The 243793-nt window shown below is 48.0% G+C and overlaps 19 protein-coding genes across 40 annotated transcripts; 9 read left to right on the forward strand and 10 right to left on the reverse strand.

The window, feature by feature from the left end:
- The first annotated feature begins 69229 nt into the window (after nucleotides 1-69229).
- LOC120903678 (protein midgut expression 1-like) lies at nucleotides 69230-70658 on the forward strand. 3 transcript variants are annotated; one of them, XM_040313241.1, is made up of 2 exons: nucleotides 69230-69490; nucleotides 70270-70658. In XM_040313241.1, the coding sequence occupies exons 1-2, from the start codon at nucleotides 69438-69440 to the stop codon at nucleotides 70472-70474; spliced, it is 258 nt and encodes an 85-aa protein (XP_040169175.1). In that variant the 5' UTR covers nucleotides 69230-69437; the 3' UTR covers nucleotides 70475-70658. The 3 variants fall into 3 exon arrangements, with proteins under 3 accessions (XP_040169175.1, XP_040169174.1, XP_040169176.1); XM_040313240.1 differs by lacking the exon at nucleotides 69230-69490 and adding an exon at nucleotides 69523-69686; XM_040313242.1 differs by lacking the exon at nucleotides 69230-69490 and adding an exon at nucleotides 69745-70202.
- A 9919-nt stretch (nucleotides 70659-80577) lies between these two features.
- LOC120902579 lies at nucleotides 80578-81959 on the forward strand. Its single transcript, XM_040311430.1, has 2 exons — nucleotides 80578-80864; nucleotides 80938-81959. Exons 1-2 carry the CDS (start codon nucleotides 80686-80688, stop codon nucleotides 81836-81838), a joined length of 1080 nt encoding a protein of 359 aa, XP_040167364.1. The 5' UTR covers nucleotides 80578-80685; the 3' UTR covers nucleotides 81839-81959.
- LOC120902577 (dynein regulatory complex protein 10-like) lies at nucleotides 81901-83538 on the reverse strand. The gene is made up of 5 exons (XM_040311428.1): nucleotides 83123-83538; nucleotides 82962-83060; nucleotides 82604-82896; nucleotides 82224-82532; nucleotides 81901-82163 (listed from the first exon to the last, which is right to left on the reverse strand). Exons 1-5 carry the CDS (start codon nucleotides 83477-83479, stop codon nucleotides 81980-81982), a joined length of 1242 nt encoding a protein of 413 aa, XP_040167362.1. The 5' UTR covers nucleotides 83480-83538; the 3' UTR covers nucleotides 81901-81979.
- A 47-nt stretch (nucleotides 83539-83585) lies between these two features.
- Nucleotides 83586-84711, reverse strand: LOC120902580. The gene has a single exon (XM_040311431.1). The coding sequence runs from the start codon at nucleotides 84686-84688 to the stop codon at nucleotides 83660-83662; it is 1029 nt and encodes a 342-aa protein (XP_040167365.1). The 5' UTR covers nucleotides 84689-84711; the 3' UTR covers nucleotides 83586-83659.
- A 125-nt stretch (nucleotides 84712-84836) lies between these two features.
- Nucleotides 84837-88139, forward strand: LOC120902576 (dynein regulatory complex subunit 2). Its single transcript, XM_040311427.1, has 4 exons — nucleotides 84837-85055; nucleotides 85125-85377; nucleotides 85448-85671; nucleotides 87091-88139. The coding sequence occupies exons 1-4, from the start codon at nucleotides 84915-84917 to the stop codon at nucleotides 88117-88119; spliced, it is 1647 nt and encodes a 548-aa protein (XP_040167361.1). The 5' UTR covers nucleotides 84837-84914; the 3' UTR covers nucleotides 88120-88139.
- Nucleotides 85678-87093, reverse strand: LOC120902582 (general odorant-binding protein 71). Its single transcript, XM_040311432.1, has one exon. It carries the CDS (start codon nucleotides 86790-86792, stop codon nucleotides 85779-85781), a length of 1014 nt encoding a protein of 337 aa, XP_040167366.1. The 5' UTR covers nucleotides 86793-87093; the 3' UTR covers nucleotides 85678-85778.
- On the reverse strand, nucleotides 88135-101194 carry LOC120902575 (differentially expressed in FDCP 6-like). 7 transcript variants are annotated; one of them, XM_040311421.1, is made up of 6 exons: nucleotides 101027-101194; nucleotides 100805-100921; nucleotides 90517-91112; nucleotides 89840-90028; nucleotides 88515-89771; nucleotides 88135-88445 (listed from the first exon to the last, which is right to left on the reverse strand). In XM_040311421.1, the coding sequence occupies exons 3-6, from the start codon at nucleotides 90613-90615 to the stop codon at nucleotides 88323-88325; spliced, it is 1668 nt and encodes a 555-aa protein (XP_040167355.1). In that variant the 5' UTR covers nucleotides 90616-91112; nucleotides 100805-100921; nucleotides 101027-101194; the 3' UTR covers nucleotides 88135-88322. The 7 variants fall into 7 exon arrangements, with proteins under 7 accessions (XP_040167355.1, XP_040167356.1, XP_040167353.1 ...); XM_040311422.1 differs by lacking the exon at nucleotides 101027-101194 and having other exon boundaries at nucleotides 100805-100955; XM_040311419.1 differs by lacking the exons at nucleotides 100805-100921; nucleotides 101027-101194 and adding an exon at nucleotides 100269-100367.
- Nucleotides 101195-101309: 115 nt separating this feature from the next.
- LOC120902578 (E3 ubiquitin-protein ligase RNF25) lies at nucleotides 101310-105456 on the reverse strand. Its single transcript, XM_040311429.1, has 4 exons — nucleotides 105236-105456; nucleotides 104962-105030; nucleotides 104090-104786; nucleotides 101310-104017 (listed from the first exon to the last, which is right to left on the reverse strand). Exons 1-4 carry the CDS (start codon nucleotides 105241-105243, stop codon nucleotides 103592-103594), a joined length of 1200 nt encoding a protein of 399 aa, XP_040167363.1. The 5' UTR covers nucleotides 105244-105456; the 3' UTR covers nucleotides 101310-103591.
- A 4483-nt stretch (nucleotides 105457-109939) lies between these two features.
- LOC120902583 (mobility group protein 1A-like) lies at nucleotides 109940-116207 on the reverse strand. 2 transcript variants are annotated; one of them, XM_040311433.1, is made up of 3 exons: nucleotides 116058-116207; nucleotides 110763-110969; nucleotides 109940-110604 (listed from the first exon to the last, which is right to left on the reverse strand). In XM_040311433.1, exons 2-3 carry the CDS (start codon nucleotides 110910-110912, stop codon nucleotides 110419-110421), a joined length of 336 nt encoding a protein of 111 aa, XP_040167367.1. In that variant the 5' UTR covers nucleotides 110913-110969; nucleotides 116058-116207; the 3' UTR covers nucleotides 109940-110418. The 2 variants fall into 2 exon arrangements, with proteins under 2 accessions (XP_040167367.1, XP_040167368.1); XM_040311434.1 differs by lacking the exon at nucleotides 116058-116207 and adding an exon at nucleotides 114277-114409.
- A 1938-nt stretch (nucleotides 116208-118145) lies between these two features.
- Nucleotides 118146-120981, reverse strand: LOC120903057 (FACT complex subunit Ssrp1). Its single transcript, XM_040312255.1, has 3 exons — nucleotides 120742-120981; nucleotides 118585-120630; nucleotides 118146-118509 (listed from the first exon to the last, which is right to left on the reverse strand). Exons 1-3 carry the CDS (start codon nucleotides 120793-120795, stop codon nucleotides 118423-118425), a joined length of 2187 nt encoding a protein of 728 aa, XP_040168189.1. The 5' UTR covers nucleotides 120796-120981; the 3' UTR covers nucleotides 118146-118422.
- Nucleotides 120982-121281: 300 nt separating this feature from the next.
- LOC120901355 (N-acetylglucosamine-1-phosphotransferase subunits alpha/beta) lies at nucleotides 121282-123917 on the forward strand. The gene is made up of 4 exons (XM_040309216.1): nucleotides 121282-121645; nucleotides 121715-122991; nucleotides 123062-123263; nucleotides 123325-123917. Exons 1-4 carry the CDS (start codon nucleotides 121487-121489, stop codon nucleotides 123850-123852), a joined length of 2166 nt encoding a protein of 721 aa, XP_040165150.1. The 5' UTR covers nucleotides 121282-121486; the 3' UTR covers nucleotides 123853-123917.
- On the reverse strand, nucleotides 123905-126859 carry LOC120901356. Its single transcript, XM_040309217.1, has 5 exons — nucleotides 125803-126859; nucleotides 125500-125739; nucleotides 125261-125432; nucleotides 124372-125159; nucleotides 123905-124203 (listed from the first exon to the last, which is right to left on the reverse strand). The coding sequence occupies exons 1-5, from the start codon at nucleotides 126218-126220 to the stop codon at nucleotides 124040-124042; spliced, it is 1782 nt and encodes a 593-aa protein (XP_040165151.1). The 5' UTR covers nucleotides 126221-126859; the 3' UTR covers nucleotides 123905-124039.
- A 427-nt stretch (nucleotides 126860-127286) lies between these two features.
- LOC120901357 (mitochondrial import receptor subunit TOM20 homolog) lies at nucleotides 127287-129654 on the reverse strand. Its single transcript, XM_040309219.1, has 4 exons — nucleotides 129430-129654; nucleotides 129156-129237; nucleotides 128679-128799; nucleotides 127287-128609 (listed from the first exon to the last, which is right to left on the reverse strand). The coding sequence occupies exons 1-4, from the start codon at nucleotides 129551-129553 to the stop codon at nucleotides 128484-128486; spliced, it is 453 nt and encodes a 150-aa protein (XP_040165153.1). The 5' UTR covers nucleotides 129554-129654; the 3' UTR covers nucleotides 127287-128483.
- A 762-nt stretch (nucleotides 129655-130416) lies between these two features.
- LOC120901815 lies at nucleotides 130417-137041 on the forward strand. 2 transcript variants are annotated; one of them, XM_040310107.1, is made up of 3 exons: nucleotides 130417-130665; nucleotides 130748-130911; nucleotides 130997-137041. In XM_040310107.1, the coding sequence occupies exon 3, from the start codon at nucleotides 130999-131001 to the stop codon at nucleotides 136450-136452; it is 5454 nt and encodes a 1817-aa protein (XP_040166041.1). In that variant the 5' UTR covers nucleotides 130417-130665; nucleotides 130748-130911; nucleotides 130997-130998; the 3' UTR covers nucleotides 136453-137041. The 2 variants fall into 2 exon arrangements, with proteins under 2 accessions (XP_040166041.1, XP_040166042.1); XM_040310108.1 differs by having other exon boundaries at nucleotides 130782-130911; nucleotides 130998-137041.
- A 16222-nt stretch (nucleotides 137042-153263) lies between these two features.
- Nucleotides 153264-154449, forward strand: LOC120902503 (enhancer of split malpha protein-like). The gene has a single exon (XM_040311306.1). It carries the CDS (start codon nucleotides 153495-153497, stop codon nucleotides 154044-154046), a length of 552 nt encoding a protein of 183 aa, XP_040167240.1. The 5' UTR covers nucleotides 153264-153494; the 3' UTR covers nucleotides 154047-154449.
- Nucleotides 154450-161484: 7035 nt separating this feature from the next.
- On the forward strand, nucleotides 161485-163385 carry LOC120904308 (enhancer of split mbeta protein-like). Its single transcript, XM_040314214.1, has one exon. It carries the CDS (start codon nucleotides 161820-161822, stop codon nucleotides 162552-162554), a length of 735 nt encoding a protein of 244 aa, XP_040170148.1. The 5' UTR covers nucleotides 161485-161819; the 3' UTR covers nucleotides 162555-163385.
- A 3356-nt stretch (nucleotides 163386-166741) lies between these two features.
- LOC120904305 (hemicentin-1) lies at nucleotides 166742-182567 on the forward strand. Of its 8 annotated transcripts, none has more exons than XM_040314197.1 (20): nucleotides 166743-166996; nucleotides 170826-171199; nucleotides 173749-174072; nucleotides 174146-174313; nucleotides 174380-174538; nucleotides 174616-174692; nucleotides 174762-174860; nucleotides 174930-175089; nucleotides 175227-175517; nucleotides 175600-176417; nucleotides 176482-176611; nucleotides 176676-176930; nucleotides 177006-177266; nucleotides 177326-177496; nucleotides 178427-178484; nucleotides 179453-179580; nucleotides 179972-180250; nucleotides 180632-180726; nucleotides 180933-181733; nucleotides 181834-182567. In XM_040314197.1, exons 2-20 carry the CDS (start codon nucleotides 171136-171138, stop codon nucleotides 182524-182526), a joined length of 5031 nt encoding a protein of 1676 aa, XP_040170131.1. In that variant the 5' UTR covers nucleotides 166743-166996; nucleotides 170826-171135; the 3' UTR covers nucleotides 182527-182567. The 8 variants fall into 8 exon arrangements, with proteins under 8 accessions (XP_040170138.1, XP_040170131.1, XP_040170137.1 ...); XM_040314203.1 differs by having other exon boundaries at nucleotides 177356-177496; XM_040314199.1 differs by having other exon boundaries at nucleotides 166743-166938.
- Nucleotides 182568-187692: 5125 nt separating this feature from the next.
- Nucleotides 187693-190072, forward strand: LOC120904307 (UNC93-like protein). The gene is made up of 7 exons (XM_040314211.1): nucleotides 187693-188083; nucleotides 188146-188438; nucleotides 188519-188756; nucleotides 188818-188977; nucleotides 189062-189326; nucleotides 189436-189598; nucleotides 189666-190072. Exons 1-7 carry the CDS (start codon nucleotides 187830-187832, stop codon nucleotides 189757-189759), a joined length of 1467 nt encoding a protein of 488 aa, XP_040170145.1. The 5' UTR covers nucleotides 187693-187829; the 3' UTR covers nucleotides 189760-190072.
- Nucleotides 190073-191675: 1603 nt separating this feature from the next.
- LOC120904306 (POU domain, class 6, transcription factor 2-like) lies at nucleotides 191676-243528 on the reverse strand. 5 transcript variants are annotated; one of them, XM_040314207.1, is made up of 11 exons: nucleotides 242339-243528; nucleotides 236712-236972; nucleotides 197294-197528; nucleotides 196901-197179; nucleotides 195987-196824; nucleotides 195445-195902; nucleotides 194286-194466; nucleotides 193457-193513; nucleotides 192273-192356; nucleotides 191907-192043; nucleotides 191676-191836 (listed from the first exon to the last, which is right to left on the reverse strand). In XM_040314207.1, the coding sequence occupies exons 2-11, from the start codon at nucleotides 236907-236909 to the stop codon at nucleotides 191700-191702; spliced, it is 2604 nt and encodes an 867-aa protein (XP_040170141.1). In that variant the 5' UTR covers nucleotides 236910-236972; nucleotides 242339-243528; the 3' UTR covers nucleotides 191676-191699. The 5 variants fall into 5 exon arrangements, with proteins under 5 accessions (XP_040170141.1, XP_040170140.1, XP_040170142.1 ...); XM_040314206.1 differs by having other exon boundaries at nucleotides 191907-192055; nucleotides 242339-243527; XM_040314208.1 differs by lacking the exon at nucleotides 193457-193513 and having other exon boundaries at nucleotides 191907-192055.
- Nucleotides 243529-243793: the final 265 nt, after the last annotated feature.

The following is a 243793-nucleotide window of genomic DNA, read 5'->3' on the forward strand; positions in this document are numbered from 1 at the left end:
GAAGAAAGTCCAACGCTACCGGGACACATCCGTTTCCGCTGCAAATCGCCACCACCATCATTACACGCTTCCGGACAGCGGGTGAACTGACCGGAACGGTCACACATTTTCCCTCGATGCGACCACGAACGGTTCAATTTGTGAAAATTGATGGTAAAAGATTTTCCTTTTCCCGAGCTTTTCCTTTTTCCTGCCGACCCATCCGGACTGTTCCGGCAAGCGTGGCAAAGGATTGCAATTCCAAACCCCGTTGTTGGCAGTACGTGAGCTTTTAGCTTCCGCCCATAATTTCTCGTTGCAGGAAAAGGCTCAGAAAACAAGGAAAGGAAACGATGAAAGCAAAAGCAAATACATCCCAGCAACGCATTTGCTGAGTCACCGAGCGAATGGGAAGCATGAGCGGGGTTTACCTTCTGTCTGTCGCATTCCGGGCAGAGACATTCCCGTGTCTCGTGGCTGCTCGGCAACATGAGTGAAATAAGATGAACTTTTCATCGCTTGCCAAAGACGGCCAAAGACACTGAGGACGCACAGAAATTACATTTTTCCACTGAATTTTCCAACCCACATTCTACCACAGCATTACAGAAGTGGGGGAAACATGGGTGAAAGAAATAAAACTAAAGCACACACACGTACAGTGGCACGGACTACAGGATGGCACACCTTTTGCGGTGCAGCATGCTCCCGGGGCTAGAAACAATCCGCAATAAAATTTTATCAAACGCTAAGTAAAAAGGGAAAACGTGGATTCCACCGGCGTGTATTTTTCGGTGTGCAGGAGCAGGAGTTTGCGGTTTTGGAATAAACCTGAGTGCATCCAAGAGGTAGAGCAGAGGTGAGGTGGGATTGGAGTTAAAAGAAAAGTTCAGCGCTCCACGTACGACATCATCGTTTCACTGTTGAATTAAATCGGGTAAGAAACTTGAACAACTTCTAACGTGGCGAGGGAGATGGAACGAGCAAAGGTGCATTTGAACGGGGTTTGTGTCTTCAAACGTGTTACTTGGCCCTGTGGTTTGGGGCACCGAGTTTGACATGGGATGTTTGTTCGTTGCCCTCTGTCTCTCCGGGAACCCGGGAGCTGGAATGCTTTTACAGAAATTGTCCTTCCAAAGTTCCATTGCGCTCGTTGTCACGGCGTGTGTTTGTACTCAAACTTGCACTTTGGGTACACTAAAAATCATCGTTGGGATATTCTCCTGTTTCTATGAAGGCAGTTGGAGGCGAAGCAGAGGTTTTATCATGTTTGTGCTCAGTCTATTGAAGATAGTACATAGTTTCAAGAAAGGTCATTTCAATTATTTAACCTTAACTCACAAGGCGAAATTTAAGCAAAACGTTACAGCATTTCATTGTGATTAAACATTTTTTCTGATTTGCATCACAACACGAAACTGTCTCTCTTTAAGGAATTTCTCAATTTCCAAGAAAGCAGGCACAACGGAAATGGAAAATAAAATTCGATAATTGCTCCAGTTTTGTCGTCCTCGTGTTTTGTCCCTTGCACAAAGGCCGCAACCTACGTGGAACGCTTCAATCGTCGTAAAATGATAGTCCTCAATGACGACATTACCTCCCGAACTGTGTCATGATAAATCAAAGGACGTAAAATGGAAGCAAACACAAGAAAAAAAAACCTCTCCGTGAAGGACCAACCCGGAACGATCTTGAAATCTCACACCGATTATTCTCATTTGGGTTGGGAAAAAGTAAAGAAAAAGCGAGCCAAACCACAACGCGGCCTAACAAAGGAACCGTGCGGATGTTGCAGACGACCCGTACAAAAGCGGCACACCATCTTGTCGGCTTACATCGCGACATACACGCGCGTACGCCATTCATTCATGGACTCCCGCCAGCCACATTGACAAAGCCCGGCAAGCGGCAATAAGAAACACACCCGAAACCGCAGCAGCAAACAACGGACGCAACTGGCACTCAGCAAAATCTCTCCACTCATGCGTGTCCAGCACCACACAACCTTCTGTACCGTCTGGCGATGCAAAAACCTTCTGCCCTTACCATGCTTATCAATGCGTACCGATCGGAAGATTTCCGTTACCGAAATCTACCACAGCCCAGAGTACCCAGAGAGATTCCTCGTTTGACCTCCGCGCAGGACCCCAGTGCGAGTGACTTATTGTTCTACTTTGCTTCAATCAAAGATTATGCCCGGTTTTGCGGCAGATTTGTCTTCATCAGACCGACGGTCGATTGCCGGCAAAACTTCAATGAAAAGTCCTTGCCAGCTACGTTTCGGTGGAGGAGTCGAGAGCACTGTAGTACAGTTTCGACCACAAAACAAACATCGGATTTGAAGCACCATGGGCCAAGGACCGGGAGAGAGCAAAAGCAGGAGATCCGCACCATAAAAATCATTAGTCGTTTAATTACTGCCAGTTACACACTGAAAGGCCTATGCAAGCGAAGATGAAACCGATTACACTGCGTCAGAAATGGTTCTTACAAGTTTTTGGAGCAAGGATACGATAACTGATGGCCGTCGGAGCGACTCGGAGGACTCTTCGCACAACAAACGAGCCAGCTGTTGGAATGGCAACCGTATCCTTTACCGCCAACCAAGCATCATGGGACAGGACGTTTCATGTTTTCTGTCACATGCTACAACGCAATCACGGACACCACTTAATTTCCTTTGCCATTGCCATTATCGTTCATTTAAGCCTGGAATTGGAACGAGAGCTGCTGCACTCACTGTAATCACTGCCATCTGTTAGTCTTGTGTAGTGCCGCGGGTCCTTGCGGTCCTCATTGCTCCACATTCCCCAGGCTTGCTTTATCGACCTTCTTTAATCTCTTAATTATCATCGTTCGGTTGAATAAGGAGCAACATAAACAAAAATGGATCAGCCGGAAGATTGTCGGAAGCATCCATCCGCCTCTTGTTCAAATAGCGAGGGAAAAACTCGCTCGAGCACAGTCCACGCCCTCCACCCAGGACAGATCGTCCTTTTTTGTTTTTTCCCGTTGGAGCAAAATGCGAGCCAAGCGTAATTTACGATTTTTTGCACGTTCTGGGCCGGCCGGCGGCTCTCCGTACACAAACCAATATTCGACAAAATGAATTAGGAGAGCACCAGCAGCACAGCTGCCGCGCACATTCAACACACAAAAGTGGAGCAGACAGGGAGACAGGACTAAAAATTAAGACCGATAATAAGATGCTTTTTATTGATAAAGTAATGAGTTTTATGGGCGTATTATCGGCATCTTTATGGGCGTCTCTGCCTCTTTTCTCTTCACCTTTTCGTGCACAAATCTCTGCGCCGTCCTCCCTTCTCCCAGCGATAAAATGTTTGCAATATTTTATCAACCGATTTACTTCTCACGCCTTTCCGGCCGTTTGGCGGAGAGAAATTATGTGCAACCATTCAGTTATGCCCTCGGGCGGTGCCATCGTTTGAACTAAACACCAAGGGATGTGATAAGGAAGTTGCAAAAAAAATAGGTCACTCTTTCGATGCAAATGAATGGCTATTTAATGGCAAACACCCGAGGATAGGAATAAAAGGCCCTCTTTAGTATCCAGCTTTAAGATACTTATATCATACAGAACACCTAAACGACACCTAGGACCAAAATAAATCAATATTAAATTCAGTAGAAAACATTCATTGAAAATTGAGACCGAGCGCTTCACCCGCAGACAACCCGACAGGCTCGTTGTTCACTTAAAACCCACTTTTACAACCACCTACTGTCGTGCCGGATGCCAAACAAGGCGCAGTAGTCAGCCCCTGTCTATTTAGCAACCAAAGTTGGTAAAAACAAGGCACACCACACCGGGAACGGAAGGGGGGAAACAGAAAATCAATTTCACCATCGATTTCCCTGCGCCTCTTGTGACAGGCTCATTGAAAATTTGACAAATTGACAGAACCGGCCTGGGAGGGCAGCACGGGCCTATCCAATCCCAACAGCCACGTACGGAATGGATCGTTAAAAAAAGCCATAAGTCAGCGCTAAACAGCACGTAGTAGTAAAAACAAAAAGATGATAGCAATAGAACTTCACGCCAAATAGGAAAAGGAGACAACAAAGGTGGCTCCCCTCGCACAGAATGTGACCCTAACATAATGGCACAACACCGGAGAGACTACGCCAGCACACGGCCAGCATACCAGTCAAAAAGAAAGCAACAAATATTTAGCATGGTGTCAATCAACCTTCAAACGGGCACATTCCTTCATCCCGTGCGCCAAGCGGGAATGAATGGGCGCTACCCACCCAAGGGACTCACCTTTCCATATCGATCAGAGAGTGCCATCATCGCTACTCTCCCCACCGCAGCGACACAAAAATAGGCACTGCCAACGACTTTGCTGCCAAACACACACACACCGCGCCAGCATTGGGTGAGGGAATTTTCGATAGGATGGAAAATCATTTTCCAGTCTATTCAACCCTCGCATGTCGCGTGTGCAGTGGGGTGAAAATTGAATCAAACGAAATTACTTCCAAATTCCCTGTAGGGCGGCCTGTGCACGGGAATCAAAACGTCTCGGATGGATCGCTCTCCTCTCCCCCCCCCCCCTTCTATCTCTCTCTCTCTCTGCCTTCTTCTCTCTCGCTCGCTCTGGGACAGACTTTCAGGCTTTGCTGTACAAGAAATGTTATCCAAACAGTCAAACCACTTCATAACTGTGGTCAGTCTGTGTGGTCAGCAAACGTCCTCCTCTCACCCACTGGCAAAACCTCAGAACCAGAACCCAACTCCATGACAGAGATCCCTGCGAAGTCTCCGGGCGGAAGTGAAGTGTAAACTTCAGGATTCATATTAATTAATTCCATTACCGTTTGGGTTTTCGGAAGCAAATCTGTGTTTGTGCTCGGCCAAGAACGGAACCAGACACCAGACATGGACTGGAAGATGCATTGCATCGTTCCGAGCCGGGCCAACGCTAGACGATGGACGTTGCCATGCAACCCATTGCTACACTAGACCGCCCAGCAAAGAGGATGTGAGGTCTAGAGGACTAGTGTTCGTGTGAGCCTTTCAAGTGTAATTGTTGCATGTGCGTCTCGTTTGTGGATGCGCTTCCACAGAGCTTAAATCAAAACACACTGCCTCCCGGAAGGTGTATCGGACGGGGCAGCGAACAAACGGACACCATTCGCACTGCGTTATGCGGTGGACATGGACCTAGAGAGACTTGAAACGATGTTTGTTGCCTCCAGAAAGTGTACTGGACTGTATGTAGACTGTGCGAAAAGTTGCCCCTTCGGAAGGTCGTAGACTACGTTGCTCGGCCTATTGACATTAAGATCAGATTCCAATATATCCACCGCCTGGGTGTACTTTACAAACAACCCTTGTTGTGGGACTCCCGAAGCAGTTGCTTTGCTCATAGACACGCACCACGATAGACTTACTCATCCGCAAAACGATTAAACCGAAGCGTTGTGCATTTGATCACACGGGAGATTGGGGTTCCGCTTCTCCAATCACAGCTATACGGCTGCCTGGACACAGAAGAAATACGTAGACCATTTTTATATCCCGTTTGTAGCAAGGAAGCAACCAATCGATCGATATGCAATATTGAGAATTTGTTTGGTTATACATGACCGATCGTAGTAGCACCTTGGACAGACCTACGTGAAACGAGCGACAACCGGTTAAATTATTAATAATTTCCTATCCAAACGCACACACTCACATCACACACTGCACTGTTTAATTGATCTAGCTGGAAAACCATCGACAAACCACTGTGGGAACGTACACCCTTTTCGCTATCTGGGGCTCTAAAGCGATCGAACGGTTCAATTGCAGATACGATGGATACACCTTGATTAGATTTGCGAACCCTCGGCGTTAATATCGACGCAATGTTTGCCGTAGGAAAATGGTGTACGCTCACATCGCACGGCACGTGTAATTATGTGCGCAGTGCTGCTCGGTGGGAATACATATGACATCGATATGTTTGCCCAGGTTCGCACCGTATTGACCGCCGGACCAGGTCGGTCACGACACTCAACTACCCGAGCCCGCACCTCGAACAAGAGTAAAAGGTTGATACAAACTATCATTCCAAAGCAGTTTTTCCTGTTTAAAAATTCATTTTCATTGTGATTGTCCCACAAACGATGAGCTTTTAGCGTCCCCTGGAGAACGACTTTATTCTCTCTGAATACTAATTGGAACGCAGAACTCCTCAAGGTGCGTTTTTTGTTTTAGATTTCGGTAGAAAAGCACTCCATAGGCTGAATGCCGACGCCATCAATCATAATTATTTGCTACTCACTGCTCCGGGGGTGTTGGAATCTTGGAAAATTATTAACAAATTCGCAAGCTATAGCCTTTCAGTTATGGAGATACGCAGGAAGAAGCTTTTCCCATGGCGTCGGTTGGAATTAATTTCCACAGTAACCTCCTCGGAAATTGGTCCACTGATTGTCTACATGACCTACGACCAGTACCGATGCGTCCTTTTCTCAAAACCCCTTTACTGGTGTGTACTCCATCCTCTCAAACCCAGCTTCACCACCATCATCATCGAGCAGCTCAGTATCTGTCAGTGATGTGTTCTCATTAAATTTAGATCATTATTTATTGCTGCCATATCGGAAACGGTGACGTTGTTTGATTTATGCTCGAATGCCTCGAAATGGTTCCACCCGTCCTCTTCTCTACCGGCTGAACCGATGCTGAATAAACATCTATTAATTGGCCAATAACTGGTAGCAACAGACCTCTGTTCAAAGTGTGTCTTTATGTGTGTATGTGTGTTCTTTCAACTCCAGAACCTTAGGCACCGACTTTAAGATCCAACTTCGGTACAACGGATTTCGTCATCGGAGTGCTTTTTCCTTTCTGTTGGTATGAATCGTTTCCCTTTTCCTTAGAACAACCTTACAGCGGGGAGGGATAATTGGGAAGGTAAACTTGCTGAACTTGGTGGCTCTCCCGTTCCTGACTCCTTTCTTTTCCATCTCTCTCCATGCCTTTGGTGATGATTTTACGGTTCAGCGGTACCAAACAGACTTCGACTCTCTTGTATCATCGCCTGCAAGGGCAGCTACAATCAAGGCCACTTGAAACGGCCCCCGGAAGCCTTACACGAACCGGCAACAGAACGGAAGCAACGGCAACCATCGTCAGACAGCAACAGAAATAGACTTTCGTTTGAAGTCGAGCTTCTAATGAGCTTAAAATTCAGCATCTTCTAATGTCCAAAGACCACGGGCCACTTCTGCTGTAATTTATCGTCCTGTCAATTACAGGTGGGTTTTGGGACGATCAATTTCTTCGACCACTTTCCGCCACAGGATCTGAGCTCAGACTGGTCAGAGTCAGACATGCAGAAACATGCTCCTTAAGCCTCTCTAAGCTCCAAAGCTTATTGCTAAATAATAATGGAACAGCAGTTCAATGCTCTCTCGTTCCGATCACGTGTGTCAATTTCTGAACTCCGAGTACCTTGCTCGTCGATTTAAAGTAACCTATTCGCTTACGGGAATCAATTACACTTCATCTCGCTACTATCTAACTACTGTGGATGATATCCTGCAGTACTTTCTTACCGCCCTACGGTACGTGTGCATTCTTACTGCACCGGAACCGGACGCTGGAACGATTTTCAACCACCATACCGTGCCTGCTCGTTACTCTCGATAGTGAAAGCGTACATTCGTCCTTTACATACACATACACACACATACACTCACACGTTACTGCTTGCCCCGAGGCGTTGGTGCAGCTGATGTGCTGCATGCAAAGCGTCCGGAAGTCATCAGTGAAGCGATTGTGTTTGCACCCAGCACACTCAAACACTTCCAAAGGAAGTGATTTGCCCGCCCCCGGGTGGGGGGGAAGCCAGTTGCCACTAGAAGGAAATGCGATAGTAGAACGCTTGACGCGACCATCACTGGGGCGAACGTGAAGCAGCGAACGTAGCAGGACAGAAAAATGCTTCATCGCCGGAAGTATCGGTTCGCCCCGGGATGCAGGCAGTGATGATTACTACGGTGGTTGCTTCTGAACTCGTCGAGCAGAGGGTTTCGGATGTCATCTTTTTAGTGGAGTGCCTTTACAGCTAGTGTGATATGTTGAAAAGTTTCTTGAGAATGATTTCTAACGTATCTTGTTTGTTCATGACAAATTGTCTGCTCAGTTTGTAGCTAATCAACAAACCATTCTTCAAGGTCCATACTATGGAAAAATTCCTATCTTTTCTCATAGGTAACTTATCAATCTGCTTCATCATAAAAAAGCTCCCATTATGATCGCATTTTTGCCGATCTATTTTGCTTCCCATCGAGCTAAAAATATACACCCAACATCATAATGCCCTCCAGTGCGTTTGCCTTCACCATTCTTACCACCCGGAAGTTATCGAAGCTCAAAAATATGAAGCGTCGGTGGTGGGAAAACATCGATCGAAGAGCTGTGAAAACATTGATTTTTACACCAATTTTATCCAACATTCTCACGGGTTTAAAGCGAACCTTCGCGTACCCATCAGTTGAAGCGTCCGTCCATTTGCGCAAGCCACGTGAAGGACATTCCTCAGCATTTTACACAACCGCACGACAATGCAATGTTTGCTTATCGCAGCTCAATGCATGATTCATGTGTGATTTTGTGTGGTTAGTACCTGTTCCAGCGGTCCCAACGTTTCTTTCACATCCTTCGATAAGCTCCGAAACACATGCAGAAGGATGCCGCTGGTCGTAAGGAATTGAGTTTGCCGTACGCAAACAGTGCGCTCCTGCCTGGTCCTGCATTTGGGGTAAGACATTCAGCAAGGTTACTGGGCGTGTAACGAGCTTCCGAGGAATCCAAGAACCAAACAGGATGGGCACCGTACCGTGCACCATTGTTGCGCAGACAATAGTGTGAAAGGACATCAATTGAACGTTGTCCCTTGCCGGGGGTGTACGTCGTTACTCAATCGCTAGAAAGAAGTGTCTTTTTTTTTTTGCTTTTGGCTGCTCCCGAGATCGACAATATGCTTTTACCAAACGGAAAAGAACCGCTCCACTGCCAACCCGCACATCTTTCCTATCAGATGCCGGACACGCAGCTTCCCGCTACGATTTGAATGGAATGTCAGCGAACGGAACGGACGGAGGAAAGTAATTTGTCGCCCGTGAATGTGTCGGAATTGTAGTCCGGATTCAATACAAGCCATTTCGAGAGGGAGACAGCCACAAAAAAACAACTCGAAACAATGAAAGAAATGATAGACAACGGCGGTGTGCTTTTATTCTAATTTGATTCCTGTTCGATGGCACAAAAACCCGAGCATTTCGTAGGACAATACGCGAGCGGTTCTTTCACGCGACCAGCACAAAGGAGCTTGCTGATGAAGTAAATTATGTAAATTGATCGTCAGTTGGGCTTTTGAGAGGAGACAGGCAACAATCGTACCATGCGTTGGTATCTGCGAAGGATTCTTGTTGTATCTTTCGTCCCAACTCCAACGATGTAATAAATCGATCCTTGAAAGCCTGCCTTAAGCAGTGTGCAATTTATATCATCTTCAGCCCACTTTAGCCTTCCACCAGCACCAGAACCAGTCAATCAATGGGCATTTCTTTTGGTTCGTTCATTCGACGCCAATATTTATCGACTCACCCACACGCGATTTCACGCGGGTGTGATCAAAACTACGACTTGCCGGCACTTCCGCCGGTTCAAATATTGACAGGCCTGCCTCTTACGGTGGCATAACGCGCTAAACCAACACTCGAGGACACTCGCGACGACACTCGGCCCAAGCAGTCTCTCCCAGCAGGCAAAACAAATACTCATCCCCCAGGCCCAGGTCGACACGTGAACCAGCCGCCACCGATTTCGATAAGACGTCGATAAAACTCTTGTCGCTCGGAAGGCACTCCGCACTCTTACCGGAGGTTTTGTTGCGAAATCGTTGTTTCCTTTCCTTTCCTCCACACGCTGCTCGTACCAGCCGTACATCGAAAACCCATTTGCAGATTAATTGAACCCCACTGTCGCACCACAACCATCGTTGCCAGCAAAACCATCTCGAATTTCGATACGATTTCATCCGAATGATTTATCACGGCAGCAAAACCACTTCTCCATTCACTGCAAATGGTGTACATTATTTGACTGCTAATTTCTTTACTTACCAGTCCCCTGCTTGTTTTTTTTTCTTCTTGCTGTTGAAGGGCAATGTTGTGTAGAAAGTGCCTCCGGGCCCGCTTCTGCGAGCGGCGTGTCCGGGCGGCTTATCTTTTTGACGAATGTCCTTTACCGTGGGGAATTTCAAGTGGCTTTTCGGGAAGGCCAAATGTGATTGATCAATTTTGCAGTAGCAGCAGCAGCACCAGCAGTGCGTGCCCGTGTCCTTCCGAAACTGTTTTGCCCGCCACACACATGGGAATTGTGTGACGGGTGAAAATAGGAAGGGAAGCAATATTAGATAGCAGCATTTGTTGTGACACTGACATTGACGAGCTGGGTAAATATGCGCAGGGGGAAGGCAGGAGCTCACAGCCGTCCGCAAACAAGGCCAGGGAAGGATTGGAAAGATCGATCGGGCAAGCATGATAATATGATATTTGGTTCTCCAGGGAAAAGAATCAAGTTGCAGCGAATTACAGTGCTTAGCGCTTAATTTGGATACAAATCCCAACATTGACCTAAAACGAAACTGAAACAGCCGACAGTACACATCAAGCCCGACCTTAATGGATGAGCTTCGTTAAGTTTAACTGGGCCCATTCCGGTTAAAATATTCCGCTCTGTTTAGCTAAACGATGCCTAAAGCCTAAATCAAATTACACCGCTGTGCATACATTTCGCATTCACTCGTCTTCCCGGAATAGGATGCTTATGCAAAATCGCTAAACTAAGCTTCCGTTGATCCCCATTCAAACCGCTACGATTATTTGGAATTACTCGGCTAAATCCTTCTCTTTTTAGAAACTATCTCACCCCGCCATTGGTTTGGAATTGGCCCCACATTGTTTGGATGATTTTTGCATACACTAACGGCTGACACTCCTAACCTCCAATCGAACGGCATCAGCATCAACAAAACCCACCGAATGTTCAAACGATCAATCGAATAGTGAGTGTCATCTTCCGAAAGCCAAACTGCAGGCGTATGTCATAAAACGCACAACTTTACGATCATGTCCGAGCGGCGGTTTATTCCACCATTCCATTGCACCTGACAATGCCTGCTCCGGCTCACCCGGAACCAGTTCCTCCATACGTTCGGTGCATAATTTTCCCATTCACTTCATTCCTAATCAGACGACAACGCAACGACAACTGGCGAAGCTGTGTCGACTGTATATGTGTGGACCACGGCGCAAACAAATTGAACTCCAAAAACTCCCTCCCGTGTCCGAGCCCCGTTAGTGTTTATTTCTCACTCGTCGGACGCTTCTTCACCCGTGGTCGGTGAAGTTGTGCCTAATGTCTTCATTTCTAGCCATTTCATTTCTCGTGCGTCGTGCAGGTTCCAGAGAAGACCACTGACGCTCCAAGGTGGCCACTTTCTATCATCGCCGGTTAAGCATGTGCTGAAAAAAGCGCGGTCGGCCATAAAATTCAATAAGTTATCACTACTTTTCGGCCGCGATAAGCATTTTTGGGGAAACCACGGTACCGTTCGGTTTCATGTGTGAACTCATTTTTTGTTTTGTGGCGGCCAAAAATATGTGAGAATTTGGCAACGAGCGGTGCGAGGAGAGGATTTTTGCATTCAAATTTTAGGCCCACAAGCATGTGTCATACATCTAAGCATAGAAATTGTCTGAGGAACGTTTGATGCCTTCGAGGAATTTCTCATAATAACGCACGTGTCTAGCATGATTGATTCACCCGGCATCAGCGCGTTCTACTTCCCCTGAAGCGTCACTGAAGGAAAAGGCCACAAACGCACACTAAAGATAAACACTGGCACAGATTAATATTTAACTGCACTCTCCTCCCCGAACTTATCACAAAGACTGAGTGACATTCTTAAAAGGTTTCCCTTAAACACTGCATCAGCAGGGAGGACAGGAGATGTCCTAAAGACCTGAAGGAAACAGCTAGAGAAAAGAAACGTCTGTCATTTGTGCCTCGCGATGATAAGCAAATTGCTTCCAGCGCCGACGCTCGCCGCTTGTCGGCGGTGGCGGCTTTTTTGCGTTAGATTCCAAAACAATAATCCTTCCAGCCTGGTAGAGATAGGAATTATTACGTAGGAGAGGAATTAAAAAAAATCACACACACACACACACACACACACGTATAGACCAGATCCAGCGGAATAGAAAACTTCATAATTGCCAACTGATTTAGATCGAGGTTAATTGTGAATTTTCGAATGATTTATTGCGAGCTGGCACCTTCGTCTCGCGTCTTTTGCATGGCGCATGGTCCAATGTGGCTTTGGTTTTGAGGCACCACATCTATGCCGGCCTGCTTCGGGTTTAATGAGCGCAGCAACACGCCATCAACACGCCAGCGGTCATGGGAAGGGCTTGCTGGCCAGCGCGAACGAACGCATCACGATCCCTCTTTCCCGCTCTATCTATAAATGGGGTAGCTAGATAATCCTTATAAATAATGTATGGTTATTTTATTATTTTTGGGGCTCTATCTCCTTCTCTCTGTTTCCCTCACGCATTGCTCTGCTTCTTTGTTTTTTAATCCCAAATATAGAAAACGCAGCTTGAAGATTCTGTTGCGACCTCCGAGCCACACAGTGACCTATATTTCGCACCCAGCGCACAACAAACCCGATTACAGCCAGGCCGGCTGCACAACTTCGCCGAAAACAGTGATAACATTTAGCACCAACACATCCATCGCCGAAGGTAAGGAGGGCGCGAACTCATTGGCACTGGACCAACCTGTCGAACAACCGGGACCGGGTTGCAGCAATCTTCTGAAAGCTGCTGCGCCATGTGTGTGGCGTCGTCCAAATGCCCGCTTTCTGCAGAAAACATGCTCTTTTTTATTGCGAAAGTTTATGCTACGCAATTAGCTTAGATGGTTGTTCCATCTCCTCATCTGCCAATTTTGGTCTCATGTTTATGCGTCCTCGGGGTTTGTTTTTTTTCGGCCTCACAATCAAGATTCAGCAATGAGAACAAGAGCAAGAAGAAGAAAAAACACATCACTCCCAACGACACAACACCCCCGAGTTTTTGGAATTCATTTGTATGCATGTTCGGCGGAAAGGGCTGGCCTCGCGGCTACTCTCGTGTTCTGTGTTCTGCGTGTTTTTTTGTTAATTTTATTGAATGATTACATTACACGTCTGCATCCGTAATACAGCTGTCGGATTATCATAAATTAATGCCAGACGCTGCCTCACACAGTTTGATCATCTGTTTTGATAATTAACATCGCATCGTGTGCCATGCACGTCATTCAGGCGGCATTTCTTGCCACCGTTTACCACCGCTGCCCACGGGTTTTCCCGTTTTTGTGTGACACGAGCACCATTTTCCTTCGCCATTTAAACTTGCTCTTCAATGTTTTATTCATCCTGCAATTGCAGGCAAGGGAGAGGGAGAAAAACAGCCCCCGTAAACGCCCGGGAGGTCGCCGCTTGGGAAATGTGCCAAAACAAACGCGTGGCACACAGAATTTCGTTATCATTATCAAGAAAGGTCTCGTTTTCCGCTCTTCTACTGCCCCCCCTCCCTTGTTCTTCCGTATCACGTGCAAAATGGGTGCTAGAAACCCGTACATCAGCGTGTGCCGCTTGCCATATTGTGACCGCAGGGCGTAGGTCAAAGAGAGGATACAAAGAAAGCACCCAAACCCAAACGCTCTGCAGGAGGAAGGCTTAAAAGTTGTTCGCTGCTTTCTCGCTCATTACACATCCTTTGCAGCGTCAGCCGACCGACCGAGCTTCCCCCTCCACACACACACACACATACATACACACATTTTCTCAGGAGGACACATTTTCTCAAACTGTCTCGCCGGTGGACGTAAATCCCAAGCTGTAGCCCGTATGGGGGTCGGAAGGAAGTGAGGAAGTAATTAAAGCTTGTGTGTTCCCATCGAAAGCCCATTATCACACTCCATAGAAACGCGCGCGCTACGGTCTTTTGTGGCAGCAACAACATTACCCGGCCTACACCATATGCGCCATGTCGTTCACGTTCTCGTCTTCGTTCGTTCGAAAGCACTGTAAGTCTTCGCCCATTCATCCTGAATCCGGTGTCCTTTGCTTTCAAGCTTAAACGCACGTCAAGGGCTAGCAGCCTGGTGCTGGTGGGCTTTCTATGCCGAATGGATCCTCGGAGGAGTGCTACCGGAATGAAAAGAAACCTACACCACTCGGGCTCGGTGCGGGATCAGGGTCGCGCATAAGGAGCAAAACGATTACGAAGCTTTTGTCAATGTACGTAATCAGTTTCCGGAGCACGGTTAAATTTTGCTAATCCGCTTGTCTGCACAATTGCCCGTGCCCGGGGTACCCACGCCTCGACGGGGCGGTGCGCTTAATGGGCAACTCCGACGGTGGATGCTATTTTGATCAACCGTAAGGCAAGAGCCCAACAGTGGGAAGAGCTTTCGTCTTTGTTTCCCCTTTGCCCACCAAACGAAGGGGTTACGGGGATATTACGTTCATAGAATGCTATGGGCGGAACAAGGTAATGGTGATTGCACGATTCGAGATAAAATCTATCGATTACTTTCTGCCAATGGGGCGGTAATTTATGTAATGAGCTTATTAAATGAATGTTAATGTGGCTAATCATTACTTTTTAATCGATATTTTACCTTATTATCGGTGCAAGATTGTTGCAAAACTCTTTCGTTCTTTCATGATAACAAGCCTTTCTCTTTGAGAGGTGAAAATAATTGAAAAATCCTATTTCTTCAACCGGAAAAACTCACCTGAATAATCTTCAATCAGATTTATCACAAAAAAACGACAGATAAACTTGATGTAACGTGACAGAACCTTCAATCGGAACCATAAATCCGCCTAGAGACATTACCTACCTACCAGCACAAACACACTGAGTGAGGCGTGAAGCTGTTATCCTTCGCTTAGGAGGTTCCGAAGAAAGGACACCGCACTGAAACATCCGGGAAGACGGTCGTTATCGTTGACCCGATAACGAATCAATCACATGCCCGCTTTTCCGCGATCCGACCGCGTGAATGTGTGTACCGCGTCAAGCGAGATAACAAAGAAAAGCCTCAGCCTACAACCGAAGCGAACCCTTATCCTGCAGCCATCCTGATAGCACCAAGCCTGTCTTCCACGCGATACGTAGACGGTCTTCCGCGTTCTTCAACGCTGACAGAGGGAGAATGTGCTGGTGATCTGGGAAGGAGTTATGCGGGTAAAATATACATCCAACCCCACCCAGGATCTGATATTTAAATTAAATTCCACCGACCTCCTGCCAGACGCGCCATCACCGAACTGGCGCAAGAATCAGAAACATGTGGTTAAAGTTCAAACGATAGTCAGACCCGGGCACATCGGAGCATCTTCGAGCGTCGCGGTTTAAGCGCAACAGCGCAAATCATAAACGATTCGCCCGGTTTTCAAAGAGAAAGCACCACAGCGGCTTTGTGTGTCGCGGAGGAATGGACGGAGTCTGGGAGCAGGTTGGCATTTTCCGGCTTCGTCGTATTAGCCCGCGTACGGTGCTGCTGATGCTGCTCTCGTTATGATGGTTATTGAATTTATTCGATCCCTTATTTTATTTACACTCGCGCGCGCTACCCACCCCGAAAAACCACCAAGGAAGCAGGAATCAATTTCGCGCTCCATCAGTCACAGGATCTTCCCGTTTCACGTCACAGGACTTTCCGTGTACGAGCGGGCATTCTTCTCCACTGCGCAGTGGAAAGCCGGAAGCCGTGGAAAGGAATTTCGTCGTGTTCGTTTGTGTTCCGCGTTTCGAACAAAGTGTGCTCGAGGGCAACGGATGACTGATGGCGCGGAGTAAGTGCTGTAAGTCGACGCGCTTAAGGTAAATTACAACGTACAAACTAGTGCCATACCGTGGCAGGTGGTCTTTTGACATTGGAACACTGTGCGGAAACTATTGCGAATTCATGGGAAACTTTTGAAGTGAAGTGCCTTTGAAGTCTGAGCTCTGGTGGAAAACAATCATTTGTGATCGGATAACTGGTGCTCAGGGAAAAGTGGAAACGTCCAATTCAATCAAACTATAATACATCGTTTTTGACATTAACATACACCTTCAACACGTAGCAGATCTTCATAGCAAACATTCGAATCTGACTCACATCGTTCGACCGTTTTGTGAAGTCCTATGTGGACGGTTTATCGTACAGAAGTGTGAACTAGCGAATGGAATCTGATACTCATCCGATCGTACAAGAACGCCTTCTTCATGTTCACGAATTTCTCACGAATGACCTGCGGACTCACCGTTCCCACCGCACACGGCAGTGTCGTGTTCGCCCTTGGAGAGGATGAATTATTTGAAATTAAGAAAGCGAAACATCCCTCCACCCCGAAACCAAAAGCGGGAAACGAAGAAGAGGCACATCCCAGCCATTGAAGGTCAAAACTCCAGATATTCAATTGTGGTCGTCTCATCCCCCCTGGTACCTCTTCCTTTTGATGTGAAGTAGAATAAACAAAATTTCAATGCTGCAAAGCATAGATGAACCACGAAACACACAACGTCCAATGCTGGCGGTGTTCGATTGTGCTCCAGAGAGAGATAGGGACAGCGCGCCCGGATTCCCCTTCGCGGGCTTGGCTTGAGGTGCGTGCAGGGCAGCCAGGGAGATAGGAACAAAACAAATAATAAATATTTTTGATATGTTTCCTTTTGTGTGGCACAGCTTTCGGCGTTCCACGGGAAAATGGGAACCACCCAACGACGGCTGTAACAATGCAAGCGAACGGGCCAGACACCTTTGCTGCCGCAAGACACCGTGGCTGTGAATAGAGCAACGAAAAATCGGCGTGATAAATGGTTTCTTACCGGCTGACGACGTGGACTTGGCGCGGTGTGGTTTTGCGTTCCGGCCATTTGAACATGGACCTCACGCCTTGGATCCTTTTGTACACCTCCCCCTTCCCCTTTGGCTTTGGATGAGGTATGTGTCATAAATAACTGACATCACGGTGCCTATCGCTCGCCACCCCGAAAACAGAAACTACATTCATCGCTGGTCAAGTGCATTCACCTGGGTTGAAATGTTTCCTGCTTTTTTTTTTGTCCTCATCGCTCAACTCAATGAATTCCTTTCAATGTCACCACCAGAGTGTTAAGACTTCATTAACAAAAGTGCACACCACAACAGTGCGACGAAGCATGGGAATCAAGCGAACCCAAGAATGTTCTATGAGTCAGTCGCATGGGCATACACTACTCATCTATTGCTAGGTGTTGATGAAATGGTGTCAAACGGCACAAAAAACACCTCTCGGAACAATTCTATTAGCATGCAAATTTAAACACCATGCCATTACCAACAACACCCTCCCCGCCTGAAGCATTGTTATCTTCCCGAGGAGGATATGAGCCAATTCCACCGCACTTAATGCATGATCAGATTAACCATCTCCCAAATGTCATATATTACACCGTGGGCCATTTTAAACGAGTCGAGACTACAACTAGTTTTCAATCTGTCCCATTATTATCAACGTATTCAAATGGATGCCATCCGTCGGGGCCAGCCAGAGCGCTAGCGGGCCTAATGAATTGAATTACCCCTTCAAATGAGGCTACAAGCGACCACCACTGCCTCTAAGAGGCCATTCCCATTATCCCGAGGCGTTAGATAAGCAATCCTTTTCTCATGCCGTGCGCAATCTAAACCGTAATTTTTTGGACGGCACAAAGACGTGATAACTTACTTCCATCGCCCTGGAAGTGGACTGCTTTAAAAGTGAGCAGGATAAGAACAAAAATATAGCAAAATTTAACCTACCCTCCACGTACTACCCTGCCAAAGCCAAACACAAGCACACATAACAGACTTTTCACAACAGTTTGTACTACGGCAACTCACAAAACTTCACCCTCAGCGGAAGTTTCCAGCTTCGCTTTCGAAGTCGAAGTCTATAAAAATAAACTTTTTTAATTGAGCAATTAAGTTGATAAGAAGAAATTTATTTACTAAAACTACACGAACTATCCCGTGTATCCTATTAAGAGTAAAAACAGAAAACAAAACGCAGCCAGCCACTATGCTGCTCGTGCTGGCAAGAGTGATCAAGGGCGGTACCGCGTTGCCAACATTGCAAAAGAAGTTTCCCATTCGAGACAGCAAACTTCGGAAACGCGCACAATCGGAGAACGATCACCACTGCTCCGGTTTCTTTTTTTGTTCCTCAGCTAACCTTGGCATGATCATATTTGTGCAAGTCTGTTTGTGTATTTCGTTTGCTTCTTCCAAGGGAAAAAATGCCCATTATTCTTGGGTTGGACTCTTCAGCAAACTTATAAGAAACAGCTACGGAGCTTTGCAAAACTTGGTATCATTGCTAGCCAATGTTTTCCCATTTCTTTTTGTTGTGCATTTCTTCCAGTTCCGGATTAAATGAAGCGATACAACTGAACTCCTGGAATGGACAATGTATCTTGTCCAGAAATTAGAGTTTTATACTTACTTCCCATTGCATTGCAGGATGTTCTGAATAAGAGTTTCACGCATGTAACTTTTGTTCTTCGCTCAACACCCTATATAAACGATTTAGCTTGCACTAATGTACACTTTCGTACACTTTCCTTCAGTTTATGCTATCAATTTATTGTCAAACGTTTCAAATGAGCGAAACAAACCATACAAACTTTCACGCCACTGCCATAGATTGTATCAAATCCAGTTCCACAAACGTACAAACTCTTGCACCCAGTGATAGTAGCACCCAAACAATGGTGATCTAAATCTTTTGTTAACCGATATAAATTCTCCTTCGCCTGTTTGGAGCTTGGAACTTCCACTCCGCTTGGTTAGTTCATTTCCGGGTTCTTTTTTCCGCGACAAACTGGTTCATACAATAGGCGCAGTCCCTAACCTTTTATTATCGCTTGCTTCCTCCCGGTGGAATACACATGTTCCATATTTCTAGAGCGACCCCGGCCACGGGCAAACATCCCCCCGTAGTCCCCTGATCGAACGGACAGGTCGAGGAGTTATTAGCGAGTACCAGATTTGATCTCTTGATCTTGCACCTAGCGAATAAATTTTATCCACAACCTCATGCCACTCCACGGTTACGGTTCCGGACGGGCTTCGCCACGGTATCTCGTATCTTGCCGTCGGTCCCGATGCATCCTCTCAAAACCACCACCCCGAGCGGGTCTGTGGATGGGAAAGTCCAGGGGCCAAGCCCGGAGGAAGGCCAGAGGTTCGTTGGTTTCCCATTTTTAAGTCACCTGGTCGTCTGCCGAACGCTAAATCAATAAAATAAATGATCATTCGCTCCCTTTGCAGCGCGGTAGTTTGCTCTGTCGTCTGTGGCCCGTTGGCGAAAGATTTTCCCCTGGGCCCGCTAACCAACAGGGCAGACGATCTTCTTGCGGATTTGATGCTGCTATATTTTGTTTTGTCGTTTTCGTGGTGCGGCAAACACAAATCGATAAGAATTTCTCTATTCGCCTGGTCGTTTCGTCTTCTGCAAACGTTTCGATGCTCGTTTCGATTGCTGCATTCGCTTGCTGATGCTGCCTTTCAGCGGAGCTTCAATCCGGAAACGGTTGAGCGCGGGCTCCTTAATGCTTACTGCTGTTGGCCTGAGCCTGAAGCTTGCCGCAACCGACCAGGCCAGGAACAGGCCCCGTTGCCGTTGCTCAAATAAATTTTATAAATAATGTCCCCCGGTTTCACAGACTGGCAGTGCTAGGGTTCTAGAGCGCTCTTGTCATTCCAAGGAGCTCCTTGGAGTTCAAAACCAACCACAACCGTGTCGAAAGCAATAGTCTCAGCAGCACTGCACACAGTGAGCTAGAAACCACATAAAAGAAGAGGGGTTTGGTTAGTTTTGTTCTTCAACACATCTTTAAAACTAACACAAGTTGTGAAACAACATTTTCCGATAACATTTAAGTCCGCTTGAACCGCAAGAAAAACGTAGGAAAATAGTTCGTCTCATCGTCTTTCAGTGCTAGACACCCTGCACTAGCATGGTTTGCGCTATCCATTTCCATTTCCTTTCAGTCTATGGGGTGATTTTAAACTTTGATGGCGACGGAAAATATATACCCCAAAGATGCTACTAAATAAGCTCCTACCCCAATGCAGCGTCTTCGCTTGCTGGTAACAGAAAAAAGGAAAGGGAAAAAACTCAGAAAAGTTTATATTTTTCTTTCTCATCGCTGCGGCAAAACTTACTTCCTCGGAAAACACCATCGATACCATCGATACCGCCGAACAAACGCGCGATCGATCGAAATCAAACCGATCGGACCGATGCACTGACGGAGTAGAAACCTTCTTCCCCGGCCTGCGAGCATCGTGGAGCCGCCGAAAAGAATCAAACCAAATCCTCTTTGGCAAAATCGAAAGAAAAAGAAACGTTTGCAGTTTCACCCGACCCTAACCGCCACCACAATAAACCCTTGGCAAACCTGGCGGAAATAAATATTTATAACATTGATCTTGAAAAGCGATCGATACGCTCGGGTTCGAATTTCGACTGCACTTCGATTGCATTCGCGCGCGCCTCACTCGGGCCGTTTTGCAATTGGACCGTTCGCTTTCGTTGCTTTTTGCTTCCTTTCCACCACTCGCTGCAAATGGTCTGATTTTAATCGCTCCCCCAACGCTGTCCTTTCGCCCCCCGTTTTTGGCCAGTCCGCAAAAGAACACCGCATAATGTGACATTTATTCCGGGTAATAAACAATGAACCGTTTCATCTTCGTTCGCGGACAACAGCCGCGTCGTCCGCGAGAACGAAAAAATGTTACCCACCCCTCTCGATTCGCGAGGAGACATCCTGCTGCAACACGGGCAATTGATGGTCGACTTTTCGGTAGTTTAATATGCACATTTTGTCTTGCTGGGTGTTTTGGAGGCCCTTTTTTCGTTTGCTTGTTTGTGTTTGCAGTTGGTTGTTAGCTTTTGGTCCGTTCCGTGCCCACCGTTGATAGACGATCATCTCGAACGGATCGTGGACATGTTTTCGGTGGTTTCTACACAACATGGCAAAACCGGCGGCGACCACCGGGTTAACGTTGAGCACGATACGTTAGAGACGCTTGGCGGAGAGCGGAAGAGCGCAAAAAAAACACAAGCCAAAAGGCCATCCTTGCGCGAACCAATTCTTACTGAACAATTCTTTTCGGCATTATTTTATGAGAAACAACGAGCTTTTTGGGCTGTTATGTTGCACCGAGATATGGATGTACATTTGAGTATGGTTGGGCCTTAGCTTTTTGGCCTTTGCCAACTCTGAATAATGCATTTCGATTGCGCGATAGAAGCCTTTTTTGGGCATTCGATTTTATCGGTGGATCGTTTTTACACCTCCGCGGTGCTTTTGTTTTTGAATTATTTGATTTTTTTTCACATTCGTGCGCTTTTGAAGAGTTTTGCTAAGGTTCATCCTAATAAATTGACCTTTTTACTGTACTTCTAGCTTCAAATAATCTTTTGAAACAATCAAACACTTTCACTAGCAATACGAACTCGACGATAAATAGAGCTAAAACTAACCGAACGCTCTCTATTTATTCCATATCAAATTTCAACATTAAATTAGTTACGCTTACATGACTGTATTAATCGAGCACTACTAATTTACAATCTGATAACAGTGTAACAGCTGTGTAACTGAATCCATTGCCTTCTAATGAAAAGAAACCTGCTCCCGAAACCTATACTTTGGCGCTTTGCCCTTATGCTGTGCTTTGCTCGAGCCCTTCCACCGTTTCCTCTGCGCACGGCAACATGTAATTCCAATTACTTCTACCGGCTAGAAATTCCACCGAAACGGTTGCTCCAACATGAGCAGAATAAATATTCTATCAGCTCTCCCTCACCCGCTCGACATGTGTAAACATTGCCCCGGATCAGCTTGCTGAAACGGTCTCGGCGATGTAAGCTGGGAGATAATTTTGGGGTTCTTTTTTAATTTCAAACTCACACTGCGACTGCCGTTCTAAAACGGAAGGCAAGGAGCAACCCTTTTGTTTTTGGTCGGTGAACGAAAAAAAAAGCAGCGAAAGTAACGAAAGGTTATGTCATACACTCGCTCCGACACGCTCTAAATGCTGATCATGATCGTTTAAGCGTTCCTGTAGCCCGACTGCTGAATAATTTTATGACCCTCGAGCTGGCTAACACATGCACGGTAAGTTTTCCGGCCCGACACGGGATAAGTATCGGGCACGGAGACAACGGCTGAATGTGATTTACATTTTTATATCAACACACTAAATGACACGTCGTTCAGCCGGGATCAAAGGAGTTTTCTGGACTTTTTTTGTGTAGGCAAGTTTCACCACACCAAAAGGATCGGGCCGACTCGTACGGGAAGAATGAGTGACAAATAATTAGCCATCAACAAACTCGAACCCGAAACCTGCTGGTTGACTAATTCCGGATGCGAGGTAACACGTTCTTCCGGTCCCATGGTCAAGCGATAGAAAATTCGTCCAGGATCGTTTTCCATACTAATGGAATTGGAAATAAGAGCGCCGTAAGCGCCGATAGAGTTTGGAGGAAGGGAAGGACATTGCATACGGAGGACCAGGGGACAGCTCATCTTCATCGGATTATGTAACACTTCCCAGGAAACGGGCGACATAAACGATATGCCCGGCCTAGCCCGGAATGGTTCCGGTTTGATTTCTTCGGTCATGAATTTTGATGAGACTTTGAGACTAGATCTAAAGGGCGCGATATTGTTTCACTACTTTCGACACGATGCACAGCCCCGAACACCCAAAGACCCGACCGGGAGTAAATTAGCTAATAAGGTTTTGGGACCGAAAGATAGCTAGATCTTTTTCTGCTAACCAGAACTTTTTAACCAAATTACTTTCGTTGCGGAAAATGAGATCACATTTTTTTCCGATTGGGTGACCTCGTTTTTTGCTGTCCTAACTGGTTGAGATTGTGATGAAACGAAGCTGATTATAAATTAATTTAAATATATTAGCTTCACATCTCGGAGCTCATCCACAAAGCTCTTCAAAGTTTACTATTCACTACAAATAGGCCTATGAAAAGGTCTGTGTGAACGGGCTACCGTTCCCATCGCAACGATTTGATTAAAACCAATCCAATGTGCAATGTATAACCACCAATCCAAATCGCAAAACGCTTCTACGAACTGCAAAGTACTCTACAAACATTATCTTATCGATTGTCACAATTTGAGACAGCAAAAAGACACCATCGGAAGTGTGCTTGGCGTAGTTTTGCTTCATGGCCTTATAATTGAAACCTAGAACAAAACTGCATCTGCAAACATTGTTCTACGGTTTGCTGTAGATCAGCGAACACTCATCATCCATCAATCTGCAAAGCCGTCACTACTGCATACACGGTAGTGCCTCACCCATGACATTCCAGACATACCACTGGGGGAACGATTTCGCCAATTACTCCGACAACACCTGACTGGTCAGTTTTTTCGCCAATGTTTAGCTTTTCAAACCATTTTTGCCTGTCCTGTTGGCTTTTTGCTTTGCCTTTACGGACAGTGCCCTGTGACCAACGTTCAATTTTATTCCTCACCTTACTGGAAACGTACTGACGACGGAAAACCCCTTTTTTGGGATTATTTTTACGCGCTTTTCAGATTATTTCCGCAGGACGAAAAACCCGTGCACACGCTGCGTTCCGGAGTGATTAGAAATTCCCGGAAGCTCCCAGTCCGTCATTCCTCTGATACCGGGAGTAAACAACATGGAAATGGAAACGTCTATCGCCTACACACCGAGTACACACACACACAAACACACGCGCGTTGGCCACGAAATTGCAATTCCCATTTCCGCATGGCCCCGGAATGTCAAATAACATGCGAAAGTGCGAAAGTAGAGCATTGTGGTATGACAATAAAAGTGGACAAAAAAAAACAAAACAACGTTAAACCCGCAAACAAACGCGTGCAGGGATATGGTTTGAATCGAAAGCTTCATTTCCCAAAAGCATACAGTGCTTCGGTTTAGGTGGTTAGCTTAGTCTCTGCGGCTACTAGATTGCTTTACCGGTAGCTTTCCGTTTTTGTAGGCTTGTTCTGTGCACTCACTGACAATGTTTCCTAAATTTCGGATAAGGCTTTTTGTCCTGCACAAAGCTCATGTGCTTTTTCTACCACTGCTTCATAGTGCGTGTTGAAAAGAGTACTATATGTCCTACCTCAAAATTCATTGAGGTTGATGTTATGTCGCTATGACTCTCCGTTCACTTTAGCTTTAAAGTTTAATAACAAACTTTATAATCTTAACTACTTACTAAATAAAAAAAAAACAGCAACTCAGTACAAGCCTTTAACTACATCACCATACGCTATCAGCTTTAGCATTATGATTGTGTGTTAAAAAGAACCCTCTTTTTTGACGTCGTCAACCGTATCTTTACCGTAACCAGCAAGTTCAGATGACTGTTAACGCTGCGGAAAAAGGACACTTTCGCGCAAGTACTCCGCTCGCAAACGCTTCATAAACATCCACCATCATGGCCTACACATTATCGGGAGTCATTTTAGATGTGATTCGTTAGTGGCGAAGCTGTGTAGGAAATCATCCGACCCCAAGAGGCATGTAAATGGAGTATAATAATACTCGGTTGAGTAAGACCATCCCCCACTGCGTGTGTGTTTCTTTCAGCGGGAATGTCTTTTTAAGAATCAGTTGTGCAACGGAACGCTCAGGCGAAAAAATAGGATCATCATCATTGAGATCCTTATAAGCACGAAACAACGGATGTGATTGCAGGTCGTTTGAGTAAATTTGTTAGCTGCTCATATTCGTTATCCCTGTTGTGCCTGTAGAATTATACCTTCTGACTGTTGGGGGTTCGCTCGGCGCTAACAAGCTGCAGTTAGTGTGTGTGTGTGGTAGTACAGTCTGGAAAAAGTGAAACATATTCTACGTGCAACGTGAGCGCTTCTCTGTCAGATAGCCAGAAAAACACACGAGACTACTTTTCCTGCAATCAGTGCTTATCTAAAGCAACGAGAACGTAAAGAAACACTCCCATCCTTTATTTCCTTCCGCACCAAAGTGCGCCTACGGAGTGATAATACAATTTGTGCCTCCAACCCGACTCCGAAACAATCACCGTAATCTGTTAAATCTGCTCATAAATGAACCCTCTACCCAGCTCGGGCCATCGGGGTATGGAATTTATCATGGAGAAAATACCTGCCGGAGAAATCAACGAACGTCTCGCAGGAATTCCATGCGCTCTAGGAGATGATGGTGCAACATTTACCTGGGGCGGGAAAGAAAATGAAGGCATAACTTGCTGTACTGCCTCTAACGTACAGAGTAGGTCTTTTAGCTAGACGGAAGCATTTATCATTGATGCACACAGAATGTCAGTCCGTTGTAGCACTTTCCTAGGACTAACATTTGCTCGGCGAACAAAGGAAACGAAATGGAATAACTATTGCTCGATCCTTTCCAGGTACTTTCTTCGATTGGGTTAATTGGAGCTCAATTTAAATAATTGAGATATGAAACAATCCAGCACGCTCGTCATGTGTTGCATTCATCTCCTCCGAAACAAAAGTCAATCCAGCGCTGAATTAACACTTTTATCCAGCACGATAATCTACCAGCGAAAGGATAATTCTTCCGATTCGTCTGGCGCGTCGTCTGTCGAACCTGTCGAAGTAATTAACCTTCATTTGACAGGAACGACTCGGCGAGGCAAGTGCTTTTGCTCCCTTTTGCGCCTTTGCTGGATGATAATTGCTGTGCAGGAAGCAGGACCACAATGGTAGTTATCCTTCCTGTTCACAATCAGCAATCGAATGTTTTATGAACATCAGCTCTTACACACACACCCCTCAGGTGCTACACGGGATAAGACAAAAGCACCCACCCAGTACTAACACTCCCCAGGTTGGTTAATGGGAACGCCATAAACGGCGCCGAATAGAACGAGTTTAATTACTGCACACACCGCAACACGTTCACCGTGGTCGGTCGTAATTCGATTTCCCAAAACGTTTACACAACGCAGCCTTTCGGGCAAGCACTGTCCTTCCCCTCCTCACACGCAGTGCCACGGCCATATGTGCATCGGGTGGGTTCCCATCATCGACATTTTGGGAGGTTCAAATGCCAGTGATTAAGTCATAATCATTATTTCCTCGCTCCCATCATTCTGATGCTCCCGGGACGGCCCAAGACAAACGGCGTTAGTTAAGACTTCAATCAAGATTGCTCTTTCTCGACCACCCCTTCACCCTTCCCATTATTTCTCCCGGCAAACAGGCTAGAAGTAGAACAACACGGCCTAGCGACTACCCGGAGCTGATCTGACGCGGTAAGACAAATAAGAATCTACTTGAGTTACCCGTGTCCAAACGCTTCGCATGCGTCCGTGGTCCGAAAAAGGTCCGAATCGGCAACAGGCAAACTCGGTAAACGCCCTTTTGCCGAGGTCTAGCGAAAGGGTGCTTCCCACTGCCTCTCCACCCCGAGGCTAGTAGCTCTCGACGGAAGGATCCGTAATCCGTTCTGGAACACGCCATCCGCACGAAACACCGGCATAAGCGTACGGCGAAAGTTAGAACACCACGGGTACTGCCACAGGTTTCGGGGCAAAACAGCAATTATTGCCATTTCTGTTTTCCACAAATCTTCAATCATTTTGATTGAAGTCAATCTTAAGTCGTGCGTTGCGGAGTCGCCGAGTACCGTTGGAGACTTTGCTTACGTGGACACGGGCCAAATGGGGGGAACCAGCCCAAACCTCAAAAACCAAAGTCTCCGTGCGTGCGGCAATAGCTTAGACTGCATGTAGAGTTGAAAGCATGCCCCGTTTTCTATTCACCGCTAAATGCGAACCCAGAAGGGCCTTCTGGTTTTCGCTGCCTGTTCTGCTCGCCCGTTCGCTACATTAGTCACGAATCGTTCGGCCTGCTTCCTCCCTGTGCTCTTCACGGTTGGGCTTCTTGCGGGACTTCTTTTAAGAAGCGCCCAAGCGCTGGCACACATTCTGAAGCGAAGCCCAGGCCTCTAACGGCATTCATTAGGAAAGTTGCCCGCCCGGTTAGAATAAGCAATTATTTCTAAATTATTCGTCGATTTAGACCTATATCGGTGCAGATTGCTGTATGCTTGTATTTTGAGCCTCTTTGTTTGTTCGTGTGCAAGTGTCCCGCGGGGCAATGTTTGCAAATTTTCTTCCCTGCCGTTCTTCAGGTCAGTTGTATGAAGAATTGCCAAAAACAAAACACTTTTGCTGCAATGAGCAATGTCTCTAACCCCTACTAGGACACGATTACATCTGAACGTTCTACCTGCAAGAAGAACCGATGTGGAAAGATAGTTCGCTCGCACGAAGAGTGCCCCCTCTGCCTTCTGCCAACTAGATAAGATCTTAATGGTGCTGCGTTCACATTTAGGGCACACGAAATGACTGTTATTAGCCCCAAAGGCATCCAGAACCGGCGTACGGAAACCTGCGCTTCTTCCTACCTCCATCGTGCCAGCATAAACACTCGCGGCACAGGTGAGCCCGCGCGATCGAGATCGACCTCGAGATGAGCCTTCGCTAATCGCCACGGTTCAAACCAAGTGATGAATGGTGTCACACAAGGTGATTATTAGCGATTATCGATCGTGAACCGTTTTGGGGTTTGTTTGTTCAGCAGAATGGCAAAATGGCACTAGACTAGAACAAGGAAGCTGGGCTGATGGTGTCGAGAAATGAGCCGTAATAATAACGTGCCAGACCAGCCTCCTTTCGGGCTCTACTCCGCGATCTCGGGGCGTTCTCGCTGGATGCTGCCTGTGCGATAGCTAATTTGTTAATGTGAAGGCCTAATGGGGAGGCCGTCCAGGTGAGACTTTTAAGATTTATGAACGTCGTCACACGGCATGCTAAATAGGGACGCGAACAGTGATTACGGATTATCACACCCGCTTCCAGCATCTTGTGTGAGGCTCTTCGGGCTCTATCGACCTTGAAGATTGTGCTGCTGGACGATCAAGATTTTAACGAAGAAATCTCATTCAACACCGCCCCATTTTCTTAACCGATTAAATATTTGAGGAACTATTTATGTTCCTAACCACGGCTTCAATTTGCTAGCCATGTAATTAAGCAAATATTTCCAATCGCATTTTCCAATGTAAATTAAAACAACTGAATTAGAGCCCGTATGCTCCCGAGTTCGGCCTTCCCACACTTATTAATTGCAATAAAATTATAATGCACTCACTGGAATGCAATAATCGGATATTCTTCAATCATAAAAATATGTCGCAATTACACTTTCCACTATCCCGTTTGCTTCTTGGGGCATCCCCCACAACGACTCAGAACGTTCAGCGTTCATCTACGATCATTAACGTTATCTTTGCCCTGTTTGCCACACAGTCCGCCGTGGCTGCATCCTCATAGAATCGTTCATCGTTACCTGCCGACGACTGCACGGACTCTTTCCAAACGCAAAGCTCCCGTTTCCTTTGCTTCCATGGCTACTCATCAATCTTGGTAGCGCGCAATCAAGATGACTAGGGGAATAATTAATGGTTGCGTCCAATGGCGAATGTCACGGTCAGTTTAATGAACACACATTCCGGTTGACAGTGGACAGTAGTCACCTTTCCTCTTGCTTGGCTCAGGTAGACAACATCCACCCTCGGGTTCCATGCACGGTCGAAATCAATCATCAACTTTCGACACCGTGCAAGCGCTACATCGTGTTGATTTTAGGGGACGTTCTTTTTCCCCTTTTTTGACGAAGGACACTGTACTGGACAATTGGAGCATTGCCACCGTGCCTTGGATCTTGGATAGCATTCTTAAATACTTTACCTAATAGATCCGTCTGTAGATGAGTGTGTCGATACAGTTTTTTTTTTCGATTCTACGTATTCCGAAAGTGGTTGGGTTACAAGAGCAAACCATTTTTCATGCCTATACCTTCTGTTCGATTGTTTGTGGCCAATTGATTAATGTTTACTTTTGGAACATGAATCTCCATGCCATCCCGAAATTGTAACATAACGATTCGTCTAACAGTTGTCCTTAAATACACTCGAATGCTCTTTCTTTAATGATGCCATCATAACACTGTGTGAAAGCTCAAATGTGTTGAAAGTTTTGTTGTAATCTTTGCTCGTCCTTCCTGCATTGCATGCGCAAACAAAGCAGGCAATGCTATTCAAAAAAGTATGTCCAACAAATCCTACATCACGTACTACCACCGCGGGCAGTATCTTTTCGCTGTACCATAGATAACAGTGACACTTATGGAATCACTCATTTAATTTCTACCTCCTTTCTCACTTGTAAAGCTCCCTCGTAACAAGCTTTTTTTCCCCGTCCTGATGGGCCAATATTCTCCCTTTTCCAGTTGGTGTAACTTTTCGCACCAGTTAGTTCCGCTTTTTTATGATTCACCCCAAACATAGAGTTTTTTTTTCTACCCGGTCCTGGTTTGACGTCCTTCGCCCAACAAGGAGCAATTTTATCAAGCTCATCAACACGACGCCTTCGAATCGCCTCGGGAAGCTGATGATGATGGAACGGACCGAATGGACAAAAAAAGGAAACAAAAAACAGGACAACGCAGGACCCAAGAGAGTTTTGTGGGTGTTTGCGTTGAGCCCGCTGGTCCACTGGTCCATCCGGACCGGACATCGAAAAACGTGTTGATAGTAATTATTTTAATGAGATTTTGAAGCGTTGATGACTTGTAGAACGGGTACTTCCGGCATTCATCAACACTTTGGTTTTCTCTCCCATTTTTTCTTTCTCATGCCTTCCCAGTACGTGGTTCGTCTGCTGCTGGGGATGCTGTAACTCTGTGGTACATTTTAATTTTTCTCTCCTCTCGCGATCCTTTTTTTTTTGTCTTTCTTTGTTGCTTCTTCGGTGGGTGAAATTTTTCACTGTATTTTTTCTTACATTGTTTCAACGCTCCTGATTAGGACGTACCGATTTCGCGCCATGAATAAATAAACGCCATTCTGCTACCGGTGCCGGGCCTTGCCGGGTTGTCCGGAACCGAATTGTCAGCGCGGTCGCACCACCGGCAGATCTGATTTTAACATTCTACCATCGCAGCGCGTCAGTCCAACGGTTTGCCGGCCGGTCAACTGTGACACCGCCACCAGCCAACGGTGAGCGCGACTAACTTTGGTGATTTATTTTGCGTTTATTAATAGAAGCGCGCTGGAAAGAAACGCGCTCCCCAAAACTATTTGTGAGACGGTAGCGACGGTAGCCGCGTAGCACGCTTCACGGATGAAAGCGCAAACTTTTGCACGGAAACTTTTCCATCATCCACCAGCAAGAACGCACGTTCTCGGCTCTGGCGGGTTCTGGAGTTTTTTATTTCAGCGGAAGCATAATGAGAAAATATAAACCCGTCGTGTTTTCTTCGTGTTCGGTCGTGCGAACCGCTTGAATTGGTAATGAAGTAGTTGAGGTTTCGGTTTTGAGGTTCCTGTGCTTTGTTTTCTCGATTTCTCGCTCGCAAACTTTCTTTCTTTGTGTTTGATTCGGCAGGCAGGCGAATAATTCGGTCAACTTGCTGTGGGAGGAGAAATAAATTACCTTCCAAAGTAATTGATGTGTGAGCTTCAAAGGCTATTTTCGTTTTTGAATTTAATAATTTTATTCTTCTCTCCGTGTGCTTCTCGATATGATTACAAAATTCATAACTGTTTCGAGCTCTCAAGACGCATGTTCAGCCGTGTGGCTTTGCTGGTAAATACGTCGACATTCTTAGCCATTGTTGAGCTTACTCTGCGGCACTTTAATTAAAAAATAACACACACAGCCACGCTGTTCCAGTAGCGGCGATCCCAGCCCAACATCTCGTTCGCCGACAGTTTTGACGTGCTATAGGAATGTTTGGTTTGCATTATGTTTTACTCTGCATTTAGCACGCCCACCCGACAGCACTGCAGTCCCTTGGGCGGAGTGTGTAGCGAATGTTTTTCTTGGCATGCAATCCTTTTCCTTTCCTTTCTCGCCCCGCTGCCGCCACAAACCCGCAAAGCCCAGCCACGATGCTTGCAGATAGCATAAAATAAACGAACAGTGCGCCGTACTGCATCAAATCGTAGCCTCAAACGTGTTTGTGTGTGTGTGCTTTAGATGTTTCGGGGATGGGGAAACCCTTTTTTCCACCGATCAAGTTAAGTAGCAGCAGCCGCCGGAAGCACGGGATCCAACGATCCGCAGTCTCTCGCCGCATCCTCATTGATGTTCCGGGGCACGTTCGGCGCAGACGGGTTCGGTTGGTTTTCCACGCCGTGCCGCAGGAAACGATTTTCACGCCGCATGCATGTGCGCCGAGTGGATGCAAACCCGAACTCGTTCATCTGCATCGAAAATCGAAAACGTGTGTGCCGCCACGACGCTGGCGCTGTGTAATAGGCTGCGGTTTTGCCGGTGCATTTTCCTGCACCCCGCTGGAAAGGGAATTTATCGTCCACCGCGTTTACCAATGCACAAAAAAACGCATCCTTTTACGAGACGGAAATTATTATGCAACGCTAGAACAAGGAGCTCCGGTAGTTTTTCTTCCGTAAAGCAAGCAGAGAACAAACATTCTTCCAGCATTACTATCACGTACGAAAGCGCTGAAAGGATTGCATAATTTTCATGAAAAAGTGTTTCTTTGATTGGTGAAAAATTTCTTTCCCCCGAGCTGCGGGTTCGTTTGCAACCGTTCCTTACCGTACACTTCTTTCTGCGCCGAGCATCTTCTCTTATTACGCTCCCATCAGCGTAAGAAATGATGGCAACGACTACTTGCCCGGAAGCCATTTGTCCATTTTAGAACGGGCACTACCATAAATTTGACTTCAATTCAATTGAAAGCAATAGCCTCATCTATTCTACCTTTCATCCTGCTTTCATCCTACCTCCCACCCTCTCTCCCTCCACCCAACCGGACCACTATTGATGTGACAAATTATATACAGCACAATGGTAGCGGCCACTTGTCCGGCGAGCGAGCACGCCCAGCCCCAAGAACAACCCCAAACCGGGCACTTCATTACGCCGATTTGCGCAGCATCCATTTAAAAGCCAATCAATTGCCCCGTTCCTCCCAGACCGCGGCCGTAGTTCCTGTAGGTGAAGATCGGTGTGTGGAACAAAAATAAAAACATCAACCGGCACGACCTCCACCGCGCGAGGACGCTCTAGAATGTCCGCTAGAAGCACACACACAATTCAAGAATCATTCTACCCGACTGCTGAATGACCAATAATTGGCCGTGTGTGGGGATATTTTTTCGCTCCCCTTCCCTTCCCGCTTGCCATCACGAACCTGCTCGAAAACGCGACGAAACGGCGCAACTACGAAAGATTTAAAGCAAGCGACGAACCTCCATGCGCACTGCACGTAGGCAGGTGATTACGCGAGTGCGCGAGCGCGCGCGCACGCTCTCGTCTGCAAGAATGAAATGTAGCCAAACGATTTCAGCGACAAAGCCACAGCAGGCCATTCACTCTATGACATGAAGCTTTCAAAGCTCGCAACAGAAGAAGAAACAGGGTTGGGGGGGCCAATTCGAGTTTGGTTTTTGCATTGCAGAACCGTTTTTGCTAGGAACGCCGTTTGTGAACGCATTGAACTGTCCTGCCATTGTGCGTTCTTGCCCCTTTTTTGGGCGAGCCAGCACTTATAATTGGGAGTCCGAGAAAGTCCGCCCCAAGCGAACCATTTTTCTGTGCGGGAAATTAATTATTTATATTCGTTCATTACTCAGGCCCCCGTTCTGCCTTCTACCTACGATCATCGCATCGGTGGTGCGTGGTTTCGTCGTAAAGCAAAAATGTTTATTGATAATTATTTTTACTACTCTATCCCCTTTCTCAAAACATGTTCAAACAATTAAGCTAAACTAGCTTCAGCTCGTGGTTTTAGTTTTTCTCTGTGCCAAATAGCGAAACCGTGCCCATAAAAGCAAAACCACACAACGACGACGGGTTGAGTCGCGTGTTTTATGTACTCGAGCAACCCGTAAAAGCTATGCTTCGGATGTTGCGAACAGGGGCTAGGCTGCATGGGAAGCGCCTAATCAATGCTGTTCGCCGTGGATTGCTGTTTGTTTGTTTGTTTGGCAGCATTCTAAAGCAGCCCAAAACGTTTAAAGCAACCCCCCCTCCCAAACGCTCTCCAAGGCAGCGGCAAAGCGCACTAAATGAGCCATCGTCTCTGCCACAGCACGACACACGGTAACAGCTGTTCCGAGTCGACAATCACGCCACGCCGAAGATTACAAGTGTGAAAACATTTCTTCTGGCTGGCTCTAAGGCTTCTTCCCTCCTACCTTGCCCTGCCACACATACACACAATAAAACCCACCATTTTATGGTCTAGTTTTACAAGCTAAGCAAAAGCCACAGCTCCACTTCACCGGGATGGCTTACTCCAATCCGGGCCCAACAGGCGACTTGTTGGAATTGTTCAACCGCGGGTCGCAGGTGCCGATGGGAAGCCGTTCGCCTCAAACTGTACTAATTATTCGCTCGTAAATCTCAACAGACGCACAAATATACACAGCCACCTCAGAGAAATCCCAGTCCAAACGGCTCTCCAGCATTAGGAAGTTCTTTTCCTTACTCTTCGCTTGCGCAGTTCCTGAGCGAGCTTGCGAACACGCGCTTGCCACTGCAAGCATTTATAAACTCCCTCGACTTAGACGTAGAGCCGTCTTCATTAGAGGGCCAACCGATGGACCCGCTCTGTTGACACGGGCTAAGTTTGGACGAAACCGGAATCAAAAGAGAATGCTCCTCATGTTCCCCCCTGCCCGGACGTTAAAACAATCAAAATTAATTGCTTTACACCGTTTCGCTTTAACAACAGGTAGCCTGCACGAAAAAGGGTAGTGGCCATTTCATCTGCAATTCTAGCAAACATTAGACCATTTGGCAGCCTGCTCGAGGTTCGCATTTCAAACTCAAATAGTTTTCCACATTTTTATTGGAACCGGCGGGCGATTGGCGATGGAGTCGGGATGGATGGTTGGAGCTCTCTACTCTGCCGTTGAGTTGTGAATGATAAAATTATTTCCTAGACAGGCGAAAACTAATGAATACTATGTGAAGGTTTGGAAATGAATCATGACTGAATTCGTCCAATAAATCGCACCAAATCGTGTTGGACCAAGGTTATTTACGGGCGAACATTATTTGGTTGTTTTTATTGCTTCGTTGCTCTTTCCAGCCTCAGTTTTACTACTTCAACAACATTTTCAGTGTATTATTTCAGAGCTGCAACCCAAAAACTTATTAATTATCATTCAATGTTTACAATAAATAATGTTCATAACACGTCAAACGCAAACGCAACGCTGCCGACAACCCACAAAGTGCCACATGCCAATTAGTGTGCGTACACGCCGGACATTCGTCTTGCTTATCCTTGTTTAATTGGCAAATAATTGTACACAGTAATTAAAACAATGCGGCTGCAGTAAACGCGTGCGCGTGGTCATCCATTCGCGCCATCCTTACGCCCGAAAGGCGCATTTTATTGCCCGGGAACAAAAGCCCCACGCTCCAATCCTTTCCATGCAAACATGCAGCTAACAAAAAGGACTCCAGCAACCCAAACACGAATGCTCATATTTTACGCGTGTTTGTTTTTTTTTTTGCTGTGCTTTTGTGCAGCCCATACGGCAAGCTCTTCCGCTTCGCCGAAAGGAAGTGTAAAATCGAATTTTTATTATTAATCAATTTTGCCATAGCTACCGTCACCACACGGTGAGATACGCAGGAGCAGCAAACAGCAAAGCGAGCAGTCGAATTGTATCGGAATCGGGATGCGAAACGTCGAAGCTCACAGTGCGTTCGATTCGGTGGACACAGAATTAAAGATAATTGAAAGAAATGTGCACGATTCAATGAATGCACGCTCGTCGACAGGGTTTTTCTCTTTTCAGTTCGGTCCGCCGATGTAATTAGTATGAATGTGCTCAACTTTTTATGCTGCCCGTACGCCTATAAACATTGCCGGACCGCACCGCACGAGACCCGAACCGGCCAGATTGGTTTGTCAACGCACACGTGTAGTTTGGCTATTCGTGGTAAATTTTTATTTACATTTCTGAACCACGAAAAGGACGAGATGTAATAACCGCATTGGGGAGCGAAAGAGAAGGAGGCAAACAATTAAAATGTATACCCCCTTCCCGAAAATCAATGTAAAGTTATTGTGTATCCTTCAATTGTAGGCAATTTAGTGTCAATATTTCTCGCCGCCGCAGCAGTAAAATGCTCGCTTCACGCAACAATGTGCAACAATTCGTTCTTTATGCCTCGCCACACTCGCTTAATCATAATGAGCTATCCTGGGCAATGTTTTCCGTTTTGCTTTGCATTGCTTTTACTCCCGATGTACCGCAGCATAAAATATTCACGTCAACATTAATTTGGTATTAATAACGTATAAATGTGTGCCCGACTCGATCGCACCAAACCCCGCGCCGGACCGATGAAAACATTGCTTAAAACAATGTGAGCGAAGTGGTGTGAGTGGGGTTTTATTCCTGGTTCGGAAACCAACGTTGAAGCAAAACATGAATGCCGCTTTTGCAGTGGCGCATCGTTTGGTGTGTTGTTCAATTGTGCCAGGTTTTTTTCAGGTGCTATTGTGTGGTAATGAGTGAGCATAATTTTCGAACTGCATGAAATATTTACTCCACTGTCAGGGGGTGTATTTTGCATTCCAAATGTAAAGCAAATATTGTACAGTGTTGCACATAAGAAGAATGATCTTTATGCATGTTTGTATAATGATTATCAACCTCCTCCTGAGTAATATCCACCACAAACTACTAAAATATGCTGTTTGACGCCATTTATTGGAAGTATTCTCCTTAGCAAATTCAATCCGAAGAATGAATGAATGAATGCACGAACAAAACACACCCATTTACCCAAACGAACGACTCCACGCGCACACAAACATTATCGCTTTTCAGCACACATATTAAACGGTGCTATAAATAAATATGCAAATAAATCTGTTCGCCAAACCGCGCTCCCGCGCTAGTTCTGTCGAAGAACGCACCCAGAAATGCCTTTCCTTCTCCCCTGCTTGGATGCATCCCGTTCGGATGCGCAGCAAATCATCCTCTTCTGCGCGGCCCGGTCGCCCTTTCCCGGGGGCAGCATGTCGCGCTAATAAAACCATTTATGACATTTACACGAACGCTGTCTAATTGCTGCACCCGAATAAATTATCTCAATGCTGTGTGCAAGATGCAGAGTGAGCGAAAGAAGAGCACACCGGTAGCACGGTAAGGGGAGTTGTCTTCGCACAACGAAGAGGAAGCTCCAAATGATGCCGAGTTTATGCGGCGCACTTTCCTGATTCCGCACGCTGGAAGCGGATGGATTTCCTCCGTGAAGATGCTTGTTTTCTTTTTCTTTAGGTTCACCCAAACTAAAGTCACATAAACGAGCCAGCTATGCTCATTGACCTTTGCGAAGTGATGAGTATGGGGAGGATTAGTGGAAGGGCTTGGAGTAAGTTACACATACCGCCCAAACCGTTCGTCACGGTGGTAGCGGTGAAATATGACAAACATGTGAAAACCAGCCGCCATCCGTCAAAAGGATGTGGACAGAAATTTTCATAAAGATGCACCTCACACCCCAAAACGCAGTGTCTCCTCTTCGGCCAGAACGAATCCGAACGCTCGATGCTCGCTCGGTGCGCTATAATGAGCAAACGCACCAGACGCTGCGGAGGGCGCAAGCCGTGCGCAAGTACGCTGTAAATGCCTCGTGTGATATGATTTGTCGTCGCCTCGGCGGACCATTTCTCAAACTCGCGAACCCTCGCCAGGCATCCAAATGCATCCAAACACGCACACACACACACACGGCGACCGATAACCGTGGCAAAGAATAAAGAAGAACACATCGTCTCCCGGCTCATTCTCATTAAAAAGGACGCTACCTTCCAGTGAGACATTTATTAGCGAGCGTTCAAACATGGCACACACGCATCGGTCGACCGGGGAGTCCGCCTGCTACACTTCCTGCAAGTGCCGGCGGTGCGGCGTGCCGCAGGGAAGCGGCAAACGCATGGAGCTGTAAATTGGCAGCCAAGCATTAACGCCCGACAGTCGGCGATGTCAACATTCGTAAAGTGAGGAAGATATATTTTCGCACGCAGCTGTGAAATTGCTGGTGACGCTTAACACCAGTTTAGGGGCGACAGTCATTCTTGCCAACCCCGGGACCATTCTTCATTGCACTGCCGAGTGCGCCGAGTGCCCAGTGCCCCATTCAAAAGGTGCAGCTCGATCGTGTGTCGTTCGTCGAGCGGTCGGGTCGTCTCCCGGGGATCTTTGGGTTGACACAGCAGTCAAGGGTTGCGGTGGGAAGCGATAAGTGAAGATCTTGCATCAAACAGCGCCTGCACACACACACACACACAGTGGTGCTTCATTATGGGAGGATTAAAATAACACGAGTTTCGGATGTAAATAACAGGACAGATGTCGGTGTGCGTTTCTTGGGAAATTAAATAAGAAGAGATCCTGCGATGAAGGTAGTAGATCAAACGAGACTTAATTGTTGATAGATGACGCTATACTAGCATACAGCGCCATCTAACGGAAACTGTACGAATTGTAATTAGTTGGTTATGTGTTAGGGCCTCGTATTTCTTCTACAAACTCCATATTTTATCCAACACACTCCATCTTCCCATAGTGACTGTAGGGTCTTTCGCGTTCGCCCTGCAAACTTAATCTCATCTGCCTACCCACAAGTGAATCTCCTGCGGCTCTCGTCTCTTCATCCTCAGCCGGATGCTTTCTTGCCATGTCCCTCTCTCTCTCTCCACCTCAGATCAACCGACCCAGTACGCTTGATTTGTGTCCATGTTTCTGCCGTCTTGGCCGGCCGACCGTATGTTGCCCGGTATGATTTATTCGCTGGCTGGAAATTATGATGAGTGCGGTTTAATACCGCATAAGCTGCCGGGGAGATTGTTCATCATCCATCACTTTGTCACCTACGCTTGCCCGGATTCGCTCCACCGTTTCCAGATATGCCTGGATAGGCAAAGCCGTGCTGTATTGACGGCGTGGAATGCAACTCGATTTACTGACCACCGGGCACTGTTGTGTCCGAAACACGCGCATACGCGGGTTGGGCAGAAATTACAAGCAGTTTCCCGCGCTTGGGCACCGAATGTCACGCTCAATCGAACCGTCCAATCGGTCGACTCCTCCACCAATTACGCGCGCTCGTCCAGCCGGCTCCCACGTTTAGCAGCAGAATATCAATTTTGTGACCCACTCGGGTTTTGGGGCCCGCGGAGTTTGTGCAAAACCCCAAAACCCTCACCGCCGCCACACGTGCACACATTATCGATACCGCAGGCTGTAGGTTTTCGGCTGCCGAACATCAAACGGTTCGAGGTTTTAGCAGCAGCGCTGTACTAAACTGTGCTACGTTACAGGCAGCCACTGACCACTTCAACGCACAACCCAGCCTGTTTGCATAGCTCGGTTTTGGGCAAAGCAAAATCAATTCGAATTTCGCTAATTTATGAACGGAACCGTCCGTCCGTTCGTTGGGTTCGCATCTATAAGCGGCTAAAGAGAGGTAATGCAGAGAAGCCGGGATGCGAGATTGCACTGGCGACAATAAAATTGACCATGGTTTGATTGTTTCCCGGTCACCGAAATTCCAATTTGCCTGATATTCCGCTGAGAACGGTGCGCTCTGGCAGCCGCCGTCCGATGAATTCACCGCGGTTAGTGGAATTATTTAAAATATCCTCCTGGATTCACCACGACTGGGCACTTTGTCGCCATGGCCATTGAGCCGGATATGTTCCATGTGGTATTTGCTAGTTTTTAGCCAAGCTTAGAAAATTCCACTAATCAGATTGGTTAGGCACAGCCATCACAATCAAACCGCTTCAATGTCAATCAATACCAGATGTATATTTGATAAACAAACCAAAACCATTCTATACAAACGTTTTCATGCAGTGTGGTTTAGCAAACGAATATTTACCTTTTATAAAACGTGACAAGCTCTTTGAAAAGGAAGCACATCAACAACCCTTTCTTTTTTCTTATAATAATGGGTTAGACTCATATAAATATCGCATTGCATTACGGCTCCATGATTGTCAATGAAACGAGCTCTAATTGAAGCTAGTTTATTGCTATTACTTACCGCCATTGTCACCAACCACCGCCATCTGCATAGAAAGACAGCGCCATCCATGCTTCATGCTGCGCTCTCCACGCTACAGTAATTCTAAACTACCGCCTCTGGCGCGATTTCGCCAACTCGCACGCCCGACTAACCATACAACCGAGCAACAAGCTGCTGGAACTAGCAATAGACTACGCCTCACCTCGTTCGATTCTGATTGTAGATTACCTTTCGATTGGAACCCATTTCGCTCGGTGGGATGTGGGGTTTTTTGTGTGTGTTGTGTGCTTGCACTCTTTTATTTTCCATTTATTTGTTCAGTGTTTTTCGTTTTACTTCCCTTCTGTTCAATTCTTTCCTATCGCGAACAGTGCGTTTGATCGTTTTTTTTTGTTTGTTTCGTACTCCCGTGTGTTGTTGTTCTCTGTTTGCATGTTGTGCTGTTGCTTTGCTATTTCTTTCCTCTTCGTTGTGCAAATTTCCCATCCCCTTTTCGGATGCGTTAAGTACCGCGAGTTATGGGGTTTTTCGCATAAATTATTCCAAGCATAATGTTTTGCTGAAGCTTTCGTTTTTTTTTTTCATTCGTTTTCGTTCACTGCAACCGATCAATAACGGCGTGGAATATTGCATGGAAGTAATTCAGACGCTGACTTTATGTTCTTTTGATTCAGATCGGCGTTTTTTCTGCCTCCATTCCCTTCCCTTTTTTCGCTCTTCGTTCGTTTCATTCCGTTGTTTAATTTAATACATAACTATTACGCCCATGCCCGTTCTGTTCACTGTTTGGCTGCGGGGAAGAGGCCTGAGTTTTACACAATTTTTCGCACAACTTCAACCGAAACGGAAGCGAACTGGCGAGCGAGCAGCTACAGCCTCCACCGTCCCAGCTTCTCCCTGTAACCTGTTTCCTCCCCGTACTTGATTTGATTTGATTCGTTGGTTTTATTAGCATCATATGTTCCGTTTTCTTATGCTACTTGAGCTCTGTTTGTTTTGTAGTTTCTTTTTTCGCCTGGCTGTTTCTGTTCTGCCACAGCCGCGTTGTTTTATTAGCTTGTAGGTATTTTACTGTTATTGATTCTATGGTTTTTTTTGCTTTGTTTTGTTGTTTTGATCTCTTTACTTTTTTTATTCGGTGCTCGATACCATCGATTCCGCAGCATTAATTCGCTCTACCGAGCGGCAAGAATTTAAAGCCGCGTTCCAATCGAACGAATATCGTTTCGTGGTCTAACTCAATTGCGGTTTTCGGTTGCATCTTATCGATGCGAAAACCCCGACGCCGTTGATGCTGCTGCTGAGGATGATGACGGCGATGATGATGATGATTGTGAAGTGGCTGATGGCCATCCCGGGTCGAGCGGGAGCTGATTGGAGTTGATTTATGGAGCAGAAATCAACAGGCCTGCGTTGATCGCGCCCAAGATCTTTACCTTTCCTCCTCTACTTCATCCAGTGCAGCTGGAGCTGTAAAGGTGGGAAGCGAAGCGAAGAGAGGCCAGTTGTTATCGAGTTGGTGGTTGCTTTATTTACTGACTGTGTCTAGTCGCTTCCCTTACCCCTTGCCACCCCCAACGTGTCGTAAAATGGTACGTATTTTAGCTACCGAAACATAAATAATCAACGGACGCTTGCAGAAACCAAGCCACAGTACCGCCCGATGCGAGGGTCGATCAGATCGATCCATTAACCGTGAAGAAAATGAGCTTGGCTTGGCTCTTTACAATCGCACAGCATCGTCACAGCCAGAAGTCGACAGGGCTTACCCTTCCTATCGTACCTCTACGCTCTTCTTCGACAAACTACACATGCCCTTCAGGAATTGTCCGATTGGTGTGGTGAAAAGAAAGAAAAAATACCCTAGAGCCCCTTAAGCAGGATAGATCAATGAGGCTGATTGAAATGATTGCACTGATGAGCGATGAGTGGCTGGCGTTTTTTGTTAAATCAACTCAATTACCTGACCACTTTGTGGTCAGCTTTCAATCGCGTTCATTTCACAAACATTAAAAATTAAATCACAACTGTATGTAGAGCCGCACGCGCACGAGTGATTTGAATATTTTCCCTCTGTTGCTGGAAGTAATTTTTACATCCCATACTTTTCTTTACGTCTTATCGCCTCGCCAACAGCTGTCAACAGCTTGGGGATTTCGCGGAATTGAAGTCCAATTTGCAAGGGGCTCAAAAATATGTCTCATCCTTTTCAATCACAGCAAATCCATCCGGCCCGAAAGCCCGATCCGATCAACGGTGTGGTCCTCCGCTCTGTTTCGTAACGCTGCAAGCCATACGTGTGTCGTTTCGGATTTGTCAACTCCAGCAGAAGAGGCAAGTGTCAACATTTCATGCAAAAATATGCCCTACGCGTGAGCTTTTCCAGTCCAATCCACCTCCACCTCGCTATCATCCACAACGTCAAACAAATGTCACTAAACTAACGCGTGATGGAAGCGAGCAAAAAATATGTACAAATATACACAGGAACGCCCGCCGGATCCTTTTCATTCTGGATTACGTTTTCACCCGCTAGAAAGATTCACACGCTTTACCGTTGATTGACTATTCGCTGAAATTTGCAGTCCATCTTGAAAAAAGTGAAGAAGCGCTTAAAAAATCACATCACTGCGTGTATTTTGTTTTTCTCTCTCCTGCCGCCCTCTAATGGCCCTGGAACTCCTTCTCGGCGGCAAATAGCGACCCGTTACTAATCGCACTTTTACGCGGAACAAATCAACCGACCGCGAAGCAAAAATCGCTCCTCGTAATGTGACAATTTCGGGTGCCGAAAGCCCCGAGACGCAAAGCCGATACGCACCAGTTGCGCCAGAAGCACTTCATTAATGTCATGTTTGCCCGCCACGATTTGCGTGTTTTGTTCATATTTCGCTGTAAAAATTTTGCATACCCAGCCCTCCGAGTCGACTGTAAAATGAGTAAAAAAAAGGAAAATATTTCCACGCGGTTGCTTGCAAACATAATCCTAACCCTCAGAGCTCGGGTGACTAAATGGACCATATCCGAATATCACAACCGTTTGGCGGTCAAATCACAAATTCAACGCTCTTCTTGGGAAGAGGGTTTTCACCCCTCTCCCATTGTCACCTCCTCTCTCAACACGCTGCGAAACATAGCAAGCAGCAGCCAAAATAAAAACAACCCAAACGACCAGACAACAGTGGCCACCGGACCAAAACCGACACTGCTGCTGATGCTGCTAACGAACGCGACATTCCGGAGCGTGAATTTATTAAGTGTCGGCATTCATGTTAAACCTTTGCTCCTTCTTTTTTCGTCGTTTTGTTTGAATGTTGGCCTCTTTGGCACACTCTTACACACAATGCACACCAAGGATGGCAACCATCCGAATAGAATGCATCTCGTGTCATCACCGGGAGATGCTGCATCGCTGCATTTGCTGCTTCCCTCGCTGGGGGAACAGATAAAGAAGGTGTACGCATCAGCGCAAGGACTGCCGTTGACTGTTTTCCATGAAAGCGAATTTTCTGCTGAACACTTGTACACAAAATTATCCCCCCAATGCAGAATGCATGCATGCATCATACGATAGGGGGGAGGGCTGTCGTTGGCCTAGCTTACTTGCACCAAAACCTCCCTGGGTCGTTAATTGGTTCGTCGTCGGCTGCGGGAGAAACCGTCACCACTCATAACTATTTTAATGACAGAACGAGCAGAATTGATGCTCATTAAATTAACTTCACATTTACGGCTTCGGAGACCTCCCTCAGCAGCCTGAACGCTTCGTGCCTGGCCTGGCTTAAGCTAGTGTCTTCCACCGTGCAGCTGCTTATGTTTCATACCTGGTGCATCTCTTCTTAGGCGATATGTTCACCTAAGCCCATGGAAGCACATCTTCTTAGCGATGGAATGTGCCGGAGAATGTAAATTAAAAGGTGAACAATATCTCTCCTTGCCAATTTATGCAACCGTTACATTCAAATTACGCCCTTCGATGTACAGCTCACCATCGCAAGTGCAACGCACAGTGTTCGCACGAACACACACACACGAGAGAGACTATAAGGAATGTGGTTGCGATGTTTCTAAGCAAGTGTAATTATTGACGCGGGAGGGACGGAGACCGCAGTGGGCACGTTTGCGCCGCAACTCATCTTTGATCGTTGCTGAAAGAATAATTCTCCTTTGAGGTGCGCAATTGATAGTCATTGAAATGTTGATTGCCTGTGGCTGCAAACGGTGGGAAAATACCACTCAAAGGACAAGCTTGTACAACATACAAAAAGAACCTTAAAAAAATAGCTGCAACACAATGTAAATGATCGATTATTTCTATCTCAATAAACAGTAAATGTTACAAACTATAAAAACACAATTCTCGCTGCTCCCTTCATGCTCAATTCCGAACGGCAACACTTGACACCAAATGCAGCTCCCGAAATTGCCCATATTTGCAACACAAAACGGCTCCAAGAATTGCCATTCTGCATCGTGCGCGTGCAATAATAACGATAATGCCGTGGCCCAATAATCGCCAAAGCCCAGGCCGGAATGATTTAAATTTTTGTTCGTTAATATGACATTAAAATGGCCATAATTTACCACTTACATTCATTAAGCACGCCACGGAAACCGTACCGGGCGCGCGCGCGCGTTGCTCGATCGTGTCGGCTATTCCGCGAAATTCGCGACCATTCGAACATTCAAACCCATTTGGCAAAGGGCGGGGAAGTAAAGTGGGCACGAGCAGTGAAAAAGACGATCCACTGTTCCGCTTCTAATGAGCATTCCATTCGTGCTGCGGACCAGTTTTGTTGTGGCATCTTTCTTTCGTCCTCGTGTCCGTTTTGTCGATCCTGCACTGGGCTCGCCCGATGCTGCTGCTGCTGCTGCTGATGAGTCTCCGCTTGGGGTCCATATTCAAAGCGCAACTGCATAGTCTGGTGCGTTGGGTGTGCGTCCAAGGAAGAAGGAAGAATGACAACAGGAAAAGATGGCCATTCGGAGTAGAAATTCCAGCCCGGCCGTCGCATGTGCGTACACATATATTATGCCGATAAATGCATTACAATTTTCCACACATTATGGTTTCAGTTTCGGGTACAACTTTATTAGCGTGCTCTTGTGGGGCGCTCGTATTGGCGAATCGATTCACGTCGATTCAGTTACAATTCCAAACGCTGCCGACGAAATGTTTCGGGTATGGTTGGTGGCTGTTCTTTTTTTAATGGAATGGGACATCCATTTCCCCCGAGGACCGACACCACCAGACGCCGTGTGACCACCAATTCCTTGTGCAACTATGTGTCCGCCGAGGAGCACGGATACATCTACATCATGTGTGCTTGTTTTTTTTTTTGTTTTATTTCATTTCGCTTCTGCAGCGCGTTTTACGGCCTTCTTTATGTGTCATCGTTCTCCATCGTGCAGTAAAGACACACCCCATGGACATGTGGAGCGCAAGCATTTAGAATATTTTTTGCAATTTCACCAAAGTGGATTTCTTTCACTCTCTGCCCGTCCCTTCGCACCCCCACTACCGAGTGCCGAGGGGGGGTTTCAATTTTATTTACGCCCAAACGCCCAGCCGTAAATCTTGGCCCATGCTCTCTCCCCCCTTCTGGTCGCTTCTCGGGCTGGTTGTTTGTGGCGCTGTCGCGTTGTCATCAGCGCTGTCGACACAGACGGCTTCCTCCCGGGGAATCGTCGTCGTGGTTGCAGCCGGCCGGGCCACCGTCTGGCCCGTCTGGTTGGAGCGGGCGACCCGGAGCACACTAGATTACTGCTAACTGCACACGAAATTGGAATCCTGTGTCCTGCACCGCATGCCACACCCAGCAGGTGGCGTTGTCCCTGGCACAATGGAAAACTTTACTTTACAACTTTCATAACTGCACGTGTCAGTTGCTGGCTTGTAAGACGCTTTACGGATGGGAGTGGGGGGGGACGAAAACTTGACGCCACCGAAAAAGGGAAAGCGTTCCCTCGCTTGGAGACATGCAAACATCCGAGCCTGAAGGTGTTGCGATAGTGCAGCGATAGCTCCAAAGGGATGAACGTCGCTTTTTATCAGCCCGACAAGCAGTGGGCAAATGGAGAGTTGGTTTAAATTTACACTATGCAGGCGGTGAGTTAATCTGCAGACATGTTATGCTCTTTTGACATGGTGATGTGCTAAAGTGTTGCAAGAAATTATAGTTTTACTTGTAAGAGGATACAAACAATGATTTAAAAAAGTCCTCATCACACGAAAATTAAGCTTCTGTATGCAGTTGAGTACGTTTTCTCCCATTACAGTGCTTCGACGACGCTAAAACGAGCATTCTGGATTATACGCCCTAATGTATGCAATCACGTGTATTGTGTAATGCAAATGTTCTATCGCGTTTTCATAATTTGCATTGAAACATAAATCAGATCAATGTACGCTCATTAAACTCTAAATCCGACTGAAGAATGCGATTTTGCTCCCAATGCTTTAACTACGCACCTCTAACAACGTCTTTGCTAGCTTCCACTTAAAGAGGAAATATTTGCATGCCTGAGGCTAACACATCCGCCCCTAAAACAGTCAGACCACCTTTCATGCCTTCCATAATGCGATCTAATGAACCACCGCTGTTCCTAACGCACGCATAACGAATCCTTAAGCATCCCCACGTATCCTGCCTCTCCATTTCTTAGGGACACATTTCTGCCGCCGGCTATAGCATAATCTACTTCAGTCAATTCTCATTCTCGCGCGCTTGTGAGTGATACTTCAAATGTAACTTTGTTAGAGTCATCCTGGGAGGGCCCCACCAGACAAACACACACACAAACACACACTCACATACGAGATAGGAATAGGCCAAAAAACGCAGCTGAGAAACCACCATCATATCATATCAATGTCGTCCACTTCACTTAGGTGCCACCATTCGACACGATCGAAATTATGCTCATCATCTTCATCACCTACTGAAGGGAAGGGAAGGAAGTGGACGAGAGAAAGCGGAAGAACACGGTCTTCACTACCGGCAGAATGCCGGTCTGGTCGAGTCCAATCACGGATGGAGCCGTAGAATCATCTCCTCCATCTGAATCGCCACCGTGCAAAAACTTCCTTTCGATGCTTTTATCGAATCAGCCCATAATAGAGTAATTTAATTCAATGTACTACTTCTTGCCCCTAGGAGGGAACTAAAAAAAAACGGCGGCGGTACGCAGCCAAAACCGCACCGAAACGTCTTCCAAATGCGCACATTCTTGACACGTTTCCGAACTGCCGAACTGCCCGAGGTGAAATTACATTTCACACTTCAACGTTTCAGCCGGGCCACATGCCACAGTCGGAAGACACACATTGAAGCTGAAGGGGAAGTCCGCAAATTACTTTGGCCTCCTCGGGGCCCCCGCTTCCGAATTCTAGCCATCCCAACTTTGTCGTCTTTGTGCTCGGATCATTCTGCTGGGGGAAGATGTGTGTCCACAGCAAAAGAATCATATTATGTTCTACAGCACTCAAACAGTTTCCAATATCTGAGCCCCTACCAAATGCTCCAGGAGGGCCCCTCCCCCCTCTTGGAGCCACTGGTCAGCTCGGTCCATCTTGTAGCTTCTAATGTCATAAGCAGGCAGGGATGAGATCGGTGTCAGCTTTTCCGAATTAACCTCCCCGACAACGCATACGCGAACAGTGGACGATGGACGGACGTGTTGAAGTTAAGTCACAAACAACACCAGCGCAAGCAAAACAAGAAACAAAAAACCAACCCCCAACAAGAGCTCCACTTCCATGGCAGTGTCTGCCGGCGTCAGCTGGACCATTACTGTTATCGGAAGAACATTACCGCTAAACGAGGAATATATAGCCCATTGTTTTGTGGTCAGCAATTTTCTTCGACACTACGAATCTATTCTTGGAAAAACAACACCCAAGGAAACGCTCCTTTTCAATGTTGGGTCCATTTCGCACACGATGGGGACGCATTCAACACGCATGATCGTTTAAGGAGGCGAAATTGATCCACACAGTTCCCCAAGTTGGCCCTCTACCGAAGGCTTCTCTTGGAGTGGGTATTATTCACTCCCGAGCCGAAACACAATCCCTTAGGCAAAACTCCATTTCGCCCGGTCCATTGAAAGGATCCTGCTGCCGTTGACACTTTATTTAGCAGCCAAATAGTAATAATCTTTCGCTAAATCAGCCACCATATGTCGCCGTCGGGATCCCGGAAATGGAAAAATAAAGCCATTAGTTTGACGAATGCTACGTTGTACACACACACACACGCAAACACAAACACTCGAGCGAAATGACGAAAAGTCGGAGGAATAAAAGCAATTTGTTTCCAGAGGCAGGAGAGCAAAATTATACACCAAACCAATCGGGAACCACAAAACTGCCGTGCCTCCATCTCGCAGGAAGTCTCCAGTGGCGTCAGTCGCTCCCTCTCTCTTTCTCACTCTCTTTCTCTCTGAATCGGACTTGAGAGGGACAGTTTTTGGACAACATGACTAACTAGCACGGAAGCGGCGACAACTTACCCTTGTGCGAGCTGTGCTAACCGGTAGTGTTTTTGACGTCAAAAGCGACCACCAACAACGAGCGGCGCACGATATGCGAAACTCGCCGGAAACACGGTTGCCGCCGACATGCCGACAGCAATATGCCGTGCCCTGCTATGGTTAAGACTCGACCGGCTTTTTTTAGGATCGCCAGCCAACAATCCTGCGCTGGCTTATTTTTAGGACTAAACCGGTGGTGAAATTAACTTTTGCTCTGTACCCGGAAACACATCCTCTAAATAGGGAAACGTTTCGGGGAAAATTTCGTTTGTTCTGCAGGTGGGCACTGCAAGGCACGATTTCAAAGCGAAAACTTTACGTCACTGTCTTTGTGTAGTGAATGAGCATGCAGTGACATGAAGTTTTGGCTCATTCACATTAACCTCTCTGGCAGTGAAGTTTACAGAAAGAGCCAGAAATAATGGAAATCAATTCTGCACAACACAAATTGCATAACACTACCATGAAGAGCGCGCCCTAAAGTATGCAATTTGCACAACAAAATTATTCTTTTAACCAGTTCGCTCGCACTTGCCAGTGCAAAACTGAGAACAGGTTTTTCGTAGTTGCTACAGCCAGCTCAAAGTTCTATGGCAGTTTTTCCTTCCCAAACATAATAATGACGTAAAAAACTAACTTCGTAAACAGAGTCGTCACTCAGCTTCCCCGTTCGTTCGTGTGCTTGTTTTTTTTTTGTATTTGCTACTTTCCCGAGAATGACTTTGCCTTTGCTGCTCATGATGATCCTGAAAGTAAGCTTTTTTGCACCATTTTCAATCGAATCGTGCCACACTTAGCACAAACGACACTCACCCTTCTACTGACACGGCTTTGTAGCAACCGGCATCGGGTAAGTATTTTGCAAATAACTTCTTCCGTCTCAAGCATGACGAGCATGACAGCGCATTTCTTTTCCGAGGAATGGGTAAACTTTTTACGGGGGAAAACAACCCTTGAGCGCATAATTGTGAGCAAACGTCACGTTACTAGTGCAGTCGGAGTCTACACATCTCAACAGTAGGAAAGGGGGAAAGATGAAAGTTTGAAAATGAATTTAAGAGAACAATACACTTACATCCGTTGACGTGAACGTAATTCTGTGGAATGTGACTTTCCATGGAGTACGGGTCGTGCTTTTTCATTTCTTACAACCATTTTTTGAGTTTTGAATCAATGTGTATTCATTAATTTACAGTTCAATCCTTTCGCACTGGTAGCCGTTTTACTGATTCGAGGAAATCGTGAAAACTATTAATGCGCACTAAGCGACTTCTCCGCCATTAATAAGTCAGGATACACCAGGAATATTGCATTCAACAGCCACATCACCCACAATTCACCCTTTTCTCAATGCAAGCTCAGAATATAATTGATTTAAAACTCATGAACGTAGTTATCCTGCGCTTCGCGGCCCCAGATAAAGAAGCAATAGCAACGGCCAACGAGAAAACAAAAACTGCACCACCCTGAAGATCCAATTTCCTCTCCGAGGCATCTGTAGTTCATTAAAACATTTCCCTTCCATCACCTATGCCGGGACGAGACGAGACGAAGGACCCCATTGTCGGGTGAAATAATTCGATTACCCCGAGTTGGAGGTACCATACCAACGCACCCAAGACCACCATTTCCGACCACCAAAACGCTATTAAGCGGCCGGAAGAAGTTGTGCCGCACAGAAATCACCAGCGTCGCAGGAACGCTCTCTGGACGGGGAACACAGAGATGGAAGCCCCCCATTCGTTTGCCAACTGGGTCAGTGCGGTTCGATTTTCTCCATTAAAACTCAACTCGATTAGTGTGTATAAGTGTGTGTGTGTGTATGACCAGCAAGTACAACGAGGATGAAGCAGAAGAAGAAAAAACTATACCCCCAACTTGATGATGACATAAATTTCTGTTTCGCACTGCCCTTTTTGCGTTTCGAGCTGAGCAAAGTTATCTGACTCCTGCCCGCGTGGCTGATTGTTCGATTCTTCGTCCAATCCAGGGATCGCGGGATGCAACTGCACTCGGAGGAAATTGGAAACGAACACTCCGACCGCAAGGTGGAACGACACCGACGGACGCACGGGCACCCACCATCGCTACGGAAATTACGTCCGATCTTACGAAGGAAAACTTTCCCAGAAAGGAAATGGGTATCGTGGAAGTTTTATTTTTCCCATAAATTTAATTTTTCAACTCATCAAACTAGGATCCACCTCGTTGCGAGCCAAACTTCTTCTGCTGTTGCTGCTGCTGTGATACCGGCGGAGGAAGAATCTCTGTCGGTCTGTATAACAAATCGGACTATCTACTTCCTTCCTTCGTTTTTTCTTCAATATGCCGTTCCAAAGCGTCTTAGCACGTCGTGCTGTTTGTGGAAAGTTGTGTTTTATTCCAGCAAACTCCCAGCACACGGGCCGGAACGCTCGGCAACTCCATTTGCCGGAAACGAGGATCTATTTCAATTAGAGTCCAGTTCTCACTCACACTTGTGCGGGGGGGTTGTGATTTGTAGCAAAACGGTGTACACCCATTACACACCCGGCTTTCTTCAGCTACCAAACTTTTGCTCCATCCGGGTCCGGGTTAAACTTTCAATCCTTGTCGACACCCACCCAGACCTCAACCGTGTGTGTGTGTGTGTGTGTGTGTAGTAGCAGTAGAAAATAAAAGACAATCGAGCAAAAGCAATGGGTAAACGGATCTACCGGACTCCCGAAATTCAACAGAACACAGAGAATGGGTAAAATCCCTTTCGCACTCGCTCTTTCCGGTGGCCAGGTGTGATTGAACGACCACCACAAAAAAAGGATGTGCCGTTCTTTTTACTTTTACCCCTTTGCTTAGGAAAAAGAAAAGCACCAAGTATGGCGGGGTGCGCCACTTGGGCCGGAAGTGAAGCTGCCTTGGCGAGCTGTCCGAAAAAGGGCGAAAGCCAGCCTGTGCCAGGCCGTGAAAGGATACTTTTAATTAATTTTAATTTACGACTTACGAACCCCTTCGGCTGCAGACCGTCGGACGAGAAGCTCGCTAGTGGACCTCCATTCTAAGATCCGAGGGCCGAGGGATCGGAGGTTCTTTCAACTCATCAAGACTCGCTCAAGAACCTTAATCTGGAACCGAAAGTCGAAAGGTTGAGTGGCATCGAAAAACTCAAGAAGCCACTTTCGCTTCAGCACTGTCTTAGAGCGGCATTGCTCCAAACACACTTCTTATCCTTTCGGTGGGGGCCGACTTTGCACCGTGAAGGCTTCCTAAGAGCTTGTCCAGCAGAGCAAAGACGAAACACGTTACAAAATTAATAAGCTACGGCCGTAAATTACTCCAACTCTTGCCGCCGTCCCAAAAAAAAAAGGGATCAATGTTCGCTGGCTTCCTTCCCCTCGCTGTTCCACCAGCTTGCCTCTCCCGAAATGCAGACAACATCTCATTAGGCGCCGAAAGGTGTGAGTTTATTGGTTTCATCTTTCAACTACCACCGGCAAACGCACCATCTCTTCGCACCGCTCGGGATGATTTTCCATTTGTTTTGAAATCGTTAAAATGATCCCCTTTTTTTCTAAAGGAACGGATAGGGCTGGGAAATCTCCACCCGAAAGGAAGACATTTGCGAACCGATTTCTTAATCAACTGCCAGGGAACGATAGAGACCACTCTGGAGCCATTCCGGAGCGTTTCTTAATTAGATGAAAATTTGCTCCGTATCGCTGCGTTCTGGAGGATGCTCCGTCCCGTCCTGGCGAGCATTGACCGTTGAATGAAAAGTTGTTTGACTAATTTGAATCATCTAGTAAATTCGATGATTACAGCCAGGAGGGAGCAGAGTGTGGGCAGAGAGAAAAAAGGATGTTTCTTTGATGTTAATTTATTACCTTCTCCTCCTTCGACCGAGCTCTGGTTCATCTTGTTCGTCTCCAGATGCTAGAGAAACCATCCCAGAACAGAGCGGAGTGGGGGATGGGTGGCTAACTCACCTCCCCAGTGAAGGTGAAATACACCCGAGGTTCCGTTTGTCAGAAAAAGCATCTGTTTGTCCTCCTTTACGCAAAAAATAACAAGCTGCGTATCAGATTTCCAAACAACCACCACCAAGATTCGTCAGATTTCTCCTGCACAAAGTTGCGCTGGTTTTTGGGCTGGGTTGTTTCAACTCCAAATTTATGTACCCAGTAAATTATTATAATTCTAAATTAACGCTCTTCTCACCCCGATAATGGAAGCAAAACGGCGTGTATCTGGAGACCATCGGAAAAGGATTAACGACAGCAGTGTGGAGCTCCATATTCGACCCATTAGTTTTATTGGATAGGAAAGGGCTTTTGCTGGGTTTTTACGACCCACGATAATGCTGTTTCGATGTTACTTAATTATTTTATTGTTATCGTTGACGTTATGGAATGATTTTTTAACAGCAATTTCCTTAAGCTTCCCTCCTACCCATCGTTTGCAGTAGGAAAAATTAACATTTTAATTAAAATATATGTCAAACAACACACCATACCACCTCTCAAAATGGAAATTCGGATAAATTTTATCAGTAAACCATTAACTACTGCCCCTTACCGAATAATATCTGACCACCGATGGTTCCCGCTGTCCTTCCGACACACTCAAACACACCCAAAACCCCTTCCCGGCTTCCGGCACCGACGCTAACGGTGACACACCTGACACTAACCAGCTTTTCCCGGTACGCGTAATGATAATTTATTCTGACCTATCATAAATTCAAAACCCATCCAATGCTACCCACCCCCCACCAAACCGTTTCCCTTCCCGTACTGGTACTGTTTTATTTTATTCTATCGCGTGTCTACGCTTTTTATTTTGCCTGTAACTGCAAAAGTGTGAAGGAATTCGAATCTGTTGCTCGTACCGTGCGTAGCTCGTGCTCGCTCGTGCGACTAGTGTGGCTTCGATTTTTCCACATGGCGGTTCCGGATTTTTACGGTCACCGGTGGAAAAATAAATTCTAATTGAAGAACCATCCGCCTGCTGGCTCTGCTGGTGTGTGTGTGCCTGCGTAAGCTTTCCCGACGAGGCTAACGTACGCGCTGTCACCGCCGGAAAACTCACTCCGATGGCAGCGCGTGAAAAAAAACCCTCCATAGCGTAACAATATACCCTCATTTAGTGGTGTGGAAGAAAAAGGTGACATAAAAAAGAGCCCCGGTCGAACGGGAAAGGGAACCACAGCGAGCATAAAAAGGACATCCACCACCACAAGTGAAAATCACTGCATTATTAGACCATAAATATTTATCAACCAAACCACCGAATGACGATAATAATAATGGCATTCTGCGTGGAAATGGAGCGCACACTTTTGCTGCTGCTTCTGCCATACACCTACCCACCGCCACCGTCGACCCATGACAATGACTCATATACTTATAATCAAATTTCCAAACTCCGCTCCGTGCGCTCGGTTTGCTTCGCCCCCTTTTAGTGTTCCCGGTGCGCGCACACACACACACAAAGAATCACACTCCTCGGAATCACAGGCATTGGAAATTAAGATCACACTCCTCGGCACACTGTGGGGGGAATGATGGGCGAATAATAAACAGACACTTGAGAGCTCGCTTTTCTCACCCGACACGGAAACCCTCGGAGCTCACTCGCCCTCCGAAATCAAGCGGCTCTATTCAGCAGACTTCAGGTGCCGACTGGAACGGGGAAATGATTTCCTCACTTTCACCGATAAGAATCTTAACGCTGCCGCCACTACAGAGCAACAAACGTGCCGGCGAAAAATCGAAATATATTTATTTATGTACCGGTTAGGGCTGACGGTGAGCGAGAAGAATTGAACATAAATTTCCCCTTTGAGCACTTTCTTTCCCGACACGGAGTTTCGGTTCTTGTACCTATTTACCGAGTGCTATTTTGCTTTCTAGCTCCACACAGACAACACGGTCGGTTCATCAAGAGGCACTTGTTTGCAGAAATATATCCAGAGCACTGGTAACATCGCCACCGCCATTCCACCGTCAGGACATCAATATTCACCGAATGGAGCTGACTCTTTTCGCCTGCAACGCACGCATGTCCGGCGTCAAGCGTCAACCCCCGCCAAAGAAAGCCACAGATTGACATCTAATAATCGTCATATTCCGATTTGATTATGTTGTGTGACACTCGAAATCGAATTTCTACACCCCCCCGGCCTAGGAGCGATAAGGGCGGCAAGAAAGGCGAGATAAATATCAAATTTTCTCCTTTCTGGTGTCTTTGAATGATTTTTGCGTGAATCCATGAAGAGAAAAGCAGACGAATAATAAAAAAAACGCACATACACTCTGACGGTTGAGTTACAGTGGATGAGATGAATAAACTGACAGCTATTTTTCTGAATATTTTTGCCCGCTCCCGAGGGAGCCCTCAGCTAACAAAGTGACCGTGGACAGGCGGACAAAAAGAATCGGGCCAAAAATATCCACTCACCGAAGAAACGGGCGCCAGACTTTTTCTTTGCGTAATGTGACACCGACATCATAATGGAAAAGCCAGTTTGGCTAAACTTTTCTTCCTTCCACAGGGACAAAGGGAGCTTTGGGTGTGTGTGTGTGTGTGTGCCATTTACTGACAGAATCCCGGGAATGCACTCACAAACCACGATGAGCTGGAGGCTTTCTGGAGGATGTGGTAGGATTTGGACGACAAGTAAATTGTATTCCAACACAATCGTTTATGAGCGAGAAAAGATCCTGCCAACATTATGCACGAGACAATTTGAAGAAGATGTCAGTGGAGATACGGCTATATCAAGATTACAGTAAGCCTTTATTAAAAAATGTGTAGCTTAATGTGATGTTTGTTAGCTTGAAGTCCTCCCTTTTGAGAAACTAAGATAATTCAGCCTAAAATTATGCAATCTGCATCACAAAACCTCTTATAACACAGCTAAGCGCCCTCTGTGAGTGATTCTGTTCAGTAAACATCTCTAAAAAGTTTGTCCTTGATGAATTGTAATAGTTGTAGCATTAACTATAACGTTCTTAATAACTTAAAGATAACAAAACGTCCTATATCTTCCTTAACTTCTGTGTCACTTAATAGACAAAATTGTTTTTCTCGCCCGCTTCAAATAAAAGTCCAACTCGAGCACACTTTTATGCCTACCTCCCGGCACCGGACACGTTCCAGCCGCAATCTGTTGAAGACTTTTCGACGCCTCGGCCATCGCTGATTGCGTATCATTAAGTATCCAAAAGACACACACAGTTTGCCGCACAGTGCTCTTCGAGATCGTGCGTTTGTTTTTGTGCGTGAAACCATCAGGAGACGCTTCCGTTCATCCTCCGATCGTAAAAACCGAGACCGGGAGGATTCGCACTGCTCCGTTGCGGTGATCCACAGGAAAGCCACCGGAGAATTCACGCCTCCCGCTCCAACCGGGTCAACCTATCGCCCTATCGCCATCACCGTCGCCCATAAATCCTCTTATCAGAGAAGATGATCCATAAATTAGCCATAAACTGTTTTAGTCCACCGTGCCGGGGGCGTGTGGTTGTACCGTTCGCTGTTTTTTTGTTCTACCATCTTGTTTGTTTCCTCAGCTCTTCGTGCAGTTGCCAGCGGACCAGCAAAGTGGCCATCTTGTTCTCTCCATTGCCGAGTCGGGCAGATTATGCGACGAAAATGTCCGCGGACGGGTCGTAAAAACGGAACAACAATCTCCGGCCGGTGCAGGTAGTGGTGGTGGTTAAGGTGGGGAAGGATCGGGAAGAACTCGCCCACTCCATCATCATCATCTAGCTGTGAGCTGTGAGCAGGCACATGAACCTTCAGAGGGACTGTCCCGTCTATGCTTTGCCGACGCCGACTTAGAGCTGAGCCCTGAGAAGATGAAAGCAGTATTCATCCCCTATTAATGAATCGACTTACGACAAACTTCAGTCCACTTCTTCGTCCACTGCTGACCTACTTTCACAGGTCCTGCCAGTGTTTTCGTTTCCGGTGCCCAAGATCCCGGATTCGATTTTATCCCCCTTCTCTTCTTCCTTTGCTTTTGGAGAGCATTTTTATGTTAATTGGCCAAAGTAGCGTAGCACTGAACAAAAGTGGAAGAACACGCGAATTACGCTCTGCAAACGACCGAACGCATGCGACATCGCAATTTTCGGAAGGACTACTTTCGATTTGAAGAGCGTGGAGTTCCCTGTTTTTGGTTACCGGTTTTTACTTTTGTTCACATATTGCTAACGACACAAAGGCCGATTAGGCAGGGCAAGCAATTTGCCCCAAAAATCCTAGCCCTCTATTGATAAGACTTTCGGCAACGTCTTCCGATTCTACCGGGCGGCAAACAACGGCATGTCTAGGTAATGAAAATTTAAAACAAACAAGAACAAAGAGGCTCTCTGGAGGCTTAAATATTCTTCAAACTTCAAAGCTTGCCCGTTGCTTGTCTGTGAATTCTTCGCCCAAATTAAAGTAGCTCCCTTTAACGAACAAACCCGATTCGGTTTTTTTGTTCGGTCTTCCGTTTGCCTAGCCACAGCCACCGGCTCCCTGATAAAATATAGTCCCAAGGACCTTGAATTCAAACGCTACCCAACCGTATCATTCTGCAAAACGAGCATTTAATATGCAAGCGGACGGTTATAATTTAGCACAATTTTGAGACCCTTCGTGGTTTGCCGTTTCGCTCTGCTCATACACCAACCAAAAAAAAAAGGATCCAACCAGTTCGGAAAGAACGTTTCCACACGGAATGCATGCACAAGGCGCACGTTCTCCATGCGCGGCCGATTGTTGCATGCCTACAGTTCAACTACTAAATCGTGCCAACCGTACCCGTGTTCACGTCTAGCGAGACAGAATAAAAAATATTTAAAACACTACTTTCTCAAACGGAAAAAAGTCTGGCGGACGGCCGAAAAATATATTACAGTAATAAAAATAATTCATTCACCACCGATCGCACAAGACGGACGCAATGTCGAACCATCCGGCAGAAGAAATGACAGATAATTGCATGATTGACCGAGTCCGGGCCGGGCAAAGGCGCTGTATGTTATTTTAAAAGCATTAGACAAACGCAACGTGGCGCGAATCATTGGAATGCCAACCTGCCAGAGCCTCTGCTGTTCTCTAATCGTTCCTTGGACCGGTTTTCATGTGTGCGTGAGTGTGTGTTTGTGGTGTATTTATGCTTTGTTTCTGCCCGAAGGCGTTACCAACTCGCACCGAAAGTTCCCATAGTTTATGAGTGCTTCCTGACGTCTTATTTCGTTCGTCCCATCTTTGGGCCGACTCGTTCATGATTAAATGAATTAAATTATATGGCGAATTATCGAGTCAGCTGCATAAAAGCTTTGCTGGTGACCACATACACTTGTGGTTCACCATCTCATTAGAGGGGAGATGTTTGTGTGCTGCAAGTGTTCTTATTTTTTCGACTACATTTTGATTAGTTTCAACGCAATCTGTTGACCATACATCCAAGCAACAAGTACTCGGAGAAGTATGGTAGAAAACGCCTAAAACTATGCAATACAAACAGCAAATTCGTCTTACTAAACATTCAATTATGGTTTCTGGGCTACCATCAGCTTGATACAACCTTTATATGGCATTAAACGAAACACATAAACAAACCAGCAATAAAACTCGCTCAAGGGGAACAAAGTGTGAAGCAGTTTCTCGCGCAAAGTAATAGAAGAAAAACCAATCACTTTTACTAACCGCTCGCAGTTTTACGACCATTTTTCGTCCACACTAAAAACGGTATTTTTACCGCATTCCGTGAAAGCTTTCGGAGAGTGAAATTTATCATTGCACGTAAACTGAGCAACAGAAGGCACGATAAAGATCAACTACGTACTACGAGACATAAAAACCACAACCACCCTCAACCGGCACCTCAAACTGCGCCAGTTTTCGATACTTAAAACTTTACATTAAAAACATTTTGCCGTGCAGATGAATCAAAAGAAAAACATTAAACGTTAACCATTGCCACATACACTCATCCCAGATGGATTGAAACGCGAAAAGTCAGGCTCGCGTATGGGTCGAGAAAACGTAAAGGATTTGTGATAAAGCACCACACACAAGCACTAAAACAACATAAAACGTCCTGCAAATTGAGGTTACCAGCAGGAACGGGATTTTAAATCCTTTTCCTTTTACGCTCCATCTCCCCGTGTCGGTTGGGTGCAGCATCTCGACTCCCAAAAGGATTACCATGCACTCCGTACTACTAACTCCAAATGTCCTTCTCCGTGTGTTTGTGTGCAAAGACAAGTAATAAAATGGACCCTTTTCACCACATGCTCCGCAATGTCCAGGGGATTCGGTTTTAATTTCTGCTTCAATGACGGTCTGCAGCAAAGCTCCCGGGCAAAAGCATTTACCCACACATACTCACTTTTTGCGAGGACTTTTCCTTACATTTTTCCTGTACAGTTGTATACCAACAAGATGAAAAAGAAAACACACTCGTTGCTCGCTGTCTATTTTTCCCCCGTGCTACTCTTACCAGCTACTTATCAACTCCGTCCGGACGGTGAACCGTGGGTGAACGTTGAGCTTTACGAATGGTGTTACCGTTTGCTTTTTTCCTGCTCTGTTTCGTTCGCTACAGATTGCTAATGTGACATGAAACCGGTTGACCGGCTCGTTCGCAGCCGTACCGACTGTGTACTGTTGCATCATTACAACCCACTCACGCTTAAAGGGCAATTAGAACAAAAAACGGAGCGAAAGGCAAGCGCCCTTTCGTTACCCTTTTAACAGTCCTTCTTGTGATGAAAGCTGTTTTGGGAGCTTTTAAATCCCACCGGGGTGAAGGAGGATTTTTATTTCGTCACTTTTTACCGTGGATTACAAAACACATTGCGCCGGGGTTTGCTTTAAGCTTGACATGGGTAATTATGAATGTGTCATCCATTTTGAATTGCGGGTTCATTGGTCCCTTTTGAATGGCAACATTTGAAAAGGATCTTCTTTCTAGAAACAAAACTGAAATTTATCAAAAACTTATCAACACTTCATACCAATATATTCTAATTTTCATCTCCTCAGAACTCAAACTTTCCTTTCCTCTGGAACTATATTTTATTTCTAATCTCGTAACTCAACTAGCACTCGAGGCAATCCAGTCTTATACGCTCCTGCCCCAACTCCTCCCAAACTCTCCAGTCAGTCGGTTCGAAGAATCTCATCAAGAAACTATTTCACCAGCAACAACTCGTAACAAACAGCTTTCGCAACCGCTAATTTGCCTGCAGTAATCAACCGACGTTTCCTAATCTCAACGCTGGTTTGCCTGGCCTCCGCAATCTCCGAACCCCGTTTTTGCCATTCGATGCACACCCGGTGTACTGCCGGTGCAAATAGTATTTCCACTTTTGCTTCGATCAAACCCAACCAACCCCAGCGGCAAGAAGAATGAATCCGTTATACAAGTTTTAAGTTTAAATAAAACAGATAAATCAACCGCAACAGCACCGCAGCACCACCAGACCAGCAGACGGTGTAATGGAACCGCGTGGAACTTCTGCTCCCACACCACACCCCGAAATATCCGGAAATGGATAGCCGAAGATTCTTCCCGAACAGTACCACACTCCCGGAGGACTCCGGTCCAGTACTTCCAAGATCGACCACCAACCAGCAACCAGTGCAATCACCCCTCACCTCCTTCCACTAAGGCACACAAAGCCAACCTTATAAGTAAGGGTGCAGGAGCAGCAACCAGCAAAGCCAGGATGTGCTGCAGGAAGTGTTTGGTAAAGGATATGACTCTTGTCTGCCTTAATGTGAGTAATCGTATCACATTTGCCTGCGATTCCCATCTTTCTCTTTTTCTCGCTCTCTCTCTCTCTCTCAGAATTGCCGTATTTCTTCCTGCGCGCTGAGCGGTACCTCCACGGTTGGCAAATGATGAGGTCCTGCACCGAAACACCGTCTGGGCACTCGCACAGCGTTGGACGGAAAGCACCCACATCCGGGGGTTGTGTGGAACCTTGCATTCCGGAGTTCCGGCGAAATCCCTTTCGCCACCCGAACATCTCCTCCGACCCGGTTTTGTCGTTTTGAGCAAAAATTATCGTTTTACACAAACCGTCCTCGTGTGGCGGGGAATGATATTGCCCGAGGCTACAACAGCGGCAACGTACGGAAAGCTCGAGTCGGTCGAATGCATTCGCCAGTTGCCGCAGCAGGGTACAGTGTTTGCTGAAAAATATCGAAAAGCTTTGGCATGGTTTATTTGAACAATGCCAGGAAAAGCATTACTGCATTACTTCGGAAGGTAATGGAGCTTTCGGTAACGGAATGTTGATCTAATCTCTTGAGAAGGGTTTTGCAAATCCATGCCAAATTAATTTGAACTAGTGTTCGATCCCCGGAACCAGGAAAGGGATATTTAAAATGATTTTGTTCATAGAATTGCATAGCTGCAGGCGCGTTTTTGTGTGAGCATTTGCATAGTTTCAGGATGAAATATCTTCAAATGGTGAACGTTATATTTTCTTCTTTAAAATTGCTTATAAAGCGCATTCATTGAGCTAGTATTAGCTTTGTAACAGTCCTAGAAAGCAGTGCTTTTCTATGAAATACATATTCCACTTTCATGCTCCACACTGTACGGATTGCGATTGCTTTCACCAAGCTGCGAGGTAATCGGAGCAAAAATCCTTGTCTTCCCTGCTACTCACTTACTGCTCGCTATTGGCAGTCGGGGGCAAAACAGGGAACCGACGAACAAAGTGGCACGTAAGTATCTGTATCTGTGTGTGTGTGTGTGTGTGTGTGTGTGTGTGTGTGTGTCTCTATATGTGCTAGAATTCGAATGCTTTTCTCACCCACCGCCCGAAGCTCGTTATCTTTTCCGTGACAATGAAGACGGTGACTAAAAGAGGTGTCATATGGCCCTTTTTTGTGCGTCCTCTCCCTCTCCCCCTTGCCAAGCAACCCCACAATCCACCGGCTACAACTACACGGTGCAATATGAAAAATAATACTTTAATGGAGTTATCCCATTCGTACGGTGGCAAACACGGGCAAAAAGCGCCCACGCGGGCCATGCGACGGATGCAGCGAGCACGAGTCAAGTCGTTGCGCAAAACCCGTACCACACCCTCACCGACCGTGTGTACGTGCTTTCAGACGAAATGTATATTTTGTACCAACTTTTTGACACGCATACGCGCAAACACACTATGTTCTGCGGAGGCAGCACAGGAGGGAACTGAGAATTGTGAAAAGAGACTTCAGTGCTCAGTTTGTTTGCGATTCCACTTGCACGCCCCGTCGTTGAATTTCTTTCCGCCAGTGGGTTATTATGTCGCTCTCGCTTCCGAAACCGGCTGGACTGGGGGGGGGAGAAACAAGCGAGGAACTGTTTGCAAAAGGATGTCAGTTTGGCGAAGGCTTTGGCGCTACTTGACACTGTTGCAATTACTTCTTACATAATCAACTTATCTCTTGCATCACAGACAAAAGGTGCGGTGCTATCTGCACCGGAAGGAAATGAGATTCGGGAAATAGGAAATTGGAACGCTGTTTGAATACGGGAAAATGGTGACATGCGCTAAGCCTTTGTTTTCAATTACGGAAAGAGCATCGTTCTTCCAAATTTACATAAAAGTATGGACCACACCATAATGTCCTTATATTAACAAACGAGTTACGAAGATACGTTGAAAAATCATAACAAAGACGTCCACAAAGCTTTACAACATTCAACTCGATTTCTTTACGACCAGTAGCACCAAAGGCTGCCATTAAAAAAACATCCAGCATGAGCTTATCTTGATGGCGACAATAGCATTTATAACGCCGAGAAGCCAGAAACTTTTCCCTCTGAGACACTTATCTACTGAATCTCCCAAGGATTCGTCTTGGCTATTGCCTTAATTACAGTAATGCCTCAGTGGTTTACGATTTTCTTTTCCAAAAAAAAGGATAACCAAAAAGCAACCCGACACTGATTAATCAACCGGCGTTCATAAACAGACCCATAAACAACACTTTCCAGTCATAATCAAAAGACGGCAAAAAAAGACTACCGCGTAATTTATGGCCAATATGGTACAGCCTGTTGGATGGAGCAAGCGCCACGCGAGCCGCGATATGGTACGTATTTCATTTTGAGCATAATTTTCACAGCCATTTAAGCACCATTCGCAGCTCATAAACGGGAATCTTGTTTTGGTTTATTTCCACCCAGAGTCATTGGCCTATGCGAATGGTTGCTGACAACATCTTCAACTCTTTATCGATAGAGTTACATGTACGGATGAGTCCTTCCGCTTTTTCCCCACAAAAAGCTACACCTAAATGACTTACAACCATTACAACCCTGGAGCAACCCCGTGCGCCTACGGGAAATTGGAGCGCGATTTAACAATGAAACGGTAACCGTGTGCACTCGTTGCGAATTGTTACCATGCGCACCGAGCGAAACTGGGACAGCGTAAGGTGACATTCGCATCAGAATAGGATCAAAGTGAAATAAATATTACCTACTCACACAACACGCCACCGTTAAAAGGACGAGGTATCCAAGCCCATTCGCTACGGCTAAGGTTGGCGAGAGGATCCCCGGAATGGACCATTATTTTCACCGCCTCAACCTCGCAATACAGTCGAAGGCCATAAAACACTCCCAAACATTCACGGAAGAAAGGCACGGTCGCTGCGGAACGGGCAAATCTGGAGCAGTCAGCAAAGGAGTCACTCACTTTATGAATGTCAAAAGCTAGCCCACGGGTTACCTCGAATTACCTCCTTGGGATGCGAAGATGCAGCCCAGTCTGTTGCCCTCCCATCTACCACCGCCGGACATTGGGAAATTCATGCACAAAACGAAAATATGATAACGATCCGACATGTTTGCGCTTAAGAGGCCACGGCTGCTTCCCAGCGGAAAGAAGCAGCAAGATGCTTTATGATATCTTGCAACGTGCTTTTTTTTGTTGTTATTGTTCCGCTTGCCCCGAGGACTTCCGGAAGCTGCTTCGCTTCTGGTGCCCCGTGGTAAAGCTCGTTACGTTTTGCACATACGTGCTTGGTTCAAGTAGCGAGACCGTAATCCTAATGCTATCCGTTCTCGAAGCATGGTAGCGGTTGAAACTTTATAAAGCGAAGACAAGCACTTGCTTCCACCCTTGAACATGCTTGAGAATAAACGGTTATTTTGATTTACTGATTGGCTTATACAATTATTGTTGGATGCAACCCCCCCCCCCCCCCAAGATTGATCTTTTTTAGATCTTGTGCCTTTAATTGCGAAGAAGAATAAAAATCTTGGGCAGTACAAGCAAGAAGGATCCTTAAAATCGCTAAATTGATATGTTATTACGCCTAAAGGTATGCAATTTGTATTGCAAAATTACAGTACTCCCCAAGCATAACCTTCTTACTACACAACATTGTTAAAAAAACATTCCAGTCAAAAAATCGAATACATTTTCCAGCTCGCACAAAGCACAATCTTTCGCAAACTGTTTGAACCGTATTCATTGGCTTTGAAATGAAAATTAAAAGCTATTAGATGTGCGGGTAATGGAAAAAGGGAATATGTTACATCAAACATCAAAGTGAAAAGCTCGTCTGTTCTTTCCTGTGCCCGAGTTTTGAAAGTATTCGGTCCAATTTCCAATCATTAGAAGAGCAAACTCTTTCGTCGTGTGTTATTTTCGTGTGCATTCAATATTGGCCTGTGTAAGTGGAAATTCTTTCCTTCCTTCTGCTCAATTCAATCAAATTACAATCAAACCGCACCTGGTTCTGGCATAGTTTTCTGAAGTCAACTTAATCCAACCGTGCTTTCATCTCGTTGGCAACATTTTATTAAAAAACTTTGGCTCAAAATGGCTTTTTTGTGAAGTAAATTCCATGCAACATAGATATATGTAATGTTTCATCACAAAACTCCACTCACAATTTTACTGAATCAACAATTTTGAGAAACATTTCCACAAGGAATAGAACATCTCTCCTCATTGATACCGAGTATTTGAAAGCTATACCTGCACGAAGCAATTAAAACGAGATCCAAGAACAAAACCCCGGGCCCCATTTCGCTAAATTTATTGCCTTGTGTTCGCGGATGTTCACACTCGCACACCATCAAAAGCTAATGCTAAAGCATGCCAATCAATGCTATGCCAGTTAGCGTTAATAGCTTCTTTATGAGTGCGGCTGGAGCCTATTCGCCGTTCGCTATTCGCCAATACCTGCGAAAGCTGCATTTGCATCGACTAAAATATTGATAACAGCCACCCTGTTCCCTCGCTTCTGCGCTCCTCTAGCAACTACACACCTGGAAAGGACGAACATTCTACCTACACGTACACACCTCGACCCACCACGCTCTTTCTCTCTCTCTCTCTCTCTCTTTCTCACACACACACATTCCGCCACACCTACGGTGCCGCGGCAAATGAATAATTAAACTGCATTTAATCGAAATATTCGAGCCCGAACCCGTCGCGTCCCGGTCGCGCACCCGGAAAAGGCTGAAGGAATGAACGAATGCCGCAGGATGGACCCGAGCTAGCTGTAATTATCGAAGTAATTATAACTCCGCTATCAATTTCATCACGTGCGAACATTCACACCGCCTTACCACCACACCACGAGCTGGAGAATCACACAGGACGCACTAAATCACTAATATTCTCACACACTAGAGCCATAGTACACATACATACCTTTCGGAAAACAATAAGTTACCTACCGTATTTTGAGAACCATAATGGTCCATTTCGCTTTCCAATAATTGACACGTGCGTGGCAACATTCACACGCGACAAGACTGGCTTCCAGCGCAACACTTCAATGCGCCACTGTAAACGCAGCGGCCATAGTAGAACTGCCGCCGTGCACTAAGCGCCAGAATTGACATTCCACCGTCGACATCTGGCGGGTGGAAAAGTGCAGTGACAAAACTGCAGCACGCATTCCATTTACTTCCGCAGCTGGTTCGCCGCACCCACCCGCCCTGCGTCCCATTCCCTGCCTTTTGTCAGCCTGTCTGGGTTCTCTTTCACCATTTTCTCTTTGATGAAATTTATGCAAAATAATTATAATCACTAATTAACTATCATTATGCAAAATCTAATAATTTTAATTACACTCTGTGCTTCATCGTGGCGACTGGAAAAACCACGACCACCTGCATACGCAGACACACACACACACATACACAGACTGCGTCACATTCACTCCAATCACGTATCCTCGCTAAAGATCGTTTCTAGTGCACCGCCGCCGCCCTTCTCACGTGGTTTAATCGAGCGCACAGTCTATTCACACAGTGCAGTTTTTGTGAGCCTGTGTGCGTGTGTAATTTCTTTTCAATATCCTGCTCCCAGTGTCATTCTCCTAGCTCTCCACGGCTCGGTAATGAGAGGGTTCGGAGGGTGGCCGACATACTGCAACATCCTGCCGCATCCGGTGGGAAAGTTGCGAAATGCTCATTTCGGCGAGGGCGCGAGCTTGCACGTTTGAACTGACTGTTTGTTATTTTGCGACAGTAGTCTGTGTATGTGTGTGTGTGTGTGTGAATGCACGAAGCTGGAAAATGAACTCTATTAATTTTACATTTTCCGACCCTTTTGCGCTGGTGATTTATTTATTCAGTGTTGCGTACGTGGGGTGAGCATCAACTAATTTCCAACCACTCTATTGAACTAGATATGGTAGAACACTAGAGCTGTGTGTAGAAGTGCTGATTGGCAATGCGAAAATTATGAGGTGTCGGTGGAAAAGCGTTCTAATTATGAGCAAAGTTAATCTATTCCTATTCATTTTCTCTCACACATGTGTACTTGTAGGAAAAAAACATCAAAGAGTAACTTATTTTGTCGCATTAAACATGAGTAAATTACCCTTTCACAAGCGATAAGTAATACACATCTGAACGAGACACTACTGCTCTCCTCATTCCACAATGGTGGTGTCGTTTGACTGAAAATATTTAATTAAAACCCCTCATGTACTTAGCGATATTAGAAAAGCATACAAACGACTACTTTGCCTCACTTTGGTCAATTAAATTCCATTCCAACGGTTGACTTGCTGCTCCCCACTGCGTCTGCAGAGAAAAGCACATAAAAATACAAATTAATGCATCACTTACCTTTTGCGCCAGCGCGTCCCGTGTCCGTGCGGGCTGTTGTGACGCTAACGCAACTCCAGCCCAAACCGCAGACTCGGGGTCGTTCGTTTCAGCTGGCAATTAAATAATTAATTAAATGCAAAAATCAATCCTTTCGCATTTGTCGCATTTTGGTGCGGGTAGTGTCGCCGGCTCGGTTGCAATCCAGCCGTCCAGGGATGGCATATCGTCCTCGCCTCGAACTCGTGTCACTAGAGGAAAGCGAACACTAAACTACGAGAGAAGAAAGAAGAAAAAAAACATAAGCAAACACATTCCGCTGGCTGAGTTTTAGAACTAATCTTATAAATAATTTATACACACTGAAACCGACACCGCCCAGTCGGTTGTTTCTCGACGACGACCGAACTGTGCTTTGCTGAGAAGACAACAATTTACACCATCTCTTACTGTCCACCTCCTTTTGTGTGTGTGTGTGTGTGTGTGTGTGTGTGTGTGTGTGTGTATCCTGGACCGAGACCGGACAGTTTCCACCATCGATCCTTGTCTTTATGCACCGAGCAACACACTTTGCAGGTCCTTTCACGCTGTGAAGCAAAAAGGGGATGATGAGAAAAAAAGGAAACTAAACTAGTGTAAGATCACTACCACTACCACTCGCTGTTATGCTACCCTTTTCTCGCAGTCGCTCAAGCGGTAGCCATCCTTTAGCACGATAACTATCTCATCCTTGGCAGCATCCTTGTGCAGCAATTGGAATTTTAAATCAAGACCCGGCGAGTTTGGGCATCCCGGGCACCACCCACCCGCTGCGATGGTGGTCATGTTGGTGAACCCAACCCTTGCTTTCCCCCCCCCCCCCCACGACGGGTGCTCTGGGCATGACCCCCGCTCCACGCATAAACCCATTTGACGGACTGGCTGCTGGTGAAAAATCGTTCTCCGCCCTTTTGCGCTTCTCCGGAGATGAGCGTGAAAAACGAACAGACCCGAAGCCCCTGAGCCCACCAGAGAGAGAAAGCGAGTGAACATCGAGTAGTGGAGTAGCGACATCGGAAAGAGTTGTAAAATGTGATTGTACAAGCTGTTGCAAAGCTGCAAAGTATAAATAATGAATATTTATTGGAATCGGGTTCTGGCTGGCAGTTTCTGCCCCATGGTTTGGCCAAACAACCTCGTTCGAATATTGATGAGCGGGAAAAATGTGGGCGGAATTTAGAGTGAGAGAGAGAGAGGGAAAGAACAGCACTAGTAAGGAAAACCCCTTTTTTTCGTCCCGATTATCTTTCGTCCAAAATCACACCTCACACACTTAGGAGAGTTTTGTTTTCTTTTTCGCGCAGCTAGTTTATTTTCTTTAGCAATGCAGAGGAAATGGGGTTTTGTTTGGGATCGAAGAAGAGTTTAGTGGGAAATTGGAAAATGAAACAACTCTATTTGACCGGTAACAAATCCCTTCATTATCTCTCACCCGCTCTGCTCTATGCATCGAAAGAGGGATGCTTTCAAAAGCGAAGTTCGAGATAAATTTATTCCAAGGAGTCATCCCTCTATTACGATTCCTTCAAACGGTTGGGGCTCCGCTTGAATTTCAATGCACATCCCTAAAACAACCACTTTCGTGCATCGTGCAAGAAAATTGCTACACATTTATCACGCAACGATCGCGCGCCCCTCGATCGATAACAACACCGCGTATTATCTTTATCGGCCCGTTTTCATCCCCATTTCACGCTGATAAATACCTGAAGTGTCGAAATCGGGATATCATTTTCACGCTAACGTGCCCTTTCCCGCTCCCAAGCCAGGAAGGTCAGGCAGAAGACATTAACATACACCGTGCATCTGGCCTCTACCCATGGCCCTTTCGTTTGCGTTTTATTCCACCGGTTTGATGTTATCCTTCCATAAATGGGCAAAGGATTGAATAACTGGCTCGCGGGCCTGGCGCGCGAGACGGGCACATGAGCGGGGAAGGATGAAAAAGAAGAATTGGCTCGACCCCATCCAAACCGACCGGTAATTTGCGCCAATAAATCAACCCAAATCAATTCGACGTTAATCAATATAATTTAACGCCGCAAATGAATCGACGCGGCGAAGCAGGCAGGACTGCGGATGGGCAAGAACCACAACAACCCCCACTGGCTTCTTTGCCGAATGGAAACAATCGATGCATTGAATATGTTGTTGCTTCACCTCCTCGGTTGCTTCACCCCTCACGATCACGTACGATCGTCCCCGTGTGGCAGTGTTATGCTTTTGCATCTTCTCGTCGCCGCCGCCGCAGCTGTGGCCTTGATCGACCCGGCAGCAAAATAGCACACGAAAGCTGGCGTTAATCGTGTGACAGTTAACGGTTCAACTCGGACCCGATCACCTTACAAAACAAGCGATCCTTCCCTCGCCCTCTGCCACCGGCTCCGGAGGAAACGCTTTTGGCGGGCAAAGGTTGAACCGATTTTTAATGCGCGAACAAATGGCAGATGAAAATTGGTGTAATTTATATCCCGATTCGCCTCGTACCGATGCACACATACGTGGCCCGATCTCGTGCGGCCGATTGATCGGCACATACCGCATAGTGTTGGTGCGCGCTTTACGCCATCCTGGACCAATAATTTATTGGCCATTTTTCCACCACAACCACGGTCATGGCCGCGGTGTCAATTAAGGGTGAGAAAGGGGCAGGAAAACAACGTGCAAGGATGCCACGAGGCGATGGGGGCTTTTATTTATTACATCAACCTCACTTTGTGCAGCTCCATATTGGGATTAAACGGTGTGCAGGTTTCGATCATTCGGGGGAAAGAAAGATCTCCGATTTGCATAACCTTGGGCTGTTGCTTAAAGACCCACTGAACATCTTGCGCCCGTTTTCGTACTTTGTTTTGTTATTTTTAATTAAATTACATCACAATGCTATCAGCCGGGTTACCGTTCTAATCCCTATCACCGGGTGATTCATAAACATTGATTGATGCCTAGGAAGCCTCTTCACTCCGGGGCCATTATCGTGTTATCGCTGTACGGTAAGGCAATCAACAACGAACCAAAAACCTTCAGCGTCGATCGAGCACTGTTTGAACTGTGAACAATCTGACGCACACATTCACTAGTACTAGTTGAGGGAGGAGTACTACGGTACTGCCCTGGAGAGTAAGCTTATCAACTACTAACTTCGCTAAATGGTTCGTCCAGCACTGTATAGGCTGTTCTGTTTGCCTTCCGAGATACTGGTCCCAACCCCAGGTCCCCCAGTAATCAAACCACTTCAGATAGGAAAGCCTGCGATTGATGGTACGAGTATGGTTTTGGAAAGCTATCACCCTCCTCCACGTTGGAGAGATATGTGTATGTTTTGGCACCATCGGGCAGGGTAGTTTACATAGGCACGTTGGATCGTACCTTAGTTCAGTTCCGTGCCAGCCTACATCTGTAGCGAAGGTTGCCCGTTGCTTGCCGTATTTCGCATTCGAGCGCTAAAAGCCCCAGTTTAGGCACAAGTGTCGGATCTTCAAAGCTCAAATTTGAAATTTGTCTTAAGACGTAGAAAGGCGAAGATGTGTTCCCTGATCGGATGCTGTTGCGATTGTGCTGCCTCGATTGCTTGCTGGTAAGTTGACATGGAAACATGGTGATGTTTTTGAGTCGAGGCATCTCTGCCACTTCACCCAAGTAGGCAGTGAGCTTTTTCCACAATCTCTGTCTTGCACGTTGTGCAGCTTCTCGCACCAAGACGCCTCGAAAATGTGTTGTTTTATCAAAACGATTTGGTTCTGCGTGAAAAGCCTTCTTCAAACCGCGTGCTAGTAAGTAGCTCCAAATACCGGTGTTAGTCATCACACCGACGACGATAAGGTGTTTATCCCCTCCCTAAACAATCACAACAAATTGGGACAAACCCACCAGGAATTGTACCATCTACAGGGGTGTATGTGTGTCACCTCTGTTCAGGGTTTCGATTTGATTGAAATGTATTATCAGTTCCGGTGTCAGCCGCCGGTTCCCAATCTTGGTGTCTTGGTACATTGTGACGACAGGGGACAGTCACACACAACCTGCCATCTGAATCAACACACGGTGCTATTTGAATATCTCGGCGATAACACGTATACAGCCCCGCAACTAGATATCCGATAACGAGCGATTGTTTTTTGCGTTATCTTCAAAGCTTTCTGTGTAGTTTAACGCTAGGTGCAGACTTCCTGCTCAGTGCCGGTTCGTACACGTAAACGACCGGTTGTGATTGATTACCAGCAACAAACGGTTAAAATGTGTGGTATACTTCGGTGTTGTTGCGATTGCACCAAGCGTATTGCTTGCTGGTAGAGTTCAAGATTCTTTTTGCTTTACCTTCATTGTCTAATGCTACTCATCTTCTCCCCTCAACAGCTGCTGTACCTGCGCACTGCAGACGATCTGCTGCATGGTGTTTGTGGTAGTTATCATCTGCTTGGCGATCGGATTGGGCGTCTACTTTGGCATCTTCCACAACCGCGATTCGGACTCCGATACGACCACGCCACGAAGTCTCATCCTAAACGCACTGATGCCGGACGGCTTCCACGAGGAAAAGGAATCCACCTGGGTGTATTGATGAGAGAGTCGCCCCCCAATGCATCCACTATGAACGCTGTGATATGTGATTAGACTTAGGCAGGAACCAAGGAAAATAGTGTTGCGGCCTCAAGTGTGAGTGTGTGTGTTTTCGTTCCAAAATTTCCCGTTTAATAAATCGAGGTGCACTCACCAATGCTCACCAAAAGCAAAGAAGAACAACATCCAACCGCGTGAATCATCCGTCTCAGTTTGTCCAATTCTATGCTGACGCAGCTTGCATTTTATCAGTGTGAGTTTGAATGGTTACTTTCGCAAGCGGTCGTAGATAACGCTAGATTTGTTAGTTGTACCGCGATAAGCCGTCGGACAAGCAGCGACTAGACGATGCACTCCCTTCCCGGAACGAGCGTTAAGGTGTGTGCGATCTCATTTGGCGATAAAGTTGCTCTAATTGGATGGTCAAAATTAAGAAGACCACTACAAATTAAGCTGTCCCGTGTTTGGTGTTTCCCCCTCGTTTTGGCAATTATAAAAGTGAAGCAATTTGAGCTTGAACATTTTCAAACAATGCCGCCCGTTGACGTGATGTGTCTGTACGCCTAAATTTATGTAAATTATCGCACAGTTCTCTCTATCTCTCTCCCCTCAGCTCCGATCGGAAATCCAACCGGCAGTCGGAACTGTTTCTTCCGAAACAAATCAGTCTGCAAAACACACGACCTGTTCCTTCAAAGTACAACTTCCTGCCGAAAAGCGTGTAAAAAGCGTCACGCAGTCACGCAACGTGCGAGAAGCGATTCGTGCGCTGATGGAAGGATTAATTACTGACTGACCGTCGTGGTCTTGGTCTTCGATCGGCACTGCCTGATAGTGTGACAGGCGAAGGGAAAAGAAAGTATCAGCTGATACGAGTCTGCAGGTTTGGTGCAAGGTCAAATGGGTAATTTCATATGAGGGTGCAAATGAGGAGGAGGGAATTACTTCCACTTCAACTAAGCACGACTTGACCAACACTCGCGCTTTCAAGTCATGTTACAAAAAGGGTCTTTCAATTCCGGGAATACGTCGGGAGCCTTTACACCGATAATTTATTCACGCACCCGCAAGTCCGTCTGGGCACTGGGTAGAAGCTATCAGATTGTAAAATTATTCCTGCTTACTTCCGTTCAACCGCAAACGCACTAAAGCGTCCTTTGTCTGAGCGGCTAACTGCGGCTCATGTTGCGGAGCAGAAATTATGACGCTATCGTCATAGAGCGTCCAACCGTCCAAACGAGGAGAACGATTTCGCACCATTTTACGTCACTCGGTCCAGCTAAACACGGATCCGGAAGCGTAAGGCCCCAACAAGCCTACCCTTTCGTTGGCGTTGGCCGCATCCTATCTCCCAAACTAACCCGTCAAGCGTCAATGAGCATGCAATTTGCAACGCAGCGTTTGGCACGGTCGTACCTATTTTTCATTCATCTATTGGCATCGGCGGCCGATGCGTTTGTTTTTCTTCACAACTCAGCCCATAGGCCGACACCGCTCGCCCGCTGTACGCACACGGTGCTGGTTGCGTGAGATGCGTTTGAAGTGTGTGCCACCGCTAACAAATGGTCGATCATAAATCCGGGCTACTTAATGTCGCAGCATTGAATTACGCCCGCTTCATGCCCGCCCTCGGTCCACGGTAGGCGTTTCTAAGCACGTAAATTATGGATTATGGAGCGCGAGAAAGGTGCTAACGAACAGGAGCGGGATCTATTTTTACACCATCCAACCAACCAGCCAACCAGCAACTTGCAACTTCTGCGGTGCATGTGCTCGAGCATTTGCGGCTCACATTACGCAACGGTCACTTGCGGCAGTATCAACCGTCCTGCCCGGATGCAACCGAATTAATCCTGCTGCGTTGTTGCTGCGTGTTGCGCACCGATATGACCATCCGCACCGATCGCACGCACCGGTCAGGCGGTAATTTATGTTCACAGCTAACGTTGCAATCGCTGCTCTTTTTTTCTGGCAAACACGTGTGCAGCTGAAACTAGCAATATGTGTGGTGCAGTGTGGGTGATAATTTCGCTCATCAATGGGAGCGTTATTTATGGGATAATCTTTGAAAACAATCCTGTAATGGGAAACTGTTTCTCGTGTGCTGTAATTGATAAGCTAGCAGCAATTAATATTTTATTGCTTTCAAGTGTTTTAAACGATACGTTTTTCAATTTATTAAGCTTGCCACAACACAAAAATCACCCAACCTTCATCCACAGATAGAGCAATTTTAATCAGCTTATTAGTACAATTTAAAAATACAAGCCAACTAATCTACCTTGACCTACATCTCTGTGCGATCGACTGCAGCAATGCATCATTTCCCTTCCCTAATGATGCCATTATACCCAAAACATGCTCAACCTATTTTTTATTGGCAGCCAAAATGATGATGATGATGATGCTGATTCACCTTTTTTCACAAATGTGCTCAATCAGGTTATGCTTATTTGCCCGCCTGATCCAATAATCCGCTTACGATGTGAATGAGCGAACAAAACTACCCAGAAAAAAAAACGCCTCGTGTCAAAAATATTTCGCCATCCTTCAAAAACCTCCCATCGAGCGAGCCTCGTAACGCGCCGAAGCCGCCGGTGCAACGATGCACATTTCGATCCCGGGCCCGGGGTCTTTTGGCGAAGACATTCGACGACAGCAGCGCGAAAGGGATTTAACAGCACTGGTTCGTCGTCACCATCGCCAGCGACAGCGTCAACGCGAGACTTTACAAAGATTATAATAAATAAGCCCCCTAAATGTTACACAGACAGCAGCAGCAGCAACAGCACAGCTTGTTCTTCTCCTTGCCACCGAAAGCGCTTTAAGCATCCGGTCCCAAACTCGAAGCTGATGATGCCGTTATTAATTAAGCCGTCAGAAGCGTGGCGAACGGAAGGTATTATTATAATATCTTTCTTTTTTTTTTTTCGTTGGTTCTTACTTCCCTCCGGCAAGCTTACAGCCGAACAAGTCTAAAGTCTGTCATCGGTTTTCAAACTTTTCTGTCGCTGCACTCTATCGGTTATTTACGAAAAACCATTTAAGCACGATGCAGCAGGGCATTCAGCGAGAAGCTGGAGCGAACGAACGCACCATGACGTAAACCCAGCCGCCTAACTTTCGGTGGAATAAAAATCTGCACCTCTTTTAAGCGGATTTTTGGAAGTCATCGGGGCGTTGATGCTGCTGCTGCAAACCTGCAACCGAAAGCACAAGGCTACAAACATCCTACCATTCGCTGAAGCGGTGGGAAAATACTTACTTCCAAACAAAGCTGACCCAACGCCGGTAGACGATGGGAGAGAGTAAGGGTACAAGTGCGGTCGGAAACGAACCCATCACCAAACCCGAACCCAGCCAGGTGAGAGGCTGTTGGAGTAAAGTTTATCAATTTTAGCACCAACTAGCCCTCCCCCCCCCCCCCCCCCCGAACTAGACCACCACAGGACAAAGTTGTTGGATCGAACCGAAGCCATCGCCATCGGTTGTCATCCGCAAGCTGTCGGTTGGTCGTAAATTTTCACCAGCATTTCCACGAAAACGTGCGAAAGGTGTCTTTTTTAAGCATCTTTTTGCACGCACCTAGCCCGAAAGTTTGCCCCAACCTAACCACCGATACCACCGGTGCATTGCATTTGGCGACGACACCTTACCCGCAGGAGAGAGGTGGGCGGTTGTATTTCTTTGCCGAGTTTATGACCCGAAAGAATTGTGCCATAAATTTGTACGGTGGTGCCCCGATGGTGCCTTACCACGCGCCTTTTGTGAGCTTGCCTGTCCTTGTTACAAACTGGGAGGTTCATCCCTCGGCGGCACAAAATTGAATCAAGCGCGGGTGGCGCGCTCGCGAACTGCCAAATCGTACTAATTCTTCATTCGCTGAATCGATCCACTGAAGTATTAAGTAGAAGCAGTTCACGGAGCTGGAAATTTATGGCACTCGGACAGGAAATTGCTCCCTGTGCTGTGAATAGTTCGATGATGATCAATATAAAGCGTTTGTTAAAAAAAGCACACGAAAAGCTCTGCTGGAGATCCTATTAAAGAAATGATGTCGAACAAATTGCCTAACTTTAGGCGCATTAGATCATTCTTTTCGTTAAATGCTTCCTAGAATCTGTGTATAGTTTTGTTCGTTTTTTTTTACCAACACTTGCCAGAAGCTTGCTTCGACAGAAGCCCAAACCTCTCTCGCCGTTACCCGTTCTGGGGCGTAATTTGATGGGAAAAGTTTTAACGGCCTCACGCAAACGCATTACCCGCGGGAGATAAATTTGGCCACAAAAGCCCACCGAAGGTTATGATGAACTGCCGGGAAGGCTTTCTAATGGAGCCACCAAACGTCATCTTGCAGGACTGATGTGCAATATTTCGTTTAACACCCGCAGGCTGCTGGATGTTGTTCGGCAACTGACATTAGAACAGACCAAAGGTGCGTGAATTTGTAGACTTTAAAATGTTTGCTAAAATGCAAATTGATTTTATATGTTTTTATGTGTTATTTTTTCTGTTTCGCAACAAATACAATAAATTTCACTCAACTTACCGTGTTTTTCGAGAAGTTGAAAGATTGAATGCGCATCATTCTGCTACCTCAGGCCCAAATACTGGTGAACATATTCTCTGAACGAATAACCATTAACCTCGTTTTTTTTTCGTTTCACTGCTGCTGCCATTAAAAGGATTCACTCCACGGAAAACAATACGGCGCATCGAAGCCGGACTGTGGGATAGTGGGAAAATCCCGTTTTCTTATCAACGCACCAGCATCGCGTCGCAAATAGCGACTCCCGGCGGCAAAGGACGGTGGGCCATGTGGCAAACAACTCGTTAGCTCCGTGCTCGACGAAAGCCATTACGACGGGCGCCCGGGTCGTAACAAGCGCCTGTCGTGTTAGCTGCTGCTGCTACTACTACTTCTTGCTACAAAGCAGCAAAACTCAGCTAAAAATTTTATGATGTCCACCAGTCAAATTCACTTCCCCTTGTCCTCGCCATGGAAAGGGTTTCCATGGAGCCCCGGGACCCGGACGCGGGAAAAAGGACGAAGACAGTCGTTCAAAGACAGTCGGCCAATGTTTGCCAAAGTTGCTGGCATGCTTCCACATCCACAATCAAATGGGGGGAGGGGGGGGTGAAGGACAACCGCTTTTTATGGGCACAAAACACTTCGACATTCGCGACCGTTACCGATTCGAACGACCCATGATGATGACTACTGGTATGGCGATAATAATAATAACAGCTAATGGCCACCATTCATAACCGGGGCATGTTATTTTTATTTTCCACTCGCTCGTGTACACGATGATGGTTTTACGATGGTGTCATTTCGCGCGATGAAACATACTATGTGTGTACGGTACGGCGCGACTCATCTTCCGCGACGGCTGATCTTACTCACTGTCCGCTGCCCATCTTCAATCTTTCAGCTGGCAGCTTTTTTGACAGCCCAATGCACTGAAAAGGGTCTAGAGAGGAATATTTTGCAATTATCATCAACCGAGAGCCGAGCAGGAACGAGTGTCCAGTCGGTTAAGGGCCCGGCATCGACACGACACGAGCATAAAATCATAATCCGTTTATTTGTATTAAGTTAATCATGAGCCGTGTGCCGTGTTTGATGGTGGTGGAGCTGGTTTTTTACGACGATTTTTCCGCTTTCCCACTACAACGACACCAGAGCGAGCGGGACGCTTCAGTCTCGCGCTAATCAACGGTTTTAATGCCAATGTTTTGCTCCGTAACGAGGTACGGGCCTGATGGCTTGCGTAGGGTAGGGCATAAAAAGGCGAACAGGAGCAATTATGTAGCGGCGTGGAGACGACTCCTTTAAGGACCGATTCCCCCCTTGTTGACCAATGATTGTTTCGGCGAAACGCTCTAACAAGCAGGATTTATGCTCCACATCCGAATGCTTACACGGGATGGTACGTAGGAAGCTTAAAAAATTGTCATAAACTTGATTAATGAATGTAACAATCAATCCTGAAGGACCTTCTTTGCTGCAACCACATTGTCTACATTTAGGCGCAGATCGATCGTTTGATGGTAGATTCATAGAACGAATCGATTTATGGTTCATGTTTTACACCCGTTCTGCACACTTTAGCGATGACAAGAATCCCGTCTAGACAGACAATTCTAACCCAATTCTAATGTATCATTTGCTAACGGAACGGGCATTTAGGTGTTTAGAGAAGAGAGAGATTCGCCACAAAAAGTAGAAAGTGTATCCGCTAGAAAAAGTGCCCTTGAAACGAGGAGCATCATTAGCATTGGCTGGAAAGGGGAAAGATTCCTTCGCCAACACGCATATCATAAATTCCTTCACCAGAACCAATCAAACTGCTTGAGTTACGTGTCGAAAATTGCTGTTCTAAGCGGTCGCTTCCTTCGCAATCTTTCTCTCGTGTGCTCTTCCAAAACGTCTACAAAATTTCTTTCTTTTATTCCTTTTTGATGCAAAAACAGAACATTTTAAAACAATCGCACACCCATCATATCATTCAATAAAGACCGCAGAATTCGAATGTGTGTCCGTTTGGTCCGATTCTGGTGATTTTCTTATGGTTCTCTTCTGTTTTTTTACAGATTAACTGCTCATTGAAATCTCGAACGAAAACGAAAATGGATCGAATAAAATGGGCAGCAAGAGATAACACACACAAAAAACGCGCTCCCTCGCACCATTGTGACTAACGTTAAATTAAATGGCCATCTGGAAATTATACGTAATTACACAATCACAGCGGTTAGCCATGGCGATGGTGGGCGAAAAACAAACGTCCCTCTCTCGGGACGTACAAGAACGCAACGAACGGGCGCGTGAGAAAAAAGAAAACTACAATCATCTTAAATTGCTGCCGATCGTCTGCGTCTTTAGCAGGTTGTTTTGAGCAGGTTGGTTGGCTGTTGGTTTTTTTTTTCTTTTGCTTCCTGTGTCGTTTGTGAGATGATTCTCAAATCCCACCACAATCGATGGGTCTACAGCTTGTCCGGATTTGTGATTCGTTTTAATCCGGAGAGAAACGTTTGTGTCATTATTCAATTATGAATATTTTTTTATGGAATTGGGGAGAATGTTTTATGCGCCGAAGAGGAGAATCTATTGCAGCCACGTTTGCGTTTCAATCACGTTGCAAAAATGTGCTCGCTTTCCGCATGACGCGCACATCGATCGATCGCTTCTTTCTCGTTCCCTCTCGAACGACGCACTATCGAATGTTATTCCATCTGGCCAATCAAAACGCATCGGAAGGAGGGTGCCGATTGCAGATTTTCCTCACCAAACGGCAGCGGCACTAATCCCCGTCCCGCAGTGGTGTAAATTTTGTCTCCAACCCCAACGGAAAGAATGGCTTTCGGGGGAAGGGGTTAACACATTTGCGAGGCTGTTTCCGGGCGCGCATTTGGTTGGCCGGGCTTCGTTTGGTAGGGCTGTGTCGCGATCGTCACTCACGCCAACGCAAACTGCATGTGCACGTGACGTGTCGGTGCAGATAAATCAGCTCCCAGTCACCCCGCTCCATCCCATGGTTGCTGGTATCCGTAGGGTTTTGTAGGAAGCAGGCTTTTCCGGCTGAAATTTGCTACCACCGGATGCCGCCGTGCTGCAGGTGTCGTACCGTTTCAGTCTTCTTACGTAAAACCCATTTTTCAGCACCTCACAATGGGCTACTTTTCTCGCAGTAGATTAAAAATGAGAGGAAAAGGCCGTTTTCTTCATAGTCGAAAGAACATTTTTATTTAGTATAATTCAGGAAGAGTTAAAGAAAAATGTAACCTTTTTTAAATAATTTGTTATGCTGATTTTTCCCACCAATTTTCGGTTGTTCTCACTGTGCCTTCGAAGGATTAAGATAGGACACGCACAGGCTACCAAAACCGAGCCTCCACCGTCAGCCTCGTGGTTACAACGGTGCTACAACGTTGGTTTGTCACCAATGCAACTCGGTGTAATCATACGCGTCGGCGATAATGAGCATCGAGCGCTCCCAATCAGTCTTACACAACGTGTGGCAGAATGTTAACAACGCACGGCTGGCAAAGTACGTCAACGTTAAAATCAACAAAGTACTATGTATAGGAACAAAACTACCTGTCCGTGAAAATGTATCGAGCGTTTTTGGGGACGGCTCAGCACTGACAAAAAGCGCCCAAAGATATGCAATGCACGTTACGCAATCATCTTATTAAATCATTACGTAAAGCTTTTGTGTCTATTTTTAACCGTAACGCCTTCGTTGTAACGGCTTAAGCGAAGATATGTAAGCTTCCAAAAGGCTTATCATTTGACATGGACGACACTGAAGCGAAAATAACTTCATCACATCTCCCTGTCTGACCGGAACGGTTAACCGCAGTGAAATGCTTTCCTACAAATATTTGCCAACCAACCTGGAATGCAAAAGTGAGTGTGTTTTACTTTTCTACCGCCAACTTCTTCCATAATGTTTTAGTTTGAAATGTTTTTCTTGCTGCTCCCCCGTCTCTATTCATCCTTGACTTTTCCTAACGAACGTTACCACCCACGCCGTTTGGAATTCGAATAAAACTTTCGTTCTTCTTTTGTTTTTTGTTTTCGTGCCTGCAGCACGTTTACGACCTCTCCAACATACCTCCTTGCCACATCGAGCTCAATGCAAATTGTAGGGGTTGAGGAGCTTTTTGCTACTTCCCATTGCCGCAGTCTTTCATCTTTGATCTCCAAAAATAGAAACACCAAGGCAACAGCAACCACCTATTTCCTACTTCGAATTCTGGGACAAAAGTCAACCCGAAACTATTTATACCCTTTTTGAAACAACAAACTCGCAAAAAACACACACACACACTGGAGTCGTGTAAGGCATCTAAACAAGCTTTGTGGTGCGATCCGAATGGAATGGGAAGGTAGGTATCGGTCAGCCTTCTTCCCTGGGGTTTTTTATAGTATTCCAAAGTGGAAACTATATCCTTTGGGAAGGTGCAAGACCATGCCCGCTTAGCGACACCAAGGGAAAGCTCGCCCACACATCGTCTAGCGGCAATGTCTCACAAAACAAACCAACTCAATGTGGGAAAAACAGTCCTTTCGGTGGAAAATCCCACACCCCAGTTGCGTTAAATAGGTTAAAGAAAGGATCCCGGGTTCGATGACGCAAAGCCACAAACATTCGGTGAAATAAATTGGTCGGAATTCCTACGACGGCAAACTTAAATACACTACACGCATTTGGCTTGATCGCTCTAAATCAACACCCTCGACCTAGAGAACGACTTGTTGCAGCAGAGTGGTGTGGGTAGTTATGACATGACGCAATGGAACACGAAAGCATTGAATAAGATGTAGATTATAATAGCTTGAGCAGTCTAACGTATCTGCAAATACCTACAGAAGCTCAACAATAATTGAAACTGTAAAAAAAAGTTCGTCAATTGCGATTCAAAATTGAATTAGGTTCTTGTTCATTGATTGTTGTTTATTTAAGACTAAATCTTCAACAAAATTATTTAAAATTATGTCTGCAAGCAGTTTTCGTCAACGTTTCAAAGAATTCCTCCTCTTGTTGGGCGCTCGCGCCATCTATCGGGATTCCCAAGACTCAAACCTGCTAGAAGCGTTACTCTCTCCTAGCGTAACAACGTTACCAAGAAACGTTATTATAGTTTTATTTATCCTTTAAATAATGTTGAAGCTAGAATACCTAGTCACTCTAACTGATCATTAAATTACTTCCTGAACTTTCTTTTACAACGCAAGGTTCAGTTTCTTTATTTTAGAAAATAACTTATTCCAGCCAAAACAAGTCCCTCGGACAGCTGCGGCTCTACTGTTTTCTCCCGGCTGTCATATTCAGTGTGGCCAGATTATTTTGGCAGATTTTGGTATGAGCAGCAACATTTTATCTGTAGTTTTCGGTAGGTTAAAACTCGAAACTCAGTTAAAAAGAAGTATTAAGCAGGGGGGAGGGTGCTGATGCGCAAAATGAAAGTTTCATCTCACGAGAATATGCATCCTTTATCTAGGATATGGATTAGATTTGGTTCCCGATATGAAAAATCGGTAGGAATACAGATAAATCGGTATTTCTGGTCACTCTGGTCATATTCCACCACAGCTGCTGTTTACATTCGCTCTCGTAACGCAATAAACAACAGCAGATTTTCACTTGCGAAGTGAAAAGTTAAAAAAAATCCCTACCGCAAGCCGGCGTGTTACTGGCCATGCTTGGGCAGCTGGTACGCCGAGGCAGCCGGTATCCCCGGTGCGTGTACGCCGTCCATACACGCACAATCAAAGTGGACAGTTCAACCAAGCTCGGGTTCCCGTGCGCTTACACCGACGAGGAAACGAGGAAAATTCTCAACACACTCAACGAACAGGATGTGGAGGAGCTGTACAAGTAAGTTTTTAACGCATTAGATTCATTTGTAACACCTCCCTTTAATTATTGCATCGACTTTCCGCCGTTGTAGGTACAACATCTCCAAGTACCGGCTGAAGAAGATCGAAGGATGGCGCAAAAAGTTCGGCACCTTTCTCTCCCTGGAGCAGGTGCTCGAGCTGGACGGGTTCGGCGTGACGGTGTTGCGCAAATTTTACGACTCCATCGTGCACGGCCCAAAGGAGGACGCCGTGGTGGCGCCGAAGGCCATCAAAAAAGACGTTAAGTTCACGACGCCCCTGCTGAGCGCACAGATGGTGCCGAAAATCAACAGCTGCGTGTCGCTGTACGTCGGGCTGGACTACGTGACCTGGGCCCACTTCAAGCTGGCGAAGGACCAGCCCACCGCACTGGCCGGTTGGAACAGTTACAACATCAGCGATCGCAAGCTGCACATCAACGAGCTGATCCGCAATGTGTCGCAAATCAATCGCCTCATCCCGGAGGCGGACGTGTACGTGGTGGAAAACCCACCGGTCGCGCAAGCCTCCGCCATGGGCTCGGCCGTACAGACCAACATCAACGTGCAGCGCTCGCAGCTGATCGGTATGCTGATGCTGATGCTGGCCAACAGGCCGTCTCCGTTTACGGACAGTGGCGCAAATCAGCCGACCGATGGAACCGTCAGCAGCAACGTGTTCTTCCTCAAGCAGTACCTCTCCGCCCGGCTGTTCGGTATCTTCGTCGGCAACGAGCGGGTATCGTCGGAGGAGGTGATCCGCTCGATCATGGAACGGCAGCTCGCACCGAACGAGGAAGTGCTGGAATCGATCCAATCCCGGCTCGTCATACCGTCCGGGCTGAAGATTATCTACGAAGAGAACGACAGTGCGGAGCGCGAGTTTCTCGGCCAGTCGCTGCTGCTCGGGCTTACCTTTCTGCGACTGTGCATATTCAAGTGCGAGGACAGTTTGAAAATATTTAGAAGATAAACCCTTAATGCGTGCCCCCGCGTGTGATAGAGGAAGATAGAGAAGCAAAAAATGTATTCAAATCAAACACAAACACACTTGGATCATTATTAGCAATAAAAGGGAACCATATTCAAGCGAACACTCGTAGGTTCCTCAAAATTACTTCCGCTTTCCTTTGCCCTTCCGGCCACGTCCTTTGCCGCGCATCTTGCGCTTCCTTTCCGCGACCGAACGCCACGCACGCTGCAGTACCTTTGCCGCCCGGTTCATCATAAACGCTTCGATCCGTTCCTCCTGCTCCCGTATCTCAATCTGACGCTTCTCCTCCATTGCATCAAAGTACCTGCCATGGAAAAACAGTTGAAACACACACATCTCCTCTAAATCTTCCCCAGTACCGTACTTTTTCTCCTGCGGATCGAAGATGTTGCGCTTCCAACGGTTGTACTCCTGCTGGCGTGTGTTCAGCTTGGCCACAAGCTCCTTCAGCTCGTGCGTCCTTTCGCCCGCATCCTTATCATACTTGTGCAGCCACATTTGAAGCTGGTTGGTAAGCTTCAGTTTCTTCAACCGATTCGTTTTCTCCACCGTCAGATCGGCCTGCAACTGTTGCTGGTAGGTCTTTTGCGTGCCGGCCGCTTCCTCAAGCAGATTCTCGTACCGCTGATCGCTTCGTTCGAAGTAATGGTACATCTCACGATCGGAATCATCCCTAATGAAAAGAAGTGAAGGAGAAAAGGTCTTCCAGATCTTTAGGAAACAGCCCAAAAGAAGCGTACTTACATGAATTTTACGATATTGTCACGACTCCTCTCGCCCAACTCTTCGTACTCCTGTCTGTACCGCTCGATCACGGCGTACTTTTCCTGCACCGACTCCTCCAACTTTTCCTTCTTCATCACCAGTATGTCTTCGATCTTACGGATTTCCTTCTTGTTGCGCTCGTTCCGCGTCCACAGGCGGTGCAGTATCTTCTCCTTCGCCAGGTCCTTTTGCGCCGTCAGCTTCATTTTGTTGATAGTGAACTTCCGGAACTCGCGTATGTTCGAAAGGAAGCGACGATAAACACCGGGAAGCTGTCGGTGGCATGAAATCGTAGTGAAAGGAGTACAGTTTCTTCATGTCATTTACTACCAATTACCTGCTTCACGTGCCCAACGGTCGCGGCGTGCAGTTCCTTCTTGGAGAGAAGCGTCGCCAGCTCTATCAACTGTCCGGAGGGAATCTTCAGCTCCTCGACCTGCAAATTAAATGCCACTTCAATCAATATTGAGCCCAGTTTCCTGACCCTTGCATCCTTACATCGATATCGTCCTTGGTCATCGCGGGCGTAGTATTGGACGCAATGTACTGGCTCAGGAATTTGATCACATTCTTATCGTCCACATCGAAGCAAGCGTCCAGCAGGGCTTCATTTTGGCAGATGATTGGCAGACAGAACAGCACCTCGAGTGTTTGCGTCATTTCGCCCAGGATCATGCCGACCCGGTTGATCTGAATGTTAAACTCTACCTTCTGGAGGCTTTCCGGATCGTACGAATCGTACTCCTCCTCACCGTGTGCCATTATTTCCGACGTTATCTTCTCCACCATTGCCCTCACGGCGGCCACATCCTCTTCGGAATCGCCGGCACAAACCGCCTCAAAGCTATCGCCCATAATTTTAATGTTGTTCGGACCTCGTCTCTGAAGCTACTGGAAATGTCTTTAGATGAAGAGAAAACTCCCCCAACAAAACGGTTTACAAATTCCATAGCAGCCGTGGTTGTAGTTATAGCAACGGATCATGCGCGTACTAAAATTTTGAACCTTTATTCGAAAAAAACTGCCCCGCAACTCTCACTTCTTCCCCTTGCCTTTCTTCTTTCCCTTCTTGGCGCGCTTTATGTCGAGCGTCCGCTTCCACGCCCGCTGCAGCACCCGCACCGCGTGCAGTTTGCGCATTTGCTGCACCTTCTCCTCCGTTGCGATACTCTCAAACACTCCAATCTGGTCCCGCAGCTGGCGCAACCGTTCCTCCTGCGGCCGGAACACAGTGTCGCGCCACTCGTCCAGCCCGGCCACCTTTTCCTCCAGCGCCCGCAGCGAAGGCATCGGTTCGCCAATGAACTTGTCGTACTTTTTAACCCACAGCTGCAGCTGCGCGTCCATCTTGGCGATACGCTTCTTCTTCTGCTCGTGCTTATCGAGCAGCGAGAGATAATCCGGCGTGGTCTCAAAGTGTGGCTTACTGGCTAGCTGATTCTGTAGCCGTTGAATGATCCCGTCGCCGTCCAGCTTCATGTCCACAAGGACGCTTTGTGAGGCAGTGAGTTGGTCCTCCATTTCCGCTGCACTGCGCTGGTGAAGGCGCCGACGTTGGGCCACTGCTTCGTTGGCTTTCCGTTCGCATTCGTCAATCTTGCGCTGGAGTGACTCGAGCTTACTCTCTTGCAGGGCTATCATACGGCTCCAGCGGAACGTTTCATACTCGGCCCGGTTCTTGATTGTCACTCTGGGGCTTGGTGGACGCAACAGTGAGCTCTCGCCAATGATCCGGACATGTCGTATCACTTCTCCTGCAAGCTGAGTGATTGGATCATCGGCACAGCATCCCGCTCCTTTGGACTTTGTGTCCAAATCTCTCAGCATGTGTTGAAATATCGTGTAATTTTCATAACCTTGAGCATATCCAACCAAATTCCTCCAAGCGGTTTCTCCATCCTTTGGACTCTTTTTAAGATATGCTTCTACCCTTACAAACGCTTCCAAATCGCTCAACAGCTCTTCGAAAGCTTCCTCGATGCGCTCTTTCTGGAGTGTAAAATCTACATCCTCTTCTAATGCCGGTTCGTTCTTCAAATCAAGGATAGAGTCAAAGCTGGACATGGTTTTTGACTACTAGAGAATACCGTTCCAAACCCGTCTACTGTTGAACTGTGCACCGCGCGTGCCTGCAACGGTCGCCAAGGATACCCCACCAGGTGGCTCCGTTGTGCGTTGTCTTCAAATAAACAGTCCTAGAGGAACAACGACAGTGATTGGAACTGTTCATACCGAAACAAGCTCAATTATTTAGTAAAAAGTTAAAAGTTAGCACAAAAATATATCCAAAATGGGAAAGAAAAAGGGAGGGAATAAAAATAAGCTGGCCAAAATGTCCGACGAAGAGCGGGCAAGGTACTTGCAGCACCGGGCCGATATGGAGGAAGAGGCCAGACGCCGGAAGCAACAACTTATAGCGACATTCATGAAGGTAAGTCACAGATTTTCAGTAAAAAAAAATCGTACTAAACAATAACTTACTATACTTACCCCCGAACAGAACAAGCTGAAAAGGGAGGATGCGTTCGCGCGACTAAATCTGGCCAAAATCAACCAAGAGTGGCGCACCATTCTACGCAACATCAAGTGCAAAGAGCTGAAGGAGGAGGTGGAAGCGGTGGAGAAGACGTGCACCGAGTGCATCGAGAACAAGAATGCCGTCATCAAACGGCTGCTGTGCGATCTGGACGAGTCGGAAGATTTGTACTCCACCATGCTGCATGCGCATATGGAGCGCGTGGAGAAGATCATACGTAAGTAGGCGTTGGACAAGTGCGTACCAACGTGTGTGACCCTACTTCCATACCTTCCTTCCGTACGCAGGCATTCACAACGATCGTGTCAACTTTCTGACGGAGCTGTACGAGCTCGATAAGAAAGAAATCATCGACAACTACCAGCGCGAGATGGAGCTGTACAAGCAGAAAAAGTTCGAGCTGCAGAAGGACCTGGAGTGTGTGTTTTACGGGCTGGCGGAGAAGGCGCGCACCGACCGACTGCGCAACGAGGAGGAGCACATGCTCAAGAAGGATGAGCTGAAAAACTCGGTAAGTAGCGATTCTGTCATCGATTGAATGTTTTATTGACCTGCTAACGGAGTTGCTAAAAAACGGGTGCGCCGTGTGCTGTTTAAAATGATTCGCCAAACTAGCTGCTAAAACATAGCGGAAGTCACACTTTCCCAATCGTCACAGTTCGTCTCGAACCGGTCGCTCAAGCACGTGACAAAGCGCATCGAATAGTCGCACTTGTCCTTTAGCCGATTGTCCAGCCCGAGCATGTGGAAGCACTCCTGGATCGAGTCGACGTAAAACTCGCGCAGCTCGTGCTCCCGGATGTCCTTCGTGATGACGTGCAGCACCTTGTGCTTCTCGGGAAACCCGTCCGCGTTCGTCGCTTTCATCTCCTCGAAGAAACACTGCATCAAGCAGGCCCGATCGCGTTCGATCGTGGAGGAGGAGGAGGAGGAGTTCCCACCGCTCCGTGTTCCATTGCCACCCTGTCCCGCTTCCCCGTACTGGGGCGAAGCGCGTCCGTTGTAGGAATGCTCACCCGCCGACCCGGAAGACGACGAACCCGCCGTTTGACCTCCGTAGTACTGCCGTTTGCGTCGGCGGTGACTTCTTCCGTAGTCGCGCATCATCTGTTGCTCCTCCTCGTTGCGATCGCGCTGTCCCCACTCGCCCATCGTTCTCGCTCGATCCGGCTCTCCGTTGCGACTCTGCTCTCTTCTGCTGCCATCCATCTGCTGCCATCGGCCACCCTCCTCCGGTCGATTCATCCGTCCCTGTCCTCGATCGTTTCCATCGTAGCGCCGATCGTAGTACACCTTGTTCGATCCTCCCTGCCTTTTGGGCTGCGAGCCGCCTTGCCTGCCGTTGTCGTCGCCGTTGTCTTTCTGCTCGTTCGATTCGTCCGAAGCCGATGAGTCATAGTCCGCGTACTCGTCGCTGCTACGATTCTCCGACCCCGCATTCGTTATCTTGTTCATGCACGTCCGCACGATACGCTTCACGTCGTCGGCGCTCGGTCCTTCACCCGTGCGACAGCGCAAACCTTCGACCGGCGCAGGAGACGTGCCCACCAGCAGCAAAAGCACTATCGCACCACAAATGCCAACGGTGACTGCTCTGCCAACACACCTTTTCTGCGGTGTGTTCTCGTCCATCTCCGTTAAATGTGTTCCAACATTTCGCTTCTGACTCCCCGAACTACCTGGTACCTGATTTCTAGAGCTACTTCATCGAAGTTGGACGAGTCGGTACTGGTTTTATACCTCACCGAGCGACCCACATTTGATGGACAGATCGGCCAATTGGTCTGTCAGAATGCGCGATAACAATGCGATGCCTACAGAGTGGACATGTTAATTGCCGTCAGCCTTGAGATGCCACACATATCATGCCATGTACACTGTTCACCTGCAACTCCCCCCCCCTAACCGCTGTACCTTGCATACCTTGCAGATGATACTGAAGCTGGAAATGATCACCAAAGAGCGGGAGCGGGAGATGGAACGTCTGTGGAAAGAGTTCCAGCGCGTACTCAACGTCTACCTGCGCAACACGGAGGAGTACCGGAACGAGTACAACACGCTGCGCGACCAAGACTCGAGCGACACCAAGAACATCCAGGACCACTACGCGGAGGTAGCACGGCTGAGCGACCAGATAGCGGATCTGCGGCTCAAGCTGGCCACGCTGAAGGAGGAGCACGACTTCAACATGAAGCAGATGCAGAAAAGCAAGGCCGAGCTGCAGTCACGCGTCCAGAACCTCAAGCAGGAGATGGAACTCGGTACCCGGCTTGACCGCGACCAGCTGAAAACGCTCGCCGTCTACAGTAACGACGCCATCAAGCATCTCCAGGCGATGCTGAAGAAGGTGAAATCGATCTACCAGATCGCGAGCTTCTGCAAAAAGTATGAAACCGAGTCGGAAGATTTGCTGCCCTTCGTGCGACGTGCGAACAACGAAACCGGACAGTCGGAACAGCCGGCAGCCGGCGAGCAAGCGCTCGTACCCGCTCGCACAACGCTGGATCCCACGATGGAATCGTTCAAGCGCGAAGTGTTCGACACGGCGGAACTGTTCGAGAGTTTCTGGATGCGGTTCAACAAAGCGCGCATCGATGTGGCCTGCCTGCGGGAGGAAAAGCAGCAGCTGATCGATCGGAACGAGCAGCTGAAGGCGCACCTGAAGGATTACCTCATCACGGTCAACATGAACAGCGGCGGGCCGGTCGAATCGAACGCCGATCTGCTCGCCAAACGTCCCACCTCGATGAGGATTGAGAAGCTGGTGCGGGTCGACGAGGAGGTGATCGTGCCGGAAGGAACTCGTAAGGCGGTTCGATTCCGCGCTGGAGGACAGCAGCAGCGGCGGCCGGTAACCTGCATCGAGGGGAACCTGAGCAACGCCATTCGGAACGAGCGGCTGCTGGAGGTGCGGGCGAAGTCGTCCGAAATTTACTCCATGGTCCCAAACAGAGCCTGAGCGTGCCGGAGTGTGTCAGATTTCAGTTAAACTTTTATTAAATAAATTCTTCCTAAGCTTACGAGGGTTTGTGTGTGTATGTGGAATGGTGTGATTAGTGCTTACACTGTAGAATACGTAGACGCCGTACCAAATATACATCGCATACATCGAAGCATACATTGAAGCGTGTTGCAAGGGGCGATGGATGACTTGGTTCTTCTCTAGCTAAACCGATGGGACGATCTGGTGCCGGCTACGAGCACTGGTCGATCGGCCGCGACGAACGATTGCGTCCGGCGGATCATGAACTCGCCTGCGCTGGTCCGGTAGGTGGGAGACATGGCCTGCGGGAGAAAGAAAGCGAACGTTTTTTACATAAATCGGAACAATCTCAAGCGCTGCCGGCTACCAACCTGCAGTTTTGCCTCCACGATGCCCTTGTTGTCCTCCGACAGCTGTATCTTCTGCCGGGCGAGCTTCAGCTCCCGGTCCAGCCGTTTGCGCTCCTCCTCCAGCTGCCGCAGCATCCCTTCCGCCTCGAGCAGCTTCTGCTCGTTCTCCTGCTGCCGATGCTCGAACTCCATCCGCTTCTGGCGCTCCTGTTCCAGCAGGCTCTTCTGCTCGGCCTGCAGCTGCTCGAGCTCTTCGCGCTTTTCCCACTCCTCGGCCAGCACGCGCGCCTGCAGCGCCCGCACAATCTCCTCGTCCCGCTTGGCCTGTATCTCGTCCTCCAGCATCTTCTCCAGGCACAGCTTCACGTCCTCCAGCTCGGCCACGCGGCGCGAATCCTCCCGGGCGACGGCTTCGTACTGGCGGGCCTGTGATTCTGCCGCCAGCCGGGCCTGCTTCTCGCGCTCCAGCTGGACGTGCGTTTCCTCCAGCCGGCGCAGATGCTGGCTGCGCAGCTGTTCCTCTTCCCGGCGACGGCGCTGCTCCGCTTCGCGCTGCTGCTTGCGCCGGTTCACCGTGTCGCGCTGGAACCCTTCCCGCCCGGTCGAGTACGTGATCGCTAGCTGGAGGGCGGCGATCCACTGCAGCCGCGTCTTGTGATCGGGCGTCCCGAGCTCGTACGTCCGGTCGCCCGACACGAGCGTGAAGCGCTGCACCTTCTCCTGCTTGCCCGAGCTCGGGTTGCCCGCCGGCTTCACCATGAAGCGCGAGTCCAGCACGATCGTGCCGCAAACCTCCCGATCCGCTGGGTGCTTGTAGTAGGACAGCTCGCACGGCTGCAGCACGAAGAAGTACTCGCGGAACGTCGGCAGCACGTAGCCACGGCGCGACAGGTAGCCCTTCTTGATGACGTCCTCGATCAGCGTCTGGTACATGTCGCCGATCGCTTCGCAGATCGATTCGCGGTAGTCGTTCACCTTGTCGTAGTTCTTGAAGCGCAGCATCTCGAGCAGCTCGCCAAACTCGAGCGACTCCTCCGAGGTGCGCAGGTAGTCGTACTTGCCGTCGCCGTCGTAGTTCAGCCCGAGCGCGTTCAGCAGATGCTTGATGATGATCAGCGCCTCCATCGGGTGGATCTTGACCGTGTAGAGATCGGGCTCGGACGCGTCGGTGGACAGGTCGGCCACGAGACAGAATATGCGGAACAGCTTGTACACGGCCTCCTCCGTGTAGTACTGATCGTTGGCCGGGAAATTCATCCTGCACACTAACCAACAGACCTAGGGGATGATGGAAAATGGGTACATTTAGCTTGTAGCAGCCTTCCTTTAGTGTCCTCTTATCTTACCTCATCGATTTTGGTTTCATAATTGCGCAACGCCGCCAGTGGCAGCTCGTTCGACACGCCAGCAAACACCTCCTGCGCCAGATAGTACCGATAATGCTCAAAGTTCAGTGTTGCCGTCGACCGGAAGTGGTCCAGTCCCCGCTCCACACCGTACAGATCGAGCAGCGTTGCAATGTTAGCCGTTAGCACCTGTTGCGAAGAGCCAAGCGAGCAGGAAACGTTAGACAAGGTTTTGTTGTTGTGTGCATTAAACGTGACACGTTGGTGGCAACAGCCAAAGGAGGAACGTTAAATAAATAACAAACTTCTAAAACCTATTTTTAAGCATCTAAACGGTTCATTTTCAAAATTAAAAGCACTACGGAACGGAACTAGGAAGCTTTGAGCAGGGGAGAGTCAAAACAATCTAAAACGTTTAGTTTTAGCAACTCCGTGAATGGTGTTGTTTGTCGGTCGGTTTTTATTACTTCCTCGTGGGTCGGCTAGACGTTTTACAACACCCTAGAGGTGCCAACAATAAACAAAAAAACCATTTTCAAACAGCTTTTACAACCTCCATTACGCTCGGATGACTTCGGTAGGAAAGTTCAGAAGTTATTGGGAAGGTATATTGAATCCAATCATTAATAAACGAAGGGATGGCCTTTTAGTTTCAATAGTTCGAAGACAACACTCACCTTCAGCTTCGATTTGCTCACGAATCCGTCCCGGTTCTGCTGCAAAGCATTGAACGCATGGCATATACTGTTGGTAACGTTCTTCAGCAAGGTCGCCATGATGATTCACTGTGTGTTGTCAGCACTCGCCGTTCTTGATTGTTGAGTCGGTTGAGCTTCCTTTCCTTTGCCTACTGCACCGTTTCACAAACTACACTTGATGTGTCTTCTTTTGCTGAAAATGTTCACTAATCGTCTCTTTTCTTTCGGCGGACTTAATTATCGTTCCGTAATCGTGTCACTGTACCATCTACGCGCGCACTACCGACAGCGTATCGCACTCGTCGCCACGCACCAGCACACTGTCCGACGAGCGCATCCTCGCAACACCGATCAACGCTGGAAGCTGCTCCGGCTGCACCAATCGGGCGGACGAGTGGGGCGATATCTCCAAGCCAGCCGATACGAACCTCGCGCAGAACTCAGCCACAGTCACAACACAGTCGGTCGGGCACCAGTGTGCTTTTGCTGTTCTTTCGGCTGCTTTAGAGAGGGTAGCAACTCCGAGCGCAACCCCTTATTCTCATGCGTATGCGTACCTAAAACACGAGCTCTGGCTGCAAGATTGAAACGATTAGAGGTGAAGACATTACATCGATTTGCCAACCCAGACCCCGCGCGGCCGATTGTTTCGCCTCCCACGGCGCCACGTGCGGTGCCTCGGGGTTTTTTCCCACCCATTATCTTTGCGAAGAAGCGCGCGCTACTAATTTCACGCATTCATAGCCACTAATCAGGCTCGGCTGCACGAAGAACGTGAAGAGATTATCACAATAACAACAACAGCTGAGTTCGGCCGGTCCCTGTTGCAATTGCAGTTTTGCAGCTGCGCCAACTGCATCCCCTGCGCGGCCTGTGTTTGTGTGCATATTTAGACATTGCCGATGTGAATGATGTCACAAGGGCGCACATATTTGACGAGACATTTGATACCGAAACAATGGCGCGTGTGAGCGCGCACGTGCGCGTTTTCATCAATTGCGACAAAGGCAGCGCGAGTCGTCGAGATTACCCATTGCAAACAGGTACAACATGCAATTAGCGTCATATGTGCACTTGAAATGGATGATTATAAACACTTTTTGAAACATAAAAGTCGTTCTATTAAATCCTCCAACCCTTTGAAAGTCCCTAAAAGCGTCCTGGAATTATACAGTACGGTACTAATTCTAACACTTATTGGCAATTAATCTCCCAACATTGTAACGATCTCTGCCCCGCGATCATCGATGAATCACGAGTTTGCCCAACTCGGATCGATAGAAAACAGTCGCGGACGCGTTCTCGGACGGTATCGATCGCCTTTCTCTCCTTTTCCAGCGCTCCCGAGACGCAAATCGGTCCCGTTTTCAATGTTTGATTTTTGCGTGCTGATTAGTCCAGCCCCCGTGCCGACCAAACCCGCTACCGACACCTTATTAGGCGAGCTCTGGCTGGCCAGCCAGCCAACAACTTGCGGGGATGTGTTCAATCGTAACGCTTCTTAATTGCTAAACACCATTTCGCACGCCGACCATTCGCCGTTCGCTTTCCCGGTCCGTGTCCATGTGGTCCCCAACATTTCCTCCCACGCGACGACAATCGCGCTGCTCAAAACCGGTGATTATAAAACTCACTCAACTCTCCGTTGTGCGTGTACCCTGTTCAGTTTTTTTGTGATTTTTTCTTCTTCACAGATTGCGAGAGACATGCCGAGCACTGGTTGGTTCTCCTTAGCTGAGCAGCATTATTTGGACAGAACGGCTTTTTTTTTTTGTTAATCCAGGGACGAGCCCGACCTCTGATCCAGATTTGTGGCAAGCCCAGAAAACACCCGGACCATTCATACGCCGAAAAAGAAATGATCGCAAGCTGGCGACATAACGACACAACGCGATTCATTAATTTCAGTGCTTTTCTGTCGCCATTTTGGAAGCGAATCGAACCGGGGTTCGCACCTTGCGCCAAGAAACACGCAAAAAGAAAGTGCTGTTCCCCCGCGGGCCCCGCAAACGAGGACGCATCGTCCTCATGGCGATCGCGTTGCGTGGGCGATCGTTGTAATATTAACGATCGATCGATGGTCGCGCCATCAATCGGCGTCCACTGGCCATTTCCAATTGAGGAAATTGTCCCCGATTTTGTTGACGATGCGTTTCGAAACACCTTCGAAACTAATGAACAAAAGAGCGAAAGATATTGGCCCAGTTGTGCGCTTGGGCAGCTCCGCTGAAAGAGTCTTTGTTTTGAAATCGAATGACAAACTGGTATCATGGCAAACGGGATTCTACCCCCATCCGCGGAGCTCCAATAGAATTAGCTCACATTAAATATTAACAACGCAAGATCGTCGCAAGATTCGATCAAGCCAGAACTTCTTCCTCAAACACCCTCAACTCATATCAAGCGTGTTGGTTATGAACTGCCGAACGTCTAAGAATTAGGACGTTCGCCATCGGACCAAATAAGGTTCGGACGTGTTATTTGCATGCAAAATCATCGATACTCCACCGAGCAGCAAAATTGATCGTTAGGCAATTAAAACAAATGATCTCTTCCATTTCCGGCTGCAATGAACGTGCGCGTCCCGCGTGTCCTTTTTGCGCCAATGGCATATCCAACTCTCCCAGTCCAAATGATGCGTAGTAACCTTGTGGCAAGTTATGCACATTCTGACAGCTCAATCGAGGATTAAATATGATATGATATCACGAACGACACAACTCTGTTGCGTGTTTTGCAACAATCTTGTCCTCTGTAAACGGATGCTCTTAAACGATCTCATCAACTCCACCGGGAGGGTCATTAGCATAAATACCGCCGATCGTAATGCCTCGCCACTTTGGGAAACACTCCAGGTGCGGACCTGAGCTCTTAAGCATCGGCGCTAGAGATGCCGCGATCTAGAACGTCGTGGTCGACAATAAAAATGCACTTGACATTCGTGACTAATAAAACACCGCCGCTCGGAATCCCATTTGTGAGCCAGGCGCCACCGAGCAGAGCGACGAGTCCCCCGCCGTGGATCGATCCAAATATGGACATTTCTTTATCAAAACTCACCGTTCGCGGCTTGGCAAACGCGACCGACCCATCATCGCACATCATCGGACTCTCGGCGCTTCGCCAACAACAGAAACGGACAACTTCAGACAAATCTCTGAGAAGTAGTAGGACAAGGAGGAGCAGCAGACAAGTAATAAAGCTGCCACAAACGGCTGCTCCCCCCATCGGCGGCAGCACATTAAGCGGCTCCAACTGGCGGCTCCAGCATCATAAACTTAATCCTCCCCCTCCGATCAACATCGGTCGGTAGAGATTAATAGTAAAGCCGCGGTGCCCCTTTGCGCTGCGGCCATATTCTAATGAGATCTCCTCCTCCTCTCCTCCCGCTCGACAACGACTTCCTTGTGGTGTCCGTCAACTCCCAGCCACCCTCCCATGGTAATGCGCAATTATAAAACGATCCAGTTTTGAGCAATGTTTGCGAGTGCCGAGTGCCCAACCAAACCGATAGTGCGCCCCGACACAAGAGCGTCTATAGAATACGGTACACACTCCAGCAACCGGTTCTAATGTGCCCAGCTAAAGGTGTGCCCCGTAGGCGGCCCGTCGCTGTCCGTTTTGCTTAGGTCCGTCCATGGCAATGACCGAACAATACACGGCTACTCCCCGGGTAGCTGAGGTGGGTCCTCAACGGCGCTCCGCCGCCGCAGCGTGAAGAGAGTGCCCAAAAAAGGTCACCTTGTTCGCAGCAGTAGGGCCTGCCGGCGAAGGGTTCCGAAAAGGGCCGCGAACGATGGCCAAGGACGCGGCTGACAGCACAACGCCGACGCCGTATGCCCAGATGAATGGATGCGCGCGCCCCACGTCAATGTAAATAAACGCTCTTCCGTAATTTCCGCACGCGCGACTGAGTCGGAGTTCAAGCACAAGCTGGGGTTCTCTTCCTGACCTTGACCGACGACGCCACCGCCACATTGTCGCGTGAAGCTGAAGCTGGGAACGAGTTTTTATGCCCAAATATGCTCGCGCCCACCTCCGCTTCGGGGCACATTCTTCACTTCTACCGCTTGGTTTTATAAAGGGGGAGTTGTAGCAGTACCTCTTGCCGATCATTATGAATTCCACCAACTCTTCCAAGCGCACCAACTGCCACGATCGCGGGGCACCGGACCGATCAAGACTCAGGGCCCAAGTGTCAAGTTACAACTGTCAACTTGGTGATGGTGTATCACGGGCGGCCCCCTCCCTTGGCGGAAGGCAACGTGTGAGATAAATTGCCCGATCACGGTGTGTCGTGGCCAAAGCATAAACCAAACGAGCGACACCACGCGGCCGTTTGGCGCCGTTTTACGACCGACTCGAGGAAGGCGCCCCCGCTCCAAGGGAACCAGGGAACGTTCTTAAACATTGCCGATCGGTTCGGGGACATTCGCAAGTCCACACACGTGTGAGCGTGTGTGTTTGTTTACTGTCCCCGATGGTCGGTAAGATAAGCACCTTGATCTTAGCATTAAACGTAAACGATACCTCAGTCAGACAGTTGATCCGAGTTGTAGCCCCAGTGCACCCAGTGCGATTGGGTGATGGGATATTCAACAGGTCGTGTGCGCTTCTTCGTACAACAGCAGAGCGGGGGAAAAAGTGGACGGAAATACACCAGCACGCGTCATCTTACGCGTTGTCACAAGTGCATCCAATGCAATGTGATGAGATATGAATGGTGATGATCGTACGATCGTGAACACAAGGGCACTAGGGTCTTTGTACCCTGCTAGAGTGGAGACAACAGTGGAGGTACCTAAATCTAGGTTAATCGAATTTCACCAAACAACAATTCCTGACAGTAACTGGTCTTTGTGCTCACAACTTATCACATCGTTCACCTAAGACTGCTCCTCAACTCACCCCAATTAAGTTCTCCATCAGTGCCTCACACTTCAATGCCTTCCGCACGCACCCTATACTTATCTCCCAAGTAGCGACGACAACCACAAGAGTTCCCCCCTAACACAGGGATTGGGTTGAGTGTGTTGCTGTTGTTTTTATCAACGCCAGGAAGCGTTGACAACCCCACCGGACATTATCGCCGTCGTGCGAGACACCTCGCGTCAATCACCGTTCCCAAACACCTGAGATAATTGAATAATTATCTGACACGCAATGCACGCGTCGTCAAATCAAAGGCAGGCGTTAGTGGCGTTCCCCTTAGCAAGACTCTGAGCACCGCACCGGGGGAGGAAGCGGATATCTGTCGACGATCAAAACATTACGACCCGCTGCGTGGCGTTAGCCTCCGCACACAAGAGTTCCCAGTTCCGCGGATCATAAACCATGTGCCATATTAGGTAATCTCAACCTGCTGGGAAGGTTAGTGGAGTGTGTTGTTGTTGTCTAGTCATCGTTTGACTACCACCACCTTCGGGACGACCGGTTTCAACCAATCAACAACACAAAGCCAGTGTGTGTTGGTTTGGGGTCTTTATTTACCATAGCTTCATGGGAGACTCGAAGCGTCTTTTCGGCAAGCGACCAACCAAAGAACTTCTCTCTAAGGGCAAAAAAACATAATCAAACAGTCCGTTTCTTTGCTGCTGCTTGTAGGATAGTCGCCCAACAGCTAAAAGCCCCAGAGTATCAGACACTTACTCGATCTTCTCGCACGATCTTCTACCTAGCACACCCCGAAAGGTAGCAGCAGGAAGTCTACAAATGATGCCGTTTTCGATGGCACGACCTGCGAGGGAGAGACCTTCAGTACGGCTTCGAACCGGACGAACCCCAAAATGCGCGTGATTCATGCGCCACCCCGGTCGTCGGTAGGCCCCAAAAAGGAGACCCCCAAAAAGCCTACCACTGCCTGCGCGATGGTGCCTCGCAACTTGTTGTGACACCGCGGTGACACATTCGGAGCCTGGCTCGGTTGTGACAGAGAGCCAGGCGCCGCCGCATAACGTTTCGATTGGAGTGGCGAGGCGACAGCACACTTTTGGAGGTCGATCGTTCCATTTCCAGCTCGTCCAAAGATCGCCTCTCCCTCTCTCTCTCTCTCCTCCGCGGCCGCCATAATGCTCGTGTTGTGGTGCGCGAGTGTCACGGACGGTCACGGATCGGCATTTCGCTCGGATGAATGAACTCATTGAACCGAAACCGATACTTTTCTTCCGACGAATGTGATTGACCCTCTCCGATACCCGCTGGTGGAGGTATTTGAGACATTTTTTAAAGGTGTCTCGAGCGACATCTCGTTAGTCAAAGGTTAGGCGCACGGAATTTCAAGGTTAAAAAGAGATATCTTTAGAAGTCGCTGCACACGGCGTTGCCTAAAAGCGGAGCAAAGCGGAACCTTAATAAAGTAATGAAGAAACTTTCCATCTGCATGATTCTACACTCTCGACCCCCGCCAACTTCCGAAGATGTAAATTTAATCAATACCCTTCTGTCGAGCGGGTAACCATTTTCGCGTCCCTGCGCACTAAACACTATCATTTACCGCCAATTCCATTTAACGAGTTGTTTGCTGTAGCTACTACGCACGTCCGTATCAAGGTGAAAATAAGACATAGAGCCGACCGGAGCTTAATGATCGGATCCTCCCAGTTACACGGCCTGACGTCCCAAAGGATCACGCCTTAATTGACCAGCATAAGGGCGATGCTGCGTTGCAGTAATCATTTAATCACTGGCATTCGGTGCTGATTGCAATGTGTCGTCCCCGGCTAAGGCCGCCAGTGGAAGGGTAAATGCATCTTTTAATTCCCAGCACAACAAACAAACAGACAAACAGTCGCGAATCACACGGAGCAGCGCGAATGGAGCGAATGCAGAGAAGAAAAAAAAAGACGCCAGGCGTTTGCGATCTAATTACGCGCCACACGGCATTCTTCGGCACGCAAAACGCGATTAAAGCTCGTTCGTGGCCGTTTTGTGGCCGTTTTGCGAAGGTCGCCGCCAAGGCCTAGTTCCCCCGAAGTAGCACACATTGCCGGTGTACGACGGTGGGGATGTTGATCCTTGTGGATGGACCGCTGGTTCCGTGTCCGTCGCTGGTCTTTGTTCCCGGTCCCGTCTAGAGAGGGATATGGGTTATTAATTCGTTGAAGTGTGGAATGTTCTCCGTCTCGCACTCCACGTCCTCTTCAGACAGGACATTCCATACCATTCCTGCCATTAAGGTGGCTCAACTTTCTGCGCCGTCCGTCGACTCGAGTGGATCTTTGTATCTGAAACGATTAACCGAAATGGGGCGACAGAAGGCAACAGGCCTCATTCAACACGATAAACAAACACACAAAAACTGACCAGCCAGCCTCTGTGTACGCCGTCTGGGCCGTGCGCAATAAATCAATTTGCAGGTCGAATGTCGTATGCAGCTCGGCGTGTATGTGTGGAGGTACTTTGATCAACATACGGTTTTCCAGTTTACCTTGTCACTATCATGCACAGCCTAGCATAAACGGTTTCTATAGAGTAGCCTGGATGGAGTGAGGGAAGGTAAAGCTTCGGCGGTCGATCGCGCTCAGGCCTGTCAAATTAAAAGGATGCTTTGCGGAGGTACGCGGTGTGGCGCAGACAACAAACCCCGCGCCTCTCTCTCTCTCAGTTGAAGATTGGTCTAGAAGAGTTTAAAAGATCCTTCTTCCTGCACCGTCCCAGCCCGGAGGACGGGCGGCGGCGGTTTCTGTCGATCGCGACTCAATGCAAAATTCCAAACCCCGTCATCGGCGCAGGCAATAATCTCGCAATGTGCAGTTTTGTCGGGCGTTCGGACTTTTTTTAAGCTTATTTGCTTTCGATTTCATTTCTTGAGACATTTTTTGCCTCTCATGCGCCGCCAAATGCACCACTCTCTGTCTCTGTCGGGTTGCAACCAGCGCAACATTGTACGGTGTGTCTAGACAGGACGGCACTCCCTTCTTCCCGTCCACTGCCCACCGTGCGGAGGGACCCAGAGTGTGTGTTTCCAATTCCGCCTCTGCCTCGCCGTGATCGCACAAACGAACACGCTCTGACCAAGGCGCCGAATAAACATGCACGCACGCAATATGCAAACCCCCGAGCTGCACGTCCAGTGATTCGATCGCGATGATTCGATCGCCGAACGGCGAGAGGTGCGAAATGAAAATCCCCTCATCCTTGAATAACCGCGCTCAGAGGTTTCATTGCCCTTTTCGGGTAAGGGGAGCAAGGGAGCGAGCGAGATTCGAAACAGATGGTGATGGTGGTGGTGGCGATGATGATCGTCGAGGATCGAGCCATGAACCGTGCGGTGGCCTTTGCTGCCATTCTGCCGCTGAGCCTGCTGTTGTGCCCACGAGATGACGAAGATGACAGGCTGTGGCTGACTCCAAGAAACGGTGGTTGGAATGCGCTTTCTTATCGTGCCGCGCGCTCTGCCCCATTCACCAGCGCAGGGGTAGATAAATTGCCCCACGCTTTTGCCCGTGTTTGCCCATGTCACTCACTCACGGCCCAAGGGCGAGCCCGAAGCCACTTCTGCGAATGCAATTTCTTTCTGCACACGGCACGTGTCCTTCGGTGGCCCGGAACAAATGCCACAACGGATGCGGAATTGATGCACTTCTGGCTCTTGTGATGCAGAAGGGGGAAGCGATTCAATCTGTAACACTTTGGTCCAATAAAATCAATCAACAGCTAAAGAGATTTCCCCAAACCAATGGAATTGTTTGTATGCGTCAGCCAGAACTAGAGCGTTTCGCTAGAAAGCTATTACACGATCAATGAAGAACTTCCTCAAGTGCTGTTGGTTGAATGAGCAACAGTTTGGTTTGTCTTTTAACAAACAAAAAAGCAACTCATTCAAAAACAACATTCCCATCCTCTTTGATAAGCGTGATGAATGGAAGAAGAAAAAAACTCACAACAAGCGACGAAACCCCCGACGCGCTCGCTGAGAAGCTTTCCATGCCATCCTTATCTTAATGCAATTCATTCGAGAATCGCAAGACGGATTTGCATTTTGCAAGCACCGACCCGGACTGGCCCGTTTGTGTCGCGTGTGCCCGTGTGTGGGCGAGGAGGTACACGGATCGGTTCCCATTAGTCAAGAAATTATGAAATTTGCAAACCAGACGCGCCCAACGTGATGTTGTTTTTGCTGACCCCCGTGGGCATGCCTTGACTCAGATCGCCTTTGCCGATGGCTGTGAGGTTGATTAAACTTGGTATGATATTGTACCGAATCGGACAGGGTACACGGTGCACTTAGCTGAAAGAATGTTCCAAACATTGAGTAATTGCCACTTTCATCTAGCTGGACGTACTGATTATCTGTTCCTTGTGTTCTTACGATGTTTTCTCATCGATCGTGACACAATCTTACAAACAGTACACACGCACACTCAAACACACAAACACGTCTTAAATGATAAGATAAAAATGCCATTCCTTCACGCGGAAAGGTAAGTAGTTAACGAGACTTTGTCAATTTGTGTCACTCAATTCGAACTACACGCACACCCCGTTCTGAGCTTTGTTTGCTTGAAAACCCCCTTCATGGAACACCTCCTGTTTAAAAACACATACACAATAATGGCTCGAATTTGCAGTGATCATCAACTTTTGCAATGACACCAGAGCAGCAAGCGCCAGCCAGCCAAAAGCCCCGCACCGGCGGCTCAAGCACTTCAATTCGTAAAACGCACCCCTGGCACGAACAAACAAAACGCTCAACAACCCTCTCTCCTTCTTCTCCTATCGCACCAACTCACTCACTACACTAAACAGCGGCAAACGAGAAGTGCGAACCGTTCAAAACCGCGCTCAGATTCAAACTGAAATGTCGCGTGCGTTCTCTGACGCCTGCAACGGTCGCTCGGCCACGGCGACACACACACGCACACACGAGGCGTATGAATCATACGAACCCGCGCGGGTACGATCGTTCCGGCAAGTGCGCGCGCCGTCCTTTGTGACGATCGTGTCGCACGATCATCGTCGTCGTCATCGATCATCGATCACACGAAGCCGGGGCCTTCCCTTCGGACCCTTCGGTGCTGACGTATGGCAGGTGACAACCGAAATGGATGCGTCATACCGCACGTTCTCCACAACACAAAACCCGCTAAGCGCAAGGGCCCATCCTTGAGGGCGGCAGGTCACGGGGTGTACGCACTGACCCAAACGGAGACGCACACGTTCTAAATCCCTTACGTTCTCCCTCTGTCTCTCTCTGTTTCGGTAGGGCTTTTAGATAACGACCGATAAACAGTGAAGCGAAAAGGCAATCAATCCAACGCGTACATACCTCTAATATGCGTCTGCGCTTCCAGTTTTGACCCTAAAAAGGGTGTTCCCCGCGGGTGCGCCCTTCTCCCTTTGCTCTTCTCGTCGCACCAGAATGCCGGTAAAGCCGTTTCGCCTTCTACGAAAGAAAACCGAGAGAAAAGCCATCACAAACAGGTTTTTGTTTCCGCCGCCGCCGCCGCCGCGCGCACACCTAACGCCAACTGGCCCGCTGCACACTTACCGGTTGGAATGGTCGTCGGCACGTGGGTAATGGATGTCGCAACTGATACCGCGGCGAGGTGGGTCGAAACGTTCCTTCGTTTCGGGTTTCTGCGGATGCAAAATGTGCGCTCATGTTTGCATTATTTTTAATTATTTTCCCGTGCCGCACTCTGCTGCAGGCACAGAACGAACATCAACTGCAAAGGTGGGACAGATGCAGAGCTCTCGCCGACACTATGACTCACGGACGGGTTCTTTCATAAACGTTACATAAAACACACACACACACGGGACACGAGCGGTAATCGTTCCATTAGTTCAGAGACGGACGAACGTTCGCCTTTTGATTTGTTGTAATTTGGAGATAACATACATATCATATTGGATGACCCTCGTCGTTCGGGGAGAAGGGAGAGAACAGACACTGGAGACATTCTTTCCCCAATTCTGATCCCTTCCTCACGCCCAGGACAATTACAAATGACTTAGAAAACGCTTCTTCTTGAGGACGTAAAGACGCATGAGCCATCTCTACCTCTCCGAGAGGGAGAGTGGGGATAATGGGTGTTCGTCATTATTAAGTGGGCTTTCGCCGTGTGTGTCACACTTCATATTTAGTTTTCAAATGGGAATTTTCGCGAGCTCGGTTCGATAATTCGGTTCTCTACGTGCATTGACAGACGATTATTTCTGAGTTATTTTTAAATTCTTGTGTAATTAAGTGTTCATGGAGTTCCGCTTACATCCAACGCTTTTTTTTGTTGCTTTTTCTCTCTGATTTGTGATAAGATTGTATTATTCCTCTAACATGTTTAGTTTTAAATGGCTTTGTGTAGTAGAATGTACGGCGTCGCATTCGGCGAATGTGTGTAAAATAGTGGAGGAGTTCTTTTCTAGCATCCTGTTGCTTTCTAACTGTTGCGTTCAATTATCAAATTTTGGAATCCTGCATACGACGAACATCGTGAAAGTTTTACACACCAATAATTTCTCTCTGCTACACACATATTATTAAAAACTATTTTTTTCCTGTAGCGTGTGCGATTTCGTTTTATATTTAGTCCTGTGGTTCAACTCTCTCGCTGACTCGCTTTTCTTTATGTTGTCTACCCCTCGTCGTTTGGCACGCATGATACGCGTTCGTTTCTTCATAAGAAATAATCGACAACCAAACGGAAAAGCAATAAATAATTCATAGGGAATGGTTTCCCATCGTGGCAAGTGGCAATTAAATAATCTGCATAGAGGAAGTAGTTACAACTGGATATTAATTCATTAGCGTAGTGTCTTTTCTTGAATTACTTCTAATGCTATCGAGTGTGGGAAATGATCCTGGATATTGGGATTTACGACCAACTTTTCACTCACTTTGTACGTTCGTAACTAACTTAAACTAACCTAGTGCAAAAGAAAACTCTTCCTTTTATCAATTAAAACACCACTGAGAAACACACAAGCGTTATACACAACTTACAACCGTATCAAATAAATATAAATCTTTCCGCATCTGTTCGCGAACTTCACAAACAGATGCACACACTACCTTCCGTTTCGTTCTGTCACTCTGCTTGCAAGTATTAGAAGTAAACTTAGTATAAATCACGGTAAACGGTACAACTAAATCCACCAAACCGACACCTTCGGGTGTCAGAAACAGCCGGTGTCGCAGGATAAGAGCAACGAGGCATAATGCTATTGACAGTACGCCAAGAAGCACATTTCTCCGATCGTATCGATGCAGTCTACAACTTATACAAAAACACAGCACCAAACGGTCGCCTAAGGAGCGAAGAATATCTTCATGCACGCGACGAGCTAAATGGAACACACCTGAATGTGGTAAGTGGTTTGTTCTCGATAATACCAAATAATGAGTCCATACTAAGAAACTCAACCCTACCGTTGTGTAGCAGTGCAAACGGAGCATATAAAAACTTACACCCATATCTTGCACACCTACTAATCCTGGCAGACTTCTCTCAATATCGCTGCCACGCACGAACTGCAACGGTTCCTTCTTCACGTTCTCTACCTGCACCAGCTTTTTACTAGTCGGCGTATCATGGCTGTGTCGGTTCAGTCGCTGCAGGCAAGCAGCTTGCAAAGGGTAACATTGAGAATGCCTTCGTTCTATCCTATCGTTTGGCGGCCTGCTACTACCGCCTGCACACGGGATCAACACTAGGGAGAGGCAACACTGATCTGAAACTCTACGACCGTTCGCAGCTATGCGAACAACATTGCGAATATGCATACGGTAGATTATAGTGGTACGAATAAGAGTAGTTACGAGACGGGCGAGAATCTGCTTACGTGTCCAGTGGATTAAATGTTATATCAGCAGGATCGGCAACCGAGCGCAACCTTCATCCTGCCCCGGTCGCTGCTGCTGGTGCCGCTTCGACAGATGATTATGTTGATAGGGATGCATAGCACACGTCCACTGCTGTTGCTGCTGCTGCTGCTGCTGCTCCATCGAGTCGTACCGGGCGTCTGGCCGGTACAGATGATCCAGCGCATCCCGCTGGTACCAATTGCACAGTATCGCGGCGTGTGGATCGCTGCTTTCCCGCGGCAACAATTGTCACCTGGCATCGGATGCGCAGGGAGTGGCTAAATTTTTGGCCGCTCCACCAGCTGCCGTCGAAGGGCCGGCGCCGCCTGCTCCGCCGCCGCCGCCACCACGATGAGAGTGATGATGCAGATGACGCTGGTGCCGGTTGCTATGGTGGTGATGGTGGTTGTTGTGCCGCCTATTGCGACCACGGTGATGATCGTTCTGTCCCGAGCAGCACGGACCAGCGCAGGCGTCCGGATCGTCATTCGCATCACCATTCACCGGTTGAGCATTGTTGCGCTGGCGTGCACCCTTCGAGCTGGACGAGCTTTTGGCCTGCTGTTGTGCGTTGGTGCCCTGCTTCTTACCTGCAGGGTGATTATTTCCTGGCGCCCTAGCTTCGGGCATGACACTGCCAGGGTTGTTGGAAGTGTCGTTCGTGCCTTTCGGAACCTAAAAGTCAATGATGCAGCAGTTATTGTTTCCGTAGTCCGTGTTGTTCTCCTCTCCGCACGCTCTGCTTACCTCTCCATTCGGCGATTCTGTTCGGATCGCAATAACGTTACCCTCTTCCGCCTCCAGATCGATGATACCGCCGCGCCGTTTCTGGTGCATAAACAGCCGGTTCATTTGTGCCTGCAGCGACTTCAGCTCATCGGTCACCTGGAATCGGGGCGCACTTTCCCGTTCCGCCGGTGGACGGCAGCGCATCAGCGGTTCCACCTCCACATCGATCGGTTCCCGGCACACCGGGCACTGGGCCTGGAACGGTTTCGCTTCCTTGCGCTTCCAGATCGGCAGCTTCTCGATCTCCTCCTCGTAGTTGCGCTTCGAAGCATTGATGTGGCACGCTAGGCAGTGGCTGTGCAGATAGTGATAGCACACCGTCTTTGTGAACTCGTCGCCCTCGAGAAACCCGTACAGACAGATCACACACTGGCCGGACGGCAGATTGCTCTCCGTCAGATGCTCCCGGATGATGTCGATCAGGTCGAACACGACCGGCTGGCCAAGCGACTCGGTCAGCTTCTGCTGTACGGCCCGTTCGATCAGCCCGATAATGTTATCGTCTAGTCCGCGCGGATTTCGCAACTTCACGTTCGGGCGCACATCCGGGTAGCCGGCCGAGGGTAGCACTTGCAGCGTGATGCACACGTACTGCGATTCCAGCTCTTCGCCGACTGTCGGAAACACGGTCGTTTCAATCAGCTCCGGAAATCCGCTTCAGTAGGTTGAAAGAGGGCAAAAAGAGAACAACACACACATGAGATGAGAAAGAATCATATTGTGCAACAATCGAGGCACCTCCACCCGTCGAGCCGCGTCTACTTCACCGAGCACCGAGCGGAAGGACACTGGCGCAAATCAATAATTCCAGGATATCACCCTCATCTTACCTTGCATTCTTCGTAATCTGTACGTCGTCCATCAGAATCGCTTCCAATGACTCGACTTCGTCCAGCAGACTGCGGAAAGAGAATGCAAATACGAAATGTTTAACAAACCTGGACGTACAGTTTCCTTTTATGAACAGCAAGCTTTGCCAACCTTCCCACGAACGGTTTACGCCCTTTTACGGGTAATTAAACAGTACACAAGGATTAGCAGGAAAGCGATTGCCCCTTCATTGAACTCTCGCATTCGACGAAATTGCAACCGATCGATACTTACGCGTCCATCCTGAAAAATCACGAGGCCGAGTTTTCCACCCAAAGCAAGCCAAAACCGACCAGTTTTAGGGGGTCTGGTGGAACGGTCGGTGATATTACAGCACGGGATACACTTTTCCTACGCCTAGCACAAGAAACAAACACACTTTTCCGACGATACTGCACGGCAAGCGGTATCGAAAATAACCTGCCCGTCTCTGGTGAATGTGTGTGCACTTTCAACTCATGCAAAAGACCAGGTAACGCCATTACGTGCTCAATTGACAGCTATCCTTCTTGATTGTACAGATTTGACATTTATCTGACAGATGTGCGATTTGAATAGCTGTTGTTGTTCGTTGTCGGCCGTTGCTGGCGATAAAATTTCTTCAGTTGTGGTAATTAACGGTCTGCTTATTTTCCTCCCATTCTTTTCGCACAATAAAAATTTGAATCGAAGGAGACAAGATAATATATTCGCAAATAAAATCTAATCAGCAGGGGAGTCTGGACTCGCCAATCCTATCTATCCGGAGTAATTTGATTGAGCACTCGCCCCAAAATAAATCACCCAACTGGAAATAGAACAACTTTTAACGGAGGCAGTGTTATCCATTTCTGTTTTATTTATTCATCTTCAAATATTCGTTTCACATCTATTGAACCCTTACTTCAACGTTTTCACCCGGGGCACTTCTAGGGATTGGATCGACACACACACACATTAAATGCGCCCTTAGTACGCTTTTCATCTTAAAAACGGCCTCCCGCTTCTTTTAACAACATCTATTCCAACCGATATCCGAACAAGTCTTCCCCATCTGGAGCAAACAGATAGGTCATCAATATTGTGTCTAAAATCTATGTTTACCTATTGAAGAGTCAACCCACGAAAAACAAGGCGAATGATACGAAATTAGTCAGAACGTAAGATACATGAAGAAAACATGGCAGGAAACAATGTGAATAGAGAAGGATGGAAGTGATTTCTTTCGCCGTTTGCATGCGCGTATCAGGACAGAACACACCCAACCAACTAACCCCAGACAAACAAACCTCACCCAAACTACACGCCCTAACCAGACCATACACGTACTTCCGTCAACCTTCAGCGAAATCCTCTAACTACACACCAAACACCTACGAAAGGACAACCTCCTAATCACAACTCCGCTACACCTACAACGAAGAAAGCTGACGTTCACGAATTCTTTTCTCTTTTATTCAAATCGAACTCTAGATCATTTTCTGTTGCTTTTTTGTTCTCTGGTCGCACTGGGAGGGAAAAAGATATCAGGAGGATATAAGGGTTGCTTGCTTGTGTAAGTATTCCGCGTCTATTTCAGGTACGCCACCTGTGTGCGCGTGTGTGGTGCCGTGTGTTGTATCCTAAGCCGACGACCGGAGACGACGTTCTGGCAGATGTCCTCCTCCTCATCCTCCTTCTTTTCCTTCCCCGATGGATCCTTTACATCGCATTCTTGAACAAACGATTCTCTCCTTAAATCGTGCGCATAAATATATAGCAGCACTACCCGCGGAGGGATTGCCTCATACTACACCTAAACGACGACGACCTAACACAACATCCCCACCCAAACCCACATAATGGCCCATATGTTTAGTCCCACTTTCCCTTTTCTCCCCCACTTGAACTAAAGGTGTCTAATCCTATCATTAAGACCCTAACATACCCACAACATCCCCACCCACCACTCCCCTTCTTCTCATTCCGTAGCAGCATTGTGGCAGACCAGAGTAATAAGGGAAAATTAGATTTACAGGGAACAATCATTATCCAAACTCTCCTTGAAATGCGCGTAAAACATGTGGTTTAAGTTTTCCTTACTAGTAAAGAATTTATTGTTTATTACTTCTCGGGCTCTTCCGTTTTCACTGAATATCAAGAGACAAAAAACTAATCCGTTTGCGTATTCGGCGCACGCGTGAACAATACACGCGCGCGCACCCTACACACCGCCGACGCACGTTGTAATGGCATGGTCAAAAAGGGGGATGATGATGTTTGAACGAACTGAATCAAACATGGCTACTAACCGACACACTACTACTCCTCTCTTATGCTATAACCCCCTCTCGCATCTGTTATCTTCTTCCTATGCTGCCGACTGCTCTGCACAAGTTTTCCCAGAACTTCGTACATGTTTTCGAAGGGTAGTGTATCATATGAAGACTAAGACACAAATGACCGAGTACCCCCCTTTTCCAGTGATCCTGGCAAAGAAGATATATGGCCCCAGAGATCGTTCAGAGAGGAAAGGGGATCATCATCAGTAGACTTGTGTCAGAGCCCAGTTCATAGAACACATTTCCCCGCAGAGTCAAAACAAGTTCACAGGAGCCCCAGTGCACATTTGCTGCCACCTCTCGCTACCTCATTTCCTTGGGAGGAAGGACCGTGGCCTTTCCTAACGCATTTGCGAAATACATGAGAGACTGGGGGGAGATGACACAGAAGAGTACGTGTGTCGTTGTGTCAATATGAGAGAGTGTAGATGTTGTGTACGTGTGTTTGTATCCAGTATGTGCAGCATACATGGGTGTGAGCGTGTTGTGGTTTGTGTATTTTTGGGGGTGTTTAAAAAACAGTGTCTCCCTCCCCCTCTACTGCTGTGGGGTACACTTCCTACCGCTGATATTATTATTAATTACATTATTAGAGTTACCCCCCTTTTTCCCTAAACTCTGTTCCCTGGCTTCCCTAACCACACTAAGAATAATTTTTATCTTCCTTTGTAAAAGTGTATTTGTTTTTTAATGTTATTTTTGTATTTTTTTGTCACTCACTTACAAAACCTGATTGTAAAAACAAATTAGAAAGAGATTTCGGCGCGACAGATGGTCGTGCGCGCCCTTGTCGATATAAAAAAATGGAGGAGAAGAAATGTAATCATCGATTTGGCTGACGACCCCCACACACCACACCAAACACCATTCGCGCCTTTCCTTCTCACTCTCCTCCTTCCGCTTTCTGCATCCACCTCCTCCTCCTCATCCTGCGCTCCTGCTGTGCTTTTTCCTTTCCTTGCCTTCCTCTCCTTTACGATTCCATTTCTGATCTTTCTCTCTCACACTTCTTTTTATCAATCATCATCATTACTTAATCACGGCCTTCCTTGAAAAAGAAACAAAAAAACACGAAAATTAAGGAGGATCATCAAACGGGCAAAACACGCTTTGCTAGAGAAATGTGATGCGACGGCCGAGTGTTTTCTCGCGTGTGGTGTGTGCCTGTCGCAACACATCTATCTAAAGCAAAATCTAGGTGAAGAGAAAAAAAACCAAAAGGAGGAAAACGTGAGGAGAGATGATTATGCCTGGTGGCTGGTAGGTGAGAGGCGCGCGCAACGCATTGGTTTTTCGAATTAAGAAAATAAAATAATACTAAATAGTTCTAGAGGCTCGCAAAACAAGGGTAAAATAATAATAATAATAGTATAAAAAAGGTACAATTACATTACTGGTCGGTTAGTGCTGCTTTTTCTACGGTAGTTTACACAATTTGGGGAGGGATCGGTGTTAACCTTCTTTCTCTACACGCTCTGATTCTAATGCATCGATCTAACATCCTTCTCTAATTCTTTACCCTTCTTCGAAACCAGGAGAAAACGCACCTAACTCTTCTTCCGGGAAGTGCGTAGAACCACACAAAAAAGCGGAAACGGGACACTTGGCACGCGACATCCACGCGCACACTCCAAATACTCTCTCTCAAAGTGGTATTTGTTTGAATGCGGAACGGTCGCGTACACCCCCTCCCAGTAGCATTCGGACGCAATCATGTGTCTGTAATGTTATTAAAAGCTATCGCTAATTTGGTGAAAAATGTTGGAATGTTGGTTGAAACGTGGGTGCTGTGCTGTGCCCCAACAACTGACATGAGATGGTGGATCATTACACATGCGCAATCAACGATGAACCTGTCTGCAGAAACTGCTGATCCTGCGCACCGTTTCATCGTGATGTTTATGAGAGTGTGTGTGTGTGTGTGTATGTTGTGGGAGATGCATGATAGAGAACATAAAAGTAAACATTAAACATGAACACGGTACTTGTGTCTACTAAAGCTACGATATCCCTCTCCTCTCCACTTACACGCGTGTATAGCTTGAAGCTAGTGATGTAGGACAAGAGAGAAAGTAAGGCGCTCCTCTGTGACAGTTGCACAGGCAAACGCTCCTACGTGGCCTTTTGTCCTTGTACATCCTTCAGTGCACTTATGCCATATAGCTAGGTGGTCGCGGCTGGTTCAGCACATAGCTGACAACACACAAAACACGACACACACAGCCGGCCAGCATAAATGCAACAACTATACGCGTACGTGGCATTATACTAAGCTTTTTGTTCTAAGAGAGACCCCCCCAAACAAGATACAGAGGACGTTCACAATCGACATGGAAAATAAAAATCCAAATTATACCTCCTGCTTTTACCCTTTCCTCCCCCTCCTCCTCCTCACACTCGAGGGGGTGGTGGGTTGTGTTGGTTGGTGGGTGGCGTGTGTTGTGTTGTCATGGTCATCTTTTCTTCCAAATTCTTCCAAAAATGCTTCTTCTTGTAACAACTCATCATTTCAAAGAGACAGAGGAGGAACACAACAAACATGTATCCATCATACCACTATCGAAACTTGAATCAAGGGGGGTAAAGAAGGGGCGGGGGCAGACATTTCCCATAAAATTATGCGCGTTTGGCCTGGTTGTTTTTGGTTGTTCAATAGGTAAAACTCTATTTTTCCACTTGTCATTTTACGTTTTTTTAGTTCGTTTTCATTTCAATTTTGTGTAAAGTTGTGTGTGACGCGGTGGCAAGTTGATAGATCTTTTTTGGTTAGTGAACAGTAGTAGCAGTATTAGGGTAGTAGTTTTGATGAAGAAGGAATCTTTTTGACGGTTTATCAAAACTGTCGGAAAGCCTTTCATTATACTGACGGGGGGTTGCCGGGAGGGGTGTGGTTTTAGAGGGTTATTTTACTAGTACGATGTACGTAGCAGGGTCAGTATTCAGGAATACTGGGACTGGGGACAGCGAGGACTGTCCTCAAGTAGTGCGTTGGCTGTTCTGTTTCCGGCGTGTAAGACAGGGGGAGAGAAAGAGATGGCTGTGGTTTTGTTGTTGAAGTAAGGCCCCGAACATTTACACAATAAATTAAAAATAATTATTTTAAGGTTAGTGATTAGTTCAGTCGCTCTCATCTCCAGACTCGTCATCTTCATCCTCCGAATCCTTCTTTTTGCTCTTTTTGACAACTTTCTTTGCACCTTTCTTTTTCTTGGTTCCGGCGTCCTTGCTTCCTCCGTTTCGCTCGAAGTCTTGCATCTGTTTGTTGTACTCATCCTTCATCTTGGCCGCCTTGTATTCCCACTCCTGTTGAGTAAATTGAGCGCAATTGCAAAATAGCAGAACAAAGATGTTAGAGCGCGTCGGTTTTTTGGTTTTGTTGTTCTTTAGCAGTGTGTATCATATATTAAACCAAAATTATTCAACAAAAAGGCAAATAATATATCAACACAGGCAATACTTACCGACTTATCCTTCATTCCTCTCCACAGCTCTCCGCCCTTTTTGGCGATTTCTGTCACTTTAATTCCGGGGTTCTCCTTCTTGATCTGTTCGCGGGCCGAATTCAGCCACAGCATGTACGCTGATAGAGGACGCTTTGGTTTCTCAGCCATGGTAGCAATTACTTTTCGTGTTTTTGCTAGGTTTTAGTCACAAACAATAAAAATGTCCTGAAAATACAGCAGAGAAAGAACGCAAGTTAATAAAATGAACTAACGACCACACGACAAGGAGGAAGAGGGATTCAATCGAAATCACAAGAAATTACAAAATGGATACTGCTATTTCAACCATCTTCACCACCCATCGTCGTGTCATAAAGAAGGAAATTTGAATTTTTCCGTTTTTCGTCGTAACCCCCTTTGAACGCTCTCCCATCTTTCATGCACCCATTAGCGAAACAAACAAGACAACATGGCACGACTGCGCGCAGAACAACACAGGAGAAAGACCATTTTCATTAGGCTCTAACCACTACCGCCCCTTGAAAACCGTTTACAGCAGTGTGCATGAAACGACTCTTCTTCCTCTGTGTGCGGTAGTTATGAGCATCTCGGCATCTTCTTTCGTGCCGTTTCTCGCAACACTTGTCCCTGGCGCTATAAGTATCTTTTCCCAACTCATCCTCCCCATCATTTCTATTTCTACCAACAAAAAGCAGGGCCAATTTTTAAACGCATAACATCGTAACAAAATCTGAATTTGACTTTTGCTTCAACGCAAATGGGTTGCAAAAATGTGCTTTCAACATACATATCACGACGAACACTGTTACTGCTGTACCACCGTTCAGAAGCGTGAGTTCCCTCAAGGCAAGAAAATATTATAAGATGATGACGTTGATGGCATTTATTGGTGATGTGTCCCCACTGCTCCTCTTGTCTTATGTTTGCTTCTCTTTAGTGTACGACGATACACGACAGGCGCTGTACTGTTTCATCGCGCTTCCCCGTACTCCCTTCTCCACCTTTTAACCCAATAGCCGCATAACGTCGTCATGTAACGCCTCCTCTCTTTCCCTTGGCGACGGTGGCCCCACACAAACACAGTAGATCTCCTTAACTCATCAAAGTATTCTCTTTAGGTCCCCTGTTCTCTATTCGGGGCTATTTTTTGCTGACAAAATATGCTGCTTATGCGTTCTTCTCTCGCTCTCCGACCTATTGATTCCAATCCGAGAACTGTTGAGTGGTTGTGTGGATGCCTTTCTGTGTGCTGCTGGCAGGCAGGTTCTCACGCAGAATGGAACGAACACACCGTAAACGTTCGACACAGAGAGAAGAGCAAAGAAAATAAAAAAGATGATACGACGCGCACACGCAGCTGCCCTTGTGTGTCGCTGCGACCGTCAAACGCGCGTTCTCACCTAGGGAAGAAAACGTGCTCTTGACTACCTCCCTCTTGATGTGCGCTCGCATGCGTTCGCTTCTTCCACACCACCGTGTGTCGACAAAACCCAAGCCACTCAAAAATCCGCTTGCCCAACACACAAGCTTCCTTCATATATCTGTGGCTAAAAAGGGAGCAACGGCGCTGTGTGGTTGGTTGTGTACCGGACCCAAGAAAGAGGAAACTTGCTTGTGAAATCTGATGAAATTGGAGAATGATGAACACGACGACACAACGACGGAAGTGCGGTCCTCTGCACTGTCTGTGTACCGTGTGTCCCTCTTGTCTTGTTGAGGAGCTCACGACTTCGGTTGGTATTCCGTTAAAAAAAATTGTGGTTTCGCAAGAAATCTAGTTATGTGATCCTATAATAAACATGAGAAGAACTAACACAACTCTGGAAGCACACGAAGTTCATATCAAAATATGACAAAATATGTTTGAAATTATGCTGATTATTGTGAAGTAGCTTGATAATTATTCGGACATTAATGTAGAACAATAATTATTGGCAAAACATTATTGCCGAATTAACCTACTAAAATTAACAATAAATCCATTTTCATCCTTTGCTCTGATGCGCTTTATCTTCCCGCCGCTGTGGATGTAACGCTTCAGAAAAATGCGCGCGCTTTTTCAATTCCAGCACGATGCCAAACGGCGTACATGAGCAAGGAACAAACCACATGCCAGTGATGCAATGGGTCCGTTAAAAGAAACCCCCATTGGAAAAAAATACCAAGGCAATATCAAATAATGTTTTTGCTATACATGAAATGTACACATGAAGAACATTTTTCACGCAAGTTCAAAATTAGACCCTCGTACCGTCATGTTAGACACGCCATATCAAGCAGCTTGTTTTCAAGAAGCTCTAGCATCCGCCGTTTGCCTTTGCTGCCACCATACAAAATGGAGGACGCAAATGAGAGCGAGCTGCTACTGCTGCTGCTGCGGCTGCTATTTACATCATCTGCCACCATATTCCTTCTACACGCAGGTCTCATTCCTGCGATTTTTATTTGCTTTCCAAAAGCCTCACTCTCAACCTGAGAGACTACGAATTGAATGGTAATGGACATTAATATTGCGTCAACTATTATCCGAAAAAAAATGTTGTCCGTTAATTTCCATTCGAACGAGAGTAACGCGCGTTACGCAGCGGCGTTACAATCGCCGAAGTTCTGTCAATTTCTGTTAAACCTTCTCCTCGTGAGTGCGCGCGGGTCGCGCGCTTGGGATGATGATGCCCTGGCGGCTGGCTGGGGCTTGTGGCCTCATCACGCTTGCAAAGGTTATGGCGCGAACGCGCTTGTATTGGAAGCGGGCCACAACAACGCCACAGGTCTCACGCGCGTCACATTTTTTGGCCGTTACGTAGTAACAAGACCAAGAAGCCGCTGCGAAAGATGGGGTACAGAAATCAAGCACAGCTTGGGCTTGGCTTGCTTTGTGTTGAAAATGTGACGATTATCATAAATTTTGAGATTACACTGTACTGACACAGAGCCATTTCAGCGAAATTGTAAGCGTTTTTTTTTTCATGAAAATGTTTCCATGCCACTCACATTTCAAAACTACACACAGGCCCTATTTTAGGGTAACGGAAGCCATTCGCCCAGGCAATGACGCGTCACTAACACCATTTGGTAGAGGAACACAACCACACTTCTTAGAAAAAGTACCATTTTCGCAAGACGCCTATTTTTCCCATTTTCTTGCCACTTTCCCTACAAACCCAGCAGAGCAAACCAGAAAGAATTTCACCTCTCCATCGGGGAAATGAAGAAAAAGCCACTCAAAATCAAGCCAACACCGCACACAAGCAAGCAAAAGCGTGCGTCGTCGTGCGCGTCTTACACCAAGAGCAAAAGAAAAAAAACCGTTGGCACACACGCACACACGCGCACAAGCCGCACTTTCAACGAGGCCAGTTCTTTTCCAAGCAAAACGCACGCACACACGCACAAGATGCCGGTTAATGGTAGCACGCTGTTCAAATTTCAACCATCAAATTCGGGATGATTTACGATTAATTAGTTCAAAACTGCACTGCTAATTGAAAGATCCAGCAACAGAGCCACTTACTTTTCCACACTTGGGACAAACTCGAAAGCTACCGCACAGCTACTTCCGAGAAAACACGACCAATGCCAACAACGTTCCTCACTGCAACTGACTGCTGCGAACGCGTTCGAACAACGCCAAAGGTCTCGACGGACACAACCAGGTCACTCAGCGCTGAGTGGCTTTCATGTACAGTAAAAAAAAGGGGCACTCGCACACCATCAACGGTCTGGTACTGCGCGGTAACAGAAATGGTCGACGTAACGGGCACGCACACACCGCGGCACTTACTCGCTTAACCGCACATACACACGGCCTGCTATGGAGCGATGCGGTGCGGTTGTGTTGGCGCCTGTGTCTGGCTCGCAGCACGGCGTCGGTAGCCATTTTGCCTTGCGGTTCAACTGTACGTGAGTGGCGCTTCTTCCTGGCCCAGCTAAAACGTTCCGCACGTACACACACATGGACGGTGAGCGAGACAAGCGGAACCATTAAAGAGCGGGAAAAATAACAGTCAGGAATTTTTGTTCGACGTTGCGAGTACGCGCGTTTACAAAAATTGTTCGATCGAAAAAATCTCCCTATGCTTTCGCAAATCGATCCCAACAACCCAAGGACTTGTTCAAAGCATCTTTTACATTTCCTCTCTCGAATAGTGTCATCACTGCAGCAACAAACAGTGCCCATTAGACTGATATTCACAAATAAAAATTCCTTCTTTGCCCAACGAAAAACAACCACCCTTGCCATGTTTAATCGTTCGCGTTTGCGGTTTAAACGCTTTTTGATGGCAAAGCACAACGCATAGACGCTGCTACTACTGATAATGCACCTAATACAGCACACAACCGGAGTCAGTAAATCGAAGGCGGAAAAAAATTAACATTCTAAATACGCATCGCAGCAAGCCCAGAGAGCACGCCGCCATTGCGATAACCGATTTCCGAGGCAAAATTCAAAAACTCTACCGACGCTTTGCTACGGCCCATACACAGCCCAACATCGACTCTCTACACAGCGCTGCTCGTCGCTCTGTGTGTGCGAGCGATACACGGGGTGTGTGAGTGCCGTTTGGCTCGCACAGTACCACACACCACACAACAGCGCCTCTTATCGTATCGACGGTGAGTGCCCCTGCCCGTTTCAATGAAAAAACCTCTTTGGCTCGGTTTGCAAGGGGCCCCATAGAAAGATGGACGAACTGTACAGCATTTGGCCCACGGTACCAGCCAATATATGGGAAAAATATTTTGGCGCGAAACGAGCCATTTTCACGAATTTTCCACCGAACCGCACGGGGTACCGATGCCAATCGATCGGCCACACCGCCGTAGGACGATTATGGAACAAAGTTCGCCCCTCGGACGCGGTCCGGGGTGGGAATTTATTTTTCAAAATCCCACCCATATTTAATGCGAGCACGGCGGTGTGGAAGCCATAGCCGCTCAACCGCACCAGCCATTTTGATGATTTTTTCTGTTCCACCGAATCGCACGCACGCCACCGAAATGGGTCGCAACGGGTGCGAAAATACTTTTGCTAAACTATTTCACCCACCATCGGTACGGGTCCGGTACCGCGATCGACCGAAAACGGCCATCGTTTGCGGTGCCGTCGTCACCAGCCACCATACAATTCCAATATGTCGCCATAGTGGATTGGGTGAGCGAACCCACGCCAGCGAAGCGGTTCGGAAATTGGCGATTTTTTCCCCCTAAATCGTCACCGATTTTTGCGGTCAGCGCGAAAAATACTCTTTGAATATTGTCACCATAAGTCGTAGAACGGGATATTTGACTCACCGGAGTAAGATACTGGAGAAATAGGCCGCACAAAATGCACTAATTTATGACCACTTTTTTCCTATGGACACACACAGAGCACCAGACAGGGCGCAGAACAACTTACTTCGGGGACTCGAGCGAACTGTGAACAGAGCCAGAGCACTTGGACCAATCTAAAGGGAAAGCTTTGTCTGCGCTGCGAGCGCTGCTACATCCAACGCACACTCTCGCACAAGCGGCGGCGATCTCTCACGCACACACGCGCACCCCTCCCCGGTATCGCTGAGGCGTGCGCGCGTGAGTGTGTGTGTGCGGGCGCGTGTGCACGGCTGCGATGAATGAAAGCCAAACGTCACTTTTTCAAACGCACCAGCAGCCCAGCAGCCGGCGTTATTTGTTATTTACGATTTGCTTGCGGTACCGATCTGTGTATATGGCCACTTTTGGCGGCGGCGGCCCGTGCTTGCCCGCCGGGGCCCGTTGCAATTTGCGCGAATGCAAGCAGGGAGTTGAGATAAGAACAGCGTTAAACTGTCCACCCAGCCAGATTAGCGCTAAAAGAGCGTTTTTACACAAATCAAACCCTCTTTTGCGCGGCATGGGAAAGCGTTCTACGCAAAATGATGCTTTCCTTCATACAAAAGGCGTGGGTCATTATATGCAATTTTAAAACAGACATTCTTTAATGAAAAGTAGCCCATTTGCGTAACAACTTCATGCAATTTCCTTAGAAATCGCTTCCTCATGCGAACGCGCCATCGCCGTCCGACAGCGGACCTGCGCTGGGTCAAACGGCGAACGATGCCACAGAATATAGGGTTTGTTTACGTTTTTTGTTGTACGGACGGATGGCCGTTTTGCCATGCGGTTCGCGGCTTGGTAGGCAACATCCGTACCGAGGAGCTTTCTGTTTTGCGTGGTTTATTATTAGGATACAGTGCTGTTGAATAATATCACTTTTTTAAATGTCTTGCGCATACCGGGTGGAAAGCTACCGGAGTGTTGGAAGAAGAACAACAATTAAAAATTACAAGAAAAAATAGATACTTGTTTCAAAAAGCAACTCACTGGAAGGATTAACTATTTTATTGTAATGTTGAATAACTACAATAAAAATTAACATTTCATGCATAAAAATAATTGGATTATAATAATTTGAAATAATTGGAATTTGGATAGCTGGTTAGCAGTTTTCGCTTTAAAAATATGTTTAAACATTCCCAAAATGAACCATTTCCAGTGTACAGTAAACGGGTAGGATAGGCGCCTTTTTCTGTACATTTGCTCTGGCGGGCCATTTTTGGCGCCAAAAAGTGTATTGTATCGCTTCCTTTTGTACCCTTGCACATACAACAATGAACAAGGCGAACGTTTTAAAGCGCGAAGCAGTACAGCAATAGAAACAACTGGCCTGCATTACTGATTGATATAGTTTGAATGTTACAAAAACTACCGAATGTAACGAACATTTTTAATGTACCTTTTCCATCGGTGAAGGGTAAAAGAACGCCGCGTCGTGACAAGAAATCTCTACCGTAACCGTCCGGCAGAGAGCAAAAAATCCAAACACACACACCCTATGTGAAGCCGTAACATAACCGTTCCCTTTCCGTTCGGTTGTTGCAATTCTCTGTTCTCATCGCAGCACGCTGATCCTTTTGAGCGTCCTTGTGTTCGATGCATTCGGCGGGCGCGCTTGCCTTTTTCCCGTTTGCGAAGAGGGTAAGGGGCAAAGCAAAGCGCCGGCTGTTGCGCTGCGGAGTCTTTTTTTCGTTCGCCTGCTCTGCGTCGTGCACTTTCTACCTTCTGCTGCTTGAGGGGCACGCTGCGATCGTTTGGTTTCCTTTGCTAGGGGGAAGGACACTTTCGAAAAGGGACGCTTTCCTATGCAAACGGAGCGTCGATAGAGTTTGTATGCTGCTCAAACGTGGATCCGCCGATGCATGTGTGTTGGTGATGGCTGCTGCTTTGCATCGGTGACGCCAGAGAAAGCGGCCGTTACATGTTTGCAAGCGGCATCAAACGCTTGCATGAGATGCTCATTTCAAACCAATCAAGCGTAAATTTCTCATACATTTTCTACTATATTATTCGAAGCCTTGAATATTACCGGTTAAAGGTGAAGTTTACATTTATTCTTTTTAACCTGATAGGAGAGCTTGGCTGCTTTCGAGATGGAATTGGCATGGAATTTCAAAAGAACAGACATTACCGATTCGTTCCGTAACATAAGGCAAACGGTAGAATGTTTACATACGTGTCGTACAGAGTGTTATACAGAGGATGAGTAAAATAGAAACGCGTTTCTTATACATAATCAATACGATACTGCAACGGGTAGGTCGCTCCGGGCGAGATGATGCAAATGCGATGGTTGCCGGATTTAATCACTGCCCTCGCTCATATCCTCATCCTCCTCTTCCTCCTCCGAGGCGGACATTTCGGACTCCGAGTCTGATTTTTTCGATTTCTACAAAGCGAGACATTAAAATACATACATTAGACACATCGATAACAAATTAAACTGCAGTCGGTGTCGAATTACCTTCTTCTTGTCTGCTGCTTCCGGTGCTTTTGACTTCTTGGTGTCCTTCTTCTTGTCCTCGTCGCTGGAAGAATCATCCCCTTCGATGAACTCTTTGCTCTTGAACCCGCTGCCCTTCATGGCCGAGTCGGAGGATTTCTTGGCCGTCGACTTCTTCCTCTTCTCTCCCTTGTCCCCTCCATCGGTACCGCCGCCCGACGCCTTCCACACTGCCATCGCTTCCGTGTAATCGTCCTTCGCCTTCGCCGCCTTCGCTTCCCACTCCTTCTTGTCCTTTAGCTCCTTCCACAGCTCGCCCCCCTTCTTGCTCATCTCGGTGATGGACAGTCCTGGGAAGTCCTTCTTTATCTGTTCGCGGCTAGCGTTCATAAACAGCATGAACGCGGTCGAGGGCCGTTTCGGTGCGTTCGGGTCCTTCGATTTCTTCGACTTTTTCGCCTTAGGTTCCTTCTTCTCCTTCTTTTCCTTCTTCGGTTTCGGTGCCTTCTCCTTTACCTTTTCCTTCTTTTCCTTCTTTTTGTCGCGCTTCTTCTCGCGGCCACCGTCCGATCCGCTACCATCGTCGCTATCGCCGCCGCTGCCGTCCTCATCGTCGGAATCGTCCGACGACGACTCGACGTTGCTGTCGAACTCTTCCGCCACGTCGGACTCCTGCTGGTTCGGGTTAAAGTCCTCGTCGGTCGACTCCTCCGAGTCGCTACCGTCGTCGTCTTCGTCCCGCTCCTTGGCTTCCGCCTTGACGCGGGCCAGATACGCGTCCGGTTCGCCCTCGTTGTCCGAGTCGGCAAAGTCGTCCTTGTAGCTGGCCTTTCCGCCCGTGTTCTTCACGTTCAGCTTTTTCGACACGATAAAGTCAAACAGCTTCGAGTACTCCTCCTTCTCGATGCTGCTGAACGTGTGCACCGTGCCGGTTTTCAGCTCAATCTCAAAATCGAAACTGCGCGTGGAGCCTCCGCTGCGGGCAAAGTTTACCGTCGATATCTCCTCGAACCGGATGTGAACTGGCGGTTTGTGCACGTATATAAAGCCTCGCTCCAGTGGATACAGATAGCCAGCGGCCGCCTTGAACGAGCATCCAATCGCCGGCGTGCCCGAATGGCCGATGAACGTGCCCGGCCCAGTCAGCTTGCGGTTGATGATGACTTTCATGATTTTACCCAGCACCTCGTACACCGGCCCGGACAGTTCCTTCGTCAGCTTGTCCTCGTACTTTTCCTTCAGCTCCTCCTCGGTAAACGGCAGCTCAATGTTTGTCTCCTCGTCCATCTGGAACAGCGTGACCAGAAAGTGGTACCGCGTCTGGCCCTGCTTGATCGGTGGATCGAGCGAAATGACGAAAAACATCTGCCGATTGTCCTTGTGCGGGAGCAGAAACAGCCGCAGCACAGACGAGGTGGGGATTTTGAAATCGTACGTTTTACCGTGCAGCTGGAAGAACGACTGGAACACCTTGATGTCGTAGCGACCGCGGGGCGTGAGGCAGTGGATCTCGCGGAAGATGGCAATCGCATCGCCCGACACCGATATAACCGAGGCCTGCTTCATCACGTTCTCTTGGAACGCTTCCACCGGATCGACGTCACCGGCCGACTCGGACGTGGGAATGTGGAACCGCATCTCCATCAGACTAACCGGCGCGTCATCGTTCCGGTGGAACTCGACCGTCACCTCGTTCTTGCCCACGTTGCACTGCGACACGTGGTTCAGCGGAATCTCGAAGCTGGTCTTGTTCTCCACATCGAAGCTCAGTACCGCCCCCTTGAACTGGACCGAGCCCCAGTTCCAGCCACGCATCGACAGCTCCTTCTCCAGCATGTCGAGCTTGTAGTTTTTCTTCACAAACTCCGCTATCTTTGCCTCGTCGCCAGTGAAGCCCAGAAAGCGGTGCAGTGACCCGTTCTTCAGGAACACCCGCAATCCAAAGCTGCCCACGAACCGCTGGTAGTTCAGCAGCTCGATATCGCTCGAGTTGATCTGTTCCACCTTGCCGGTTTTGTCGCTTTTGAACACCATCGCCGTGTCGGTCATTTTCAGCTTGCCCGGGCACTGGAAACGTACAAAAAGGGGGGGAAAGGGTTAATGATTGTTGCACGCACACGCTGCCCGACCGGATGGTGGGGGCGGCGGGGGAGCCAGCGTACTCCGGCGTATCCATACCATCGCACCGCGAATCTCCGAGCTGATCGATGAATACTCGAGGAAATCAGCCATTTTTACGCGTTGTTTCTGAGCTGAATCGCCCAACAAACCGACCAGGGAAGTTTCTAACCCCAACACACTCTGAAAATAACCTTTTTTGCGTAGTTTGTCACGGAAATCACAAGGAAAAAGATCGGAGACGGCAATTGTTTGGATTGGTTATGTTTGGCGCGGTCGCAGCCTTTTGACAGCTGCTTCTGTTGACAGCCGGAGCAGGTCCTATTCAAGGTGAATAGAAAGAGGTAGAAGCGCTTTTTTGTGTGTATTTTTCATTCTTATTAGAATAGATTACCTCTATATTTTAAGACACTTATGAAATAATAATGTAAAACGATGGAAAGGCAATAATTGGGCGAGGGAAAATGGAAGTTCCAATCCAAAAAGCAAACAAACACGATCGCTACACCGTGGCAGTGCAACCCGGTGAAAAATCTATACAGATCCGTTCTGACGTTTGATATTTGTTGTGATAGCTATTGTTGTTGTTATTCCAGCAGGGTACAGCAAGCAGCACGGTACAGCAATGTTGTTGCCGCTTCCACGTAAATGTGCGGAGTTTTCGTTTTTGCGCTTAATTTGTCACTTCATCTAATCTGCAGCAAGTGGTCGCCGTTTCTTTAAGTCCGCACGCAAGTCTGTCCGACAACATGAGCTACAGTGAACGTGCTGTGCATCAGCGAGCTCCACCAAAAGTCCATCCCGAATGGAGTGCCGAAGAATATCACGTGGAATGAAACGGCTCACCCCCTGGCCGAGCGCTTCCGGTCTGAAAGGCGGCAAGTTCCGGTACAGGTGCTGCTGTGCAGTGACCGCACTGGCACTGCTCGCCATTTCCTATATCATTATTACACTACTAGTAACGGTAAGCGCTTGCTTCGCCTAACAATAGCATGGAGCATCTGATCCTCTGATCCTTTCCGATTCACCACAGCATACGTCCAAATCGGCTTGCCAAAATAGCTACGAAGTGATAGATGTAGTATACACGTGGGTGAACGGAAGTGATCCACAGTTCCTGCAAGAGCTGGCCCGCTATTCCCCGACGCGAGATAACGCCCGGTACGACGATAAGAACGAGCTGCGATATTCGCTTCGTTCGTTGGAAAAGTACGCCCCCTGGGTAAGGAACGTGTACATCGTCACGAACGGGCAGGTACCGTGCTGGTTGAACTTGGAGAATCCACGCGTCCAGATCGTGCCACATGCCGACATCGCGGACGCGGATACAGCGCTGCCCACCTTTTCCAGTGCGAGTATCGAAACGTTCATCCACCGCATACCGGGACTGTCGCAGCGGTTCCTCTACCTGAACGACGATATCTTTCTCGGCGCCCCGCTCCAGCCCGATGATCTGCAGACGCTCGCCGAAGGGGTGAAGGTTTTTACCGCCTGGATTGTGCCCGACTGTGCCCCCGACTGTCCGTGGATGTTCGTCGGCGATGGGTCCTGCGATCGCGACTGCTTCCTGGAGGAGTGCCAGTTCGACGGGGGCGATTGCGACCATCCCGATTACGGTGCGGACCGGCAGCATCCACATCAGTTCCACGATTACGAGGACGTTTCCGCACCGGAGGACGCGCTGGAACCATTCGAGGAGGAGGGAGAGCAAATGTTTATTGATGTGCCGAAGATGTTCCCTCGTATAGCGCCCCCGGGTAGTGTGCAGGCTTCGGAAAACATTCGTGATATTTATGAGATTTTCCGCATGAAAAGCACCAATGGGAACTCCTCAACGCGGCTGCTGGTGGAGCGGTTCAACAAAGAAAAGATGAAGCTTCGAAAACAGCACGCAAAACAGCGTACACGTGGGCGACAACGGACGGGCGGTCAGCATGGAGCGGTTGTGCACAATCGAACAAGCGAAGATAAGCCACGGGATGCGCAGATGCCCTCGATGGGTGTGGATGCCGCCGTGAGCTCACAGGACATCTTTGCCAACTCGCTAATCCATACGAACCGGGTGTTTAATAAAGCGTACGGATTCCACAACCGGAAGGTGCTGGCCCACGTTGGCTTTCTGCTGGACGTGCAGATCATTGAGCGAATGCTGGAACGCTTTCCAGGCGAGTTTTTCGTCACCAAACAGCACAGGTTCCGAGCGAAGGACGACATGCAGTACGCGTTCAGCTACTACCACTTCCTGATGAGCGAAACGAGAAACAAATCCGTCGGAGAGATCTTTGACGACTTTGACACGGATGCGTCAGGGTGTGTGTGTGGACGGGGTAATGTACCATGCGTATGCTGTTGATTATACGATCTTTCTTTTCAATTGCAGCACTTGGTCGGACCGTGAAATTAGAACACTTTTGACGAAGGTGTACAATCTGCCGCTGGACTGGTCGGCCGTTCGATACTTTGAAGAGGTCGTCACAAACTGCTCCCTCCAGCAGAACAATTTCCTTCCGCTGGAACACCAACAGGAGCAGCGACAGGTGTACCCGACGCTGGTGTACGAACGTTACGAGGATTCAACCATTGTGAGTGTTGCCATCAAATTCTCGCAAACTTGCACTGACTGAATTGCCCTCTTTTCCCCAGCCAACGGTAACAAGGTCGCTGGTGGTCGGTTGTGCCGAGCTGGCCGACATGATGCGGGCCAACTTTGGGAAGGTTCCGCGCTACCGGTATCACGTCAGCGCCAAAACCGGCATCTACAGCAACTTCAAGATGCTAACGTCCAACATTACGCAGGTGGTCGATGCGCTCGACGAGCTGCGCAAAACACCAAAAAAGTTTAACTGTATTAACGATAATTTAAGCGACGATCGGCCGGACGACAACCAGCTGATCGGTGCACTGCTGGAGGATTTCTATCTCAGTCTCTTCCCCGCCCGCAGCAGCTTCGAGCTGGAGAGCACGTATCGGAATCGCTTCCAACGCTACGACGACTACCGGTCGTGGCTGTGGCGAAAGACGCTGTTCCGGAACTCGGTCTACTTGGTGTGTGGCGCCGCGTTTCTCCTGTGCGTACGGTTGCTCTGCTGCCGGCACAAGGGAAAGGTTGCTCGCACACTGCTACTGCTGGGAGCGGCACGATCATCGGGAGATTACAATAGCATTTCCTAATATAGCCGTGGCTAGAGCCGGCGCTCTGGTACAAAATGGTCCACAAAAAGGGTCCAGGAAAATAATACTTTTCTTTTTTATTTAAACGACGAAAAGAACATTCAAAACACGTGAACACTGGTAACAAAATAACGAACACACGGGCACACAAACGCACGCATTGGTGGGTTAAGCAGGTCCGCTCCTCTCACGACTGGTGCGACGCGGTCGAAACGTTCGCCATGCTGGACGAGACCGTGTATGTGGGTCCGGTGTAACGGCGATTAAGCTTGCGGTAGGCAAAGATTCCGATGATACCGAGCCCGATTGTAGCCGCAATACTGATTCCTATGATCGCACCAACGCTCATAGCTGCACAGATGAAGAAAAAGCAAGGTAAGAATGTCAACAAACGATGAAAAGGCATCCCCGATTGTTCCCGCAGTGCAAATGAATTTACGTTCAGCGTTACACGAGGCGTGTAACGCCTGAATCCTACGTACAGTGAGCATGATGATGGTGAAACAAGCATTACCTCACCTTCTTCAACAATGTCCATCGAAATTTCGTACTCCCGGCCGCGCACCTTGAACGCACACTTCCACCGGCCAAAGTCTTTGTCCTGCAGCTCGACAATTTCCAGCCCACATTCGCCCTCGCGCAATCCCTTGCCGTAGTACCGGTATCGCGCATCGGTGGATGGTTTGATCTGGTTCGAAACACCGTGCACCTCGCCGGACGGATCTACAAACCGGCAGATATCGATCGGCAGGTCCAAAATGGTACGACAAAGCAGTCGCTGCTCGCGATCGCCACTGCTGGCCGTCAGCTGCTCGGTAACGGCGCGCCCCGGCTGCTGGTACACGCTCACATTGTAGTACGTGAGGTGATCTTCCGCCCCGTCGAGATCGTTAATGCCGCAGGCCCACACGCCGCTCGTAATGTTGGTCACCACGAACCGGCAGAGGCCGAGCGATTTCAACCGATCGAACCGTTGCGGCGCATAGTCGCCGGCAGTCGGCCCGGAAAGGTAGCAATAGTCCATCTCGTACGGTACCGCGCAGGTCAGCTCCGTTACCGTGGCGCTGGACGATCGTGGATCGTGAAAGATCTCGATGTCGGTGGCGGCCAGCTCCAGTCGGTTGCTTTTAGCGGCTGGCCCGCGGGTGCGTATGAGTTGCCGGGCTTTGGCGAGGCGTTTGCTTTTCACGTCAAACACGCAGCCGGTGTAGTCGGTCGGGTTGAGCTGCTGGTAGATGCGCCACACGCCAACGTCTGCCGGGGTGAGTGGTTTCTTGATCTCCAACGAGCAGAGACCGGTCGAAATTCTGAAAAGTACAGCACAATCATAAGTTTACAATCTAGCGACGGCAATCGTGTGTGACCTTGTGCCTTGTGGGGAGGCTTACGGAACGATACGAAACGATACTTTGTATTGTACGCCGAGTAACGCCCGGAGAGATGCCCATCAAGCAGCAAGTACTGGCGATTATCTGTCTCCGATAAGGCGCGGCACAGCGAAACCGTTGAGCGGTACTGGCAAGACAGCACGATATGGTCCTCCGTTTCCACCACCGTTGCCTTCACGTCACGGTCGTCCTCTGCAATTAGAATGCGATTAGCGGAAGAGTAGTATCGCGTGGCTCCACCCACCCCGCCCCCTCATACCTTGCACGATCAAGTTGATCTTGGTGATCCGCTCCGTCATTGCGCCCCAGAACATCGTGTGGCACCAAAAGTGGCTGATCTGCTGCGTAAGATCGACCGTTTTGGTGCAAGATTCGGACACGACCTGGTCGGCATCGATGATGCGACAGTATCGGGAACCGTCCTTGTCCGGACAGTTGACCGTTGCCGTGGACGCCGATCCACTCACGGTAACGTTCAGCTCGTCGATGAACTTTATCGCTAAAATGGAAATTAATTTAAGGATGTATCGATGCATCGGTGTGCAATGAACATTTCACTTACACGTAACGGTCACTTCAAGGATGCCGGTTTTATCTTGCCCCGCCTGATCAGTGCCGTACAAAGTCCAGCTGGCTTCGAGAGCCTTCTGGAGGTTTTTAACCCTCACACCGCAACGCTCCGTATCGTACCGTTCGACGGTCGTTTTGTCCCCGATGCGATGCACCTGATCACTGTCCAAACTGTACTGCACATTGTTGACCGACACGGAGCAGTGTATCCAGGGGCTGGCGCCAGCGATCACGCGCGACTGGCGCAGTAGCTCGGTTCCACCGTTGGGATTTAAAAACGCAAGGAAACCGGCACCTTCCGCGATGGTCAGCTTGTTGGTAGGGAAGATAGGACTCGTGTCGGCCAAGGCCAAGTACGGTATGCATACACCCGCCAGGATCACGATCAGGACTATATGGGATAGCAGCATGATGTGTGCGTGCGCCTTGCTTTAACGGCACAGTTCGTAGGGCAACGACGAAACAAAGCGACGCGATAACACGCCGTCACACGCCTGTGCGATAATTGCACTGCAGACTAATGCACTAGAAACGATTAAACGCGCATGTACTAGTAACGCGCTTGACACTTGTGTCCGATGCGGGTGAGATGTGCGTGTCTGTTTCTCGCGAAATACGATCTCGCAGAACGTGGGCGATCGTGCAAAAATCAATCGTTTACATTTACAACGCCACGCTATTTTTGGTTTCACAAACTTCCGGGGAGTGTTTTATCCTGCACAACCGACCGGCACGGCGCTTCGCTCTGCATCCGACGATGTTTCCCGACACACTGAACTGTACCGCGCGGTCCGAGTGTGTCCACAACACGCTCTGTGTATTCGCTCGGTTCGCTCGGTTTCGGATGCAACTTCGGTGGGGCGGATAAGCTTCGTCGCGTAGGAGAAACAACCACAAATCGACGACTTAATCGTGTGATCGTGTGCTAATATACTCTCAATCAGATAAAGTTCAGGCCCTTTTCTTCTGCCGCGCTTTGCCACAGCCAAAACAGCAGCACCAACATAAGCGAGCGACAGATAAAGGTCGTTTGGGGCATTGTTATTGCCTCCCATATTGCTCGTTACTATCGCATTCCATAAGGCGCGTGGTTCCAAAAGGAACAATTTAAAATGTGAGATAAAAATACCACACACGCACACCCCCGCGAGTAGAGTAGTGTTTGAAAATCGGTATCCCCAAGCATGACCGTTGGCAAACATTTCACCTGTTTGTTTGTCACCCAACTCTATCCGTTTCGTCTGGAATGAACGGTTTCTCTCTTGGTATACAGTCGTCGCGTTTGGGCAAAACGCCGCCGAAAGACATACAAACGAGTTATAAATAGTGCCCGCCAGTGAGAAAACTCATCATTCCATGTCGTCGGTTGGTCTAACACGAATCTTCCGCATCTGTTCCAATTACTTATTGGACGGTGGTGTAATGGCGCCAAGCGGAAAATTACAGCAAAAGCACAACACTATCAACGCTAACGTGTTTTCATGAAATAACACTGGATATCGTTTATTCTCCCGGAAAAGCTATCGGTTGCTCATATATTTCATTTAGTCTGCTTCAACAAAGTTTGGTGGTACACCCCCTAATGCTTCTTCATCGCTAGAGTTAGTGTTGGTTGGTTAGTTTTGCTTGTTCGCCTGTATATAGTGTGCTCCTCCACACGACACTGCATCTCTCCTTCCCCTCTCGGGAGGGCGATCTTTTTTTTAAGTATTTCTTTACTACATTTTCTAGCTTCTAGCAGCATGTAATTTAACGCCTTGCTTGGTTATATGAATGAGCGCGTCGTGTGCGTTTTGTACGGATACGGAACCATCCTTACCCCCCGTTTGGAGTGAAGTGGAACGTTTTTTACTTCTTCTTCTTTGGGATAGCGGAGTATGCTTTGGGAGACGGAATCGAACGCATTGGGGCAGATGGGCAGACGAGGGGCACTTGTTAGGCACGGATTGTATGGAGGAGAGAGAAAAAATGCTAGTTGCTGTTATTAAGGACGTTACGTGTTGTGATGTTAATGGAAAACAGGGGGCTTTCTTCCTTTAACCCATCCCTCCCACCATGGAAACGATGAAAAGCGTAGTATGTGTGTTTTTTTTTGCGTTTAATGTGAGTTCTTCTTTGTCGTATGGTTTGCCATTATAACTAATCTGATTTTGTTCTACTACGCGTACGGAATAGCGAAATTTGATGCCCGTGCGCCCGCCGCTCGGTGCGATTCTGGAAACGAACGACACACAAACACAGAAAGGGAAGTGTAATGGGGAAAGGGGGCGAGAAAGGAGACGACGATACTGCCGGCAGCTTCGGAGGATGTGTTTCTCCATGCTATTGTGCAACACACCCCGGCAATGACGATGATGACGTGCAAGAGCGCTTTTCCAATAACAATTATTCGATTGCTTGCTAAACGACGCGCGAGCGCTGTACTGTTGTTGTTCATTTCCCGCAGGTAGGCAGTTTCAGTATTTGAGGGGAGGGTAATTGGTGTTCCTGCTGCGTTTTGGGGGTTGTCGTTTACGTTTCTCCACTCGCTGCTGTCGACGACGATAGACACACATTCTCGCTACATTCTCGTCACATCTCCCCCCGCTGCTGCAGACGACCTTAACTACTCGCAAATGCCCCGTGTGCCACAAAACAAGACCGACCGGATGTGTTGGATGATTGGGGCCGCACTTACTCCAGATCATCGTTCATGTCCTGTATCTTGCTTCGCTCGCTCTCGCCCGCCTGATTGCCGTACTGTCGCATGCGGGTGATCAGCAGTGCGAACACCTGCGCTGGCAACGTTTGCTGGAGGACCTGCAGTTACAGAAAGGGGAGTATTAACGATTACGCTTCTGGAACAGCGAATTGAATCCCCCCACTCACCTGAAGCAGTTGCGTCGGCTGACCACACACGATAATTGCATTAGCCAAATGTTCTACCCCGTTCTCGATGTCACCGGCGGAAATGAGCGCTTCGCCGGTTTGGATCTCCTGCAGGAAGAATCTGTACCGGGAAAAGGAAATTTGTTAGTTAAAATAGCCCATTATTCATATGTGGTTTAGAAAAAAAATGGTTTGTTCCATAAAAATCGCAGCACTCCATGTGCTTCTCCATGGCATGTTGTCATTTTGGACCCCTGGACCGACACCGTGCCGATTACATAAACCACAGCGCCTTGTTCTAATCGGTCGAGAAGAGCAGGAAGAGGAAGAAGAAAACACACAGCCAAGCATCCCAATGACAACACGCGCACGAGATGGAAAACTCGCAGAAAATCAATACACCCCCATCCATCCGTTGCCTCCCGTGCGGGAGCTTCAACACTGGGAGCACCTCTCCCCCTGCCCTATTACACGTACCTCTGCACCTCTTCGTGATCTGTCAGGTTAGGGATTGTTGTCCTTGGCCCTGCCGATGCTGCTGCCTTCTTGGCCTTTCGTCCTACGGAAACGGGAGGGTTGAAAAGACACACATTACGATCACGCTTAGAACATTATCCGGCGATAAACAAATTCTCCACCACGCCATCGCAGTGGGAAAAAGAGAAATCGAGCAAACATTGATGGCGACCGGGAGCGGTTACACCACCACATCTCGTGTCAGTAGCAGCACAAGCACCAGAGCAGCACTTACGTTCGCGCAATTTCTTCTTAAAGTCGGGATCCTTCCTGCGCTTGTGGTCGAAGTATATGCAGTAGCCGAGGAAGAGCGTTCCGGCGACACCGGCCGCAATTCCAATCGTTTTGCTGATCTCCATACTTGTAACTTTTCGTCGGAAAACCCAGAACAAATCCACACGAGCGCTCCGCTAGCGAAAGCAAAACCACACCACCGAGGCAAAAAGAAAAACAAAATCAACGCACAGCCTCGTTGACAGTCGGTCGAGTTTTGGGACAATTTAAGGTGACATTATAGAAGCTGAATTTTGGCGTTTTATTGGTTTATCGACGTTAAAAATTCTTTTAGATAATGTAAAAAGGTTTAGGGGGTAGTTTTTGCTCTTATTACACGGCAAAATGATTTTCTTTTCGATCTATCTGCTGCACGCGCGATATAACTCAACTCACCGACTGTAAACGCAAAAAGGCTCAGAGTGACCAGACATTCCGATGAATCTTTATTCCTACCGATTCACAGATAAGCTCCCTAAAACTACCGATTTTTCATTTATCCCACTCAAAATCACAGAGTTTCTCATAATACCAACCGATAAGTCATGCAACCATTTCCCAAATTATTTCAACTTTATTTTCTGTTAATCTCCCGAGAAAAGGGAGTCACTACCGTTCAGAAGAAAATCTGCATCTCAAACCTTCGATGACTAAGAATCGCTAGTGCAATTTTCAGATCGACACTTCAGAATGGCCTTATTTGTATAACCGCTATTAACGAAATCTAATCCATCCCCTATAAATAATTAAAGGATGTACATATTTTCTCGAGTAGATTAGCACCCCCACCCCGTCTCCTTCCCCCCACCACGAAACATTTAAAAATCTAACGAAAAAATCTGAAACTCCTACCGAAAACTATAGAAAAAATCTGAAACTCCACCGCAAAACCGCCATAGAAAATCTGGCCACACTGATCCTGCTCGAGACGCTTACCTGAACGAGAACAATTGTTTCACTTTCATGGTAACTCTCTTGGTCAGCGCTCGGCGTATTGTGTGCAGGTGAAATTGCAGTAGATCTCAGCATTCTGTGCTAAATCACCTAAATAATTAGCGCAACACGCTACCCAGCGTTAAAGAACAACGCCGTTGGACGGCAAGTGGGGGAAAATAAAGAAAAGCTATTTCTAACAGCAAAAAGGATCGGACGCGGCGAACACCGTCTCTGTCACAAGACAATACAATTGATATTCTGGGTAAGTCCACGGCAAGGGCAGCCTGTTGAGCGAGCTATTCGGAAGAGATCGCAAAAGAGCATTCAGCTCATCGTATGAATAGGCGTATTTTTATCCTTTCTTGTCCACTTTTTAAGACACAACAACCACTGAAATATAGTGCAGAACGCTAGCAAAACGGCAGGGAAGATTGATCTAACAGCAACAGTGATCGGACACGGGGGACGCCGGCTGTCACGCAAGAAGCCGGTACGATAGAATTTTCAGGTAGGTCGTGGCAGAGGATTGATTGTTCCGTGACAATAGCCATCGTTTTCACTCACACCAACGTACTATCTTCCCATTTGATCAGGAATGACGGAAACACGCATCTCTAATCTGGTGGACACCGATCGTCCCCTGCTATGGGTCCCGAGCCCGAAATGTGGAATGTGCTCACTGCCGTACACGAACAAAACGGACTTCCATTCGGTGTACCGGACGCCCTTCCTGCTTGCCTGCCAGCATCTCATGTGCAGCGATTGTGTGTCTGAGTATGCCTGCAACGATACGATCCTGTGTGCGCAGTGCAAGCAGCCAACGCTGCTGCGGACCGTCCAAGGCGATGCCACGATCGCCCTCCATCCGAGCTACTACATGATGGGGCTCGTGGAGCGAAAGCAGGAAGAGCTCGACAACTTGCTGCAGTATGCGATGGACGAGAAAAATCAGCGCGAAAAGCGGACGATTGCGAACGAACCGACGACGCCAATGAGCTTTACCATCGCGCCAGTTCGAGCGCACGAGATAGGCACACCGAAGAAGTTGAAAAACCTGCTAGAAAATGCGTACTACTCCTACGAAACCACCAAACGCTTGCTGGACAATCGCAACAAGTCGTTGCCGGCCAATGCCGAGCAGGTGTTCAAGAAGATAAACGCCCACTTTCTATCGCTGCACAATGCGCTCCAGATGGAGGAGATTCGCGTGCTACGGCAGGTGCGCAACTCGTTCATCGACCAGTGGCAGCACACGGAACGGCAGCAGCAGCGTTTGCAGGCTTCCAACGAACGGTTGAAAAAGCTGTATGCACGCTCGAAACGGTTCCTGAGCGATCCGCCCGAAGCCGACGACGAGTCGTGGCAGAGGTTTGGCAAGGAGGTGAAATCGTTCCTCGAATCCGAACCGCTGAAGCTGATAAAGCGGGACTACACTGCCCCAGCGGCCATTCTCTATACGGAGTGTGAAAGCTTCGTCAAAAGCATCGGCAGGTGTTACAAGCTGACCGTGCCGAATCTGAACAAAGTGATGCAGCTCGCACCGATGGCGGCCAGTGCCGAGAACAAGTGTGCACCTGCCGGTACATCGGGTGAATTGAGCGATTCCAAACGTCGCCACACTGTCGCCGATCGAACCTTTACCAACGATTCGAGCGAGGGAGGAGAGAGTTCTTCCCGCCGGGAACGAGGAAGCGCAGCGAAGGAGAAACCACCACGTTCCGAGCGATCGAGCAGCGGCCCTCACAGCAGCCGTCACCAGACGTACGACAATAACGATAGCTACAAGATCTCCCTGACGAAGCGTGTATCGCATGCTAAGAAGGACGCGGACAGGGAGAAGGATCTGCAACGGCACTTTACCAGCGTGAAGGTGACGTGCGTGGTGAATCCGCTGGAATTCTACGTGCAGGATGCGCTGAACCTGGACACCACCACGTCCCTGGTCGAGTTGTGCCAGCAGGAGGCGGCAGCCTACGAAGCGAACCTGATTGCCGGTATCGATCCGCTGAAAGTACGCGTCGGCAAGCTGTACCTGGTGCGATCGGATAGCTCCACCGCCAACTGGTATCGGGCGATGGTGTTGGATCTGCTCAACACAACGCCCGAACAGCGCGGACCGTACCGGGTGCAGTTCATCGACTACGGCGGGCAGGCAACGGTGACGCACGAGTGTGTGCGACCGATGTCGAAGGAGCTGGCCAGCATCGAGGGCCGGGCGATCCGCTGCTCGCTGTACGGCGTAGCACCGCCCGGCTGGAAGCCGGACGACCTGAACGCGTCCTGGCCGGAAGAGTGCCGCGTGATCATGATGGAATTCGTATCGGAGCTCAACATGCTGATGTTCACGGTGGAGAACAGTGGCGGCGGCCAGATGGTGGATCTGTTCCAACCTCCGGTGACCACTCGCTCGTGGTCCAGCAAGCACTCCAGCAGGAAGGATCCGGGAGTGTACTGGGAAGGGTTCTACGCTCCCATGTCGCTGCGCAGCACGCTCATTTTCGGGCAGCACTGCATTCCGACGGACACGACGGAGCAGCGGCGACGTGAGGTCGTCGAACGGCTCGCGCTGCTGGACCACTGGATGCATAAGGCCAAGGCACAGGCGCAGAAGCGATTGCACATTCCCCGCGCGCCGGAATTGACGGAGTACGATAGTTTCGACGTGCAGATTACCCATTCGCTATCGCCCGACCAGTTCTACCTGATGCCAATGCAGTGGAAGACGAAGGATTTCCAAGCGCTGCAGGAGGAGCTGGGCCAGCTATGCCAGGGCGAGCGCAAGTGCTTCTATCCGTACGCGGGACTGGTGTGCGGGTTCACGCTAGGCGACCAGGGAAGCAAGGTCTGGTTCCGGGGCCGCATCGAGACGGTGCTTCCGACTGGAGCGTGCGAAGTGTACGTGCTGGACAGTGGCGAACGGTTGACGGTGCACTGGTATGATCTGTACCTGCTGCCGCTGGACAGTGCGCCGTTGCGCAAGCATCCCCTCGCCGTTTGCTGTCGGTTGGAGTACATCTACCCGCAGAGCAATGGGGGCAGCAGCGGCGGTGGTAACCATGGCACGCTCAGCTGGACGCGAGAAGCGGTCGAGGAGTTCAATCGCATGGGCAGAAGTAAGACGCTGCGGTTCAGCGTGAAGATGGGCAAGCTGTGCAAAGTGACGGACACGTACGGTGTGGTGCTGTACCTGCACAACAAGGCGGACCGCGACACGTGCATCAACAAGCTGCTGGTGCACGAGGGTCACGCCCAATGCATTGCGGGAAAGGAGAGCGAAATTAACGATCGCATGCTGGAACCGGCGGTGACTGATGTGTTGGCGCCTACTACGCCGACCAGCACGTCGAGCGTTGCCTCGCAGCCGAGCAGGCTGGTGGATCCTCGCATAATGGTCGAAATGCTGCGGGTGGTATCGCCCGACGAGTTCTACGTGCGAGTGTGCTCGCGCAAACCGTGCCTGGAGCGGTTGCACAACACGATCCAGCAGCACATGGTCGAAGCGTTGGACGGCAACGTGGCGGAAGAGGACGACAGTGGATCGGGCGAATGCAACTGGGCGGTCGGGGACATGTGCGTCGTGTTTACGGCAACGTCCGACGGCGACTCGAGCGAATGGTACCGTGGCCGGGTGACGGCCGTGCAGGAGGAAGCCATTCTGCAGTACCAGGTGTTCCTGATCGATCGGGCCGAATCGGTACGGGTGCACCGTACCAATATGGCCCGGCTAACGTCGAACGTTTCGCAGATCCAACCGGGAGCGGTGCGGTGTCGGCTGGCGTGCATTGAACCGATAGGGGGCAACACTAGCTGGCATCAGACGACGCTGGACACGCTGATCAATACGATCGAGTCGTACGACAAGCACGCCATCTCGCTCGACGCCAAGACGCCCAACAAGTCGGACGATGTCGGCCGCGCGCTGTCGGTGGTGCTGTGGGGCATACGGCAGACGATGCGGCAGGCGCTGGCACCGCAACGGACCGAGTACCGGAACATCAACCAGCTGCTGGTGGTTCGCGGACTGGCCCACTCGACCGGCCGGTTCCGCACCTTCCCGACCAAGGGCGAAGGTGCGTTGGAGGAGGTGCAGCTGTTCGAGCAAGCTGTCGACGAGATGATGCGGTCCGAGTACGACAGGTTGCAGCAGTTTTTTCGGACCGTCGCCGCCGTCTCCACGCACTCGCAAGAACTCGACTCCGGGGAGGACGGAAACGAAACGGCAAAAACTCTACTGAACGGTGATGAGTCCGACGTGAAGGTGGACATCGATGATGCGTGCGCCGCCGCCCTGTCGCTGATCGACGTCGCGGTCGACCGTATCGCGGACTGGCCGGAGGCGACTCGGTTCGACAAGACCGTGTTTGTGGGCATGCCGACGTACATCGGTAACGACGGCACGGTGTACATTTACGACGTCAGCCAGGAGCCGGTGCTGACCCGGATGCGCGACACCATCAATGAGCACGTGCAGAATGGTCCACCGCCGCCGGCCGTTCCGATCAAGTTCGAAAGCGGCCAGCCGTGCTTCGTGAAGTACCACGTGGATGGACATTTTTACCGCGGAAAAATTCAGCTCGTCATCGAACCTTACCGCACGTACCGGGTGCTGTTCGTCGATTATGGCAACGAGGAGACGTGCTCGCTGCAGGATCTGCGTCCAGCGTCGGCCTGTGGACTGGTGCCGGTACAGTCGCACCGGTTCCGGCTGAGTGGCATACTGCCCATAGACTATTGCTCCGTAACGTCCCTGTGGCCCGAAGATGCACTGATCGTGTGCCACGGACTGTTCGTGCAGAAGCTGTGCAAAATCCGCGTCGACACGTCGGTCTGGTCGGGCGATGGCTCCACTCGTCATCTGCCCATCCCGTGCCATCTCACTCTGCTGAAGGATTCGGTTGCAGTGCGCGAAGCGTTGTTGGAGCTGAATATGTTTAAGCTGCGCTCGGAGCAGCCAGAGAAACGCGCGAGCTGGGTAGCGGATCATGTACCGCCCCGGAGGAGCGAGTTTGCCGTGATGATAAACCAGCCGAGCACCTCCTCTCACCCGATCTCCACAACCTTGTCTACAAGCGTTACATCGGAGAGGAGCGAGCTGCTGAAGCTGATGGAACAGCTGCAAACGGAATATGTCTGTAGTAAAGAGTTCGAAGATCCCAACGATCTACCAGAGGAAGAGGACGAATACGATCGGTTTAACCGGGCTCAGCTGATTCACGCAGATCCGGACGATGAGAGTTACCACGAGAGTCAGGCGAAGGAAAGCGAGATCTCACTAGATCTTACCCCACTCCCATCACCGGCCTCCTTTGACTCGACCGAATTTGAGACATCGTCCCGTCTGTCCGCCCAGCAAAATGACGAGACTCAGGACACGAGCCACTCTCCTGTCCAGAGCGAAGATCCGATAGCACGCAGCTTTCCACACCAGGCACCGATCAAACCGTCGACGATTGGATTTTTTGCCGACTTCATCAACTATGGGGACAATTTGACGTTCCACGTCTTTCCGCATCTGGAGGGGCACACGGTGCGGATGTCAAACATGGAGGAGAAGGTACAAACGGTGGCCATGTCCCGCAACCCGCTGCACCGTTGGCAGGCGAGCGTGCTCGAGGAGGGTGCGCCCTGTCTCGCCCCCTACCATGTGGACGGCAAGTACTATCGGGCCATCGTGGAAGAGATCGACGACGAGCGGGAACAGGTGCGCGTGCTGTACGTCGACTACCTGAATCGCGAAACGGTGGCTAAGAAAGATTTGCGCAAGTGCCCGATCGGGTTGCGTATGATCGCGCTGCGCAATGTCATGGTGCGGCTGGCGAGCGTTCAGCCGAACTCGCGGCTCCGCAACGAGGACGTCATCCGGCGGCTGGTGGAGCTACTGAAGACACCGTTCTACGTGCGCGTTATCCACTACCCGCCCAAGACGGACAAAACGCCCGTCGTGCTGGAGGTAGAGCTGTACACCGATTGTGACTGTAAAGAGCTTGTGTATCAGCAGATGATCGATACGAAGTATTTTCTTCGTAAAGCTACCACAACACGGAATTAGGTGAGCTTAGGGTGCAGTGGGCAAGCTTTTTGTTTTTATTTTACATCGATTTTTTTATCGTTCGAATTATGAAATTGTGGCTGGTAGGATTATAGGTTTTCATTTTTTTTTTTCATTTACATTTTGTTCGTTAAAAACGTATCGAGTTTATTCATGTTTAAATTTTTTTATGAGTTAATCAAATCGTATTTGCAACGTTGTGATCAAGCTTAGATGAATTCCAAAGGAATGCCAAAGTAAGGATTTTGGAGGAATTATGGAAACATTTTTCTGAATTAAGAGTGATGATAGAGCGAATAAAACAAAAAAAAAAAACGCGACAAATGCTTTGTCTCATGTTTTTACTGTCGAACAGAACGGTACAGCAAGGGAATTAGTAGCGTAAACTGAGTATAGGTCTGAAAGTACAAATAGTGAAGCTACTTATCTAAATATAAATGAATTTTATGGTCATAAGAACGTAATACATATATATCTTTTTATTTGTGATGTGCGAACTAAGCGAATGGAAACGACCAAAGAAGGAACTTAAATAAAGACATTTCTATCTCGGCACGCGCAAGAACGCGCCGCACGACAGCACTATAAATGGTAGACATAAATCATGTTGGGACGCGGATACACAGAAGGTTCTGATAAGCAAATGACGGGCCAGTTCAGTTGCAAAGCGCATGTGTGTGTGTGTGTGTGTGTTTACTTCAGCCTCGTAAAAGCCCATTTCCGTATCGGTTCCCAAAACTGTCTATCAATTTAGCAAACTCACCCGCTCCGCCGTACGGTCACGGTCTTCGTGTGTGTGTGGTTTGCGGTTGCAGTGATTTTTCATGCCCCGGGCGGAAGTTGCATTTATTTTTGGTTATCTTCAAACTGATACGCACTGTACATTAAGCAGCGATCGGAAGCTTCCTGTCGACATGCGATCACCATTAGCACCGGGATTATCATGGTAATGGAGCAGCGGTCCGTTACCTGTCTGCCGTCGGATGTCAAAAGGGCAAGCACGTGGCCTGAGATTTTAAAATAAATATGTCCCCTGTGCGAACAGCGGTAGCGCGTTTTATATTGGCTTAACAACAGTTAGTGTGACATTACCCTGTCAGCACAATTCTAATTTGGCATTGCCCCATGGTGCAATTGCACTTGATCGAATTTCAACGCCTACCATCAGCAACGCGCGCACCCTTGGCAACCACCACAGCGAACCGATTACGTTTCCCCAAGTGAGCGGTGTGTGTCAGCACAAGTTAGACCAGTGTGTGTGTGTGTCCGTCCACCGACAATCAGCCACATAGTCTGTCCAGTTGGAAAGGTTTGAAGAAAAAAAAACGCTGAAACAACCCCCATAACCCCCCTTCGAGGGGGGAGGGGTTGGGTGAGGTAAGGTGGTCAATCTCACCCATCCACCCACATTCTCAACTCTTCCAAACCCAAACCCGTCCAATCTCTCCAAATCATCCCTCCGCTACCTCGCCTCCGCCCCTCTAACGCCAACCCACCCCAATAGGTCAACGAGCATCGGCAGCATAAAGCGGAGTCAATTGCCTCGTGCCTTCGAAGCTCGTGCCATCCAACCGTGTCTGAGGGGGGGGGGGGGGGGGGGGGTGAGGGGAGACGTAACAAGGGGAGAGCGTTCGCGGTACTCCCCCCTCGGCAATCCCCAGCGGAGTTGGTCCCAGTGTGAGACCGGATTCGAAAATGGTCTCCACCCCACTTCCAATGCCCGCTCTCTCCCACCTCTCCCTTCCACCCCGTTTGCGTAAACACACCAAAAGAACCAATAAAAGGGGGTGAGGCGGTGACCGATTGAAGCATGCCAAACACGCTTTTCGTATCGTTAATGCTGCTGGTGCTGCTGTGCCTACCGCACACACACACACACACCACCCGCGGACCCATTCCTCACGGCGCTCGTCGGGGTAGGGAAGGGAGCAAAACGGGTCCGAGGAGGCTTTGGAACGTGCGAAACAGACGAACGCTCTCTGAAAGCAACTTTGAATACGCGACGGAGCGCTCACACTCTCTCTCTCTAACGCACACGCTCGCTGACTGTCTCCTTCCTTTTCTCACCTACACCCAGGCGAGCATAGAATTGTCAGTTGGTTTTAAATATCAAAACATAAAATAATTATTAAGTTCAAGCATGCACACGAGCTCGGTATGAATGTACTGTAGGGCGAGGGGAGGAGAGTGGCACGAACGGGGGGGGGGGGAAAGAAAGGTGAAGAAAGGGCGCAACAAAAGTGGTACGCGCAGCTTATTCATAATAAAAACCCATGCCCATGCGCTATTGCTTTCCTTTTCTCGCCCGCCGGCCCAGTGCGCAGCAGCTTGTGTCTCGTGTTTCGCGTCGTGTTATTCTTCACCCAACCGTCTCGGTTCCTCTTCCCCTTTCAAAAAAGCACACACACACATATAGTGCCTTTTCCCTCTATCTCCCCTATCCCATGCACGCGCTCTACATTTACGAGAGGGAGAAAGAAAGAAGAGACAAAAAAAAACCGCATCAATATATACGGCGAACGCGTTCGTGGGAAACTTTGCGCTCGGAAGACATTTTCCCACGAGTTGGTACGGCTTTGCGCGCGCGGGCAGCAGCCAGTTGGGCCCGTGCTGCACAGGCTTTTAACATGTCGCTCGTGAGGAAGTGTGAAAGAGGCAGCGGGGCAGAGGGAGAAGCAGGAGCCGAAGCAGTGATGAATAAAGGAGGATTGAAAAGGGAAACACACACGCACACACACGGCCAACGTGCTCGCCGCGCATAAACAGATGGCTTGGCCGCGGCGCACACAGCTTCCCGCGTCTCGCAGCTACGCTTTGCGCTGCGCTCCCGAGAGCCGCATCAGTATCACGTGTTGAGCTCGAGCCAATTTAGCTTAATAAAACTATAATGTGCCCTGTCCGGTAAGGTGGGCAAGAGAGAGAGAGAGAGGGAAAGGGCAAGCAGCACATGAAGGGGTGGGGCGCCAATGGGTGTGAGGGAAACAGAATAAAACACAGCCCGTCAGGGTTGGTGGGGTTAGAGGGCTGGAGAAAAATCCGTGGCACAAGCGCGAGTTTTGTTGTGTTGTGTTGGGGTGCGCCTTCCCTTTTCTTCGTGCGGAAAATGGATTGCCACGACGTGTGTTTGTGTGTGATGCGCGTAAAGAAAGAGAGGGACAGGGAGAGAGAGGGTAAGGGGACTGTTTTTTATTGCTGCTTTTTGCCGGTTCTTTTAGCTTCTTTCCCCCTTGCCCGCGCGGCAATGTGTGTCGGTAGCGCGATTTAATGGATATTGTTTCGGGTTCTCCCTTCCCGGGCGCGAAACAATCCTTTCTTTGGATAGCTTTGTGTGTGTGTGTGTCTTTCTGTTTTCGGTTAGAGGTTTTGCGTTTTTGTTGCTTCTTGCGCGCTCTGGTTCGTGCACTTTTTGTTGTGTCTCCTTCTTCCCTGGCTTTTTTTTTATTATTCTGCCGCTTCCTCTATCTTTTTAGCTAATGGAGCTACTCGCCTTTACTTAGCGCAATGCGCGAAGCAAAAAGGGAAAAGAAGATTAACAACTACGCAGGCACCACCACCAACACCCCCCCGCAGCAGACCGACAGGGATAAGTAGCTGAATGTGTTGCAATGCTGAAGGAAAAGGAATTGAAATCACTCACGAGCTAACACAAAAGAGCATACGCACACACACACACACACACGCCCCTCTCCTCGTGGAAAGGAACTAACTAAAAAGCCCTCGCAGTTGGAAAAAGGAAATCGGGGAGCGGAATCGACACGCAAATGCGCATAATTAGTGTCGCTGGTTAGGAGCGGATCCTTTGCTTCCCTTTTTTTTGCTTTTGCGTGCGTTTCTTTTCCTTGCCTTGTTTTGTTGCCGCACTTTACGTACGCTTAAGCAGACGAAGAATGAAAAAAAAACGATGCGTTTGCTTGATGCGTAATTGTTGGCGCAATATGCGCAACGATCGGTGACGCATAGGAATCCTTGCGGAGTAGAGCAATACCTCTTGGAAGAGAAGATGACGAAAAAGGGAAACGGATCGTTAAGGATAAGATAGGCGCAAGACCGTTGCGCGTTCGGGGAAGGTCGTCGAAACGTGATACGGGCCAAACACGGGAATGTGACGGGTCCCTATGTGGCCCTTGAGAGAGAGTGTGTGTCTTATCTGATCACTTGTTGGCGTGAAACATAAAACGTGGGTCAAAGGCAAACAAGTTGGCCAGATAAGCCGCACGGCAATGCTGTCGGTTGTTGGTTGAGTACAGTTTTTTTTTGGTACTGAATTGTTTTACGAGCATATATCCCTCGGGGTGTGTTTGTTGAATGACATAGGATTTGATAATCTAGAAAAAAACAGATCTTATACTGACTGTGGTATATCGTCAACATATCGAACGATCATGCGCAGCGTTACAGAATAGATAAATCACGCGAAGATCCTCGAGAGTTTAGATGTAGATAAGAAAAAAGGCTTGAGCAATGATTTTTATGGTTTTATGACTTTGGTCGTTAGGTTTCGGGCACGCTGTACGTTGAAGTTGATAAAAAATGGGTTTCTTATCGAAATAATGAAACATAAAGAAGGAACGCCGACGAAAAAGCCATGAGCGAAGGTTTAGTGTTTGGGGTAAAAGTAACACAAAGGTCGATCAAAAAGCAACCCCAGCAATAACATTTACGTAGAATTGGTCCATCATAAAAGGTCCTAAAGATGTGCATCGCCTCAAAGGACCTTTTGGTTTTGTTTTCAAATGTTGTGCGGACAATAAAGACGCCGACAGTATAACCTGTTCTATTATCCAACAGCTTTCTAGTTGGAATGCTATGAGCCATGCTCACCTGGAATCCAATCAAGCGCTTGCTCATCAAGCTTGACCGATGCGTTCCTTTACAATAAGAAAAACCTTCACCACCCTAAGCAAACAAAACGTACAACAAGAAGAAAACTCAAATCAAGACCCCGCTTCGATGCGGTATAAACTTATTAGAACCGATCCTTGCACGTGTTCATTCCTATACGGAACGGTGGAGGACCCTCTCACACACTTGACACTCCTTCGCATGCATCGTGTACGTGTTCCCGAGTCCCCTCCCGCTGGCTTTCCACTCCTGCAGAGGCTTGTTTTTCCAACAAATAAATTACCATCTTTTTTCCTACCCGCTCCGTCCTCCGTTGCCGTTGCGAGCTGACAGGTTTCGATAAAAGCCCATGGGTGTCAGGTTCGGGGCTTTTTACCACTTGCTGCGCCTGCCAGCTTCGTAGGCAGTCCGACCTGCCCCCGCGCGACGCAAGACACAGGCCGGGGGACGGAGGTTTATTGGGATGGTTAGAAATTAAGAAGAAGGTATTAATTGTACGTTTTTCGACTGTGGGCGAGTGGTAAGCGAGTTTGTTTTCCGATGATGGTTGGTTGTGCAGTTGTGTTATTACTGTCATTTTTATATGTTTTTGAAGATGCGCGTTGTGTTCGGCGCATCTTTGGCGATTAAAATTTATTTTCTTCCTTAGGCTCTTCCCTGAAAGTGAGCCACTTGGTTTCGTTAATTTGAAACCGGCTGAACGCATGCATACAAAAAGCACACTTTGTAGTGATAATGGATCCTCGCCCGAAATACACGCATCCTCTCTACAACAAAATGTGTCTTCAAATCGGGTTCCTTTGGGTAGAAGCGATGATTACGGCCTGGTAGCGACAAAAAAAAGAAGACAAACGAAGACAGTCCAACTGAAAATATTTCTCACGGCACCACCTTAAAGGTGACGAAGCGACCCGAAAAGATGGCGACAAAAGGAAGTGGCAAAAAAAAAAAAACCGGCAACCAAAAAACCAGCAGCAGCAGCCAAAATGGCATCCTTAAGTGGAGCAACAAATTTGCATGCATTTAAAGACACGAGACGAGGCGAAGAAGGACTCTCATTAAAAGTTAGAATAACAATTTGCACCCAAATATGAATTCAGCCGTCCGACACCTTCCCGCTTGGCCGCCGACCCCTTCCCTCGGTGGTCCCCATGTCCCAAGCTACCGGTTCTGGGATTTGCTTTGGGGTTTTTTTTTGCTCTCTCTCGCTCGTGTTGTGTTGAGTTTGCTTATTAATTCACTTGCCTCACTGGTGTGGCTATCATTTCTCATCTTCATTTTAGCCTTTCTTTTTGATCGACCGTTGAAAACCTGTCGGGGACGGACGCGCCCCACCGCGCCCCATCATATATTATCCTTTCGCGTTTGCGGGCTGGAATAAAAATTATAAAATAAAGAACGCAACCAAAAAAACGGGAGCATTTGCATCCATTTATGCCCGATGCATCAACTAGCTGGTTTCCCATGGCATCTCTTACACAAGGCTCATCAGGCTGCGTTTGTGTGTGCTTATTAACCCTTGAAGCGTATCGTTTTTGAGGGTTCATGATGAATTTCTGTCAAAATGTTGATGTCATGTTGATGAAAAAGGACAGCTTAAGAGGGCTCCGTGTATTGATTTCTGGGAGTTTCCTGTCAAAAGATCCTGCAGATGCCATCAACACCAACCACCGAAGGGTTAGCTAATGAGCATCTTTGCGCCGTAACGCGGGTTTTCGGTAGGATTCGCGCATACGAAACTGGGCCCTGCTCCCGTTGGCGGACAGGACCAAAACCTCGCTCTTGCCCAACCCGCGCCAACAAAACAAAAAAACAACAACAACAGCTCGAAGGAGTCATCTCTCGTGCCACTTGTCGCTCCAAATTGGCGCTCCCCAAACGCCAGGTGCATCGGTGTGTTGCAGTTTCCCACTCGCTTTCGCTCGGGCGGTTCGGGCCGCGCTGTTGCTATTTTCTGTTTTGTTGCATATATCTTCCGGGGGCACCGGGTAAAGGAAAGTGCGAGAAGTGAAGGAGCAGCAACTGAGGAAGAGAGAGAGAAAAAAAGCAGCCCCATCGCAACGTGGCGCGCAAAAAAATCTTTCCGGAGCGTGGGAAACTGCGCCAGCGCACGGTTCTCACAAAATAAATAATAACAGTGATAAAAACAAGGCGCTCCGGATTGGGGCAAGATTGGAGTCAAGAACACGGCCGAAAAAACACCTGCTTCTTGGCTGGGTTTCGGAGGCCTTTTGCGGGCGATTCTGCGTCAGCGAGAGGCGAAGAGGGGGGGGGGGGTTGCGGGGTGATGCAGGGAGAAGGCATCTTCAGCACAGCCTCCACGTGCAGGACAACGCAGCGGATTGTGCGCCCCCGATCAATGCGCCAGACTAATGCCGATGACGTCGGTGGCCGAAATTCGCTGCCAAATGTTCCTCCAAAAAGGAATCGGCATCGTTATTTGCTTATTGAGCAAATGTTGTTTTCCGTTTTTTTTTGGGTGAGGGGGTAGAAGGTAAGGGAATTACTTCCCAAACTACCAAACCGCGCGTTGCGCATCGGAAGCGGAAGAAGACATCGAAAGGAAGGGGAAGCGGCGGTGTGTTTCCCTTAGGAGTTTCGATTTTCTTGTGCGTTAGATCCATTCGCATCGATCAACTTTGGATTGGGGCGGAAGCTCGAGCGCGTTTGGGTTGCGTTGAGGCGCGTGTTGGAGCGTGTCGGGAACGAATGCGCAAACAAACAAACGTACAACGGTGCCCTTTCAGCGGTGGCACGTGTTTTGATCTTCGTTCGCTATAAAGAATCAATTACGCACGCGCGCGCAGAGCTGGATGACGTTGGACGGATATGTTTGTTTGATGTGTTAATATTGACGAGATTGTTATCTTTTATTTAAGCTAGTTTTAAGCCTAACCCTACACGAATTCCTTGTAAAAATCCACAATTTTGGATCAACAGTTTAATGAACAGAACTGCCTTTTTGGGGAACAGAAAAAAGCGAAAAGTCCACCGTTTCTTGTAAATTAATTAACGCCTAAAGGACGACGCAAAGAATGTTTTCAAGAAGCCGTTTGTTTCCACATTCGAAGCGCTTATTTGCGGTCTCCCTCTTAACGCGACGGCCCTAATTAGAAAAAGCGATAAATATGATAATTGGGAAAGCCTGGGCCTCTTTCACCAGCCGGACGGCACTGTTCCGGATCATCCTGCATTGACCCGCCAGGCACTTTCACCCGTTCACAGAGATTTTCTGAATATAATTATAATTGTGTTGCCACCCTTAACAGTCCTTTAGTTGCTTCTTTTTTTTTTTGCACATCACTTCGTCACACGGAAGATTAACACCTGGCCATTCCGCTTTCCCGATCTTCAGCCTGGAGGGCTTACACGCAATCGCTTCTTAATAGGACGAGAGTTCCCGGGACCACGGTCTCATGCATCCACACAAAGAAAAAAAGCAGGACACGAATGCGATGTAAATGGCAATAAAATAAGAATCAAGCTACTTTCTCATCACACAAAAGGTCATCCACACCCGGTGCATCTTCGCCCTGGCAGTAGGTTTGGCGTGTGTTTAATAGCTGGATAATTCCTTTCCACTGACCTTCGACGGCGGCGATACAATTTATGTCGTAACAATTTCACCCGGCCGAATCCCCCGGCTGACCAGAGAGTGTCCCTTTCGGGTCATCGTTGATCGCTATTGTAGCGTCCAATTCGATCGATTAGATTCGAGGGTTTTGGTAAACGGTGACTTTTGTGGCTCCTGTTTTCCCATCCTCTCATGATCTCGTCAACCGTAAACGGATCGTTCAAGACGCTATTATGTTGCGTCTTCGGATTGTTTGCCCAGAAACAAAAAAAAAATGACTCATTCCGTTCGTCTTACCTTCTCCCACAATCTTCTCGCAATTGCATCTTCTGCAGCATCGGTTTTTGTCCCCCGGACGTGTTGTGTATGCGTTACGTCGATTTATTAGGCAACAAATTTCATAGTTGCCGATGAGCTTAAATTAGGGCTTTAGCAGGGTTTTTACCACGGTTGCAACTACGGTCCAATTGGACGGATGAAAGGACAGCTCAACACACACAACACACCGGTGGTACAATTGAATTGAGCAGCAAAGGTGAAACCGTTGAAACAAAACTTGAATAGCATCGGGAATGGAAAATCGATTGTCCTGAGCGATGGAATCAGCTATTCTGTCTCTCTGTTCCGTCCTTTTACAAACAACGAACAAAACCGAACAATCCACCAGTCCACTAACCAAAAGTCTGAAGAAAAGGGCGAACCAAAAAAACAACAACACAAAAATCGGACAAAAAGCAAAGAATGTGATAATAATTTCTAAAGAAACCTCTGACAGAATTGAAGAACATTCAAACCCATATCGAGCTAAAGCCATCGAGGTTTGCCTTCTTTACTGGCCTTTACCGAATTGATCGATTAGGACCCGTAGGGTTTTCACATCTTTCGAGGCATTCAACACGTCCAGTTTTGTTTTTTTTCGGGGGTCGTCTAATTTTCGGGACCGGACGGACGGGACTCTATTCTTTGTGAAAAAAGTAGTAGAAAAATTACACCCTCAAGTAGGTTGGTTTTCTTCGGGCTGATGAAGGAGAAGCACCGGATAATGAACACACAAAAACGACACAAAACGTACCAGAAATGAAGGCGAGCCCGAATTGTTGGACAGGATCGAACAAGTCGAGTCATAATTTTCCTGCGTTAGAATGTTTTAAATGTTTCCTTTTTTTCTTCCTCTACTTTGTTTGGTGCTGGTCCTTTTCTTTCCTTTCTCTTTCTTTATTTCCACCTCCAATTTGGTTGGTTTTTCTTCTTTTTGTGTGTATGCCTGAATGCTTCTGCCCAGCTCTATGTTCCACCTCTATTCATCTCGGGGCTCGTCCTTTCTGTCCAACATTATTGACTTCTAATTCGGCGTAACGTGAAAAGGGATCAGAAAGTGCCAAGCTCCTATTATCCCAGGATCGGGACAGCAAGAATGAGCGCTCAGAATCACATTCGGAAACAGTGGAAAACACAGCAGAGAAAAGAAACACAATTGCCTTCGGGAGGCCTCGCATGACGGAGAACAGCAACGAAAAAAGGAGCAGAAAGCAGCAACAGCAGTAACAACAGTACCAAACACAGCAGCAAACCGGGCAGCGGAATCACAATCGGGTGATCTCGGATGGTAGATTACCCATTTTAGTACGTGCCACGGAAGCCTCCTCCCTGGTCAGCGGTGGTAGAAGCAGAAGCAGAAGCACAGCAACACAGACGCGATCGGTCCGGGCACGGGACGGAGGGGAGGGATCCGGGCGGGAGGGATCGCGGTTCGCTTTCGATCTTGAACACGTGCACCCGAGAAAAGCAGAACCTTCCATTTTTTTTACTCCTCCATTCCTTTCGTTTGTTGTCTCTTCTTGCATCGTTGCATCGGTTCGAGGCGATGGGAGGAAATGCGGGCCAGGGAGCGGGGTGGACAAGTTGGACTGTGTGTTGTAACATGCAACGTGTGAGAATGGGTTCCATCTTCTTAATTTTGGAGGGTTTTTTTTAGCTCGTTTCTGTGCCCCTTTCTCGCCCACCTCACCGCGTGTTTGGGCAAGGAGGGTGACGACGATGACGAGGACGGGGAGAGGCGGAATGCGTTTCAAGTTTGTTCATGTTCAGTAAGTCGAGACCCTCGGGGAAGAAGGATAAAAAAGTACGTACAGTTTTGAAAATGTCCAACCAAACAGAAAAAAGCAGTAGAAGGAATACAAAAAGGCAACACAGGGTGGTGTCGATATTTTTGATGGAGAGTGATCTTGGAGTTGATTTATTAGCTATTTTTCAGTTAATTTGCCTTGGGTGGTTTATTTCTATCAATGTTCTTGTTTTACAATGACTTAAAATTAATATTTTTTTTTTGTTTAATTGTTTTGCTTTACTATTTACTTTTACTTCAAGTATAATCAAGAAAACATACAAATAACAAGATACAGGAGATACAAATCTAAAAAAAGTAAGAGCCTTCAAAGGCTGAAACATTTTTGATAATTTACAGGAAAAGTGAACAAAAACGAGTAGGAACTTTAAACAATGAAAAAAAAACATTAATAGCAAAACACTCAAAAATGTAAAAAGAAAAACTCAAATTTTAGTATTTCTTTTTAAATTATTCAGAAAATTTGATAAATTCATAACGATAGACAAACCAAACAGGTTCCTAATGACACGACTGAATGCTAAAGGGCAAGAAAGATTAAAGAATTCAAAGGATTCCGTTGCACTTTCCTTCTGTATGTTTGCATATTCATATTTCATCATGTTTCTTTTCTGTATTTACACAGTGTTCCTTTTCACCTATTTAATATGCAAATGTTTTAAACAACTTCCACCAACATCTTTTCATACACTTTGCCATATTTGTGCCATACACTTTGCGACGAAATTCTTGCACACATGCTTCCCAAACGAAGCACCTTACTCCCCTCTTTATGGTTACACTTTAACATGCCCTCACCCTCCAGTAAAACCTGCAGCACCGAACGAGGAAATTCCACCACCATTTCAGCAGGTTTTTCCCGACCCGACCCGATACTGCGCCCTAAAATAAATGCCCAATGTGAAGCCACCGGGGGAATGCCTTTACTGCACACCCTGTGCCGTTTGAGGTTTGCATCGATGCATCGACGACCACCGCAAGCAGCATTATCATCACCGCAAACTCTCGTCCCGTCCTCGGTGGTGCCGCATACACACAGACACACACAAACACATAACCAAATATATACTTTTGTACCGTTCGGTTTCTCCCGTCCTTCGCACCGTTCATCCTTTTAACTGCGTGCACGTGTTCAATGAAAGTGTGGGAAAATATATCGAAAAATCCGTCCTCCGTGTCCCGACCGCTGGCAGTGTTTTATTATAGGTTCCTCCTTTACTGTTCTCCTCTTTCTTTGGGCTCTCCTTTGTTGCTGTCCTCCGTGCGTCCACTTTCCGCTTCGGTCCGCAAGCGAGAAACATGATTCCTGTGCTCATCGATCCCTTATTACTCCTTATTAGATCTTCCCTTCAGCAGGGCCGTGAACGATCTTCATCACGTTTCGGTTTCCTCCCGTCGGGTCCCCCTGCACCTCCTTCCACAAAAGCTGACCGAGACCGAGGAGGGGGTGAACCGGAGAACGCTATGGAAAAACGGACCGCCACTAAGGAAAGCAAACGCAAGGAAACAAATAAAAACAGCGAGGAGACTAGGGAAGAGGAACCGAAAAAAGCCAGACCTAGACATAAACATCATAAAACAACGCTCAACGCCGACAGCGACGGATAGAATTACCTCCAAGGGTTTGGACCCAGGGAATGAATTCCTGTGTGTGTGTGTGTGTGTGTGTATGGACATATTGAAGTAGGATAAGATTGTAGGGATCCTCGGGACGGGATACTTGGGCAAACATCGATCAACAAGGATCACAACCACACCGGACGACGGACAACGAGAGACGTGACTACGGGGCGTTTTCCCTCCTGCGCTCTCTCTCTCTCTCTCTCTCTCTCTCTCTCGCTGCCTCCTTTCGGTTAAGGGGAAAAAGGGACCGATTCAGGATAATAAGGCAACGCTAAAAGCAAACGAACACTTGTTCGCCTCGAAGCCTGGGAAAGTTTCACCACTCAGCACAGAATTAGTGCGGGTGTAAATTGGGACGGGAAAAAAACCCCCGTGAAGCGGTCCTTGCACGGTTATGGTTGCGGTACGGTCCTTCCCCTCGCCCTTCCCCTTGGGTGTACGTGTACAAGGGTTCCTCTTGTGGACGCTTCAATCAGGATTCTGCCTTTTTCGTGTTTCTGGTTTGTCTCAAATTTGAATCCTTACAAAATCGGAGACGTGAGGAAGGCTCGAACAAGCTAGCCCGCTACGCTCTTCCGCTCCCCCCCCCCTCCCCGAACCCGGAGCTGGGTAAACCCCGACCCTCGCCGGGCAATAGTGCACTGTGCACGGCCATTAAATTGTCAACTTGTTTTTATTGCATCGCTGCGATGCGTTTTGTGTTTGGTGAACGATTCTTTTTTTCCCACCATTCCCGGTCGGTCGGTGAGTGTGTTTACACATCCTTGAGCCGCAAGGGGACAGGGGAATGGAAAATTGTTTAAACAATTTATGCATTTGTACAACACATACACAGTGACTACAGGCGGGAAGCGCTGGTGTAACTGTTAGCTTTTCACTTGACACGAACTCGACGGCAAAAGGCAAGCGGGAGGAGAATCGTTTGGCACAGAACCAATTGATTCTGGCTGGTTTCGCCCCGAGACTCGAGACACCGACCGCGCGACGGACGTGATTTGTTGGCAGTTTCTTCCCTCTTATCCTGGGCTCGGGGGCTTGGCTCGGGGTTAATGCTGGGCTAAAGAGCACTTAATCAGCGCGCCTAGGCTAACGTGTAGCAGCGTGGGTCACCAAATATTGACAGCTGTGTATGTACGTTCGTCGCTTACACCAATTGGGCATTAATTGGGAAAAGCACTGGTGTGTAATGGATGGAAGTTGGGTTGGGCTGTAAACTTTATTGCACTGGAACCGATAAGGCTCGGGGATGGCACGTACATGTGTGTACGTGGGCATCTGCATATTCACTTGTTACGCCTGTTTCTTGTTTCCCACCCATGAAAGCAATGTAACGCATGAAAGGAAAGTGATTGTTTCCCAGGATTGGGTGTACATAGGGAAGCACGCGTTGTTTTCCCTCGGCTGGGATTTTCCACGGACGTGCTTGGCAGGGGAGAAACACTGTTTTACAGATGGCTCATTATGCGCCGGGGAATGCGTCGGGACACCTCGGAACAAGTGGAACTGGTGTTGAAACGTCTCGTAAATAATCTCAGTTGCCCGGGGGTTTGGTCTATGATTGGCTTGGCGGGGGGTTCTAGAGGTTTTAAATTATCTATGAAAAATCTAGTCTAATCTAACATATTGGTTTAGAAGAGGTATGCTACTGTGGGGGTCATAAGTAGCTGACAACATTAGGTGGAACAACTAAACACATTGAACGATTGACTTTAGGTTGGGATTACATTGTGTACGATCACTTACATCTCTGCTACGACTTACCTAGGATCTTTTATGTTACTGGTGCCACTACTAAACCATTTTTTTCTTCTTCATTTTTATAGTGAATTTGAGCCAATTGGCCTCATTTGCCTCTTACTAAACCATTCCTAGAAAAGAGTTATTAGAAGGAAAAAACCCATTACATATGAGATATGAAGAATTAGATTAAGGGAATGGTTTTTTAAATCTTCACAAAAATGAATAAACAACAACATTTATTTCCTCCTCTGCAACGACTCTGAACGGACCTGTTATCTCCAAAAAGGACTTCCAAATGGATTTCCTCCTAAGCGAACTGAAATCCACCGAGAAGTTCCCACCCTTCACTTAATCCCTTGATCCTTCAACTACTCGAACCAAGTAACAAGTGAACCTTTCCTTTACCCCCAGTGTGCTGGAATTTACACCTCAGCTCAGCTTTGCCTGCGATACGGTCCTGGGTCCTGGGAAAACCTGTCGCGTCCAACCGATTTCCCCCACCAACAAACATCAGCACGTGTTGTGAGTGTTCACGGCAAGGGAATTCCCTGTTCCCGCTCAGACGGGGGCAAGTGCACCCCTTGGGCAAGTCGTTCCGTTAGGGGGAAAACGAATGAGAGAAAAACAAACGCACTTCGTTAGCCAGTGTGTGAAAAGTCTCAATTCCTCCCCGCCTTATTGTTGTTGATTTGGTTTCAATCAACGTATCAATGCATCAAATGGACCAACGATGATAAACGAACGATGGGAAAGGTTGTTCCCGCAAACTGTCCCCTGGAACTGGGGCAGGGATAATGATACGGCAAATGGGATAATCGATTACGTGAGAAAGCATCACACAGCTTGGTGTGGATGAAAAAATAAACATCCGAGCGGTTCCCACCATCTCCGAGACGGCCGATGAGCTCGGACACTTGTCCTTTAGCGTTAGTCCTTATCCTCGGCTCTTTCAGACAGTCCCCGAAAATGTCCTGGGAACTGTTGTGTGGGAAGCAACACAAAAATTAATCAAAAACCCCGCACAGTTACATTATGATTGCATCCTTCGCCTCGTGCACTTGCACCATCATCCCTGGTTGAATCCTGGGAATCGAACGCTTATCCTTTTCCGAGTTTGTTGTGTGCCGTGTGGAGAAGCAAAATAACAAACCCCCCTGGCCTGAACCAAAACACTTCCCGGAGTCTTCCCTTTTCCCAGCCACTTCGAAGCTTCGAAGGATAATGCTCGATAGCTCGAAACGGGATTCGGTACGAAGAAATGAACGCATGATATAAAAAAGCATAGAGAGGAAAAAAAGCCGTTGCAACAACCAACAACAGCCGAAACTCGTAAACCAGCAAATTGTTATACATTACCATTTTCCAGCGCAACAACAGAGGGAGAAAAAAACCTAACAAAAAAAAAAAAAAGAATACAGCTCAACAACAACACACAAAAACAGGCTAAACCCACCAGTAGCCCAAAATCTGACCGAAAACGCTCCATTCGATTACCGGTTGAACGATGAGAAATTAACCAAAAATAAAATGCACAAAAATACGGTGTGCGCGGAAGAGCGAGAGAGCGATTCACGAAAGTAACACGCAAGAATGTCCTCCCTGTGTGATGCGTAAAGCCGCTCGAATTGGAGAAGAAAGGAGAGAGAAAATAACACCCGTAAATGATTATCGCTGTGCCAAAAAGGAGTCTAATTGATCATGAATGAAAACCTGGGAAGGGCAATGCTGCAACGGAGGAACGATGAAAGGGGAAGAAGCGGAACCCATACTCAAAACAACAACACATATACTGGCGTGGAGAGGAGAGGAGAAGCAAAGAGAGGGACGGGTCGATCCGTTTTCGTTTCCAAGACAAAGTGCACGTGTTTTTCATGGGTCCCTTGCCAGCTCCGAAAGGAACGATCGCGATCGTCGAATTTTTCCCAGGCTCTGAATAGCGCAAAACACAACACAATCGCAGGACTCCCGGGGTCCTGCCCCTGCCTCACAAGATCGAGCCAGCAAGATTGTGCGCCGCTGTTGTTGTGTTCGTCCTGAGCGCTTAATGTTGCGATGGGTTTTATCTTCCGTGTTCCGCCCAGGCGATCCTTTCGCTCTCGTCATCTCTCGCCCATCATTTTTCCTAGTCCGCCACCGCCACCGCCGCCGCCGTTGAACAGCGATCAACAGCGAACAGCGTCATGCAGCATCCTGCGCGCGCAAGAGAGTCAGCAACAAACCAACCAAACCCCCAGCAGAAAAAAAGGGAACAAGCGAACGAAGCGTTAACCGAAAATATAATCACCCTCGCTAGCCATCTGCCCGCTTTTTAAAGGCTGCTTTTTCAGTGTAAAAAGTGTCTGTGGGAAACTGTAAAAGATTTGAGTTCCCACGATTTCACGAAAAATCGGTCCCGAGGCTCGGGTTTTGCGCTTGGTCCTGCTTGCTTGCTCCGAAATCCTTCTCCACCCCAACGTTCCGCACTTGTGTCCGCACCCTCACCCTCCACCTACGGCTGTGTGTATGTGTGTTATTGAATTACGTGCAGGTCCTTTCCCGGCAATGCACAGCCCGAAGGGTCCGTGCCGTCCCTTGCCGACCCACTCCCCTTACCCACTTTGGTAGGGATTTAGTCCGGTTCTGTGTATGTTTTTTTTCGACCTTTCTTTCCCTTCCCCCTTCTCTTGTGTGCACTGTGTTTCGTCGTTTGTTTGTTTCGCTCTCGGCTCCGTACTCAGATTCCCTTCGTTCGCTGCTTTGCCGGGGTTTTCGGTTCCCATGGAAAGCGGGAACACCTGCCTGCAACGGCGTGTCCTGATTCGTCCGTTTTTTCCGCTGCGCCTGTGTTGGTGCCGTTCGCTCTCGTTCACTTGCCTGCATGGGATGTGCGGGCGGGCGTGGAAGCGACACGTGGAAAGGGTCGGGGTCGGGGTCGGTTTCCTATATAAGGCCCGGTCGGGCCCGAATTCTACATCAAACGCATTCGATCAGCTCAACAGCGAACAACGCAACGCAACGTTCGATAAAAACGACTCAGCGTTTTTACACACAAACAAACAACTTCGAACGGTTCGAAAAACCAGTTTCTTGCGAAAGCGCAACGTGTGATAAGTGAAGTTTACCTTGTGATAACGTCAGCAAACAAACAAAACAAACAACATGCATTCGTACGCCGTGAACAACGCCGCCAACCTGGCCGTCTGCAACAGCAACAACAGCATCAATGAGAACCGCTACAACAGCGAGAAGCTCGCCAAATCGTCCGCCGTCTACCGGTTGAAGAAGATCCTGAAGCCGCTGGTGACGCTGCTGAAGAGCAACAAGAGCAACAAGTCGTCGGCAAAGTCGTGCCACCACGCACAGGTTGACCAGCGCCGCTCGATCATCAGCTACATCGACGAGTACGACTGCGACTACGACAACTCCGCCAACGAGCGCCTGGAAGCCGAGCTGGTCGCCGAGCTGGAGCAGTGCCACGCCACCGATGCCGCCATCCTGGTGCTCGAGGAGCAGCAGCTCCGCCTGCAGCCCGTCCTGCCCGAGGAGCTGTACGTCCCGGTACACTTTGCCCGCACCGAGGCCGGCACCTTCTTCTGGACCACTATGCCAGCCCGCGAGGTCGATGAGGATCTGATTCAGCCGGCGCACTGCTACAGCGAGGAGAAGCAGTACGCCCAGCAGGCGTACGCCGACCGTTGGGCCCAGGCCTAAGGTGCCCCACAAACCAACCAACCCGCCGCAACCGCCCGTCAGCAATCGCGCCCCGAATCGCCAGTGATACTCCAACGTGGGGCTCCAACGTGCCAGCACGTGGCGGTGCAACAGCGGAACAACAAAACTCACGATCTCTTCCGAGTGCTTCGCGCACCATTCCTCGGACCGTCTTGCTTGCAGCCCGTCTAGCAAGAATGTGTGCACGGGGAGCCGAAACCGATGATGATGATGGTACAGCTTTAATAGGTTTAGTTTAGGGTCCGTTAGCTTTTTTTTCGTGATCTTGTGATAGTAGGGTTAGAAAAACACGGTCTTCCAGCATTGTGATGATAATCAATGTGTCTTCCAATTTTGTTTGTAAGCAAAATCTGATAGATGATATTAACAGAATACAAAACACGCCTCAAAAAACAAAACTTCTTACTGCTTTCTTTACTGATCTTGGGGAATGGGGATTGGGGGAGAACGAAAAAACCATTGCGAAAGAAATTGGGAAGAAAACGGGAATAATGGGGCAACAGGTTGTTGTGATGTAATTTTTCCACTTTGTACACGGAGCGGACGGAGCGATGGAAGTTCAACTCGGTAGCAACAGCAGCAACAGGTTGTTTACAAACAAACGCGTTTTTTGTTGTGATACGATTGCTCTTCATCGCACTCGTTGGTGTCTTTTGTTTGTGGCAGGTTAATGAGGAGAAAGACTTCAATGAGCGTTAAGAGATGCTCTACAGCAGCTAATTGTATGAGTAATTGATGACAGAATTCTTACTACACAGTGCCAATTGGAATGGAATATTCTAGTTAGTTTCCATTAAGCTTTCGCATAAGGACTCCTATTGGAATGGTAAACAATATTCTTGGAATTTTTCTGGGTGTTCTAGGGTGTCTTTGCCGGTGTTCCTTTCGAGTCCTTTTCCCGCTGTGTCTAGGATCGCTCCAGGAATGTTCCTGTAGGCAGTGGCGGCGGCATTTATTGCGCTTGTTCGTGTGAAATCCTACTCCTAGAGTTAGGGCGGGCCTGGTCAAACGAGGCAAGATCCGGGATGGACTGGAAATAAGCTCTTTGTAGGCAACGACAAATCCTTCCTGGAATTTTAAAGGATAGAGAAGAGAGGCAGGCAGGAGGAGAAGAGCGAGAAGGTCCTGCAGAAAACAAAAAGGACCTTTTTTTAGTTTTTGAGATGCTTTGTAGCTGGGCACATCCCACACATCGTCCATTACCGCAGTTCATGCGTGCATAATGCACTTGACAGGGTTTTCGGAAACGGCCTGTTAGTGGGTCGTAATCGATTTTCTCGGAATGGCTAGTCCGCGGGGACACATCTTTCTGGATGTGTGTGTGTGTGGGAAAGCATTAACCGAAAACGTTAAATGTTTGTGCATGTGCTCTTTCACAGTGATAATTTGCCGGTCTCGGAACGAATGCATCATCGATGCTGTTTGAAGAGGAACCGATGCTTCAGCGTTTATTATCAGTTTGTTTTGTATTTTGCAAGTAAAAGAGTGAATAATTGGACACTATTTAGAATTTGATTGGTTGGAGAAAATATTTATTAAATGTTGTTTCGCTAAATGACTTGTACGCTCTCCACGCGCCCGTACATACAAGTCGACTGCCGAATGATTAAGAACATTGCTGCAACAGTAAATGAACCAATTAAGTGACAAAGCATGTCACAAAAAGTACAAATATGCGTTAATAACGTTCCACGCAAGAGCACCTGAGCTAGAACCGACGAAAGACGACAACGCGGACGACGACAAACAGAGGCTTTAAATGTTTTTAGTGCTTATTAGGATAGCTCCATTATCCTGCGTCCCTTTTTCGGGTCCGTTCGCCCTTGCAAGTGTGTAAGTGTGTGTTTTCGGTAGGCTCATAACGCAATAAACATTACAACACGAGAACCTGCTAATGGGAAAGCTTTGTAAGAAATCAGTACCAGATTAATATTTTTTATTGTTTTTTTTTCTTAATCACCTGTATATCCTCTAAATTCATAAAATCCCGCTGTAAAAGTGTTGTGGAAACCCCACAATTAATTAATTTAGCAAATTAATATTGCTAATGTAACGGCACGCCTGTCTACCGACAAACACACGGCATAACAACATAACAACATAACAAAAAACCCCTCGATAAATAAACCGTTTGCACACATTCCCCATCCAATTACCGCGGCGGTTAAGCGCCACTCGCACGCCCGCCCTGCTTGCGTGAATGAAAGCACCGACCGGAACCAGTGGCGCGCACACTTGAGCGCAATCTAACAACTCCCAACAACATCAACAACTGGGCGGTTGGGTGGCTAATCATGATCGTGCGGTTACATCATTTCCCTACGCGCACGCTAAACGCGCCGTTCGCGCGCCAGTCCCACGTGCGAGCGAGTTTCGGGACACCCCGACACTCCTAACGATAAACACGGGTGCTACCCCCCCTTCTTCATTCAAAGCTCACCCCCCTCCTTAAAAGGGAACAATGGGCAACACCAGTGGGCAGCAGCAGCAGCAGCACGAACGCACACCAATTAAAACCGATCACCACCGGGGCCGGGCGATAATAAAAACACATACGCCACGTACCAAAAACCGCGCATCCCTTTACTGTGTCCCTTTTCTCACCCTCTGCGTGCCTCCTGGCTCTGCTAAGGGTTCTGTTGTTTTTTTGTTGTTGTAGTTTTACTGCTGTTTGGTGCATTTGTTGCCATCGTCGAAGAGACCGTGAGAGCGTAGTAGCCCATCGAACCATACCATACCATCATCATCATCATCGTCAGCTCCGCCACATGTGGTGTGCGTTGGTGCGAGAAGTTGAGCGTGCAAAGAAGGGACTGCGAACGGACGAAGGAGCCGAAGAGGAGGAAGCAAAACAGGCACTCTCGGACGGAGAGCGTTGAAAATCATTTCGCTGGTCTGCACCTGCCGCCGTTTCCCACGGATCGGATCAGTTTCGGAGCTTGGCCGGGTTCGGACCGTCATCGGCCGTTACTGGGGCGAGGTGGCGTATCCCTGCTCTTTCTCTATGGGGCGCGCACACGTTCGTCCCACGGTCGCCGCAACGGGTGTGTGTGCTCGCGAGCGCGTTTTTTTATCAGGGTTGTTTGTTATGTTGTGTTGTTTTTTTGCTGCTCATTCCTTCTCCCCCTGCGCGGTTTATTTATGCTGCGAGCGGTTCCGCTGATGGTGGCACATGTACGAACACGTTCCGCGCCTTCTCAGCAAGTGTGTGTGTGTGGTTGTGCGTTTTTATCTGGCATTGCAAAATAACTCCCCCCAGGGTGGTGGGAATGGAGCACGGACGAGGCCACACTCTCCACGCTCCCTTTGATGGATGCGTTCGACAAACTGCTGGCTGGTGGAGCAAGAGGTTGAAATGCAACGTGCGGATGGTGTTGGATTGGAAAGAGTAACTTGATCGTGAATCATAATAAACACGCGCTGCTGCTGCTGCTGCTGCCGTTACCGCCGTTCATTGATGAATCGCTCTGACCGGGGCCTTTTTTTGCTGCGCTCGTCTCTTCCACCGCTTCTCGGCGTGTTGTTGGTGGTGGAAACGATAAGCGGCATGGGGCAGCGGTGGCGCCGGCCGGAGAAAAGGGATGATGAAACATGCTGCCGAGACGCAATGTTGTCAATCGGGCAAATCGGGGTTGCATTGTAGCACGCGCGTTTGCGGCTGGCGCCACGGTCGGAGATGCAAATATTTAAATCGTTCCGTGGTTATTGCTTGCATTGTTTTGTTTGATGTCCGCCGTTTTCGTTGCGATCGGTTTCTAATTGGATTGTTGTCTTGTTGCTTCTTTTTTACTTTGGCGTTTTCTTCAAATTTTATTTATTCTACATTCTACTTGTATAATGTTTAAAATTCGTCAGCTTTTATGTTGAGACTTTACCTTTATATAAAAAATTGGTGCTATCACATTTTTTACAATTTAATCCCCTTTTCCTGTTTCATGTTGGGGGAAAAAATGTTTAAAATGTATGAACCGTTTTTCCAGACATTTCATCAGGCTTTCCAGTTTTTTTTAACGTATTTTTTTCATTTCACACTTTTGCTATTTATAAACCCAACGCTCATCCCTCATTCCGATGCCTTCCAGGGGCCTTCCCCTGTATAAGAATTCCCCCTAAAAGCTAGCCGCTACTGCACCGCTTATCGTGGCACGCATGCTGGTTGGCACGTTTAGACACACTTTCTTGCCCAAGAAGGGTCGCTTCTTATGACCTCTTTCTCGCCGTCTTCCCCTTAAGTCTTGCACACTATCGCCGCCGGCACGTTGACTTTCGCGTGTGCGCACGAATTGTGCACACGAAACGCACGGGCTGCACCCCAGCCGAGGACGTAACGGACATTTTCCCCCCCTGCGCTAGAGCCTCGTGCGCCGGTGCGCGTTTGCATCAAGCATTCTTTCCGCTAGGAATGCTTAATTGTGCCCTCGAATGGGGTGATAGGGGGAAGTTTCCTTTTAGCTGGCTGGCGGCAAGCATTCCACGCGCTAAGGGTCAACAGGAGGGGTCCGTTTTAGGAGGAAAAAAAAACAGGCAGGAAACTCCTGGCGGACGGGAGTCTACTTCTTAGTCGGCAGGAATCGGAATTGGTGTGATGGTTGCATTGGTTAGGGAATACATTATGCTGGTTACCTTTTTCCTTGCGCTAAGACACTCGCACAAAGCAATGCGTCTTTGGTCGGAAAAGCTAGGAGGGATGATTGTGCAGCCGCAAGGGAAAGGACTATCCGTTTTGGGCAATCGTTCGATTTACTCCAGGTGTACCAGCTGTAAGCTCGAAGGAACTATAAGATGTTTCAATTATTCGTCATTTTGTAGACGTTTGAGGCTTTAGATTCATATAAAATATGAAATAGCAAAAATTTTAAAGCACAGATTGAATACAGAGGCTCTAAAGAGGTCGTTGGTTCTTTAATTTCCGTTTTAATGTAAATCGCTCAAACCATCTTGCATGATTCCATAAACCATTACGTCTAATACAAGACCAGGAATTGAGTCTACTACAACTGAATCAGTCAAAATCAAATCAAATTTGAACAGACTCTGTAGGAGAATAGATAGTTCTACTAAAACAGTGTAAGCGGCAAGCTTTACAGAACTTTAAAAAAAGGTTTTGAACCTTAGAAAAGGGGTTTATACATAAATTAGTTCTTGCCGAAAATGATGTAAATCCTTTGCATCAAGACATTGTCTTCCTTGTCCTGAGAACACTGCCTACGAGAAGTACTGTTGATGCTTCCACCAGATAATAGAATTTGAAATCAAACCATATCAACCAACCAACCTGTTTCAACGAGTCCGGAAATTCCAACAACAACAACAACAACAACTGCTCACCATGTTCCAGAATCTCCACCCGACAGCCACACCCAATCGCCATAGCAACCCACTCGTGCCATAAAGTTCCACCAAACCAATTCATCCAGTCGGCCATCGAAACGCCATTACACATTACGCAAACGGACACGTGCTGCGTCGTCGTCGTCGTCGGTCCAAGCGCATGCTGTATCAGCGCGAGCGCGCGCGCGCGCGAATCCAACGACACAAGAAACCGCTTCCGACATCACCCACTGCCAGCCGGGCGACCCCTGCTTGCGCCGCATGCCGTCTCGTGTCTGCCGCGTGCTGTCCCCGTGCCCATGCGACTCGATATGACCACGCGCGCCCATGCGCAAGCCAGCACCAAGCGAGAACCACCGCCGCCGCGACCGTGGCCTTCTGGGCTGACCTTTGGCGGGTGGCCGGAAGTACCGAAATCGAAAAGGAAGCCAACCAGCTCCATTCCCTCCCGAACTCCCCCCCAGACCACACAGCCCATTAGTCGTTTGCGTTTCCTCTTTGCGCACACACTCTCTCCTTCCCCAGATTTACATTAACTCGTCTGGCGCCTGGCGGAGGGAGCTAACCACCACCAACACCACCCATTCATCCCACCCAAACAGGTAAGCCACCGAGCCAAGAGCTTTGTTTCCGGATCCGGAATGCTGCGCTCTGGCCACCACCACCATAGGCCACGGGCCACAACATCCAAGCCCAAGAAAAAAAGGGTCTCACGGGCGCACGTTCGACCACGAGCCTATTTGCGCACGATCCGCGGGAGCAAAGAGCATTTACAATCGAAGCGATGAAGATAGGACGGAATGGAGAAAAGCCAAAGAAAAGCAAAAAAAAAAGCGCCATCATCCCAGCAACGGGCAACGGCGGCTAAAAACGGGAAGCTCGTGTCAAACACACGCTTGTGCTCATGTGGGGTAGGGTAGGACGGAAAAGGGGATTGTGGATCGAGAATCTCCCGAGGTTGGTTCCCACCGTTTTTACCCGCACGAGTGCTGCGGCTGCTGCTGCTGCTGCCTGTAGATGATGATGATGGCCAAGAAGGCGAACCTCCCGAGGAGACGTCTTAACGCGCACGCGGAGTTTTTGGCCTGTGCGCCTGCATGCGCCCCGGCACTACTTCCACTTCCCGTAATTCAAAGCACCACAGCACCGGGCGGGCAGGGCAGGGAGAAAGAAGCCAGAAGACACAACACACAACAGCAGCGGAAGGAGGGAAGGAAGGGAGGTGGACAAAAAGGCCCCGCGCACAAACTGATATGAAAAATACTCCGGCTTCGGCTCCCACGGTCGCAATCGAGCACGCACTCTTGTGGGGTTTTGCTGTTTGCTGTGTGCCGGCCCGCTCTGGCAAGACCCGTGCGCACGTTCCAGCGCCGTGCGGCCGAGCGAGAGCGCACGAGCAACTGATACATATATTTCTCCCCTCTGCGTCGTCACCCCGCTGTGGCGTGTTTGCGCAAAAGCCCCTCCACACCCTCCGAAGACGGTACCGAAAGAAGTCCCAAAGAAAGCAGCAGTCCACGGAAGAAGGAGCGAGAGAGAGAGAGAGAGCGAGAGAGCAACGCGCATGCATGCATGCATACATTCATGTCTGGGCTCAACCACCAGGCCCTTTTACCGCCGAGCCACGCCACCCTTCGTACCGCCGTGCGTCCGCCGGTCCACCGAACATCAGACCCGTGCGAACGAACGAGCGTAGAATGAGAGGGACCCAAAACATAAAAGCGACAGATGGTTACGATTCCCTCCCGTACACAGCACAAACAGCATAGCAGCAGCAGCAGCAACACATTTGCAGGTGGTGCCGTTCCAGCGTGTGGGAACGACGATGCGAGCGAGTTTCCCACGGATCCGACTCCGATCCGGCAGCCGGGCGCGCACAGCACAAACACACACACACACACACACACACATACACACGGAAAGAAGGGTCGGCTGCGTCTTCTTTCGCTCTTGCTCTCGCTCTTGCTCACACAGCCGAACGGACTCGCAGCCGGGCAGGGGTGACCCCCGGCCGGCCGGGCCTACGAACCGGCTCGGCAGTATATAAACGCTCGGTGGTGGAAATTTCGATATCATTTCCATTCATTCGTCCGACCAGAGAGGACATACACACTACACACTCTAGCATAACTAGCATAACGCGGTTTGGCGTTCGTCGTTTCACTGTCCTTTAACGCAAAAGTACGAGTTCGTGACGTTTGACTGCCATCAAAACATTGGCAGAACAAGATAGAGAGAATATCGGTGCATTTAAAGTGAAGTGGGTGTTTGTGTGCATCGGAAGCAAAGTGCATTCTTCAAGAATTGTGCAAGTGCAAGTGCAAAATCGCAGAAAAAAACCGAGCTCAAAGAGAGACTTCTCAGTGAAAGTGCCTTAGTGCAAACAACAAAACCACAACAACACACACACAGATATACAAAATGGATTACGCAAACATGGTGTCAGAGTCGGCCGGCATTAACGGCAAACTGCAGGCGTCGCTCGAACCACTGTCCCGCACCTACCAGTACCGGAAGGTGATGAAGCCGATGCTGGAGCGGAAGCGGCGCGCCCGCATCAACCGCTGCCTCGACGAGCTGAAGGAGCTGATGGTGTCCGCGCTGCAGTCGGAGGGCGAAAACGTGGCCAAGCTGGAGAAGGCCGACATCCTCGAGCTGACCGTGCGCCACCTACACAAGCTCCGCCGGCAGCAGCGCTTGGCCGCGAACCCGGTGCTCGATGCGGACCGCTTCCGGGCCGGATTCACCCATGCCGCCAACGAGGTGTCGCGCTGTCTCGCCTCCACGCCCGGCGTCGACATCAAGCTCGGCACGAAGCTGATGACCCACCTCGGCCACCGGCTGAACGATCTCGACAAAGTGTCCCCCCTGTCCGTGCACGTAGAGTCCAGCGGCAGCAGCACCGGCAACAGTGGCAGCTCCCGCAGCCCATCGCCTCCGATCTCACCGTTCTCGGCCGCATCGTCCTCGTCCGGCGATGTCCCCATGTACCAGATGCCGCTGACCCCGCAGTCGTACCGCAGCGAGGAGTCGGGCCTGCTGGCACCCTCCACCACGCCGTCGCCGAACCCGAGCGAGTGCGACGACCACCACCACCACACCGGCGGTCTGCTCAAGATCCAACAGTCCGGCGAATCCGTCTGGCGGCCATGGTAAAGCCTCCCTCTACCCGGGCCTCGCCATCCAAACAAAACAAAACGAAAAGAAACCAAATCTCTTCGAATCCATCGATCTCACCACCCGGCACCCGGCAGTTGGATTTTGTGCAACGACGACGACGACGACGACCGCGTCGTGGCACCGCGTTGGGGGGAAAACAAACAGCAAAGGAACGGTTTGCAGCTTTAAATAGTGTTTAGGAAGTTTAGTAGCGTAGTTAAGCGGCTCAGCACGCGTTCACTTAGGCCAGTGCGTGCGAGTGTTTTTATTTCGTATCGGCGTGGAGCTCGAGTGAGAAGCCACCCGATAAGGTTGTTCTTGTTGTAGTTGAATTTGTTGCGAAGAACAATATTCATTGTGATATTACTGTGTACACTGAGGAATGCCAGCTCAAAGGAAACGTAACACGAAGGGCAGGAGAGTACAAGTGGCGGAGAGAGAGAGAGAGAGAAAGAGAGACAGTGAGCTGGCTTCCCGCTTTTTTTTCTTGTTTAGATCTATGCATTTACAAAGCCCCAGTTTAGCATTTAGAAAGCAAAGACTTGAAACGGGAAGAAAAGGGATATGAACAAACAGGAGCAGGATGTACGGTTTTTTTCTTTAACTATTTTTTTTGTGTGTTAGGATTGTGAAGGAAAGGAGAAAAAATTGCAAAGATTTCCATGATGCAATTGCTGTGATTTCAAAAGGAAACAAATCAAAAAGCCCAGTTCAAGGAGATCGCAGCTACACGAGTTGGGACAGTGGAAGAATGATCAATCTTGAAAAAAAAAAGATGTTGAAGAAAAAAAAATACATTGCTCAAACAATGATTCTTACAAAACATAATTTCAACTTTGTTGTTCCTTTTTGGGGTGAAATTGGGTGGGAACGAAAACGAATATATCACAAACCAAAGGGTAAAAGGGATGAAAATGAATCACGGGAAAAGGATGGAAAAAAAGGATGGCTGTTCGGTTCAAACCACCTGTTGACGTTAACGGTTCCAACGGTTTTCAAGGTTTCAACGACAAAAAAAATGAACTCATTTTGGGAAAGAGGTTGAATAAAGATGGCTGTAAGAGTATGGATTTCTAACTGAACATTCTGTAGACGAGTTAATGTGGTTGAGAGTTTGCTTAAAAATATTAAAAAGGTTTTTTTCGTTTGTCTTAGAATTTGCTCTTTGGCAAAACCGGCGGGAAAGAAGTTTGGTGTGTTGTTCTCTCTTTTGTCTGTCGAACGAATTATCAGATCATGTGGATGAGTCATGAGTCGCACCGTCGGAGCGTTGTGCAAATTATTCTCCTTTCCTTTTTGTCCGCTGTTTTCTCCCTTGTGTACCGCGTACATTCTTGAAGCTTCAAGGTTGGAGGTCTAATTTCTAAAAACGCCGTTTGATGTTTAACGCATGAAAAAAGGATGATAGGCTTCACCCATATAAAAGAGAAATATGTGAAGAGTTGTGATGTTTTTGACTAATTTATGAAATAAGTGTCGATTGTTACTTATTCGATGTGCTTACGACGGTATCAAGTGGTCAAATTTGTTTATCGTTTGACGAGCCATTAGGTATTTTCCAATGTATCTTTTTATTGTAAAATTTGAAAAAGTAATAAAAAACTGTTGCACATATGTTATACGAATTTTACAAAACAGTTATTTTGCGCAATGCACTTTGAAAACAGAATGATGTGGAATACTGTGGCGCCATCTACTGAGCTTCCGAAGACACGAACCATTACATGGTGGAAATGTAACGCCATGCCACATTGTCTGTAACGCCACTACAGTGCTGGATATAAGTTAAAAGCTCTTTCGCTGTCATTTCAGCTGTATTTCATAGTTTTGTCTCAGTTTGTTTTATTGGAGCTCAACATGATTAATCACGAAATTATGTAGATTTTCTGGATATTTGCCAAGTTGAGTGTGATTAGAAAGAGAAGTAAAATAAAATGAAAAGTTAATCTTGATCTCAGAAAAGCATAGCTTGCATATTGTGCTTTTTGTAAGCACGTTTGTAAGTCAGAGGTCGGCAAGCTTTGTAGTTTAATGAGAAAAATGTTACTCCAGGAGTTCCACGCGATGGTTCATATGTACGGAAAAGAGCCGCCATATAGGAAGCATAGAGCCGCTAGCCCTACTTTCCCGATCACTGGCGTAAGCTAATCATTGCAAAACAAGAGCTTTAAAGCAATAATTGTAACGTAGTGTTAGTGTCTTTTATTTCAATTGTCTTAATTGTCTGCAAAATACATATCCCAATAATGAGATTTAAAATAAATCTCCTGAGCAAAGGAATGACGTTTGTTTCTAAATAAACCATCCCAGAACGTGACGGAGATCTTCTTCTTCTTTGGCTCAACAACCGATGTCGGTCAAGGCCTGCCTGTACCCACTTGTGGGTTTAGCTTTCAGTGACTAATTGATTCCCCCCATAGCAGGATAGTCAGTCCTACGTATGGCGGCTCGGTCTATTTGGGGATTGAACCCATGACGGGAATGTTGTTAAGTCGTACGAGTTGACGACTGTACTACGAGACCGGCTAACGTGACGGAGATAGTGTAATTAAAATTACGGAATTCTAATTGCAACTGGTTTCCTTCTCCACATTTGCCCAAGACCACCGATCTGCACTGAGAGCGTAATATTACTTGATAACGTACTCGAAAAAGGCGATGGGGTAATTTAGTTGTTGCCCGGTCAGAGAGTGACGCTATACGCCAGCGATGAGCGTGAGCTCATCCAGGCAGAAAAAAGGCGCGCGTTCGTACCGCAGAGTCGGTTGGTTTCTTTTATGTGCGCTTCATTCCTTTCCAACACACCCCCCTCCCCGGTTGGCAAAGTTCGGGCTGAAGTGTCCAGCTCGGGCGGACGTTCGAGCTACGTCAGCGGGTCACTGTTACGGTTGGAAGGATTCCAGAATCTTCCCACGCGATAATCGCACCCAGGTAAAATGTGTAATAAAGCGAACCGAAGCGTAGCAATTCTGTTGTTTCTATTTCCTTTTCCAATAGGATGCTTAATGAGCAGCGCCTAGCATCGCCGTCTCGAGCATGATTACCAGCAACAATTGCTGCCATTGTGTGCGGCTGATGGCTGGGATGAGAAGAGAGTTCGACGTACATTGTTCAATATCCTTTCAAGCGGTCGGAATCGAATAACCGGCCGTTAGCACGTCCGTCTCGAAGCGCCACCGTCGCCCAATGCACCCAATCGCTCCGAGTCGATGACATTCCAGTTTGGACTTTTATTTATTGTGTCTTTCGTCCACACCTTTCGTCCTTCGAACCGTTCGCCCGTCAGTCGATCAGCGTGTCAGGCGGACCAGCTCGTCCCGTTCGTCCTGTTCGGGCGTCCTTTTTGCGTGCAACCCTCGATCCTGCCCAGCGACCGATGAACTCCGCGTGACCGCCAGACTCGGTCGACAGGAGGCAAAACGGCACACAAAACAGCATACGCGGGAGCGGGGAAAAGGCGCAAACACGAACAGCAAAAACAACACACGAACGCAACAAGAGCACAAGAGTGCGCCGACACAAGACAAAATAAAACACACAACCGACGAACCGTTTTTCGGCTGTTCTTGCGCGCGCTGCCACCTGTAATGAGGGGAGCAAACTGGCTGAGAGAACCGAAGCGTCTCCATCTCACGCTCACGGGCTGAGGGGATGCGCTGCTCACGCTAGGTTTCAGCATCGAACGCACTATGGCGCTTTGTAACGGTTTTTGAACAAAAAGGGAAATTATTTTGTTGTATTCGCAATAGAAGGACATTGAAGGTATTTAGGATGAAATTGAAAAGACCCCGATGATCTCGCGCTTTATTTTTTAAATTATTAAAAAAGTCGAATATTTACATAATCATGTTTTATTTATACAGTCACCGAAGGGACCTGCTACACCCTTCGCATTGCTCACTGTCCAGGTGCGATAGAGCAGCAACCGAGAACAAAAGAGAGCGAAACTGTGTGCGGTGCTCATTGAAGCATGATTTTCCACACGCGCGCTCGCCCTCCTACTATCTTATTCGCACCGCTTTTTCCTTGGACACCATTTCTCCCCCCAATTGCTGGTGCCATTCTCACGGGGGTTGCGCTCTCCACATCGTACTCACGTTCTCAGCAGCGGGGGAAGAGCGAGCACACCACCGAGCATCCGAAGCGGTACGACTCGACTCGACGGCCCGACGGACCTTTGCGTGCGTGCGTTTTCAGTTTATTTTCAACAGTCGATTAAAACGAAAGTAAAATATACATGCAGCAGGCCACGGCCTACACTGCTGCTGTTGTTGTTGCTGCTGCTACTGTTAGAGCTACTACTGGGATTACAGTGTGGGTCTGCGAACGCCAGACTCGGTGTGGGTTGTGAACCACGGGAAACGAAAGCGGGCGGAGGAGTGTGAGTGCGTGCGTGCGTTTTCTTTTTATCTAATTGCACGAAAATGTTCTGTGAATAAGTAAGTGAAAAATAAGGCGCTACAGAAGAGAAAAAAAGAAAAAGGATTGTTCTGAAGGTGGAATGTTGTGGCTGGTTGGTGTGAGTGTGTGTGTGTGTGTGTGTGTGTGTGTGTATACAAGTGTGATTTTCCTTTCGCAGTGTGGAAATTGAAGCAAAGATATGCGAACAAACGTGCTCCATTATACAAGCGTGAAAAATGGCCAGGTCCTTGGGGCCAGGACTAGCCGAACAGAACAATTCATGCAAACCAGCGCACACCAGTGAGGTCTCGTGTGTGAATTTTTGATGCTCATAAAATCAATACCGAGCATGGAGATCTTGGAGATAGGGAGCTGAAAATTGATTTTATCTCAATTCCGTGCTCCCATGGCGCGACAGGACTACAAAACACACAGACACAGGGACACAAACATATCCACACCAGGGACACACAAACAGACGGGCCAGAGCGCGTGAGAAAATTGGGAAAATGAGCGTAGCGACTTTTCCGAGAGAGCGAGAGAGTAATGTGTGTGAGAGAGAGAGAGAGAGAGAGCGTGCGAACGTTTAGTGTGTCAGTGCCAGTGAGGTGAAGGGAATGCTGATTTTATTCTCAACCCACCATCACCACCACCATCGTCACGTCCAACCCTCTGCCGTACAGCTTTTTTGCACGCGAATTTGGCAAGAAAAATCATCACCAGTAGAGGGATGCAGCAGAGGCGGGAGCGAAGGCTGGAAAACCTCTGTCTGGCCCGCATTTCTTTACCCTCGAGGGTTCTGGAATGCGATGCGTAGCGCTTGTACGGCGTCGGGCGCCGGGAAGAAGGTGATTTCCATCGGAAAATCCGTTACCGCCCGGCGAGGAGGGGTTGAAGGAAATTCGATGTGATTGAAGCGGACGTGGAGCGGATTTGCATTTCTCCAGAAAGGCTTGAGCGGAGGCGGTGGATTATTGTGCTTTTTTTTTTGCTCGGCTCGATTTTGACGCTTTTGGCGTGTTTGATTGCCTGCAAGGTGTTGCAATTTCCTCGTGCTAAAGATTCAATTCAATCTCCTGTAGAGAGAAAGAGAAAGAGAGAGAGAGGAGTGATGTCTCAAGCGATCGAAGCAGGACATGCTAAAACAAACAGCCGCAGCACGCACGCACCGCACAGCTTCATCTCAACAGTTCGATCTTGTGTACCGTTGCGAATCAAGCAAATGTGTGGCGCTGCTGCTACCGAGCGGCAGCGGGAGGGAAAATAAAATACACTCATCAACCGATTTAGCGCTGGTGAGGCAAGCCGCGCTGGCGACATACAGTATAAATAGAAATTTTCTTTTTCACCGCACCATGTGTGTGTGTGTGTGTGGACCAGAAGCACACAAAAAAAACAACAAACGGAAACGACGATGAGCTCAACAACTCGCGGCGACGGCACAGTGGACACGGTCCTGCTGCCACACTGCCTGAAGGACGGTTTGTGTTTGGTGGTGGATGCGTGCGCTGTTATATTTAGACAATCCAAGCAAGTGGTGAATAATCCATCCACCGTGGAGGGCGGGAGGCCGGATCGTTTGTCCGAAAGGAAATGCGAACAGTAAAATCAGACATGTCTGGATTGAAAAATCGGTAACCGATTCGCTGCCGCGGCGCAGGATTAAGCCTTTGCAGCATCCCTGTCGGACGGTCAGGCTTCGGACGGGTCGCCGTGGGTTCGTGGGGCCAAAGTGCGTTTGTGGCGCTTTGGGAAGCGTTTTCCCATTTGATTTCTTCTATTTTTGGTGATCGAGCAGATGAAAATTCGTTACGCGCGTACCGTTCGGGGAATGTGCGTCCGATGGCTGCGTGAAAGGAGGTTCAGTGACCACAGTCGTCTGTCGACTGTAGAAGATGTATTTTTATGATGTTTCTTCTTTTGGAAACAAGAAATGTCACAAATGTATGTTGCAGACCGATTTGATGCTGTCAAACGCGTGACAGCCGAAGAAGGGGAAAGAAAAACAACGTATACTACTAACACCAGCGCGCCGTCGTCACCACCATCAGCACTACACTAACAAGCCGAATACAGCCTGATGTCATTTACATGTCGTGCCCGCGCTCCCCAGACACCCCCTTCTTCTGCCCACCTTATCTCAGTAAATCACACTAATGTTCAACGATTAGTAGCCAAGTTCTCTACCAAAACGGCGATAATATTACCAAAGCCAGAACAAGTGTCTAATTCCACTCGGACAATCGGAGAGAAACATAGAGAGCATAAACGGACAGGTGAATATCGTATTCTCTCTCTCTCTCCTTCTCTCTTTGCGTTTTGCATCTCTTGGTGCGTGAGTGTGTGGGTGAGCAGTGTACGTGTGTAAGGTCAAAGAAATTCCTGGTGTTTTGTGGCCTCCTGGTGGCCTCCGCAGTCGTGTCGAGGAAACCGTACAACTGTCCACGGCACAGCACACACGCGGCACAACGCGCAATCGAAGAATACGAACGAACGAATCCAGCCGAAGGGTTGAGGAGGAGAAGGCGACTGGTCGGACGAGGTGGGTTCCGTAGTTAGCTGGCCTCGGACTTCACCTGCCGATACGGGCACCAGGCGAGTCCTCTAGAGAGTCCGGTTTTTGTGATGTAGGCCAGTGGAAATATGATCTCGGACGTTGTAGGGCCACATAGCGGAAGTGTGTGTGTGTGTGCGGTTACATTCTTTGTTGTGTTTAGAGCGAGAGTGACACATTACGGTGACTTATGGGGATGGAATCCTGCCCACAGATCCGGACGCACAACACAATGCGGTTTTGAACAGGAGTGGAATGTTGTTCCTTTCAAAAGAGCAGCTGACAGGATGAAAGATATCGTTTGGGGATAAAGCTATCAATTCCGAGCACGACCTATCGTAACCGCAGTGCAAAATTGAGTGGAAAATTCAAGCTTCCAGTGACCGAACCAAAGCTGAAGCGCAGCTGGGGCGCTACCAAACGAATAGTTCGAATCCGCTTGCTCAGCCGTCCAGGTTCGTGTGCGGAGATGCGGTGGAAAACAGGCGAATAATTTTCCTAACGAGCGTGTGAGTGTGTGTATACTGGCGTGTGAGTGTGTGGCGAGGTCGCGTGTGTTTGCGTCGCTAGAAAATTGGGTGAAAATTGGGAGCCAGTGCTATGCTGTGTGCTCCGTATGCGGGTACGGAGTTTTCCCAAGCGCGCGCGAGAGAGCGAACGTTTCGGGCAGATTTTTCATTGCAAGCGCGGTAAAGAGAGTTGGAGAGGAAAAGAGGGGGGAATAGAAAGAGTGTGGAAAATACGTGTGTGTGTGTTTGAGAGGATTCAAACTGTGTGGCTATGTGTTTGTGTTTGGTTTTTTTTTTGCTGTTCTTTATTGTACTATTTAATTGTAATTTGTTCGCGAAGCATGCGAACCGAGCGCATGCAAAAGGTTATACGCGTATCGGGTGTGTGCGCGCGTGAGAGAGAGAGAGAGCACGTGAGAAGCAGCAGTGATGAGAAAGCACGAAGCGAATGAGAAATGAGAAAGGAAAATCACACTGCAAGGAGAGCAGCACCGAAACCGAGAGCCGAGAACACAATCTCAATGCATCCATCAGAACATTATCCTTTTCGGAACGGAATTTATTTCATTCGATTTGTCATGTCACCCCTCACACTTCCCTCCACTTCCCGTTTTGCCGTTATAATCCCTTCTTCTCTGACCGCATTATCCTTGAGATTGGGTTTTCCACTTGCCACGGGCCAAATCAAAACATCCATTTCGCTTTTTCGGAGCGATCGTTATGCGAACCGATTTGTGATAATTTATTTATTTTCTGTCCTCTCCGTCCGTCCGTTGCGGCTTTCCCCTCCGCATCGTTTTGCAGCTCGTCGGTCGCTGCTCACGGCTGCTTATTTTTAGGCATGACAAACTACTGCTACAATTACGACGACGAGCGCAGCAACTACAACCACTACTACTGCTACTACTACTACGATTGCCACTACGACTACGATCACCACTGCAGCAACAACTGCAACATCAACAGCAATACTAATCATCGCTAATCTTTTTGACGCGCGTGCAGAAACAATAGTGTTGCGGAAAAAAACCCCGCTGGCGCAAGCACGGTCGCGCGCGCATAGATGTATTTATTTGTTATAGATTAAATATTTGAATTTGAATAGTTGGTAGATATGAATAGTATTGTTATAGTGAGTTTATGGATACTCCTGCACATTAGCAATACATCTTGTCAAGGTGAGTAAACGTTTCGGGCTGATTTAATTAGTGTTTAACATAGCGTTTCCCCTTTTCATTCATTGCTTTTCCATAAAATTAAGCATCCAAAAATCTCTCTCTGTATTACAAAATGTCGATGAGATAAAGGTCATTTAAAGCATTAGTAAAGCATTTCCCAAAAATACACGCAACAGCGGAAGTTGGAGTTTGTGTGTCCAGTTCCCATCAGCAAAGCACTCCGTTGGGCAATGAACAGTTATGAACATCGCATTATTCACCCCTACGGTGTTTTATTTTCGGTGTGTTGCTACAACCTGTTTACAATACGGTGCCCTTTTTCCGGCACCGGGAAAAAAGGGCCTAAAGCACCCACGGGATCAGTTCAGCGCGTACGAGTCCTTATGCGTATGAGTCAACGCAGGAGAACCTTTTTTCCATTTTTTTTTCACACTCATTGAGAGGGTGGACGGACACCGGTAGTTAATTATTTGAACTGTGGCAGTAAAAGGTGTCGTGGAAAATAGGGAGGGAGGGGAGAGAAAACAACAAAAAGCCATAGACAGAAGCATGAAAAACTAATGTCAGGGGGGCAATCGGGCTCGTGGGCCCCCGGTGTTGCAAGGTGCAATCGAGACAGTTGGCTTCTATTTGGTACCACTACGGTCGGTCGGTCGGTCTCGGTGGTCTTAATGTTGTTACCCCAAAGCGGGGGGAAAATTGAGCTGAAACGAGCTGCCGGGGGGTGATCAGTGGAGCATAAATGCTTGACGCTCTTCCACCAAAGGGGGTTCTTTGCCAGGGGTTTGCTCGCTTGTTGCTAATGCTAATGAAACTGTGGGAACTTGGGCGACGCTTTTGCGTGACCCAACGCGCGAGCACGTCTTAACGAGGAGCTGGTACTATACAGACAAAACACACAGCCGATACACAGCTGCACAAAAGAAAAGAAAAACTACACCCTCTAGCTGGGGTGGGAGCGCGATTTGGAAAAGCTCCCATCATTGTATTGTCTTTGTCGCTGGCTTAAATCAACCGCCCGGCCGCGCTGGATCAGTTTCGTGCAGCTGGCAGATGGTTCCGGAAGCGTTTGCCCTTCTTCGATGATATGGCGGGATGTGAGCAAAACTAATGCATGAGCAAAGCTGCCAGTATGAAGATCACAACCTGTAAGCGACCAGCAAACAAACGCTTCTCGGAAGGGCACACATTGATTTCCGGCACACGGCGGCGGTATTCAGCGCATGAGAACCGAGGTTTTGTGACAATTGCTCCATGCGCGCATGCAGACGAGTTGCAGATATGTGTGCTAATATATTATGCCTCCCACACTGTGTGGAATGGGAACTTGAAATGGGAACACACATACACACACACACACACACACACACACACACACACGTATTACTATTCTCCCCTCGGGAAAAACATACTTTCCACCGAAACTGAAGCTTTCCCTTTTGTTTTCCCGCTGACGGGTGGTACGGGTTGTAGCTTCCGCTTTGAAGTTTTCTCCTGCCCCCGTTTCAATGCTTCCGGAGACCGTACCGAGAAGGGCTTTAATCACCGGCAGGCGTTAGGTTTATCCGGTGCTGAATAATTCGCCCAAAGTTTGCTTGGCACACTCACACACACAAATGCAAGAGTTCCGCGGAGGCGCAGGAAGTTTCACAGGATGTGTGAGTGTGTTTTTGTTTGGACTATGCTAGCAAAACGCTCCCGTCCTGGCATAGGGGAGCATGTACGTGATGTTGATATCCTTCCCTAACGTCAGCTGCTGGAGGTGATGTGAGAAAAACGAAGTATGCTCTTGACAGGTCTGTCAGGGACGGGCGGTCTGCTGCTGCTATTACCATTAGCTTCGCCCTTTCTACCTCCATCCGGTCCAATATATCCATACCTTGCAGCACAGGTGCTCCGACGTGGCCCACGAGAATGAGCCTTAATCACGTTCGCGGGCTTGTATGTCTTTCTATCTCCTCCCCCTGTCATGCTAGTAGCGAATAAAGCAACTCACACCCACACCCAACACTGTTGACGAAAGCGAAACCAACGCCACCGCCGTACGCCAACATTGTTGACAGGTCGCTGAGACTAACAGGGTTCGTATTACCAAACCGAATGTTGGCGGTGGCATAATTTTTGACATCCTCCTGGTGATGCTTTTGAAGAGTGGCTGTAAGCTTGGAGGAGTCTGTTTGTTGCTCTGTGTGTGTGTGTGTGGGGGGGGGGGGAACGCGTGTGTTTGGTTACCGGCTCCACTTGACGTGATATTATTATGCAGGACGGTACGGCTGATCCTCAGACGAGCGTGTCCAGCGAAGTCTCGGTTATTGCCCTACGGCATTGGCCGCTGAAGTATTCGCTGAAGTACACTATTTTAGCTCCCGCGCAAGACGTGCCCCTTGTGTTATCTGAGAACTTAAAAGCTCAGACGATAAACATAGCCCTCTCTCTAAAACCCCGAGCTCCCCAAGCGATGTTTATTAGTTTATTGTTGCCTGATTTTAGAAACTGATATTGATAATGTATTCCCATCCTATCACACTCTCTTTACGCTCTTTCGGCAGATGAAAAAATATCCGTTTTAAGGGGCGAAAAGGTAGAGCTTGCCTGCCCGATCGATATAGCGACCTGCGGCGAGCTGCACTCGCTGAAATGGTTCAAGGGAACCGAGCGGATAGCGGTCGTGTCCGGTGATGGCGAGGTGGCCAAAGTCGAGGGCAGCTACAACGACCGGCTGTCGCTGTCGCACGAGGCGCAAACGAGCCGGCTGATTTTCCGCAGCGTCGAGATAGCGGACGAAGATACATATCTGTGCGAGACCACGTTTCTCGAGCCGTCGGAGCTGTGCGAGAACTCGGGCGCATATAGCGTTGCTTTAAACGTTAATGGTAAGTAGTGGGTGGCTTTTACGGTGTACAAGGCTCTGTTATTTTACCAATGGGGGTCTGTTTTGCGTTTCAGCGGTGCCATCGGTCATCACGCTCCAGGATGGCAATAGAAATAGTATTAAAAATGGTTCGCACATTGGACCGATGCGCGAGGGCCAGGACCTGCAGGTCGTTTGCGAGGTATACGGTGCCCGTCCAGAGCCTGTGATAAGCTGGCATCGATCTGGGCGGGTTGTTCGAGGTAGGTGTTGCATCACTTCGTAAGCGGCTTACATCGTTAACTCACCGCGAGTTGCGCGTCTTTCAGATAACTTGGTTGTCGAGGAACACAATGGACTGTACACGGTGAAGTCGACGTTGTCGCTCACGCTGTCCCGGCAGGAGCTGGGCGCTACGTACAACTGTCGCGTTGAGATGAAGGATCTCAAGCTGTCCGTTGACAACCAGTTCCACATCGATCTGCAAGGTAAGTGGGCATGATTAGCGTCCAGAACAGAGTAAATTCACAGTATACTAATTTCATGTGTCTTTACTCTACCCCAGTACGACCCACCAAGATAAACTTATCCGGTGTCGAACATCACACAGTTCAAGGGACAAAGGTTTTGCTTCAGTGTCAGGTAAATCAGATAAGATGATGGGACAAGATGTTGGAAAGATAATTTACAAATGTTGTTTTCTTTACGCAGGTCAGCGGAGCAAGACCAGCAGCTAATATGACCTGGTACAACTCATCTAAGCTCATTACGGAGGAATCGAGCGAGATGACTTCAATTAATACCAAAACAGTGAGTGATGAAAAGCGGTAATGTGACAAGGCAAAGGCAAGTTGTAATACTAATGTATTCTCTTTGCAGTATCTTCAAAATGATGGAACATTTGAAACGATCAGTCAGATGATCTTTACTGCGACGCGCTTTGAAAATGGTGCGTCTATGCGCTGCGAAGCCGACAACATTGTGATGCGTGAGGATATGGACCGGCCCCTGCACGACACCCTCACGCTGGAAGTGATGTGTAAGTGTCATTCGAATGGCTACCATGCTTCCCAACCAATGTGTTACTAATGATCGTTTTCATCCACTTTTCGTGCTTCATCCCGTGCTCACGTGTACGTCCTTTTACGTGTTCCGTCATCACCATCATGATCGCAGATCCACCCGTGGTGTCCGTGAAGCCGGAAAACATAACCGTCAACGAGACGCAAGATTTCCTGATCTTTTGCGACTACGAAGCAAACCCGGCCTCACTCGAGAGCGTCAAGTGGTACCGGAACAGTCAGGAGATCAAGCTGAACAGCGTGCGTTACGAGGGCGGCAACCCGGAGCAGACGGCACTGCTGATAAAGAACTCAACACGGCACGACATCGGTGCCTACACCTGCGAGCTTTCGAACTCGATCGGGTTCGATGTGTCTGATAATGAAGTTTATGTTGATGTTATATGTACGTTGCTCATGAAGTTGTATGAGAAGACATCGGAAACTGGAGCTAACTAAGGCATTTGTTCGCACCTTCCCTTTTGCAGATAAACCGACGGTGATGTTAACGATGGATCCGGAAGCGCCGGTGATTGAGAATGATCAGGCGAACATAACGCTGCTGTGCAATATTGTGGACGGGAATCCGATGCTCCTGACCAAGGTGCGCTGGTTCCTGGACGGCGAGTTCCTGAAGGAGCTGCCCGAGTGTGAGGAGGAAACGCTCGGTACGGACGAGAACCTGTGCGAGGTTGATCCGAGCAAGATGTTACTGCAGAACGTTGGGCGTGAGTTTATTGGCAATTACTCGTGCGAAGGCTTCAATGCTGCCGGCTGGGGCGATGTAAGCGAGGAGAACCCGCTGGATGTTTACTACGAGCCGGGCAATGCGTCCATGGTGCACTATCCGTACATCGCGATCAAGCGGCGCAGTGTGACGTTTAACTGCTCGATCGAGGATCGAGGAAATCCGGCAGCTACTCGCTATCGTTGGCTGCGCGGAGGAAAGCCGGTGCTGGACGTGGTCACACCTTCCTGGACGGTTGATCCAGTGGGGCTGGACTCGCGCACCACGTTCTCCTGCTTTGCGTACAACGAAGGCGGAGAGGGCTACCCGGCCGAGGTGAATCTGGAAGTGCACGCACCCCCGGCATTCATTCAAAAGCTGCAACCCTACACGGGTGCCCTGTTTTCGACGGCCAATATGTCGCTGTCTTGCCGGGTGGAATGCATACCGTCGTGCAGCATTTCGTGGTTTAAGGATGGAATTGGAATCGACGAGAGTGACGAGCGGTACTACATTACCAACACGTATCTCCCAGCGGAACCGGCAACGGGTGACTTTGAGAGTGCATACTCTGTGCTGGTAAGAATTGGATCGTTGGTGGGGTCGAAAGGGACTGTTTCTAACTCTAACGTTTGATGTTCAGCATTTCAACATGTCCGCTTGGCCGAATGGTATACTGGATCGCATTAAGGACAGCTCGAACTACTCTTGTGTGTCCACCAACAACTCTGCTGGACCGGGCGTCCGCAGTACAACATATTTTGGAGTTGAATGTGAGTAATGTCTTTTGATCGCTTTTGGACGGATCTACAATAGAATTTCAATTCTTATTTTTAGATCCACCAGAGAACACGAGTCTCTCGAGCACAACAATCTCGGTGGAGGAAGGTAAAATTCCGCCGAAAATTGTGTGCTCTTCGCGGGCCTACCCTGAGCCGGCGTTTTACTGGACGCGGAACGGAGAGATCATTGCCAAGGGCAGTGCACTCATAGTGGACGATGTGCTGGAGCGTTCCGATGCCGGCAAGTATACCTGTACCGCGTTCAACAAGCATGGCAACCATTCAACGGACGCATACATTGATATCCATTGTAAGTGAAATGGGGGATCATGGCGAATAGATAACAGAATGATAATGGATGCTCTACTTCATATTCGATTGTCAGATAAACCCACATGTCAAATCATGCGGAAGGAGGTAGAGGACGAGGATGTGCTGATCTGTGTTGCGACGGGCAGTCCGCGTGAGTCCGAGTTTGAGTGGAGCGTCAAGTACGCGAACGACAGCTTGCAGAGCCATCGCATCAAGAGTGACCCGTACGAGAGCTACCTAACGCTCGACGATGCCGTGTCGGCGATGCGCATTTACGTGTGTGTCGCTAGCAACAACGTTGGCATGGGAACGCCGTGCGAGATTGAGGTTGCTGGTGAGTAGTAGTGTGCAGAAAAGCGGTGAATGCGGTCAGAATGCACAGGACACTTTAAGACATGTTCCGGTATTTATGTATGTTTGAAGGATACGTTGCTTGGTGGCTGAAAGGGGACGTACTGACACCGTACATTCTGATCGGTGCCGTGGCCGCCCTGCTGCTTGCGGTTATACTCGTCTGCATCATCATCATTTGCATCTGCCGAAGGAAGAGGCGACAGGAGAAGTGTAAGTGTTCTTTTAATCTGTTACAGCCACATGAAACAGGTTCCACAATTATTAGTGAAAAAATAGAGAAGAAAAAACAATTCAAAAAAACACAAACGGCAACGAATGTGAACAGGTAGTACGGCTTGGTTTTTTCCGTTTTTGTTTTATGGGTTTTCTTTTTCCGTTGTAATTCAAAAATTGCGATTGTAATAGGGCTTTGTTTTCCGTTTCATCTTAACACTGTCTCAAGTGTGGTAGGATTAATGTACTGGGACGGATTTCTTCGACCATAAAGCGAAGCGAAGAAATGCTTCCAACCAATTGATCTACCACACGTATGAGCGATCGGATCAGACAAGTCATTCAAAGGGAACTAAATTAAGGACATGCTTCAGAAACAAGCGATCGATGTGCAACATTCCGTTTGACTGACTTTTTGATTTGAACACTCATTTTCATTACCTTTACTCTGGATGTTTGGATCATTTTGATAACAGTCGTATTTCCATAGCAATTGATACTCATTTTGTGCTTTGTTCTCTATCAACTCATGTTCCACTAGTCTGTGTTAGTGTAAGAAGTTTTTTCAGTTTTCTTTTTGGCTCTTTTGTCACTTGTTTTTGGTACACGTATTCTTCTGGCTGTACTGTATACTTTAAACTCTTTGATTGTCGTGAATTTTTAAGCCGTTTTTCCTTCAAACCCATTCGTTTTTCTGTTGCTAACCTACCAATCATTGTTCATCCATCATTGTTCATCCATACCGAAGCAAAAGCAGCCGCTGTTTGTTTTTTCACATCGTGTACACCGCAATGCGTTCCTTCTGTCCCCTTCTTTCATGTGTATTGTTTCATCCCCTTTTTCTTGATATTTTTTTAATGTTTGTTAACGTTCTTTCTTACTAAAACTTTCAAACCTCGTTTACGTGCGTGCGCCTCTCACTAATAGCTTCTATGCACATGGAAGAAATCGAAGATGCCGAATTCTCATTTATGAAAGATCGCAGGTAAGATTGGACTTTTCAACAACACACGTACTTTTGGTATCGCATTGGTATCGCTTTTCCGCTTGGTTTTTGAGTTGTTGGTTTCGGTAATCGTGGTTGCGGTAAAGTAGTTTGTAGTAAGTTGTGGTGTGTGTGTGTGTCCTCGTTTTTACTAACAATTTGGCTGCCCATCATACGCATACGGATAAAAAGTAAATCCTTAGCAGTATTGTATATGTTGTACATGTTGGGCTTGGTGTAAGAATTAGGACCGCTTATCATGGACGAGACACTGTGGAGAAGGGATCATTGCTGCAGCCATAACATCACCTAATAGTACCAGAGAAGCTAAAATTCCCTCTACGTCCTACTATCCAATTCCTTTGCTGAAAGTAGTTAAATTTTAGTTATTATTTTTTAGATTATTTTTCATTTTGTACCATTTGAGTTGGAGTTGGTGGAGTAAAATCGGTGCCATGTGGTGGAAATTGTTAAAGGAACATTATTTGCTTTCGAATGACTCATCAGCAAATAAGACGATAGCTGAGAGAGGATTATACCTTACCGTTATGGGGATTAGTATGGAAGATTAACAATGTTTGATTTGTAGAGCTGAAGATGCTGAAGATGTATTCAATGGATACTAAAAGTGTTATATTATCTTCATTATAAGAAGTTGTAAAATAATGTTTAGAACATGAACTATACTTAACGCGGAGAAGCTGCCTTTAAAACCCAATTATAACTAATGAAATTGGAAGACGCATTGGTGATGGAACAGGCTTCATTAGTTCCTGTAGTTAGACTACCATCTTTGGGGGTAATAGCAGTTGGTACCAACCAACCCAAGATTTCTTGGTTCCGGCTAGGGTCATAGTTCCCATTGCCGGTTTGAACAATTTCGTCTCGGAAATGCATTACGTTTGGTTCTGTTTTTTCTACTTCTTCTTCTTATATTGCTCCATCTTCCACCCCCACACTTCATCAAGGTGTCTACAACGGGAGACGGATGCTTCCGAGAACATCCGGCACTACGATCAGTCACTCCGGTGGCGCATTCGACGGTTTTTCGAAAAACGTAACAGTATCGATTTGTTGCGCATCTCAACGAGCAATGGTACAGTCGCTTGAGTATTTGTTTTATAAGTTTTTTTTTCTCATTTTCCTCTTTTGTTTCCTGTGTGGGAGTGTTTGTTTCCCCCTTCCCAATTTTCCCGTGTGCTGTTTTTCCCTTCCCTTCCTTTTAATTTCATTCCCCGTGTGACCCCGTTTTTCTCCCTTCTTTCATTCCCAACACCTGACCTTATCAGCTCGTTTGTTATGCGTTTTCATGTGTTTTTGTTTTCATCATATGCTTTTGTTTGCTTTTGCCTTTTTTTTTCTTCCATTTTCACAATGTTTTATGCTGGTTTTATGTTTCTTAAAAAACAACCTGTTGTTGCATTTGTCGCTGAACGGCTTACCCATCACACGCGTTGCGTTTCTGGAATGTTTATTTACGTGTTCAGTTATTACGTATGTTAAAAAGCCTCAAACCATACCCACCGAAGACCCATCGCCCCCCACGTCCACACCATCAGCAGCAGCAGCAGCAGCAGCAACACCAACAGCAGCAACGGCTGACAACGCAACTGCCACCGGTACCACCACCACCAACGCACTACCAACGACAGCCGATTGTGCCGCGTCCGCTACGGCCCCAGAACAGGCAGGACCCGGTGCGGCACGGGTTGGGGTCGATGGTGGAAATGCAAATGTACCGGAAGCTGGTACGGCGGTAGGCGGAGGTATGGAACACTGACTCGATGGAAAAAAATACATTTTTGTTTTTCTTCCGGCCGGTTTTTTTGTATGTATTTTTAGCTTCTTTTAGCTTCTTGTTTTTTGGTTTTTTGTCGCTTTTGCCGATCGTGCGCTCTCGCTCATACGTTCGTGTCTCGAAGATGGAGCTGCAGTATGGAGTTACCCCCAACCAGGGGGGTTGGTTGAAACCAGGAGAACACATCGAAGATGATATATGGAACACTTAGAATACAAACCGATCACACACACAAAAACACACATTTACACTCTCTCCCTCTGTTAATGGGTTTTTGAGACGCAACTAACGCACCCCATTTTTCGATTGTTTTTCTTTCCATCTTGCGCGCATCTTGGGACAACAACAGTTACTGGAGAATCATCGACTGCTGGCGGATCCCAGATCGAACCAGGAGAATATGAAAACCTTCCGTTCCATGGATTGCAAACACCGCCGAAGAAGGTAAGCAGCGGTTGAAGCGAAGCGCATGCAGCAACGTTTGTTTACTTAACCTCGAAATGTTTAATCTATTGCCTATCAATTAATGCGCGCCATTTCGAGGTTAATTAACGTGCTTGTTATTGTTTCCTTTGAACAAATCTTTTCATCTGCTAACAAACTTCATATTGTTGCGTGTGTCTGTGTGTGTGTCTGTGTGTGCGTGTCAGGCTATGCTGTGTAAAACTAACCTCGCACCATCGCTGAAGCATCATAACAAAACGCTCACCCCGTCCTGCTTCCCGACGCATCCGTACAACTACATCAACTATCAGAAGGACTGTCAGAAGGGTGGCCTGCAGGCGCCCCTCCATCCCACCCTCCAGCACTCCGGGCTTCCGGCCCCGCCACCGTCGTCCGGTGAGCCGCCGAGTCTGGACGATTCGTGTAAATCCGCCGAACGGAAGCTGGCCTCGCTGGACAACAGTGATACGCTCTCCTCGCACAGCTTCACCATCGGTGGCACACGGTCCATGAAACGGTCCTCGGAGAAGAAGCTGATCGATCTGGAAACGGTGACACCACTGTACGAGAACCTGACCGATTCGATACAGATCCACGAGACGACGGCACCGACACCGCTGGTACCGCCCGGCAAGCCGCTCATTCTCGAAGGCCCCCACCAGGAACGGTATCGCATCAGCTTGAAGAAGCCGGGCCGAAAGGGCGGAAGCAGTCGCTCGAACAGTGCCGTCTCGAACAGCTACTACGATTGCATCAAGCCAATTCCGGCGCCACGACATCGCAAGTACGCCTCGACCAACTCGCTCGTTTCGAAGGCACACCCGGGCGGTGTTGGTGGCGGCGGCGGCCATGGACTGAAGGCGTACGGTGGCAATGGTGGCAGTAGCAGCCGGCTCGATCCGATCTACATGAACCTTCCGTTCGGCAACAAGGGGGGACACGAATCGTCGCTCCGGCTACACTCGGACACGGAATCGGGCTCGGAGGGTCACAGGGGCATCGCTGACGTAAGTATTGCTGTACTAATCGAAGTGTGAGCCTCTCTACTAACCTTCACGCGTGTTTGTGTGCTTTTCTTTACCAAATAACCAACGCCAACGGCAACAGTATCCAGTGCCGCGCGATAACCACTATCTGGAGATAACGCAGCACCAGACGCGGATAGTGATCCCGCGCGAACTGTTCCCGGTGGATAGTCGCGAGCAGCAGGCCAAGATCAACCAGCTGCTGCGCAAGAGTGGCGCCCCGCCCGTACCGCCCGCCCTGCTGGCCACCGGCTCCACGCCCAGCACGACCACCCCGTCATCGTCATCCTCGAGCAGCACGAACAGCCGGCGCCACATCAAGCTGCCTTTACAGAAACATCATAGCTTTAATTTCCAGTCGTCGCAGACGGTCGAGGCAACGGTGCGCGATCTCAAGATCAAGTCGCACTCGATCAGCTCGAAAACGCTGCGCGACTACCGTGGCAGCAGCAGCGGGCAGCGCAATGGGCAGAGCAATGGCACCAGCACACTGAACCACCATCATCACCATTCCCATCATACCGGCATGCTTCACGAGAACGATAGCGAGAACGAATACTACGACCAACAGCAACAGGAACAGCATCACCAACATCAACAGCAACAGCAGCAGCAACAGCATCGCCATCGTGCGGCGTCACACTTTCCGTACGACACTAGCACCGTAGCCTTTAAACCCATAACTCCCGTGCCAACGAGTACTACAGCAATAATAACTACCACTAACAGAAAGTCGGTTAATATGTGTAATAATGACAAATTTGCAATCAAATAAAACAACCACAAACCATCTCACCATCTTCTCTGACTTCAAAATGGCAAGTCCCGGTAGTTGGCATCGCTTTTCTTCTGTGTCTGTGTGTGTGTCGCTTTTGTAGTACTAATTGTACTAACTTACTAATGTACTAAAAGAAATTCCTTCCAGCTGGGTATACTGATACAAGGTAAGTTGAAGCTCTTTTTTTTCGAATTAACAACCTGCTGGCGGACAAGGTATGTCCACAAGAGCACTGATACCTTCCCTCGTGTTATGCGTTTTTGGATTTTTGATCGTTTGATGTGCGCCAACGCGAAATTGCAGAATAAAAATTGTAATTTTTGCCACCCAAATGCCAGCCAAACGTGCGCCCGTCTGTCTGCCTGTGTGTCCCTGTGTGTGTTGTGAAAATTGATACTTAACTATTTTGTGTCTCGACATCCTTTCTTTCCGTTTTAGGCGAACGATACGATCACAGCCAAAAGTAATACGTACATTTTTTGAGGCGGTGCACATTAACTTTATACAAGTAAAGCTCATAAATCCATTGACGACAGTTTTAGTTCAATTTTAAATCATTTAGCCTAACCCAAGCAGGACAGCAAGGTTTTGCTGAGTACATTAAATAAGGATTTAGACAGTGAGGACACACTAATTGGTGGAACAATACTGTTACAGTGTGTGTGTGTGTGCACCACAGTTGTTCGCACATCGCTCGCGTGCTGCCGACAATAAAGTTGACAATTTTTATTTTGCAATACACAGAATGCGCCTGAAAGTAAACTCAAAATTTAAAGTGAGCTTATTGTGTGATTCGATGACGCTCGAGGAGCAGGGTAAGTACGGGTCGTGGAGATCTTGCTGTTCTAAAACCGTGTCCCGATCTAGTAGCCCGCTTTAGTGTCTTCCGAATGATGGATGTTTTTGTTACTACTACTATTAGACTGCTATGGTTTACACGTGCGGCGTTGAGTTCTCGGTCACTTACCTTGCTGCGTAACACTAACCCCGACACTGCTGTGACTTGTTTTGATGACGCGTTGCGCGAGCGGAACGTTCTACAAATCTGCCGATCCCATCTGGCTTCATCCACAGGACGGTATCGTGTACCCGGAGGACGTGATCTATGCCGACCTGGAGGAGAACAACTACGGTCCGATCAACTACAAGGCTGCCTCGATCTACAACATGATGAAGTTTAAGCGAAGCAACGAATAAATTATCCCCTTTTTACCGCTACTGATCCTTTTGATTTACGCCGCTTCGTTCCACTACACTCTGTTTTGTAAGCAAAAAGTGTTACTGTCCACAAATAGTGCGTGCGCATCATGCACTACGAAGAATGAATATTGTCATATGTTAGTGTACGCCTAGTCGGTTTGCTGCGAGACAGCTTGCTTTCCTGCGCTACTGAATTTAATAAAGTTGTGTAATAGTTAAGTGTCTTTATCGTTTTGTAAAAAAAAACACAAATCTAGTCTATGTTTAATTGTTCCTCCGAAGAATGTCCCACAGAACGCTTTCAATTCGCTTTATCGTTCCAAAAACACCGACCTGATGCTTACCATATGGCCCCATATTGGAAGTGTGTTTGCACCAACGTGTGCAACGATAATTTAATTTGCCTTCTCCTAATGATTGCTAATGTACTGCACAGAGCTTCAAGAGTGCCAGAGCCACTTGTCGGCCCGTTGTTGTTTCCCCTTCGCAACTCTCGAGGCACACACTTGTTCAATTACTGTCCCACTTCGGAGCGCATTTCCCCTGGGGAAACAAACACCCAGATACGATCAATCTCTCAATAGCTCGGTTCCTCCGTCTGGCAAGACAAATGCTGATAGAGTGCGCGTGCCTTCGAAGGGAGAAGAGGGTGTGCACGGGTTCTGTTGGAAGGTGTAGAGTACATTACCACAATTGCAGATTTGTTGCTGGCAGGGATTCTGAAGGCTGGCAGCCTAATTGAAACGGCAGGAATAAAGTGATACTGACATTGTTGTACCGGGGAGGGGAGAGCCTCTTAGTGGCGATATCAGGCACTCGGGCACGTTGATGAGTCCATTACGGCGCTGTGAATGGATTTTTTTTTGCAGTTGGCTTTTTGGAGGTGTAATGCGATTACCATGCTCAAAACTACCGCACTTACGGTAAATTTGCATCACAACAAATTATTATCAAAAGTGAGTGAAGTGGTTTACAAAAGCTGGGAAGAGATTTGGAAGTGAAGTTTTGCGTCTTTATACTTTGAACGGTATTTGTTACAGGATATTGCCCTTGAGATCCTTCACGGTCTTTATCTGTTTTAATTATAACGTATGTTTATGCACAATTTTACCATAAAATTTATAAAAAAATCTATATAAATTGTCTGTATCAACAGTGCCTCAAAGCACAGCTCTAATTGATAATATACTTTTCCATTTGCAATTAATTATAATTTGAAGTTTTTTCCTCACTTTCACACACTTTCTTTCAGACTTATCACTACTTTTAATTTTGTTTTAAAAAAATGAAGCCTTTTGCAAGGAAATTTAATTCACTTCTGCAAAATGGCACCAAAAATTGAACTAATGTTTGCTGAAGCCCTTGGTTTCATCCCGTGCCACGCCGCCTATACGACGAACGGCGACGAGAAGTATCCAATTGCTGGCGGGTTTTTGAGCTCGAGCCGCGTCAAGTGTGTCCTTTTATACTAGTTCCATGCCCATGGTCACATTTTGCATTTGCGCAGCCTCGATCGAGGGAAAGTCAGAATACACGGGGGCGCAGTGACATTTCATTTGCTATTTTGCCCGACCGCCCCGTTTTTCTTAACGGCTCACTGACTATGCTAGATAGATTGTCGTCCTGGGTGGTTTTCTCCGGGGGATTCGCAGCCCAGGCAAAAGAGCAGTAGCATCAGCATTTTCTTATTATGCAGCCATATGGTCATGTTTTTTAGAGTGTTGCGTCCTTTAGGGAGCTACTGTTTGGTTGCTGGCCGGAAATGTGGCGGAAAGGACACTCGAAGGGTGATCGAAACGATTCGGCACAACATACTTCACCATCGGCAGTGGGTTACAGAGATTTCGAGGCCGTCCGCAAAAGAAGTGACCTATTGAACGTCTCAATAATGTATGGGATATATTGATGGGCAATTTATTAACCCTAGCACTTAAGGAACAAAGGGCTGGAAAAGCCCGAGCAGAACGATTTTGGGGTCGATCGTTTTAAATCGCAATAAATCCTTGGAGATCAACCATATCAAATCGCTTTTTAAAGCATGTTTTGTGGGTGAAAGGGAGTATTTAAAATTGACTTTTATTCAACGAGTTTTGGATCTGTATGACCGGTTTCTATTCTATATTTTTTAAAGATTGTTACTATTCGTATTAAATATTCATCAAAAACCACATTCACACAACATTCGCCCGTGACAAATTGAGTCTCCGTGACGAAAGGTCGCTGGCATATTACCAAGTTGGCAACATTATTACCATCATCATAGACGATAATAAATGTGTCCCATCATCCTAAAATAATTGGAAAGGAATTGCGGCAGGATTAGGCGCGGATTTTCACCATCAAAACCACCAGTTCTAGTACCAAAACATTACGCCCGGGAGAAGGGCAATTGCACTACACTTCCCTTACAGTGATACTACAGCATTTGTATGAAATGTTGATACTTTCCTGCCAATGGGGAAGTCGCATGTGTCTCAACAATGCCCGTCCTCCCGCCCGTGGCCCGTCACAGTGGCACACGGGGCCATTAATCTTGACGGCAACGTTGTTGGCTGTCGGAACACGGAAACTTCGGCTGCGGTAAGGTTAATGTAGAATTATTCACGCAAAGCGGCATAACGCCAAACAAGAGAAATGTTTTGCGCGAGCACGTGTCCGAGGCTTTCCGGCGCGTTTCCGGGTGGATGTCAGGAGTTGGCAAAGTAATGGACCGAGAGTCAAGCGGGAGTTTGTTGGCGAGTTGGTTAGTGCTTGCCGGGATTGTAGTCAGCGTTTATTGACACCACATCCGATCCGAAGTAGTTGTGGTACGGCATTAGCAATGGTGCTAAACAGCCAAACGCACGGAGATTTGACTTGGGGATTAAAGTAAGGAAAAGTGCGTCAAATAGAGAAAGAATAGGATTTTATGTAGAAACTCAGCAGTATTTGTTCAACAAATATTTTTGGATCAGTTGAACGTTGTAGGAAGATCCTTTAGTTTCTAAAAGATGATTAACTTTGTATGAATTAATGCTCATCCTCAATTTATACAAGTCTTGAGAATAAGCATATTCCCATAAGCATTTGCGTTCAATGCATTGTTTTTGTTTGTTTAATTTTAAAAAATGTAAAATCCTAATTTGACCGATGATGTAACGAATGGTCAAGCACGAATCTCAACTGGCACCATCCACGTTTTTATGTTGATTCTTAGATTTGAGAAGTGGGCGTGGTTTGTTCCACAATGGAAATGGCCTGCTTCTGATACCGAACGAAAGAGGGCGCTAGCCAGAAATGCATGCACAGCGCCCTTGTTTTGGTTTTCGATGGCGTGTTTGAATTCATATGAACTTTATTACAGGAAATTAAATAGTTAGTTGTAACGTAAATAAGTGCTTTAAAAGTCGCTCTGCTTGGTGAGCAGTGACATGGACACAGCCTTCAATTCAAATTCCATCCTCAACCGATAACGGGACATTCGAGTTGATCGTTTCGAGCTACCTCATGCACTGAATGTAATTAAAATGAAATTAGTCCTGTGTGTGCGAGCTTATAAATAACAACTGCAAGGAAGCATGCCGGCCCCAACCGCTATCGCGCCAACGAACGCGTCTGATCTTGAGACGCGTTAATGAATTCAAATGCGATGTCGAGAATCCGAACATTAACCTGTTCCGGAGAATATATTTAAATTCTTCATCTCAGCGCTGATTCAGCGACGGTCCATAAAAATACCCCTCCTTCTCCCCTTCCGCCCAGTATCGAACGAATTTATGCCACCCGGATTAGTAAAAGTCAAGCTCCCACCCGTGCTTGACCTTGTCAAAGGGGCAGCTTCGCACCAAATGGGGGTCCTCGCTTTGGGTCCCCCGAAACCGGACGAGAAGTTTTTTTAGAAACCTGTTTTAATCAGTTGCATAAGTGAATGAGCGGGAGACCCCCACTAACTGAGCCGATTGAGCTTTGAGCGCGCGCGCGCCCGCACGCGAGAACTTGAGTTAGTACGAGCTTAACGTTGCCCCCGGTCGGGTGCTAATTGGCTTGTGTTTGGAGTGTTTGAAAGTGAGCGTTAGTGTTTATCTTTGACTGTTTTTCCTGCACCACACCACAACAAAACAATGCAGGAAGGAGTGCCAACGGACAGTGTCGCGCTGGAAGCGATCGAAAAGTTAGGCCCGCGGGAGAAATGGCGCATTGTGAAGAACATTGCCGTGCTAGGGATTGCGTTCATGATACACTTTACCGCGTTCCATGGGACGTCTAACTTGCAGAGCTCACTGCACAACGATGGATCGCTGGGAGCGTACACACTGGCCTGCATCTATGGGTCGTTGATTTTGTCCAACCTCTTCCTACCGGTGCTGGTGATTGGGTACGAAAGTGGGTGGAGTGCTTGAAGGATGTTTTTTAAAAATTGTATCTTCTATTTAACAGGCTGCTGGGGTGCAAGTGGACGATCGTGGTGTCGTTCGTTGCCTACATGCCGTACATTGCGGCCCAGTTCTACCCGTCGTTTGCCACGCTCATACCGAGTGGGCTGGCCGTTGGGTTCGGCGGTGGGCCGCTCTGGTGTGCCAAGTGTACCTACCTCTCGATCATAGCGGAAGCGTTCAGCATTGCCACGCGGCGCAAGGTCCGCACCGACTATCTGATCGTAAAGTTCTTCAGCTTGTTCTTCGTGTTTTACCAGCTGGCACAAGTGCTGGGCAATTTGATATCGTTCACCGGTTCGTCGCCTGCTCTGTCGGGTCTAAGTGATTACCTTGAGCTGAATTAGCAAGTCGAATTAATCCCGCTCTCTTTGCAGTGCTGTCCTACGGGGAGACTGAATCGGCGCCGGTGAATGGTAGCGTGATCGAATCGAGCGTGAATATATCTGCAACGTGCGGTGCAAACTATGCTGCACCGATCCACCAGGAGGCACAGACTGCAATTGACCTAAAACGGCCCGAACCGGAGCAGCTGAACCGTCTGACCGGTATCTTTCTGGCGTGCATGGTGGCGGCATCCATTTCCGTGGCGCTGGGTGTGGATTCCCTCAAAAGGTAAGGCAGGAGGCAAATTCCAATGCCGAGCTGTAGGTCAATATTTCTACACTATTTCCAGATACAATATGGTGCGCAAAGCGCCCGATAATCGAACGTCCGGCATGAACACACTTGTCATCACCTTGCGTCACCTTGGTCACAAGTATCAGCTACTGCTGATACCGATCACCGCATTCATCGGCATAGAGCAAGCGTTCATAACGGCCGATTTCACAAAGGTAACGCCATCTGCAGCTGCGATTGTTCATCCAAACAACAGTCACTAACAAGCGCTCGCTGTCATAATCTTCCATTCGTTGCAGTCTTTCGTTGCTTGCGGGCTCGGCATTAGCTACATCGGTTACGCGATGATAAGCTTCGGGTTGGCGAATGCCGTCGCTGCCGCCTGCACTCCGTACATCACGAAGCACCTTGGCCGCCGGCTGCTCATTCTGGTGACGTGCCTGTTCCACGCGGCGCTAATCGTGTTCATGCTGCTGTGGACACCGACCGACGAGTATTACAAGTATTCGATAATCGTCGCCTGCTGGGGATTGGCGGACGGTGTCTGGCTGATTCAAATCAATTGTACGAACGTTTTTGTTCACCCTCTTTTGTGGCATTCGAATTCTCATCGCGGTTGTGTGATTGTTCTCTCTCTTTCCCTCTCTCTCTTCTTGCGCTCTCGCCGTTATAGCACTGAGCGGTGTTCTGTTCCCGGGCAAGGAGGAGGCTGCGTTCAGTAACTTTCGATTATGGGAAGCTTGCGGCTCGGTAATCATGTACTCAGCCAGTTCGTTCTTCCCCACCTTCCACAAGCTGCTGTTTGTGCTCGGCGTGATGATTGTTGGCACGATCGGGTAACTAGCAATGATGGTGTGCGCTTGCCTAAGCTTTCAATAAAACATATTTTCTCTTTCCTTCAAGGTACGGAGCAATAGAGTTTATGGAACATCGAGCAAAGCGCATAGATCCCGGAAAGCGCTTTGAAGCTGTTGATCAAGAACCGCACGATAGCTGAATTACAAATTGTAAAGGATAGTCGGAACGACTGAGAATCCTTTGCCACTGTTCCTTTCTGTATGGTATCTATCAAGTGCTTGCAAAGGATAAACGAAAATCGAAAGCTCAAACATAACCGTAAAACGGCTGCGTACTTTATACGAGCTTGCCTTTTCAAAAACTACTGTACGCAGCTAAAAAGTTGTGAGAAGACTCCAGGCGTTATTAAGGCTTTTTGGACATTTCCATGTGAAATTAGATTGTAATGTTCGCCACGTACTGTTAACGATACTCACAAATTGTTGTCAGAATAATGATTTTGTTCGGATATATGTTTGGTTTGTTGTTGTTGTTGTTCAGCTTCGATACACAGTGATCATATCGCACACGACTTTTACAAAATATTGCATTGCAAAATGTATTTTTCATAGGTTCTTTAATTATTACTCTCGTACAGGGGGTGCCTTAAATCTTACATTTTAACGCTCTTGGCTTGATATGACGACCCGGCCCATTACACTGCTCAAATTGCACCTCTTGCTTAACTCGTACAGCTTCGTCCCTGTGACAACGTGACACTGATCATCAGCTTTCTTTACCCTCCGATTCGAGTTCCGATTATTAATGAGTTTTATTCAATCTTTTCCACACACTTGACGGTGCTTGTTTGGCGCTTCATGGGATGATTTCAAACAGTTAATTGGACTCTTCCACGTGTGATCCTCTCGTGTTTATAGTATAAGGTGCATAGCATTTGTCGTTTCCTGTTCTATGGTGTGTTGCTGTTTGTGATTCTGCTGCCTCTCTGTAGACTTTGTTCCTTTATGTTTATTTGACACATTTTCCTACCCAACAGATATAGATTCTTCATGGTTTCGTGGGACAAGCGTTACTTGCAAACATAAAATTCATACATTTTACACCGATCGCTGAGATACGTTTGTTGTAGTGGGATGAATGCTCATCGGTACGAATAATAATTTCATTGGCTCACAACAAATAGATACGGTTTGCTCTTGCTAATCGGTACTAGATATTTGTTGTACAACATCTGTGCTGTTTGTTAATACAAATCAATATACAAAACGCCTCGAAAGTGGATCGATAACTGCACGAATTTCATTTGTGATACGACGATTTTCTTCTGTGGTTTTGTTTTATACAATTATTACACACTCACGGCTATTGGGTTGATTTACAACTACAGTGTTCCAATCAGAGCGATACTTTACACCAACGACGGTATCTCAGAGAGAGAGAGATAAGGAGATTTTGTCTTCATTTTTCGATAGTTATCATGTACAGATAGTTTCCAGCAGCTATGAGTTGGGTTGTGTGTAGGAAAGGTCGCTTTCCATCTGGGGTTTTGCTGACAATGTGTTGTGTTCAATGGGTGTGTTTGCTCTTTTACGTGGTTTCTGTGTGCTGGTTGTCTTACTATAAAGATTAGGAACTTTGGTTTCACGAGTTCACACAAGATGCGAAGCAAACAGAATCGATCGACGAATGTTACAAAACAATTATCAAGGGAGGAGTGTGTTGTGCAATGGTGCAACATATTTCGAGATAAACTCAACATTACTACTCCGCTGTCGTTAGCTCTCTACACTTTTTCCTATCTGACAGCTTGGAATGTGTTTGTGGAACCAGAAACGGTGGGAAGGCAAAAAACCGAAGGTCATTTCCAATCTGAAGCAAAGCCTTGTTTGTGTCACAGTGAGGGTCGTCCGGGAAAACAGAACAAAACTAAAGCAAAACAATCCTATATCGCCACGATCACTCTCATTACGTACGTATCTCCTAGAATATCATGCTACCGTATATCCTACATAACTATACAATATTCAAATATCGGAATGGCACCTTATTTTATATGGCTACGGTTCGCGATTAAAGTTGTCTGTCCCGCGGGCACGGTTTGGATGATGTGTGTGTGTGTGTGTGTGTGTAGTTTTTTGTTTAAGTATTCTCCATCTTGAAGCTCTTCGACATCATCCGCACGGTGTTCTTGAGCGCTTGGCGTTTGTTGCAGAACCAGATGCGTATAACTTCCCGCTCGTACCCGAGCTGATGGGCTAGGCCGGTAATTTCCGTTCCTGCAAGATGCGTTTTGTGGTTAATTTTAGTGTATGCTTTACGCAGCCGCTTATGGTCGTCAACCCTTACCGGAAGGATGCGTGTTGCGCTCGAAGTGTCCGTTCAGCAGCTCGAGCGCTTGCGGCGTAAAGGACGTCCTTCGTTTCCGCTTCTTGGACGGTTCCACACCGATAAAGTCTGGCACGTGGTTTTGGCCCGATTTGTACCTAGATGAATGACTGTGAACGTGGTTTATTTGAAAAGGGAAAGGCGAAATGACACAGCAAAAGCCACACAACCCACACAACAGAGTTCGAAAAGAGAGGAGAGAGAGAGAGAGAATAAAAAGAAAACGGAAGCGTGCATTAAATAGATGAAATGTTGCCTGTTTCGGCAGCTTCTAGCTTAAATAATGGTGCATTTGCAACGCTACTCACTAACCGATCGAGTGCTTACCTTTCTTCCGCCTCCTTCATCCAGCGCTCGAGCACGGGTTTGATTTTTTGTGCGCTTTTGGGAGTAATGTCTAACTTTTCAAACCTGCCCCGACGTGGACGTGGGTGGGTTGAGTGGAAAGAAAAAAGAAAAAAGAAAACAAGTGTGTAAAGAAAAGAACGTATAAGTGTTGAAACGAGTGTGTAAACAAGATAACTAGAACAGAAAATGAATACCAATAAAACCATACGAAACAGTAACACAGTACCCTAGTGTTAGTTTACAGCCAATCTATAGAAGGGGAACAGGAGAGAGAGAGAGAGAGAGTAAGAGGGAGAAGGAAGTAGGGTATAAAAGATTGCCAGGACATTGATCAAATTTGTTAAGTGTTTGCAAATGTTAAACGACGGGCGAAAAGAAGAGAGCCATACTAAAGAAAAGTGAATAAATAAAGATACATAACTCACTGGCCAATCGATAAAATAAAGTTAAAACAATACGAAAAGTACAAAACAAAAAAGTAAAATAGCGAAAAAGAAATAAAAATAACAAGGAACATGGGAACACTTACGCTTACCTTTGCTGGTCAATAGAAAAGGATCGTATGAAGTAAACAACAGCACGACAAAACTACATCTACTTGCATAAAGTGGTACATAAAAGAGATTGCGAATAACCAGCTTCTTGTTGTTGCTTTCGCTCGCTAACATTGTTTAACTGCTCCCGAAGGACGGCGCTCGATTGATGATCGATGCTCGAAAATTAAACCCGATGTCGGTTTGATTTACGCTCATTAAAATGTTAATGGTTTTTAATTTCGTTCGTTTAACCGGGCATGGAATGCGGGACCCGGGGTGAGCCGAATACGGTGCGCCATCGTGTGCAAGGGCAGGGTTGGGCGGGAGAGATGGAGGAAAGCAGTAGGCGGGAGGCGACGAATCTTACCTTTGAGGGATGTGTTAGTGTGGTTCGATTGATATCTATAGATGCATGCTTAACTACTGCATGCTGCTACTACACCACCGCTGTGCGGAGAGCATATAAAACCAAAAGCCAATTGAAACTGAAAATGTGTGTGTGTGGGTTAACACAGCCAAGCGTACAAAGTAAAAGGGGGTAAGGAAGGGTGAAAGGAACAAAACAAGAGCAAAGAAAGCAGAAAAAAACGGAATATTGCTACCATATTGATATCAATTAATACATACATTTGCTGCTGCTGCGATGAAAGTTGCGCTGCACAATACATCTGGGCGGCGAGAGCACTGGTTTTGTGTGCGTATGTGTGTGTGTGTGTGTGTGTGTGTGTGTGTATGAATAAAGTATGTATGTGTTGGTGTGTTGGTACATGTGTGTTGATTCGTTTCGGTGTGTCAGCGGCGCAGTTCACGAGGTTTGGCAGTTTTGGGCGGGGGATGGCAACATCACGTGTTTGTTTGATTTATTTTTATGAGCATGGTTTTGTTTGTTTGTTTGTTTGTTGGCAAAAACCAAACCAAGAAAGAAAAGGAACCAAGAAGAAAAGGAAGAAACAATGGAAAGAAACAAACGATAAGTACAGCGTGTAACGGATGCTTTCGGTTTTGTTCGGAACGTCCGTTGCCAAGAGCCTGCCGGACAACGGACTCGCGTCGGTCGCGGCGGTCGCGTCGGTCGGTTGGTTAATTAATGTCGATTAACCTCGAAGCCGCGCCCGGAACCCAGCGAACCGTTGTGAGCCGTTGTCCGAAATGCTAAGCGGAACGAAACAATGTCCTGGCAACGTGTGTGTTAACCGGTCGGATACATAAATATATGCATGTTTTTGGGCAATGGGAATAATTTTGAATAGGCCAAAAAACGTGTCGCTCTTAATGATGTACTAAAGTTGATTACTTGATTAAAGTTAGCTTTGTTCAAGAGATTATACTTTTTTCAGTTGTCTTTTTGTGTTCGAAAACAATGTTTTGATCTTAAACTTGGTTATTGTACAAATTGCCCTAACCATCCCTAATTAATGCAAGTCTCTTGAGTGAATAATAATTAAAGCATTTTTACCTGCAGATGGCACTCTGGCTGTAGGCAGGTCCCTCGGTGACGGACAGCGCCTGGCCGACCTGGGTTTGCGTGAGCCCGAGCGACAGTCGCCGCAGTTTGAACGCCTTGGCGAACTCCTTGATGTCGTCCAGATCGATACCGTCCACCACGTTGCAATTAGTTTGATTGATTGTTAACTCATCTGGAGCCGATGGAACGCGGACAAAGAAGATGGGGGAGAAAGAGAGAGTGAGAGAGAGAGAGAGAGTGGAGGTAAAGAAAATTAAACCAATATAGACCAAGACCAACCAAGTCACACTGGCACAAGGGTGGAAGCTGTGACCGGAGTGGGAACGCGATACGCGAGCAAGAGACAGAGAGCGAAAGAGTGATATTATTGAACTCGCGTTATTGGCAAGCCCAACCCCATCCCAAAACCCCACCACATACCAATCAACCGGTGGCCACAGAAGCAAATGTTCTACAATCATGTATAATGTAAAAAGACGCTCGAGCGCGCACGTTGGAGTCGCCGGACCCGTTCCGAAAGTACCAGGAACGCGACTAATAAAGCACATTAAGGGAAATGTTTAGCGTAAATTAAGCGTTAATAAAGAATGTCAAATTAATTGACTCGTGGAGCCGGGCTCAAGCTGTCCCTGATGTGTCGCTGCTGCCGGTGCTGCTGCCTGCAGCCAAGAACGGAGGGCCCAGGAACGGGGGCGAGTTTGTAAAGAATTGAACACGAATGACATATGCTTCAGCCGGCAATCCGTTTTCCGCACGGAATGAGGGTCGATCTTATTTGTGCGATGACGTAAATGCAGGGCCGAAGGGACAGTGAACTTAATCTTTCGTTCGAACAGAACCGTTAGACGACAACATGGAGTAAATTATGATACGGCAAGGTTCGACAATGTGCCTCATTTTTTGAAAGGGTAGAAGCACTTGTGATCGAGATTTAACGATCGGGGTACGATGACGTCCGCTGACTCGATTTAATTGAGATTGATCGAGAGCAAACAGCGGAGGGCAGCTCATTTTTCAACTCATTTCAGTTTCAAGTCGCTTGGTTCAATTCCAACACATTAACACGATTATTACATTGGCAAATACTCTGTTCTTAGAAACTATGGAAAAATTGACAGCTAAAATCAGAAGAACTAAACCTTTGGCTTACTTGGATGCTCTTCCAGAAACTCGTGGTTCGATGCGTCGTCATCGTCGTCGTCGCTGTGCGATAGCCGACCGGTCGATCCGGCCGGGCTCAGTTTCGGTGGCGGCGTGCTGGCTGCACTGTGATGGGATCGCTTCTGTAGCTGATGCACCGTACCGCTGCTACTGCCGACGGTGGACGGTTTCTCTAGCTCCAGGTCGTCCGCCGACGGAGCCCGGTGATGCTGCTGCTGTTGGTGCTGATGCTGCTCTATCAGCTCCAGATCGCAGGACCCTGGCCGACCAGTCGATCCCGGTGCCGACGGTCCCGAGGAGGAATGGTGGTGCAATGGCGAGACTGACGCATGGGGATGACTTGAAGGTTGATCCTTGGTGAGCGGTAGGCCAGAGCTGGACGAACCACCGGGCGATAGTTTCGACTTCGATGGGAGCAGATCCACTCCACCAGTCGGTAGACCAAGTCTGGAGATGAAAAACATCGACCCAAAAGTCCAACAGAAGACGTTAATCGATCGATCGTGCATTGATTGTAGCGTTGAAGCCTACCTGTTGATTGCACTGGCGTCCGATGGAGAGCATGGACTCGCCGCACTGATGGCACTGTGGACGTTCACCTGCAGATGGCCGTTGCTGGAGTGGCCGCTGCCGCTACTGCTGCTGCTCGGCGTGGTACAGTTCAGGGTGGCCGGCGGCGAAAGGGCACGCTTCAGCGTCATCGATTTGTCGTACGGTGAGGACGAGCAGGAGGCGTAGCTGGCCGGTCGGCTATGGGTTGACACGGGTGGAGAGGATGCGACGAGCGAGATTCGCTTCGGCGAGTCGCCCGCCTGCAGTTTCACCCGATGCATGTCCGGTGTCATGCGACCAGCGACCGCCGAACGATGGTCGAGCGTGTTGGAGGAGGCAGACGCGGACGACAGCGAGTGGCCGGGCGGAAGGTGTTGCTGCCGGTGGGTATCATGAACCGAGGGCATACAGCTCGCCCCCGATACGACGACCGACGAAGAGGAGCAGGACGAGGAGGAGGTGGAGGAAGCGTTTGGCTTAAACTTCACATCTCCATGGTGATGGTGGTGATGGTGGTGATGGTTGGCGTAGTGCAAACCTTTCGGGGAATGTTGTTGCGAGTGCGCTCCAGCAGCCGAACCGAGCAGCTGCGTCGAAAGCAACCCACCACCGGACCCGGTTCCCTGGGCATCCCTGGGTGGAGCGAACAGACCACCACTGGCGGCAGCAGCAGCCGCGGCCGCCTGGGCCGCCTGCGAGCTAAGCGTTTCGCTCAGCGAGTTGTTAAAGTTCAGCGATTGTAGTAGCGCCTCACTGCTCATGTTGGATATCACCTGCTGTCCGACCGGGATCGTCAGGATGGTTTGAGTTGCAATGCCTAGGATCGGAATAGATCAAGTGCGTACTGTAGTACCCCTAGTGGGAGTGACACTTTTCAGCAGCGAGAGCATTACCTTGAGACGTCGGTATGAGTAGCTGGGCACCTTGAATGCCCTGCATTATCTGACCGGACGCGAGCAGCAGCTGAGGCATCTGGGGTGCGGCCGCTGCAATTGGGGCAGCCGGCCCGAGCCCCAACACCTGCGGGCTGTGGTTCTGACCCGAGAGGCTTAGGTTGAGGGGAGAGTTGCCCAGCAGCGGGGACGTCGGCAGCCCCAAACTCGGCCCCAGAACGCTTGCCCCCGTTAGCTGGGCTAGGCTTTGCAGCTTCTGCAGATTGATCATGTCTTGCACTGGAAAGGAATGGGAGGGGGGTGTACAGGAGAGAGGGAACGTGGTGTTAGCTTAACCTTCGCTCGTGGGTGTTGCACATGCACGGGAGGCGGTGGTGTTCGATATGTACTCACTAGTTCCGTTCAGGTGTACTTGGGCGGCGGCCACGGCTGCGGCGGCTGCGGCGGCCGTCGTCGATGTGGCGCTCGGGCCGGTGGGCATCGAGAGTGGTGACATCTTGTCCTGGGCGACGGTACGCAGGATTCCCGTCGGTTTGCTGCTGTTGCTACACCGGCCCTCTAGATCGGCCGGCGTTGGGTTGAGAAATGGACTGTTCGACCGGCTACAGTGCTCACTTCGTCTTCTATTCTGTGGGGCAGAAAAGGGAGGAAGATTGGGTTAGTTTTGTGGTAATATGTACAAAGCAACTAAAGTATCATTTCGTTTAGAATTAATTTGAATTTATGAAATTAGATGTGTTACTGTGGACACAGCATAAAACGCATTGCTTTGTATGTCAAATAAGTAAAGAGTAGAGACACGTGATCTCTTGCTCTCTCTCACTCTGTCTCTTTTTTAATGCCTTAATACTCCCGTTGAATCTCATGCTGGATGTTTTTCTGTATCCCACGAAGGAAGGCGTGTCTTCATATTTTACTAAACCACTTGTTGAATCTCACCAGCTGAAGAGATTTTGAAGTATATGCCTCGCAAAAGCAACTAATCGTTTATAAGAAATCTAGTTGAATGTTAACAATATCACATTAAACTGATATTCCGTAAACTATTGTATACTATCTGTGCATAAGGAACAAGTTCATATCAAACAATCATTTTACCACAATGCCAATCTCATATGCAAATGATTGAAATGAAGAGAAAACCGCTTGATGGAAGCAACCGAACAGACTAAACGTCGTTTAATTTTTATTTCAAAATTTTCATATCACAGGGTGGAAAACCAACCGAAACACGCACACACACACACAAAGTGCCTTATTTGGTTAACACCGAGTCGCCGGGTGCCAAATTTTACCCTGAAGGCACCTCGAACCCTATCCACTCAACGTATGGCGGTACCGTGTATGTGTTTGTGTGTGTGTGTGGGTGTGTGGAAAAACACGAACATAAAGAAGGAAAATCTGCAATCAAACGTCAGCACGGGCAAACACTCACATCGAGACACACCGGGTTCACCAAACGGTTCGAAGCGATAATATTATTGACACTCGTTTCGCCCCTCTTTCTTGCCCTCTTAGAAATAAAAAGAGAGAGGGAGAGAGAGAGAGAGATGGAAAGGGAAAAAATATCCCACTCACACAAACCATATTTCCAGCAGCACATGTTTATCGGCCTTAGTTAGTGATGAGTTGATTTTTAACTTCAGTGCGCCATACCATATACCGCGGGGCTGGGGCTCTGTCCACTCCTCTCATATTGACCCCCGTTCCCCTCCGGAACACATTCCCTCACCTTCTCACCCGGTGCCGGACCCGATGACGATGGTCCAATCTATTTTAATTATTTCACCAAATTAATGAACGAACTGGCCCGAGCTGCCCGGGCCCGGTTGAAGTGAACGAGCGAACGAGCGAACGGATGGACGGTCGGCCGGACCATCGAGAGCCATGTCCAGAGCGGCAGCATTATTAAGTCTCCGGTGCGTCTCCTTCCCTTCCCCGTTTCCCTTCCCAACCCGCGGCAAACGATTCTCCTTCATCAATTTCCTCCCACAAAGTAACTTCATATGCCAGCGCGTGTGTAGGTGTGTGTGTGGAAATTTTCCTCCCGTTTTTTCCAGCAAATTTGCGATTTTTTTGCTATCGTTTTTCTTTCGCTCTCTCGCTGTAACCCTCGCGAGCTGATGAGGCTACTACACAAGCGCTGCGTTAAGGACGAGGAGCCGGTTAAGCCGTCCGCACGGTGTACTCCACAGCGATGGATGCAATGGTAGTCTCACCCCTCCACCTTTGCGCACCCCTTTGCTGCTTCTCCCTCAATCGGCCGCTTTTCTAGTGCAAGGATACGAGCAAAAGGACGGCCCAGGCCCAGGGCCAGATGCATCGTTGGATTGCAAAACATCGATAAGTTGCTGATATAATGAGAGAGGGCGGGAGAAGGGGTGGGGATGGTGACGGACAGCGGTGATTGCCTTCCGCGCGGTCTAGCAAGGGGTGGCCATGTAAAATGGGGGGTGGCGTGTGTGTGTGTGCGTATGTGTATGTTTGTGTAAAATATTTTCGCCTAGCAGCAAGCGCCTAGAGAAATATGATTATCGTCGGGATGGTGAGAAACTCAAACATCCCACCCATTTCTGTGTGTGTGTGCGTGTGTGTGGAAGGGTGAGAGAAAAATAAGGGTACTTTTTTGCAGTCGCGTTATCCGAGCTCCCTCCCCGTCTTTGCGCGGCAGCGCCGTCAGGAATCATGATTACTCGCTAGTATGGCTCGGACGATTTTCGTTCTGGATCGTTGTCCCTGCCATTCGAGGCGTTAGGATGATTGAGGTTCGCGTCAGGGTGCAGCACTACGTGTGCAATATACTCCCCCCTCTAACCGGGGGTGGTATGTATTGATGAACGACGCGGGGACGCGATTTCCCCGTGCTCCCTTCATGCGCCCCGTAACCTAGATGGACGCTGTCCATCGCGGGAATGGAAATGAGGTAAGCTTCGAAAAGATCAGCGCAAAAGATATAACGAGTGTGAGTGAGACAGAGAGAAACAGAGCCATACGAACAAAAAAAAAGAGAAAAAGGATCCCCTCGCCATTACACCTGTCTCTGCAGACCTTTATCCAGTCGCATAATAATCGCCATAATGATATAAGGCGTGGGTGTTTTAAATTCAGTTACCATACGTCTCTGTCCGATGCGATGTGTGTGTGTGTAGATTTTTATTTTCTTCTTCGTTTTTTACACCCACTGCATTCTCTCGCCGCGTCCCCACAGACGGTAGAACACGAACGAAGGAGATGAGTCGATGTTGATGTTGATTACGATCAACAATAAAGTTGAATCTAACGCGAGGGTTTCGGCGAGGAGAGTGGAGAGTTGGAAAACGAAACGCGCGAAATTACGCGCGCACGTTGAAGGCAATTGCGATGGAACAAAAGCGCACTAGAAAGAAGGAGTGTTTAGCCGAGGGATGAAGGGACAGCAAAGAAGCGAAAACAAAACTGCCCCGTACATTGTACATGGGAAAGAATAATCATTTTGCCTTGTGCAGGAAAAATTCAAATGAGTAAATTAACCCTTCGTTGGCAGGGGACTGAAGGTAGCGTCAATGTGTGCCATTTGCGTACAACTTGCACGAACTGGTGAGTTAGAAACAGTTAAGTTAAATTGTGCAATAAATCACAACTTCAATGGAATTCAAAGTAAACGTGCGCCCCACAAAACTGTGTTCGATTGGAATCGATTGACACGTCGTTTAGTTGTGCTGGCGTAAAACGCTTTCCCGTGATTGAATGTTTGAATTGAAAACATTCAAGGGTTAAGAAGAGCAAAAAAAAGTCGTTCCCCCAGGACCACTGGCGGACCAATACAGGGCGCGAACGAGGACGCGATTTACCTTTTCTCTCCCCTTCTACCCTTCCACCCCCGTCCTCCCACCGAGTTGACATTCATTTTGTTCGCTATAGCTATGTTCGATGGACGACGATAGACGACGACGACGCGTTTGTTAGACGATGGATGGGAAGTCCAGCCACTGCCCAGGCAAATGACCAGATGTTGGAACGGACGGACATCGCGCACACCGTCGTTGTCGCGAAAAACCCCCCCCCCTCCGCTTCACCTGCACCTCGCCACCCTCCTGCAAGCATAGAAAACTCCAATCCAATATATGCGCACCGTGGTAGACGAAGACGATTAAAAAAAGCGCCCGTTGACAGGACACGTCCGCTTCATTGTGTTGGGGCGGCGAGAAAGGAAGGGACGGCCAAAAGAAGGGAATTTGACTTTTTCATTCCATCGAGGGTGCCGGAATGGCCACCCTCCGTCCTCGCACTCTCTCTCTCTCTCTCTCTCTCTCTCTCTCTCTCTCTCTCTCTCTCTCTCTACTTTTGCTCGTGTACGATGGGTGATGTTTATAATGTGTGCAATGGTAATGCTTTATTACGTTGACTTTTTTTCTCTCTATTTGCTCGACTCCCATTCCTCCACCCCACGCTTTAGTGCATTTTTTTGCTCGTCCCCGTGTGTTTGTGATTATTTTTCTATTCTTTTTTTTTTAATGCGAGGAAACTCTTCCACGTCTGTGGACATGTGAGAGTGCGCGTGAGACCAGCCACATTACAGCGTCGAAGCGTTTGCGCGAACTTTGCGCGACGATGTGTCGTCGTTGACCGTCGTTGGTAATGTAGTCAGGTCAGGAGAAGGCGGGCGGGAGGCTGGAGGTAGTGCATAGCAAATCACTTCAACTCCCTCCCCTCACATTACACTCCATCATCCCCCGAAACGACTTTGTCGATATGAACGATGTTGTAAAGTACAATATGGACAGTAACGGCAGCACCAGCGAGAGAGAGAGAGAGCAGTGGAAAAATGGGGAAATAAAAACGATCACCCCTTATCCTATTACTAAAGAGAATGGGGAAGGTACTACCTAGTGCCACAAAGTGCAACTGGATGCCCCCCCACCCCCCCCAAAACTATCCTCCCACCACCATCAGTTTCACGGCGAAAAAATAATAACATCAGCCAGTCTCTTACGCTTGTCTTCCCATTCCATGCGCATCGATACCGCTGCCCAGCCAACATTCCGCACAAAAAGCAGCTCGAGCGCAGCAGGCCACGTGTGCTTGGGCTGCTGCTCCTTGCGCGCAAAGAGTTATGCGCGATGATGTTTTAATTTATATCTGTGTGTGCCTGATTTTTTTCTTCTGTTTCTCTGTTTGTAAGTTTGTTTGTTGTTTGGTGGTGTGCATTACTTTACTGGCGGGCGGACAGTAGGGGTGTACGAGTAAGCAGGGCGGAGGATCGTAATTCCATTTTTGCCATAATTTCTTTTCGCCTGCATGCTCGCAGTGCCCTCCTTCTGCCACTTCCCGGATCGCTGGTTCCGTTCCATCTCCACAGAGAGGGCTTTTGCGGGGCAAAACTTTGCTCACTTGTGTGTGTGTGTGTGTGTGTGTGTGTGTGTGTGTGTGTGTGTGTGTGTGTGTGTGTGTGTGTATTATTTGCATCAACCAACGCTCCTTTTTTTGTTGCCGTTTTCAAACACATTTTCCACGTTTCCGCTAGACAGATTTTCATTCGATTTTCCCGCCACCGTTTCAAAAGAGAATGGGGGGGAGAGTGTGTGTAAAGTGGGGTTTCGTGTGTGGTGCCACTTCACTGCTTCTCCGGGTGGTGGTGTGTGTCCTTCGGCGTGTCCATATTTCACGCCTGCAAAGGTGTGATTCGGACAAAATATTGCAGCCGTTATCAAATTTTCCCCGTGCACACTGGCAGCTACCCCGGTGGCTGGCTTAGAAGTTGTTTTGGCGAACGACATTTGGCCGGGAGGCTGGAGCGGAGGCTGGGCGGGCGCGTGTGTTCGCGAATATTGATGGCAGCTTAGATGTGCCCGGGCCCCGGCGTTCGGGAAGTTTTCTGGGCAATTTTTGTTTTTGCAGTGCCGCTGCGAGTCCTAAAATAAGGTTTTTTTTGCTGCGCGGTTTTGTTTTGCACAGGAACAGAGCGAATCATGCCGCGTGTCCTGCTAAAACCGTGCAATGCGCGAGTTTGATTGGATTGGGCGTAGCGGGATTTGGTTATTTTTCGCTCTTTCTCTCTGTTTCTCCTCTCCCTCTCTCCACTGGCTAGATGCTTTGCATGAATTAATATCTCGTCGTCGTCGTCCGAAATTTGTGCGCGCCTGTAAAATGTAACATCGTTTGCATCGTTATGGGGCTTGATGAAGGGAGGTTGTTTTTATGGGTTTTCTGATCCTGCTTTTTGTGAGCACATTGCATTGCGGTACCAAGGGGGAATGGCCTGATCGTAGTTTATGGACAAACATGTATTATGCTTGCGCATGTACTCTGTGCTCGCACAAACTATTCGCTGTAGATTGTACAGTAAAACACCGGCAAGATGTGCGAATATTACGATTTAACAGAAAGGAAATGTATTGTGCATAGGAATAGAAGGGAATGTGTTTCAAAAATGTTGAAAATATACTAAAAGGCGTGAATGTAACACTAAGATGGTAAAAAATGCAAACATGTTTACTTCTAAATGTTTCATATCAAACTCCATTCCTGAATGGGCGATCACCGCGACGAAATGAACATAACCATTTTTGGCTGAAAAGCATTCTATATGCAAACAGTAAAGAAGAGACTGTGAGGCTTCATTATTCGCGAAATTTCCGTCAAGCTCGGCGCAAAACGATGCAAATTCGAAAGAGGAGTGGGAAAAAATTAAATCGCATCTCATTGCCATCCAGCTGCCGGCTGCTTGTTGGGCGACTGTTGCGAAAGGTGGCCCTTGGCTTTGGCCTGTTCACATATGTGTGCGTATGTCCAAACACGAGTTCCACTTCCGTCCCCTCTATCTCCCCCCCCCCGGCTTCAAAAGGGGACACAGGAGACGAGCGTTTGCACATCTCGCTGTTGATCAGGATCGCTAGGTTTTTTGTTGTTGCGCATTTCGCGAACCACACCATAAAGAAGGAGAAAATCAACTCAAAATCTCATTGCCCAAAAGACAAAAAAGAAGCTGGAAGCCAAACCCGGGTTTTCACCAAGCCACCCAAAGAATAAAGCGCAGTAGAAAGAGTCACGGAAGCTGAGAAAACGCAAAAAGAAAAACAAAAACCCCGCTGGAAAACCCCGCTTTCCCGTGTGGCTTTTTGCGCTTCCTTTGCAGTTGCGATTTTATTTCTCACCACAAAAAGAAGTCGAAGGACTGGATGGCACCCAAAGTATCACCCACACCCACCGACACACACACATTGCATAGGGGATCGGGAAAATAAAAATCCGCGGCACACACGGCACCCGAACTCGAACGAGCCTTTGCCGTTGATATATTTGCAGTCCACGCGCTTTGTTATGTATTTTCTCGGCGGGCGTCCACCCACCGATCCCGCACACACTATCATCCACTGCCCAGTGTGTGTGTGTGTGTGCCTGTTTGTGTACTTCATTGCAAAGAAAAACCAAAAAAGTAAGCAATGAGCTGGGTGGTGTTGCTGCTGGAAGAAATAAAAAAAAAACATCACCCGGACCCTCGGAAAAGCGATGTCCCCTGGACAGCGTGGCAGGCACACACACACATGGATTTGGAAATTCTACCCAAAGCACGGGTGTGCAGCGGGGTGTGAGCGTGTGTTTGTGTGTGATTGGAGAGTTTGAACGTTAGAATTTCCATCCCCATTTCCCGCCCCCCAAGAGTCGCTGACCACACATACTCGTAGAGAAAAATCGCTTGGTTCCCATTCGGAAAAGATGACCAATGGATCGATGGTGGACGCTGTAGATAAGGGATGAGGGAAAACGAAGGAGAAAAAGAGAGAGAAAGAGAGAGAGAGAGTTTGCATATTTTCTCGTCCTCTCTAAACCTCATACTGCTACTGCACACATCCCGCGCCAGCAACTGCGGTCATTTCTAGCTGTGGAAGCTTTCCACGTGGGAAGAGCATTTGAGGATTTTATGGTGATTTTTTTGCCTCTACCCCCCTCCCCCCCAACCGCTACCCGCCACGGCAAACATCATAGAGAAGGTGGATATTTTTCTCTTTATTTTTGTGTTTCCGATCACCAAAAGTGCAAAGTTAAGCGCACATGTGTGGGGAGGAAAATACATGCATAAACACACACACACACATACAGAAGTGCACAGCGTTTCAAAAACCAACAAGAAAATACACACAATCGAGATTAAAATGAGGCAAAAGCAGTGCGGCGATAGAGTACGGCTGACCGACCGTCAGTGGAGAAGAAAATGAAATGTGACCAACGAAAAACTAGGGAAAATAAAAACAACGGAACATAGCTGCCGCCTCCCCCCGCCCCCTTTCCATTCCACTGCGTGATTGCGCGCCCTTAGCGCTCCCGTTCGCGATTGGGTCCATTCCGCTAAAGGTGTATATGTGTGTTGGTTAGGACGGCAAGACAAAAAGTGCAGCACAAGATAGCCCTACCCGATCAGTGTCGGGTGGCTAGTTTTCCCCGTTTTGTAGTAGGCCGAAAATTACGTACGCGTCTACACACACACACACACACACACACACACACGCTTGCTCGCGGATCTAGTTTCGTCCCCTCACATCCTCACATCCCCTTCCCCTGAAATGAATTGAAGAGGACGCATGCACGCATGCCGAAACAGCCCCACACAGCATTAGGCTCTCGCTAGGTGATGGTGGTGCGTTTCGTGCGTTTGTGTGTGGAAGTGCTTTTTTATTGCAGTTTTTCCGCTCTTTCTACCCGTGCTGCATACGCAGCTCGACGCGTAAGAACGATCGAATCATGTATGTGCGTTGGGGGTGTGTGGTTTTTTTCTGTGGACTACTTTCCTGAAGCTTAAGAGAGCAAGCAATAACCACTAACAAAATCGCCCCACTTCACTCTCCTCCCCTGTCCTCTGTGTCACACTTTTTTGGAGGATTTTGGACAACGATCTCGCTCGCGCCTTTCCCCGCCTTTTGGGATGATTTTTGCAAGTGGCACCGGTTCTGGAATGTTTCTGCCTTTCCACTATAAAAAAAACCACCCCTAGACCACCCGTGCCACCTATGTGTGCACCCCACACACAACATAATGGAAAGCAATTCCGTGGCTTTAGTGTCCTTTTTTCCGACCCCTCCATCCCTCCATCCAATTACCTGTGCAGTCGGGACGGGGAAGAAAATAAAAATTAGAATTTGCAAGCCAGCACTGGTGGCAAAGGCGGCACAGTATCGTTCGCTCCACCTCCGAAAGTGCATTTATATTTAAATAAATTTTTATATCGAACGATATACCCTTTCACTGAGGGTGGAAAAGCGGCAGTCGGAGTTGGAAAAGTTAAGTTCTCGAGGACTTGAGGGCGAAGGAGGAGGCATATGTACATTTTTTTCTCCAAATCCAAAGTGTATGTTTCACCTCATACGCCCACAGCTGGAGACTGTAGTGGAGAGTTTTGCAGTACTTTTGGGGGGCAAATGTCTGTGCTGTTTTTTTGTTGTTGCTGCTGCTGCTAGAGAAAAAGAAAATCGAACAAAAATTAACGAACAAATGGTCATTTTTCGTTGGCGAGAGGCTTCTTTTTTAACCCGTCCAGTATCATGCAAGGGATCGTTGCATATATTTTTTTCCCTGCCATGAGTGTTTTGCCCGGACTCTCTTTTGCTCATACGCTTCGTTCGACTGCTGAACGGGCACCGAGCTATTGGGATGCTTTGGAGCGTCACGCAAAATCGAAGTAGACATAGGAGAAACTAGCTCCCTTCTCCGGAGTGTAAGTATGATGGGTGGTAGCAGTAGCTTAATACATTTTTATTTGACGCTTTTCGTTTACGTAGGCGATGGTTTTTTTCCGGCTTCTCTCTCTTCGCTTGGAATCGCTTCGCCAATGGGGTGGGGAAAGAATAACAACCCCGCCCCGTACACCACCAACTAGGGACTAGTGTATTGAAATTTTTGGCTACATTTTTTTCCCCACTTTCTGCTCAAACAACTGCCGTCTGCCGTGCGCCCCTGTGTACGCTCGAAGGAGTGTGGGGAATAAACACAGTTTGATTTAGCTTCCCAAATAGAACGGTTTCGAGAAAAAGTTTTTCCGGGGTTTTTTTATTCCCCCTGTACCCCGCCTCCTGCTGCTGAATAAAAAATGCCCAATTTCGCGCGTGTGGGTTCGCGAGTTTGTGCGGAATTACGGAAACGGGACTGAAACTGTCTCACCCTGCCTGCTTCCTTCGTATCCCAGAAAGGATGTAATTTTCACGCTGACCATCAGCGTCCCATTCCTCCCCGTTTCGGGTACAACCGGAAATGGAGGTGGGATAGGAGACGGCATCAGTGTTGCTTTTATTATGCAAAAAGCGAACGGCGCGCGCGAGTGTGTGGAGGTTTCTCGCTTCTCCAGCATTTTCCAGCACAAATCGCGGATGTCATTTTTGCGTAAGGAAAAAAGGGGTTGCTGATCGTCCACCCAACTCAAACCCCTCATGAGTGTGTGTGTGTGTGTGTGTGAGTGAGCCGAAATGCATCACGGCCGGTCGTTCGTTTTATGGAGCGCGCGCGTACGACACCAGGGCGCATGTATTTAGATTAATCTTCCAAAACCCCGGACAGCGCATACCACCCATCGCGGTAGTTTTTCTTTTGCTTCGCGAGCGCACACAACCTCCCTCCTCTCATCCACTCTTCTCGGTCAGCATCCCAGGCGGCATTTGCCGAAAAATACCCCAAAAAAAGAGGCTACTGCGCCGTATCAAAGTAAGTGCTGCAACGTTTGAGATACGTTATTCATTTTGCTTTTTGGTGCTTTTTTATTATTTCCGTCACCCCATTCCCCACACATGCACACCCACACACACTTTGCTTTTGGCAGTGTAACGGTTCCATCGTGCAGCACTCAATGCTTAGGGTGGTGTGGCCACCGTGTCCGACCGTAAATGGCTTTTTCGCGAAAGTGTGCGGAAGTGCCATCGATGAGGTTCGGTGTGTGTACGATTTCCTCCTCTTGTTGTTTTTTTTTGCTCCCCCTCCCTTTGACTACCATATCCGCTAGGGGCCCTTCCGGGAGTAGGGTGGGTGGTGGTTTTGGAACGATATTTTTTTGTCCACCCAAAGAGACAGAAAATAGATGATGCCGGAATGGAGTTTTGCACACGTTTTGGATTTAATTTTAATTACTACGCCATCGCCGCGGATTGTATTCGGTTTTCGTTTTCGCGAATTGACCATTCCACACAACTGGGTGGGGAGGGGGAGAGGGTGGAGGTGTCCATTGTTGCCTACGAATGTCCTCTCGTATGGGTTCCCGTATCTTTGTTCAATACACACACACACAGAGGACAGTTGGTACAAATTTTCTGCAGCAACGCCCAATAATAGAGGAATGGGGTGCAGGGAGTGAAAAAAAGGAAAGAAAACAAACTCCCACCGAAACCGGTGTTCCCTTTTTTGTTGCACTCCCATTCCTGATCTTCTATCACGGGCAGGACAAGTTAGGATCTCTTGGCACCACCGGCTCTCGGTGGGAGTTTCGAGTCATTTTTCACCCTCGAACCGGTCACACCTGACGCTCTCATGCCTCGCGCTTTGTGCCGCGAATGGATCCAGCGCGCGCGGGCGGCTGGATAGATAATAGAATGAGTTTTGCGCGAACAAAAACCGGAAGCGTCATTGTGCAGCATTTATGAGCATTTAGATTAGGATCGATATTTTTTTCTGCTGCGCCGCGCGAGTGTGTGCCATTCCACTTTTCCGCACTTCCTTTGTTTTGTTTTCGGCATCGATATTTGGCGGCCGTGGCAATGGCAAGATGGACCCCGCATATGGAGCGCAGCAAAAAGTCTCGCTTAGAGCTGCCGCTCCGACCTGCCTGCCTGCTGATTCTATTAATCATGGCACGAGGGGCGGCAAGGGGCGCGAGGGAAGGAAAATAGAACAAAATAAATGTAAAAGCCATTCCGGTGAATCCATTGTGCATTATTATTTGCGCAAAGTGGAGCATAGCGGATGAAAGATTTATATACGGGCAAACATTTTTGCCAGCCCGCGAGAGACTGTCCGGCTTGAGTCCGTTTTGAGTTTCTGGGCTGCCGAGAGGATCCCCCGGTCCGTTCAGAGGATTTGCTAGTGCTTCTTTTGCTCATCTATATGTGTATGTGTGTGTATGTCGCATTGGGACAGGTTCGTTTTTTGCTTTCGTGAAATGTATTTGCAAATCAATGATTTACGTACGTTGGGGGGTGGAAAACAGTGAGCTCGACCTGACTTGTCCGAACCACAGATGCACGGTTTTAGCGGCCGAGTGTAGTTTGCACAGCTAACAATGAGAAACTCACAACGTTATGGCAGTGTGGAAGAGTACAATTTTAAAAGGTAGTAAATTAATTCGATTCCACGGAGATGGATTGTCGAAACGGTCGTTGAATGCACGAATATTAAGCAAATATAGAAAGCTTTTACGCCAATAAAGCGCTGCCTTGTGCTGCCTTGTGAATTTCGCGGGAAATAAATGATAAAATAGCACTCAAGTAAAGTGTCGCTTTTAGCTTCATCCAACAAGGAGCTTCTAACTACGAAGTGAAGTAATTAAAATATAGCTCGATGTTTTCGAGCTGATGCACCCATTTCGCAGATTAACTGAGTGTGCTTCCCAATAAATCTCTTCCAAATTCTCGTATATGTGATCAACATCTACAAGCTAAACCAGTGAACCAGTGTTCGCAATAAACTAATGCACATCACATCTGATGAAATAACAAATTTTGTTTGCCAGTAATGTTCGTATTTTTTCCACGAAATGCAGCGACAGAAGAAGAGAGAAAAAAATGCGAAAACATCCCAGCAGCAGCAGCATTACAGCCATTCGCTCGGCAAGGCGAGTTTTCCACGCCCTGGACGCGAAACGAAGAGGACAAAAAACAAACACACGGACATACTCAGAAGAATGGCAAATAGCAGCACACATTGGTGGGAAATCGGGGAATGAGCCAAAGACCACAATTCCAGAAGACTTTGCGCGAAAGTTAAGTAAGCAATTCATTAGTGACCACCTACTTCTGTGTTCGGGTCAACTGTGCTTCCGCACCGGGCACTCTCGCACCGGGGCGGGCGCCACAAACCGAGCACGCGAATGGGAAATCCTCCATTCCTTGCTGTTGTGGTTTGCAATACAGCAGAGAGAGAGAGAGATAGAGCGAGAGTGAGTGAGATAAAGAGAAAAATCAAAAATGCGCTACCACCGCGTGACGCAAAGCACGTGGACGGTGGATGAAGGCGCAACAAAAAAAAGCACACTCACACACACACATTCAGCCGACGACAACAGGTCGGGGAAAAAATCCGCCCGAAGTCGGAAAAACGACTTCAACCCTTGCCGCCACTGAGAGAGGGGGGGGGGGGTTTGAGGGGTGGTCACTGGGTGGCAAAATAAATATGAACCATTTGGCTCGAGAGATGACAAATCATATCGAAGCGGGCTTCTTCGGGCGGCGTTTGGGCAGCCGCAGCATCGCTGCCGGTGCTGGTACTACCTTCGGTCGCATCATCCTCAGCAGCAGCAGCAGCAACAGCGTGGTTATCGTTTACGTTTTGTTTTTGCTTCTGTATTATCTTAGTAGTGGGGAGCTGGAGATGGGGTGGGATGGAGGGCACACACATATACAGAGCGCATGCATGCATATATTTTCTACCCCGTTTTTCGCGTTCCCCTGCTGGTTGTTTTTACTGCTCTGGCGCGCGCACATATGCCGAGCGTTTTTGCGGGGAGCTTTTGACATGTGTGTGGTTCTTTGTTTTTTTTTTGTTGCTGCCGTTAGTAGAGCTGTTGCTCTTTTTTGTTGTTGTATGCCACAGCATCCCCTGGTGTGGAGTTGTTGTTTCTACAATTTCTCCTCCATTTTTCTGCGCGGCCGTTTTATGTATTCGCGCGCTCGTACCATCGAAAACATGTCCTCGCGAGAACTTTTTCTTTGGCCGTACGCCAAAAAAAAAAAAAACCCGGGAGCGAAAGAGCGCGCGCGAGAGTGCGAGTAAATAAAGCAGCCCCAGTCAGGCGCGCCCCGTGCCAGGTGGATGCTGGTTGGATTGGAGATGCTCCTTGCTGCACACACAAACACGGCACGCAGTACATAGGAAGCAGCGTGGATGGCGAGCTCGGAAAAGCGAAGCCGCGCAAAAGATGAGAACGGAAACTGACGAATCAAGCTTCGCGGCGGAGCGGGAGCGCAAATGTCCACACGATCCACGCGTGTGCGGTGTGCGCCGCGCGCGGGGAGAAGCTGTGGGACGGGGCGGCGGAAGCTGCGAGGCATTGATAAAAAAGATTTCAATGCACGGATTGTGACGAAACGGCGTTTTAGGTTAATCGAGTTTTTAGAAATTCAAGTGTAGAGTGGTGATATTGTATGGTGCGGCCAGTTTTACAGGAAATGTGTTTGCACATGTAGTACTTTTAACGGATGTAAGTTGAATTTTAGGGAATATTTTAGACGAACAAGGACTTATTTTTATTATTGTTATGATTGGTCGCAATTGTTGTAAGCAGTTTGTGTAACAACCAGAATTTATATCAAAACTAAGAATAAATCAATTCAGTAATAATCTTTGGAAATAGTTTTAAGATTTTTAATACATGCACGCTTAAGGATTATTTCATATGATGAATATAAATGCTCTTGAACACGGTTATACCAGCCTATACTTTCAAGACTTATAAGCATCACACAGCCAGATTCTTGCCACGGCAAGACTTTTGGAAATCGATGCTGACCGATCATGTGGGAGCCGGCGCATCTATCAAATATACTACCGAGAGGTCCCAGAATCTTTGTACAAATGGCAAAATCTCCATAACGCATATAAAGCGCAATACTGGAATGAATGGAGCAAGTTTTAAAGATATTTAAAAGTTTTAATCGATATCGCTTGAAATATTCATGCTCATTAAACTTGACCTTTTGTTCTAATTTTGATTCTAAAACATTGTGTAGTGCACAGAACCATTGATTAAATGAACATTTGTTTGTTTTGGGTTATTTTTTTACAAGCTTATTTAACAACTTTTCTAACACCACTTTAAGTTACTCTTGTATAGTACATTGTTACATTAAGGAACTACTCACTCCCTGATGTATAATTTTATGAGAAATTGAATACAGAGAGTTACAAAATCACCTGAAATCATCTTATTTTGTTCGTCTTTTTAACTGTTACAACAACGATAATCCATCTAGACTTGCGTTATGCAATGATGGACTTAATTTAATTGATTGGAACTTGGTTCAAACGGGAATTGAACCCATAAAGTATAGGCTGCTATCTTGTATGACTCTGCAACGTTTCCTAGGGAGCCAGTGGATTAAATTTAACCTTACACGAATCTAAATTAATTAAAACCTTCTTTCCAAACATTGCGATAATTATCAACCTTTCCAACACCACTCCAACACAATTCTCCAATTTAGTGCCAACGGATCTCGATTCGAAATCGAAGATGCAACGAAACTATCTCAAACAACCTCCAACAACATCCTCCACCTTCGTCAACCCGCTTTTGTGGCGAAAGTAGAAAGTGTACAGTGTTAGACGTTGATAGTCGTACTGATTAGTATTGATTTTATATGAGCTCCTTTATTTATATGCACACCAGGTACGGACGATGTCTTCCACCCCTCGTCGGCTCTGTCGAGCTGCAATCCTTCCTTCCAAACACACGGTACACGGCTCGGACGGTACTCCTGCCCGGTACTTATATATTATAATTTCAAATAACGTCCAAAGAGTACTCCAATGATCATTCCTGTGCCGTTCCTGCCGTTCCCGCCGACTTGTACCAGCGTATCGCATTGGAACATTTGGGAGGGAAAAGGTTAAGTTAATGTGCATATGCACTCTCGTACGTCTCCGCTCACCCGCAAACACACACACCCCAACGATTTCCTCAAGATCCGTTTTTTGCCAAACCCGGGTTCGAAAATGCAGAAATATTTGCTCTCTAATTGTACACGAGCCCAATCCGTGCGGTGGAAGACAATGAGAAGAGCCGTTCCTTACACTCACACACACTCACAGGAACGGTGCATATAGAATGCAAGCAAGGAGTCAGCACACCCGGCCCGATTGCTATAGCTGTAGTTGTTGTTTATGCATTATTATGTGAAGGTGTGGGGGACGGAAGGAACGAGAGGAATGGCACTCCATCCTTCCCGCCGCCTGGAACAGGAAGGCGGGCTTTTCGGGGATGGATTTTCTAATTCTTACAGTTTCGTCTCGACCCGCTGCCTCCACCCGCTCCCTTGTTCCATCCACAGCAAATTATGTACATTTATAATTGCACCCATATCTGCAACACAATGCTAATATCAATTTGATTGCATCTGTGTGCAACTTTGTGTGCTCGATGCTCGGTGTATGTGTGTGTGCGTGTGTTTGTGAGACGTGTTTGTATGCTCGACACCTTCTCCCCCAAAATAGGGTGGCAGTTTGTTTGGCTGTGTGAGTGTGTGAGTTGGGCCATTCGTCTTTCGGTGCAAGGCATTCGTTGGCCGGCAGCACGGAAGGGGGGGGGGAGGGTGTTTTTGCCGGCAGACCGAATGGCGCAATACTTAATTACGGGTGCCGGGGCCTAAGAAGTGTGTAGTGCATTTCATAATCAGAATAATAATGCAATCGATGGACTGGGGAGGTGCGACGGCATGGGGTAAAGGGGGACCAGGGCAGGGGCGTTTTTTATTATTTATTTGCGGATGCATTTTCCCATTTCCATTTGGCGCTCCGTTCATCTGGTGCCGGCGGCAAGTAAGGATTGGGTGTGTGTGTGTGTTGCATAAAGTCTATCGGTTTTTTGAAGCGGACAACGATCTTTGGGCGTTGTGGGGCTTACATGGGCAACGCTGGATTCGTTTTGATTGGGTGCGTAAGAACGAGCCTGGGATGAGATTATGCTAATTTCATGGATTTAGGGCAGAGTTAGGGTCGGGCAATAAATAATGATACTTATCGATTTGTTTTGCCACACAAAAGCTGGCATATAGAAGTAAAAACATATTGTTTTAATGAAAAAAATCGATAAAAAATACTCCTGTATATTTAAAGTATTTTAGACTTTAGAAATAAATATAATTTCATAACCAAACGATTCATATGCTCATTGAAAACAACGATTTAAATGCTCGTTCCATTATCTTTCTATTGTTAATTAAGAAACATGACTCCGCTCCGCTTAAAATGCGACACAAAGTTCGTTTTGTGCCTGCCGGGGTCGGATTCTTATTTAAATTTAGTTTCATTATCTGCACACGGCGCTGCCAGTTGCCAGTTGCACTCATCTTGTACGTGCCCTCCTCATCGTATCGGGTCGGCCACACCAACAACGAGTGCATCAAAAATCGCAATAATGAATCTAGCATTCGAAATCAGACCATCAGGCCGTGCTTACTGCGAGAGAGAGCACTATATGTCGGTCGATCAGTATGTGTCTGTATGTGTCCTTGTGGATGCTCGTCCTACCTTCTTCCCACCACTCCAACGTAGGGAGCACGAAGACGCAAAACTGCATCTCCACCAGCAGCAGCAGCACCAGCAGCAGCAGCAGCGGCAGCACCGGGCAAAAGGAGCTTTATGCTAATTTCACAACACATCCTGCATCGCTCTCTTCCGGGTAGTGCTGAACCCCCGTGCCAACCCCCGCGATAGAAAAGAGTTGGCCACTCACAGGCATCCCGGTGCACCAACCCAAACCCCTTTCTTTGACCCTCCCCCCCCCCCCCCCCGCGCCTTTCCAATCGATACAGTCATGTGGATGTGGCAAAAGATATATTTCGCATGAAAAACGAGCAGTTCGATCTTTCCGCAAGCTTGAGCACACACATACACACCGATGCTCGGCAAAAGCTGAAAGGACGAGTGCACGGTGCGCTCTCTCCAAAGTGCAAGTTGTTGTGGCGATGGTGCGTATTGTGCGATTGTAGTTTATCCCCGGCACACATACAGTGTACGTGTGTACGTGCCTCCCCCTCACGACGTGGCAGCGTCAGCCCGACCGAGCCTTCGGAAAACGGAAAACCAAACCGGCCAGAGTCCTTGGTCTTGTTTGCCGGGTGGGTGTACCAGGGCGCCAGCGCTAGAAGGAATGAGCGAAACAGTGGAGCGCACCTGCAAGCGCAGGAGGGAAAGAGCGCGCCAACCATAAAGAGGGAGCACCCGCATCGTCGTAGATATAATATTGAACAAGTTTAATAAGCTTGTTTTCTAAACATAATTAATGCATTATAATTTATATCGTATTTTGCTACATGTAGCCCTGGGTTGGGGTTGGGGTTGAGGGACGGGACATCGACCACATACACATAAGCCGAGCTGTTCGTCGTTAGCGAGGAAGGGGTTTGGCTGGCTGGCTGGCGTCGCTTGGAAGTGCCGGAAGAAAATTGAAAACTCACCAAAAATGTTGAGCCACCAGCCATCAAGAGGTCGTGTGAGTGAGGAAGCGTTGCCCCGTTGCAGTCCCGATGGGTTACAGGAGAGAAGAAAGGGAGCCGGTAGGGATAGTACTTGCCGTCAGTTCTCGTATGGTGGGAAGAAGTCCGGGCACGGGAACTTTTGCGGGCTGGCGACGGGTTAAAAGTGAAAAGCAAGAAAAGCATACACCGAAGACCAAGTGACCGGAACCTGGGGAGACTGTGTCCTAGCTAGACTGTGAGAGTGTGTGTGTGTGTGTACAGTCTCTACATGACGGCGGTAGTATTATCATGGCGACTGTATTTCTTGCGCGTCCAATGAATCGAACAGGTCACACCGGACGGTCGAGCACGACGACGGGATGGGACGGCCTGGAGGAAGGATTTAGCTCGTGCATCGAACATCGAACTAAATGCGGAAGTGGGAGAGTGTGGAAATGGAAAATCCCTGATGGGAAACTATGACGAGCATCAACGACGACGACGACGACGACGACAACGGCAGGACGAACTTCTGGACTTGTGGATCTACTCGGCCGAAACCCAAGGCAGGGTGGTGCAGGAGACTGGAAAATAAGTATTTATTCGCCAGGTTTTGCTGGGCAGGGGTTATAATTGATAGGGTGTACCAAACCTACTGCAGTGCACGGAGGATACATTTGTACGGCTTTCTGCACGTGTACTGGTGGTGCAATTGCATATAATAATGCATCTGTGTTTGTGTGTTGCATTAAAATGAAATTAATCAATTTAGATTATCAAACTACAGCGTTAAGAAACATTATTATATGCATATGAACTGCGATTCTGTGTAATTTTTGGATATAATCGACTTATATATTTTATTAGAAAAAATAGAGAAAATGCTAATTTTTTTTAAATGACTATGAGTTGTTTCAAATGTTTTAGATGATTCATATGAGTTGGGAAACATGATCCCATAAAAAAAACCTTTAATTTCATAATTCATAAATCAATGTTGCTCTTAAAATAAGTGTTGGTTTTATAATATGTCCCTCACTGTAACATATTACACAGCCCGCCTCGATTGCATTTGCCTCCGAAAGCTCCGAATAATCTTCGGAACCTCCTCAATCCATCACGCTCACACAAACCACCCCCAAAAACCGTACATTTTCTTCCCGAACACCGGACCTCGGCGCTCGGCACATTGTAGCATATTAAAATGCCTACCGGACGCTAAGGCGGGAAGGTCAGCAAACGGAAGGAATTGTTTCTGCAACCATAGCTGGTTGGCCACCATGTGAGCCCGGCGGAATGGCTTCGAGAGTGAAGTGGAATTTGAAGAAGTGCATGTGCACCAACTACCAACTACTCTGCTCGGGCTGACGCAAAACTTGCACGCAGCTGTCCTCCTGTCCCGTTGGATCAGCTTCTGCTCGGTCTCGGTTTGCCAAGGAAGACCGCGCCATCCCACATGGAGCGTACGTGGAGCGTGTTTCTCCACCCTGTGGGGTCGTGGTTGAAAAGGACAGTGGCTGATCTATAAAATAATTTTGTGTTTAATTTTAAAATCGTAAGTAGTAATGTCCATCCATGTCCGGCTGGGTTTGAGAGCTCGGGCAGTTCGGGCCCGCTCGCTCACTCGGACGCAAATGAAATTATAGAGTGTGTTCGCTTGCCAAGACCTACCCCAGCATATCGGCACGGCACACGGCACAGGGAAATCATTGGAAGCAACTCGGCCTGTTCCTCCCAAGCCTCCCCCCCCCCATAGACCCTGTCCGCCCGGTTTAAGGGTAGAGTGTTATGGGGGGGACGACGAGCACTGCACGAGGGACGTCACGTTGTCGGCTGTTTTTAAATGCAACACCCTCATTTACCCGCTCCACACGCTTGCTGGTGTCGCTGGGAGGTGCAAGAGTGTAGGGGGTTAGCGATGGTGTGGAATGCATGAAAATACATAACACTCCAGAACGGACACTCACACAAGAAGAGGCGAGTCCGGGCGCTTGTTCGAGACGGACATGTTCGAACGACTCCTGTCAGCCGGGTGGGTGGGTGGTCGGGCTGGTGGGTCGAATGCTCGAATCGAATCGAAAGGATACGGCCGGCCACCGATGAAGCCCCAGCACACACGTACTCTTCTGCACACGTACACAAGAAATCGCTCATATGTGTGGGTGTGTGTGTATGTGTTTGCATGCAGGCGGCTTCTCCATCGTCGTCGTCGTCGTCGTCGTCGCCCAGAGGACTTGCCTTTGGAGGACCTACTCGTGCTCCTGCTACACATAAAATGTACGATGCGAGGGACGCACACAGAGGCACACCCACATACGTACACGAGCGGCCGGCCACACACCGCTACACACACACACACACACGAAGGTAGCATTAATATTTCGAAATGAAGCTCATTTGCATTTAAATAAGGTGGCGAGGGTTCGTTCGTTCGAATGCGGACTTCTACAAAACTCCGTTGCCGGATAGTCCTTGGAAGGATGGACGGACGGACGGGCGGGAAGCGGGTCTGGTTCGGTGTATACGGATGGTTGGGATGGAATGGGTGTTTGTGCGGCCGGAGGTAGACTAATTACTGTAACAGTATGAAATTTAGGGTAAAGATGGTAAAAGATGTGTTCCCTGGTTGGATGGTTGGGTGGTGCTTGGGTGGTTGAGTGGCTGGTAGGAGGTGAGTTTCGCATAACAACATAAACCATGCATCGATTCCGGAAACCTTCCAGCACGACCTGCCCTCCTCGGCGCTAACCTTGCTCTTTGGCCATCCCCAGACTAATGTCTAATCGATTGGGAAAAGTTGGACAGCCAGCGGGCGACTGCACCAGCCCACAAAGCAATGAGGTGGTGGGCTACTTGGCACTCACACACACACACGCACACGCACACTCCACACGCGCCTACTTGGTTACTTCTTCTCGAACCTTGGATGATTGTCCATTATGAAGTATGGCTGGGAGTGTGTGCGTGAGCGACAAATTCTTCTTTGAGCTTGCTCTCAGTGTGTGTGTGTATGTGAGAAATTATTGACCGTCGGCCTGTTCCATTACTGTCGAGATGCACATTTGCATCCCATTTTCGGGATAGTGGGGGATGGGAAGGAGTAGCAGTATGGGGGAACCATTTCTCGCTGAGTGCACCACACTAATTAAAAACTTGTACCTTTGCATCGGTTGGCTACCTTTTTGCATGATTGAGATTGGGTCTACCAGGACCACCATGAGACACACACACATACACACACACACACACTATCACTGGAATCGGGAGCGACTCGGAAAAGAAACCCGGGAAGAGTCGAAAATTCCGGGACATCCGCACCGCAATCGGGCTACACACGTCTTCGGAAGCGGGAATACATTAAGCGACCGAAGCACTCCATCAAGCACTCGTCAATAGTTCATCTCTGGTTGAAAAGGAGGTAGAAGAAGGGTGGCCCTCGAGGGCACTAGGAACTCAAGGAAGAAGGGAAAACAAGAACCACCGGGGAAGTTGTCTGTCCCAAACGCTACCCCACACACAACTCACAATCAGGGGGGAAGATCACGGAAGCTCGCTCGGTCCCGGACTCCAGCGCTATTTATTTCGATTTATTTCACTCTGTTTTGACCTCCACCTCCTGCCAGCAGCAACACCACCACCACCTCTCTTTGCTCTTGTTGTGTGATTCGGAAATTTAAACATTCAAATGAGAACCAAATCGTTCGGCGATGTGCCTGCGCTCTGCCTCCCAGGACACTGCCAAGGAGGGAATAAGGCAACGGGCAAGCTTTTTCTTCTTCTTCGTCGTCGACCTGGCAGCAGGCAGCGACCGAAGAGGGCAAAAAATCAAACAAACTTTTATTCCAATTCCCGTTTTCCGTTTGTGGCCCCCTCCTGTTGCCGTCCACCATGCTTCACGCCATTCCCCGTTCACGCCCGTGCTTCATTATGTTTGAGGAAGAATAATCAATTTTATTGAATTTTAAATGAACTAATTAAAATTTTAAAAGTTGCTGCTCGCTCCCGCCCGAATGTGTTTAGTGTGCATGTCTTTATTTTTCCTCCGCTCTCCCGCGCCCGTATCGGGCGGGTTTCGTTTGTCTGTCTGTCTGATTCCCGGCCCATCTTCCTGGGAAGGGTACACAGCAACTGCGGGAGAGGAAAACTATGTCTACCGTTGTCTCTCGGGGCCCTCGACAAGCAGCACGGAGCGCACAGATCCGTAGCTTATCTGTTGGCCTTATGATGATGTTGCTGCTACTGCCGTTGCTGGTGGTTTTGCGTCCCGTTTGCGACTGGTAAATCGTTTCCAGCGATCCAGGGAGCGTCGAGCCACGGGCGCACCATGGTACGCGCTCGGACTCGTCTTCGGCGCTCGCCTTCCGTCATTCTGCATTCAGGAATCAATTTAAATTAAATCAACCATTGACAAAACACAGTCACAACACACGGGAGAAGCAGCAAACGCCGAGCGAACATCATGACTTCACGATAATTCTTCATCTGTAAGCGTATGCGGCAATAAATTACCCTTCCTTCCCGGCCCGGGGGGGGGGGGCAACTCCCCACAGCCGGGCGATGTAAAGTTTTCGGGAAACTGGCAGTTCCTCCCGCTCAAACCGCTTCTCCAGCTGCTCGCTGCTCGAACCAGCGGCTCACGTGTATGTACATCTTTTGCCTGAATCTTACGCCAGCCAACATTATAAGTTGGTCCTCCCTCATACTTTGCCCCGTTGCCCTTCCACCCAATCCATTCCCATCCGCAAGCAGGGTGAAGAAACTTTGCCGAAGTGGACCGTGCGAAGTAAACGGTTTTGATATGTACATACACAAATTCAAGACATCTGATTTCCTTCCTGCAGCACTGACCAGACCACTGGACACCGGGAATGCACGGACACTGGGGAGCGCCGTATTGGTCCTGGTCCGCCCGGATACTGCTCCATTGTTCTGACGTATTCTTCCTCCAGGAGTTGTTATTGCTCCGGAACCAACCGATTCTCCCTAAAACCTCTTTGCTGTACATAGGACGCACTAGCTAAAGTTTCAACGGTTGCATTAGAAAACTGTTCTACCCTGATCCTTCTTCTGCCCCCGGACCATCGTTCGCAGCTCGAAGTGGTTCGCCAGTCGGAAGCATACCGAGAGCAGGCTGTACGCTCGGCTATAAATTGAGTCGAAAATCAAATTATACAAAATCGTAAGAAAAGGAAATTTTAGGGGGGATTAGTATTTCTCATTAATGCAAAACTATGGCTTAATTGGAAGCCATACACAATATTTCCTCGGCCGGTATGTGTGCGTGCGTGTGCGTCAAACACACACACACACACACACACACACACACACACACACACACACACACACACACACACACACACACACACACACACACACATACATACACGTGCAGGCTGCTGTATGTGTGCTGGAGCACTCTCATCCCTGTGTGCCTTTATGTATTATCGTTATCATTATTTTCATTATTTCCTATGTAGTATCCCGTCCAGCCGTTTACGATAGTTCCCATCACCTTCCGTATCATCATCATCATCATCATCATCATCATCGTGTAGTCATCCTCATCGCTCTGTAAGAGCACTCCAGAGCAGTCCGTGTTGTAGTCCAACTCAATTCCAACCCGCCCAATACCTTTCCATCGTCCCAGCGTCCCGGATTGAAGAAGATTCCAACCAAGGACGACGACGACGACGACGACTACGACTGCTTTCTGCTGCCCCGACCAAAGTCGACTTGGTTTCGGGCGAGATCATGTTTACTCTGTACCAAAACCCTCCCACCCTTCCCACCCTGATGCAGAGCGCTCCCAAAGTGAATCCCAAAGTTTCCATTCCAGCCAACATTCCTTACCGATTGTGTCTTTCCACCCTTCTCCTCGTCCCCTAGAAAAGTGTCCACCCGTATCTCCCAAAGTGGACAGAGAGAGAGAGAGAGTGTATGTGTCCCGTTCCAGGATTTCTTGCCCCCCCCCCCCGGGTTGCCCAGGGACGGAAGGACATTGTCCAGCTAAACGTGCCGTCCGCTTTCCCACCGTGAGTTCCACCAACACTCCCCCTTTCGGTATGGATCTTCATGGAAGCCCTACCCCATCAGACAGTGCCACCTTTCGCTCGAATGCGTCCGTCGTCTTCGTGTCAAGGCCCTTCGGCCCCAGAGGTTCCTCGCGTGGTTCCGTAGGCAAGGAGGGCAAAACATTATCTAATTTCCAGATTTGCTTTCGCTCTACAATAATAATATGTAAATCTGTTTATGGGCGCACGAAAGCCCCGGTTTCCCGTTTTCCGCTCCCTCCCGTTGCGCCCCAGTGTTGTTACCTTTCCCGACAGCTAGCGCCGGTGGACAGTGGAAAGGGAGATGAAGTGCGGGACGTTCGGGTTCGCTTGCGAAAGCTTTGTGGTTTCTCGAGAAGAAGGTTCGTTTCATCGTTCGTTCAGATTTCGGTGAGGCATGGTTCATCCCGGGAAAAGGGATTTTTGGTGCCGTAGAGGTGGGTTGGTGGGTGGTAAAGATTCTATGATAACACTCGGCCGCCCCGAAGAAGGCAAGCAAGGAGCTCGTCGAATCGAAAGGAGAGAGAGAGTACGAGAGCAACACTGTCAGACAGACCTGGGGGTAGGTTGGTTGGTCAAAACCGTTGGCGAGTGACGGGGGCGACGAAGGAACGGGAAACGGTTCATGTACTTCACCCATCTTGCTGGAGGGAGAATGGGGGGTGGGCAGACGGCGAACCCGAGAAGAAGTGGTTGCAAATGCTTAAAACCCCGAGACAACGTAATTGTATCACTGATTAGTAATTTAAGGAGGAAGCACACCGGAATCGTAGAAGCGCCAGCAGCTCACCGTTAGCACCCGCTTGACAGTTTTATTCGTTCGGGTGCCCTTTTTTCACCTGGTTGAAGGGGGTAGGAGGGTTTAGGATTTATGTAGCGCTGCTCGAAATGTGTCCCCATTTCGATGTCTTATTTCCTGAACATAGTGCATCGCTTTTGTGAAACAGAATATGTATTTAAACATATTGTTATGCGACTGAACACTGAATTCAAGTTAAATATTGTTTTATTCATTACAAGTTCAACATCATGTTCGTCAGGCAGAATCAATGTGCCTTATTCTATCTCTGAACTTATCGCGTCGCTGTTAGTAAGTGTTGAGATCACACATTTTATGCAGACTCAGCATACAATGTGTTCTACGACATTCTTTAGGGTGCAGCTATGATCAAAGGAAGTGATCGTCTGGATAACTTCCGTTCGCAAGTGATCAGCACACTGTACACTTAATGTAACTTAATTCTTGATTTATTTTTACATGAAAAACTGTGAAGTTAGTAACCCTTTTTTCTCATTTGAATAAATGCTTGAAGAACGACTTTAAAGTAAATATAGTAAATATATCAACAAAACTGTTGTGTATGACTTAAGTGCAGCGAATAGAGAGAAATATCAACGATAAATGTAGTTAATCACCCGCTAATGATATGTTTGAAACGACACCAAAGATCAATCAAGCACCCCTCTCATTATAAAATCACAGAAGGATGGGAAGAAAAACAAGCAGCCACGAAAACGATTGCCTTCACGCTGCTCGCCGTTCAACCGTTTGCTTCAGAGAACTGTGTCAATCTTATCCGCTTCATGCCATCATCGAAAGGTTTCAACGGGTTTTCGTTGCTTTGCTTAGCTCCCTCGACATCCATTGATATTCTTCGAATGGGTTTACATGAGCCAACCAACACCGGCAGTTGGTCGTTGCTAACCCCGTGCAAAACCGAGAACCACACACACACACACGAAGAGCCAAGACGAAGCGCAAACGAATTGATCGACTGGCGCATTAATCGGTTCGGCTTCTCGCGGAAAAAACGCAAGAAAAGCAGTGTCGAAAAGGAGCGCGATTTCAAAGATTCCTGTCCCAGCTGCATCGGTGATGTCGGGGGCTGCAGCGTGTGCCGTCGCCGCATGGTCGCCGCGAATTCCGACCCGTGTTAAACTGGCACCAAAAACATCCAACCGAAACTGGGCTTGGCTTGGGCCCCGGCGAAGCCGTTCCCAGCGCGAGCGTGTATGTGTGTGCTAAATAATTAAAGCACCCACTTACATTCCATCGATGATCGTGCATATAAATATGTTACATGCACACCACTCCCTGCCCTTCCCTTTACCCCGCGTTCACCTTCACCAACGGGGGTATGTCGAACACAAAAGAAATAAAATCCAAATTATCATACGCGCAGTGCCCGCAGCTCCTCTAAGCAATCGCTCGCAGCCATTGCGCTGCATTAACTGCATTTACGTGTGCGTCATACACCCCTTCATCGCCCCTCATCGCCACGCATCGGTCCAACCGAACGGTATCAGCCTGCATAATTGCTCACGTGAATGAAATGCAACAGCAGAGCGGCAAATCCATCCCCCATCCATCGGGCGCTCGTAAAAAGGGGCTTAAAAAGGGGGCAGCAAATAAGAAGGCGAACCTCAAGTCAGAATGAATTAAACAGCGCAGAGCCATAACACAAAAAAACCCTCTCTCTTACACACACACACACACACACCAAAACCGAAACGGTCGGATGGATGAGAGACTCGACAACAGCAGAGTAAAACAACAGCAAAAAACAATCCACCGCGCGGGCATACACACACACAAAAACGCGAGATTCAAACGCGAACATATTAAATAATTAATTTTCTAGAGAGCAATAAATAATTCGAAAAATTCGCCTGTCAAACGCGCTGCGCCGGCCCGGCTGCGAGGCCGACATTCGCGCACACATTCCCGGGTGCCCCGCCTCGGCTGGGTGTCAGAATTCGTTGCTGCGCGGAGCCCCAGAACGCGCGAGTGCGCCGACTTACACGGCTAGAAGCAGAAGAATACAAACTCGCCCTCGACCGGTCCCCGGATTGAGATGGAGGGATGGAAGTCCTTCGCGGATGACAGGTAGGTGTGCGTTGGTTTGGGTTGGCGGGTGTTTGGGGTAAAGAGTTGCAACAGCAACAGCAACAGAAGACAAAAAAATACAAAACTCAAGACAAAACATTAAATCATCAAGCCCCGAAATGCGTCCCCCCCCCCCACAGTCGGGCCGAATGATGAAGCTTATTTAATTAATGCTTATAAAAGTTCGCCTATAATAATTACTAATTATATTAAGCAGCCTTCCCGGAATCCCCGTTCGAGCTGGCGGAGGATGAGGCAAACGAATGGAGGTTGTTGTTGTTTTTTTCTTTTTCTCGAGAAAAGGAACGGTCAGAAGAAACATAAATCGCAAAGGAATGGCCCCATGCATTTATAATTGCACCCGGGTTGAATGGGAGAAACACGCACGGTTTCGCGTGCATCGGGCGTTGCATTCGAGCGGCTGCAATTTGTAAACCTTTTATGTTTATGAGGAGGGCAATTCGGGCAAAAAAACGGCAAGATTTGATGTATCGCGTTAATGTGAATAAAGCATAGAACGTATTTATCAAAATTTAGTATTTTGTTGAAGTATATCAAAAATAAACTTGATTTTAAATGAATAAATCCACCCAAAATGTTGCACGCCTGTTCTGGTACATACATTTCCATAATTTGTTACACATTGCACAACACAATCAAATCGTGAAAGATAGATAGGGAAAAAATACCATGCAAATACAACAACCCATCATCAGTCAATCGGCGAACCGCCGCGCGTCGACACAAAATAATACCCGATCCAAGCACCATCAACGCCATCGCTTCGCTCAATCATCACGGCAAACAGAGCCGTAAGCTAATAAAAGTCGCCTGCAGATATAACCCCCTCTTCTCAACCCCATCCCATCACCCATCCCTCTGGCCAATTGGATGCAGATACAATATACTGAAACAAAGATTTTTACAAAACAACAAAATAAGACTTTCAACATAGGAATGAAAGACATACAAATGGAAAGGGGGAAAAAAGGAGCAAGAAAGCCTGGTTCAATCTGGTTCGAAAACAAAACAGTTGACAAATAAAAATCATAGCAAACAAATAATAAAACAAAACCAAACGCACAATGCGCACATCAAAAATAGAAAACAATCAACCAGAACAAATAACAAACGCACCAGGTAGGTAGGAGCACATATGCAACCGTTACCATCCCTCGCGCGGTTTGGTGCCGGTTCGACCCTTCTGTGCGCCAGTGTCAGTGTTGAGGTGCTCGCAGCAAGAGAAATACATTTATGGATATTATATTTCTCCAGCCAGGGATACAGGGAAACATTTTTAAATGCACGTTTTCCTTCTGCTGCTGTGTCGCCCAAGGGCATCCCTTTTGTAAAGGCATTTGAAAATGGGAATCGGGTTGGGTTGGTTTTGTTTTAAGCGCGTGGTCGTTTGTTTCCCCGCTGTTTTTTGTGGCCAAATCAAACCAAACCGAGCCTTGTGTCTAAGCGTAGTGTAGTAATGTGAGGAGCTGGAGCAAATTGATTGATTTTGTGAGCGAGCAGCAGCACCGGAAATGCATCCGCAGCTCGAATATCTAAAGTAAACGGTGCTAAAATAGAGCTCAATTTATTGGTTTATTTCGCGATAGAGATCTCCTCCCGCTGCACTGTGTACTTTTATTGAGTCAGCAGTCGCGTTCTAGAGCTTCAAAAATAAAATTATACCATCAACACACACAAAAAATACCGAAAAACCATACTTTCAGTACTAGCAATATTATCGTAACACAGTACGCTGAGGTCGGTTTTTTGTTTTGTAGCCATAAACAAAAAAACACAAACTTCTACCGGTCACAGATCCACGCGGCACGGTGGTGAAAAGCACTCACAAAAGTTTCGCCCGTCCAGCAACGGTTACAGACACCAACACACACACACGCGCGGAGAAGGAAGAGAAATATGCAATTCCGCATGCATTTCCATGCGCCGCCAAACACGCGGCGGGACAAAACTGGTAGCAGAAAGAAGTATAAAAGTGAGCGCAAAACCTCTCGCAGGAATGGGGGAGAGGGTAGGAGAGCAGAAGGACACGCGCATACAATATGGTAGAGTTTACCGTTTGCGTACTGAAGTTTGTGCCGGATTGCAGTTTGAAAGCTGCAGCTTCCTTCTCCGGCGAACGCTAGGAAGCTGCATTCTTTTCCAACGGTCATTCCAGGGACAGCTTCAGGAGAGGAGACGAAGGCCATGAAGGGGGACGAATTGGAAAATTGGTTTGTTTATAAAGGCCGGTGAGGCCGTGGCGAGACTCTGAGCAGTGGCGATGTAGAGACACTCCCGGTTCTAGGGAAACGGATCGCTCGTGAAGTGAATTTTACGCTCCGTGCGATAATATGCATTTGCGATGGTCTGGGAAAGCGACCAACAAAAAAAAAAGAAAGTTTGCACTTATAAAAACCAACACCGACACACGTAAACAGCCCGAATGGGAAGCGTGTCGCGCGAATTATAACGGGCGTGCATGCATGTATCACGTTTTCCGGATGTAGTGGCCGGATCGAAACGATTGTGAGATTATGAGTACGCGCGGAAAATTGCCAAGTGCGAGTGTATCCATTTGTTATCGCGCGTGTTGTTGTTGTTGTGCTGTCCGCTTGTCTGCCCGTTGCTGTAAGGAAGGACACACGGCAAAAGGGTTTGCATTTTAATGTCCTTCGATTATGTGCTTTCTGCTGCAGGACAATGCCGCGATGCCGGGATGTAACAATGGATTCTAAATTATTTGTTTCGGTCAAAACAGGTAAAGATAAAGCTTAACTTAGATGAAATATAAGAACATTATGAAAATAACTCTATACAATATTTTTAAAATGCTCAAACAATACGCACAATGTCAATATGCTTGCATGGAATAGCGAAAGGTCGTCGCGTTTTTTTGTTTTGTTGTTCCGGCCCAACTAAATAAACATGAAACGTCAAGATAATTGACCGGTCAGATGGAGAGAAGTTATTCTATTTCACTGATGAATGTCCCAGGCTCCCCCCCCCCACTTGTGCGTCCCCCGTTTGCATTTTATTTATTTTCTCAATAACGTTGCCTCTCATTTTGTGCATTGCGCTGTGTATGTTTTCAGCGCCATTATTTTATTTTTCAATTCAAACCTTCAAACGGGCTGCGTTTGCCATCCGCCTCCCCGTGGTCCCTCAACCTCCTCCCTGCGGGCCAACAAAACTACAATCGATAAAAGACAAAGAACCCGAAATTGGAAACAAGTTATATACTTCTGTTTGTTCGTTTCGCACAAAAATCCCCCACTCCACAAAACGGAAAAATGTCCGCGCGGGCGAAAAAAAGAAGACACAAACCAATCTTCAAATAATGCCAACGTTTTTCGACAAACGGCGGTAAAACGCAAAAGGACAAGAACGACAAAATAAATATCCAATTTCATCACGAGAGGGAGGGGGGGGGTGGTCAGGGGAGAGCGATTTGTCGCCCCGGTGGTTGCCCGGGACCTGTGTGAGGACGCTCATGTCCCTCCGCCACATGCACATGCACACAAACACACAACGAAAGCGGGCGAATTTGGCTATCCTCGAAACATTCGGCCCGAGAGTCAATCAGTCGGTTCACCCCGGCAACGGACGGTGGCCAGCCACCTCATCCTTTGGCAGACACACACACACGTACGCACTCACACACTTTCTCGCGTACACTTCTGCATGCATCCCGTTGCGTAGTAAATCAAACGGGGAGTCCAAAGCTGTCCGGCGGATGTGCATATCCTGATGTATGGAGAGCGTGAGCGCAAAATCGACAAGCAAGACAGGGACTCCCTCCTCTCGGCCCTTTGCCACGCACTCCCTTCCGGAAAATAAAGAAAGAAAAGTCCCGAAAAAAATAAAGGATCCTCTGTGCCGATATAATGAGAAGCAGCATACACACACACACATGTATGCAAAACACACACCCTGCTTCGATCGGCCAATATCGACGATGAATTGATGAAGAAAATAAATGGACAGCAGCAGCAGCAACAGCACCAAAAAAAGCACCCAAACTCCCCCTTTCGCTGGTAGAATTGCCATCAAGGGATTCGTCCTAGGCACAGGGACACACACACACACACATAGAGGGAAAAAATCGCACCAAAAGAATAATGCTGCTATCCGCGGATTCCGCGGTGCAAAGGGTGTGCCCACAACACGCACAACCCCCCTCGGAGTTACTGCGGACGGGATACGCGAGCGAGCGACAACAACGAAAACGAAAAAAATTGGAACAAAAAGAAAGATGAACTCGAAAGTGGACACCACTCTGTGTGTGTGTGTGCGCACACCGGACTGTCTCTCGATTGTGTGGACCAAAGAGCGAGAGACGGGGGAGTGTAAAAAAAAGAACAAAATATGCTAAAAACCCCCGCACCGACACCCTCCACGATGCTGGGCTTTTGTCCTTTTTATTCGCGCGCAAATGCTCGCTGCTGCTGTGTCCCCAGACGATTTCTACACACACTCACATGGGCTGGCTCAGGGGAACCATTGTTAGCACTCCCTGTTCTACCCCTCCCCCCCCCTCCTTGTCTCCACGTCGCCACCCCACGTCGTCCCACTCGTGCGGGCTGAGGGGAAAATACATAAATTTCTAGTCGGTGAAAAACAAATGCAGTACCTAAACACACCGCCCCAAAACACACGGTCAAAATGGCAGTTGTTGAGTGGCGGGGGGGGGGTAAGGGGAGGGAGATTCGTGAAAATTCCACAATTTTCACCCAGCCAAATATGCGTGTTTGTGCAGCAGCACATCCTTTCTGCCAATCCTGTTCGCGCGGCTAGCTGGCAGCAGTGGATGACTTTTTCTGACCATTCGACTCAAACCTCGAATGCAACCCTTTCCCCCCCCCACTGCCACCCTACCCGCGAACAGGATCGAACCGAAGGAATAAAAGCAACACACACACAGTGAAGCACACAAAGCGCACCGGGAGTCGCGCTGGAATCGTCGAACTCGTCGGACCGGGGCCGGGCCGGGCAAAAAGAAAATAGAGCAAATTTTGGTAATCAGTCGATTTTCTTTTCTTTTTTTTTAGCGGGGAGGAATATGCCACCCTGTAGCCACCTTCCTTCCCCAGCTAGTCGCGCTTTATTTGCGACCGGTCATCACGCGGGCATCTATCGGACGATTTTGCTCCCGACACAAGAGGACATTCGGTTGAGGCTGCAGTTGGTGTGTTGCTTCGTTTTTTTATCTCTCTCTTTCAATCTCTCTCTTTCTCGCTCTATTTGTCTGTCTCCCTTTTCACTTTTCACGTCATGTGTGCGTGCTTGGAGTCGATATAACACCCCGCAAGGACACCACAGTCTAGTCCCCCGTGCCGGGGTCTCGGAAAAGTCAACTGTCGGTTCTCTATTTTCCACCTTCTGCCTATTGCGCCCTCCCCATCTTGCGCCACCCGGCACGCAGGGCAGTCATATATAAATTGGAAAAGCACACACATTCGAGGCAAAATCGCATTCAACGCTAAAGCGGGCGTAGAGGGAAGGCAGGCAAGGTAAGGAAATTGAGTTACGTCAGGCACGGAAAAGCGAACGGTCGAGATAGAAACGGTGTGGAAGTGGAGTGGGCAGGGGATGAGAGGGGGGGTTTGTTAAGGGGATGAAATGAAATCGAAAAATTGTACATGAATTCGCGAAGAAAAGAAGCAAACAAAAAAGCAGCGGGCAAATTCGCCAAACGCATTGCCGCACGGCCGCCATCTTCTCGCCGCCCCTCGTTCCGCTGCGGCCAACGAAAAACACACTCCAACCCCCCCCCCCCCCCTGCTGGTGGTCATCGCTGACCGAGGGACGGCGTTACGTTCCGTTTGCCGATACACACTTGCCTACATCATTACAGCCAGCGGCAGGTGGGGAGTGCGATTGTGCATTTTAAGAATGGGGAGGCAAAACGCGCGCAAAAGCCCTTTTTCGCGAAAAAATCCCCTCCCCCCGGTCCGATCGACCCTCAATTTCCTCGGGCGCCTGGATGGCAAATGTAACGGGTGGCAAAACGGGTTTTGGGGAGGGTTGTTTTTTGTTGGACCTGGCTCTTGGTGAGTGAAAATTTCCTTTTTCCACAGTCACAGCTCTAAGGACGCGCTGGTTGTTTTTCGGGTCAGTTTTTTACCATTTTTTTGGGTGCAAATTTTAACCCACCCTCACCCCTACACCTGGTGGTAAGCGTTTGACCGTACGGAGACACCTCCCTCGCGAGGCTGTGTGGGTGTGTGTGTGTGTGGTCATTCGTGGTGATTTTAATGCTAGATAAACATTTACTGGGGAACGCGAGAAATTTCATATTTTTTTATCGTTTCGGGACGTTTTTTTGTGTGTGTGAGTTGTATCGCGTTGCATCCTCACTCGAATAGAGTTTCTGGTGCTGGTGTTTTGTGTGCTTTGAGGAAAAGGAAATGGAAAATAAAGCGAAAATGTGTGTGGGGGGGGGGATGGGCGCCGGCAGTTATTATCCTGGTGCTGGTGCAATTAAATCTATCATTATAAATAATGTTTAGACGACATGGGGTTCGCGCTTGTAAGGATTCCGACTGCTGGCGGCGACAGTTCCATGCCGTGGACCGTATGTCGCCACACTCACAGGGAGATCTGTATGTGTATGTGTATTTTTTTCGCAATTTTATTTTTTATGGTTTCCAGTCACTACGCTTTTGCGCACCTTTCAACGAGTTAGCGTAAAGAAGGGTTCATTTCAGCACGTTTCCTTGGCAATGAAGGCAATTGATAGAATAGATAGCAGCATTTGTTGAAGTGTTTTATAAATATGATATAAATACACGTTGTTTAGCGTCATTGAAATACTATCAAACAGTTGAAAAACGATTCATTAGACGATATAATTTACAACGATAAGAGATTTATGTATTATCGTCAGCGATTTACACTCCAGATCATGATCGTGCGCTACTATACGCTCTAAAATGAAGCCGTTTCTTGTGCATCATGCATCTAACATGTTCCAAAAACACTTCTGTCCTGTCCAAATCGATCGATCCGGGCCAGAACAAGCATCACACACATCCCTTTTCCTTCACCGCTTCCGCCTGCAGTTTGCGACTTTATGTGAACGAAACGGCCGACCGAAAGTGTCCGAGAGTGTCGATCAAGAAAGCAGCACGAAGAGCGGGACGGCTGCATTGGACAACAACAAAAAAAGGGAAGGCTAGAGCTGAGCTAGAGACACTGGCAACAGCGGTCAGTGTATGTGGGTGAGTGAGCTTAATTATGAGTAAATTAGAAGAACAGTATATGCCAGTAATGCCTGCCTGCCTGGTTGCCTGCCTGGTTGCCTGCTTGCCTGGTGTGCCGGTGAATTGTGCCAAAGACACAAGATAGATAATATGCAGATAACTCGACGCTCGGCCATATTTCTTCTAGCCCGCATACACACACACACAAACACGCCCTATCATCCACACACACACACACACACACACACACACACACACACACACACAAAGCTTGTGTCTCGTGTTTGGCCCCATCGATCCACATTGCACAGGCGGAGCGGATAAAATGATATGATTCGAAAGATTGTACAGTTCGGTTCTACGTGCCCAACGGGTATGTGTGCTTGCGTGTGTGTGTGTGTGTGTGTGTGATTGTAATGTTGTTAAGCTTATTTAAATTTTAAATTAAACCCAACGTCGTCGTCGTCGTCATCATCGTCTTCGTCCGGCCCACCGCAACCTTGGCCGACAAAATGCACTCCAGTTGCACTGCAGTCGCCTCTAATGCAATGCCGATCCGGAGCAGGGAGCACTGGTTGGAACTCTGTTTGGCCGTGTACCGGACCCGGGCACACACAAACACACTCTGAAGGCACACTGGGTATCTGTCGTTTAGCGAGCAAGTTTGTGATCTTATTATCATGCACCGAAATCTGCTAGATATTTTGTTGGCAGCAGCTTTCTGCTGCAAAAGGGCCGTCCATGGATACGATGTTTAATGTGCTATTTATTATGGAGAAAAATATTAAATGGTTGAGGCTGCCGGGAGCCATTTTTCTTATGCAAACGACACTCTGCGCTGCTACTCGATGGATTTGTTTGCAGTTACTCAAATAAACAGCATTTAGAGTAATCAAGCTCGAGCAGAATATTCCAACTATTCAATCTCTAAATCAGAAAACCGAAAAGAACAACAAGACATTAATTATTGCATACCTTTGCCCGCTCCGGCATGCGCTTAGAATAGAAATCAAATCCCTTCGCCACTTCTCCCACTTCATGACTTTATGTGTCTTTCCATCGCCCCCCTTTATCAAGACATCCCCTGCACACCGCAACCTAGTTGTTTGATTATTTTTCATTACACCTCAGCCAGGGTGTGCCAGAAGCATAACAAAATTCCATCACACTGCGGGCTGGCAGCACGAGCAGCAACGAGGCCATCGACAGCCAGCCCCCGGGACTGTCGGGCGCAATTTGGGATACAACTCGACACACTCGGTCATTTGCCATTCCGGCCGACTACTTGTTACGAGGTGGCGATTGGCTATTTATTTAGGTACGACTTCAGCATACCTCAAAATTGCGTTCGTCTCTTGCCTGTTCACTGCGCTCCCTGTCGTTCGCCAAGACCACGGGACATCCTGATGACACACCGCTGCTTCGGAAGGGGGTAAGACGAGCTGGATGGTGTGTGAGCAGAAAAGAGCAGAAAACACAAAAACACACGAGAAAGCGACAATGTGTAATTCTAAAATAATTTAACGTGCCATTTAATTCATTACTCATTTTCTCCTGTGTTTTTTCCATTATTTATTATTTATTATCGTGCGTATAATTTTGCGCTACGCCGACGAATTCCCTTTCCCGCCCGTCCCGATCGTGTTTCTTCTGTGCGCCGTGTTTGATTTCTGTGCGCATTCCCCCTTGCGTTGCGTCTTTGCGCGAGCGAGATTTTGCGCGATCGCGATCGGGGTTGGTTATTAACTGTACCACCGCAGCCGCAGTTTCATTACATTTCTGTCGTTGAATGTAATATGGCAACATATAAATTAGCAATCGTACGTCGCAGCGAGAGGCGGGCCAGTGGAACGGGGGAGAGCGGGACAGCCGACCTCTACGCATGCAGTTTCAGTGTCGGACGCGGTCCAGCAAACCCGCCCCAGCCCAGACCCAGACGCACAGACACACCGAAAAACGGTCCGCCCGGACGAAGGATGGACGGGGATCGAGTGTCGAGAGCGGGACCGTGTCCCTTTCGGAACTTTTCTTCGAAAGCGTTCGCAGTGGGGTGGTTCACCCAAGGGGGAAAGGGAGCGGTGAAGCAATGAAAACAAAACACGACCCAAGAAATGACAGAAAAAAAAACATTGGCGGGCGCGATCCCCGAGTGCCCCGGAGCCCCGAAACGAGCGCGCGAAAGAGAGGAGCAGAGAGGCAAGCATAAAAATTATTTAGTGGATGAATTAAAATTATATACATACGCGCTCACTTCTGTTCGCGAGCTGAACCGGGTGAGCCCTTGCCTGGCCCCTCCAGCCCCCCTTCCCCTCTCCCCCCCAAGCCCCAGGTCGGAGCGAAACGGGGTAATGAAGGAGTAGCCGTATGTTGCAGTTATAAAAATTTATTGAAGAAACGTAGGCGTGTGTAATTTGTAATTAATTATTAATGAGATGCATATGACGTTTGAAGACAGCGAAACGAGCGAAACGAACGTGAGTGTGTGTGTGTGTTTGCGCTCGAAACGAGTGAGCGGGAAAGGAACGGGGCAATAATAAGGGAAGAGGGAAAGAAACACATTCACACATATACTCGGACTAAATGAAAATAACAATTTCAAGCAGAGGGGGGGGGGCTAAGTGTAATTCACTAATACTACTGGCGCGCTCGGAACCAATACCAACCATATTTCCAGAGGTCCAGAGATCCGAGTACAAACTTGCGTATTAAATTATATCTTTCGACCTACTTGCTCTCTCGCTCTCTCTGTCTCTTTCTCACCCGACAACCTTTCTTTAATTGTCCCTCTAGCATCGTCCACCTTCCTCCCGCCGCACGCCTTCTCCAACAGCCAACATCCATCAAGGCATGAGTCAGAGACAGTGGCCGAGTTAGTGGTTTGGGCTTTAGATATTCATTATGCGACGTGCGAGTTCTGGTCCGTGGGCCGCATTCAAGTGGCTTTCAAAACGCCTCCCCCTCCCTTTGCCCGATCTCCCCCTCCATCAACCTTTGCTGTCCTTTCGTTCGGCAGCGAGCGGAGCGGCTCGCGGAACGCTGCCACGATCGGAGACGGATCGAACGAAATAAAAAGTAATTTGTCATTTGACACGATTATCGATTAGCCGTGGTGCAGCGCACGGTGGCGGCAGTCGATCGGCGATCGAAGGGGAAGCCTTCTTAGAGATTAATTGATCGATCGGTGTGTGCGGGGCCCCGCGTGTGTGCCCAACCGGCGACAGATGCTCCGTGGCCTTTTTTAGGCACACCGTTTGTAGCGGGCCGGGAATTGATTACGCTAATCGTTATGCTCGAAACCGGCCACTACTTACCTCTGCGTGTGTACGTGTGTGAGAGTATCGATGTTGATTCGCGATCGTTATCGCTGGTTAACAGCCGTTGAAAAAGGGTTTGAAATGAGTTTGAGTTTGTGCTGCCAGCCGAGCTGTTGAATAATGCGGCGATGGAGTAGCGCCTGTCGTATGCATTACAAATTACTAACACGACATCGACCAGCAGATTATGTGCACGTGTGTGGTTTGTCTGCTTAGCAGGGGAAGGGTAATGTTTAACCATGTATTCAAAATTACTACACATAAAAAAACAATGTATTGTAATTTAAGCGAGAAAATGTGTTTGATGAAATACGATCTTCGCTTTCGATCTCACTTTGTTAAAAGATAAATATTGAAAAAAATCACAATTAAGAGCATCCCACAGTGTGACCGAATCCTTGGTATAGAATCTTCCAAACCCTGCAAATGATTTTTCAAGCTTAATTCAGTTATATATCGTTCCAAACTTTTACCAAGACAACATTCAACGAAGAACTTTTCAATTGATCTGATCTTGGAAAATAAACTTTGAATGTTTCGAATAAAAACGCTTACAAGCATTGTAGATGGGAATGCATACTTCCCATAAAACAACTGAATTTAATCTACTCAAACCCGAGCCTTGTGAAACCACTTTTCAAACCACAATGCTGCCAGCGATGAGTAAAAATACATTTTGAAAACAAATCATCTAATCCATCGTTGCTTCAGAATGCACACAATTTTGTCTACTTGAAGGCGTCAAGCAAAGTTGTGCAAAATTTCTGAATTCTTTTTCCTCTCCTTCAACCGCCGTTCAGCTTCACCATTTTCTGCCTCTTCCAACAAACGCTTATGTACACCTCTAGCTGTGACCACAAATGCACCCAAGATTATATAAATTCTTGACAAAAGTCGGCCCTCGGGAAAACGGGCGGAGCACTCCAAGGCAGCCATCGTCGAATGCACACTTCCTCCTGGCCGAACTTCAGCCGCATCAAGTGCCTGCATATTATCTATTATCTATGGACATCCTTCCACCTCATCTCTCCTCGCAGCACAGGCGAGGTTCCCGTCTCCCGTCCAAGTGCTAAATAATGTTTCTTCTTATTGATTTGCAAAACTTTTGCGATACACACAGACACACAATGCAGCCGATGCACACACTGCTCGAGTGAACAAGCACACATACACACACACACATACATACGAATGCAGGAAGATAGTTTATCTTTCAAAATTGCAAAGTATAGTATAACATTTGCTGTTTTAATTATAAATCAATTGCATTTTGCCTCTTCACTTTTACATGCACACAGCATACCATCCTCCCTCCCCGTCCCCGACTCTTCGACTGCGACTGAACTTTTGCCCCACACTACCACTGCATATTATTGAAGGGTGTGGGAGCATATTTTAGTTGCAAAGTTGCCCCGTTCCTTCCCACCAGCCCGTGCGATGTGTCGATATATGCACCACTTTGTTTCGCTTCCAGTGGACCATATGTGTGTGTGTTTTGGCTTTATTGTGTTAGTGGTTATTTGTGTATGTGTGTGTGTGTTGTGGGCACAATAGGAGGGGTTTTCCGGCTTCCTGTTTTCCCGTGTTTTGTTTCCATCCTTGCCCGTTTCCTTCCATCACACCCTTGCGAATGCCCAGTTAGAGAACGAAATGGAAATTATTTACTTTTCTAGTGGCATCGTCCCCGTGCTAGCAAGCCAGCGCAATGGCAAACGCCCTTCCCTCCATCCCAAGCATATGTGTTTGTGTGTGTGTGGTTGCTTCGTTTTGCTGCATGTTCTAATTTTGTGGTAATTTAATTTTTAATGAAGATGTTTGCCTTTCGGAAAACTCCCCGTCGGAAGGTCCGAGGAGCTTTTCTGTCTGGTAATTGGAACCTATTGCTTCGTTATCAACCGGTATTAATGAACCGACCTTCCTTTACCGATTGGATCGATTCGTGTGAGAGAGAGAGAGAGAGCAAGGACTTTTATTTAAACAAGGTTTCTTGGCAGCACAGACCAGAGCTACTTACCTCTAGTTTATAGCTAAGGATGCGATCGCCCTTGTCCGAGGCGGCGCCGTAGTGCGCTGCTGCGATCGCGTTCGCGTACTCCAGTTCCTTCCGGACGGTGCTAAAGTCATGGCCGGCTCCTTCGCATGGCATGCTGATACCTAACATTCCACAGTGGCTACTATTGTTGTTCTCGGGGTCCGCTCCACCGTCCTCCATATTCCATCGTTTCGTCTCAGCAAAGCATCGCCGAAAGTGGGTACATCACTGCCAAGCGGGAAGCTGGGGAGGAGATTTTGTTTTTTTTTTTGTTTTTTTGGTAAAAGAAAGAAGAACATTAAAATTAAGCTAAGCCTCTAATTAAACTACAATGGTATGCACATGTTCCAAATAAATCCAAATGATCTCTTCGTGTCTTAATTTCGCACACATCTCTCAGCGTGAAGCGTGAAGGTAAAACGAGCACATTGCTCGGACTGCACTCGACATAGCATCACAGAATGCGGTCAGTATGCGGTGTCCTCTCTGCCCTGGACACTGCCCAGTTGACCGACAGTACCGACGGCGCGACGGCAATCAGAGCCCCCGTGATCGCGCGCGCTAGAACGAAAATAAAATGTAGAAAAAGGGACGCAGCTGAGCCTACCCCTTGGGCACAGGCGTGTGCAACAAATAAAAATAATAAAAGCAAAAACGCCCGCACACACACATACACACAAATGTGCGGGCGACAGTCGTGGCAAGGCGAGGAGACTCCAGTTTTAAAATTAAATCACATTAACGGTTGGACAGAAACGGGCAAACACAAACATCGACACGGCGGCGCGTGTTACACACAACCCAGCTTATGCACACATGCGGTCAGTGCGGAACGTTTCGCGTGTGGGCAGTCCGGGTTGGAATGAATTAAGAATATGTGATTTCACTTCACCTTCTGCAGCCCCCTCGGTTGCCTGGCCGGCCAACCTTCCCCGGGTGGCAAGCACAAAAACACAACTGCCGTGGAGCTACTGCTGCCTCGGAGACAGTTGTTGCGGGCGGTAATCGAGAAGCGGCTCCGGGAGCGGAGGAGAATATCGTTGCAGTTCACGTAAAATGGCAAATTAAATTAAGACAACTTTTGCTTCCTTGTCGATCCAGGCTGGCCACGATAGAAAGTAAGAAATTACACGATGGAAATGGCAACCCGTGTGTGTGTGTGTTGGTAAGAGTGGTGATACTGGGTCGAGAAGATTGCAACGAAATTTAAATATATGTACGTCGAGAACAAATGTAATAATCCAAAGAAAATGTGTAAGAGACCCATTTTTGGACAAGCGAGCGACAAATCGCAAGCGAGCGCGTGATGCATTGCACAGAAAGTTGCGCTCCATAAATCAGCTCCCCGGGGTTTAATGCTGAACCCCGTAGGAAGCAATGGGTTAGTTCTAAGCAGCATTAGCCACGAGACTAGCGCCGAGCGAAGGGAGAAACCGAGCGAACTTGGGAGGACAGCTGCAGCGCGCTCGGTTGCGCTCCTGGCGCGTCGCTTCTGGGCGCCAGCCTGCGAACACTAAGATTACTGATCAATAAATCAGCGGCTAATCACATGGAAACAATGTGCTAAAAACCGGCATTCCGAAAACCGGTAAAGATATCTCAGCCACACTTTGACGCACACCCGAGGAACGGGCTGCAAACACACAAGCGGTCGTCGTCGTCGTCGTTGCCGTGTGTCCCGGGGCAGGAATGTTGCAGCTGTGGTGCATATTCATTTGCATGGGCTAGGTAATTCAATATATGAAGCACACGCTGGTGTGCGTCTGTGTCTGTGTGTGTGTGTGCGTGTGTTTGCGTCAAATGCATTGCTTAATTACGCATCGTACGTACGTCACCGTAATGAGGTTGGATGTAAGTGATTAATATTGTTTCCCGTCCAGCCAACGCGCTTCTAGAAGTGTTCCTCCCTTTCGTTCGCTGTTTTTTTTTATACATTTGCGAAGGTGCGCCACCATGCCATGGGGGTTTTACCAAGCGACCGACCGAATCGATTGCAGAAAGTTGAAGAAGGGGCAGAAAGGAAAATTATACACTTTATACGGCGAAATTCGGGAAAAAGGGGTTGCATTATGGAAGGCCGGAAAGGGTTTTTTTTTGAGTGTGTGTGTGTGTGTGTGTTTGTGCGTGAGTCGTTTGAAATTTGGGAAAAATTCTGTTGCGATTGGCAGAAGGGTCATTAATGCGGTTGCTCAGCGAAGCGGCAAGGGTTTTTTGATTTTTCATACACTTTGTGCCGGGTGTGCCTGGTGGTGATTACTCGATTAATTATACGATAATGCACAAATGCGATTTAAAGTTGGGCGTTCCCCTTCTTTTTGGCGTTCTATTGAAGTTCAAATACAAATGCAGTACACATAAAAAACTGATATTACGGTACATTTAAATTCCTAAAATGCGAAAAAAATGGATATATGAAGCTTAAAAACATTTCTTTAAAATTAAAATTCATAAAATCTCACGAGAGATCAAAACCAACAAGCAATAAAGAAGGTTACTCAAACTCAACTTTCTAACACAAATCACTGTTCAATCTGTTGTTCAATTCGTTCAATTTACCAAACAGATCACTCTTTATTACTGTTCCTTTTGACGCCAAAATTGCCTTGTTTGCGAGCTGAAAACATTCGCCACCGTACGACGATGACAACTTACAACCATCAATTCAATCACTTTCAATTGAACACCACAAAGGACTTGCCAAAAAAACTACGGATCAGCTTTTCAAAATGACGGCTAATCACTTCCTAATGATTGAAAATCAAAACTGACATGTGCATCGGGACCTATTTTCATTCGCAGCGTGCCGCTTCGTTCTATGTAGCTTGTTGAGGATCGTTTTCCCTTTAAAAGAAGCGTGCAAGTACGGCCAGCTGGGAGCACCGGCAGAAAGACCCTTTATCGTGGCAATATCGAAGCAACTAGCTGCAGCAACCGGGCCACCGGGCTTCGTCGTTTCACCTTGCCTTGAGTATCCCAGCTACAAATCTGAAACTATGTGGCCCCGCGTGCATGGCCAACCCATTAGCCGATAAGGTTCCCCCCCCCCTGAAAGGAAAGCCCGAAAGTAAGATTGGCTACTAGTTTTATTTATTTATTTGCTTTTGTGTTTGTGCCCTCCTTGCCAGCGAGCTCCCTCCCGATACGGAGGAAAACAATCGAGACAACAATCAGTGCTACAAGCTGAACCGTCCGTCCGTCCGTCGTCGTTCTCGGTGGAAGCGGGCCAACATAAATCCACACGTGGTGCTGCACATAGCCGCTTTGAAAGGTGAGGAATTGCAAAGCATGTGTGTGTGGGTGGGTGTTTGTGCAGGGAAAAGGGGTTAATTTGCACGCGCCCGACCTTACCCCTGTTTGGCACAGTGGAATCCGTGTGTGAGGTCCGTGATTGTCGAGTGATATACCCCCGAAGTGCCGACCGGCCGTACACACGAATGCACACTCAGCCCGGTTCTGGGCCGAGGCCCCCACCCGCCTATCTAATCGAGAAGAGATTCTGCAACATCACACCACCACCGAAACCTGACCATTTAGGAAGGGAGAAGAGGAGGAGGAGGAGCATAGGATTGTGTGGTCTCCGGCAGGTCCTTCCTCTCTCTCTCTCTCTCTCTCCTTTCACAATGCGTGTGGGTGGTTGGCAAGCGAGGATGGCGAGGAGGAAGCTGACAGAGCATATCAACATCAGTAGCAACCAAAAGGGCTCCAGCATTAATTTCAATTCCATGTTTCGGTAGACAACGCGGTCACCGGGGTTATCCGAATCTTAAAGGCGTACCTACTGCACTTAATCGGATGCTGCACACACACTGGCCACTGGGCTCGGCCCCAAAACTGGCCAGCACTGGGTGAAAAAGGGAACGGGCGGGCTGTTGGGTTGGGAGAGAGTAAAAGAATTCACCTCACAAAGCGGTGCATCGGAGAGTGCATAATGCAGAGCGCGTGCAGATTGATCCAGGTGTGTGTGCGTGTGTGTGTGTGTGTGTGTGTGTGTGTGTGTGTGTGTGTGTGTGTGTGTGTGTGGGAAGGAAGATAATGGCCGAGAAAGTAAATCTTCCACTGGATAATATCGATTACCATTTCGGTGTGCTGTTCGGGTATGTTGCTTATTATAATTTTATTTAAATTGCTTTCCGAGCCTTTTGCATAGTTGCATGTACATCAGATCGGCGGGTTGAGGATGGTTTTATATGAAAAATGAAAAATAACTAAAAAGTTGTTACAACCTTTGTTTTGTGGTATAGTTTAAGGCGTAATCGCTTTACAAAACGCATTTCTATCTGTTTTGCAAGGTATTTTAATCGATTTGCTAATGCCTCTCTAATTAAACATTTCGAACCATCCTTTGCCAGCGCCGGCGTGGCACAAGTGGCCGAACGGTATTAGCAGCCAGCCCCGTGTCTTTGTGGCCGGTGCCGTGTCTTATTATACCCGGGGTGAATTATTACACTCGTATCGCATTAGAATCGCAACAAAGCGTGCTTGCAAGTGTGCAACAAAGCGGATGCGACAGTAAGCCTAGGATGGGGGTGGGGGGGGGGAGGAGATCTAGGGAAGGGATTGGCCGGTAGAATACCACACCTCGCATAATAACGATTAGAAAGAACGATGGAACGGCGCTTGTAAACGTGTCTGTATGTGTGTATGTGTGCGTGTTTGCTTCTTGCTCGAACCATGAATCGAACCCCGTACGAGGCTTCATTGCATGGCATAAATTATCCCATTCACGGTGCAAAGTTTTGGCCAATTTGATGGTAATGGGGGGTGAAGGAGACGGGGGTTTGTTACAATAACTATAATTGGCCATTTTAAAATGGGTTTGTAAGCGGCGAGCGGATTGCTGAAATAGAGGTTTCATTTCAAAACATGGCTCAGCAAGTGTTGAATTTTGAGGGTTTTTTGTCGTTGTTACAAAATGGAGTCATTGCAATGAGTATAGCTCCACAATTTTGCTCTGTATCGTTAAATTAATTCAAAAAGCCACTTTTTCTTTCCACAAAAACCAATTTTCACCTACTTTTTCTAAACATTCGCACAGAACTCCAACACAAAACTTGTCCCACGTGCGAGCTGCTGCCATTTGAGCGCGAAACAGCGACCCGAACGCGTCGGCAACCGCCAGCAAGCAGAAGAGCACACCCCACGGGGCGGCAGCCTGGTGAGTCACACACGCGGGCTGTTTTTATATACTTTTCCCGCACGTGCTGCCACGTGTGTGTGAGCGCGCGGTGGCGAATTCTACATAAGCACATGCATACATTTATTATCCGCAAACGTCAAAATTTGCGCTTGTACATAAATATGGTTGCAGGCTGCGAGCCAGCATGCCGGCATTTCCCCGCCGCAGCCGGATGGGCACGCAGCACTCCTCCCACTTCAGTTGGGGCCAGCCAGCTGATGTTGAGCTGGCACGGCGGAAGCAGCGTACATAGTAAAAGTCTCCCACCAACCCCTTTCCAACGGCCTGCGCGCCGTGCAGCATGGAATTCGTGGCCGGCACTTGTTGGAACGCGCGTTGTCATTTGACACTTGCGCCTGCATCATCATGATCATCATCATCGGGCGACACACTCCGAATGGCATTCTCCACATTCCAGCCCTACGAGACTCACCTGCTGCACAACAACAACACTGCCGGGATGGATGGAGGCGGTGTCCCGTTGCAATACGATCCCTTCTTCCCGGTGTCACGGCGCTTTTCCGGTATCACTCAACACTCAAACGGCGAGCTGGCGTGCGTCTCTGCCGATGACAGGCCGGTGTGCGATGATGCGTGCAAAAATACATAAAAATCCCGCCAGCTCTCGCGCGCGCACTGATGCTATTATTCCGTGGCGGAAGCGTTAATGAGTAGAACAACACCAAGTCGGACGTGTTGGAGTCGTTTACGACAATCACATTAGCGCTGAGACAGACAGGACGGACGGACCCGACCGACACGCTCGCTTGTTCCTTCCGTGGGCGAGCTTTATGGTGCGTGCAATCAAAATTGAAGAAATGGTTTGTTTTGGAGATGGTTACGGAATTCTTCAGTACATTAGTGCTGCACACGAAGCTCCCTTCGCAACAGGAAACGGACTCACTTCGACACCGACACTTCACTGGTTTTGCATCGCTTTGGCACTGCCTTTTCCACCACTTGTGTACGTTTTATGCCACACATTAATCGTTACCGGTTAGGACACCTTCAGACGGGCGTAGTAATTAACGGTGCTGGATTGTGTTTCTGTGAGACCGCACAAATTGTTCCCTTCACCCTGCACGGGGTTCGATTTACACGCTGCACTTTCACTGTCAGTATCGGCAGACACACAAGCAGTTTACAGAACGCACAAACAACAGTGAAACAATCAACACTCACACACACACCCCTTTGGCAACGTATCAGCTGGCTTGGCCGTGCTTGAGACGGTGGGCCTCGCGCAAAGCCTACTCGATCGTGTACAAATCCCGCACTCTAAAGTGTTTTCATTTCCGTACTCGGAAGGACATTTTTGCGCTGCAATTTTTAACCCTTTCTTTCGTCCACTTTCGTCCCACCAAAAACTAAACCCTCGCCCAAACACAAAAACCCCCGCCACGAGCACCGTGGATCGAGCGCACCAAAAGCTGCTGCTGCTGTAGACACGCGCGCAAGTGATACGCAAGCACGACGGCGACGGCGGCCAGCCCCGGTTCAGACAGTGTGTGCGTCAGCTAGAGACTAAAGACTGCGACTAAACTAACGGTCGCGTTAAGGAGTGTTATTATGCTGTGAGTGTGTCTCGCGTGGTGCCCTCCGCTCAGCTGCGAACCGAACACACGGCGTGTGCGGGCTGCTCGGCTTTCCAAGTGACGTTTGGTTTTAATTTTTCGCCCCCTCGTTCGCTAGGGGTGTATTTAATTTTTGTTTTGTTTCGCGTGTACTGTGGATCCCGCAGGAGGGCAGGAGGGGGAAGAGAGGCACGGAGCAGTAACACACATGTGTGTCTATTATTCTATCAACATCCTCCACAATAACGTTCACTCTCTTTCTCTCTCTCTCTCTCTCACACTCGTCAACAGTTGTTGAGTGTATTGAGGCCCCG

The sequence above is a fragment of the Anopheles arabiensis genome, chromosome 3 (genome assembly GCF_016920715.1).
Source record: "Anopheles arabiensis isolate DONGOLA chromosome 3, AaraD3, whole genome shotgun sequence".
Taxonomy (NCBI): Eukaryota; Metazoa; Arthropoda; class Insecta; order Diptera; family Culicidae; genus Anopheles; species Anopheles arabiensis.

Bases quoted from the DNA above. Each gene is read 5' to 3' on its own strand.
- LOC120903678 (XM_040313240.1), top strand. From the start codon at position 69,625: ATGTGTTGTTTTATCAAAACGATTTGGTTCTGCGTGAAAAGCCTTCTT. The intron at 69,687-70,269 runs GTAAGTAGCTCC...TCCCCTCAACAG, and splicing joins CTTCTTCAAACCGCGTGCTA to CTGCTGTACCTGCGCACTGC.
- LOC120902579 (XM_040311430.1), top strand. From the start codon at position 80,686: ATGCTTGGGCAGCTGGTACGCCGAGGCAGCCGGTATCCCCGGTGCGTG. The intron at 80,865-80,937 runs GTAAGTTTTTAA...CCGCCGTTGTAG, and splicing joins GATGTGGAGGAGCTGTACAA to GTACAACATCTCCAAGTACC.
- LOC120902577 (XM_040311428.1), bottom strand. From the start codon at position 83,479: ATGGGCGATAGCTTTGAGGCGGTTTGTGCCGGCGATTCCGAAGAGGAT. The intron at 83,061-83,122 runs GTAAGGATGCAA...TTTAATTTGCAG, and splicing joins TGACCAAGGACGATATCGAT to GTCGAGGAGCTGAAGATTCC. The intron at 82,533-82,603 runs GTAAGTACGCTT...TCTTTTCATTAG, and splicing joins GACAATATCGTAAAATTCAT to GGATGATTCCGATCGTGAGA.
- LOC120902580 (XM_040311431.1), bottom strand. From the start codon at position 84,688: ATGTCCAGCTTTGACTCTATCCTTGATTTGAAGAACGAACCGGCATTA.
- LOC120902576 (XM_040311427.1), top strand. From the start codon at position 84,915: ATGGGAAAGAAAAAGGGAGGGAATAAAAATAAGCTGGCCAAAATGTCC. The intron at 85,056-85,124 runs GTAAGTCACAGA...ACCCCCGAACAG, and splicing joins TTATAGCGACATTCATGAAG to AACAAGCTGAAAAGGGAGGA. The intron at 85,672-87,090 runs GTAAGTAGCGAT...CATACCTTGCAG, and splicing joins AGGATGAGCTGAAAAACTCG to ATGATACTGAAGCTGGAAAT.
- LOC120902582 (XM_040311432.1), bottom strand. From the start codon at position 86,792: ATGGACGAGAACACACCGCAGAAAAGGTGTGTTGGCAGAGCAGTCACC.
- LOC120902575 (XM_040311421.1), bottom strand. From the start codon at position 90,615: ATGGCGACCTTGCTGAAGAACGTTACCAACAGTATATGCCATGCGTTC. The intron at 89,772-89,839 runs GTAAGATAAGAG...ATCATCCCCTAG, and splicing joins ATGAAACCAAAATCGATGAG to GTCTGTTGGTTAGTGTGCAG. The intron at 88,446-88,514 runs GTTGGTAGCCGG...TTTCTCCCGCAG, and splicing joins TCGTGGAGGCAAAACTGCAG to GCCATGTCTCCCACCTACCG.
- LOC120902578 (XM_040311429.1), bottom strand. The intron at 104,787-104,961 runs GTAAGATGAGGG...AACCTACTGAAG, and splicing joins CAGATTACGAAGAATGCAAG to CGGATTTCCGGAGCTGATTG. The intron at 104,018-104,089 runs GTAAGCAGAGCG...ATTGACTTTTAG, and splicing joins CAGAATCGCCGAATGGAGAG to GTTCCGAAAGGCACGAACGA.
- LOC120902583 (XM_040311433.1), bottom strand. From the start codon at position 110,912: ATGGCTGAGAAACCAAAGCGTCCTCTATCAGCGTACATGCTGTGGCTG. The intron at 110,605-110,762 runs GTAAGTATTGCC...TTTACTCAACAG, and splicing joins GAGGAATGAAGGATAAGTCG to GAGTGGGAATACAAGGCGGC.
- LOC120903057 (XM_040312255.1), bottom strand. From the start codon at position 120,795: ATGGCTGATTTCCTCGAGTATTCATCGATCAGCTCGGAGATTCGCGGT. The intron at 120,631-120,741 runs GTATGGATACGC...GTACGTTTCCAG, and splicing joins CGGAGATTCGCGGTGCGATG to TGCCCGGGCAAGCTGAAAAT. The intron at 118,510-118,584 runs GTAATTCGACAC...CTCGCTTTGTAG, and splicing joins AAGCAGCAGACAAGAAGAAG to AAATCGAAAAAATCAGACTC.
- LOC120901355 (XM_040309216.1), top strand. From the start codon at position 121,487: ATGGAGTGCCGAAGAATATCACGTGGAATGAAACGGCTCACCCCCTGG. The intron at 121,646-121,714 runs GTAAGCGCTTGC...GATTCACCACAG, and splicing joins TTATTACACTACTAGTAACG to CATACGTCCAAATCGGCTTG. The intron at 123,264-123,324 runs GTGAGTGTTGCC...TCTTTTCCCCAG, and splicing joins GTTACGAGGATTCAACCATT to CCAACGGTAACAAGGTCGCT.
- LOC120901356 (XM_040309217.1), bottom strand. From the start codon at position 126,220: ATGCTGCTATCCCATATAGTCCTGATCGTGATCCTGGCGGGTGTATGC. The intron at 125,433-125,499 runs GTATGAGGGGGC...TTCTAATTGCAG, and splicing joins GATCAACTTGATCGTGCAAG to AGGACGACCGTGACGTGAAG. The intron at 124,204-124,371 runs GTGAGGTAATGC...TCATCTGTGCAG, and splicing joins GATGGACATTGTTGAAGAAG to CTATGAGCGTTGGTGCGATC.
- LOC120901357 (XM_040309219.1), bottom strand. From the start codon at position 129,553: ATGGAGATCAGCAAAACGATTGGAATTGCGGCCGGTGTCGCCGGAACG. The intron at 128,800-129,155 runs GTACGTGTAATA...TTCCCGGTACAG, and splicing joins GATCACGAAGAGGTGCAGAG to ATTCTTCCTGCAGGAGATCC. The intron at 128,610-128,678 runs GTGAGTGGGGGG...CTGTAACTGCAG, and splicing joins AGCCGACGCAACTGCTTCAG to GTCCTCCAGCAAACGTTGCC.
- LOC120901815 (XM_040310107.1), top strand. From the start codon at position 130,999: ATGACGGAAACACGCATCTCTAATCTGGTGGACACCGATCGTCCCCTG.
- LOC120902503 (XM_040311306.1), top strand. From the start codon at position 153,495: ATGCATTCGTACGCCGTGAACAACGCCGCCAACCTGGCCGTCTGCAAC.
- LOC120904308 (XM_040314214.1), top strand. From the start codon at position 161,820: ATGGATTACGCAAACATGGTGTCAGAGTCGGCCGGCATTAACGGCAAA.
- LOC120904305 (XM_040314197.1), top strand. From the start codon at position 171,136: ATGAATAGTATTGTTATAGTGAGTTTATGGATACTCCTGCACATTAGC. The intron at 179,581-179,971 runs GTACAGTCGCTT...TTACGTGTTCAG, and splicing joins GCGCATCTCAACGAGCAATG to TTATTACGTATGTTAAAAAG. The intron at 181,734-181,833 runs GTAAGTATTGCT...CAACGGCAACAG, and splicing joins GTCACAGGGGCATCGCTGAC to TATCCAGTGCCGCGCGATAA.
- LOC120904307 (XM_040314211.1), top strand. From the start codon at position 187,830: ATGCAGGAAGGAGTGCCAACGGACAGTGTCGCGCTGGAAGCGATCGAA. The intron at 188,084-188,145 runs GTACGAAAGTGG...TCTATTTAACAG, and splicing joins CTACCGGTGCTGGTGATTGG to GCTGCTGGGGTGCAAGTGGA. The intron at 188,757-188,817 runs GTAAGGCAGGAG...CACTATTTCCAG, and splicing joins GGTGTGGATTCCCTCAAAAG to ATACAATATGGTGCGCAAAG.
- LOC120904306 (XM_040314206.1), bottom strand. From the start codon at position 236,909: ATGGAGGACGGTGGAGCGGACCCCGAGAACAACAATAGTAGCCACTGT. The intron at 197,529-236,711 runs GTAAGTAGCTCT...TCTGCCCCACAG, and splicing joins TCCTTAGCTATAAACTAGAG to AATAGAAGACGAAGTGAGCA. The intron at 196,825-196,900 runs GTAATGCTCTCG...TTCCGATCCTAG, and splicing joins ACTCATACCGACGTCTCAAG to GCATTGCAACTCAAACCATC.